At 36.3% G+C, this 288,358-nt stretch overlaps 3 long non-coding RNA genes across 4 annotated transcripts; 1 reads left to right on the top strand and 2 right to left on the bottom strand.

Annotated features, from left to right (window-relative positions):
- Nucleotides 1-56,538: 56,538 nt before the first annotated feature.
- LOC125964604 (uncharacterized) lies at nucleotides 56,539-195,498 on the top strand. Its single transcript, XR_007477761.1, has 3 exons — nucleotides 56,539-56,636; nucleotides 138,841-138,973; nucleotides 195,344-195,498. It is a non-coding gene; the product is annotated as an uncharacterized LOC125964604 (long non-coding RNA).
- On the bottom strand, nucleotides 180,183-188,262 carry LOC117203878 (uncharacterized). 2 transcript variants are annotated; one of them, XR_004486819.2, is made up of 5 exons: nucleotides 187,500-188,262; nucleotides 187,324-187,387; nucleotides 185,318-185,373; nucleotides 184,674-184,793; nucleotides 180,183-180,921 (listed from the first exon to the last, which is right to left on the bottom strand). It is a non-coding gene; the product is annotated as an uncharacterized LOC117203878 (long non-coding RNA). The 2 variants fall into 2 exon arrangements; XR_004486820.2 differs by lacking the exon at nucleotides 180,183-180,921 and adding an exon at nucleotides 183,704-184,408.
- Nucleotides 195,499-219,568: 24,070 nt separating the features above from the next.
- On the bottom strand, nucleotides 219,569-267,185 carry LOC117203879 (uncharacterized). The gene is made up of 4 exons (XR_004486821.2): nucleotides 267,162-267,185; nucleotides 233,942-234,007; nucleotides 222,001-222,076; nucleotides 219,569-219,667 (listed from the first exon to the last, which is right to left on the bottom strand). It is a non-coding gene; the product is annotated as an uncharacterized LOC117203879 (long non-coding RNA).
- Between the last annotated feature and the right edge of the window lie 21,173 nt (nucleotides 267,186-288,358).

Below are 288,358 nucleotides of genomic sequence, written 5' to 3'. Positions count from 1 at the left end.
GATGTTATCAAACCTTGTTTAAAAAAAAAATTACTTGTCATTTCATGTTTGGTACTGGGTTATCCTGCACCATAATTTCATTGTGAGGAAGTTTAAGATGTCAGGCACCAAGCCTTAGATATTATCTAAATTCTTAACAGGAGAAAAATAGACTCTCCCAAGGGTCAGTCTACATTTTCCAATCATTTTCAAGAGCCATTTGCCTAATAATGGTTGCTAAGACATTAAACCAAATTCTAAGTATTGGAGATGAAATGCCAATACACTGAATATCAGAGGGAATTTTTAAAACGTGATTTGTACAGATTATTTTTGAAATTCTTACTTGTTTTTCTGAACTCTGATTTTTTTCACACGTCAGTTTTTATAAGCAATTTGCTTCTAAACACTCTTAAGAAGTGACGAACAGATAGTTTTTTATACTTATTCAAAAAATCTTTGATGCTAATTTGTCAGAAGTGATTTATTACTGTTGAGAATCTTGGGGAAAATGCTTTAAGGGGACACACTCAGGATTTCCTGCACCTGAGGAGTCACTCTGCTTTTCAAAGGTTGTGTCCTGTATCAAGGATACAGGTGTTTATTACCTGTGCAAAGTTGCATTTTACCTGCTTTTCTAAATATTGTGATAAGAACATCTGAAGTTTTAATTTTGTTATAATTGATACATGAAGTTTAAAAATTAAACTCCCAAATATTTAGAGAGACATCACAAAGATATTTGATTAGACAGGTTTGCAACAATTAAGGAAGGGAGATTTTTGAAGACTGTTGTATGGTCATTAAAGCATTAGATGATAACGATACTTTTTTCCTGCCCTTATGGTTAAGACTGGTGATTTGAAATTTATTTGTGCTTTTTTTAAATATATAAATTTATTTTATTTATTTGTTTTTGGCTGCATTGGGTCTTCGTTGCTGTGTGCGGGCTTTCCCTAGTTGTGGTGAGCGGGGACTGCTCTTCACTGTGGTTCTCGGGCTTCTCATTGCAGTGCCTTCTCTTGTTGCGGAGCATGGGCTCTAGGCACGTGGGCTTCAGTAGTTGTGGCTTGTGGGCTCTAGAGTACAGGCTCAGTAGTTGTGGCGCATGGGCTTAGTTGCTCCGAGTCATGTGGGATCTTCCTGGACCAGGGCTCGAACCCGTGTCCCCTGAATTGGCACGTGGATTCTTAACCACTGCACTACCAGGGAAGCCCTATTTGTGCTTTTTTAATTTGTTTTTTTTTTTAAACCATCAGTTTTTCAGCATAGCGAGATTTATAAACACTGTCAATTACATTTTGATTAATCAACTCAACTGTTAGTATGGCATCTTATAGAACTTCTACCTTTAAAGTCTATCACTAGCAGGTCAGCCTTTATGAAAACAAAATACTTAAATTCCAGGATTGTGAAATTACAGTAATTTGAATAATGTGTCAAGTTTAACATTGTAAAATTACTTGAGTATATAATATGTATATATCATAAGAAAAATACAGTATCTTTGTTGGGTAAAGTGATTACCAAGTACTCAGCGGCTGATTCACCCTTTTTGCTGTGTGTATGCAGTGAATTGCATATAGTACTTATTTAATGAATATTTGTTAAATAAATGAACTCAGTAAATTGAACAAACACTGATAAAATTATGTTAACACATGCTATCATTGTGGACCTTGTCAAAGTCTCATTAAGCATTTTAAAACTTAAGACTAGAGTCTTCAAGTCTTAGTTTTAATAAAGACTAGAGTCTATGTTAAAAATGTGTCTATATTGTTAGAAAGATAAATAGATATGGATATAGAAAGTTTATAATATCTCTGTAAGTAAACTTAGGTCCATGACTAAAGGATCAGAAGGGTTTTCTTTTTTTTTTTAAAGCTTTCTGTCTAAGGGGGAATATAACAATCTGTCTTTTCTATTTCAATGATAATTTGAATTCAGAGTAAAATTTAAAAGGAAATATCTTAAGGACTAAATGACTGTCTATTGTATTGAGGGTCATCACTCTGCTTGGTTGTGGATGAAATGTAGTCTCTGTTCTGTGGTTATATTAAAGACGTGAATAGCTTTCACGAGTAATGTCTGCTCCACGTAAATCATAGTCTAAAAATGGTCCCATTGGTAATTCTGGAAAAACAAAGGTCTGACCAATGAGTAACATTTATTGAGTACTAAAAGAAGAAATCTATATGAGGCGCTTGAAAATCTTAAATAGATTTAATTCTACCTATTCCATTAGGAATATTTTCTCTTAGGTCAGAGGCATGACAAAAACCTGGAAATACAAAGAGTTTACTTTAAAGAATCCAAAAGATCCATTTTAATGAAGTACTCAAAGTGCTGAAAACAAAAACAAAAACATTCATCTGGGAGTCAGTTGATGTAGCTTTTGTCTCAGCTGTGCTAACAACTGGCTGTGTGACCCTGAACAAGTCACTTAATCTTGTTGGCCCTTAATTTTTCATCTTTTAAATGAAAGAAGTTACAGAGGGATTTGATAATCCTAAACCCTGAGTCTAAATCCCAGTGAATTCTACAGAAAGAAATCAAGTCAGGGGAGTACGCAGGAGGCATCTGAGTTGTTTGTAATGAAAGAAGTCGGCCATCAAAAGTTGGAATGCAAGAAAGGCAGAGGGTCCACACGCCACACACTGTTTTCTGCCCCAAGGAAATCTACCTTCTATCACACAATTTGTCAGCTCAATTCTTCTGGTTTTCCTGATTCTTATCCACAGGACACTGCAATCACTTGCTAGTTTGTGTGTATTTGCTCAGAGTAATCATTTTACATCCAGGACTTATAGTGTGGTCCTAGGAAGTAACAGCCTTTCAGCTGCAGGAAGGAAGAGGATCAGTCTGAGCATTCTTGAGGAAGATTGCAAAACTGCTTTTAGTTCACATAGTGTATTTCTAGTCTGGGATTTCTTTTAATGGGGAAAAAGCAATTTTTAAAAGGAGAAAGTTGGATGGTTCCTAAAGCAACATTCAAAGCAATTAAATGGAGCTTTTTAAGCAACATGATCTTTTTCACTCTATCTCCTCTTTAGCCTTAAGTAAAAACCAAAAGAGACCTTTGAAAACTGATGATTTCTTTTACATTTAATATGTGATCTTTTCATGTTTCTGCTGTTGTGTGCTTTTGAGCTGTCTAACAACTAGAGCTATGTAGCCAGAAGAAGGGCAGACTTGTCTTATATCCTGTGAAGAGGTGACTACCTGAAGTGTGAGAATGAAAGAAAACATAAGAATTCTATGAAAGGTTTTACTACAGAGAATATGGGGCCAAGACCTTCATCTAACCCTGGATACACATTATTCTTAATAATGCATACCGGTATCTTTTTTTTTTTTTTTTTTTGGTCGACTTTAAGTAGTGAGCTTATGAAAACTGACAATATTTTACAGAAACAGATTTTTTTTAAAAAGCATAGTTCTGTTTCCTGTATCTTTCACAGTTCTTTAATTTGAGACATATCACTTTTATCTCGTCTTGCTCTAACACCAGATTTGGTTTAATTAAATTTATGTCAAATGAACACATGAAACGAAAGGAAAATCAGAAAGCCTGCAGTTGCCCATTAGTGAGTCAGTGACTGCAGTGAACGGCTTTTGAAGCCTGGCTTACTGCCAGGACAAGCTTGCAATGATGCTCGGAGACACCCATGATGCTTTGAAGGGAAGGACTTAGCTGACCTGAGCCTGCTCAATGGAATCAGTCAAAATCCTCATGGGCTAGATATAAAATCTATAAGTCTTCTGTCTTCAACCATTTACCTGTCAAAGGAAAAGAGTAGAGGGTATAAAACCACAATCCATATAGAAAATTAATTGTACTAGACCCATGTATTATTATTATTATTATTAATTAAGGGGGATGATTTTGTTTGCCTGTTTTGAAAGCAACATGCCAAGCCTGTTGAAAGGTAGTGCCAAACTGTCAATCTCTGAAGCTACTCTATCGAAACAATCTTTAACTTAAGGCTCTCCTAATTGAAATATCTGTCAGCTAGTCAAATAATATATGCTGTTAGAGAATATAAAAAGCATAACCTCTGGGAGCTAATATTTAGAGCTTTACAAATGTATCACTGCTAAAGCACCTAAGTTTAAAAATAAATGAAGCCCCAAATGTTTTGACACTCCTGCTAAAATGCAAGGTAAAATACCACATCTCGTATTGTTTCTGATACCACATGATCTTTGTGCTTTTATACTTAAATACATTTAATACATCCAGCTTTGGCACCTCCATGTGAAAATGTACTGAATGACTCTACCAATCAGAAGTAGTGTTTTTATTCTTCTTTTGTATTCAGACTTTTTCTCGAGGGATATATATTACTACGTTTATTCTTATTGCTTATTGGAAACTGATCCAGAGGTTCGTTTGCATTTTATATTTTGATATTTTAGACATTAAACTCTTTACACAAGCTTTCAACAATAAAATAAATGAATCATTACATATCAGCAGGGTGCACTGAATGTTAGTAAAACAGGATATATAACAGCAAGCCTGGTAAACACCTAGAAATGCAAAGGGACCAAGGAAGGCAAGAGAGGGCTTTCAGTGTCTTAAAAAGAATTCAAAGAAAGAAAGGACTAAATGGTCCCAAAGTCAAATCAATATTATCTGAGGTGCTTCAACAATCCAGCAATACCAAGAATCATCAATGTACTTGTTCAATTTCTTATTTACTCAGTTTTCCTGATTTCCCACAGTTGCACTATTTTCTACTTACATATGACTTGCTTTTTTTTTTCTATTTCATTTATAACTGAAAATAAAAGTACGTATACATATATCCCCATATCTCCTCCCTCTTGCATCTGCCTCCCACCCTCCCTATCCCACCCCTCTAGGTGGTCAAAAAGCACCGAGCTGATCTCCCTGTGCTATGTGGCTGCTTCCCACTAGCAATCTATGTTACATTTGGTAGTGTGTATATGTCCATGTCACTCTCTCACTTCCTCCCAGCTTACCCTTCCCCCTCCCCATGTCCTCAAGTCCATTCTCTACATCTGTGTCTTTATTGCTGTCCTGCCCCTAGGTTCATCAGAACCCTTTTTTTTTTTTTTTTTTTTTTTTTTTAGATTCCATACATATGTGTTAGCATACGGTATTTGTTTTTCTCCTTCTGACTTACTTCACTCTGTATGACAGACTCTAGGTCCATCCACCTCACTACAAATAAATCAATTTTGTTGATTTTTATGGCTGAGTAATACTCCATTGTATATATGTGCCACATCTTCTTTATCCATTCATCTGTCGATGGACACTTAGGTTGCTTCCATGTCCTGGCTATTGTAAATAGTGCTGCAATGAACATTGGGGTGCATGTGTCTTTTTGAATTATGGTTTTCTCAGGGTATATGCCCAGTAGTGGGATTGCTAGGTCGTATGGTAGTTCTATTTTTAGTTTTTATGGAACCTCCATACTGTTCTCCATAGTGGCTGTATCACTTTACATTCCCACCAACAGTACAAGAGGGTTCCAAGGGTTGCATTGGAACAAGGTTCCTTTCACAGATCTGCTGTGTCTAGGTATTTTCTAAAGTGTGTGTCTGCGTTGAAACACCACACTAACAACTGCCTTTGGTAGAATATCGTTTTGAGAAGAGAAATTGTTTCTGGCTAGAGCTGAATAAGAGACATCACTTCTTGGCCAATAACAAAGTCCTTAATTTTGTGGAATTTGTGAAATATGTTCAGCTGGATTCTTCCACTTGCCTCTAGTCGGGTATTAGTGGTCTTTTCATTTTCACGAGATCAAATAAGATATGAAAATACTCAGTGTTTTCAAATTCCATAAGATATAGTACAATCCTAGTAATATAAGAAAAAAGATGGGTTTAATTTGCATTCACACTACCTCTGATGAGGTTAAAAATATAAGTTTATATTCAAATAATTCACTTCTTAAAAATCATGCCTTTGTTCTCAACATACATTTAACATATAAATTATTTTATAACACCAACACGTTTCTCTGAATAACTTCAATTATAATTTAAAAGGAAGAATTTCATGTTTATAAAACAATCTTCAACTATTCAATATGAATTCAAAATTCTTGATGCCATACAGATTTTTTCTTTATGAGATATTTGTCAATTTCTTCAATTATGTGTTAAGCAAAGAATAAATTAAATTATCTGTTACCAATTGCACATGATCATAGTAAATGAGAATAATCTAAATGCTTTATCCAAGAGCTATTTAATAATAAAAGTTTTAGGAAATTGAATATATTTGTGAACACGGTAAGCAATGGTCCTGTTTGCTTGTTTTTGATTGTGTTAAGATATTATTAGATGTCTACCTTGTTTTATTCCTGGAAACTTTTTGAAGGGTACAGGAGAAAAATTAGTAAGCATTCAAAACTATCCTAGAGAACTGCTCACAAATGTTTATTCCCTCTTGCAAAATATTTGCCCAATAAGCTCTTTTAAACCTACATAATGACCACAGTATTCAGGCAAACTTCTATTTTGAATTATTCTAGTAATTGTGTAGTGCAGCTGTTCCCCTGGCACTACCGACCTATTCTCTTTACTCCACATTTTAAAACCAAATCGCCAGAAGTGTCTGAAAGACTGTACTTCAAGGAAAAAAAAAAAAGCACTTCATGGCCAAGCTTTGCTAACACATTGAGCACTAGGAGATGAATCGGGGCGTAACAGGATGCTGAAGACACCTTTCGCACTGGAATCAAAGGCATGCCATGAGGAGTCAACATTTTGCCTGAAGTTGCTCTCTCTGGCTCTCCCCTTGCCTGTAATGAAATAGCTAAAAGGACGTTTGGGACAATCCTGCGCCCAACAGAGCTGTCTTAGATCCACCTAAAGAATCATTGCCAAAAGAAAGAATGATTCTGAAAAGTATCTTAATCCAATTCTCGATATTTATCCACAGAGAAGAAAATGTATGGTAAGGCATGGTTCACCTTACTGGGAGTAGAATTCGAGGTTCAATCAGTTGGTCTTGAATAGTCTGCAATAAATTACCACCTATTTGAACTCTGCCTTCATTTTGATCCAGTCAGTGCTAGTGTAAGAGTGAGTTTCAGAAAGATGCATATTCCCAAGTTGTGTCTTTTCTGATTTCCTCATTTACTCAAAGTGGAAGTTTTAGGATGAAATGCTGAGAGAGAAAAAGAGGAACAAACCTTTTAAAAGTGATCCAAGAAGACATCCACATGTTACTACCAACAGTAGGACTCTCTGACAGGAAGGTGTTTTGTCAGATGCTTGTCTAGCTCAAAGTAAAGATTAATACAGAAGGCCTGATATTCTGATTATGTCAATGCCTGGCAAAGTGTCTTCATATCACTTCCAAAGGAAAGAAAATTGCTCACAAGTACCATTTACACATTTACATTCTTACAGTGAAACAATTGGATCAATAAATGGATATAAAGCATTTGGAGTATTGGGGAAACCAAACTTTATACACAGATTTTTTGTCACATAACCAATTGCATCCCTTTTAAGTTTTTAGTTTTAGACAGACGCTAAATTGCAGATTCCAGGCACCTTTTCAATAAAGGATTCTTTTTAAGAATTAAAAGCATATAGCCTGTTTTAATGTTATCCTCAAAATAAATAAATCAATAAATAAATGTGTATTTTCTTTCTTAGGTGCCATTGAGAACAGATGGTTAAGGGTTAAGAAAATGAATTTTAAATATAATGTTAGAAATGTGATCATCCTTCATGTAAAATACAAAATATTTAAATGGAGCAAGGTGTATTATTTATAGAATTCAAACTTAAAAGAAAGCATTTTTACCCAGGTTGAAGGTAGTATATTTTTTCATAACTGCAACGGTCTACAGGAGAGCACATTATCACTTCTGGTATTTTAGAACAATAGCTCGTTTTATCTGTTGTCAGCACTGGTACATAAAATGCTTGTAGTCATATTTTAGAAATCACACAGAGTTCTGTCTTTGAGTTCTGTCCTTACAAATCCCCCAGTTCTAACAATATCATCATAGAATATGAAAATGTTCACAGTAAAGGGACACACAAGTTTGAAGGTTCCAGTCAAACTGATTATACAAAGTGATAACACTAGGGTTGTCCCAACATAAAAACTGACAAGTCAAAAGGGGAAATAATGTGCGTTTTCCCTGGCAAATGATAAACATTCAGTGCAGCAGGGCAGCTGCAGTCCCGAGATCAGAGCCATTATGGGAAGAAAGGATTTTGATGAAGACCGTTAACTTTGCACAGAAGCAAATCTGAAAGAAACAATACGGGAGGATGTGCCCAATGCACATCTAAAATATTAATTAATACACCTCCGAAAAGATGAGTGTTACGAAGACAGGGTGAATTCAGGGACTGAGTTCAACATTCACCCATGGATGGTGATGGGTGCAAAAAGGAAGGCAGCGCTGAAGTAACTTACAGTTTGCAATTCAGCTGTCACGTGGAAGTCTGCAATAGGTATAAGCAAAATACACTGTGAAGAATATGTGGCTCAATATTATACAGCAAATTCAAACTTTACAACTGCTTATGCATAATTAACTATCTGGGACTAGCCTGCTCTGGTGCACCACTTTACAGAGTAGTAAAATATTAAACTAAAAATACAGACTCCTAGGTAACTGTGATCACAGAAAACTCTATCTTCCTTTGCAGGCTTATTATTTCCTGAAGCTGTGCCTGACAGCTTCTATGAACACACATTTTTGCATATATTTTGTTTATGTGCAAGCCTTGGCATTTCAGCCATCTCCTGCTGAGGCCCCTTCCTACCATATGCTTCTGTTTTTCTTCATTAGGTGATGTGATCCCTTTTGACTGTTGCATGCACGTGAAAGGACAGTGGGCTTGGTGGGGAGAAGAAACCCTGCTTTAAGAGAGTACACGTCAGTTGGCCTTCAGCTGTTTGGAGCTGATTGCATCTGACAAGTGTTGTAGCCTCTCGTCGTAATGGATGTCTCTGCTTTAGCAGAGAAGAGGTGAAAAGGATGTAATTCCCAGTGAAAGAAAGCAACATGAACTATTATTTAATTACTGCCTAATATAAAACTCCCTAGGAGTCCCTGTTGATTTATAGCTCTAGCTTCTTCCTTTTTTTATTAATGAACAATCTAGTCTTTTAATGCAGTGCATTTAAGTCTCACCTGTTATTGATAGGGACTTTCCCAAACCAACAAGGCAAATAATCCACTTTAATACTCTAAGCATGGATGCTTCTAAGTGGTTTATTTTCTTACATATAGAAACTGCTCTTTCACCCTGTTTAAAACAAAAACAAAAACAGAAACAGAAAACTGCCCTAGTGTTATCCAGGTTTATTTCTTTCACTGGTTTAGGATTTGGTTGCACATTTTGATTACTCTGCATGCTGACCTTTTCAACTCTCTGGATTCTAAGAATCAATTAAAATCCTCTTCTCTCCCTCCCCCCTTCAGTTCTCACACCAATAGGATGCTGAGTTAAGGAGACATAGTTTTTATTTTGTTTTTTAACCACATACAATTTCTGGATATGCTGAAGCTGGTGTTTGTCAGCAATCCACCTTCTACACAGAATTTGTTGCCTTCCCAGGGAACTTCAACTTCAAAATCTGAGAGAAAGTAGTAATGCAAATCTGTTGTTCATTGTCAAATTACAGGAAACTTTTGTAATCAAGTCCTTTCTCTTCATTTATTTTATTGGGAAAGTAGTACAAGCAAAGCGATAGTCATACAATGTTTTGGATTAAATTCTATTTACATAGTAAATAAACTTTAATAAAGTTGCATGGTTGTTGAAAAAATATTGAGCCGATTTAAGTAGTAGAAGGCTTCTGTTCACATATTAAATACATAATAATATTGTATAGTTTTTCCCTTTAATATATAGTTTGTAAGAATTTTATTGGTGAAGTTTTTTATGTTTTCTGTTTTTTTGCTACTGCTTATACTTGCTTTATCCAGTTTTGGCAAAGTACCATTCTTGTCCTACCTATGACATAGTAGCTTATATCATTCATGCAAATTCTTTAACCAATATTTCACAAAAGACCACATATTAACTTTGAGGAAACACTTTGTGTTTGTGCCAAAACCACACAAACACTGAAGAAAACACTTTATATTATATAGTCCATGTTTGTAGTCAATGACTTTTAGCTTATATTAATTTTAAGCATCCTTTTTTCATTCTACTGTATTTATATGTAGGCTGGTAAAACTTTGGAAATTGTGATTTCCTTTTAAAGGTAGCCAATTTGCTGATTTGCATATTGTCAGAAGAAAGTTCGTATAATGATGCTAGATTCTGATACTTTTTTACTTTACAGTTTTGTTTTCCTGAGAAATAATCACATCAAATAATTTATCTAAGTATATATAAAAGAGAAACGGATACTCTACAAATGACAACGATACAATTTTATGTTAAAAGTTTGCATTCAGGGTTTTTCCAGAGCTAAATCCCTAGTCTTTTACACAGATTCTAATGTTGATCTTTACAGTCATGTAAAATATATTTTTATCCAATGACTGTCATTAACGTAGACAGTATAGAGAGGGTTAAGTTTTCAATCATGGGTGTGGGTGCTATTGCTTGTTTGCTTTGGAATATTTTATTACATTAGAACAAAGTGTGAGTGTATAATTTTATAAATGACCTATTTCTTTTCAGTTTATGTGTGTTGATATAAATCATATATTGATAATTTTGGAGAAGGAAAGGCTATTTATGTGGTATTTTTCAAAATGAAATAGTAGCTATGTCAAATTGAACATTTCGACTCCTGATATAAAACTTAATAGTTTAAAAACACATGCTAAAAATTGTGAGTAGAATTCACCACATATTGTGAAAGTAAAATTTTATTTTTAACTCTGCAGTAAAGAATACTTTCTCTCTTTATCATTAATATTGCTGTGTGTAAATTTACTCAAGAAGCCACACACAAATATCTTTTCTTGTGTTTTTTTCTCAAGAGAAGATAAAAAAACTAAAAATTAATTCCAATGTTTTGAATATAAAATCAATTAAGTTTCATATAGTTCCCAATCATAATACATTAACGGTTCTTCTTCTTTTCTTTACAAGTGTTTGTGGGAGGGAAAGCAAAAACATGATTACGTGAAAAGTAACTGTCTTCAAGTCTCACTGGACAAAAAAATTGTCATTCACAATGAGGAACTGGGAGACTTTATGCTGTAGTGCAGCAGAGAGCAAAAACTGCTGATTAAGTTCAATATGTAAACTCCATCAATAATTGAGCTATAACAAAACATTTTTCCAAGATAAGTTTCTTAATGTTAATTAATCTGGTTGGTGAACATGAGATAGAATATTTAATGATACTGATAGAATATTTAATGATACTGCATTTGCTATACAACTGATCATCTTCCACTCTGAGGATTTTTTTTTTTTGCATGATTTATGGGATTTTATATGTTTAAAAGAGAAGTAAATAATGAAAATTTTCTGTGAGAATGAATATATAAATACTTAAATCTTGTACCTTTGCTAATGCAGAAGCAAGTTTAGTGCTGAGTCTGAAGTAAGAAGTTTCCCTTAGATGACTGGAAATGTTAATATCCTTTTTGGCTTTTTTACTGAAAGAAAAAAACACAACACATGCATTCCAAAATAGGGTTAATGCAACTGCATTTTAATAGGCTGCCTTTGGCCCTGACGGTAAAACCCTCACTTTTAATAAGACCATTCTAAGAAGGAAATTATTACAGACGAAAATCAAAACTTCTTATAAGGTAAAATATGTTTAAATGGTTTCTTCTCTCATCCTCATAAACAACAAGATAACCGACACATAAAATATTAGGAAAGTAGATCAATTAAACTAGATTTTGAGTCTAGGGAGAAGATTTCATCCACAGGGTTCAGGACGAATTTTGTAGTCATATTTACTCAACTTGGTAAAACACTTGACATTATTTTAATTTCTTCAAAGCAAGTTCAGACTTCTCCGTGACCATTGTATAAATGATGCAAAGACTCATCTGAGTTCAAACATATAGCACTTGTCTAATTATTAAAGCGTCTTCATGAAACTCACAAAAATATCTCTCTATCATCTCTGCAAAGAGATTTGTAGATAAAAAGAATTTTGTACCCCACGGAATTAAAAGAACATTTAACAAAGTAAAAATATATTTTCTACAGATGTGTTAAATGGGTTTTGAGTAGCAGCTAAAATAAAATCTGAGGTCTTCAAATTTCTGTTTCAATTTGATCTAATAAACCAGAAGGAGTACTGCTGCCCACAAATTCTTCTGGCATCAGTTTTCTCCAGTTATGCAACATGCATTGAATGTCCATGGGTGGAGGGGTAGTGGTCATTTTGAGAGGGAGTCCCTACCCCAACATATAGATACTTTACAAATCACCAATTGAAGTTAGGAACTGTATGCATTGAAGACTCAGTCCCAAATCCAAAGGAAAACCGTTGAGGTTTACAAACTACTTTTCTTAATCATCAGAAGTACAGGGGGTGGTATTCTTACTTCATTTGTGGGTCCACTCCAACTCCAAGCAGATCTGAACCATTACAACGCATGGCAGTTGGTCGATAGTGTGGAAAAACCTCATTTACTGACTGGCCAGACAGTTTTAAAACCTTCAGATTTTTCTGAGTCTAGGTTATTAACTGTCTGACTGTAATCACATCTTCACCATAGGGAGCTTCAAAAGCTTTTCATTTGCATTGAATCAGTTGCCTTCCTCCCCGTCTTTTTTCCCCCTGGAAATAAGCTTAAATAATTCAACAAACTACACACATGGCTAGTGATTATTGAACCATCTGAAACACTCGAGGCAAATGGACCATTATGTGGTGGGAATTAAAACTTTCCTCACAGTCATTAGGAGAGTATGTATTCATATATAGCAAATATTTGTATCTGCAGCACTTCTATACTCCCCATTCTCCTAAAATAATGTGAAAACACCTACAATTGTGCCATAGCTTTTATTCACGAGTGCTGGTTTGGGAGGTTATTAGGTCAGATAAAGAGCCTTTTAGTGTGCATATATATTTAACACTTTGTCCAAATGAGGAAACTAAGTTACTTTAAAAGACGATACAATGTGACTTTTAACAGTCACACTACAGATGGATGAGAATGAACAAATTGCATTATTTTAGTCCTAAATTCTCACAATACCTGGATCACAATATGATTAAGTATGTTTGGCTCCTGGACTTGACTTAGCCTTAATTTAAACACTTATATTTTGTTAGGTCTGTATGTAAAAGTACTTCTGGATATTTTGCATTTACAGCCACGCAAACTTTTGAATTATCCCAAATCTGGAGGAATATTTTATAATTCATCTTGCCATCTGTTTCTGTAGATATTTGATGAATTCAGATAAAAATCCTAGGCATTGTCAGCCTAAGATAGAAACTAGGATTTTATGCTGGATTTTAACAAATTAAAAAATTTTTTTCAAAAGACATAAATAATTTTTATTGATATAGTGCTTTTATTTTTCAAAGCAGATAGCAATTTAAAAAACAAAGAATAAAAGGTAGAAAAAACCACATATTATCATGACAGCAATAAATCTACAATGTAAAATATAGAACATTGAGTAATTGTCACTGACTGCAGAGTGGAAAATTTATTGGGAAGAGAGTTTTTTTTTCTTTAAACATTAACTTTGAAGTCTTAAAGAATGAGTCATACTTCGTTTCATAAGACTAACACAAATATTTTTTTATTAAAGCACTTGCTATCAGGTGTTATATATGTGCTGACATTCTCCAACGTTAAGGGTATGTCTATGCTAACAGTCTCAAAGAAGTATCTTTTGTGATTATATACCATATGCACAGATAGATATACATATATATAATAACTTCCATCTTTGTGATTTATTTTAATATTTATATAGCTTTGCACCTGCTTTCCAATAGTATACAGCCTTTGTCAAACTTCTAATACATTTGTCTAAATTATGATTTATATAAAAGTATATGATGCAACGAAAACTCACGTGTGTGTAATGAATGATCAGTGACACCACATGTTCTTCTAATTCTTGTGTCTTTGATCCTCTGTATACTTTTCCGTAATTCTCTATCACAGAATGAAACCTGATTCACATCCACCTCTTAATGGATATTTGTTGTTGACTCTAAATTTAAAATGAATTAGTAGAAATTATGAATATTAATATAAGCAACTGTCTATAAAACTCAAGTGATTTTGATTTCATAAAAGTGAAAAAACAGGGATAATAGTATAATGGTACCAGTCTACCAGGATTATTCTATAATAATCCTTAATATGTTTAATAATAGACTTGAATTTGAATTCAACATGTTTGAGAGATAGTTCTTCACTTCAGAAATATTGTAATAAACAGGGCAATAAGCCCTCAAAATAATCATATCATTCAACATATCCACTAACATAAGTAAATATCTTAGTCTATAACTGGTGAAATATATTTCTAAAATCAGAAATAATATGAGTAACTACTGAGAGTACTTCCTCCTCTAGGGCTTTGGCAGTTTGACAACTTTGAGAGCAGAAAGTATTCAGGGTCGAATCTTTCAGAATGCTTGGGTGCAGAGGTGAGTCTTGAATTTAGACTTCTTAGAATGCTGAATCTAAATACTTAGGCAGAATTAAGAAAATTCAAACTGAAAATATGGTGAATTAGAGGATTAGTCTTACTCAACAAAACCAATCTCTGTTTGGTAGGCATTAGGTTTAGCAAGACTTCTTTCCCCTACATATTCCTTGTTCTATTCAAATTAATATTCTAGTTTTAACTTGGGATATTACTTATGTAGTTTCATAAAGAAGAGTTAATCAGATTGAAAATAAAATCAACCTGATTAATTACTTTTTTTAACTAAAACAGATTTCTAGTGGTCTACATCAGTTTCTGCTGCTTTACTTTTTGCTATTATCTGTTCAACTAGATTTTATTACATCTCCAACTTTTAATACTGAAATGCCTCTCAAATCTTCACAGCATGTCAGAGTATAGTTCTTTTTTAAAAACCTGCAATTAAAACATCTTCTCTGCAAATATTTTCACGTGCCTTCTAATTATTTGCCCCCCATGACTGTAAAAGATTAATTTGTTTTGAATTGTTCAAAATGTGAATCATGTTTTTCATGGAAAGGACAATTTCCAAATAACATAACCTTCACAATACTCACTTATATACTCTATTAAAGGGTGAACATTAATTATGCTTCAAAAATATATTATGAATAAACATGCAGAAATATTTATAATTCCTTTAGGAAGAACATTGTATTTCTTTTCAAAACCAAATGTAGATGTTATATAAGAAACTTTTATTCATTTAGTTGGTCAGTTAACGTGTGCTGATTGAGTTTGTGCTAGATACTATTCCAAATACAGGAGGTACCCAAGGGTATAAAACCTCTCATTGGCCCCTGCCCTAAGAAGCTTAGTAGAGGAGACAGAAATATTCACTTCACAACACAGAGAAAATTCAGCTTTGAAAAGTGCTGTGAAAAAGGTATATACTGCAAAGAGTGCCTATGAAAGGAGAGTTAACCTGAGGAAGTGATACTTTGAGATCTGAAGAATGAGTTAGAATAACTAGATGAAAAGGGAGGAAAGAAAGGTCCAGGCAGAGACATGAGGGTGTGTGAAAAGGAACATGGTAAATAAAGGGACCAAGAGAAAATCATTTTGATTGAAATTCAGAGTGAAGAGAATAGGGTAGAAGATATAGCCAGAGAGGTGGATAGAGACAGACCATGCTAGCTTTCATAGTTCCTGTAAAAATTCATTTACTGAATTCATATCAACAACAATAGACAGTGAAAGTAGAGTTTAATTTAGGAAACAAAATGATCAAGTTGTGTTTGAGAAGATTCCTCCAGCATTAAAGAATGGAGGTGGAGATGGGTCAGAATTAATTTTGGTACAACTTGGCAATTGTGGTTTGCAAAATTCTAAGAAGGCACCCAAGGTCCTCACTCCCTTATGTATTATATATATCCTGTATAATACTCTCTCCTTGAATTTGAGTAAGATTGATGAATATGATGGAACTTAACTCCCTTGACTGTGTTATGTTATATGACGAAGGTGAAAGGATTCTGCAGTTTTAATTAAGCAGTAAGACTTTGAGATCAACAAAGGAGACATCATCCTGGCCCTGACCTAATCATGCGAGTCCTCTTAAAAAAGCCCTTTAAAAAGGGTCCAGTCTTTTCCTGGAAGAGAGATTCAAAGCAGGAAAGAATATCCTGATGACCTTGAAGAAGCAAACATCCATATCGTGAACTGCCTATGGAGATAGCCACGCGGCAAGAACCTGAGAACATTCCCTGGCCAACAGCAAGTGAGATAATGGAGTCCTCATTCCTGTAGTCACAGGGAACTGAATTCTGCTAGAAACCTGAATTAAGGTTGAAATAAGACCCCAAGCTCAAGATGAGAACACAGCCTGACTAACGCCTTGATTTGAACCTTGTGAGACATTGAGCAAAGGGCCCTGTTTTAAGCTGCTAATTTTGGGAAAACTAATGCATCAATTCTTCAAGAGACCAGGTGAAAGATAATGGTACATTGGCCTAAGATAATGGTATCAGAGAGAATTAGACATATTTGAGAGAAATTTAGGAAACAGAATCATTAGTACTTGATATATATTGGGTATAAAGTGTGAAGAAGGATTGTCAAGGATGCCATCAAACGTTCTAGTTTTATCAGTTGGATCCATGATGGTACCAATCACTGAAATTAGGAACTCCCAAAGAGTGGCTAATGGTGAGTTTGGATTTCAGGATTTTAAGGGTTATATGCCTTTGAAACATTTGAGAGTAAATGTTCCAAAGTGGCTATGAAAAATAAATGACATATCATAGTGTTTGGCCCAGAGTAAGCATTAATGAGGAAGGTGAGCAGCCAGAGGTTTTAAGACATTAGAGGGGATTTGAAATTGTTGGTGAAGGTGTGAATGTGAGTTGACCAGTAAAACAGTAATAGAATTAATGGTACTTTGAGCATCATTTGAGATTGGTGATTAGGAATTTATGGTGGAATTAATAAGGCTGTTTTGAGACTCCCACTAAGGTGTTCTATGTGAGTTCTGGGAAAGTGGACAGTGGGGTTCATTCTGAGTTGAAGTTTTGCCAGATGAGTAAGATAAAAGGAAAGTGGAGGAAAAGCCCTAACGTGAATGGGGAGGAAAAGTAAAAAAACAGGTAAAAAGAAAAAAAAAAATGTGGCGAAGAGGTGAGGCTGAATTATCTAAAGAAAAGCAAATAAACACAGGTCAGTAGAATTAGATAACTAAATACCCTGAAATGCATTTGATATGTAATTCATTTGGTTTTGAATTTGTCATCTATTGCAATGATTTTCTTAGAAAATCCACAGAAAAGTATCAATGTCATATTTAAAGGAAACATTTTATGAAATTATTTAATTCTACCCCTTTCCTCTTGAAAATTAAAAGACAAAAAAACAGGCAGCCAGATATTAGATAAAATATAAAATAAAAAAGCATTCTGTGTAAATTCTATATTTTGTTTACATATCAAACAACTTTCATGAACTTGGCATGCAGATAATACAAAGAATAATCATTAACAGATTGTTCTCTGAAGTATGGCTATCTGAGTTTGAATGTATACGCTAAAGGTGTGACCTTAGGCAAGTTATTTATTTGAATTTCCATTCCATCATCTCTAAAGTGGGGATAATAATAGTAGATAATTATTGCAGTTTTTATGATGATTAAAAGATAGAATGCACTTAGCACAAAACTTGACAGCCAGTAACCATGAAACAAAGCTACATGTTGTTAAATTTAACTTGCTTTAACTGTACAAAGTTCATGAGTTTAGCAAGTAAATAGTAAAATGATGGAATAGAATGCTAGAACAAAAAATAAGATATTATTGGGAAAATATATTATGTAGAATGACTGGTCTAAAATATAAAAATTTCCAAATGTCTGGAGTCCCAATATGAATTGGCACAGTCACTGTATGTAGGTATTTACACAGTAGCTGTTCAATAAATCTTTAGTAAATGAATAAGGAGGAGAATACTATGCTGATCATTATTATACAAAAATAACCAGTTAACATTTAAGCAATTACCATATTACATGTAATTATGTGGACCATTAAAAAATGACAACATGAGTCAGGTGTTCTTTAAGTATGAATATGTCCTCCATTATAGTGGGAAACAAAAAGAAAATAAACAAACAAATAAATAAATAAATAAACAAAGCAAAGAAAACCAGAATCACTTCTTTTCTTTAATAATTGGCCAGTTAGAAATTGCTCTCCTGCATGTTGCACACAGAATAATTAGAGTGTTAAGCCATTTGAGTTTGTTAGACAGTGTGATTGAGTAAATCACAACAATAATTCACAGGGCACAAGGGCTACAAAATTAGTTTTTCACCCAGTGCTCCTTTAATAGCACCCGTAGGGCCTGATTTCTGATTTTTTTATTTATTTCCTGTGTGCACCTGTTTAGCTGTTAGATTTCTTCCCTCCCCTGTTACAACCTCTTGCTCCGTTTCACATTTCTAGAGGACTGCACACACAGCAATATTGTAAATCAAAGAAGTGCAGGGGACAAAGAGGAAAAAAGAGTTCTCAAGAGAGGGAAAGGTGAAAGAGACACTGGATACCAAGCACATAAAGTAATTTAATGTGCTACGTTATTGTAAAAAGAAAATCTTCTGAAAATATGCCATTTTTTGTAAATATGTTTTGGCAAATTTTAATTTGACATTTTTTAAATAAAAAATTAAATGTGTGCTTACCACTGAGCGAGATGTGTAACAATAATCTGTTTCTCTTTCTTCCAAATCTCTTGCAATAACTTTTCCTGTGCCATAAGCAATTAGTCATATCCAGTGTATTCTAACATGTGACATTTACATTGTAACATTAGGTTACGGTATGCAATTGGCTAATTTTTTTTTTTTCCTTGAGACATCTTGGTGAGAAGTTATCTTGATTTGTTTCATCCAGAACAACTTGCTGTAATACCATCCTATTGACCTAGGATAAGCTCAACTCATAAAATCCTCTGGAAAACAGGAAGTGAGATCAGACTACTGGTCAACTAGAGCCTAATGAGGTTCTGGATGGAAAATATAAAGTCTAGAAATGCTGATCAGGTTGAACATGCTGGAGTTCCTTCAAATTTTTAATTTCTTTGAAACTACTTTCCATACTTACTAATTTATTACTCAGAAGTTATATAATACATAATGGAAAATTAGCCTTAATGAACATTTTATTTGGAGGATTGAGAGTCTTGCCCAGGTCAAAAACAAATAACTAAGCAAACAGCATCATGTCGAAAAGTTTTCCATATCTACATATGATATTAAGGCATTTAAGACTGAGTAAATTATAACTGGAGTTAACCATTAAGATGAATAGCTAAAATGATATTAATTTTTCCCTTGTTCTTGGTTTTGAGTTGATTTGACACCAGGTGTATCCAGAATCAAATTTGTGTCTACACTTAAGTAGAATTAAAAAAAAAAAATAGCATTGAATCCTATGCTCTTCACAAGCAAGTTGTCCTAAGAAAGCAGAGGGATTTTTAATTCATTGATTGGCTTTTGCTTTAAATTCTGTCTTATATTCTACCACACATCCCTTGTGTTATCTTTATCAGAGAGAGCAGGGAACATGGCAACCTGAAAATGAAGCACAGGCTTCATTTTATCCAACTCTGCGATTTACTTCTAGTGATTTTTTTTAATCATTTATTTTTGAACAGATTATTTTATTGATAACTGGCAACCTGTATTCATATTTTATTTACAAAATACTTGATCAAATAAGCTCTTCTATTTGGGTCACTAAAGTAAATATCTAGGTAAAATTGTAGAACATTGTGAAAACTTGACAGCTCTCTGGAGGCTCCAAAAAGCTAATGGTTGTGTCTGGTTCATCTAACAATAAAAAATACCTCTTTGACTAAATGATTTTAAAGGATTGGTTCAACACAGTTCTTGACATATAATAAATACTAAATTAATGTTTGAAGAACTTAGATTTTAATAGAGGAGGGAGGGCTCATGGAAGGAGGATGACTTCCAGTTTTCTTTCTCTTTATAGAGCAGTGTAGATTAGATTGGACAAGTTATTTAATCTGTTCATGCATCAGTTTTCTCATCTATAAAATAGTGTTAAAAGTAATAGTAGTAAATAACTCATTAAATACACATAACATGTATATTCTAATACAGTAAAAGATAGTTCTGTTGCTTTGTATGAGGAGAGCATAGTGGTTAATCAGATAAGCTCTGACAGATAAGCTCTGAAACCCTATTGACTCATTCACGTTCCATCTCAGTAACTTAGTACATAATGATTATTGGGAGAGCTACATGTCTTAGTCTGTTTGGGCCGCTCCAACAAAATATGACAGACTGGGAGGCTTATAAACAACAGAAATGTATTTCTCACATTTCTGGGGTCTGGGAAGTCCAAGATCTAGGCACTAGTATAATTGTCTTCTGGGTGAGGGCTCTCTTCCTGGTTCATAGTCAGCACCTTATTTCTGTGTCCTCACACGGTGAATGGGGCAAGGGAGCTCTGTGGGGTCTTGTGTATAAGAGCATTAATCCCATCATGAGGGCTCCACCCTCATAACCTAAACACTCTTCTAATACCATTACATTGGGCATTAGGGTATCAACATATGAATTTTGAGGGGACATAAACATTCAGACCATAACTATCTTCAATCCAAACCACAGTTTCTTCATATGGAAACTGCGTAGTAATATACTTATTTCATAGAGTTGTAAGAAGTCAATATGGAAAATTGATAAAGCACTCCATAGAATGTTTGGTACATTTTAAGTACTCAAATACTGATTGTAATTATTATAGGTGTTTTTTGTTTGTTTTTTTGCGGTACGCGGGCCTCTCACTGTTGTGGCTTCTCCCGTTGCGGAGCACAGGCTCCAGACGCGCAGGCTCAGCGGCCATGGCTCACGGGCCCAGCCGCTCCGCGGCACGTGGGATCTTCCCGGACCGGGGCACGAACCCGTGTCCCCTGCATCGGCAGGCGGACTCTCAACCACTGCGCCACCAGGGAAGCCCTATGATAGTATTTTTATATCACATTGCTAATAAATGCTCCAGTTATTCTTAATATTTGCTCATTAATTGATTTTTGGAAGTTTGGTCTTATTTCCTTCTTTTGTCATTTGAAAATGAAATGTTATTCTCAGTCTAACCTTAGAAACACAAGAAAGTAGTTTCCTAGCCATAATCAACCCAATGGCCTAAAACAATTCACTTGTGTTTCTGTTTTTGGCATCTAAATCTTTAAGATAAATAGTATTTTCAAGATAATTTGAAATTCTTGTTTGTGCTGGAAACTCGAATCCAAAGTATTTGTTACCACATAAGAAGCCAAAGGAAACAGCAGGTGAGTATAACAGGCAGTCAGTTTACCAAATAATCAGCTTGAATAAGCAACATGTACATTAGTTAATGGGTCAGGCTGCAGGGATTAGAATCCTAGCTTCACTTCTAATTATTTGTGTGACTTTTTAGGGAAAAGAAAGTTCTATACTTTAAAAAATAATACTTTGAAAGAAAACAACAATTATGTCAATGGAGTTTTGTTTTATAATTATAGACAATAAAAAAATTCAGTTCATTACTAACAACTCATTGAAAAGGAGCTTTTGTGAATATTCAGTTTATCCAGAATATCACATATTTATCACATATCACAAACCAGTAGGCCTTGCTAAGCAACAGCTGTACTGAGGTGTTTTGCACATCTGTTGTAAATGATAGCATATTTGGCTGATGGCTTCAATTTTGAAACCATAGAATAGACTTTTTAAAATATGATTTTTTAAAATAAAATAGAACACGGGCAAATTAGTTTTGTTTACCAACCTTTCCAAAATTTTAATTATTAATATTACAATATGGTAAGATTGGATGCTATTCTTTTGCTCAAATACCAATGTATTGCTTTTCTATTTATAGTGGTAGCCATTTGTAATAATATAGTGTTTATCACACTATCAATATATTGGAAAAATCCTCAGAAGTTATCTTTTTTTAGTTTTTTTAAGCTAGTGAAAAATATGGAAAGTGACCTGAGTCCTGAATTTACATTCTTCTCCTGCAATACTTTCACACCAGCATCACAGTCAACTAAGCCAGGCAACAGTACTGTACATCACACCAGTTATGAATTTTGATCCTACAGAATAATTACCAAGGAGGACAATGGTGCATGCAAATCTGGTATAGATCTTTTAAATATTGACAGACAGAAGTTTATTGCTGCAATTTGAAATTTCCACTTGTTTTATAGCCAAAATGGAAATGTTCCATTTTGACAAAATATCAGAACATTTGAGAACAAATGCACCCCACCACTGAGAGCAAATCTTCATCATTCTGTAAACATAAGAAAAAAAATGTTGATGAACATTATTGGCTAGATTTTGAGTCCTATAACATGTAGAGTTGCCTCTTAAAATTTTCTCAAGCTACATAATGATATTAGAACACAGTAATCTCTTTGAAGTCTAAGAGGCTAGAACGCTTGGATTTATATGAAAGAATAGTTTATGATCTACACCATCAGTGCTATTTAAATTGATTTTTTTTTTTTTTTTTTTTGCGGTACGCGGGCCTCTCACTGTTGTGGCCCCTCCCATTGCGGAGCACAGGCTCCGGACGCGCAGGCTCAGCGGCCATGGCTCACGGGCCCAGCCGCTCCGCGGCACGTGGGATCTTCCCGGATTGAGGCACGAACCCGTGTCCCCTGCATCGGCAGGCGGGCTCTCAACCACTGCGCCACCAGGGAAGCCCTTAAATTGATTTTTTAAAGTGATCTTTGTATTAGGAAAAATAAATAAAACAACAAACATTTGTAACAACCAAACCAAACCGAAGTGAACAAAAACACAAAGCAAAACAGTTTAGGTAGTTTGAGCAGTTATCCCAGAATCAGAAGATTCAGGTTCTAATCTCAGTCCTGATGAAAACTCAAGACCTTAAACAGGGGATTGGTTTGGGTCATCACCATAGGTTTTCTGGTAATAAGAAGAAAGGAAGAAGGAGGGAAGGGGGGTGGAGGACAGAATAAAAATATTAAAATTGACATAATCAGAATACTTGGTTATAGGCCAGAGCATAAAGAATCTTTGGGCTCCCAAAAGTAAACATAGAAACAAAAGCAAAACAAAGAAATATAAAATCAACAAAACAAAACAGCAACCACTGTCTAATGAAAACAACAACAAAAACCCAAGACAACAACAACATATGTGAAAAGAATAAGTGACAGTGCATGATTTTTTTAAATGTGATAATAAAACAGTGAAAAATTATTGATTTGAAGTTTTTGTTGTTGTTTTCATTAGAAACTGTAATGGATTCAGGATGGATCTCTGGGTTGACCAATGTGGGAAAGACATTTTAATAATGTGTTATATTTAGACAACATGGTGTAAATGGATTTTGTGAAGTTGTGTAGTCCCAGGTTAAAATATTGAATGTCTAATACTATATGTCTTATCTCAGGGATTAAAGTGGAGATCATACTACCACCACCATCATAGGGGTGACCAACTGAGGAAATGAGTGAGAAAATGCTCAGCATAATATGTAGCTCAAAGCAGGCATTCAATACATATTAAAACTCCATTAGTACCATTGACAATTTTAACAATACAGCAATTTGGAAATTAAATAATCTCACTCAGATAAATTTCATCTAAATTATGAGACTGTAGTGTTATTTAGTGTGATAAATAATGAAAATATTCATAATTTCAAAGGAAGGGAATAAAGAAAAGCATGGAAGTGCAGAAACGCATAATTTCCAGGTCATACAGAGTATGACCAAAAAGGGAAGATTCCTTATACAGCTAGGAAAAAAATCTGCATTACTTAATAGAGCAGGGAACCAATTAAGAACAGTCCCCTATCCAGTTTAATTAGGCTAACTACAGGTAAGGGAATCCTATGGTACAGGGAGGAGCATTAGGTGGTGAATTCTCACTGCATTTCTTTCATCTATGAGCCCTCCACTGTGACAGTGTTAAAGATATGTAGTGCTTGACTTTCACCCAGGATTGCCCTCTTAATGTGAAACTTAAATGAACACTTTCACATTACTAGAAAGGGAACTCTAGGTATATCCCAGTGTCATAAAGGAAGTAACAAATTACTTGTTCTCTTATTTTTTTTCCTAAATTACCACCAGATCATAGCATATTGACACCTAATTTCAGCTTTAGTAAATTGATATCTTGCAAAAATTCTGTATGCTTCATGAAAAGCATGTTAATCAGGCAGTGTTGAGAACTAACTAAAATACTACTGAAAGGTGAAATCAGAAGGTAAAAAGAATAGCTAGTTTTTTCTGTGTGGTTATTTAGCTCCAACTTTGACTTATTCTTAATTTGTTCTACTTTTAGTGTTTCAAAAAGACATTCTAGATAAAAACTGGATCTTGTTTGTTTTCCCCTTCATATACTGGTTTTATTAATGAAGGAGTAATAAAACTCCACAAGGGGGCAAGAAAGTAAACAAAAAACAAAAAAAACAAAAAAATGAGATGTCTTCTAGCCTGGTCAAAACATACACACACACACACACACACACACACACATATGAACATATAAGAACTAACTCTGCAAATTCAACTTGTTTCAGTGAAAGCAGAGTTGGTTAGGTTAGAAGATGGGTTATTTGCCTGATGTTAAGTAGAGATGCTAGTGTCAAACAAATATATGAAAACTTACGATCTGGGAAGAAGGTACTATTTGTCTTCAGTAGTTTCAACTCACGTCGATTTTTCTAATTCTTAATTAGAAATTAATTCATGTAGATTTTTCTATTTTTTTAAATTGATTTGCCCATCTTTAAATGTGACATTTTAATAGGAAGAAACTCTTTTCTAGATCTCTGAGTAGAGTGCTGAAGCTACTGAGATTTCAGGGGCAGAAAAAAAAGACACTGCAGGAATTGAGAAATTTTGCTGTGGGAAGTATCAGTGTGAAAGGTGGAAAATTCTCAGGTCATGTTTTTGCTGATACTCTGCTCTTTAAGCAATATTTCGTCCCTTTCCTCAGAGCATACAGCTGAAACACAGGAAAAATAAACTATATACCAAGACTATCAGGGGAAATAATTACAAGTTAATGTTAAACAATATTCCAAATCATAACATATGCATATATGTGTGTGTGTACCTATATATATATATATATATATATATCTTCTTAAAAATAATCTATGTCTACAGCTTTACCTATAGCTACTGTTTATCTCCTTAAAACATCTCTTTGGCTTTTGTGAATATGCAGTAAGGAAAAGATCATGATAATGCTAACAAAGATAGAAAAAGAAAGTATCTTGGAATTTAGGATCGAGTAAGTTAAATCAGAAGAGGGGGGAAAAGTATCAGACCTGCTCCTTGGCTTCTGAATGCTTATTTTCACCTGACCACGTAAACTGACATTCTCTTGGCACTCTTTTCTTTTAACCAGACCACTTCAGTGAGCCTTACTTTCCATAGCAGTTAGCATTTTACTGGTTAAATAAATTTTCCACTGATTTCAGAATGAAAAACACATTTAGAATTAAATTTTGTGATTCCTGCCTAAATATGAATCCACAATTTCAACGTCAAGGCAATAAGGGATTATGACTTTATAATCTCTCAAGTATGATCTGAATCTGAAACATCTTTGTATCTCAGAGTACAACAGTGAATGACATTCCACAGTTAGACAGTAAACATAATACAGTAATACACATATTACTTCATGTAAGCATATTTTAAATGCATTCATTTAAAGCAATTTAGCTTTTCATGTTATTTTGAGTGAGGAGAGCAATATTGCTGATATCCATTCATAAATTTATTCAAAAGACATTCATTGAGCACCCACCCACTTTGTGTACTTGAAATATGCTAAGCATTTTGGAAGGATGCAGAAAACATAAGACATATTTGTTTCCCAAGAAGAAACAGAAATTTTGCACATCATTACTGAGTGATCCAGGGCAAACATAAGACCACAATTTGTATGATTTGTCTAGTAATATACAGTCAGGTATCTGGGCTTTTCTATAGTGCATACCAAATGGGAAATCTGAGTTATATTCTCAGTCAGATGCAATTGTCCAATTGACTCCTCTAATGCAAATGTCGGAAGGTCTCCAGTTGTGAATTATATTTACACCATTTTAAACACACATACAAATTACTAACAATATGGGTTGGGAATTTTTATTGGAAGAAAATCGTAATCTGTAATACAACATAAACCAAATTTTGTAGAAAAAGTGATAAATGGATGTTCTTACAATATTGTAATTATTGTTAGCAAAATTACTTTCATGGTATAATGTGAAGGGTCGTCATGCATCCGAAACACACAAAACAAAACATAAAAATTTATTTATAAAATAAAAAGAGAAGGGGAAATTGTATTACTAGGGAAGTGTACAGTCCTACTGCAGGGAACATTGCAAACCTATCATCTACATTGTCATAATAATAGGCCTTTTAAATTTTAATAAAAAAGACTTGGAGGCGCATAAACAACGTTCAACATTTAAGGAGCATGGTAAATCAGATTGTGTTCCTTTTGAAAGGCTTTATGACGCAGTTATTTATTCAGCAAAACAAAACTGTTCCCTGTGTCCGTTAACGAGCCTGGCTTTGTGCTACACAGACTTCCGCGGGGCTGACTCCTGTTTGGAACCATTTCACACTAATTAGAAATAAGAGAAAAGGCAGTGTTTATAAGCACAACAGTTCTGGGCCTCTTTGAACAGCTCTCTTCCAAAATTAACTCGGTTGTAACCCTGCGTGAATAATAGCTTTGCGGCAACAGTTTAGAGAAATATATTGTTAATAATTGCCATCTTGCTGAGCAAAATGCTAGGGCAAATTTTACATAACAGCACAAGACAAAATAAAAAGGTGGGTTTGTGAAGCTTTGAAAGACACAGTTTGCTGTTCAGTTTGATTTCTAAGACTCTTCTGATAATGATTTGGAAGAACATCACAAACAGATAAGAAATAAAAACGAGTGACAATTTTTAAAAAGTATATTTAAGATACTAATTATTTGTATTGATACCAGTTTTTAGAGTTAACTCTAAATAGGCAGTTTCTTTTTCAAATAGCACATATAAAGCAAAAGCATTGCATTTTAGTTTGATACAAATAAATCACCATAGAAAAACATAGGTAGTATTTATAGTTAATAAGTAGCAGAAAATTTTACAAGGTTTCTGAAGTAAAGTATGCCTTAAAATTCATGTAAGTTTGTGCATAGCACAGAGATAGAATGGAACAATTTCTTTTTTTTTTTTTTTGAGAAAGAGAAATGTAAGAACAGAATCTAGGGCTTTACTTAGCATCAAAAAATATCAGGTAAAAGCAAAGAAAACACAGAAAATTACAAGAGGGGTATCACTCTTTGAAACAAATCATCCCATATGCACACTGTTTTCCCTTATGAAGCCAGGTTTCTAATAATTACTTGTTTGGACTATGCATGGTACTATATAAATTTTCCTATCCCCCAAAATCATCCTTCAAAAAAACAAAATATCTATAAAAGAGATGAAAATTGGCAATATAATTAGAAACCCTGCACAGGAGCCTCAAACTAACGGCCTATTTGCTGCAGAGTCATCTAATTCAGATGACTCTGCAGAGAGAGAGAAATTGGGTCCTGACTGCTAATACAGCTGTGAATTGAACAAGATCAACAATACACATAGGCTGTTTGCCACAGAATCTTCCATCCTTTTAATCAAATAACTTTTTTTCATGACAACTGAGTTCCAAGTTCTCGATATACAAAGATGAATAAGTATAATCCCTGCCCTCAAGCAGCAGACGTTTTGTTAAAAAAAACAATGAGGACAGTGACCAATTTGTACAGTGTACTGTGGGAGCACAAAGGAAATCAACTCTGGAAGTGGAGGGAAGGTAGAACAGCATTAGGAAAAGGTTCATGGAGAAGGTTAAACTTGAGATGAATCTGGAGAAAAAAAAATTTAAAAAAAATATATATATACATATTATGTTACATATATATTTCTAAAAGTTATTTCAAAACTGGACTTATTCCCTAAGAAATTTCAACAAAAGGATGATAAAAGTAGGATATAAGTGAACCAGAAACAAAAGAATACCTTGGTAAGGAAGAGGTATTGTTTTTTCTCCACATTTATTTCCTACTGTAAACATTATCAAATTTCCAAGTTCAATTTAGTTCAGCAGATAGCTGTTGATAATCTTGTCAGTGCTTTATACTATTGGAAAGTTATATAAAATGTATTGGAAATTGAACCTAAAAGCTTATAATTAAATCACAAAGATAAACAACCAAATGCATGCTAAATAGAGGAAGATTTAAAAGACTGGGAAAGTGCAAATGAAGGAAAATTTTAACTAGGGTCAAGGTATTATTAAGAAAATTTCAAGATTCAATTTACCAAATAATTGAAGTATAAGTATATTTAAATGCACAAAGATAAAAATTTTTTAAAGGAAAAGAAAAGGCCTTTGGGAGAACCCTGTAAATATTTTCACAAGCATAGAAAGGCATCACAGTTGGAGGTCAGTAAGTAAGAAAGAGAAGAAGGTATGAATCATGAAAGTCACCTAGGTGGGAGGAAGGTGCATTCAAACATTAGCATTGACAGAGTTTCACCCAAGAGATTCTGATGTATTTTGCCTGGGATGAGATCATAGCATTAATTTTTTTTTTCTTTAAATCCTCCATGTGACCCTAATGTATAGCCAGGATTTGAAAGCAAGTTGACTGTTATTGCACCCCATCCTAAAAATGTTAAGAGAAAATCTGTTTCCCTAAAACAATACAATTGGGCTTCCCTGGTGGCGCAGTGGTTGAGAGTCCGCCTGCCGATGCAGGGGACACGGGTTCGTGCCCCGATCCGGGAGGATCCCACATGCCGCGGAGCGGCTGGGCCCGTGAGCCATGGCCGCTGAGCCATGGCCGCTGAGCCTGCGCGTCCGGAGCCTGTGCTCCGCGATGGGAGAGGCCACAGCAGTGAGAGGCCCGCGTGCCACAGAAAGAAAAAAAAAAAAAAAAAAATACAATTTATAAACACTTGAGATACATTTAAAGTGAATTTATTAAAAACGTGTTGAAAAATTACAAACATCATTACTCCCTTTGTACCATCCCATTAAGATAAAAAATATTTTGTATAAGATTTTAATACAGTGAAAGGGTTCCTTTTTAGAGGTTTGTCTCTTAATTCCTCTTTTTGCAAACTTCAAATACTGCATTTACGGTACACACTGCCTAGAACTTAACAGTATTCAAAGTAACAAAAGACTTTTTGTAAAAGAACAATGTTTTCTATTAACACGTTTCACTCTAATTTTCATGATATTGTAATTATGTTGGCAAGTTATTTGGATTGATGAGTTTCAACTCAATTAAATGCTCCTATTATGAAGCAGGGAGTTGAACCAAATGACTAAAGATTCCTCCAACTCTAAATTTTTCAGGGCTAAGAGTCTCATTCAGGCTCTGGTATATAGAGAAGCAACCAAGTAGAGGCCATAATTGAGGTTCATTAACAGAGATTTGCAAATTTAAGGCAAAGAAACCCTTATCTTGACCCTTAAACCTTAACAGCACATCTCACACTTACAAAACTAGGTCAGAGCTCTTTAAAAGAAGCCTATAGGTTTCCCTGCCATTTTAACAAGTCCATGATAATCCCATTCTTATACTAACGAAAAAGACAAAGATTTGAAAATGCTGGAAGGCAGGTCAGTACATCTGAACACATTAAAACTGTCAAAAAAGGTGTCTTTCAAACTTAGTACCAGGTTAGTGAAGGGAAGGTCTACATTATTTAGTATCCAAAAGGCAAGGCCATTCTTAGCTGTTTACTAAGGAAGGCAGAGTTGCCAGGTGGCGGGTGTGCAAACTCTGGAGGCAGATTACCTGGGTTCAGGTTTTACCCTCTCCCTTACTAACGGACACCTTGAGCAGGGACGTTTAACACCTGCAAGTCAGGGTTCATAAAAAGCACCGTATAGGGCTTCCCTGGTGGCGCAGTGGTTGAGAGTTCGCCTGCCGACGCAGGGGACACGGGTTCGTGCCCCGGTCCAGGAAGATCCCACATGCCGCAGAGCGGCTGGGCCCATGAGCCATGGCCGCTGAGCCTGCGCATCCGGAGCCTGTGCTCCACAACGGGAGAGGCCACAACAGTGAGAGGCCCACATACCGGGAAAAAAAAAAAAAAAAAAAAGTGTATATTCTAGCTAGAATCTAAGGGCTTCTAATATAAAATTTGTAAATATTTAGAACAGTACCTGACAAAAAATAGGTATTTGACAAATGATAACAAGAATGAAGATAATGAGGATGATAAAGAAGTGCCTTTCAGCCCCATAATTTCATTCCACCTTCAACTTAAATTGTATTCCTAAACTTTTTTCTTTATGTTGCTATACAGATGTCCATAAACAGTTGTTGGGGAATAAAAATGATTTCTTAATTTACCAAAAAGTCAGACAATCAAAATTATACTTTTCCATGTTGTTCATGGTTCCTCACGATCCTCTCTCACAATTAGAAACCCTCTGTTGTTTTATCTTTCTGTTTTCCTTTTTCATTTCTCCTCTCTACACTAATCCCCCACACTCCTAGAATTAGCTTCTAGATGGATAAATGTGACTACTATTACAGAATTAATTGTATTGTGATCAATGAATGGCATTTCAATTAGTGAAGACCTAGAGAGAACCATGTATCTGATTCTGAAAAGACAATGAATTAAAACAATGAGTACAAATGATTTTTATCAATTTTTCACATTTTAATAACTTTTATTGTTTAGTAGTTTTAAGACGCATAAGAATTACAGAAATTTTTAGAGTTCCCTTGTGCCTATCATCCAACTTTCCCCAATGGTAACATCTCACATAGCCATAGTACATTGCAAAAGACTTTTTCAAATAAGTCTTACTTTTTTATTTATTTTATTGGGATTTAACAGATTTGTCTTCAAAAGAGTTTTAAAGTAGGAATGGATTCAGTTATTTTTAAACTATCTCCCAAAAAAGAGTGAAAAGCCTCAAAATATTTTTGACACTATGTCCTTCATCTCTTTGAGCAACCAGTGAATGAATGTGTCAAATACGGCCATGGAATGTGTTCTTTACCAATTCTGGAAGGCTAAAGAAGGGTGTCTAAGAACAACCAGTATGATCAATTGCTGATTAGTTCAGCCCATATGCCTATAACCTTGAAAATATTCCTGCCTTAACAGTGATGGTGGCATTATAATAGAGATAACTGCAGCATTTCCTAAGTCTAAGGACTAAACAAATTGCCTTTAGAAATAAACCCCCAAAATTTCCTGTCTTGAATAAAGTTTGGTAGATTGCTGTGTTCTCTTACCACCCCTCCTTTTAATATATAATGATTGAAGGAAAATGTGAAATACAGGAAATAGTCACAAGAAAGACTTGGCATAAGCCAGTAGCTCTATCCTTTATGTATTAAAGCATGCGTACTGTTTATAATTTTTAAAAATTAAAGCAAAGTCACAGTGTAATGACAAAAGCATGAGGTTGGGAGTCAAGCCTGAAATAAAAACTCCAGATTACACCTTATTAGCTGTATGACTTTGAGCATATGACTAAATTTTACCTTTATAAAATGAGAGTGATAACAACCATCTCGTATTGCTATTGTAGAGATGAAATAAGAAGGAATTATAAGTGTCTAGCACATACTACGGCTGCTGTGTGGAGTGCACTACACAGCTCCAGGGGTTATACAACATGACTCAGTCCCTAATATCACAGTCCTGGCTTATAGTTCTGCTTAAAAATTGAAATAATAATTGTAACTTATTATTAAAGATGATAATATGGATAATAATGGTATATATCTTAATATACAGGATACATTACTGAGTGCCTTTTTAAAACTGCATAAACGTTTTATAATACCAGTACTTAGAAGAATAACTTGGTTGGAAAATTGGAAATAATATATTTCGGACAAGTTGAGGACAGCAAAGGATAAATTCCTGTGAAAAAAATGAACATGAATGAATGGTTATTCTTTGTAACTCTGCGATTAAGGGTAGCAGATAGTCACATTTAAGGACAGGGGCATACATCAGAATAAGAGTTGGACACTAACATCAGATAGAGTCTGGGAGAGATAGGTCATGAGGTCCCAAAGAAGCTACATTTAGGGCACTAGATCAAATGGATACCAAAATTAGGGCAAAGCTCCAGGCAAAAGACAGTTTAAAACTGCCAGTGTTTAGAGTACTGAAATCAGTCATTTAAAAGCTGTGAAGTCATTGGGTTAAAAAGGGTATTCCGTTTGAAGCAGAAGTAGTAGCCCAAAGCTACTGGTCGTACCACCAGGATGTAAAGGGCCCTCAGGAAGTAGCCTGAGATGAGGCAATAATAGTGAACTATGTGGTTTCCTAAGCAATTGACTTCCATCCTCTGTAAGCAGTTTACCTTTGTGCTGAGGAAATACAAAATTCATAACCAATAACTCTATTCCTAATTCAGAGAATGGAGAGATCAGCACATTCCATATGGATCACACAATTCCATACAGCTAAATAAATGACCTGAGTGTGTAAATTGATTGTCCAAAGAATAGCTCCAACTTTTGACAAAGCAGGTAAACATATTCTTTCAAGTTTTCCCATCTTGGTCTAATTTATTTCTCGTTCCAATGTTTTATGCATGCTACAACTTCATTGTGACTATATTCTGTAAATTTTGTCAACATCTCTATGAAATCGTAAAAGTTATAAATAACCAAAATATAAACAAGATGTATATACTAAAATTTGCACATCTAAATGGAAATTTCCATTATGAAAAAGAGCTTAGTCTTGGGCTCATAAAGAGAACAAATATCTGAATTATAATCAAGTCCATATGATGTATCACAAATGATATGCCCGTATTTATCATGTATCTATATTTTGGAATATAGCTATCAAAGACTATTAATTTATCCATATAGTCCTTTTCTAAAAGAATCACATAAAATGTAGATCAATTATTTTTCTGCCAACTCTATCAAATGCCTTGTCTAAGCTAATTATTTCTATTCCTTTACTGCACATTAGTTCATTATATCATTTGAAATCCAGTTTCTGCTGTAGAAATTATTTTAAGACCACTATTTCCCATTCTTTCTTGGCTGAATACATTTTGCTCAGAATAAAAGTCATAGAAAAAAGTCCTTGGCTGCATAAAAGTCCTTTGTTGGTGCTTTTGAACTCCCTGGTCGTGGACTACAAAGAGTCCAGCGCTCTGCCTCTCACCCCTGTAGAACAGAAACGTCGCCTTTGTGGATCTTGATATACAGGATACATTACTGAGTGCCTTTAAAAGCTTTGTGAACCTTGATGGAAATCAGAGGTGAAAATGACAGTTCAAATGTCTGGTCTGGGTTTAAGAGATCCATGGTAATATATTTTTCTTCATAACAGATGCAGATAAAATAGTGAGAGTTGTTCTACCAGTAAAAGCAGGCTCAGACTTACGGTCACCACTCTTTGTACTCCCCAAAGCTATAGCCCAGTGGACTTGGGAAGCAGACTCACTGCTAGGGGTACTGCTAGGAACACAGAAACATTATTATGCCTATCAGGATTGGATAAGATTTGGATCATCAATGTCTTTAAGTTCTGAAATGAATTTTGGATTGAAGTCACTTATTTAAAAGTACAGACCCTATTTAAGTCTGATTGAATTATTCCTACTAATCATGAAGATTTTTGAATTACTAGTATTTAAGCCAATGCCTAGGTTAAGAAAGGTGCCCAGCAAATGTCTGTTTCTTTGAAAATGAGATTAGTTTGGATTTGTATGAGTCAGGGTTCATTCAGGGAAGCAGAGGTACAAGGAGTATTATGTGAATGGATAATTGATTGTATAGATTAGCCAGTCTTTAAAATGTGCGAGAAGCTGGGAAATAATGTAGAGAGGGAGGAAGTCAGAAGATCGTGGAAAGAATCCATAATCATTCCTACTGAAGTCTTACGTGACTGAATAAGTCAGAACTTACAGGGAAATCTGATGAGCTAAGCACATCCAGCCTTCAAAATGGTACTGTAAAGGGGTATTTATTGTAAGATATCTGGGAAGCCATTTTCTGTGTGCAACTGCCATCTCTGTGACTCCACAGGGGAGTATCTCTTGCTGGGCCTGGGGCCCTGGTAGTCAGCAGGGCTATCAGTCAGGAAGAAGAGCTGGAGGTACAGCAGAGAAGTATGAGGGCAATCTGGGACCACCAGGGACTTCTGTGTCTGCTTGTCACTCAAATAACCCCTGAACTTCTCTTAGTAATGGCCTTCAGTTCCTTCCACCTTCACATCTCATATGGGCTCCTCTGTTGGTCAGCTCTAATCCTAAACCTTAAGGGTGGGTAAATCTGAAAAATGTAGTTTCCATTTTAACTAAGTTGACATTAGCACTGGTCAGCCCAAGGGTTTTCTTTCCAATAGATACAAAAATAACTGTATTGTTAAAACTGTACATTAAAGTAATAAGAAGAAGAAAGCTTAAGAATCTTCTGTATGCCTCCATGGTTTATTCACTTGACAAAACAAACAAAACACAAGCTATATAATACTATATCCCCTTAAATAGAGCTTATATTCACAGATAGAATGTTAGTTTGGTAGCATATCTTTGTGTAGAACACTAAGAAAAATCTGCTCTAAAAATGGACCATTTTACAAGGACCTACTGTATAGCACAGGGAACTCTGCTCAATATTCTGTAATGATCTAATTGAGAAAAGAATTTGAAAAAGAATAGATACATGTATATGTATAACTGAATCACTTTGTTGTACATCTGAAACTAACAGAACACTGTTAATCAACTATACTCTAATATAAAATAAAAAGTTAAAAAAATGAAGTAGATGGAAAGGTAAAAATTTTAAAAATTAAAAAAAGGGATTTTAAAAAATGGGCCATCTTATTTGGGTATATAGCCTTAGTGAGATGAAATTTATATTTTCAAACAGTGTATAAATCCCTGTGTAGAATTTAAAACAATAGTTATCTGAAATTAATTGTGCTCTTGAACATTTATTTCCACTGACGACAGAATTATGTCTTACTAATTTACAGTAACTTACTGGTTTAAGTCTCCGTATTTGGTAAAATGCAAAGAGGAAAAAATAGTATTCTCCCATCCAGTTTGCATACTCTGCTGGAAGTGATTTTTCAAAAGCCTTATGGGGCGGATTTGGAACACATAGGTGGAGTGGTGTCTGATCTATATGATAGGCTCTGTTCTTTCTGGTCACTGTTCAGGAATAACTTGTTTTTCTTGATCCTTGCTTTGTGCTGCATACACTCAATACTCATAGCTTAGCCATGGTCTTCAGTTGTCTGATACGTAAAAATGTACCATTCTCGTTCCAATCTTCACACTTCTGCTAGCCTTTTTAGTAATTCAGTATCCCTTGAGAGGCTGAAAAATGTTGGCCACCAGCTTTCTCTGTCTTGGGAAATTCAAGAACTCTTAGCTGCTTTCTTCAATCTATTCTGCACTCTGTGAGAAAACTCTCATGCACATTTACCTGGGTACCCACTTGAGCCTGTGATAACTGACAATGTGTTTTTCTTAAAAAGCAGGGCTTGAGCCAGAGGTTAAATTCAAGTACTTTATTTAGGAGTGCAGTCCAGAATGTAGGAACCTGGGACAGAAGGAGCAAAGTAGGGAGCCATTATAAAGAATCCTTATTACACTGGCCAATGGAATAATCAGCCACCTCTACAGGCAACTGGATGCTTTATCCTATTGACTGTCTGAAATGTATCTTCAGAGGTTTCTTGCCTAGAGAAAGATTATCAGTCAGCTCCCTCATTTAATGATTGAGAGATGCCCTGTAAGGTATTTACTCCACTCCACTTCTGGATTACACATATGTAAGTGCCCAGTCCTGGAACAGGAAATGAGAGGTGCATAGCCCAAGTCCACACTAAAGCACTGTGACATTTCATTGTGTGAAGCTGACTGGATACAATAAACGGGTCAGCACAGCAGAAGTTGTAATAAGACTGGGAGAGAGTGTTTGAGCGAAAGTTCAAGAAGTATGCATCCAATACAGTCAACTCAAATCCTTGCACTACTCAAATCCCATGTGCTCTTCATTAAATTCAATTCATCTAAATCCCTTTCAAGGTAATATGCAGGAATCTTTTTACATATATTCAATTTGAGGGCAATAAAACAAGCTATAGTCCCAGCCACTGTAGCTTAATTGATTCAAAACCTTAATTGCTATTTTTCGTTTTCTTTCTCAACCAGCCACAATGGGCATTCTTCATCTCCAGCAAGTGCTTTGGTAGATATGTAGCCCATGAACAATGATGTGGCTTAGACCTTTATCCATAAGGGGTCTGAACTTCTAGTTTAACTTGCCCTTCTTGGGAATATTACCCATATACCATTATCATTAGACAAAAATATTCAGATCATCCAGGGAATCACCTAGGTTTCAGACATATTTCTTCTTGCCCATAGTATATAACATATCCATAGCTTTTTATAGTAGTCAGCTTATCATCCCTAATTTTGCCTCCTGTTCCAATGGCACTAAGTGTCAAAGCAATTAGACAGTAGTTAGAGCTTCAAATCAGTGAAAATTTTATCGTGTGTCCTCTGGTAGATGTGTTCCTCTTCCCCACTGCGCTCTCTCCTTTCTCCCCCAACCAAAACAAAACAAACAACAAATAAACCAAGCTATATATCTAGTAGCAGATTCTAGAGTTGAGTGTTATAGAGGACATATGATACAAGTGGTTCCTTGGAAGTGATGATGAGAGGGTGAGAGAAGCCTCCGTCATTCCTACCTCATTGTTTCTAGATCCATGTTCTAGTTATTAGAGAAAGGACACTGTACATTGGCCGTTAGTTCAACACAAGTACTACATCCTGGAGGACAGGACAGCAAGCCTGTATGATGTTATTCCCAAGCTGGCACCTTAGCTTAGCTTATTTCTCTCATTCTTTTAGGCTAGATGATTCCAAATAGTGAGGTATAAAGACCAGTTGATTCCACTTTTAGGCACCCATTGTCATGTCTTTGCCATAAATGGGGCCCCTGGTTTGAGGCAATGTTAAGCAGGATATTTTAGTTGCCACTATATCAGGCATTATGAAAGTTTTAGATGATGGTTCTGATAGAATCACTATGAGCAGAGAAAGCAAATCCATGTCTGGAGTAGGTGGATATTTTGGAGTAATAGATATGTTCTAACATTAGAAAATGTTGATTGTACAACTCAGTAAATGTATTAAAAACCTTTAAATTGTACACTTAAAATGAGTAAATTTTGCAGTATAAATTAAAGATTCCCAGATCAGTGTAGCTTCTGTCTGGCACAACTCTTTTGTCATCATAACAAATGATGAAGGATAGATGCCCTTCAAGAAGGGGAAGATTTTCATATAGCACAGTAAGTAAGGCTAGGCTTCAATGACAAAGAGATCACAATGGCTGTGCTCCACAGGGTCATTCTGGGATCTGCTTTCCCTCTAAGTTCTTTCTTTGCATCTCCTGTAGTTTGTGGTCCTTTGTACAATAGAAGCCTTCATGTCCAGGCCCCAGCTGACATAGACCTTTCATAATGTATTGGTGAGAACATGGTCACATGGTCTGTCCTAATTGCAAGGAAGGCTGGGAAATGCAGTACAGCTGGTCAGTCATGGAACCAGCATGGATGGGAGTGAGAAGGGATTCTGGTGGAGAGGTTGCAATCTGCACCACAGTGGTTAAAAGTAGGAATTTTTCAGTCAAGCAGTCAGTTTTCCTCTAGCCTTACCTTTTTCCAGCTGAATAACAAAAAGCAAGTCAAGACAATTTCCACATTTGAAAAAGGAAGCTTATGAAAAAAAACACGCAACAGCAAAAGATGAATGTGTCTGATGTCCTAATAGTTTTGTTATATTGCTCTTCTGCTAAAGAATTTATAATAGATTCTTCTTGCCCTAAGTAATATACTTTGGGTTTTCAGGATACTTCATAATCTGAAAATTGGACTCAATCTACCTAAATTAATTAAACAAAACAGATTAAATTTTATTCCAAAATAAAGTTTACCCTCCATAGACGTACCATTTTATCTGCCTTTACTCATGTTTCTCTCAGCCTAGAATAATACTCTTTCACTCCAATAATGAAAATCAAAACTTTTTCTTTAAGAAGCATTCAGTCCCATCTCCCCTATTATACATTTACCAACTACTCTAGGCCGATTTGATATTTATTCCCTTACAACTAAATGTTTACACTATTTTCAAAATAAAAATATCAAGATATTTTTATATTTGTGGCAGTTTCTGCTCCTGAGTCTCTGCTTTGGTAAGCCTCAACTCTGTGTTCACCTGTCTCTCCAATCTTGACAGCAGTGGTTTGCCCTGTGTCCTCCCCTTTCTTATAGATCCAAGAAGATTTGTTGAGTTTTCATAGTGTTTAGCTTTTTACTTGTTTTTAGGATGAGTGGTAACTTCCTAGCTTCTGACATGAGGAGCCATAAGAACTTGTGTTAGTTCTAGAATCCTATCTTATGATCTGTCGCCTGTCCCATGCTTTGCCCAATGCCTATAAATATTTGTTGAGTGAATACACTATAAGCATAAGCATACAAACTTTATTTTACACATCTTTTCTATCTTGCCCAGAGTTGGTTGTATATCTCAGGTTAAGAGTTTGGGCTCTGGGGCTGTAATACCCTGCAAGCGATTAGCATACCTAGCATCTACACCTTCATTTCTAAATATCTTTTCCAAATAAAAGTAATCAGTGCACCTTGGAGAAACAGCTGAATCCAAGGCTGGGTTTGAGGAAGTATAGAGTGAAGCTGGACCATCTTGTTATATTAGAAAGTAAGACAGCACTTATTTTCTTGAAATGGCAGGCCTGTCAAAAATTGTAGTCCCTTGAAGGGACTCACAGTGGCCAAATATTGGAAAGTTTGAGCACTTAAAATAAGTAATGACAAAAATTAATTTTAAACCATTGAATAAAATAAGAATCCTTGAATCCATACTGATAATTTATATGTGAAAAAGAGAATATTCCTTTCATAAAGAATGTCAATTAGTAAATGTACAAGAAATAATACAAGGTCACCTTTTTTGAAACAATTCTATGAAATAAATGTAATAATTTATTGAAGTAGGGATCACCAAAGGGTGCAAAGATAATGAAAAATTAGGTGAGTTTCAAAAAGAAACAGAATAATTTTATATATTATTTATTAATTACAAATGGGAATATGGTAACTTTATAGGGAAAAAACACAATAAAAACCAAGTTAACCAAGTGATCGAAGTACACATGACATATAATGCTCAAACTAGCATCTGGATCCCCCTAATAATGATACACTGAGGAGGACACAGCATCACTTAGGGAGTATTCCTACCAAAAATAGATAAGCTGAATATAATCATTAGGAAACATTAGAAAACCCCAATGAGACATTCTACAAAACAATGTGCCTGTACTTTTCAAAAATATTTGTATCATAAACTCTTCCAGATGATTAAAGAACAATAAAGAAACACAACATGTAACTGCTATGTGTGGCACTATATTGGATCATAGCTCAGTGAAAATTATAATAGCTATAACTGACAGTAATGGGACAATAAATGAATTTCAACATTATTGCATATTAAATAATAGTATTGTATAAATGTAAAATGTCCTGAATTTGATAATTGTACTGTGTTTTTGTAAAAAAATTATTTTTGCCCTTGTTCTTAAGAAAAACACAAAGTATTTAGGGGTAAAGTCAATGAAATAAGGTAAATGTGGCAAAAAAGTTGATTGACCTGGATGTAAGCACTTCGTTATTCTTTAAATTCTTCCATTAACTTCAGATTACTTTAAAGTAATTTCATTTAAAAAACTTTTTAAATGAGTAGGGAAATTATAGAATTTTTATTCTTACTGGTTTAGATTTATAACCTACTCTACAACATATGACTAACTGTGTGCCTTTGGGCAAATTGCTTAATATATCTAAGCCCTATTTTCTCATTTATAAATAGGATGATAGTAGTACTTATCTTGTAGCATTGTACAAAGAAAGACTTGAAGAAGTATTTTTAAATTGTTAGCAAAGTGCCTGGCAGTAAACACATAAAAATGTCAGCTATAATTATTATGCTATAATAATAATAATAATAAGGCATTTTCTCATTATAGCTCAAATTCTATTATCTATTCAGTGTGAGACTTTAAGCAGTTCTTAGAAATACATCCCTTAAAGATTCAGTTTCATAATTTAACTATGCCTAGCCATATCAGCCTAGCCATATCAACGTGTGGCAGATTTAAAAGTTAGGTTTGTCAGATATTCATAAACATTTGATTGTTGGGTCAAACCTACATTCATTTCTGATCATATCCAATTTTCTCCAATGAATGAGCCCCTGAGTATATGACTTTTAGAGTAATGCCTTCCCCAGATATCTGTGATTAATAAATTACCTTGGCTTCATAATCTATGATGTGAAAATACCAATATTTCATGTTTTATTTATCTATGCATATGAAACTGGCCTAATTTGATATCCACAATTGAATTGAAATTAAAATATGTTAATTTTATTTGGAGAAAAAGCTATCCAAATCTTTTGCCCATTTTAAAATGTGTTGTCTTTTTATTATTGAGTTGCAAGAATTCTTTATATATTCTGAATACTAGACCTTTATCAGATATATGATTTTCAAATATTTTCTTTCATTCTGTGGATTATTTTTCACTTTCTTTTTTTATTGATGTATAGTTGATGCACAATATTATATAAGTTACAGGTGTACAATATAGTGATTCACAATTTTTAAAGGTTATACTCCATTTATAGTTATTATAAAATATTGGCTATAAATGGTCAGTAAGATACAATATGGTGCTTAACATTATTAGTCATTAGGAAAATGCAAATTAAAACCACCATGAGATACCACTTCACACCTACTAGGATGACTATAACAAGTGTTGGTGAGCATGTTTGAAAAATTGGAACCCTCATACATTGTTGGTGGGAGTGTAAAATGGTACAACCACTTTGGAAAACTGTCTGGCAGTTCTTTAAAAGTTAAACATAAAGTTACCATATGACCTAGCAATTCCACTCCAAAGTACATACCCAAGAAAATTGAAAACACATGTCCATGCAAAAACTTGTACATGGATATTCATAAAAGCTAAAAAGTGGGAATAACCCAAATGTCTATCTACTGATGAATACAGTGTGGTTTATCCACAGAATGGAATATTATTTGGCCATAAAAAGGAATGAAGTACTGTTGCATGCCACAACATGGGTGAAAGAAGCTATAAAAGAAAGCCACATGATTCTATTTATATAAAATGTCCAGAACAGGAAAATCTTTAGAGATAGAAAGTATATTAGTGGCTCTTAAGGGCTAGGGAGAAGGGACAATGGAGATTGACTACTAATGGTTGGTTACCAGGGTCTCACTTTGCGGTGATGAAAATGTTCTGGAATTAGTGGTGATAGTTGCACAACTCTGTTTAGTGATACTAAAACCACTGAATTATAGACTTTAAAAGAGTGAACTTCATGTTGTATGAATTATATCTCAATAAAGCTGTTACTTTTTTAAAAAGCTAAAAATATATTAATTTTGTATGCCCACAAATAAATTTTATTTCTATAGTTAATATTGTAGTATGCTGAAATAATAATGAAATTGAATCTTATGCTATTCAAATCAAAACAAACATTGTCTTATTTAAAATATGGGGAAATAAATTACATGGACCATTAGCAATTATCTTTAAATAGTTATAAGCACATTATTTTAGGGATTATAGTTTAACTGAAGGATATTTTGATTTTGTATAATATTAAACAGATTTTTAATGTATACCATTAAATAGATTTATAATAAAGGTAAAAATTATAAGGTGAGAAAATACTATCCATAGACTGTTAATATATAGTTACTTAAATGTAATGACAGGGAGACGCAAGAGGGAACAGATATGGGAACATACGTATATGTATAACTGATTCACTTTGTTATAAAGCAGAAACTAACACACCATTGTAAAGCAATCATACTCCAATAAAGATGTTAAAAAAAAATGTAATGACAGTGGAGGATTATTGTAAATATGATTTGAAAATTACTAGAAACTATTTTATTAGAGAAATAACTTTATTTTATCATAAATTTAAGATAATTTTAATTATTGCTATGATTTTAAACCTAAAGAACTTGTTTATTTAATTGTTAATTTTCCCCTTAGGTCTTTAATTTTGGATATGTGCCTAAGTGAAGTATTGTGTGGGTACAAATTCCTTCATACAGCTAAATTCTCGAACTTCTCTGATTACAACTATCATGTAAGTAGTGATGCAAATGGAATAGAGCTTGGCTATGCTTCTAATATCTATTCATTTATTGTGGAATGGTATATAGTGATCATTAGATTTAGTACCTTTTTTTTGAGGATACTGGTGTAGATGGTCTGATTACAAGTCAAGATATATAAGCAGTTAGTATGGCTTTTCTTTTTTAATTTATTTTATTTTTGGCTGCATTGGGTCTTCATTGCTGCGCACAGGCTTTGTCTAGTTGCAGCGAGGGGGGGCTACTCTTTGTTGCGGTGCGCGGGCTTTTCATTGCGATGGCTCCTCTTGTTGCAGAGCACAGGCTCTAGGCGCACAGGCTTCAGTAGTTGTGGCTCATGGGCTCTAGAGTTCAAGCTCAGTAGTTGTGGTGCACAGGCTTAGCTGCTCCACGGCATGTGGGATCTTCCCGGACCAGGGCTCGAACCCGTGTCCCCTGCATTTGCAAGTGGATTCTTAACCACTGCATCACCAGGGAAGCCCCTAGTATGGCTATTCTAAAGTCTTAGCTCACGAATTATTCTCCAAGTGACAATAACCTTTGATGATAAGTGATCATTTATTTGATAATATTTTTCCAGCATTATAATTGAAGACCATCACAGTACTTGCTTTATGTATTGTGAGAAATAAATGAAATAACGAATCTTAAACAATAATGACAATTTCTAGAAGACAGTAAGTATTCAGTAAACTGTAATGAAAATATTGAGGATGGTGATCATAACAGTGCTATAGATGAATATTACGATACTGTTCTAAGACCTTTGAGCTAGTTGGTGTATGTTTATCAGCTGTAGTGAGTTGATTCTGTTTACCTTACAGAGAGCATTGTATTAAAGAAATTTTGCTGCAAAAAAAGAAAATTGTGTTATTAAAATAAATGTTATTAGGTTAAGGCTTTAACTCAGAAAATTGTGGTGTGGATCAAAATTGTATAATGTGTTAGTGATCTGGCACTAAAGAAACAAAAGATAGTGTTAAATAGGAATGCTAAATTTGTTCTAAGTATGGCATTCCTCTCTACCTAAAGAATATGAGAAGAGTTTAGGGATAGCAGACTATGTAAATTGTTCTTTATGCATTCCATTACATGTCTAGAAGACATTCCATTGGAAATACATTCTAAGAAAAGCTCTCTGTTTTAAGAAAAGAAAACTTGTGTTCCATTGGAATAAGTTATCAGACATCAATTTGGAATTCGAGTAATGTCCGTTCTTTGTGTAATTATATGTATTTATTATATTGAATATCAGCATTTTAATTTATATTTCAAAATGTTCATTGATAATTAGTCAATAATAGAAGCTAAAAGTAATTTAGTATCTGTCCTAACCTTTAGTCACATATTTAAAGTACAGTTATATTCAGTGTTTTCATTGATCATTAGGCTAAAAAACTTGAATCATTTTACTTTACTTCATTCACTTATAGTTCTAATTTTTTGAAAAAAGAAGTTGAGTCTAGTTTTTAAGTAAGTTCTATTCCTTTTTTAAACTTACTTTTCCGAAATTATGAACAATTTTTGAATAAACAGGTCATTTTTAATTTTCATTAAAATGAGTTCCAGGACTACATTAATCTTACTTTGTATTTAACAGAGTAGAATTTGTGAAAATAGAATTAAGGTGTTTTAACTTATCATGAAATTATGTGTGGTTTTTACGAAAACATCAACTATTTCCAGAGTCCAAACCAATTTATTATAAAGTCCATGTACATAAACTGAATAATCAGAAACATAAAACATAGGCTAGGTGGATAGTTCGATGATAACACATCAAAAAGCTAATAAACACACACTGTTAGGTCCTTCGGAGAGCTATTAGGGCAGGAAAACATTGGAAGTTTCCTAAAACTATCTGATCTCAGTATTTAAAGAATTGAACAAGTTGTTTTTTGTTCATTGTTGTTCATAAACAACTTTATGTTGTACTTGTTAATTGATTGAAACCAGTGGGTGGGCCCTAGATCCTGACAGTAAAGTGTCAAAAAATATGGAGAAATCTAGAAAAGGAATAAACAGCTTCAGGATAGCTGGGACTAATTCTGTTAAATAGAAATATGTTGAATATGAGAATAAACATCTACTCCATATATACCACACCTCCTAGTGTAAGAATAAATCGAGCCATTTCCTTTATTTTCACTGTACTTTTTTTTAAGGGTTAATAAAACCCTAAAGATATTCTTATTGTTTGATACACTGTGGATTGCAATGAAAGCTCAATGCGAGTATCTAAACTGCAGTTTTTCAAAATGATTACCACACGCAGAGTAGCAGTTGTAATATTTCTATTTTCTTTGCCATTAGTCTAGAAACAGTAAAGATCCTGCTGACATTCATATAAGAGATGTGGACAAACCGGAGAAAAGATCAAGATCCCCTTTGGTAAAACAAGATGAACGTCCCCACACTGTATAGTAGATGAGGAGCACAATTTTGTATAGCTTGATAAAGAAAGGATCATAGAAGAAGTACAGAGAGGTTTTGATCTCCAGACTCAAATCCTTAATTTTGCTGTATGTAATGTGTTCTTCACATTTCAAATACAATGCCTTTGTATGAAACATGGACAACACCTCACTTTTGAAAGATATATCAAATTGTATGAAATAACAATATAGGTTAGTGAGCATTCCTTAGATCAACAGAGAAACTGACATTTTGTAAGCTAATGCTTGATTGGAACACGGTGAAAAAATTTTAATCTACTTTTTGAAAAACCAATCTATATAACTTACAACATTAAGAACAAATGTATCAATAAGTTTGTTTATAAATCTCTTTAACCTCAGAAATACTTATCCATTCTAAGTACGATGCATGGACACACTGCTATATATATATATATATATATATATATATATATTTTTTTTTTTTTTTTAAGAGTTCTATGATTGGGAAGAAATTTCAGACTTCTAATGGTATTCCAAAGAGACTATGGAACAAATACATTTGAGCTCCAATTTATCAGCTCTTATGTGCATATATACGTATTATAAAGTTGCTGTTGTTGCATGCCATCAAAATGGTCTTATGTAATGGACTCCTAATGCATCTATATTTCCATTCTATTCTTTGAATCTGGCTTAAAAATGACTATGGGAGAGGGTAGTCTCTAAGACTTTGGCTTCCTTTAGTAATTTAATGTATGAGTCTTGTTGCTTTCTTTTTTTTTCTTTATTTATATGTCTATGTCCTATAATTTGCATTCTTGTATTAATAATTATTACAGTCAGATAGCCTTCAAAAATTCAGAGAAATATGAAAATAAAATAAAAATTTCCAGTAATCATTAACAACCACCCAGAGATAATCATTTTTTAATACTTTGGTGAATCTCCTTCAATATTTTTTCTCAGGTCATATACTACTATAAGATTGGGAAGACACTGTATGTGTAATTTTGCATCTTGTTTATTGATATCTTTATTTTCATTTGGTGTTTCATTTCAGTGTTCTAATGATCCTTTCAAAATATTTCCTATGGCTGCAAAATTATCCTTTATGTTGTCATAATGTTATCTATTTTTGACATTAGGTTATTTCCAGTATTTTTTTAAATTATTTATTTATTTTTGGCTGCGTTGGGTCTTCATTGCTGCGTGAGAGCTTTCTCTAGTTGTGGTGAGTGGGGGCTACTCTTCACTGTGGTGCACGGGCTTCTCATGGTGGTGGCTTCTCTTTGTTGTGGAGCACGGGCTCTAGGCGTGCAGGCTTCAGTAGTTGTGGTGCACAGGCTTAGTTGCTCCGCAGCATGTGGGATCTTCCCGGACCAGGGTCAAACCTGTGTCCCCTGAACTGGCAGGTGGATTCTTAACCACTGTGCCAGCAGGAAAGTCCTCCAGTATTTTTCTTCTATGATAAGTAATAGTTTGGCAAACATTTTTATTCACAAGGCCCCTAACATTTTTTAAAGGATGGTACTATACATGAAATTGGTCAACTGAAAGGAATGGAGTTTTATCAACAAATGAAGCAAACTTTCAACAGAGATACCATGTTAGATAAACCATCCTAGTAAGGTTTCTCCATTGTTAACCCTTTGTCAATATTTTTGTTATTGTGTTCTGGACCACCTTTATTTCTTCTTAACCTCTTCCTGGAGATGAGATGCCTAAAACAAATTTCTGTGTTCTAAAAGACCGACACACAATAAATATGAATCCTCGCTTTGACCATTAGAATATAAGGGATTTAGGTAACACATTTCCAAACCAGCTCGACTTATCATATCTTGACTCAAATGATGAGGCCTCTGAGATTTGGTTGCTTCTTGAACAGATATCAATTAGCCCTGCAGCTTTTGTGGGTATCTTGCTCTTGAGTCTACTATGTGGCCTAGGATTTTTTTCCCCAATGAATTTTCCAACTTGGATAAATCAAAATGAAGTTTTAACCGTATATCAGACTTCCTCAGGCCTCATTATTGCTTTTCCAATCTTGGGCATGTGTGCAATATTTCCCAGCTTAGCAGGGTCTGTGACTTTAATTAGCATGATGTTTACTTCCTCGTTCCCATCATTAATGAGCCTGTTTCAAAGAACTGGACTCACCACTAACCCTTGTAGCAGTCCTCTAGATACCTCTTCCCTCCCAGAAAAGCTGCCATTTATTATGAGCCCTTTTATTTGATACTTCAACCAATTTTTACTCCATGTAAAAGTGTTCATATCCAAGCTAATTTAAACTAATTCTTTGAGTAAAATTTTTATAAGATACGCTATCCTTTTGCTTTGCTGGAATCAAGATATACCACATCTATTGCTGCTTTCATCTATTAATCTCAAAACTTGATCCACGAGGAAAAAAGAGCAATTAAATTTGCCTGCATGATTTTTTTTCTTTGTAAAATCATACTGCTTGCTTTTCATAATTCATTTATCCTCTAGATGTCTTCCAATATTTATCTTAGGATTTGTCTCTTTATTTTACTAAGAGTTGAGATGACTGCTGCTCTCCTTTTAAGAAAACAGAGCCTTGTTTGCTCATAGCTTTTCTCTTTTATAGTCTCAAGTTACCTGTGAAAATAAACAAAGCTGTGCTTATCATTGGGAAGCAAGCTCACTGAACAGATTATGTCTCCCTATTTTGTCTTAAAAATGTGGCATGAAAAAGAAAATATATATATACACATTTATGTATTTATATATATATATTTATGTATGTGTGTATTTATCAACATACTGGACTGTATAGTAGAAAAACAAAATGGTTGATTTCTGAAATGACCCTGTCTTCTCTGTGTTTAACAAGATCTTCACTGCATACTGATTGCTTCAACTCCCTACCTAAGCTTTATTTATTTATTTATTTATTTATTTATCTTCTGTTAAAGACAATTTTAGAAAGCAGGTCAATATCCTAGTCATTTCAAAGTCTTTGTGGATTTCATTATTTTCTCCTCATTAATTAGTATGTGTGTATATATATATATATTTATATATAAAATCCTTATTTATTTCTTTGAAAACCCCTTTGGATATTATTAACATATCATTTCTTTTTCTTTTTTATATTTTTTTCTGAGGTATTCATTTCATGAAAAAGTTTATCTCATTATTTGTATTTTTTTAAGTTTGGGTTCCATTGATCTTTCCTTCAGCAACTGTAGTTTATCTTCATTTCTACACTTCACCCCTGAAATAACATTATTTATGTTCATTGTTGGTATACTTAATTTACAGCATTTGGAAATATTAAATCTCTTCTTGAATCCATTAATTCATTTCTATTTTCCCTTAGCAATAAGTAGCACATATCAAGTCTCTATAAGTTTTCAGAGTGAGTGAGATACAAATCCCCTTTACACATTCCCCATTTCTAGACAGGCTAAGTCAAGATTGGATGATTTCAAATCTACGAGTGGGGGCAACTTTTTAAAAAAGTGAATAGTTACAAAGTTATTGCAAGATTCCTGGCAAGAGTGAATACAAGCTAAATTTTGTAAAGCAGAATTGGAATAGAGAGGAGGGGGTAGATGTTAAAGGTAACAGTCGTTGGCAACTGAGAATATTCAGGAAGCTGGGTTTCCTTCTTGCTGTCATTTCTCTTTCTGTCGTGGTAGGTTAAATCAGTGCTTTTCAGAATTATTGTGCACATTACTTACCTGGAGATCCTGTTAAAATAAAAATCTGACTCATTAGATCAGGCCAAGCCTGAGATTCTGCATTACATACTAGCCCTTTTTTTTTTTTTGCGGTGGGCTTCTCACCGCTGTGGCCTCTCCCGTTGCGGAGCACAGGCTCCGAACACCCAGGCTCAGCGGCCATGGCTTACAGGCCCAGCCGCTCCGCGGCATATGGGATCTTCCCGGACCGGGACACGAACCCGCGTCCCCTGCATCGGCAGGCGGACTCTCAACCACTGCGCCAACAGGGAAGCCCCGTACTAGCCCTTCTTTGATGCCAATGCTGATAATACTGGTTCTCAAATCACACATTGAGTAGCAAGTGACGAAATGACTATCTGAAATCTCTGAGGAAGGACAAGCTATTCTACACTCACTCTAAGGAAGAACACTTTCTAAGCCATTTACAATCCAAACATACCTATTTTCTGTTCCATTTCTTAAGAATCTAACATAATGACATACAGATAATGAATGACAATATTTTAAAGTACCATCCTTAACAAATAACATATTTACACCCACAGTACATTTCTGTGAGAAAGAATCCCTTTTCTTATAGAACCTTCAGACACTGAGATAGAATTTTCAAATCAATCCAAAGAGGCTGCTACCAAATATAGGATTTGTCATGTTGGATGTCCCATTGGAGAAATTTAAATTCCTCATGAAATAACATAGGAGCCTAGTTAGGGTTGTGTTCTTAGATGTGAGAAGAAAGATTAAAACCAATTTATTAAGGTGTGGTTGACGTATAAAAAGCTGAACATTTAATATTTACAACTCTATGAGTTTGGGGATAAGTGTATACCCATGAAACCCTCACCAACCACCAAAGCTGTCGACATATCTATCACATTCCAAAGTTTCCTATCATATTATTATAATTATTATAATTATAATTATTATTATTATTGTTATTTTTTGTGTGTGTGAGAACACAAGATCTACCCTCTTAGCAAATTTAAGCATATGAAGAGTATTGTTAACTATAGGCACCCCAGCCCCTGAAAACCACCATATTTACTCTCTATAAGTTCAGGGTTTTTTTAGATTCCACATATAAGTGAAATCACATAGTATTTGTCTATTCTTGTCTGATATTTCAATTATTGCACTTGCCCTAAGGCCCATGCGTATTGTCACAAACGTCAGGATTTTCTTCTCTTTTTCTGTGACTGAATAGTATTCTATTGTGTATATAAATATACAATAGAATACATATATATGTGTGTATGTATGTGTGTGTGTGTATATATGTATATATGTACATATATACATTTTCTTTGTCCATTCAATTGTTGATGGTCACTTAGGTTGTTTCTGTGTCTTGGCTATTGTGAATAATGCTGTGGTGAACATGAGAGTGAAGTATCTCTTAAAGATAATAATTACATTTCCTTTGGATATATACCCATAAATTGAAATACTGGATCATATGGTAGTTCTATTTTTAATTTTTTGAAGAACTTCCATACTGTTTTCCATAGTGGCTGCACCAGTTTACATTCCTACCAACAATGTACAAATTTTCTCTTTTCTCCACATCTTCACTGACATTTGTTATCTCTTATATTTGATAATTGTCATTCTAACTGTGTGCAGTGATATCTCATTGTAGTTTTCATTTGCATTTTCTGATGGTTAATGATGTTGAACACATTTTCAGGTACCTTTTGGTCATTTGTATGGCTTTTTTGGAGATATACACTAATCCCTTATCAGATATGGTTTACAAATTTCTTTTCCCTTTCCATAGGTTGCTTTGTATTTTGTTGATTGTATTTTTGCTATGCAGAAGCCTTTTAGTTTGATGTAGTGCTACTTGTTTATTTTTTATTTTTGCCTGTGCTTTTGGTGTAATATCCAAAAATATTGCCAAGAACTAATATTAGTTAGTTTAACTAATATTAACTAAAAGCTTAACTAATATTAAGCTTTTTCCTTATATTTTCTTCTAGGAGTTTTACAGTTTCAGGTCTTATGTTTAAGTCTTTAATCCATTTTGAGTTCATTTTTGTGCATGGTGTTAGATAAGGGTCAAACTTCATTTTTTTTTTTTTTTTTTTTTCTGCGGTATGCTGTCCTCTCACTGTTGTGGCCTCTCCCGTTGTGGAGCACAGGCTCCGGATGTGCAGGCTCAGCAGCCATGGCTCACGGGCCCAGCCGCTCCGCAGCATGTGGGATCTTCCCGGACCGGGGCACGAACCCGTGTCCCCTGCATCGGCAGGAGGACTCTCAACCACTGCGCCACCAGGGAAGCCCAAACTTCATTTTTTTGAATATGGATATCCAGTTTTCCCACCACCATTTATTGAATAGATAATCCTTTCCTGATTGTGTATTCTTGGTGCTCTTGTCAAAAATTCGTTGACTGTATATGCATAGGTTTATTTCTGTGCTCTCTATTATGTTCCATTGGTATGTGTCCAGAGAATGTTTAAGGGCCTCTTTTTTCCTTGTGCTCCATATATATATAAAACACAAATATATATAAACATTATATATATAAAACAGGGACAAATACTTAATATATATGTATATTAAATATATAATATTTAAATATTTGTATAAAGTATATATTTATATATTATAATTATACCTTACTTGTACATTTTATTAAAATATAATTTGTATGGAATAAACTATATCAGCACAAGCTCTATCAGTGCAATGCTGGCTTCATAAATTGAGTAGGGAAGTGTTTCCTCCTCATCTATGTTGAAATGTTTTGCTGTTATCTCTTCTTGAAATATTTGGTAGACTCTCAGTTATAGAGTTCTCTTTGGGAAAGTTTTTAATAATAAATTGAATGCATTCAATAACTATAGGGAAATTCAGGTTATTTCTTCCAGAGTTAAGATTGGTAGTTTATGTTTTTAAGGAATTTCAATATTTCATCTAAATTGACAAATTAACTGGCATAAAGTTGTCCATGCTAGTCTTTTATTAACTTTTGAACATTTATAAAATCAGTAGTGATTAACTCACTTACATGCCTAATTCCTGATAATTATTATTTGCATTACACATTTGTTTCCCAACAATAGTACAAGTGGGTTCCCTTTTCTCCACACCCTCTCCAGCATTTGTTGTTTGTAGATTTTCTGATGATGCCCATTCTAACTGGTGTGAGGTGTTACCTCATTGTAGTTTTGATTTTCATTTCTCTAATAATTCGTGATGTTGAGGAGGTTTTCATGTGCTTATTAGCCATCTGTATGTCTTCTTTAGAGAAATGTCTACTGAGGTCTTCTGCCAATTTTTGGATTGGGTTGTTTGTTTTCTTAATATTGAGCTGCCTGAGCTGTTTATGTATTTTGGAGATTAACCCTTTGTCTGTTGATTCGTTGGCAAATATTTTCTCCCATTCTGAGGGTTGTCTTTTCGTCTTACTTGTAGTCTCCTTTGCAGTGCAACAGCTTTGAAGTTTCATTAGGTCCCATTTGTTTATTTTTATTTTTATTTCCATTGCTCTAGGAGATGGATCAAAAAAGATCTTGCTGTGATTTATGTCAAAGAGCGTTCTTAACTATGTTTTCCTCTAAGAATTTTATAGTGTCCGGTCATACATTTAGGTCTCTAATCCATTTTGAGTTTATTTTTGTGTATGGTGTTAGGGAGTATTCTAATTTCATTCTTTTACTTATAGCTGTCCAGTTTTCCCAGCACCACTTATTGAAGAGACTGTCTTTTCTCCATTGTATATCCTTTCCTCCTTTGTCATAGATTAGTTGACTGTAGGTGCGTGAGTTTCTCTCTGGGCTTTCTATCCTGTTCCGTTGATCTATATGTCTGTTTTTGTGCCAGTACCATACTGTCTTGATTAGTGTAGCTTTGTAGTATAGTCTGAAGTCAGGGAGTCTGATTCCTCCAGCTCCATTTTTTTCCCTCAAGACTGCTTTGGGCACTCGGGGTCTTTTGTGTCTCTATACAAATTTTAAGATCTTTTGTTCTAGTTCTGTAAAAAATGCCACTGTAATTTGATAGGGGTTGCATTGAATCTGTAGATTGCTTTGGGTAGTGTAGTCATTTCACAATATTGATTCTTTGAATTCAAGAATATGGTACATCTCTCCATCTGCTTGTGTCATCTTTGATTTCTTTCATCAGTGTCTTATAGGTTTCTGAGTACAGGTCTTTTACCTCCTTAGGTAGGTTTATTCCTAGGTATTTTATTCTTTTTGTTGCAATGGTGAATGGGATTGTTTCCTTAATTTCTCTTTCTGATCTTTCTTTGTTAATGTATAAGAATGAAAGAGATTTCTGTGCATTAATTTTGTATCCTGCAACTTTACCAAATTCATTGATTAGCTCTAGTAGGTTTCTGGTGGCATCTTTAGGATTCTCTATGTATAGTGTCATGTCATCTGCAAACAGGGGCAGTTTTAACTCTTCTTTTCCAATTTGTATTCCTTTTATTTCTTTTTCTTCTCTGATTGTTGTGGCTAGGACTTCCAAAACTTTGTTGAATAGTAGTGGTGAGAGTGGGCATCCTTGTCTTATTCCTGATCTGAGAGGAAATGCTTTCAGTTTTTCACCATTGAGAATTATGTTTGCTATGGGTTTGTCATATATGGCTTTTATTATGTTGAGGTAGGTTCCCTCTATGCCCACTTTCTGGAGAGTTTTTATCATAAATGGATGTTGAATTTTGTCAAAAGCTTTTTCTGCATCTATTGAGATGATCATATGGTTTCTATTCTTCAATTTGTTAATGTGGTGTATCACATTGATTGATTTGCGTATATTGAAGAATCCTTGCATTCCTGGGATAAATCCCACTTGATCATGGTGTATGATCCTTTTAACGTGTTGTTGGATTCTGTTTGCTAATATTTCGTTGAGGATTTTTGTATCTATATTCATCAGTGATATTGGTCTGTAATTTTCTTTTTTTTGTGGTAGCTTTGTCTGGTTTTGATGTCAGGGTGATGGTGGCCTCATAGAATGAGTTTGGGAGTGTTCCTTCCTCTGGAACTTTTTGGAAGAGTTTGAGAAGGATGAGTGTTAGATCTTCTCTAAATTTTTGATAGAATTCACCTGTGAAGGCATCTGGTCCTGGACTTTTGTTTGTTGGAAGATTTTTTTTTTTTTTGCAGTACACAGGCCTCTCACTGTTCTGGCCTCTCCTGTTGCAGAGCACAGGCTCCGGACGTGCAGGCTCAGCGACCATGGCTCATGGGCCTAGCCGCTCTGCAGCATGTGGGATCTTCCCGGACCAGGGAACAAACCCATGTCCCCTGCATCGGCAGGTGGACTCTCAACCACTGCACCACCAGGGAAGCCCTGTTGGAAGATTTTTAATCACAGTTTTAATTTCATCACTTGTGATTGGTATGTTCGTATTTTCTATTTCTTCCTGGTTCATTCTTGGAAGGCTATACCTTTCTAAGAATTTGTCCATTTCTTCCAGGTTGTCCATTTTTTTTGGCATAGAGTTGCTTGTAGTAGTCTCTTATGATGCTTTGTATTTCCACAGTGTCCATTGTAACTTCTCCTTCTTCATTTCTGATTTTATTGATTTGTGTCCTCTCCCTCTTTCTCTTGATGAGTCTGGCTAAAGGTTTATCAATTTTGTTTATCTTCTCAAAGAACCAGCTTTTAGTTTCATTGATCATTGCTACTGTTTTCTTTGTTTCTATTTCATTTATTTCTGCTCTGATCTTTATGATGTCTTTCCTTCTACTAACTTTGGGTTTTGTTTGTTCTTCTTTCTCTAGTTCTTTCTTTAGGTGTAATGTTAGATTCTTTATTTGAGATTTTTCTTCTTTCTTGAGGTAGGCTTGTATTGCTATGAACTTCCCCTTAGAACTGCTTTTGCTGCATCCCATAGGTTTTGGATCATCGTGTTTTCATTGTAATTTGTCTCTAGGTATTTTTTGATTTCCTCTTTGATTTCTTCAGTGATCTCCTGGTTATTTAGTAAGGTATTGTTTAGCCTCCACGTGTTTGTGTTTTTTACGTTGTTTTCCCTGTAATTGATTTCTAATCTCATAGCGTTGTGGTTGGAAAAGATGCTTGATATGATTTCAGTCCTCTTCATTTTACCAAGGCTTGATTTGTGACCCAAGATGTGATCTATCCTGAAGAATGTTCCATGTGCACTTGAGAAGATAGTGTAATCTGCTGTTCTTGGATGGAATATCCTGTAAATATCAATTAAATCTATGTGGTCTATTGTGTCATTTAAAGCTTGTGTTTCCTTATTAATTTTTTGTCTGGATGATCTGTCCATTGGTGTAAGTGAGTTGTTCAAGTCCCTTACTATTACTGTGTTACTGTCAATTTCCTCTTTTATAGCTGTTAGCAGTTGCCTTATGTATTGAGGTGCTCCTATGTTGGGTGCATATATATGTATAATTGTTATATCCTCCTCTTGGATTGATCTCTTAATCACTATGTAATGTCCTTCCTTGTCTCTTGTAGCATTCTTTATTTTAAAGTCTATTTTATCTGATATGAGTATTACTACTCCAGTTTTCTTTTGATTTCCATTTGCATGGAATATCTTTTTCCATCCCCTCACTTTCAGTCTGTATGTGTCCCTAGGTCTGAAGTGGGTTTCTTGTAGACAGCATATAGATGGGTCTTGTTTTTTTATCCATTCAGCGAGCCTGTGTCTTTTGGTTGGAGCATTTAATCCATTCACGTTTAAGGTAATTATCGATATGTATGTTCCTGTTACCATTTTCTTAATTGTTATAGGTTTCTTTTCGTAGGTCCTTTTCTTCTCTTGTGTTTCCCACTTAGAGAAGTTCCTTTAGCATTTGTTGTAGAGCTGGTTTGGTGGTGCTGAATTTTCTTAGCTTTTGCTTATCTGTAAAGCTTTTGATATCTCCATGGAATCTGCATGAGATCCTTGCTGGGTAGAGTATCCCTGGTTGTATGTTCTTCCCTTTCCTCACTTTAACTATATCTTGCCACTCCCTTCTGGCTTGTAGAGTTTCTGCTGAGAAATCAGCTATTAACCTTATGGGAGTTTCCTTGTATGTTATTTGTCGTTTTTCCCTCATTGCTTTCAATAATTTTTCTTTGTCTTTAATTTTTGTCAGTTTGAATCCTTTGTGTCTCGGCATGTTTCTCCTTGGGTTTATTCTGTCTAGGGGTCTCTGCGCTTCCTGGACTTGGGTGGCTATTTCCTTTCCCATGTTAGGGAAGTTTTCTACTATAATTTCAAATATTTTCTTAGGTCCTTTCTCTCTCTCTTCTCCTTCTGGGACCCCTATAATGTGAATGTTGGTGTGTTTAATGTTGTCCCAGAGGTCTCTTAGGCTGTCTTCATTTCTTTTCATTCTTTTTTCTTTATTATGTTCTGTGTCAGTGAACTCTACCATTCTGTCTTCCAGGTCACTTATCCATTCTTCTGCCTCCGTTATTCTGCTATTGATTCCTTTAGTGTATTTTTCATTTCAGTTATTGTATTGTTCATCTCTGTTTTTTGTTCTTTAATTCTTCTAGGTGTTTGTTAAACATTTCTTGCATCTTCTCAATTTTTGCCTCCATTCTTTTTCTGAGGTCCTGGATCATCTTCACTATCATTATTCTGAATTCTTTTTCTGGCAGGTTGCCTATCTCCACTTCATTTAGTTGTTTTTCTGGGGTTTTATCTTGATCTTTAATCTGGTACAAAGTCCTCTGCCTTTTCACTTTGTCTGTCTTTCTGTGAATGTGGTTTTCCTTCCACAGGCTTCAGAATTGTAGTTCTTCTTTCTTCTGCTGTCTGCCTTCTGGTGGATGAGGCTATCTGAGATGTGCAAGCTTCCTGATGGGCGGGACTTGTGGTGGGTAGAGCTGAGTGTTGCTCTGTTGAGCAGAGCTCAGTAAAACTTTAATCCTCTTGTCTGCTGATGGGTGGGGCTGGGTTCCCTCCCTGTTGGTTGTTTGGCTTGAGGTGACCCAGCACTGGAGGCTATAGGCTCTTTGGTGGGGCTAATGGCAGACTCTGGGAGGGCTCATGCCAAGGAGTACTTCCCAGAACTTCTGCTGCCAATGTCCTTGTCCCCATGGTGAGCCACACACCCCCACACCCCCACCCCACCTCTACAGAAGACTCTCCAACACTAGCAGGTAGGTGTGGTTCAGTCTCCTATGGGGTCACTGCTCCTTCCCCTGGGTCCCAATGCGCACACTACTTTGTGTGTGCCCTCCAAGAGTAGAGTCTCTGTTTCCCACAGTCCTGTCAAATCCTACAATCAAATCCCATAGGCTTCAAAGTTTGATTCTCTAGGAATTCCTTCCCCCATTGCTGGACCCCCAGGTTGGGAAGCCTGACATGGGGCTCAGAACCTTCACTCCAGTGGGTGGACTTCTGTGGTATAATTGTTCTCCAGTTTGTGATTCACCCACCCAGCAATTATGGGATTTGATTTTATTGTGATTTCGCTCCTCCTACTATGTCATTTTGGCTTCTCCTTTGTCTTTGGATGTGGGGTATCTTTTTTGGTGAGTTCCAGTGTCTTCCTGTCGATGATTGTTCAGCAGTTAGTTGTGATTCCAGTACTCTCACAAGAGGCAGTGAGCGCACGTCCTTCTACTCCGCCATCTTGAACCAGTCTCCACCCTATATTTTTTAATATGCTTTAATGTTTTTTCTATATACTCACTTATTTTTTATCCTATGGACTCATTTGGATCTGTCTTGGTGTGTTAGAATCTCCTCTTTCTAGTGTATTCCTTTTAATTGCTCCTTGTATCTCCTATAGTTTCTTTTCATGTGGGTATGTGTTCTGCACTACCTTTCTTTGTATTGTCAATGCAATTTCTTTAATCAACAAGCTGTTTCTCATGGATTAAAGATTACAATATCTTCTGATTTTTGACAGTCTTTTAGTTCTGCCATATCCTTAATTTCTACCTTTTTCTCCCTTCCAGCCCTTTTTCCCAGTAAGTGTCCAAGAAGCATCTCCACTTTCTGTGACAAACACTTGTCTCTCAGAACTGGTACCATCCCAGCACTCCCATCTCTGTTCCCTTGCACTGTCAACCCCTTTCATTCTGGTTCACCAGTAGCCAGTGTTTTCATGTGAATATTTTGTTAATAGAGTCATACTTCCTCTTTCTTGGAATGTTTGTAACCTTACCCCATCATTCCCTGACCCCTTTCTGAACCATCACATTCTATTCTCAGTGCCATTCTGAGTTTACTGGAATTAATGTTCATTTTGCTATTTAGGTGAAATTTGGTGTTCATAGTATTCTTTGTTTCCAATTATGTTTTAGGCATAGGTTACAAATAGTTTTATTTAGTCATTTTGTTGATTTGTTTTTTGTTTTGGGGTTTTTTTTTTTAGAATGTATGGAAAGATTTCACTTTAGAGGCCATGATTATCTGATGGGTACCTAAACATTTCTAAATTCCTTATTGCATTGCTCTGTAAAATAATTATCCTATTTTCTCACAGTATCTGTGTTACACAGGTACAGCTTGAAACCTCTGGTTTAAGGTCTGTCAGGAGTTTGCAGCAGATCGGAGCTGCAATTTCATCTGAAGGTTTGACAGGAAACAATCTGTTTCCAATCTCACACACATGGTTCTTCACAGGCTGTTTTCCTGAAGGCCTCAGTTACTCACTGGCTATTGCCTGAAGGCTCTCTTTCCTCCTTGTCATGTGAGCCTGTCTATGATGTGACTCATATCATGCCAATTGGTTTACCTCTGTGTGAGCAAGCAAGAGAGCAAGAAAAGTCACTCAAAACAGAAGCCACAGTCTTTTTATAATCTACTCTAGAAGCAACATTGTATCACTTTTGCCACATTCTGTTTACTAGAAATCAGTCACTAAATCTGGCTCCTACTCCAGAGGAAGGGATTAAACAAAGTTGTGAATGTCAGTAGGCAGAGATTGCTACAGGTCATCTCAAAGTCTACCCACCACAAATATTTTATTAAGAAATATTTTCCTGCTTGCTGCTCTTCTCACCAAAAGGGCTTAGAAGCAATTATACATGAGTGCAATGAGTACTTCTGATGCCTATTGTATGTGTCTAAATACCACTCCTTAGTAAAGGAAAATAGAGCTTGTTAGAGAAATTGCTTGTTCCAAATCTCAGGCAGGGGAAGTACAAAGTGATCCTGAAACACCTTGTTTTTTTTATTGAGAAAAAAACAGAACAAAACCAAAATTAATTAGGACACATCAAAAGAACAAACTAACCAACCTGAAAAGCTCCCACTGGCCAAATTTGGGACAAAAGGAATACTGGTTTTAATAGATTTTACAATATTGAATTTTTAAAAATTCTTTGAGTTTATAGTAATACTACACAGTCAGAAGGGGAAGAGGAAGGAGGAATAGCTCTCCTTAGATAGAGAGATATGAATAAATAAACAAATAAATAAATAGATATATCTGCATAAATATATATATAAATATATATATGTGTGTGTGTATTCACATATGTACTTACATAGAAACACAAACATATACATCTAAGGAGATATGGTCCTTGTACTATTCTCTTGACTTTTTAATAGATATGAATATTTCAAAAATAAAAAGTTAGAGGTGGAGAAAATAAAACTTTAAAACTCTTAGAAGAAAATGTAGAATCATAGGGTCACAAAGAAAAATGCTAATCATAACTGAAAAAATAGATTAATTTGACTAATTTGATTATATTAAAACAAAGAACTGCTGTTAATCAAAAATATGTTAAAGAAAGTAATACTAGAGTACAGATTGGGAGTGGATAATTGAAACAGTTGTAACTGAAAAACGATAACTATCCCAAATATGTAAAGAACTTATACACACCCAAAGAGGGGGCGGGAAACTGATTAAATAAAATATGAGGCTCATGCCTAGGACTTTTTCCTGCTGGAATGTACTTTGGTTTTGGAGTAACAGAGAATGCTTACAAAGTATGACTTAAATGTTATCTCAGAGGAAACCCTTTAGGTTTGAAGTTTCTTAATTTTTATATTCTATTTGTTATGTAGATGGAGCATTTATATTACTAACATCAACTCTCCAGCCAACTGCATTTAATAAATCTAAAAATTACTGGTAATTTACAATAACATCCTAATCAGACCAGGTATACTCTGATAAAACATTGCTACATATGAACTCTCATGAGAAAATGCCAATGACATTTTACAATGATGTCTAGTGGAGATCAACAAGACCTCAGGTGTCCAGAGAAGGAGAGAGTATGTTACAAACCCACTGTTAGCTTTTTCCTTCCAATATAGAATGGAAGGGAAAGTCCTTCTAATAAAGTAAATTTAACTAACATCTCCTATAGCAAGGAGGGAAAATAAAAAGACTGCCAAACCCTCAAGAACAATAATGGTCTCCCATTTCCTTATATTCTCAATTCCCATCCAGTTCTTGGCACTCATGGGAGTTCCATCAATACTTATTAACAAGGTAAAACATTGAAGAGATGTATGAATGAACTATATATGACTCTTTCCAGGTAATAGAACAGTGCTACCTCACTCTGAAATATTGTAAACAGCTTTCTCTGGTCTTCAGTATGGTGAGTCTAAAGCAAATTTTCATGTAGGGATACAGTAAGTCAAGGGGAGTGTAATACTTCTGCTTTAGAATAGCTGAAAATTTGCTTTAGAGAAGGTTTTTTATGTTTGCTTTTTAAAATAAATCTAATCATATTTCATATGTAAGTTTTCATTTTGCCTACTCACTCTCCAGTCATCTGTCTATACTTTTGTAAACACGGGTATTAAACAGGCTGAATATTACTCTGTTTGTACAAAATGTGGTCTAAAATGTGGATCCTATAATTAATATTAACCCAAAATGTGGTCTAAAATGTGGATCCTATAATTAATTAATATTAACCCAAAATGTGGATCCTATAATTAATTAATATTAACCCAAAATATTAACCCAAAATGTTTGCATTACAAACATCCTCTGTAGAATTAGATCTGTTCTCTAAAATTTTTCCAGGTAAAATTAGACAGTTTTGCCAACCATCATTCTATTCCTAAAAAGAAACAATATTTTTTCCTTGTAAGGTATGAGTTGGAGAATTTGGGAATTGATCAAGGAAACAATCTTACCATGAGGTGACAGTGGCATGTACAAGCTTTATTTGAGTAACACTGACAGGTTTGAAGGCAGGGGAAGTCCCTCAGAGCAGGAGATCCTCCAAGGCTATGGCCTTGGGTCCACTATACAGAAGGGGAGGAGAACAAGGAAACTCCTATGGGAGAGGGGGATTGGAGAGGAGAGCTACCTGTCTAGGTGGTGTCACTCAGCTGCACTGTGGGGAATCTCTGGGTCAGAAAGGGCAGTTGTGTCTTGTTTTTTTGTTTGTTTTGGTTTTGTTTTTTTAGTAGACCCATGGTTTTATCTGTGGCTATCAGCTATTAAGTTCAGTTTCCTGGGGTAGGTATGCAGCAGGTTACAAATGGCTGTAAATCTGCTTTTTGAGGCTGTATTTAAAACAATTGAATGTGTAAAAAGTTGAGTTTGGCTTCGGCAGGCTTTTGAGCTCATTGCTCTCACCCTGCTTTGAAGAAATAAACAACATAGGGCCAATACAGAGGCCATTTTTGGCTGCCTTATGTAACAGTCTTCCAACAACATCAAGATGTGAAGAGTAAGATTTCTCACATGTTATAACCTATTAACATAGAAAAATGTATTCCATCCAGCTTTGTACTAGCAGCAGCTCTTACCAGGCCTATTCCTACTGTTGGCAGGAGTTGGGAAAAGGATACAGATGGAGGCTTCTGGCCTGCAGTCTGTTACCCTTATCTTTAGACCTTGTCTGCATATGGGGGGACTGCAGAGATTCCAAAATGCACATCCAAGATTTTTCACAGTAACTACCCCTCCCAAAAAGCCATGACTTGGCCACCTTCAGGCATAAAGATAATGCACATTGCTTCCCTGTCAGCCCTAAGAAGGACAGAGTTGATTACATGGTTCTGGAATGGGCTCAGAATTGTTTGGACAAGGAATTAAGCCTTCTGGGTACCCAGATTTTATGGTCTGGAAGGGGGAGGCACATTTCTTTGGGCCCTCAAATTCCTTGCCCCTTGGTGTACTAGCAAAGGGGCCCCTTCTTCCTGTGTCTAGGGATAACACTATCTTTCAGAGCACTTACCACACAGAGACCTCAATGAGTAATTATTGAACAAACAAATATGTTGGTGATCAAGGGAATGAAGAAATACATAAACAAGAAGCATAAGGATAGTTGGTTGAAAGCAGTGATCCTGTTTCATAAAGCATCATAAAAAATACAGTTTAACAATTAGTGGGCTCAGGGCACAGTAGGAAGATTCAGGTACATGGCTTTCTTTCCCCTGCAGCAATAGTGCTGGCCATTCTCTGGTGATGAAAGTCACATTAGATAAATCAATGATCCATCATCCCATTGTAAATCACAAGTTCTAGAGTGCTATATTAAGAAATTGATCCCTCCACCCTGAAATATCTCTCTAATACATACAGATCATCATTTCTTTGTCTATGTCATAGTCTTCCAGCATTATGTATATGTTTACAGGTTATTATTATTCAATAACTCTGTCTTCAGCACACAGGACTAAAGGATTAAAGGTCTTGATAGATGAAGACTAAATATAAATGTTAACACAATTGATTTTTCACTTTGCAAAACTTGTCTGGAAAAGAGTGAAACATTTTACTGGGGAAGAAGTTGGACATTCTTTCTTTGGGAAAATGCTTCCACTAAAATAACCATTTGTAGTCTGACAGTACTTTGAAAAAAGAGGCACACAACTAAGACAACCATTTAATAGCAAATGAAAACTTGAATTTTGTGTCTGAGAGGGCATGGGTGCCTTAATGATTTCCTTATGAGTCTTTAAAATGGAGTTTTTAAATTTCCGGGGAAATGGCATTTTGCAAATATTAGGTTGGAAGCTTCACTGGCTCTCTGAGGTTGAATATCTGTCTCCATTTGACTTATAAATAGGGAACTTAAGTTTTAAGGAAGTTGAACTACATGAAAAATCTATTAATGGAAGACTCACCAGGAAGAGAGGGACAGGAGTGAGATATGCAGGATTCTCTTTTGAGAGAGAAACAGAAGAAGGATGATGAGATAAGTGCACAAGCAGAGAGAGGTCATGAGAATAGCAATGGGTCTTTCTGACAGAGAAGAAACACAAATATGAGAATATTTATTATGCTTATATATGCTAGGACCTACATTTATCATTTAATCCTCCATCAGTTCTTTAAGGTGTGGATATTAGAGTCATTTTAAAATTGAGGAAATTTATACTCAGTAAGGTTGTATAATTTGTTCAAGATTATTCATCCAGATCTGACTCAAAAATCTTTACACTTTCAACTGTGTCAAGGGAGGGAATTTTGGTATATTCAACAGTGGCACATCTTCTTTGTTTTGTTTTTCCTGTTCTTAAACCATATTATTGGGGCTGCCATGACTCAGAGCTCCAGCTAGTTACCGTAGGAACCTGCAAATCTCCCAGACACTGTTCCCCACATTTTACTCTGGTGAATTCCATTGGTCCAGGCAACTATGGTTCTGAGACAGGTCAAGAGATAAGCCGACACTCATGTTGAATATTTTGAAATTTTCATTCTATCATTTCTTCAAATGTATGTTTATTATGTTTCCCACGCTCTTTGATTCCCACTTCATTGATGTTTTTCTCTTCTTCTGTTCTTATGCCAGTTTTCTATGCTTTCATTGTAATAATGACAGTAATCAGCCTTAAATGTGTATCCTACTTGAAACATGCAAAGCACTTTAATACATATGACATTTGATTGATGCATATTCAGTAGCCAATTTATACCCATTTTGCAAAGGGAGAAAATGAAGCTCAGAAAGGTTAAGTGACTTGTCCAAAGTCATTCAAGTAGGAAGTGGCAGAACCAGGGCTGATCCCACTTTTCTTGATTCTCACTCTCCATCATTGCCTTTTCATGTACCTGAGGCTTAAATCAGGCCCTTCAGAGTTCCTTAATCCCACTAAAACTATGGAAGTGACTGAAATACCCTGAAGCATCTGATCCACCTCATACACCTGGTGGGGTTAAAAGCAAAACAAACAAAAAACAACATTAACAAAATCAGATATCTTTTTAGCTGTGTATAATAGCCAGATGAAAGACTCAAATTTCTGCAAGAAAATTTAAAGAGTACTGTCAGCCAAGGCCCATTATAACCTCAGTGGATACTGAATGATCACATCTGGTTACTCTGGTGGGCAGAAATTTTCTGAGGAAAAAGAAAAAAATCCTTTTTTAAGTAATTTTAAAGAATTTGTCTTTGAAAGTATTTTAAATAATTTGAAAAATCATTTCGTATAGATTTTACATTATAGTCCAACACGAATCTCAGCATATTTCATTTCTAAAATATGATGGAAGCTAATTCCTGAGGGTCCTCTCAGGTTCAAAGTAGTTTATAAAATTGAATGTCAATAATAAAGTAAAAAACTCACCATTCCACGGGCTTCCCTGGTGGCGCAGTGGTTGAGAGTCCGCCTGCTGATGCAGGGGACACGGGTTCATGCCCCGGTCCGGGAAGATCCCACATGCCGCGGAGCGGCTGGGCCCGTGAGCCATGGCCGCTGAGCCTGCGAGTCTGGAGCCTGTGCTCCACAACCAGAGAGGCCACAGCAGTGAGAGGCCCGTGTATCGCAAAAAAACCCAAAAAACAAACAAAAAAAAACCTCACCATTCCAGATCCTAACCAAAAGCCAACCACAGCAACATACCCTAAAAGTAATAAAACAATTATATAAGTAAAACTATTTTTAACATTTTCATGCTATTTCACAAATTAAAAAAAAAATTAGAGACATTACTTTGAATTAATCATTGCCTTCTCCAGTGATCCTCAACGATTCTCTTTATAACCCAAAATTTTCCAAAATTCCAGTAAAACAGAAATGAAGTTAACACCACAATCAAATCATAGTATTCAACTTTGCTGCTGTAAACATATTTATACTTAACTTAAAATCTTATTATACTGTACATATTTTATCCTATACTGTGAACTTAATTCATCTTATCTAGTCCTTTTTTGTCTTTCTAAACCCTTGAGTCATAGTAAACATTTAAGCTATCTTGTAAGGGAGTTACCTGAACCAGCTAGATATAACTCTTAGCAGCAGTCAGGAGACTAGCCTACTCCTTCTCACCCTCCTCCCCACAAATGGTCCCTGATCAAGATATGTACATGTTTGAGTGTCTCACCATTTATAAATGTGATCTTCTACCAAGACCACTAAAACTTTCTCCATATCATCAATAAGTCTGTTTCTCTTTCTTATCATTCATGTGTTTAATGGAGTAGCAATTTTCATTTCCTTCAAGAATTTTTCCTTTGCATTTATTCACAACTTGGCTGTTTGGTGCAAGAGGCCTAGCTTTCGACCTGTCTCAGCTTTCGACATGCCTTCTTCACTAAGCTTAATTATTTCTAGCTTTTGTTTTAAAGTGAGAGATGTGCAACTCTTCCTTTCAGTTGAACACTTAGAGGCCATTGTAAGGTTATTACCTGGGCTAATTTCAATACGGTTGTGTCTCAGGGAACAGGGAGGGTCAAGACAGGGAGAGAGATGGGAACAACCAGTTGGTGAACAGTCAGAACACACACAACATTTATCAGTTAAGTTTGCCATCTCATATGGGCATGGTTTGTGGCACCCCAAAACAATTACAATAGTAACATCAAAAATTACAGATCACAGGTCATCATAACAAATATAATAATAATGGAAAAGTTTGAAATACTGTGAGAATTACCAAAATGTGACACAGGGAAATGAAGTGAGCAAATTCTGTTGGAAAAATGGCACCAATATACTTGCTTGACCCAGGGTTGTCACAAACCTTCAATTTGTAAAACCGCAATATCTGCAAAGCACAGTAAAGTGAAGTGCAGTAGAACAAGGTATGCCTGTAATCCTCTTTCTTTTCCAGAGTATCAGCCCTACTATTTATAGGAAACCATCTGATACCCCACATATGCTAGCAAACATGTATTTTCAGCTATTCATTTGAGGCTGGAGGGTTGGGAGGAGGTAGTGACAAATATTTGTACCATGCCTGTAATAAACCAGGCATTTTACCAAGCATAAGGAGATGCATAGGAGATGCATGGACTGACCCATACCCTCTTGGAAATTTGAGTTTAGTCAGGAAATGAAAAAACAGACATACGGTAACACAGAGTGTTATCAGCAATATGGCAGGGAAGAACTGAGTGCTCTGAGAGCCTATTGAAGAAGCTAGACTAGAGAGTCAGAGGAGTTATCAAAAGTAACATAAAGGCTGGGACCAGAAGGATGACCTGTGAGGAATGAGAGGCAGCATGTTCCAGGCAGAAGAAGAAACACTTAAACCGCCACCAAAACATACAGCCTTCAACACTGCACTATTAAATTAAGTTCTGCTCTGGTTCCCTTAGGTGATACCTGGTTTGAAGTTCTGACTTGCTTGTTAAGCGGCAGTGAAGGCAAATTTCTTCTCCTTTCAAGATTCCCAGATCACCACGAGCACACCACCATGTTAACAGGCAATACCAATCTCTATGCTCCTCTAATGCTCTGAACCCCTCCAGGTGTCACAGTGCGCTTTGGGCAGAGATGAGAAGTTTAGCAAGAAAGTCACCTAACTAAAATCATGACGTTGACAGGATCATCTGGTTTACTCTGGCAAATACTATATTAAGTTACTGGTAACAATGTAAAACTCAGCAGTGGTTGAATGATCACCTATATTCTGATTTTCCTCTGGCCCTCTGAAAATAGCATACCTGATATTTTTCAGCCGTGTCTCTTTTTCATCTGTAGATATCAGGTATCTGATATCTTGAGATTCTTAGAATGGAAAGGTAGACAAGGTTATGCTTTGAAGCAGTGTGAATTTATATTCTTATATTATTTCTTTAAACATATATTTGTACTGAGTTTTGATATCAGTAATATAGCTCAGAAAATTACAGTGTCAAATATGAGTACATATCTTGTAAAAGAAGTATGCACTTGTGTTTACTACATATCCTGTACATAATATGCTTGATTATTGAAAAACAGTCTATAAATAGCAAGGTCTCATTTTTTTTCAGTAATAGAACATTCCTGAAAATGATACTTCTAGGCTAATAAATGTTATCAACACCAAACGATATAGCAGGAAACTCACATAGAATCTGATGCTTGTGTTTCCAAAAGACATTGCTCAGCTCATGACATGTTCTGTACTAAGGCCGAGGTACAGGCAGCCTACCTGAAAAAGAGTCTCTGAAATTTAATGCCCATACCATTTCTTATGGGCTTGGTTTGCCAGCCATTTATAATTCCATTTATTGCTTCCTTATTTGCCTGGGCATGACCTTATATTTTGTAACCTTTTCTTTTTTCTCTTTAGGGCTTTAAATGATTTGCACATATCATCTTTAATTAACACCTTAGTGTGACATCAGCAAAATAGAGAGGATGGATAGCACAATCCACAAAACGTTACCCTTGCAACTACATTTCTAATACTTTGGAAAACACATTAGCAGGACACACTTGGCTTTAAGCTTATCTTGGCCATCTTTTCTAGGAGTGTGATTCTAGTACTCAAATCAGCTAGTGTAACAAATCAACGAACAAGGATATTTAACTTCAACCCAAAATTTAGCAAATGAGGTTCACATTGGGAACACTTTTCTTTTAAAAAAATTATTTTATTTTATTTATTTATTTTTGGCTGCGTTGTGTCTTCGTTGCTGTGTGCGGGCTTTCTCTAGTTGCGGCAAGCGGGGGCTACTCTTCGTTGCGGTGCATGGGCTTCTCATTGCAGTGGCTTCTCTTGTTGCAGAGCACAGGCTCTAGGCACGCGGGCTTCAGTAGTTGTGGCACGTGGGCTCAGTAGTTGTGGCACACGGGCTTAGTTGCTCTGCAGCATGTGGGATCTTCCCGGACCAGGGCTTGAACCCGTGTCCCCTGCATTGGCAGGTGGATTCGTATCCACTGCACCTGCAGGGAAGCCGGGGAACACTTTTCTTTATATGAGTCTCATTAGGAAGAGGTGAAAATAGTGTTGAGAAAATATAACCTGTTGTATATCTTGGAGATAATTGAGATAGCAGGTATTATCATCATATACCTTTAGAGCTCCTAGCAAACTTAGATTTCACAAGACCAGTCCTCTCTTGGTGTCGAGGACCCTGAAGCCTGATAGCTTTCTCAGCATCACAGTTTCTAGCTGTAGTTGAGACAACTCAGGCATTCCAACTGCTGGTCCTAGGTGTTTTCGACTTCATCAAGCTCTTTTCTTTCAGACCCTGATTTAATATAATTAAGGCAGTTGTAAAAAAATGTATTATTGGAAAACACATAGACCAGTGGGGGGGGGAGGGGAGAATGGCACTGCTTTGTTATGAGAGAGGGTTACTGAATGATTATGCTCTTTTATTGTATGTAAACCAGGAGAAAAGGAGGCAGTTCCAGTGACTGAACAGTTAAGAGATATTAAAGATAACTTAGAGCACTTGGCTCTCTCATCCCTTGTCAGTTGCTTAAATCCCCTCTATTAATCCTATCTAAATAATTCTATTATAGAATTAACACACAGTCATCCAAATTATACTTGAATACCTCTGGTGATGGAGAATATACTATTTCAGAGTCATGCATTTCATCTGACTTAACCCAAATCAATTTCCTTGCTAGTTCTTTCCTTGCAGAAGCAGACTTGTAGATTGGATAATGAAATTATGACAACCGTTTGATGTGTAGATTTATTTACTCTTCTACAATGGGAGAATACATCAGAATCAGATATAAGGGCAAAGAATTTACTATCCTTTACAATGAAACACGCAAACCCAAAAAGGGAATTTAAATGATCTTCAACGTTTCAACTGTTAAGCATGGCAATTGCATTAGGTACTTTATCAGTCTTGCATGATAACCTGGAAAAAATATATATATGATCAAATTTAGCAAGAAGTTAATAGTAGCAGTAGAAATTTGGATCTATAGCTAAGGCTCTTTCCTTACATTACAGTGTCACATACCTTTAATAGTTTTGGACCAAAAAAAAAATTTCTTCAATATAAGAAAAATTCAAGGGTATTACTTACCTTCTAGTAAAGCAGTCATTTATCTTAGACTGTTCAATGGTAGAATAAGATATTCTACAGAAAGTACAGATGGATGAGTGATAAGTGCTAGTGTAAATGAAAAACATCTCAAGGCAAAAATGCAGAAACCATACATAATAGAAAAGGATGTTTATGCATCACAATCAATGACCTTGTCTTGAATTCTGCGTCTCAAGCGTTCTTAGCAGAGTCTTCATCCAGAGACCATCTTTTGTCTATTGTCACTGCTAAACTTTCCACGGGTAAGGAGTCAAATTTAACATTGAGTGAATCAGATTTTACTCTTTAACTAATACTAATACATACAGTATCATTAATACAAAGGCTTCAAGTATTTTCTACTAATACTCTTGATAGAACTATTACATTTTAATTTTAACTTATTCCCCAAATTGTATTGTTTTCTATGTCTAAATATGAACACACACGTAGAAAGATAGGGACACCTGTTTCATGTATATGTTTGTGCATGTGTATGTATGGTGATACATAACACTTCAATATCATTAATTCACTGTACTGTGCAGCGTACTATAATGGGCTATGGTTCTTGTATTTAGAGAATTAGCCAGGTAACCCATCATGCCTAAAACCAAGCAATTTTTTTAAAAAAAACCTAAACATCAACCCTAGCCCCCCTCCAAAAAAAATAGGATGTGCAAGGATTTTGATAAGCAAAGCCAATTTAAGAGTGTTTTTTGCACCCCACAACTACAGGTAGAGCAAAACCACTCATGATTAACTCCTGTAGTATACTAGAGCTCACTCATACCAGCTTACAGAGATTACTGTTACATTCTCAGAAATTTTGGGAGCTGGTGTTAAATACGGCCATTATTAAAAAGTAAACTGAAATTTATAATTAAATAATATATTAAAAACAAAGGTAATAACTCAAAACTCATAATTTCCTATTTATTTTGCTACATTGTACTATTATCAGTATCAGCTTGAGGTGATTTATGTCTATTATACCTGCATGGTGGAAACACTATACAATGGGGCATGCCATTATATGTCTCTTCCCAATACTTCTTTTACTGACCTCAGTTGGTACCTTAAAATCAACCATGGTGGGGATAGTTTCAGCACGGAAATTAACTCAAGCTACAATGCAGGGTTTTTTGTCCCTCTCCATCCCAGAGGTTCCTGTTGCTAAACATTTATCAGCACCCCACTGATTAACTCAGAACATGGATGAAATGTAGTCCAGTGACTCACAGCACAGGCCTCAGCTCTGCCCTAGGCCATTAATATCTGTGTGCTCTTGGACAGTTTTTCTTAATGTGTGGTTGCCTCAGTCTTTTCATCTGTAAGATGGTTTTCAAATATCTCTTAAGCACTTAACTTTGTCTGGATTGGAACTTTAAGTGACCAGTAAATGCTAATTATAATCACTATCAGCCTCGAGATACAGCAGTGAATTATAGAATGGGCTGTAGTGGATTTAGTTTTACATTCAAGAAATCTGGCAAAATAGACAAATCATGTTTTTTTTTTTATAATTCAGTTATTTCTTTATATAAAATTGTATGCCTTAGCAGCCAAAATATAGGGAGAAGTTAGTTGCACTACTTGAAATAATTATAGACAGTAAAGTTTTTATACTTGTAGAAATCTCACATTTGCTTTCCTAATATTTAATTCCATATTCATAGTTATCTTTTTATTTTGTAAACACCTTGTATAAACCACTTAAATGTATAGTATTAAGTTAACCAAATATCCAGTATGAGCCAGTAGAAAGTTTTTGGCACCAGTACTTTATAGAACTAAAGTTTCATATTGATTCTATCTTGGGCTTCCCTGGTGGCGCAGTGGTTGAGAATCTGCCTGCTAATGCAGGGGACACGGGTTCGAGCCCTGGTCTGGGAGGATCCCACATGCCGCGGAGCAACTAGGCCCATGAGCCACAACTACTGAGACTGCGCGTCTGGAGCCTGTGCTCCGCAACGAGAGGCCGAAATAGTGAGAGGCCCGCGCACTGCGATGAAGAGTGGCCCCCGCTTGCCACAACTAGAGAAAGCCCTTGCACAGAAACGAAGACCCAACACAGCCAAAAATAAATAAATAAACAAATGTAGGGTTTAAAAAAAAAAAAAAGAAAAAGAACCTCATGTCCTAGACTTTTTTTTTAATGCTGTCACCTGTGTGTGCATCTTCAATAGCTTGGTTTGCCTCTTTTAAAACTTTATATGAAAAGAAACAAGCTGAACATGTTATTTTCTGTTATCCTTTATTCATTTAATAATATGTATGTTATATTCATCCATATTGTTGTATGTATATGTCATTCATTCATTTTTATTACTTTATAGCCTACTATTTTACAGTATACCACAATTTAATACTACTGACTGGCATCTGTACGGTTTTCAGTTTGTGATAACAAACAATGCTGCCATAAACTTTCCTGATCATGTATCTTGGTACATATGAATCCTCACACCTCTAAATCAGTAGTTCTCAAATTCCAGCATGAATCAGAATCACCTTTATAGGGCTTGTTAAAATAGATTGCTAGACCCCATTCTCAGAAATTGTTTCAGTAGTTCTGGAATGAGGCCAAGAATTTGCATTTCTAACAGGTTACCTGTTGATGCTAATTCTGTGAGAATTACTGCCCTATACAGTTAAGGCCTCATTTATTTAGGTCATCTTTAATGTATAACAATAAATCCCTAATTATTTTGCACACATTTGTTATATTTTTTCCTAGATAGTTGATAGATATGTCGCTCTTAATAATTGTAAATGCTATAAAATTTAATTTTCTGTTTGTTTCTGGTGTGTAGGAAAATAAATGCTATATAGATATTTTATAAATATAAATATATTTAATTATAATATTTATATATAACTTTACATATAAATTTTGTATCCAACCACCTTATTAAACTCTCATTAATTTTAATTGATTTACTGTAGATTCTTTAATATTTTTAACATACCAACTATATCATCTGGACATAAAGATATTTTTGTTTCTTTTAATCACTTATACAGTTTTTCCCTTGATTGTACTGACTCTAACATCCAATAATATGTTGAGTGGAAATGGTTATAACAGACATTATGGTTTTGCTCCTCAAGAAGAACAATATTTATGTTTAACAATTAAGTATGATGTTTATAGAAGGTTTTGGGGTTTTTTTTTTTCATTTTTCTTTCTGGTTGGTTGGTTGGTTGATTTTTGTAGGTACTTTTTTTAGATTGAGGGAGTACATTTCAATTTTGGTTTTCTACCGATTTTTTAAAACTATGAATTGATGTTGAATTTGATCAAGTGCTTTTTTGCAGCTCTTACGATGATAATATTTATATTATACTTTTTATTTTTAGTTTATTAAAGGCAGTGAAATACACTGGTTTATTTTTAATGTCAAATCAAGCTTGATAACCAGATTTATATATCTATCATTTGCCTATCTATTTATCCATCTTTCTATCTATAGGCACACATACACAGTTCAGATTCAATTGACTAATATATCAATGATAGTACATCTCAGTTCAGGAATGAGTAAATTTGGTCAACAATTCTTATTTTAAACATTTGTGAGATTTTTGTATCAAGGATATGCAGGTGCAGTGAAAAGTAATTTGGGGAACTTTTGGATTCTATCCTTTGGAAAACTTTAGTAAGACTGGAAATATATTTTCCTTAATGCTTGGTTGATTTCTCAAAAAAGGGACATTAGTGTGTGTGTGTATGTGTGTGTGTGTGCTTGTGTGTTTATGTGTGTGTGTATTCAAAGGTTTTTATCCCAACACTTTAATTATAATAAATGTCAAACACATAGCAAAATAGAAGAATTTTGCAATGGACACCCTCCTACCTTTAAAATGTCATCATGCTTTCTCTAATACATACTTTTTCATCTATTGTTATTGAAAGATATTTAATACTGATTAAATTTTAAATGACTTTGAACTATTCAGGTTTTCTAATTTTCTAAAGTTAGATTTGGTAAATTACAGGTTTGGGAAAACTTATTCATTTTATTTAAAACCTTCAAAAATTTTGGTAAAACTTGCTTATAATAATATCCTCATTATCTGTTTAATGTCTATAGCATCTGTAGCATCTGTACTAATGTTTCCTTTTTCATTATTGATGTGATTTGTAATTATTCCTGCTCTTTCTTTCTCAGTCTCTCCAGAGTTTTCTCAATTGTGTTATTTGTTTAAAAGAAGCATAATTTGGCACTCCAGAACTACTCAAACAAATTTTGGGGTGGGATCCAGCAATGTTTTTTAACAAGCCCTATACAAGTGATCATACACAGTTGATCATTTTTTACTATATATTTCTTTATTTCATTTATTATGTTAACTTTTCTCAACTTTTATTTGGATTTATTTTGCTCATCTTTTTCTAACTTCCTGAAACAAATTCTCAGCTCATCAATTTTCAACCATTCTTTTTTTCTTTCATATGCATTTAAGGCTGTACATTTCTCTATATATTGCTTTGCCTGCATCATACCCTTTTGAATAGTTTTTATTGTCTTTAGCTGCAAAATATTTTCTATTTTTCACTAACATTCATTCCTAGATACATTGGAGTGTTTGCTTGATTTTTAAAACTTTTTATTTTGCAATGATTATAGATTCACAGGAAGTTGCAAAGAAAGTAGAGAGGTACCATGTACCCTTCACCCAGTTCTCTCAGTGATCATATCTTATGTAACTTTGGTACCATATGAAAACCAGGAAACTGACATTGATACAATACGTGTGATTAGTTCTATGCTCTTTTTATCCCATGTCTATCCATATCGATATCTACCTCTATTTGTATAAATACCACTATAGTCAAGATAGAGGAATATTCCTTCACAAAAACGATCTCCCTAGTTCTACTCCTTTATAGGCATACCCACCCCTAGTCCCCCACCATCTGTAACCCTGACAACCACTGATCTGTTTTCCATCTCTAATTTTGTATTTTGATAATGTTACATAAAGGGAATGATACAATATGTGGCCTTTTGAGATTAACATTCTTTTTCCTCAACATAATGCCCTGCGATCCATCCAAGTTGTTGCATGTATCAATAGTTTGTTCCTTTGTATTACTGAATAGTATCCCCTGGTATGGATGTACCATAGTTTGTTTAACCATTAGTCTGTTAAGAGATTGTATTCCAGACAGTTTGGGTATTATGTTCTGAGACTCTGGCTCTTATTTCAATCTTTTGTTTTAGCAGACACCTTCTGATACTATAATACTGAGAGAAAGGGGTGGGGCAGCCTTCCCAATCACAGGAGGGGTGGATATTCAAGTTCCTTACTTAGCCTTCTTTGAGTGTGCTGGGGCAAGAGTTGCAGAGGTGGAAGTTCAGTCTCCCCATAAAACTTCTGCTTACACCACCGTAGCTGGGGAGGGCACTTCATTACTGTTCCTGACATGATCAGAACTGACACCACCATGTTTGTGTTGGGGGGCAGCAGAGGTAGTGTCTTACATCCAGGCTGGGATGAAAGTCTTACATCCCCACTGGGCCTTTTATGATCACTCTGAAGGAAGGAAAGGGATGCCATATTATAGCGGGACAGGGTAAAAATCTAGGTTCCTCACTTGGCCTTAGCTGTGGGGGTGGGTGTAGAATCCATGGTATTTCCAAGAGTAGGGCAATTGTCTAAAACTTTTCTATCTTGTTAGCCTTTCCCTTTTCCTGGCCCTTTGGCTAAGGAGAGCAGGCTTTCCCTGAAGTTTGTCTGTGGCTCTTTGTGTTTCCAGATTTCCAGTTTTTCCAGCATCTAATCTTGGATATATTAGACAAAAAAATCCCAGGAAATCCACTGCCAGGTCATTCTTCAGGTTTCAAGGTTCTTAACTAGTTTACCTTCTCCCTACCTTTCAGAGTTTTCTTAAGTTTGTTTTATATTAACAATGTCCATAGATTTTAGTTGTACTAGTAGGAGAAATGAGGAAAAGTGTACTCAGTCTATTTTGTCCTGGAAATGAAAGTTCAAATACAGTGTTTTATAAAATGTATTTCTTGCCTTTACAAGGGTAATAAGACAAAAAGAGAAATAAAAAGCATGTAGACTGCGGGTGGGGGGGAGATAAAAAGAAATAAAACTGCTCCTATCCACAGACAACACGATCATCTAAATAGAAAACCCACAAGAATCTATAAGCAATTATAGAACTAATGGGTTTAGCAAGGTCCTAAGTTACAAGGTCAACACATGGAAAACTAATCTTATTTCTATGCACTAGCTATGCAAACTTAGAATATAAAAACTGTTTTTAAAAAAAGAAAATCCATAGAATACCATAAAAACACAATAATCTCCAAAAATTGAAATACTTAGCTATAAATATAACAAACCAAGAGTAGGATCTATATGTTGAAAACTAAAAAATGTGATGAATGAAATAAATGAAGTTCTAAATACATGACCAGCCCTACCATTTTCATTGATTGACTCAACTTATTAAAGATGCTAATTTTTTCCACATTGTTCTATACATTTTAATGCAATTCCTATCAAAATCCATGCAAGATTTTTTTCAGATATAAACCAGCTAACTCTAAAATTTATAAGGAAAAGCAAAGGAACTAGAATAGCTTAAAGAATTCTGAAAGACAAGAATAAATTTGGAGGAATTACACTGCCAATTTTAAGACTTACTATAAATCTACAGTAATTAAGTCAGTATGGTATTGATGAAACAGACACATAGATAAAGGAATAGAACAGAGAATCTAGAAATAGATCCACATAAATATGACCAATTGATTTTTAACAAAGGTGCAAGAGCAATTCAATGAATAAAGGCTAATCTTTTCAGCAAGTTGTACAGAAACAACTAGAGATTCATAGGCTAAGGAAATGAACCTTGTTATAAATTTTACACCTTATACAGAAATTAACTCAAAATGAATCATGTATCTAAATATAAAAATATAAAACTTAGAAGGGACATGGGAGAAAATCTATGTGACCTTGGGTTTGGTGATGAGTTCTTAGACATAATACCAAAAGCATAATTCATAAAAGACAAAAATGATAAATTGGACTTCACCAGAAAAAAATCACTATGAAAGAGGTTGCTAAGAGAATGAAATGGCAAGCCACAAAATGAGAGAAAATATTTTTATATTACATATCCATGAAGAACAGGTATCCAGAGTAAATAAAGTACACTTAAAGTTCAAAAATAAGAAAGCACAATCCAGTTTAAAAATTAACAAAAGGCAGGAACAGCCACTTCACCAAAGAAGATATGAGAATGACAACGATATTCAACATTAATGGTCATCAGGGAAATGCAAAATGAAACCGTGATTAGATTCCACTACACAACTATTTGAATAGCTTAAACAAACAAAGGAACAAAGTTCTGGTTAGTATTAAGAGCAACCGGAACTCTTACAACATTGCTGGTGGGAATACAAAAAGGCTTGGAAGTTTCTGAGAATGTTAAACATACATTTCCGTGTATGACCCAGCGGTCTCACTCCTGAGTATCTACTCTAGAGAAATAAAAACTTATGTTTATGCAATAACCTGAACACAAATATTCGTAGTGGCTCTATTGATAATTGAGAAAAACTATCAGCAACTCAAATGTCCTTCAAAGAATGAATAGAAAACAAATTATGGTTTGTTTATCTATATAATGGAGTACTATTCAATAAGAAAAAGGGATGAACTTTTGAAATATGCAAGACTTTGGATATATCTCAAATCTTTATTCTGAGTAAAAGAAGTCAGTTTCAAAAGATGTGATTCCATTATTATAGCATTCTAGAAAAGTCAGATCTATAGGGATACAGAAGTGATCAGTGATTGCCAGGGATCATGAGAAATATCTATCCTTTTAATTTCTACTATTCTGTTTTAAATGTCTTGCTTAAATAGCATATATTTGAGTTTTATTTTATTTCCAATCTGCTAATCTTGTCATTTAACTGAACAATTTAGACTCTTACAGTGTAATTTCTAATACACTTAACTCATACCTGCCTACCTATATTTTATGTGTATTAGTACATCTGTTCTAGTTTGCTTTTCTAGTTTTTTTTTTTTTTTTACACTTCCTGAGGTTATGTGCAGTTGTATTTTTTTTAACATCTTTATTGGAGCATAATTGCTTTACAATGGTATGTTAGTTTCTGCTTTACAACAAAATGAGTCAGTTATATATATACATTTCTTCCCAAATCTCTTCCCTCTTGCAACTCCCTCCCTCCCACCCTCCCTGTCCCACCTCTCCAGGCGATCACAAAGCACGGAGCTGATCTCCCTGTGCTATGCGGCTGCTTCCCACTACCTATCTATTTTACATTTGGTAGTGTATATATGTCCATGCCACTCTCTCACTTTCTCCCAGCTTACCCTTCCCCCTCCTGAAATCCGCAAGTCCATTCTCTAGTAGGTCTGTGTCTTTATTCCCATCTTACCCCTAGGTTCTTCATGACATTTTTTTTTCTTAAATTCCATATATATGTGTTAGCATACGGTGTTTGTCTCTCTCTTTCTGACTTACTTCACTCTGTATGACAGACTCTAGGTCTATCCACCTCATTACAAAGAGCTCAATTTCGTTTCTTTTTATGGCTGAGTAATATTCCATTGTATATATGTGCCACATCTTCTTTATCCATTAATCCGATGATGAACATTTATGTTGTTTCCATCTCTGGGCTATTGTAAATAGTGCTGCAATGAACATTTTGGTACATGACTCTTTTTGAATTATGGTTTTCTCAGGGTATATGCCCAGTAGTGGGATTGTTGGGTCATATGGTAGTTCTATTTGTAGTTTTTTAAGGAACCTCCATACTGTTCTCCACAGTGTCTGTATCAATTTACATTCCCACCAACAGTGAAAGAGGGTTCCCTTTTCTCCACACCCTCTCCAGAATTTATTGTTTCTAGATTTTTTGATGATGGCCATTCTGACTGGTGTGAGATGATATCTCATTGTACTTTTGATTTGCATTTCTCTAACGATTAGTGATGTTGAGCATTTTGGATTGGGTTGTTTGTTTTTTTCTTATTAAGCTGCATGAGCTGCTTATAAATTTTGGAGATTAATCATTTGTCACTTGCTTCATTTGCAAATATTTTCTCCCATTCTGAGGGTTGTCTTTTGGTCTTGTTTATGGTTTCCTTTGCTATGCAAAAGCTTTGAAGTTTCCTTAGGTCCTATTTGTTTATTTTTGTTTTTATTTCCATTTCTCTAGGAGGTGGGTCAAAAAGGATCTTGCTGTGATTTATGTCATAGTGTTCTGCCTATGTTTTCCTCTAAGAGTTTGATAGTTTCTGGCCTTACATTTAGGTCTTTAATCCATTTTGAACTTACTTTTGTGTATGGTGTTAGGGAGTGATCTAATATCATACTTTTACATGCACCTGTCCGTTTTTCCCAGCACCACTTATTGAAGAGGCTGTTCTTTCTCCACTGTACATTCCTGCCTCCTTTATCAAAGATAAGGTGACCATATGTGCATGGGTTTATCTCTGGGCTTTCTATCCTGTTCCATTGATCTTTCTGTTTTTGTGCCAGTACCATACTGTCTTGATTACTGTAGCTTTGTAGTATAGTCTGAAGTCAGGGAGCCTGATTCCTCCAGCTCCGTTTTTCTTTCTCAAGATTGCTTTGGCTATTTGGGGTCTTTTGTGTTTCCATACAAATTGTGAAATTTTTTGTTCTAGTTCTGTGAAAAATGCCAGTGGTATTTTGATAGGGATTGCATTGACTCTGTAGATTGCTTTGGGTAGTAGAGTCATTTTCACAATGTTGATTCTTCCAATCCAAGAACATGGTATATCTCTCCATCTATTTGTATCATCCTTAATTTCTTTCATCAGTGTCTTATAATTTTCTGCATACAGGTCTTTTGTCTCCTAAGGTAGGTTTATTCCTAGATATTTTATTCCTTTTGTTGCAGTGGTAAATGGGAGTGTTTTCTTGATTTCACTTTGAGATTTTTCATCATTAGTGTATAGGAATGCCAGAGATTTCTGTGCATTAATTTTGTATCCTGCTACTTTACCAAATTCATTGATTAGCTCTAGTAGTTTTCTGGTAGCATCTTTAGGATTCTCTATGTATAGTATCATGTCATTTGCAAACAGTGACAGCTTTACTTCTTCTTTTCCGATTTGGATTCCTTTTATTTCCTTTTCTTCTCTGATTGCTGTGGCTAAAACTTCGACAACTATGTTGAATAATAGTGGTGAGAGTGGGCAACCTTGTCTTGTTCCTGATCTTAGTGGAAATGCTTTCAGTTTTTCACCATTGAGGACGATGTTGGCTGTGGGTTTGTCATATATGGCCTTTATTATGTTGAGGAAAGTTCCCTCTATGCCTACTTTCTGCAGGGTTTTTATCATAAATGGGTGTTGAATTTTGTCAAAAGCTTTCTCTGCATCAATTGAGATGATCATATGGTTTTTCTCCTTCAGTTTGTTAATATGGTGTATCACGTTGATCGATTTACGTATATTGAAGAATCCTTGCATTCCTGGAATAAACCCCACTTGATCATGGTGTATGATCCTTTTAATGTGCTGTTGGATTCTGTTTGCTAGTATTTTGTTGAGGATTTTTACATCTATGTTCATCAGTGATATTGGCCTGTAGTTTTCTTTCTTTGTGATATTCTTCTCTGGTTTTGGTATCAGGGTGATGGTGGCCTCGTAGAATGAGTTTGGGAGTCTTCCTCCCTCTGCTATATTTTGGAAGAGTTTGAGAAAGATAGGTGTTAGCTCTTCTCTAAATGTTTGATAGAATTCACCTGTGAAGCTATCCGGTCCTCGGCTTTTGTTTCTTGGAAGATTTTTAATCACAGTTTCAATTTCAGTGCTTGTGATTGGTCTGTTCATATTTTCTATTTCTTCCTGATTCAGTCTTGGCAGGTTGTGCATTTCTAAGAATTTGTCCATTTCTTCCAGGTTGTCCATTTTATTGGCATAGAGTTGCTTGTAGTAATCTCTCATGATCTTTTGTATTTCTGCAGTGTTAGTTGTTACTTCTCCTTTTTCATTTCTAATTCTATTGATTTGAGTCTTCTCCTTTTTTTTCCTGATGAGTCTGGCTAATGGTTTATCAATTTTGTTTATCTTCTCAAAGGACCAGCTTTTAGTTTTATTGATCTTTGCTATTGTTCCCTTCATTTCTTTTTCATTTATTTCTGATCTGATTTTTATGATTTCTTTCCTTCTGCTAACTTTGGGGTTTTTTTGTTCTTCTTTCTCTAATTGCTTTAGGTGCAAGTTTAGGTTGTTTATTCGAGATGTTTCCTGTTTCTTAAGGTAGGATTGTATTGCTATAAACTTCCCTCTTAGAACTGCTTTTGCTGCATCCCATAGATTTTGGGTCGTCGTGTCTCCATTGTCATTTGTTTCCAGGTATTTTTCGATTTTCTCTTTGATTTCTTCAGTGATCACTTCGTTATTAAGTAGTGTGTTGTTTAGCCTCCATGTGTTTGTATTTTTTACAGATCTTTTCCTGTAATGGATATCTAGTCTCATGGCGTTGTGGTCAGAAAAGATACTTGATACAATTTCAATTTTCTTAAATTTACCAAGGCTTGATTTGTGACCCAAGATATGATCTGTCCTGGAGAATGTTCCATAAGCACTAGGGGAAAATGTGTATTCTGTTGTTTTTGGATGGAATGTCCTATAAATATCAATTAAGTCCATCTTCTTTAATGTATCATTTAAAGCTGGTGTTTCCTTATTTATTTTCATTTTGGATGATCTGTCCATTGGTGAAAGTGGGGTGTTAAAGTCTCCTACTATGAATGTGTTACTGTCGATTTCCCCTTTTATGGCTGTTAGTATTTGCCTTATGTATTGAGGTGCTCCTATGTTGGGTGCATAAATATTTACAATTGTTATGTCTTCTTCTTGGATCGAACCCTTGATCATTATGTAGTGTCCTTCTTTGTCTCTTGTAATAGTCTTTATTTTAAAGTCTATTTTTTCTGATATGAGAATTGCTACTCCAGCTTTCTTTTGGTTTCCATTTGCATGAAATATCTTTTTCCATCCCCTCACTCTCAGTCTCTATGTGTCTCTAGGTCTGAAGTGGTCTCTTGTAGACAGCATATATATGGGTCTTGTTTTTGTATCCATTCAGCCAATCTGTGTCTTTTGGTGGGAGCATTTAGTCCATTTACATTTAAGGTAATTATCGATATGTATGTTCCTATTCCCATTTTCTTAATTGTTTTGGGTTCGTTATTGTAGGTCTTTTCCTTCTCTTGTGTTTCTTGCCTAGAAAAGTTCCTTTAGCAGTTGTTGTAGAGCTGGTTTGGTGGTGCTCAACTCTCTCAGCTTTTGCTTGTCTGTAAAGGTTTTAATTTCTCCATCAAATCTGAATGAGATCCTTGCTGGGTAGAGTAGTCTTGGTTGCAGGTTTTTCTCCTTCATCACTTTAAATATGTCCTGCCAGTCCCTTCTGGCTTGCAGAGTTTCTCCTGAAAGATCAGCTGTTAACCTTATGGGGATTCCCTTGTGTGTTATTTGTTGTTTTTCCCTTGCTGCTTTTAATATGTTTTCTTTGTATTTAATTTTTGACAGTTTGATTAATATGTGTCTCGGAGTGTTTCTCCTTGGATTTATCCTGTATGGGACTCTCTGTGCTTCCTGGACTTGAGTAACTATTTCCTTTCCCATATTAGGGAAGTTTTCAACTATAATGTCTTCAAATATTTTCTCAGTCCCTTTCTTTTTCTCTTCTTCTACTGGTACCCCTATAATTCGAATGTTGGTGCATTTAATGTTGTCCCAGAGATCTCTGAGACTGTCCTCAGTTCTTTTCATTCTTTTTTCTTTATTCTGCTCTGCAGTAGTTATTTCCACTATGTTATCTTCCAGGTCACTTATCCGTTCTTCTGCCTCTGTTATTCTGCTATTGATCCCATCTAGAGTATTATTCATTTCATTTATTGTGTTGTTCATCATTGTTTGTTTCATCTTTAGTTCTTCTAGGTCTTTGTTAAATGTTTCTTGCATTTTGTCTATTCTATTTCCAAGATTTTGGATCATCTTTACTATCATTATTCTGAATCCTTTTTCAGGTAGACTGCCTATTTCCTCTTCATTTGTTAGGTGGTGGGTTTTTGTCTTGCTCCTTCATCTGCTGTGTGTTTTTCTGTCTTCCCATTTTGCTTATCTTACTGTGTTTGGGGTCTCCTTTTTGCAGGCTGCAGGTTCGTAGTTCCCGTTGTTTTTGGTGTCTGTCCCCAGTGGCTAAGGTTGGTTCAGTGTGTTGTGTAGGCTTGCTGGTGGAGGGGACTAGTGCCTGTGTTCTGGTGGATGAGGCTGGATTTTGTCTTTCTGGTGGGCAGGTCCACGTCTGGTGGTGTGTTTTGGGGTGTCTGTGGACTTATTATGATTTTAGGCAGCCTCTCTGCTAATGGGTGGGGTTGTGTTCCTGTCTTACTAGTTGTTTGGCATAGGATGTTCAGCACTGTAGCTTGCTGGTCGTTGAGTGAAGCTGGGTGCTGGTGTTGAGATGGAGATCTCTGGGAGATTTTCACTGTTTGATATTATGTGGAGCTGGGAGGTTTCTTGTGGACCAGTGTCCTGAAGTTGGCTCTCCCACCTCCGAGGCACAGCACTGACTCCTGGCTGCAGCACCAAGAGCCTTTCATCCACACGGCTCATAATAAAAGGGAGAAAAAGTAGAAAGAAAGAAAGAGAGAGAGAGAGAGAGAGAGAGGGAGGGAGGAAGGAAGGAGGAAAGAAAGAAAGGAGGGAGGGAGGGAGGAAGGAAGGAGGGAAGGAAGGAAAAAAAGAAAGAAGATAAAATAAAATAAAATAGAGTAAGATAAAACATAATAAAGTTATTAAAATAAAAAAATAATTATTAAGAGAACAAAAACAACAACAACAAAAAACGGACCGATAGAGCCCTAGGACAAATGGTGGAAGCAAAGCTATACAGACAAAATCTCACATAGAAGCATACACACTCACAAAAAGAGGAAAAGGGGAAAAAAATCATAAATCTTGCTCTCAAAGTCCACCTCCTTAATTTGGGATGATTCGTTGTCTAAAGGAGGGAAGGTAGGAAAGAAAGAACGAAGATAAAGTAAAATAAAATAAAGTTCTTAAAATAAAAAGTAGTTATTAAGAAAAAAATTTTTTAAAAAAACGGACGGATAGAACCCTGGGACAGATGGTGGAAGCAAAGCTATACAGACAAAATCTCACACAGAAGCATACACATACACCCTCACAAAAAAAGAAAAAGGGGAAAAAAATCATAAATCTTGCTCTCAAAGTCCACCTCCTTAATTTGGGATGCTTCGTTGTCTATTCATGTTTTCCACTGATGCAGGGTACATCAAGTTGATTGTGGAGCTTTAATCCGCTGCTCCTGAAGCTGCTGGGAGAGATTTCCCTTTCTTTTCTTTGTTCTCACAGCTCCCAGGGCTCAGCTTTGGATTTGGCCCCCGCCTCTGCGTGTAGGTCGCTGGAGGGCGTCTGTTTTTCCGCTCAGACAGGACGGGGTTAAAGGAGCCGCTGATTCGGGGGCTCTGGCTCACTCAGGCTTGGGGGAGGGAGGGGCACGGCGTGCGGGGCGGGCCTGCGGCGGCAGAGGCCAGCATGACGTTGCACCAGCCTGAGGCGCGCCATGCGTTCTCCCGGGTGAGTTATCCCTGGAGTGCTGGAGGGCGTCTGTTTTTCGCTCAGACAGGAAGGGGTTAAAGGAGCCGCTGATTCGGGAGCTCTGGCTCACTCAGGCGGGGTGGGAGGGTCGGGGGGGGGGCGGCACGGAGGGCGGGGCGGGCCTGCGACGGCAGAGGCCGGCGTGATGTTGCACCAGCCTGAGGCGCGCCGTGCGTTCTCCCGGGTGAGTTGTCCCTGGATCCCGGGACCCTGGCGGTGGCGGGCTGCACAGGCTCCCCGGAAGGGGGGTGTGGATAGTGACCTGTGCTCGCACACAGGCTTCTTGGTGGCGACAGCAGCAGCCTTAGCGTCTCATGCCCGTCTCTGGGGTCCGCGCTTTTAGCCGCGGCTGGCGCCCGTCTCTGGAGCTCCTTTAAGCAGCGTTCTTAATCCCCTCTCCTCGCGCACCAGGTACGTGGGGGGTTTCTTGCCTTTTGGGAGATCTGAGGTCTTCTGCCAGCGTTCAGTAGGTGTTCTGTAGGAGTTGTTCCACGTGTAGATGTATTTCTGGTGTATCTGTGGGGAGGAAGGTGATCTCCGCGTCTTCCTCTTCCGCCATCTTCCCGGAAGCCCCCTATGTCTGCTTTTCTATTAATTCATATTTATGATTATTTGTTATAGTTCCATTTTCCTTCTTTCATTTGGAATTTATATATTCTCTATCTGCTATTTTAGTGATTACCTTTTCAATATGTAATTAAATTTTCTAAATCATAGTCCATTCAGGCTGCTGTAACAAAATACATCACACCAGGTAGCTTATGAACAATAGAAGTTTATTTCTCACACTTCTGGGAGGCTGGAAGTCTGAGATTAAAGTGTCAGCATGGTCAGGTTCTGTGTCTGGAGAAAACCTGCTTCCCAACTGATAAATGGATGACTGCCTTTTTGCTGTAACCTCACATGGCAGAAGGAGCAAGGGAACTTTCTCTGGGTCTCTTTTAGAAGGTCACTAATCCCATCCATGAAGACTGTGCCTCATGACCTAATCATCTCCCAAAGGCCCCACCCCACCTCCCAATACTGTCACATCAGGCACGAAATTTCAACATATAAATTTTGGGGGGACACAAACATTCAGGCCATAGCAAATACACATATTCTTTGACCCAGCATCTTATTATTCATAATTTATTTCCAGGAATAAGGACAAATATATAATAATAAAGTCTTCATCACAGTACTGTTTAATGGGCTGAAAAATTGAAAAAAAAGTTTATCTGATATCAGGTGGTTAAATAAAATTTCACAAAGAAATAATGTTCATCCATTTTAAATTATATTTTTAAAGGATAAATAATGAAATAACTTATCACAATACAGCATTAACAGAAAAAGGAAAGGAAAACAGTAAATTTCACAGCATGTGGATGCATAATCTTGTGTGTATATATGCATATGTGAATTTACCTATGTGTATATGTTAATTTACATATGTGTATATGTTAATTTAAAATATAAAGATCATAGGAAAAATATTGCTAACAGTAGTTGTAGCATGGTTTTAAGATCAAGAGTGACAAAGTTTCTTCTGTTTACCAGCATTTAATACATTTTATATGAGAATGTATTTTTGTAATAACAAAAACAATCAAAAAAACACTTTTAGGAAATATAGACCACAGAATAGTGTTAACAATAAGAATTTAACTGAAAAATTTAATTCTATCTCTGCTATGATTATAGCAATCTAGAAATTACATATGTATTTGAAAAATATCTAAAGGATGCAGGAAAATTAAAAGTTAATTTAATATGATCTTCAATTGTGTTACCTTTTTTTTTTTTTTTTGCAAAAATAATTACCTTTCCTAAAAATTAAAGTAAAAAGCACAAACTTCACTGACAGAGACTGTGATGACAGCCTGAGCAATAGAAGGGGAAATTGTATGGATCCAGTATAATACAACTTCAAATACAGAGTTTCTCACTGCCCATATCCAGTTGTGTTTGTCAGATACAAACTGTTATTTCTATCATTAGCCAACAAGTAAATCCCTGATAAATGAGCATGCCAGAGGGTGCCCTTTCAGTCATCTTCGGCTCAGCCCTGCCATTAATCTCAGGAAAGACTTTTCTGTGATCTGCAGCCCTGCTCATATGCTGTAACCTTGGGCTACAGCCTGACATTGGACTAAGAACAAGGAATTGAGGTTCCCTCATTGACTCTGACTTCAGGCTGACACAAATTTTGTGAATCATTTCACCTGCTACTGTGTCACAAATTGCTTTAATGTCATAAGCACTTACACACACCACACACACACACACACACACACACACACACACACACACACACACACACACACACACACACACACACACACACACACACACACGTAAACATGCCCGAATCATTCTCGGCATAGAATGAATGAAAGCCTTGGGAAATGGGTGTGGCATGAAACAATGTTCTTTGGTTACTTTTGTGCTTTTGACCTTGTCCTGAGAGATGGTGGTGTGAAAGTAGACTACTTCTAACTTGATTCATCTGAATGTTAAAATGAAAAAAAAGAGTTTGTTTATAGATTACCAGTTTATCCTCAGAATTGCCAGTGTATTATCTAGAAGCAGTATACACTAATTTTTCAGTAGAAATTATTTGAGAAAAAATGTTGCCCATCTGTGGATTCTATGCATTTCTTACCTGGTGAAAAATTACTTAAACAAGCACAAAACTATACACCTTCTGCAAGGAGCCACCACTGATTTCCCAGCTCCTGGCATTCACTCCTTTGTATAATTCTCTCCCCGTGGTGGTTAGATTTAGGTGTCAACTTGCCTAAGCTATGGTACTCCATTATTTAGTCAAACATTAATCTAGGTGTTGCCATTAGGGTATTTTGTAAATGTGGTTAACATCTATAATCAGTTGACTTTGAATAAAGGAGATTACCTTCAAAAATGTGGGTGAGCCTTATCTAATCAGATGAAGGTTTTGAGCTAAAAAACTGAGAATTCCCAGAGAAGAAGAAATTCTGTCTGAAGACTGAAGTGTCAACTCCTAACTGAGTTTTCAGCTTGCTAGCCTGCCCTGTAGATTTCAGACTTGCCATCCCCCACAATCATATGAGCCAATTCCTTAAAGTAAATTTCTTCTCTCTATATATGTTCTATTGGTTCTGTCTCTCTGGAGAACTCTAATACAGAGTGTATATAAAAGTATTTTTTATCTTTAATAATGGTATTATAACACATAAACAGTATCCCAAGTCTTGTTTACTAATTGATAATGTGGTTTAGATAACTTTTTGTACATCAGAGTGGACAAATCTACCTTATTATTTTTACAGATGTTCAGTGGCCATCACATTTACAAACTCATGATCCATAAGCATGAATAAAAAGGTAGGTGTAGTAAGTTTTCCAGATTTTAATTTTCAATCTTAATTATGATTTAATTAATCCAGTGCAGAGTTGAAAGTTTGGGGATAGTATGTTTAAAGTTGTAAAATGGCTAACATGGAATAATTAAACTTGGATCATGCTCTCTGTGTTTCAGCTCCCCCAGAAAAAAATGGAAGTCGGGTATTCTGGGGAGAGTCAAGATTTCATTTTTTCCCTCTGTTGTGACCTAGCTTTGAATCATGTCCCAGGAGTTGTCTGGCTCAGAGGGTGTTCTTTGCTTTGCAAATATTTGCTTTGGCTTCCCAAAGCTGCAGTTTTATTCACAAGATCTATACTCTTATGCTGTTGAGACCCAACATAAGACTTTGTGGAAATCATTTATATTTTCTCTTTCTCTTAATATTGTTATACAAAGGTAAAAATCATTTTCATAAAATATTTTTAAATTAGAGAAATGTGTTACAGTTGGGATAAAATGAAACAAAACAAAAATGATCTTGGATAATCAAGAAGTACTTAGTTTAAGGAATGGAGCATAAGATGGTAACATTTAAGGCTTGAGAAAGTTACATAAAAGTTTTTAAAAAATGGGCATCTTCCAAGATATAAATTTATTACAACTTGACACTAGGACTAGCCTATCGTGGATGTAGTGCTATGATCATACTATTGTCTTTCTTACCAAGAGATCCCATTTTTGTTTTTTAATTTCAGAGTAGGAATGGCTGTCATATGTGAAATATACTTTCTTGAGTGTTCTGATACTATTTGTTAAAAAAGGAAATACAAAACTGAACAACAAAATATACATGCTACTGGCCTTCCACACTGGGTACAAGACAGGACCCTTGGGTTTCTCTATAATATGGCTTTGTGATGGTGGCAAAGTGAGGCAGACGAATTCTCTTTGTCTGAAAATCTGAAACTCAGTAACTCCAGCCTCTCAGTTCTGTAGCTTTTTCTTGGCAGTATGAATCTTACTTGTGAATTCAAAATGGCAAAGAGGATTAGTACATGTAAGTGTAAATTCCCAAATGTAAGGTTAAAGCCAGCAGGGGCTTTCTGCAAGTGATTGAGCAAGGCGCTGCCCATAAGGAGGCAAATCAGTCAAGAAGTTGATTTCATGAATGGGTAGCAACAATGTAGATCAAATTAGAAAGATGAAGGATGAACTTAAAAAGAGAAAATAGTAACAGAGTTTGTGGACAGGACATGAAAGAACAGAAGACTTGCAGAGTAGTCATTTTGATGGTTCAGAAATTTGTCAACAAACTAAGTTGAGTGAATTTTCACTAAAGTATGAATGACTCAAAAGACAAATTCCATAGGAATTTTTAAAACTAAAGGGAATGAGAGGTGTTGGAGAAGATCTAAAGGTCTAAAACCTTGTGATTCTGCCTTGCTACTACGTTGACTCAGGCATCCAGAAGCAGATGGCCAGCACATATTTTGAGCTGAAAGGTCATGAATTTACCTACTCAGCCAAGAGATAAGTAATAAGTCACTGCATCCAGGCTCCCACAAGCCAATATCATCTGCTGTCCAGAAGATAGCACAATAACACTATTTTGAGAATAGGGATTCAGGATCAATTTGATTTGTTGTCATCTCTAGATAAGTATGATAATCTACATTTATAAAGATAAATAATAAAATAATGAGCTGGATATATATATACATATGTGTGTGTCTGTGTATATATATATATTCATGCTCCTTCCACTGTACCATGTTACTCTTATACTCTCAAGCAACAGAAAAGAGAAAAAATATGGAATATTTTTGCAATAAGTCACAGAGCTTCTCTTTAACATTCTGAGAGCAGTCTTTATGTTGGACACAATTTATATACACCTGAGAGCCCAGTAATATACCTTCAAAGACATGAGAAATGCACATTTGACTATTTATGCCAAAAAACAGGATAGAAGATTTGCAGACAAAAACTCAGTTACGTGAGAAAAGTCCATACTAGAACAATATTCCTCCGCTCTGTGAGTTGATAAAAGAAAGTCACTGGGCTTTACATTATTGACCGCACATGATCAGTGTGATTTTAAGAACACACTTCAACTCGACAAGGTTAATTTTTTTCAGACATGTATGTATGAATATACATACTTGTCTATGTACGTGTATGCATATAATTTGTACCTATTTATCTGTCTATTCACATAGTACATGCAGATATATGTTTATATGCCTGATATGTTAATCAGTATTACCTGAACTAACATTCTGACTCTTAGAACAGTGGACCTTAAATATTCAAGTACATACGATTTAACCAAAAAGCATTTTTAAAAGCAGATATTATTTAGTAAGTGGATTATATTTCACCCAGAAAAACCATCTTCGTTTCCTAAATTGTTCCTGAAGTTGATAAAGGGGCATTTCCTAGATTACACATAAACAAATAACCAGTCACATCCAAGACAGAAATTTCTCCAAAGCAAGGAAACATCAAAAAAAAAAAAAAAAAGAATCCAAGTGAAACATTATATACAGATACTGATTTGTTTTAACATGTTAGAATGGAATGAAAACCTTTAGAGTACCCTACAAAACTGTCACTTCTTATCCCAGTTGCCCCGTAGAAATTCAGCACTGCAGGTTAGCCATTGTGCTTATTCTCCACATGAGTACTGCCATGACTTAGAAAATTAAGCACTTGGTTTAATTATATAAACTCTTCAAAGACTATTAGAGTGCTCTCTAGCATGAAAGTTCTTAATTTCAAAGTTCATACATTTTAAAATTTGCTTTCATAACCATATCACCTGAGTCTTAAACAACTTTGTGAAGATAGCAGATAGGGATCATTATTAATATTTTGAAGAGGAAAATAAAACTCAAGGCATATGTCTATGAAGATACATACTTAAAAACATGAAGTTTAGAATTTGTTTCATGTGTTATTGAACCCATTTTCTTCCAATGGATTGTGCAAAAGTTTTTCTCAAAATCTTTGGCATTTATAGTTGTCAGAATAATACTTGAAGCAATAAAAACAACCTTCAAGCGCAGAAAATTAATTTTTACCAACTTTCAAATTAATATAAAATGATATTAAGTTCATAAATGGGTCTTTTAGGGACAAAAGTTATACCAAATTTTCACACTTTCAGAAACAAATGCTAACGACACATGATTTCTCAGTTAGTGAATTTATTGTTCTTTACAGAAAGACTGAGTTTAGCATATTCCTTTACCATAAACTGGTAAATATCCACAAATAATGTTGATTCATTCTAAAAGTATTGACAAAACAAAGATCCTAGCTTGTTGCATGTACTTAATTCTGTAATCATTGCTTTCTGCCCATCCAATAATTATTTGTTTATTCATTAACTCTTCTTAATTGATTATCCAGAAGGAAACAATGGACTACTTATTTATACATTTTCAGATAATTTGAGACTTTATTTTTTGCTCTCACTCGGGATTCTGGAGAGGTGGAAGAACTTTATTTTACTCCTGTCAATTTCAATTTCAATCTATCCCTGACAACATACAGTCACTAGAGATCTTAACTAAATTAAATACCTGGGTGAGTTCGATTGAAAATGATGTTAATATCTTCATTGTATTTAAATCACAAATATAGAAACTTTGGTACTATATATAACAAAAAGGGCTTAGACAGTAGTAACAAACAAAATGACTAAAAACCAATATTTTATGAGGCGTTACAAAGTTTAGCCTAAATAGCATACCATGAAGCTGGGAAAAAGAACACTTTATCACATGAAAGGATCTCTAAAAGAAATATATACTTTGATACTAACACCTCACCTTCTACACATACATATCAATAACTAGTCAACAGAGTATTAGTTTTAAAAAGTAATGATTAAATAGTGGACCCTATACACAGCAGAAAAGATAGGAGGATAACATTTGCTTAATTATAATAGAGGGCACTCAATGCTTAAACAACAGACTCAGTTAATATAAATTAAGGTATATGTTCAATTATTCATGTATTTTTCAGTAGTATTTGTCATCTACTAAGTGTTATGTACTCTGCCCACCCATGCTAAAGTATTCGAATGAGTTATGGTCCTGGACTTGAGGGTCTCAGAGGCTAGCCAGGACAAAGTTAAAAACAACAACAGCAACCAAAAAAACATCTAGCCACAATAAAAAGAGGAGACACATGTGAAATGGGCCCAGCAAAATGGATACTGAGGAACAGTCAGAACTAGAAACTTACGATAAAAACTGCATCAGGGGCTGGCATTAAAAAAAGAATGAAACTGAGCTTCCCTGGTGGCGCAGTGGTTGAGAGTCCGCCAGCCGATGCAGGGGACGCGGGTTTGTGCCCCGGTCCGGGAAGATCCCACATGCCGCGGAGCGGCTGGGCCTGTGAGCCATGGCTGCTAAGCCTGCGCGTCCGGAGCCTGTGCTCCGCAACGGGAGAGGCCACGGCAGTGAGAGGCCCGCGTACCGCCAAAAAAAAAAGAAAAAAAGAAACTTAGACAGTTGAGTGGAACTTGATCAGAGGAGCATAGGCAACAATTCTGTCATTACAGTATGCATGTTTGAAAAGTTGAAAAGAGAGAATTATTAGGAAAGAAAGGATAACAGGCAAGTCCATGGTTGTGGATTAAAAATCAGAGAATTTAGGTAAAGAAGATACTGTGTCAAAGAAATAACAGAGATAGGACGTTGCAACCCAATGCCATAGGTGAACAAAGGAATCCTTTCATCCTGCACTGGAGTCATGTCCATTAACTAACATCCCTCTATTACAGAATTCTTCTCCTAAACATGAAAGGAAAGTGTGCATATGTCCATGTATATATTAAAGTTCATATTATTACTCACTGTAAAACCTGGGAACAACTCATGTGCGTCAACATGGAATAGATAAATAAGCTGCATTATATTCATTCAAGAGAATATTGTATTTCCTTATAATTTATGTTATTACTTAAGTAGTAAGTTCCACAGCTAAGATTCAAACCGAGGCAGTCTTGCTTCCAGCCTGAACTCTTAGCCATCACTACACCAAATCTCTGAAAGCATCCGCAATTCATATCGTGATTCTGGAGAACACTCTGCAAAATCTTTCTTATGTGTCTCCATCCAACCTCTTCCTGTCACCTGCCCAGTGGGAACCAGACTGAATCAGTGAACTCAATCCTGGAAGACTGCTTCCTGTGATGTACTTCTATGTCTTTCACAAAACTCCTAAGTTCTTAAATCTGGGAGTATACATAGGGATGAGAGTGTTAATTATTAACTACCCTCCTCCACCAGAACTTACCACTCTTTAGCAAAAGCATCCCTTCCAACTGTTTTCTCATACAGCCACAGTGGCTGGGAATACAAGAAAAGCATGTGATATGAAATCATGTCCCATCTAAATGTCTGTTCTTTTCCTGATTCTTTAAGTAAACCCAAAGTATATATAGTCAATATATTAGAAAAGTAAAAGGTGGATATTTCTGGTTGATTACAATTCCCTGGATTTGCCTCAGTTTCTTTGTACCCACTCTGCTTGCTCTTACTCTCAAACAGTCTTGATTCTATTCCAGAATCTTGTGTCTGCTACTCAGCCTCTGGTCCTGTAGCTGTACTATTGCAACAGTCCTTTTATAGCTCACAGTGGCTTCTGATGTTATGTCAGAAACTGTAGAAATGGATGAAAATTTACATCATTGACCTCTATTACATTGTCTTCTTCACCTTTGTATTTTGACATTTCAAACTAGTTCATAAATGCTTTCCCCTTGGATCAAAATTTAACCAGAATATGAGCCATGAGATTTTTTCCAGGACATTAGGTGCTCTGTCTCAGTGAAAACTTTGAGAGGCTCCTAAAGAGTTTTTCATCAGCCTCAAGACTGCAGCTTCTCTGGATCTCATTCAGTGGGTTCTCGTGATCACTAGGTTGGTACAGTCTCTTGAGCATTTATGGCATCTTCAAGTTTGAAAGGTTATATTTTTTAATATTTTTGAGCGAATATGATCACATAGATGAAAAACATAGATGTTTTTCCCACGTTCTTTTACATACTAGGGTTTTCTGGCTGGCATTGCCTGCCAAAAAGATACAACACTTGTCCTAAGCCTGAATAATACTTAATAGCATCTCTCAATACTACTCTTCTTGGTGATGGTTATAATACAGGTGGAATGCTATTCCTGTGGCTATAGGCTTGGGTCTGTATGACTTTTAAATTGTCAGTCCCAAGTCATATAAATTGTAATCTCAACATTCTCAATTCTCATATTGATGTTCTTTGCAACAGATTCAATATTATCTTTGTATTATCTTTGTAGTGTTTTACTGGGGAGAGAATGTGTAACCTTTCCTATGCTTTTCAAATTTAACCTGATACACGACAATGTATTTAATAATCAAACCTCAACCAGGGAGACAAAATGGATCAGTTACTGTGCTCCTCGTTGACACCCAGCTCTCATCCCCACTGTCACAGAGATCTGCATGACTTTGAGAATTTCCAATACTCAGTGACCTACTTTCCTGGGTTTACTACTCAGACTTGGCCATTCTAGTGGCTTAATTCTTTGACTGGAATATACTGAGACTTCTGCCTTTGCAATTCCTAACTACCTCAAGTAGACCACCCGAGAACCTACACTCGGGCATAGACTACTTCACTGAGAAGTATATAGACAAGCTATCCCAGTGGCTGAGAGCATGCATATGACAAAATTTCATCAATCATGCCTACTACCACAACAAAGCCATCACTTGCCATATCAAGGGTCATGAGTGTAAATGTTCCTGCTATCAAAAGGGAATAGGAAAGACTGGATGGACTCATTTTGGACTTCCTGTACTGTCTAATTACCGCATTTTGTATCAGTACAAAGGGGTATTAGTTTTCTAGGGCTGCCTTAACAAAGTACCACAAATTGCATGGCTTAAACAAGAGAATGTGCTGTCTCACAGTTCTGGCTTGAAGTCTGAAATCAAGGTGTTGGCAGGATTGGTTCCTTCTGAGGTCCGTGAACAAAGAGTCTGTTCTAGGCCTCTCTCCTTTGCTTATTGATGGTCATCTTCTCCCCGTGTCTCTCCATATCATCTTGCCTCTATGTGTGTTGGTCTCTGTGTAAATTTCCCCTTTTTATATGGACACCATTTATGTTGGATTTGGACCCACCCTAATGACCTCAATTTAACTTGATTAATTCTGCAAAGACCCTACCTCCAAATAGAGTCACATACTGAGGTCCTGGGCATTATGACTCCAAGTTTTTTGGGGTGGGAGAAGGACACGATTCAACCCATAACAAAGAATATGAACAATTTAAGCAGACATTTTTCCCCTCCATATGCACACACAGTCTATGGCTGTTAAGAAAAATATTGATACTTCTCTTGAGTTAGTTGGGTCAATCATTTACCTCATCTCCAGGTCAGAGATTTAATCTGTGTTAAGATGTACAGATAAGCTAGGGAAGTATTTTCCTGATTGACATAAAAAATAGAAAAATTATACACTCGTCAAAATTATTTGACATTATGTACCTGGTGTTTTAAAAGAGCATAAGACTCTAGGCTGGTATTTGGAATCCTCTGCTCCAACTAGATGATAGAAGTCTAGAAGATATTCTCAATTAAGATTATTCCTGTACATTTTTACCTAATAGCACTACTACTATCTGATTCTGGTGTTACAACTCACATTTCTTGTTCTCTCCCTCTTCATATACTGAAGAAATATAGTCTAGAGCCTTCAGCAGCAGAAATATATACATATAGAAATTAAAATATAACTAAGTATCTAAACTATTATTTTACTTTTTGTATTACCCTAATTGTTTGATATTTTAATAAAGATAGCATTTAGAAACTAAATTTGAAATAGAAATTATACTAAACTCCACTGTGCACTGAGAACTGAAGAGCGTAGCCAGTCAACTTTTACCTCCTTTGCACTGAATCCAGATGTCTTCTTGCTATTCACCTTAGTCTTGAAGAACGATTCGCTTTATGCCAGTGCTTCGCAACTTTGTTTCGTGCCTCCTTGCCTTTCGTGTTCTTAGTACATAATCATCAGTCACATTAATAGAATAGGGAAGCATGCCCCAAGGAGTAGTTGAGAATCACTGATCAGTATAGTGATAGTAGCATCTCATGTGGATCTAAATATTAACTGTTATCTGGATGAGGGAAGCACAATAATCAAAATTTCCTTCTGTTTATATTTCAGGGCTGTGTCAGATTATTTATCTACCCCTTGATTCTGAAAAATGATTTGAAGTAGCCTATACAATGAAATCATTTCAACAATATAAAGGTAGCCAAAGGAAATTGGAATAAAAGAAAAGTAAGGTTAGCAAAACAAATATTCCCCAATTTATCTATAGTTTAAATCAATATTAATCAACTCCACAGAAGACACTTTATAGAAATTGAAAAGTACATTCTAAATACATGTGGAAACGTGAAGAGCTTAGAATAGCCAAAATAATTTTGAAAAATAAGAGCAAATTTGGAGGATCTGCACCACTTAAATTCAAGATTCATTATAAAGGTCAGTAATCCTGACAATTGAGCCTTGGCATAAAGGTAAGACATAAGTGAATGGAAAAAAATAGAGAGACCAGAAATAGAACCACGTACACCTAGCCAACTGCCGTTTGACATAGTCAATGGGTAAAGATAATCTTTTCAACAAATTGTACTAGAAATATGGGATATTTATTGTGCATCTAATATGTGCTAGGTACTGTTTTGAGTGAGGATAGAGCAGCAAAGAGACAGTTCCTGGTTTCGTAAACTTTATATTTTTGTGTAGAAGAGAAGCAGCAAGTAAGTAAACAAGGAAATGCATTATATAATTTTAGGTATTAAATTCCATGAAAAAAATAAATTAGGTTAAAAACAATAATGCATCAAGTGAATTATAAAGATTTTCCTTTGTAAGTAAACTGTGTTCATGATGTTCTATATGCCTACTATGGAAATGAAGTTGCACACAGGCAAAATTCCATGTGGAAAATAAAAATGTAAAATGATTAAGTGAAAACAAAACCCTGAAGTAAGCTACTGAAGTAGATTGGGTTAACTATGTAATTTTAACTTAAAAGGCCAGATCTTCAGACACTCAGGAAGACAATTTTGAAATATAAGAGAAAGAGATAATGCTTAAGTCAAGTATATTGGCATGGTGATGACAAAAACCTAAGTTCCCCTCTCCCTCGACACACACACGCACACGCACACGCACACACACACACACACACACACATACACAGAGGCAGAATTTTGATGAGTCACATGTATGAAATTACCAGTGAAAATAGGCCAGTGATGAGATTCATTGAAAAAGTTTGTTTTTGTTCTAGAGATTTACAAAATTCTCTGAATAATAAATATGAAATCTACTTTTTTATCATGTTGATTAGAATTTTTAAATTAATATCTTTTCAGAGTATAAGGGAAAAAGTGAATTAATTAATGAAACAAATGAACCAATAAAAAACCAATTGAATACATTTAGGACTACTAATTTATTTTAGGCATGGGTAAAACACATTTGCAGATGTTATTTCAGTTAATATTATAAATAGGAGAAAAGGGGAAAACAATGGCACATATCAGTGACATAACATGTAAATTTTTTTTTTCATTCAGGAATTTTATATTTCATAGGATTCTCTGACATCACACACTCCCCACTGTCTTTATTTATTTTTATTTATTTTTAATTTTATTTTATTTATTTTTTATACAGCAGGTTCATATTAGTTATCCATTTTATACATATTATTGTATATATGTCAATCCCAATCTCCCAACTCATCACACCACCATCCACCACCACCCCCGCCACTTACCCACCTTGGTGTCCATACATTTGTTCTCTACATCTGTGTCTCAATTTCTGCCCTGCAAACTGGTTCATCTGTACCATTTTTCTAGGTTACACATATATGAATTAATGTAAGATACTTGTTTTCCTCTTTCTGACTTGCTTCACTCTGTATGACAGTCTCTAGATCCATCCACATCTCTACAAATGACCCAATTTCGTTCCTTTTTATGGCTGAGTTATATTCCATTGTATATATGTACCACATCTTCTTTATCCATTCATCTGTTGACGGGCATTTAGGTTGCTTCCATGACCTGGCTATTGTAAATAGTGCTGCAGTGACCATTGGGGTGCCTTTGTCTTTTTGAATTATGGTTTTCTCTGGGTATATGCCCAGTACTGGGATTGCTGGGTCATATGGTAATTCTATTTTTAGTTTTTTAAGGAACTTCCATACTGTTCTCCATAGTGGCTGTATCAATTTACATTCCCACCAGTAGTGTAAGAGGGTTCCCTTTTCTCCACACCCTCTTCAGCATTTGTTGTTTGTAGAGTTTCTGATGATGCCCATTCTAACTAGTGTGAGGTGATACCTCTTTGTAGTTTTGATTTACATTTCTCTAATCATTAGTGAGGTTGAGCAGGTTTTCGTGTGCATCTTGGCCATCTGTATGTCTTCTTTGCTGAAATGTCTATTTAAGTCTTCTGCCCATTTTTGGATTGGGTTGTTTGTTTTTCTTAATATTGAACTGCATGAGCTGTTTATATATTTTGGAGATTAACCCTTTGTCCATTGAGTCCTTTGCAAATATTTTCTCCCATTCTGAAGGTTGTCTTTTCATCTTGTTTATGGTTTCCTTTGCTGTGCAAAAGCTTTTAAGTTTCATTAGGTCCCATTTGTTTATTTTCCTTTTTATTTCCATTACTATAGGAAGTGGATCAAAAACGATCTTGCTGTGATTTATCTCAAAGAGTGTTCTTCCTATGTTTTCATCTAAGAGTTTTATAGTGTCCAGTCGTACATTTAGGTCTCTAATCCATTTTGATTTTATTTTTCTGTATGGTGTTAGGGAGTGTTCTAATTACATTCCTTTATATGTAGCTGTCCAGTTTTCCCAGCACCACTTATTGAAGAGACTGTCTTTTCTCCATCGTATATCCTTTGTCATAGATTAGTTGACCATAGGTGCGTGGGTTTACCTCTGGGCTTTCTGTCCTGTTCCATTGATCTATATTTCTGTTTTTGTGCCAGTACCATATTGTCTTGATTACTGTAGCTTTGTAGTATAGTCTGAAGTCAGGGAGTCTGATTCCTCCAGCTCCGTTTTTTTCCCTCAAGACTACTTTGGGTATTTGGGGTCTTTTGTGTCTCCATACAAATTTTAAGACTTTTTTGTTCTAGTTCTGTAAAAAATGCCATTGGTAATTTGATAGGGATTACATTGAATCTGTAGATTGCTTTGGGTATTATAGTCATTTTCAGAATATTGATTCTTCCAATCCAGGAACATAGTATATCTCTCCATCTGTTTGTATCATCTTTAATTTCTTTCATCAGTGTCTTATAGTTTCCTGCATACAGGTCTTTTGTCTCCCTAGGTAGGTTTATTCCTGGGTATTTTATTCTTTTGTTGCAATGGTAAATGAGAGTGTTTCCGTAATTTCTCTTTCACAGCTTTCATCATTAGTGTATAGGAATGCAAGAGATTTCTGTGCATTAATTTTGTATCCTAAAACTTTACCAAATTCATTGATTAGCTCTAGTAGGTTTCTGGTGACATCTTTAGCATTCTCTATGTATAGTATCATGTCATCTGCAAACAGTGACAGTTTTAACTCTTCTTTTCCAATTTGTGTTCCTTTTATTTCTTTTTCTTCTCTGATTTCTGTGGCTAGGACTTCCAAAACTACGTCGAATAATAGTGGTGAGAGAGGACATCCTTGTATTGTTCCTGATCAGACAGGAAATGCTCTCAGTTTTTCACCATTGAGAATGATGTTTGCTGTGGGTTTGTCATATATGGCCTTTATTATGTTGAGATAGGTTCCCTCTATGCCCACTTTCTGGAGAGTTTTTATCATAAATGGGTGTTGAATTTTGTCAAAAGCTCTCTGTACATCTATTGAGATGATCATATGGTTTTTATTCTTCAATTTGTTAATATTGTGTATCACATTGATTTGTGTATATTGAAGAATCCTTGCATCCCTGGGATAAATCCCACTTGATCATGGTGTATGATCCTTTAAATGTGTTGTTGGATTCTGTTTGCTAGTATTTTGTTGAGGATTTTTGCATCTATATTCATCAGTGATATTAGTCTGTAATTTTCTTTTTTTGTGGTATCTTTGGATGGTGGTGGTATCAGGGTGATTGGGTCTCATACAATGAGTTTGGGAGTGTTCTTTCCTCTGGTATTTTTGGAAGAGTTTGAGAAGGATGGGTGTTAGCTCTTCTCTAAATGTTTGATAGAATTCACCTGTGAAGCCATCTGATCCTGGACTTTTGTTTGTTGGAAGATTTTTAATCACAGTTTCAAATTTCATTACTTGTGATTGGTCTGTTCATATTTTCTATTTCTTCCTGGTTCAGTCTGGAAGGTTATACCTTTCTAAGAATTGGTCCATTTCTTCCAGGTTGTCCATTTTATTGGCAAAGAGTTGCTTGTAGTAGTCTCTTAGGATGCTTTGTATTTCTGTCGTGTCTGTTGTAACTTCTCCTTTTTCATATATAATTTTATTGATTTGAGTCCTCTCCATCTTTTTCTTGATGAGTCTGGCTAATGGTTTATCAATTTTGTTTAACTTCTCAAAAAACCAGCTTTTAGTTTTATTGATCTTTGCTATTGTTTTCTTTGTTTCTATTTCATTTATTTCTGCTCTGATCTTTATGATTTCTTTCATTTTACTAACTTTGGGTTTTGTTTGTTTTTCTTTCTCGAGTTCCTTTAGGTGTAAAGTTAGATTTTTTACTTGAGATTTTTCTCATTTCCTGAGGTAGGCTTGTATCGCTATAAACTTCCCTCTTAGAACTGTTTTTCTGCATCCCATAGGTTTTGGGTCATCGTCTTTTCGTTGTAATTTGCCTCTAGGTATTTTTTGATCTCCTCTTTGATTTCTTCAGTGATCTCTTGGTTATTTAGTAACGTATTGTTTAGCCTCCATGTGTTTTTGTTTTTGATGTTTTTTTTCCCTGTAACTGACTTCTAATCTCATAGCGTTGTGGTCAGAAAAGATGCTTGATATTATTTCAGTTTTCTTAAAATTACTGAGGCTTGATTTGTGACCCAAGATGTGATCTATCCTGGAGAATGTTCGGTGTGCACTTGAGAAGAAAGTGTAATCTGCTGTTTTTGGATGGAATGTCCTATAAATATCCATTAATTCTATCTGGTCTATTGTGTCATTTAAAGCTTGTGTTTCCTTATTAATTTTCTTTTTGGATGATCTGTCCGTTGGTGTAAGTGAGGTTGTAAGTCCCCCACTCTTATTGTGTTACTGTCAATTTCCTTTTTTATAGCTGTTAGCAGTTTCCTTATATATTGAGGTGCTCCTATGTTGGGTGCATATATATTTATAATTGTTATATCTTCTTCTTGGATTGATCCCTTGATCATTATGTAGTGTCCTCCCTTGTTTCTTGTAACATTCTTTATTTTAAAGTCTATTTTATCTGATATGAGTATTGCTACTCCAGCTTTCTTTTGATTTCCATTTGCATGGAATATCTTTTTCCATCCCCTCACTTTCAGTCTCTATGTGTCCCTAGGTCTGAAGTGGGTTTCTTGTGGACAACATATATATGGGTCTTATTTTTGTATCCATTCAGCCAGCCTGTGTCTTTTGGTTGGAGTATTTAATCCATTCATGTTTAAGATAATTATCAATATGTATGTTCCTATTACTGTTTTCTTAATTGTTATGGGTTTGTTTTTGTCGGTCCTTTTCTTCTCTTGTGTTTGCTGCCTAGAGAAGTTCCTTTAGCATTTGTTGTAGAGCTGGTTTGGTGGTGCTGAATTCTCTTAGCTTTTGCTTGTCTGTAAAGCTTTTAATTTCTCCGTGGAATCTGAATGAGATCCTTGCTGGGTAGAGTAATCTTGGTTGTGGTTTCTTCCCTTTCATCACTTTAAATATATCCTGCCACCCCCTTCTGGCTTGTAGAGTTCCTGCTGAGAAATCAGCTGTTAACCTTATTGGAGTTCCCTTGTATGTTATTTGTCATTTTTCCCCTGTCAATTTCAATAATTTTTCTTTGTCTTTAATTTTTGTCTATTTGATTGCTATGTGTCTTGGCCTGTTTCTCCTTGGGTTTACCCTGCCTGGGACTCTCTGCAATTCCTGGACTTGGGTGGCTATTTCCTTTCCTGTGTTAGGGAAGTTTTCAACTATAATCTCTTCAAATATTTTCTCGGGTCCTTTCTCTCTCTCTCCTTCTTCTGGGACCCCTATAATGCGAATGTTGGTGTGTGTAATGTTGTCCCAGATGTCTCTTAGTCTGTCTTCATTTCTTTTCATTCTTTTTTCTTTATTCTGTTCCGCAGCAGTGAATTGCACTATTCTGTCTTCCAGGTCACTTATCCGTTCTTCTGCCTCAGTTATTCTTCTGTTGTTTCCTTCTAGTGTATTTTTCATTTCAGTTATTGTATTGTTCATCTCTGTTTGTTTGTTCTTAATTCTTCTAGGTCTTTGTTAAACATTTCTTGCATCTTCTCGATCTCTGCCTCCATTCTTTTTCCAAAGTCCTGGATCATCATCACTATCATTATTCTGCATTCTTTTTCTGGAATGTTGCCTGTCTCCACTTCATTTAGTTCTTTTTCTGGGGTTTTATCTTGTTCCTTCATCTGGTACATAGCTCTCTGCCTTTTCCTCTTGTCTATCTTTCCGTGAATGTGGTTTTTGTTCCACAGGATGCAGGATTGTAGTTCTTCTTGCTTCTGCTATCTGCCCTCTAACAAGTAAAGTTTTGTGAATGTAAACATTTCTTCCATTTATTCTTCATGGAAAAAATACAGAGAAACTCTGATTGTTTGTAAGTGATTTTTTGTTTCTATAAATGTGTCCTACTGGGAGGATGGGGACATGGGACCCAAATCTTATTCCCAGAGCTTGTGATTGCTTATAAGTTCTTACAGACTTTTCCTTTTTAACCATTTTTTTTTTGTTTTATTGAATAAAAACAGATTTTATATTGAAAAACGCAAGGTTTACACAGAAAAAATAACATGCAGTATCAATTGGAAGAGTGAAGAATTGAAATATTCATTGTAAATCTTTATGATTTACTTGGACATATCCTTGTAATCATATAAACCCCCAAGGTAGGCTAGAAACTGGATCAGAGCTTGGTATAATGTGCTGAATTTTGGTTGCAGAAATTAAGGGTAAAACTTTTGTCTCCATGGGGACAGATCTATTACTGCACTTTTCAAAATGTCAAGGTTACATTTGAAAAGTAGTTGCAATTTTCTCTCTTTTTATAAAGATAATTCCCTGTTAGGACTTCACACATAAAAATCTGTGATTTAAAAATATTTGTCTTCACAGTATTAAATTAATAATCCCAACCTAACATGGCTTAGGGTACAACATATGTGTTTCTTAATCTCCAGCTTCCAGGAAAACATAGTGTTGTTAATTATTTAGTAATATTTTGTCCTTTGACCTCTGAGTTTTATAGGAGGTCATAGTTTGTATCAGAACCATTGTCAAATGAGAAATCTCTTTTGGAAATATTAATCCATAGAAGAAGGAAAGCACATTCCTATATGTTTCCCTTTAATATCACAGAAAACATGATGTCTTTGTTTTTTATGTTAAAATATTTTTTAAAATTATTGCTGTCACCCTATATCTGATAAGTTTATTTTTACCAAAGAATTTACATTTGTGTGTACTTTATATATGCCTTAAGTAAATCCTAATTACGAATGTAATGAGTGGAACTAAGCATTGCAATTTATCTTTAAAACTATTAAATCACCAACCTTAATTGTGGTACAAATGTTAAAATTATTAGTAGCTCTTTGGAGGTAGATATTCGATAGTAATATTTCATGAGATGGAATGGTAAATATGAAATAAAATTCTCATAAAGAATTTTAAAGAGTACAGGCCTTTCACCTCGGTTAAATTTATTCCTAGATATTTTATTCTTTTTGATTTGATTGTAATGGGATTTTTTTCCTGATTTCTCTTTCTGATAGTTCAATATTAGTGTATAGAAATGCAACAGATTTCTGTACATTAATCTTGTCTCCTGCAACTTTACCGAATTTATTTATTAGTTCTAATAGTTTTTTGGAGACTTTAGGGTTTTCTATATATAGTTGGTTATCTGCAAATGGTGACAGTTTTACTTCTTCCCTTCCCATTTGGATGCCTTTCACCTCTTTTTCTTATCTGGTTGTTGTGGCTAGGACTTCCAATACTGTGTTAAATAGAAGTGGCAAGAATGAGCATCTGAAAAGTGTAAGACATTGATGAAGGAAATTGAAGATGATACAAATAAATGAAAAGTTATTCCATGTTCATGGATTTGAAAAATTCATGTTGTTAAAATGTCCATACTACCCAAAGCAATCTACAGATTGGATGCAATCCCTATCAAAATACCAATGAACATTTTTCACAGAACCAGAACAAATAATCCTAAAATTTATATGGAATCACAAAAAGACCCCAAATCATTCAAGCAATCTTGAGAAAAAAGAAGAAAGGTATTATGAAGGTTTTGTGCTCCCTGACTTCACACTATAATACAAAGCTACAGTAATTAAGATGGCATGGTACTAGACGCTAACAGACACCTAGATCAATGGAACAGAATAAAGAGTACAGAAATAAACCCCCACACGTAGTCAATTTATCTACAAGAAAGGAAGCAAGAATATACAATGGGGAAAAGACAGTTTCTTTAACAAATGGTGTTGGGAAAACTGGACAACTACATGAACCTAGATCATTTTCTCACACTATACACAAAAATAAACTCAAAATAGATTAAAGTCCTGAATATAAGACCTGAAACCAGGGCTTCCCTGGTGGCACAGTGGTTGAGAGTCTGCCTGCCGATGCAGGGCACACGGGTTCGTGCCCCGGTCTGGGAAAATCCCACATGCCGCGGAGTAGCTGGGCCCGTCAGCCATGGCTGCTGAGCCTGTGCGTCCGGAGCCTGTGCTCCGCAACCGGAGAGGCCACAACAGTGAGAGGCCCGCATACCGCAAAAAACAAAAAGACCTGAAACCATAAAACTTAGAGGAAAACATAGACAGTATGCTCTTTGACATTTGTCTCAGCAATATTTTTTGGATCTGTCTCCACAGGCAAGGGACACAAAAGCAAAAACAAACAAATGGAACCTAATCAACGTGAAAAGCTTTTTTATAGTGAAGGAAACCATCAACAAAATGAAAAGGCAGCCTACTGAATGGGGGAAGATATTTGCAAACAATGTGTCTGATAAGGGATTAATATCCAAAATATATACAAAACTCATGCAGCTCAATATCAAAAGACACAACCGAATTAAAAAATGGGTAGAAGACCCGAATAGGCATTTTTCCAAGGAGACACAGAGAAATTTGTATCCTGATTTCAAAAAAGTTAAAATGTGAAAGAGAAAATGTACCTTAGCACTGAGAAAATATCCTATTTCTATTTTTGGTATTAAAGATTACATCATCAACTTGGCTTAATATAATCTCTCACAATGTAATACAAAGCAAAGAATTTGTTACCTACAGAGTTCTTCAATATGATAATTAACAAGATATGTCATAATATTTTTAGCCAAGTCTCATATAAGAAATGAAAATATTTAAATTAATTTGGAAATTTTAAATTTAATTTAATTAACAAATCAACATCAAAAAACAAACAACACAGTTTTAAAATGGGCAGAAGAACTGAATAGACATTTTTCCTAAGAAGAAATGCAGGTAGCCAATAGTCATATTAAAAGATGCTCAACATCACTAATCTTCAGAGAAATGCAAATCAAAACCAAGAGATATCACCTCACACGTGTCAGAATGGCTGTTGTCAAAAAGAACACAAATAAATGTTCGCAAGAATATGGAGAAGAGGGAACCCTCGTACACTGCTGGCGGGAATGTAAGTTGGTACAGCCACTGTGGAAAAACAATGTGGAGGTTTCTCAAGAAACTAAAAATAGAACTACCATAAGACCCAGCAATTCCACTTCTGGGTATATAGCAAAAAAAACCAAAAACACTAATTTGAAAAGATATATGCACTCTAATGTTCATAGCAGCGTTATTCACAATAGCCAAGATATGGAAGCAACCTAAGTGTCCATCAATGGGTGAATGGGTAAAGATGTTGTATATTTATCTAATGGAGTAAATATTACTCAGCCATAAAAGAGAATGAAATGTTGCCATTTGTGACAACATAGATGGATATGGAGGGTGTTATGTTTAGTGAAATAAGTCAGACAGAGAAAGACAAATTCTGCATTTTTCACCTACATGTGGAATCTAAAAAATAAACAAATGTAACAAAACAGAAACGACTCACAGATACAGAGAACAAACTAGTGGTTACTAGAGAGGAGAGGGGTGAGAGGAGGGACAAATAAGGAGACTAAAAGGTACAAACTACTAGATATAAAATAATTTATAAGGATGTAATATACAGCAGAGGGAATGTAGTCAATATTTTACAGTAACTTTGTAGAGAGTGCAATCTCTAAAATTACTGAATTACTCTGTTGTACACCTGAGACTAATATAGTAAGTCAACTATGTTTCAGTGGAAAAAAATTTTAAGAAAATTCTTTAATTTTAATTTATTTATTAGAATCTTAACAAATATTTTTAAAAGTCTAAGGAAATTCTGGTAGATGGCCAGTTGTAAAAGATCAGTAACTAGAAGCATTAAACTAAAATTCCTATCACCATCCTAAGAATCGAGGATATATGGGGGCTTCCCTGGTGGCACAGTGGCTGGGAGTCCACCTGCCGATGCAGGGGACACAGGTTCGTGCCCCAGTCCGGGAAGATCCCACATGCCGCTGAGCGGCTGGGCCTGTGAGCCATGGCCGCTGAGCCTGCGCGTCTAGAGCCTGTACTCCGCAACGGGAGAGTCCACAGCAGTGAGAGGCCCACGTACCGCAAAAAAAAAAAAAAAAAAAAAAAGATATATAGACAGGATTTAAGTATATTGTAGACGTCAGAGGATTATTTGCCTTTATTTTGGGCAACTCTTTTTAGTCTATAAACCATTTTTATAGAAAAACAACACATGAAATATGGCCTTTCTTTGCAGAAATTAAACAGTATATATGAGAAACATTTAAGACATGAAATGTTTTAAGAAATATTTAGTTATATGAAATATTAAATATTTCAACTAAATATTACAAAATATCTTCTATATGTCAAAAACAGGCATTTGCACATGGGTTGTCTTACGTAATCTTCACAGTAACCTTATTTCAATTTTAAAATGAGATTAGGCTTATGGAGACTAAGGATCTTGTTCAGAATCACTCAGGTAATTGATGGTCAATTTAAACTTTTAATTAAGATCTTCTACCGCAAGTCTAGTGCTATTTCACTACCTATGCTAACTCTAAATAAGTATTGCTTCATTTGGACATTCAATAAATCTTTTATTTGTTCAGCAAATATTTATTAAATTCCTAATGTCTTAAGCTCTATGTTACATAGGGGAGATATAAGGGTTACCTTGAGTGAACTCAAGTAAATCTTCTTCTATATGGAACATGTTGTTTATCTCTGGCTGCTTTCAAAATGTTCTATTTATCATTAGTTTTCATCAGTTTGTTGTGCCTTGATCCTTTTTTTTTTTTTTTAATCATGCTTGGGTTCCAATGATATTTTTGATTCTTTAAATTTATGTGTCTCAGCAAATTAGAGAAGTTTTAAGCCATATTTCTTCATACATTTATTTTGTCCCTTCATGTTTTTCTCTCCTGGAACTACAATTACCATATGTTAGATTATTGTAGATTTTTGCACCTTGAGTCTCTTCATTTTTTTTTTATCATTTTATCATCTCTGTTATCCAATATAGGTAATTTATAATATATTGATTTATCTTAAAGTTTATTCACTCTATCTTCAGAGCTTCCCAATATGTTGTTAATCCCATTAGGTAAAATTTTTATTTCAGATATTTGTATATTCCACTTTTCAATTTCTTATTTGTTCTTCTTTCATACCTTCTATTCCTTTGCTGAGATTTCCTATCTTTTCTTTCATTATCAACATATTTTGATGTCCTTGAAGATAGTTACAGTATCTGCTTTAAAATCTGTTCTGCTAATTCTGACATCTTCATCATCTCTATTTTTGTCTCCATTGATTGATTTTTTTTTTCTTGAGTGTGGCACTTTTCTGTTTGTTTGAAATTTGAGTAGTTTGGATTTGTGTCCAAACTACACAAAGTATATTGTAAATTATACTTGTACAGATTCTAGATTATGTTATATTCCTCCAAAGAATATTGATTATTTTTTAAGCAGGCAGTCATTTTACAGAATTCACACTAGTTTTTTCTGTGTGATGCATGACAGCTGAAATCTCATTTCTCTTTTTAGCCTTAGCATGTCTGCTTGCAGTCTTATCCATGGATTTTGGTTAGAGTTCAACCAGATATTTAGACATACCATGGTGTTTCAACCTTATCTTTCTTTTTAGAGAACTTCTTCCCAACCCACTTCACCCCCTCTTAACTTTTCAGCTGTGCAGTTGTCCCAAACACTGGCCTTTGGCTTATCAATCCAGTAAGAAAGTCTTCTCCCTTTCATAGTTTAGGTGCACCACGTTGCACTATTGGTGTTGGCCCTCAGGCTAAAAGTGGTGAAACCAGGAAACTTACCCATTATAATACTCTTCTACCAAGTGTTGAAACTCACCTAAAATGCCTATCTAATTTTCTCGGTCTCCAGTGACCTTAGATAGTTATTTCTTTTTACATATTCCCCTTTAGTTTATAGCTGTTATTTGTGGAAGTATTGATCCAATAAGAGCTAATCAACCATTACCCAAAGAAAAACCTAAGAACATTAGATTATTTCTTTTGTAATGTAAATATTTAAAAGCTATACACTTCTCTGTGAAGATTGTTTTAGCTAAATCTCACACATTTTGACCTGGCAAGTTTTTATATTCATTCAGTTAAAAATATTTTCTAATATGCCCTATGATTTCTTCTTAACTTTTCTTTTTAAGTTATTTAGAAGTGTTTAATTCTCAAACTGTTGGAGGTTTTTCAAATATCTTTATATTGTGCATTTCTATTTAATTCCATTGTGGTCAGGTAACATTGTCTGGTTTTCATCTATTTAAATTTATTCCCAATGTGGCCTCAATTAGTGAACATTCTGTGTCCACTTAAATAGAATATGTATTTTGTTGTTATTGAGTATAATGCTCTAAAGTGTCAATTTGATTAATAGTTTTGCTCAAGTCTTCAATATTCTTACTGATTTTTATTTAATATTTCTAAAATTTAACAAAAGAGGTCTATTGAAATCTCACTGTGAAGGCAGGTCTGCTGGCAACAAATTCCTTTAATTTTTGTTCATCTGAGAAAATCTTTGTTGTTCACTTTTGAAAGATATTTTGTAGGGTACAGAATTATAGGTTGGTAGGCTTTTTTCCTCAATACTTTAAATATTTCACTATGCTCTCTTGTTTCGTGGTTTCTGAGAAGTTGAAGGTAATTCTTTGCTCTTCTATAGGTAAGATGTCTTTTTTCCTTTGGCTTCTTTCGGGATTTTTAAAATATATCTTTGATATTTAGTCATTTGACTAGAATATGCCTGGGTGTAATTTTTGGCATCTGTCCTGCTTCACATTCTTTGAGCTTCTTAGATCTGTGATTTCGTGTCTGACGTTAATTGGGGGAAATTCTCAGTCATTATCGTTTCAAATATTTCTTCAGTTTCTCTCTCTTCTCCTTCTGGTATTCCCATTACTCGTATGTTACACCTCTTGTAGTTGCTCCACAGTCCATGGATATTCTGTTTGTTTGCTTGTTTTCTAGTATTTTTCTCTTCACTTTTCAGTTTTGGAGGTTTCTATTGAGATATCCACAAGCTCAGATATCCTCTTGCCTCAGCTGTGTTCATTCTTCTGATAAGCTCATCAAAGGCACTCTTCTGTCATATTGTTTTTTATCTCTAGCATTTCTTTTTGATTTTTTCTTAGAATTTCCATCTCTCTGTTTATATTGTCCACCTGTTCTTTTTTTAAAATATTTATTTATTTGGTTGCACTGGGTCTTAGTTGTAGCTCCAGGGCTCCTTAGTTATGGCTCCAGGGCTCTTTAGTTGTGGTGTGCAAACTCTTAGTTGCAGCATGTATATGGGATATAGTTCCCTGACCAGGGATTGAACCCAGGCCCCCTGCATTGGGAGCATGGAGTCTTAGCCACTTAGTGCCACAGGGAAGTCCCATCCATCTGTTCTTGCATGTTTTTTACCTATGGATAGAGCCCCTAGCATGTTAATTATAGTTGTCTTAAATTCCCAGTCTGATAATTCCAACATCTCTGCCATGACTGGTTATGATACTTGCTCTGTCTCTTCAAATTATGTTTTCACCTTTTGGTATCCCTTGTAATTTTTTCTTGATAGCTATCCATGATGCAGCAGGTAAAAGGAACTGCTGTGAATAGGTCTTTAGTAATGTGGTGGCAAGATACGCAGAGAGGGAAAATGCTCTGTAGTCCTATAATTAGGTCCCAATCCTTTAGTGAGCCTATGCCTCTGGACTGTGAACTTCACAAGTTTTTCTCAGAGTCCTTTTCACCACGTAGTAGGAGAGGATGACTAGAGTTAGCTGTGTGTGGGTATTTCCCATCCCCAGGTTAGCTAGGCTCTGTTAATACGCAGGCAGCTTGGGCTTTAGTTAGCTGGTTTCTCTTGAGGGCAGGACCTATTAAGAAGAACAGAGTGTTCTGGAATATTTCAGAATGGTTCCTTTCCCTACATCCCACCCACTCTGGCAAAAACACAAGGGGAATCTTCTCTGATATTTGCTGTGGAATTCTGGTCAATCTCACAAAATTGTGGGGACGCCCCCATAACTATTCTCCTGAAGATTTAAACTCTCATACTTGTCCACGCTGAGCCTCTAGCAATTCCTCAATTACAGTTCAGATTTGCCTACCACAGGCCTAGTTCCTGTGGCCACTCCACTTCTGAATCTCTGCTCCAGTGATCCGTGACTCCCTGTATCTACCTGTCTGTCTCTCCAATCTTTACAGCAGGGTTTGCTCTGTGTCCTCCCCTCTCTTATGGATCCAAGAAGATTTGTTGATTTTTCAGTCTGTTCAGCTTTTTATTTGTTGTAAGGAGCAGCTTCTGAGCTACTTATATGCAGAACTGGAAACCAGAAGTCCACTTAGTTTTTTGTATAGAATAATTCAGAAAACACAGAAATCATCTGTAAGTTTGTCAAAATTATATGGAGCCACTAATAGAAGAAAACTACTTGAATGAATATTCTGTGAATCATATAAAACAATTAACCAACATACTAAATTTCCATCCAGCTTTCTGGTGCTTTAACCAGGGAAATTACATTGCTATATATTTAATAAAGAAATTTAGACGCATTGCCTTTAAGATCTGGAATGAGACAAAGATTCTGCTATTACAAATACTTATTAACCTTTGACCAGAGGTCTTGGCTAGCATTATAAGATAAGAAAACAACGCTTACCAAAACAAGGGGCTCTGCGTCACTGTGACTGCTCAAAGTGCATCCAGGTATCTAAGAAGTGGCTTTTCTCCTTGTCAAAGGTAAACTTAACGCCTAATATCATTCCTTCATGTCTAGTTTCAGATGATGATGATGATCCTTAATAGACAAATCTTATATCCAAAAACCTCTGAAAACTGAACTTTTTTTGGAACTGCAATTGGTGGTCAAATCCTGTCCCAACCAGAATTTTTTTTGTCATCAACACCTAAAATGAACTCATAAGAAGCTATTTATATTCTTTATTCCATTTAGTATTAAAATTGTTAAATTTTGCTGCAGAAATATTCATGCGGACTTCCCCAGAACCCATGAGGTTTTTTATGTGACATATAGTATATGATCCTTCTTACTTCAAATTCTGAATTCTATGGTACCTATGACTCTGAGGGTTTGTAAAGAACTTGTTAAAGCAAACACTTATCAATAATATATTTTATTATATAATCCTCACAACAGTACTATGAAGTAGATACTAATATTGTTCTTATTTAATAAATGAGAAAAGTGAGTAGCAGAGAGGTTAAGAAAACTAACCTAAGGTCACACAGCTTGTAAGCAGCAGAACTGGAGTTTAACTAAGGCACCCTGGATCCAAAGCTCACACTTTTTACTGCTTTTCACTGTTTTTTTTGTTTTTGTTTTTTTACTGCTTTTCACTGTTCTTTCAGTAACCTTGGGGGGGGGCAGGTACTTTTTTGTTGACCCTACTCAAACTAAGATAAACTGCACCTTCCCCCTTTTCATTAAATTGAAAGAGAACTGTATAATTTTATGTAAATATTGGAATCTATACCATGTTACTAAAATGTGAAGACCCGTTTCTAATCCTCATTCTCATCTGTCCCAACTGTTCTGCTCTGTTTTCAATATTGAATATTGTTTTCCGATTGAAACTTTTTTCTTTTTTATATCCCTGAGCTGGTTTTGTCCTCTTTCTATCCCTCTGTGAATATTCCATCTTTCTGTTTTGTTGCTTTCTCTTATACCTCACAAAATCTAAGTATTCACTAAAACAGTGCTCGTACTTCTTGAATTTTATTTTCACACTCTCAGTAAAGTTTAACTCAGTTTCTGGCTTGGATGCAAAGGAACTCCATTGTGAAAAAGTCTAGATGGCTATTTCCTCATTATCTGACAAGCTCTGTGACTTGTCTGTGCTTTATGTCTGAGAGCCAGGATGAAGGAGACCATAGAATATTCCATGGCATCTGGAAATATACAGGCTCACCTTCTTCTTAATGACACTAATGCAAATTCCACCAGCTCTTAACTTATCTAAGAGTTCTAAGAATGTACTTCTTCAGCCCATTGAAAAGATTTTTAGAAGTCAGAAAATCATAAGGAATCACAAACAGATCTAATTCACAGGATGTTGGTATTTAAGGTTGACCCACTTGATTGTAAGTTCTTGGCAGGCAGGTACTGCTTACTGTTCTAGCCTGAGCATTTATTTCTTTCTTTAAGAAACAAAACAGTATCCTGGACATCACAATGCTAACAAAATTTATATTATTACAAATTAAATACATTAGTCCAAGACAGAAGGTGATCAGAATACATGTCAATTGGATCCCTGACAAGAGAAAAACTGCAGAAAAGTTTATCAAATGTTTGTATTCTAATTTTAGCCCTCAAGCAATCCATTTGTAAATGAAGCACAAAACACTTCCTTTATGTCTAGTTTGTTTATTTACATTTTTTATTTGTAAAATAAGAGAAATATGCCAAATTTCCAGCATCTAAAGTGAGGTTCTGCACATGATAAATGTTATTCAAGGATATATAAATATATAAAAAATATACATATCATTTTAGAGTGGCTAAACTATATCACAAGTAGGAAAAATATGCAATATATTATACATATATATAAATATTATATATACACATACCTATTAACTGGTTTCAATAAAAGCATCATATGTGTATAAATACATATAGAAAAGAATAAATACCTAGAAGGAAAGCAAATTTGTTATAAATTAAATAGTTAACAAAGTTCAATGAAAGAATTTTCAAAGTAATGAAAATCAAAAATAAACAGAAAAATTTATATGGCCAGGTGAATAAGATTACCACCAAAGGCAGGAAGGCTATTAGTGCATAACTATGCCATAAATAAAAATTAAGTTTCAGTACAGAAGTACAGCTTAATTCAAATTTTGAAAGCAAAGAGCATCATAAAATTCCATTAGCACATGGAAACAATTGTATCCTTGCATCATTTTTGATCTGAATATGTGTTCTGATTATTTGTTGTTTTTATTTTTAGCAAAAGTGAGGTTTATAGAGTTTAAACTCAGACATAGGGAATTTTAGTATTAGCTTTTCCTATACAGTTCAGCATAAAGTCACATAGATTAATAATCTATGAAGACCTATTACTTTACCTTTTTGAACAGATTGCTTCTCACATGTGAGAGTTTTGAGTAGGTACCACTTTGTCTTGCATTTCTTTCTTTTTACAGTTCGTGAATATATAATACAGTTGCATGGTTCAGAATTCACAGTGATATAAAAAGGTATACACACAATAGCAAGTTCACAACTTTTCTTGAACCCATTGGAGTGCTGAGGTTTCAAGCCAGCTAACTGGCCCAAAAATGTAAAAAAATTCTGGAGCTTGCAGGAAAACTTATGATATGAGCAGTGGCTTACCAAGATGGGATGCAGCTGGACAAGAAGGGTTAAGCTGGGGTTGTGGTCCAACCAGCAGAGATTGAATGTGCACTGGCAAGGGGGTGAAGGCCCTGGGAACTGCAAATACTGGAGGAGTCTGCCAACTGAGGACTCAGAAAATTTTGACAGATTTCAGAGAAAATCTCCCTTGTGATGCAGAACTGAAGGAGGAAAACAGCAGCTGCTATGGGAGCATCACAAAGCTCAACTGAGTTATTTCTTCTCTATCTTCCCTACAAAACCAGAAACCTTACCCTGTGCCTGAGGCAGGCAGGGGAGGGGAGAAGATGAGCACCCCCTGGTGCTCTTAGGGCTCTAGTGATAACCCATTGCAGCTAGGGGAAGGAAACAGGAAAAAAAGAAACTTCAAACCCTGGAAGAAGGACATAAAGATGTACTGGACTCAGAACTATAAAGCAAGTTACAGGACTGAGAACCAGGCACACAGTGCCTAAAACAAGACTTAATCAAGAACAGCCATGCCCTGCCCAAAGCACACACCCCAGGAAAAGAAATATCAAGTAACAGTTTCCTAAAAGCAGATCTTCACAGAGGCCCAATGTAGAGAGAAGACCAAAAGATTAGCATGGAATAGGCATTGAACTAAAAAACCCTCTGCAAGCCCCTACCCTAAACATAAATATCATTAAAAAAATATGAGACCTATGGTACCCTGAGAATAACCATAGCAACAACAAGCCTGAAAACCAGGTTTTAATAGGTGAAATAAATATCTTCCCCCCAAAGTCCTAGCAGAAAGAAAATCATGCCTATTTCCAAGCATAAAAACTATTTACCTTAATCTCTTCTGACCTACACAAGATATTTATCTTCCAGGAATAAATTAGGATACATACAAAAAGGCAAGAATAACAAAGTACATTCCTAAGAAACAGAGCAATCATTAGAACACTTATATGACACAGGTGTTGGAAGTATCTGAGAGGGAATTTAAAATACATATGATTAATATGTAAAAGGCTGTAAGGGGAAAAGTGGACAACGTGCAAGATAGGTGGTCAAATTCATCAGAGAGATGGAAATTATAAAAAAGAGTTAAATAGAAACACCAAAAATCCAAAACACAGTGACAGAGATGAAAAGAATATCTTCAACAGGCTTAATAGCAAACTGGGCACAGCCAAGGAAAGAATCTGAATACTTGAAGATAGGTCTACAGAAATCACCCAAGGTGGAATGCAGACTATGACTAAGGAACCTACAGATGAGTGAAATGAACAACTGAAGTAAGTGAGGAAAAAAAAGCCAACCTAAGTAACTCTGGAAAACAGTGTTTTGACTGAATAATTTAAGGCTTAAGACACAACAGATTGTAAAGAAACATTGTAGTCTAGTTGGGAAACTTGTTTTACACACTTATGGGACATGTTATCAAACTGCTTTATATGAACACTAGGCTTGAACAAATAAACAAATTGCAGATTTCTCACTGTTGGAGGAAAATGGAGGTGCATGTCAAGAGGACACAGAATCCACATTTTAAAAGAGCTCTCAATGACCAAGGCTGAAATAATTTGAGCAAAAAAATAAATAATAGTAGTATTGGATTTTAACCCCAAAATAAAATAAATATCCATAAATCTGAAGACTTCAGGTTTCAGCCCTATATGTAAACTGGTTGGAAATCATTACTCTTACCCTTACAATAAGAAAAATGCTAGAGAAATGGAAAATCAGTAACTTTCTCAGACCCATCAGAGGACTAAGTTCACAGGACAAACTGCATTCCTAAAGCCCAGAGAGTTAAAGTACTTGATGTTTGCTTACCTGAAGCAGAAACTGTCAGTCAAAGATCCCTTATCTAGTAAGAATTGGGAATTGCGAACGATATACAATGGAGAAAAGACAGCATCTTCAGTAAGTGGTGCTGGGAAAACTGGACAGCTACATGTAGAAGAATGAAATTAGAACACTTCCTAACACCATACACAAAAATAAACTCAAAATGGATTACAGACCTAAATTAAGACCAGACACTATAAAACTGTCAGAGGAAAACATAGTAAGAACACTCTTTGACATAAATCATAGCAAGATCTTTTCTGACCCACCTCCTAGAGTAATGGAAATAAAAACAAAAATAAACAAATGGGACCTAATGAAACTTATAAGCTTTTGCACAGCAAAGGAAACTATAAACAAGATGAAAAGACAACCCTCATAATGGAGAAAATATTTGCAAACGAATCAGTGGACAAAGGATTAATCTCCAAAATATATAAACAGCTCATGCAGCTCAATATTAAAAAAATGAACAACCCAATCCAAAAATGGGCAGAAGACCTAAATAGATATTTCACCAAAGAAGACATACAGATGACCAAGAATCACATGAAAAGCTGCTCAACATCACTAATTAATAGAGAAATGGAAATAAAAACTACGAGGTATCACCTCACACTGGTTAGAATGGGCATCATGAGAAAATCTGCAAACAACAAATGCTGGAGAGGGTGTGGAGAAAAGGAAACCCTCTTGCACTGTTGGTGGGAATGTAAACTGATACAGCCACTATGGAGAACAGTATGGAGGTTCCTTAAAAAACTAAAAATAGAATTACCATATGATCCAGCAATCCCACTGCTGGGCGTATACCCAGAGAAACCATAATTCGAAAAGACACATGAACCCCAATGTTCATTGCAGCACTATTTACAGTAGCTAGTTCATGGAAGCAGCCTAAATGCCCATTCACAGACGAATGAATAAAGAAGATGTGGTACATATATACAATGGAATATTACTTAGCCACAAAAAAGAATGAAATTGGGTCATTTGTAGAGGCATGGATGGACCTAGAGACTGTCATACAGAGTGAAGTAAGTCAGAAAGAGAAAAACAAGTATCGTATATTAACACATATATATAGAATCTAGGAAGATAGTACAGATGAACCGGTTTGCAAGGCAAAAACAGAGACATAGATGTAGAGATCAAATGTATGGATACCAAGGGGGGAAAGCAGTGGGGGTGGTGGTGGGATGAATAGGGAGATTGGGATTGACATATATACTCTAATACGTTTAAAATAGATAACTAATAAGAACCTGCTGTATAAAAAATAAATAAAATAAAATTTAAAAATAAATAAATTTAAAAAATAAAGAATTAGGAATTGCCAGAGGCTGCAGAGGGGACCCCCAACTGTCACAGCTTTTCCTCTAGGAATACCAACAGGTTTTTGTTGGAAGAGCTAAGAAAGCTCCTCAAGTGACTCTGACAGGGAGAAGAAAAAAGTAGCCACTGTGAAGCCCTCCCAGACGCTTCTCTCTAAATAAAGACCTAATCTCCAGGATAAAGGACATCACCAGAGGGCAATACTGAGAACTTATCTCAGCTTGGAGAAAGGAAATCCACCTTAACTCTAGCTTGATCCTGACTTCCCATCTCACCTAAGGGAGGAGAAAAGCCACAGTTTACATGGAAGATGGCTTCAAGGAAATATGCTGGAAACACTGGGATTGGAGAGGGAATTGGGGGCCAGGAGAGACGAAAGCTGTACTCCTGGAAGAGGAGCAGAAATACTTCATAGGCCAAACTCCTGAGACACAGGCCCATTAAAAGACTGAGGCTTAATATGGAGGTTAAACACACCCTCTTTTTCACCATCACCTGTCACAACACTGACAAACATCCAGAAATAATGAAAGGGGATTAAAGCTGAAAAACTTTAAGGCACAAACAATCTCTAAAGACGAGTACACAAGGAAACTGAAAGCCAAGAGGGGAGAAAAAACAAGATCACCAGAGTAAGTCAAAGCCTCTAGTGCCTATAACTAAAATAAACATTAAAGTTACTCCAACTCTTAGCGAAATTAACATAAATCTCATACTGATGGCCTATTTACCTCAGTAGCTATTACCCTATGCAATATGTCTGATCTCAACAAAATTTACCTGGCATGCCAAAAGGCAAAAATAAATACCATCTAAAGAGACAAAGCAAACATCAGAACCAGACGCAAATATAAAAAAGATGTTGGAATTATTTTACGGGAAATTTTAGGTAACAATGACTAATATGATAAAGACTTTCAAGGAAAAAGTAGACAACATGCAAGACCAGATGGAATGCCAGCTGAAAAATGGAAACTTAATTTAAAAAAAATAAAAAGGAAATGCTAGAAATAAAAAACGCAGTATTTGAAATGAAGACTGCCTTTGATGGGCACGTCAGTAGATTGACATGGCTGAGGAAAAAATCAGTGAGATTGAACATAAGTAAATAGCAACTTCTCAAATTGAAATGCAAAGAGGAAAATGAAGAAAATGAAAGGCACAGGATAGAACAGAACAGAATAGCATAGAACAGAATATCTAAAAACTGTGGAGCAAGACCACAAGCTGCAACATGCATATAATTGGAGTATCAGAAAGAACAGAACAAGAGAACAGAGCAGATGGAATATTTGCAGAAATAATAGCTGAGAACTTTTGAAATTAGTGATGGATACCAAACCACAGAACCAGGAAGTTTACATAACAGCAACAGGGTAATAACTCAAAACACTACACAGACAAATCATAGCCAAACTGCAGAAAACCAAAGATAAAGAGAAAATATTGACAGAATCCAGGAATTGGAGAACACTTTCCATACAGAGGAACAAGGAGAGAATTACAGCAGACTTCTCATTGTTTTTAAATAAATGCAAGCAAGAAAAGAGTGAAATGAAAAGGTCTATGACCTTCTATCTGCAAGCTGGAAATCCAGTGGTTGTAATTCAGTCCAAGTCCAAAAGATTGAGAACCAGAAGTGCTAATGTCTGAGGGCAGGAGAAGATAGATTTCCCAGCTTAAGCAAAGAGGGCAAACTTGCTCTTCCTCTGCCTTTCTGTTGTGTTCAGGCACTCAAAAGATTGGATGATGCCCACCTGCGTTGGTGAGGGTGAGCTTCTTTACTCAGTCTACCAATTCAAATGCTAATCTGTTCCAGAAACTCCCTCACAGGCACACGCACAAATAATGTCCTAACAGCTCACTAGACATTGCTTAGTTCAGTGAAGCTGACACATAAAACTCTCTCACACCCAGGTTAGTGGTCTGGGCCCTTCATTTTTTCAGGACTAGCAGGAGTCTCCCTCCTTTCCAATTATGAAAAATGCTCGCAGCTCCCTTGCTGCATTTGTCCCCCCAGCCTCCCCTCACTCCAAAGCCTCAGGATTCTCTCCTCCTCATGCTTCCCACCTGCAAAAGATTCCACTGACACAGGCTTTTAAAAGTAAAGATTTAAAAACCAGTAAGGGGGCTTCCCTGGTGGCGCAGTGGTTGAGAATCTGCCTGCCAATGCAGGGGACACGGGTTCGTGCCCCGGTCCGGGAACATCCCACATGCCACGGAGCAGCTAGGCCCGTGAGCCACGGCTGCTGAGCCTGCGGTCCGGAGCCTGTGCTCTGCAACGGGAGAGGCCACAACAGTGAGAGGCCCGCATACCGCAAAAAATAAAATAAAAATAAAAACCAGTAAGGAAACATGTCTTCAAGGGACACTACAAGGCAATCCAGCTACCCGTACAAAGACATAAAAGAAGATTTTTAGAGAAAGGGAAAAGACAAAAATACAATTAGAGGGAAACAAAAAACCCCAATAAATATTTCAATAAACTACCCTGTCGTATTTTTACCAAAGATCAAACTCTTGTTTCAAGTACTACAGAAGACCGCCAAATAGGGATAAAACTTAGCCATTTTTGTGGTTCTTAAACTACCAAGATGGAGCATATTTCGTTTGTCAGGTCACCTCTGAACAATTATCTTTCTTGTGACTGGAAAGAACACTCTGATAAACTACATTTTGGAGGGAGGGTGGAGAGCAATGATTCAAACTCAAAAGCCATCATATAGTAACAAGAAACTACCTTCAAAGAATAGATGCAGTTACCTATAGGGAGTATGTTTTATTTGGTGCCAAAGTAGGGATAACTCTTAACTTGATTAAATATCAATCAGTGATGCTTTACAACTCAAGGTAAAAAGCAGTCATACTGAAGAAATATTTATATATCCTTTTCCAGAGACCGAAGATAAATTTAAAGTCTCCCTTTACACAAGGCTTTACTAAATTTTCATTTAACATTTTAGAAATGTTACAATTTAATTTTTTAATACATTTTAAATCATTATAGTAACCTAATTTGTATCTGTAAATACTTCAGTGAAGTCACTGTAATTATGTAATAGTGTGAAAAGTCACAATTTTAGGTTGGTTTTCTACATACGTATTTTTTTAAGTATTGAGAACACAAAAAATTTGCGATTAGTTTCATAGAGATATAGAACTATTAGATTTTTCTGATAGGGAAATCAGACACTCATGGTTCTCTTTTAAGTTCCTCCTTCTCCCTATTTCGTTTGTTTTTCTCCAGGTTGTATTTTTTAATGGCTGAAGAAGTGGGGAGAGCAGGCATAGTGGAGAGGGAGTGAAGAAGTGTCTGTGAAGGGGGAGACTTCATTGTACAGAATGGTCATTAACTGTGATGCAAACGCCAATGTTTCCATGGAAACCTCTGTCCACTACAGAATATACTAGAGCAATTTTTGAACCATTTGTCCATTTGATTAATTATGTCTTTGTGCCAAAGGCAGCTTGGCTTGATTGTCTCATCATGTATTAGAGAAGCTACTGCTCTAACAAATGGGCCTATTGTTTTGGGCCTATTCATCTTAGTGCATCCCTGCGAGCTGATAGACATTTCAACAAAATGACTGTCCCTTAATGAGCTGCAGCCTGTCAGAATTGTTTAGGGCTTCCTGTGAGGCGCAGACCATGGTCATGACAGCCTCAGTTATTATGACAATGAGTAGGATGTCTGTAAAAGAGTCTATATAAATACAATGACCCTCGTTTTGAAATAACATAGTTGCTTTTTAATTATCAAACTTATGTATATTATAGTCACAGAACACTCCTGAATTTTGTTCCAACATAAGTTATAGAGTTTTCTGACAAACTAAGTGAACATGACCACCAAATTAAAAAGCGTAAAACATTTTTCTTAATTTGATAGGATTGTTCTTGATTTCTAGTTATCCGAAAAAATATTATGCAATCACGGAAACTAGCTAATGGAAGCAAAACCAACATTTTTCATATATTTTCTTATATTCCGATGATATTCATGCTGAGATTTTAGCACTCTAAAATGAATAAAAGCTAATTTTACTTGAATAAATATTCTTCAAAAAAAAGCAAAACAAATACTTAAAAAAAATACTTGAGGAGGACCCATAATATTTAAAAAGAAGTAAATATATATCTTAGTAAATGAGACAAATATGACATTTCTAGCACCCCTGACTATGTGTGAGGTGGTAGAATAATAACCTACTCTGGGTTGAGAGTAGGCACCTGTTGATTTGCTCTGAAGACTTGGGAGTACTGTAACCCCAAAGTCCAAGGGTCTTTCACAGAGGTCAGTACTTAATAATGATGTGTTTTCCTGTCCACAGTAAATTGTAATAATTCTACTAAAAAAGAAGGAACATATTGGCAATTTTGATTTCATGTTTGCTCAAAGCAAGAGCAAATTCTCCCTCAGAACAGATGAATGCACTTTCTAAGAGGGATGGTGTGCCAGTCACAGCCAGAGTCAACACGCCTGAAACATCCCCTTTGCCAAAAGTTAATTATGACACTTGAGAAAAGCTTCCTGTATGTTTTTAAATTGTGTATTTCAGTTTTACTTCTCTAGCTCTTCTGTGCAGGGAACAGTGATGGAGCATCATTGTGTATGGTCTATGCTTGCTTTCACTATTTCTCCATACAAAGTCAATGATTAAGTTGTGTCCCTGAAATTCACAGATGGAAATCACCATTCTGTAGCTACCAACAGCGACACTTAATCAGTTAATAACTGAGGATTAAACTTAATTCAGATTAATTTGTATTAGTATAGAGTTTGTAAATCAATTGCTTTCATATTAATTTACATGTTGTCTAGACATGACATCATGTTGATTCTTTGTGTAGTTCAACTACTAATTACAGACTTTGAGGGTAACAAATGCAAACTTTTTGTTTAAAGCTCTAAACACAAATCAAGGCTGGAGTGGTGGTCCAGTTTGTTTTAGGTTAGGATTTTTTTTAAGCTAGGTACAAAACTACATGTTAAAGTCTGGAATGAAAAAAATTTAATCTGTTTAACATGGAAATGGCTTCTGATAAAGATAAAAAGTGATAGATGTAATTGCTGATGAGATAAATTTTAGAAAAGGAAGAAAATTGTTAAAAATTAGACCAATACCCCCAAAACTCAATTGATATGTAAGAGACTGAAACATTATTAAAATAATTAGTACTTACAGATTTCAGTTTGCATTTCTGTCTGTTCCATTCAGAGGCTAAACCTTTACATAATGAAGTAACTGTTCTGTGGAAAGCATTTATTTAATTCTGATAATTCATTTAATTCTATGTTTTGAACTTCTCAGAGTTTAATGGTCTTAATTTTCTGAATAGAGTAGGCAGTTGTGGTAAAAAGTAAACAACCTAAAATAAATAGGAAACATTTCCTTCATTTCTCTCCAGGATCCAAAAATGAAATTGGTGGCCTATGTTCAAGTTGGAGAAACATTATCAAATTTCATTCATTTTCTAGTTCATAAATTTTCCTTAAAAACCAAATCTACTAAAGAAGCCTAACCCTTAATTGTGTTTTCCTTATTTGGATTTTATTTGGATTTTAAAATGGACAAGTCCAGCAGAATTAATCATTATTTTCACTTTTAATTTTCCTGAATTGGCTTAGGAAATGAGCTTCCCCATTTTCAGAATGTATATTACAATTACCTGGTTTCTTTCTTTATATGCCTGTCAGTTATATATTATGCAGTTTATAACCCCATTTTTATTGGGGTATCCATTTTATCCCTCCAAAAATAGTATTACTTACATGGTCATGAGAAAGTCATTACAAGAAGAGAAAAAGACTCGATGTTACGTCAAAGTGATTCATGTAGTTGCTGTTCTTGGATGGGTAGGAAGGATAAAATGCCAATGATATGCTACCTTTGTTATATGTATATTACCCTTAAAGCATGACATTTCTACTCTGCTAAGTAATTCTACTGTTTTCTGTAATTTATATGGAAGACTGTCCCTACCATTAAAATGCTGGAAATTTTAATCTTCATGGAGCTATCTTTAAATGTTAATAAGCATTAATATCATAAGCATTATTCTATTTATATATCTGTACACCAGTGGAGACACCAACTATCACCTTTGCCCCTGAATAAATCTTACTTTGGAAGAGTTTTCATGAAGTTTCATTTCCAAAATATCACCTCTTAAAATTTGTAAATAATTTTAAACTTAAACCTAAAGAAAGTTACAAATATAATACAAGGGAATTTCCATATACCCTTCACCAGGATTTCATCAGGATCCTTTTAATGATATCATTTTACATTTAAGTTGTTTGTTGGCTCGCTCTCTCTTTATCTCACTTTCTTACCTTGTATAAATGTACATATATATGTGTATGTATAATCCAAAGTAGCTCTTTAATGAAAAGAATTCTTTAAGACTCCAAGGGGACACCACTTAAGTCATGATTTTCCTATTCCTTTGAACATTATCTAAAACAAACATACATATATTTTTCTTATTTGCCTTAGATAAATGATGTAGCATACTAAATAATTTTGTTCCCCAGCTTGGACTTAACGCCCAATAAGTAGGCATACAGATTACAATGAGGATTTATAAATGTGATTTCTAAATATGTTCAGATCACACCAAGAATCTGAGTTGCTGTCTGGAAGCAATTGTACAAGAAGAGAAAAATGGATATTCCAGAGTTGGGCAGAACAGTTTTATTTGCACAGTATACCTTTGGCCCAGAATAATGTTTAGCTGAAAGGAAAAATACCAGTCTTTACTTCCAGGCATACAACTCAAGAGAATGTTATGACTTCAGTCAAAAGAAAGGAAGCTAAGTTAGATTGTCAGAGTTTAAAGCTATGGCATGAAAGATTTCTTTGGAGGATGGGAAGCAGCAGAATTTAATCCCCATATCAATATTTCTTAAAGTTGTATTTTATAACCTTTCATTGTTCTCTACCACATCTAGAAAGGCATGCAGAAATAATCAATTATCAGGTAAGCCTTACAGCTAATCATACACAGGCTTGGATTCCAAAGGAAGCTCAAATTCCCAAAGACAGTCTAACCTTTCCATACACCTCTCGTTGGATGGCCTTTCAGTTCTTATGAAGTTGGCCTTGGAATGTGTCTTTAAAATTATCTTGGCTTCGTCTTTCTTTTTCTCCCCGCCCCCATGAGTCTCTCTCTAGTCTACCACCACCACCCTCTTTTTTTTAAGGCTCAGCAACTCATCTTAAGGCTTGACCCTGGAACTATCTTAAAAAACAACAGTAAAGGGATCTAAATAATCTATTCTTTTAACTTCAAATCATTGTAACATTAAATATCCTATATAAATAAAGTTCAATATGCTAGGAACAAAACAGATGAAGATAACTGAAAACTCTTAAGTGCCATGTCTTTTTTTTTTTTTTTTTGCTGTACGCGGGCCTCTCACTGTTGTGGCCTCTCCCGTTGCGGAGCACAGGCTCCAGCCGCGCAAGCTCAGCGGCCATGGCTCACGGGCCCAGCCGCTCTGCGGCATGTGGGATCCTCCCAGACCGGGGCACGAACCCATGTCCCCTGCATCGGCAGGCGAACTCTCAACCACTGCGCCACCAGGGAAGCCCAGAAGTGCCATGTCTTTTGTTAGCACTCTCATATCATGTTCTCATGAAACCTGTTGGAATAAGACCAATAAGATGACAATAAAGGATTCAATATGGAGTAATTGTTAGAGTCCTTACGATTTTATGTAGAAAATTATGTCATCTGCAAGTAAGGTCAGATTTATTTCTTTCTTCTCTGTTTTTATGCCTTTTATTTCCGTTTTCATGCCTTATAGTACTTGTTAGAACTTCCAGCACTATGTTGAATGAGAGTGATGAGAGTAGACATCTTTGCCTAGTTCCCAATCTTGGGAAAAAAGTAATCACCCTTGTACTATTAAGGATAATGATAGCTGTGTTCTTTTTTTAGATCAGTTGAGGGATTTCCCCTCTATTCCTACTTTTCTGAGAGGTTTTATCATGAATGAGTATTAAACTTGGTCAACTTTTTTTCTGGATTGAATATGATGATGCAATTATTCTTCTTTAGCCTGTTAATATGGTGGATTATATTGATTGATTTTAAAATATTGAACTAGACTGGTATCCCAGGATACTTGGTCATGGTGTATAATATTTTTATATTTTGCTTATTTCTATGTGCTAATATTCTAAAGATTTTTGTGTCTATATTTAGGAGAGCTATTGATCTTTTTCTTTCTTTCTTTTTTTCTGGGTTGGGGCAATGGAGGGAAGGTACTTTATCTCATTTTGGTATCAGGGAACCAAGCTTCCTAAATGAATAGAGGAGTGTTCCCTTCTCTTCTCTTTTCTACAAAGAGATTATAGAATTGGTGTTAATTCTTCTTTAATGTTTGTAGGATTTTCCAGTGAAATCACCTGGACCCTGACATTTCTTTTCTAAAAGTTTTAAAATTACAAGTTAAATTTCCTTAGTAGTCATAGGGATATTCACTTTATCTAATTCATATCAGGTGGGTTGTGGTTATTTGTGTTCTTTGAGGAATTGGTCTGTTTTGTGTAAGTAGAATTATGTGCATTATGTAAGTAGAATTCTTTGGAGCATGTCCTTATTATCCTTTTGAAGTCCACAGCATCTGTAATAATATCCCATATAATTTCTGATACTTAATGTGTGTCATCTCTATTTTTTCTTTGTCAGTGTTGCTAGAGATTTGTCAATTTTATTAGACTTTACAAAGAACCAGCTCATAGTTTCATTGATTTTCTCTACTGTGTTCCTGTTTTTAATTTAATTGACTTCTTTTTATCATTTCCTTTTTCTGTGTTCATCAGGTTTATTTTGCCTTCTTTTTCTCTGTTTTGAGGTAGATGCTTAGATTGTTATATTAAGACTTTTGTTCTTTTCTAATGAATGCATTTAGTGCTATAAAATTTTCCTCTCAGCTCTGCTTTAGCTGTGATCCACAAAATTTGATATGTTCACCAAACATGGTATGAAATGTTAGATATTTCATTAAGTTTAATGTATTTTTCATTTCTTCTAAGGCTTCTTTTTCTATTCTTGGATTACTTAAAAGTATGTGATTTAATTTTCAAGTGTTTGAAGATTTTCTTTTATTTTTCTATTATTGATTTCTAGTTTGATTCCATTGTGGTCAGAGTGCACACTCTGTATAATTTCAAGTTTTAAAGTTTGTTGAGGTTCATTTTATGGCCCAAGATATGGTCTGTCTTGGTATATGTTCCATGAGCATGTGAAAAGAATGTGTTTTCTACTGTTATTGGGACTTTTAATGTTCTATAAATGTCAATAAGATCCTGTTGATTGATAGTGTTGTTTAGCTCTTCTAAATAGTTGCTGATTTTCTTTCTAGTTGAAATTTTGAAAGGGGTGTTGAAGTCTCCAATTATAATAGTGAATTTGTTCATTTTTTCTTTCAGTTCTCTCAGCTTTTGTTTTACATATTTTGCAACTTATTAGCAGTTTGGTACATACACAATTATGATGGCTGTGTTTTCTGGGTGGAGTGGATTGACCCTTTCATCATCATATAATGTTCCTCTCTGTCTCTGGTAATTTTCTTTGCTCTGAAGTCTACATTATCCGATATTAATGCGGCCATTCTTGCTTTCTTTTGATAAATGTTTGCATTGAATATCTTTCTTCCATCATTTTACTTTCAGCCAGTCTATACTGTTGTACTTGAAGTGATATTCAAGGGCATGGAAGGTTCTTCATTACTGCTGGGTGGGGTGGGAATTTCATATCCTCTTTGGGCTCCAGTGGCATCATGGTGAGAATGGCCATGGTAAACATTCCAACTCTTCTCTAGGCCTCCTTTTGACACTACTTTAGTGGAGAGGGAGCATGACGGTCACTTGTTGCCATCTAGCAGAGATGAAATTCTGTATTTGGCATTCTGACATCATCCCAGTGGAGATGTTGAGTTGCCTCATGGCAACCTTGCAGGTGTGGAAGTTGAGGTTCCTCAGTCAGCCTTTCCTGGTGTCATTGGAATGAGGCCACAGTTTTTTCTGTGGTGTTCAGCTGAAGTAAAGCAGTTACTGTCTAAAAGTTCTGTCTTACTAGGCTGCTCCTTTAATGAAGGAGAGCAAGCTTTTGTTGTAAATTTTTTTGTCAGTGCTCTTTGTTGCCTGTTTCTTCAGGTTCAAGTCTGGGATATATGAGATGAAAAGAAAACCCAGGGTACTAACCACTGTTTTTCCTTAGTTTCTGAGGTGCCTGAAAAACTTATCACCTTCTCTCCATGTTTCAGAGTCTTCTTATGTTTGTTTTATGTAGTATGTCCTGACTTTTAGTTGAACTTCGCGATAAGAATTTTAAAAGTATACCTACTCTATCTTACCAAGAAGTAGAAGTCTCTGGTACAAAATTTAAAGAATATGAGCCTAAAATATATAATTTGTTAAATTTTTTAATATTCTAACCAGAGATAAATACGTAAATATAAGCTAGACCTGGATGTCTCTTGAACCCCAGTCAATTATTTGTCAGGTTTTAAATAATAAAGATTGTCTTTGGTAGATATATAATAATGGGCATTATAATATCTGAATTCTTAGTCAATAAACCCAAATCTCAGTGGCTTACAAGAGCAAACTTCTGTCTCTCTTATAAAATGGCTGTCATGTCTTTGGTTCTACTTAAACTGTGTTAGACTTAGGTTTTCTGATTTGGGACTGTGGATCTACTCCTCATGTTTCTCCACTCTGGGTTCAAGGCTAAAGGAGCAACCTCTCAGTATATGCTACTCTTTCATGGCAAGGGCGAGAATAAGAAATTGACAGACATACACGATGACTATTAAAGCTTCTGCTCAGAACTGGTACACTGTTCCTTTTGCTCATATTTTAGTCGGAAAGTAAGTCACATGACCAAACCTAAAACCAACTGGGTGGAGAAGTATACTACTTACATAGGAGGCAGGCAAATTGATTTGGTATACATTCTGAAATATAGACTGTGTCAAAAAAATATTTTCTATTAAAGATGCTAACCTCATCTAGGCAAAAAATAGCTCTATAATACGTTGTAAAATTTTTCACGTATGCTTTAAAAGGTAAAAAAAACCTAGTAATTAACCTAAAATGGTGTGTCAACTTAAATTTTCAAAATAAATATTATAAAAGCTATCTTCAGGCTCGTACTTTTCAGCCTACTAATGTTTACTTTGCATTCCGTAATCTCCATTAGAATATAGGTACATCTATAAGAGACAGATATATATCTAGATATATCCTATTGTTTCATGAAATCTTGTATTAAGGCCAGACACAGAATAATTCATAAAATTGATAGCAAGAGAAAAAAAAAGGATTTTTAGGCAGCTGGAGTGAGAAGAAAAATTAGAAAATGTTCTCTACTGGGAACTATTTTAAGTAAAGAATCTGGGGCAAAATTTTACATAGCTTCTTCGTTCTAAATGAGAGAATTGATTCTTATCCCCACAAATTCAATAGTGAGCTCACATGAGTTCCACATAAAGGATTTCAACATAAAGGAAGCCATACAGTGTAGTGAGAAGTAAATTAGTTTGTGTTGCTTACCTTTGTTTAGTTACATATCGTGATATTTTCTGATAATTGCACATGGATTATACTAGTTATCTAGCCTGATACAAAACCAACTCAAATAAATAGAACTCAATATTACTTAATACTTTCTGTATTCAATGCTCTGTAGACAGTAATTGAAAAGAAAAACACCTAACAGGTAATCATAAATTGGCATATAGTAGACCTGCAAAAAGAGTTAACAAATTTATATCTTGTTTAATTAATCTGATAGAGAAGATGAGACAGATGTCCAAATAGATAAAATGTTAGTCAATCTATTACATCTATACTGGAGATATGGGAAGTATTAATGGAGCTCCAAGCAGGAGAGATTATATGCTTTCGGGGGAGAGGAATATATGGGAAATAGGAAACAAGGGGGATTTGACACAGGCTTTAAAGTTTAGGGACAATGCTAGCAGTTAAATGTGGGAAATAAGTGGAAGGAGGATTTAAGATGGTGGTGTAGGAAGATCCTGAACGCACCTCCTCCCACAGACACAACAAGTCTACAACAACATATGGAATAATTCCCTCCAAAAAGGACCTGAAAACTGAATGAACAGAACCTCCAAAACAAAGGATAAAAGAATAGCACTGAGATGGGTAGGATATGGGCTTGCCAAGGAAAAACCCACACCCCTGCTGTGGCAATCCACAGTCAGGAGGGATCACAAAGGTATGGATCTTTTCCCTGAGGAGCAAGGGATTTGAACTCCACATCAGGCACCCCAGTCCCTAGATCCTGCACAGGAGAGATGAGCTCCCAAGACCACTGACTTTGAAAAACCAATGGGGAATATGCCCAGGAAAACTATAGAACTGCAGGGAAGAGAAAACCCACTCTTAAAGGGCTCATAAGCAGACTCTCACAACCCAAAATCCAGCACAGAAACATCTGATTGAAAAATGCATGGACAATAGGTGAAAGGACCCTACTAATCTTGAGGCATCTGCCAGAGAGGCAGAAAACAATTGAGACACTCCTTGGGGACTGAGTCGCTGGCAGGTGCTATTTATGCAGTCTCAGGCTACTTACTCATACTGGCATAGGAGGGGACTATTTTGGAATTCTCTGCTTTTGGCACCAGTGGGCATACTGTGCTGAGAGACCCCCCACCGCTGCACTTTAGCTGGACCTCACAGCTGGCCCAGTGATAGCCCTGCCCAACAGGGCTGACCTGATGGCAGCCCCCACCAGGTCCTATAGCCAGCCAGGGCCCAACCCTCCCCATAAGTGCCCCACAGCAGCTGCAGCTCCACCACAACAGGAGGGCACAAGCAACTCACATAGGGGACACCTCTTGAGTGCCTGGCTCTGGTAGCCAGGCAGATTGTACTCCTGAACCCCACAGTTTGTCCCCTAAATAAGGCCACTTCTTCAAGACTGGGAGAGATAGGTGATATACTTAATACATGGAAACAAAAGCAGAGAATTAGGCAAAATGAGGAGACAAAGGAATATGTTCCAACTGAAAGAACAAGACAAAACTTCAGAAAAAGAACTAAACAAGATGGAGATAAGCAATCTACCTGACATAGAGTTTGCAGTAACAGTCATCAAGATGCTCACCAAATTCAAGAGAGTAATGGATGAACACAGTGAGATTTTCAATAAAGCGGCAGAAAATGTGAGAAAGTACCAAACAGAAGTTATAACTGAACTGAAAAATAAAATGCTGGAGGGGTTCAACAGCAGACTGGATGAGGTAGAAGAATGAATTGGTGATCTGGAAGACAAAACAATGGAACTCACCCAAACAGAACAGAAAATTAAAAAAGAATTTAAAAAGGGGAAGATCCTTAAGTGACTTTTGGGACAATATCCACAGAATAAGACTTGCACTGTAGGGGTCCCCAAAGAACAAGAAGGAGAGAAAGGGCCAGAAAAATTGTTTGAAGAAATAGTAGATGAAAATTTCCCTAATCTGGGGAAGAAAATAGACATCTAGGTACAGGAAGACCAGAAAGTTCCAAATAAAATTAACCCAAAGAGACACACTCTAAGACATATTATAATTAAGATGATAAAATGGCTTCATTGATGAATTCTCCAAAACATTCAGAAAAGAGCTAATATCTATCTTTCTCAAACTCTTCCAAAAAACTGAAGAGGAAGGAAACCTTCCAAACACATTTTATGAAACCAAAATTACCCTGATTAAAACAAAAACAGACAAGGACACCACACACACACACACACACACACACACACACACACACACACAAATTACAGACCAATATCCTTGATGAATATAGATGCAAAATCCTCAACAAAATATTAGCAAACCAAATTTAACAAAACACTGAAAGGATTATACATGACAATCAAATGGGATTTATTGCAGGGGTGCAACGATGGGTCAACATCTGCATATCAATCAATATGTTACATTAACACAATGAAGTACAAAAATCATATGATCATTTTAATGCAGAAAAAGCATTTGACAAAATTCAACATCCATTTATGATAAAAACTCTCAACAAAGTGGGTATAGAGGAAACATACCTCAACATAATAACAAACCACAGCTAACATCATACTCAACAGTGAAAAGCTGGAATTTTTTACTCTAAGATCAGGAACAAGACAAGGATGACCACTATTGCCACTTTTATTCAACATAGTATTGGAAGTCCTACCAACAGAAATTAGGCAAGAAAAGAAACAAAAGGCATCCAAATTGGAAAAGAAGTAAAGCTGTCACTATTTGCAGATGACATGATACTATATATAAAGAAACATAAAGACTCCACTACAAAATTGTTAGTACTGATAAATGAATTCAGTAAAGTTCCAGGATACAAAATCAATATACAGAAATCTGTGACATTTCTATACACTAATAACAAACCACCAGAATTAAGAAAACATTCCCATTTATAATTGCATTATAAAGAATAATATGCCTAGGAATGAACTTAATCAAGGAGGTGAAGGACCTGTGCACTGAAAATTATAAGACATTGATGAAAGAAACTGAAGAAGACACAAATAAATGGAGAGCTATTCCATGTTTATGAATTGGAAAAATTAATATTGTTAAAATGTCCATACTACCCAAGGCAATGTACAGAATCAGTGCAATTCCTATCAAAATTCCAATGGCGTATTTCACAGAGCTAGAACAAATGATTCTAAAATTTGTGTGAAATCACAAAATATCCTGAATAGCCAAAACAATCTTGAGAAAGAACAAAGCTGGAGTTATCATGCTCCCTGATTTCATGCTGTACTACCAAGCTATAGTAATCAACATAGTATGGTACTGGAACATAAACAGACACACAAATCAATGGAACAGACTAGAGATCCTAGAAATAACCTCACATGTACATGGACAATTAAATTAAAACAAATGAGCAAAGAATATACAATGAATAAAAGATAGTCTCTTCAATAAATGGTGCTGGGAAAACTAGATAGCCACATGAGGAAAAATAAAAAAGAAACTAGACTCCTATCTTACACCATACACAACAACTAACTCAAAATGGATTAGAGACTTGAATGTAAGACCTGATACCACAAAATTCCTAGATGAAATCATAGGCAGTAACTTAGTTGACATCAGACCTGATGACTTTTTTGTGGCTCTGACTCCAAAGGCAAAGGAAACAAAAGCAAATGGGACTATATCAAACCAAAAAGTTTCTGCACAGAGAAGGAAACCAGTATCAAAATGAAAAGGTAACCTACTGAATGGGAGAAGAAATTTGCAAATCATATGTTTGATAAGGTGTCAATATTCAAAATATATAAAGAACTCATACAACTCACAAGAAAAAAAAAACTGGTTTTAAAAGTGGGCAAAGGATCTGAACAGACGTTTTCCAAAGAGGACACACAGATGGTCAACAGGTACGTGAAAAGATGTTCAAAAGCACAAATTATTAGGAAAATGCAAATCAGAACTACAATGAGATATCACCTCACACCTGTTAGAATGACTACTATTGAGAAGAAAAGAAATAGCAAATGTTGGAGAGCTTGTGGAGAAAAAGGAGCCCTCATACACTGTTATTAGGACTGTAATAGTGCATCCAGTATGAAAAACAGTATGGAGATTGTCGAAAAATTAAGAATAGAACTACCATATGCCTCAACTATTCCACTTCTAGATATTTATCTGAAAAACACAAAAACAATAATTCAAAGAGATATATGCTCCTCTGTGTTCAGTGCAGCTTTATTTATAATAACCAAGATATGGAAGCAGCCTAAGTGTCCATCAACGGATCAATGGATAAACTTGTGGTCTTTATACAATGGAATACTACTCAGCCATAAAAAAGATGAGATCCTGCCATCTGTGACAACATGGATGGAACTTGAAGGTATTATGCTAAGTGAAGTAAGTCAAAAAAGACAAATATTGTATGATTTCACTCATATGTGGAATCTTAAAAAACAAAATAAATAAAACAAACAAAAACAAACTCTTAGATACAGAGAACAAATTAGTGTTTACCAGAGGGGAAGTGGCTTGGGGAATGGGTGAAGTGGATAATAAGGATCAACTATATGTTGATGGATGGCAACTAGACTGGAGGTGGTGGTCACTTTCTAGTGTATACAGAGGTATAATTATGATGCTGTACACCTGAAACTTATACAATAAAAAATAATGTGGGAGATAAGTAAGAAGAAGCAAGACTATAAGTGAAAGATACTAATATGAGTGTAGTTACAATAGAAGGAGGCAACAAGACTGACAGGGAGACTAGGTCTCTGTATTAGTCATCTTGGACTGCCATAGCAAAATACCACAGACTGAGTGGCTTAAACAACAAAAATTAATTTTTTCACAGTTCTGAAGGCTAGAAATGCAAGATAGAGTTTGCCACCACATTTGGTTTCTGATGAAGCCTCTTTCCCTGGCTTGTTAATGGCTACCTTTTTCCTGTGTCCTTACATGATCTTTCCTCTATGTGCATGTGAAGAGAGAGAGCAGCTCTGGTGTCCCTTTCTTTTTGTGTAAGGATACCAGTCTTATAGGATTAGGCCCCAAATGTTAGGACATCATTTAACCTTAATTACCTCCTTTAAGGTCCTCTCTATAAATACAGTCACTTTGGGCTTAGGGCTTCAACATATGAATTTTAAAGGCACACAATTCAGTTCATAACAGTCCCCAAAGTGGAAATTTTTCAATGCAGGCAGAGAATTTGGAACTTAGTTTAAGTTAGAATTACGAAGCCATTGACACAAAAATTTGGATTGGGAGATTGACATCTGAAACTTTCATACAGTTTTCCTTACAATCAATAGAACTTCTTGATTGCCTTCCAGTAGCCTGGAGCCAAATATGGCATGGCCTATTGTTAAGATTCAAAAGTAATGATTATGCAGATATCTATGGAGTTTCATTTGAGAACAAGAAATAAATGAATTCTAAAGGACTCTTCCTTTGTGATAGCATATAAGTATAAATAAACTACATTTATTTAAACTCACGTACTCATTCCAATCAAAACATTTGGCATTGTAAGATTTTTGCCAACACGAATCTGAACTATAGTCCTACATATCTGCACAAACTCAGAGCTTCTATAAAATACTTGAAGCTAAGTAATCCATTTTAACGAGACATGTTTCATTTTATACTTATTATAAAATGTGAGTATCAATCAAAAAAATAAATAAGAGTTTCTGCCTTTGCTGACTGAATACAATTTTAGGTTGGTTATTTTACTGCTTTATAAATCATTAAAAGCTTTCGTCATTTCATTCTTTTTTTTTTAATTTCTTTTTTTTGTTTTCCTTTTTTTTTTTACATCTTTATTGGAGTATAATTGCTTTAAAATGGTGTGTTAGTTTCTGCTTTATAACAAAGTGAATCAGTTATACATATACATATGTTCCCATATTTCTTCTCTCTTGCGTCTCCCTCCCTCCCACCCTCCCTATCCCACCCCTCTAGGTGGTCACAAAGCACTGAGTTGATCTCCCTATGCTATGCGGCTCCTTCCCACCAGCTATCTATTTTACGTTTAGTAGTGTATATATGTCCATGCCACTCTCTCGCTTTGTCACAGCTTACCCTTCCCCCTCCCCATATCCTCAAGTCCATTCTCTAGTAGGTCTGTGTCTTTATTCCTGTCTTACCCCTAGGTTCTTCATGACACTTTTTTTTCTTAAATTCCATATATATGTGTTAGCATACGGTATTTGTCTTTCTCTTTCTGACTTCACTCTGTATGACAGACTCTAGGTCCATCCACCTCATTACAAATAGCTCAATTTCGTTTCTTCTTATAGCTGAGCAATATTCCATTGTACATATCTGCCACATCTTCTTTATCCATTCATCCGATGATGGACATTAGGTTGTTTCCATCTCCTGGCTATTGTAAATAGAGCGAGCTGCAATGAACATTTTGGTACATGACTCTTTTTGAATTATGGTTTTCTCAGGGTATATGCCCAGTAGTGGGATTGCTGGGTCATATGGTAGTTCTATTTGTAGTTTTTTATGGACCCTCCATACTGTTCTCCATAGTGGCTGTACCAATTCACATTCCCACCAGCCGTGCAAGAGGGTTCCCTTTTCTCCACACCCACTCCAGCGTTTATTGTTTCTAGATTTTTTGATGATGGCCATTCTGACTGGTGTGAGATGATATCTCATTGTAGTTTTGATTTGCATTTCTCTAATGATTAATGATGTTGAACATTCTTTCATGTGTTTGTTGGCCGTTTGTATATCTTCTTTGGAGAAATGTCTATTTAGGTCTTCTGCCCATTTTTGGATTGGGTTGTTTGGTTTTTTGTTATTGAGCTGCATGAGCTGCTTGTAAATTTTGAAGATTAATCCTTTGTCAGTTGCTTCATTTGCAAATATATTCTCCCATTCTGAGGGTTGTCTTTTGGTCTTGTTTATGGTTTCCTTTGCTGTGCAAAAGCTTTGCAGTTTCATAAGGCCCCATTTGTTTATGTTTGTTTTTATTTCCACTTCTCTAGGAGGTGGGTCAAAAAGGATCTTGCTGTGATTTATGTCATAGAGTGTTCTGCCTGTGTTTTCCTCTAAGAGTTTGATAGTTTCTGGCCTTACATTTAGGTCTTTAATCCATTTTGAGCTTATTTTTGTGTATGGTGTTAGGGAGTGATCTAATCTCATACTTTTACATGTAGCTGTCCAGTTTTCCCAGCACCACTTATTGAAGAGGCTGTCCTTTCTCCACTGTACATTCCTGCCTCCTTTATCAAAGATAAGGTGACCCTATGTGCGTGGGTTTATCTCTGGGCTTTCTGTCCTGTTCCATTTACCTATATTTCTGTTTCTGTGCCAGTACCATACTGTCTTGATTACTGTAGCTTTGTAGTATAGTCTGAAGTCAGGGAGCCTGATTCCTCCAGCTCCGTTTTTCGTTCTCAAGATTGCTTTGGCTATTCGGGGTCTTTTGTGTTTCCATACAAATTGTGAAATTTTTTGTTCTAGTTCTGTGAAAAATGCCAGTGGTAGTTTGATAGGGATTGCATTGAATCTGTAGATTGCTTTGGGTAGTAGAGTCATTTTCACAATGTAGATTCTTCCAATCCAAGAACATGGTATATCTCTCCATCTATTTGTATCATCTTTAATTTCTTTCATCAGTGTCTTATAATTTTCTGCATACAGGTCTTTTGTCTCCTTAGGTAGGTTTATTCCTATTTTATTCTTTTTGTTGCAATGGTAAATGGGAGTGTTTTCTTGATTTCACTTTCAGATTTTTCATCATTAGTGTATAGGAATGCCAGAGATTTCTGTGCATTAATTTTGTATCCTGCTACTTTACCAACTTCATTGATTAGCTCTAGTAGTTTTCTGGTAGCATCTTTAGGATCCTCTGTGTATAGTATCACGTCATCTGCAAGCAGTGACAGCTTTACGTCTTCTTTTCCGATTTGGATTCCTTTTATTTCCTTTTCTTCTCTGATTGCTGTGGCTAAAACTACCAAAACTGTGTTGAATAAGAGTGATGAGAGTGGGCAACCTTGTCTTGCTCCTGATCTTTGTGGAAATGCTTTCAGTTTTTCACCATTGAGGACGATGTTGGCTGTGGGTTTGTCATATATAGCCTTTATTATGTTGAGGAAATTTCCCTCTATGCCTACTTTCATCAGGGTTTTTATCATAAATGCGTGTTGAATTTTGTCGAAAGCTTTCTCTGCATCTATTGAGATGACCATATGGTTTTTCTCCTTCAGTTTGTTAATATGGTGTATCACATTGATTGATTTGCGTATATTGAAGAATCCTTGCATTCCTGGAATAAACCCCACTTGATCATGGTGTATGATCCTTTCAATGTGTTGTTGGATTCTGTTTGCTAGTATTTTGTTGAGGATTTTTGCATCTATGTTCATCAGTGATATTGGCCTGTAGTTTTCTTTTTTTGTGACCTCTCTCTCTGGTTTTGGTGTCAGGGAGATGGTGGCCTCGTAGAATGTGTTTGGGAGTGTTCCTCCCTCTGCTGTATTTTGGAAGAGTTTGAGAAGCATAGGTGTTAGCTCTTCTCTAAATGTTGGATAGAATTCGCCTTGAAGCCATCTGGTCCTCGGCTTTTGTTTGTTGGAAGATTTTTAATCACAGTTTTAATTTCAGTGCTGTGATTGGTCTGTTCATATTTTCTATTTCTTCCTGATTCTGTCTTGGCAGGTTGTGCATTTCTAAGAATTTGTCCGTTTCTTCCAGGTTGTCCATTTTATTGGCATAGAGTTGCTTGTAGTAATCTCTCATGATCTTTTGTATTTCTGCAGTGGCAGTTGTTACTTCTTTTTCATTTCTAATTCTATTGAGTCTTGTCCCTTTTTTCCTTGAGTCTGGCTAATGGTTTATCAATTTTGTTTATCTTCTTATTTTGCTTATCTTACTGTGTTTGGGGTCTCCTTTTTGCAGTCTGCAGGTTCGTAGTTCCCGTTGTTTTTGGTGTCTGTCCCCAGTGGCTAAGGTTGGTTCAGTGGGTTGTGTAGGCTTCCTGGTGGAGGGGACTAGTGCCTGTGTTCAGGTGGATGAGGCTGGATCTTGTCTTTCTGGTGGGCAGGTCCACGTCTGGTGGTATGTTTTGGGGTGTCTGTGGACTTACTATGATTTTAGGCAGCCTCTCTGCTAATGGGTGGGGTTGTGTTCCTGTGTTGCTAGTTGTTTGGCATACGATGTCCAGCACTGTAGCTTGCTGGTTGTTCAGTGAAGCCTGGTGCTGGTGTTGAGATGGAGATCTCTGGGAGATTTTCGCCATTTGATATTACGTGGAGCTGGGAGGTCTCTTGTGGACCAGTGTCCTGAAGTTGGCTCTCCCACCTCCGAGGCATAGCACTGACTCCTGGCTGCAGCACCAAGAGCCTTTCATCCACATGGCTCAGAATAAAAGGGAGAAAAAGTAGAAAGAAAGAAAGAGGATAAAAGAAAAATAAAGTAAGGTAAAATAAAAGAATTAAAATAGTTATTAAGAAAAAAAAATTTTTTTAAGTAAAAAAAAAAACCGAACGGATAGAACCCTAGGACAAATGGTGAAAGCAACGCTATACAGACAAAATCTCACAGAGAAGCATACACATACACACTCACAAAAAGAGGAAAAGGGGAAAAAACAATAAATCTTGCTCTCAATGTCCATCTCCTCAATATGGGATGATTCATTGTCTATTCAGGTATTCCACAGATGCAGGGTACATCAAGTTGATTGTGGAGCTTTAATCCGCTGCTCCTGAGGCTGCTGGGAGAGATTTCCCTTTGTGTTCTTTGTTCGCACAGCTCCCGTGGTTCAGCTTTGGATTTGACCCCGCCTCTGCGTGTAGGTCGCCGGAGGGCGTCTGTTCTTTGCTCAGACAGGACGGGGTTAAAGGAGCCACTGATTCGGGGGCTCTGGCTCACTCAGCCCGGGGGGAGGGAGGGGCACGGCGTTCGGGGCGGGCCTGCGGCGGCAGAGGCCGGCATGACGTTGCACCAGCCTGAGGCGCGCTGTTTGTTCTCCCGGGGGAGTTGTCCCTGGATCCCGGGATCCTGGCAGTGGCGGGCTGCACAGGCTCCCCGGAAGGTGGGTGTGGATAGTGACCTGTGCTCGCACACAGGCTTCTTGGTGGCGGCAGCAGCAGCCTTAGCGTCTCATGCCCGTCTCTGGGGTCCGCGCTTTTAGCCGTGGCTTGCGCGGCTGGAGCTCCTTTAAACAGCGCTTTTAATCCCCTCTCCTCGCGCACCAGGAAACAAAGAGGGAAGAAAACGTCTCTTGCCTCTTTGGCAGGTGCAGACTTTTCCCCGGACTCCCTCCCGGCCAGCTGTGGTGCATTAACCCCCTGCAGGCTGTGTTCACGCCGCCAACCCCAGTCCTCTCCCTGCGCTCCAACCGAAGCCCGAGCTTCAGTTCCCAGCCCCCGCCCGCCCCGGAGGGTGAGCAGACAAGCCTTTCTGGCTGGTGAGTGCCGGTCGGCCCGATCCTCTGTGAGGGAATCTCCCCGCTTTGCCTTCCGCACCCCTGTTGCTGCGCTCTCCTCCGTGGCCCGGAAGCTTTCCCCCTCAACCACCCGCAGTCTCTGCCCACAAAGGGGCTTAATAATGTTTGGAAACCTTTCTTCCACGGCTCCCTCCCACTGGTGCAGGTCCCGTCCCTATTCTTTTGTCTCTGTTTTTTTCTTTTATCTTTTGCCCTACGCAGGTACGTGGGGAGTTTCTTGCCTTTTGGGAGGTCTGAGGTCTTCTGCCAGCGTTCAGTAGGTGTTCTGCAGTAGTTGTTCCACGTGTAGATGTATTTCTGATGTATCTGTGGGGAGGAAGGTGATCTCCGCGTCTCTTACTCTTCCGCCATCTTCCCCCTCTCTTATTTCATTCATTTTTGGCTAGAGAGAATTAGACATGATTTATGGAAATTTAAAATAAGGCAATGAGAAGTGGAAAGATAAAAACACAATGTCATTAATTCACAGCTTAAAAATTCTGTCACCGAAAGGGGAAAAATATTTTGAGATTTTTTTTCTCATAATTTCCAATATTGCCTACATAATCGGAGTTTATCACATAATTAAATATTATCTGGCTTTATGTTTGTCAACTCAGTGTTTATGCTTTTAATTTTTACTTAATTGGGTATGTTTTCCCATCTATTACAATAGATAAGTTACAAAGACATTTTTTTTAAGTCTTTTCTATCAAAGTTTGTTAAAGAAAATGCAAAAGTAATTCATACTAGCCGTGATTTTTTAAAACCCTAAAAAGAATGTTTTTATAATTTATCATTTCAGACTGAAGACTGAAGAGTAGCAAAGGATATTTTGTCATGTGTGATAGTAATGCACCTGATTTCTGAGTAAAACATGGCAATGTAAGGATATTCATTCTGTCAACAACAATGCAGAAGACTCATTTGATTCTCAGGTAAGGGAACAACATAATTTGTGCTAACCCTGGTTTATCACTTTTAGTGGGCTTCCAAAAGTCGATATTTCATTGAGTGGTAAAAAGTCTCATTTGAATGAAAATGGATAACAAGTTTATTGTGAAAATATATAGTTGCAGTGTTTTGTAATCTTCCTAATAATAAACAAGAACATTTGGTGAGAAGGTGTATATTAAAAATCCAGGGAAGATAATATTTTTTAAAGTTAAACTGTCTCTTTATGTTCTCTGTTTTTATACCTTTAATTTGTTTGCATAACAAGGAAAGGCTGATGATAATTATCAGGTAGAGCAGAACCTGTCATAGGAAAGTAAATATGCCTAGCCTGAACTATATTGAAAGAGTGATGAGAATTTGCCTAGAGGCCTAGGAAGTAACTTGATTTTTTTTGTTTTGTTTTCTTTTCTAACCTTGGGGACTGATTCATGGGGAGAAAAGGGGAGGTGCAGAAACAGAATAGGGAAACATTGACAAACTAGTGTTAATGAAAAAATTAATCAGTTGATTTAAGAAAGAAATGGAAATTTTTATTTGAGCCAAATTTGAGGATTATAACCCGGGAAGAGTATCTCAGAAAGCTCTAAGAATTGCTCCACCCCTTAGAATTCAAGGCACAGTTATGTAAGTTTTTTGAGACAGAGGGCGGTACATCAAATGATGTATTATTGACAGTTTACGTAATCCAGATCTAAGTGTCATCGGTAGGTCATGTGACCCCTTACAAGATCAAGAAGGAATGCTATCTTTTCAGAAGTTGTCTTGTTGATGCTAGGAGAGTGTTGCACTTTACGGTTGTGCAGGTATTCCTGCTGCTGGGGGAGGTTTGGGCGATGCATAATACAGATACACAATGCACAGTGGGGGGAGAGAGGAGGCCAAAGGGCAGAGAAGAATTTTTTATGTTTAAATTTTTCTTGCCTTGTCATAAAACATGAATTTTACTTCACACCAGACAATTGAAGAGAGAGTAGAAGGGATCAAGTACTGTTTTACCATCTCAGTCACTAAGACCAGTAGCCTCACCTGATTACAATTTTCTGCTCTTTTCTTCTCTATCCCAAACTTACAAATGAGAAAACAAAGGCTCAGGGAGATGAAGTTAGTTTAGTGAGATCGTTTAATTTCTGCGTGGTAAAGATGTGTTTTTCATTATAGCTTGCCAAGCAATTTTTAATCTGACATGATAGTTATATGACAAAAAGTATTTATTTTCAAGAAGAAGATACTTTTACCATGTAACATTTTAACTTCTAAAAATGTATTACTTACTTTGCTCTCTGATTTTAGAACTTCTAATTTTAACTGAATATAAAAAGAAAAATAGAAAAAGAATAACCATTTAAATGGACCTGTCAAACTATTACATGAATATGTACAATGTACCATGTTTCGTGCATTATATTACAATGATATATAATTATGTCAGGTATAATTTATTATATTAACTAAGTTTGTCTATACAAAATGTTACCTGAAATCTGGCTCCATCTCTTGGTGGGTGTCGAGCCAAAAGATGCAACCAAGCCAAAGAGCAGGAAAAGGAAGAATTTATTACTTGCAGTAAGTAAGGAGAACACCAAGGATCTTTCCCAAAGCAGCATCTCCCCGAACTGCAAAATTTTGGAATTTTTAAGCTAAGTGTACGTGCATACTTATAAAGGGGCTTGGGCATTGTATGCATGTTCATGAAGGGGCTTGAGCAGAGAAAATTTCAGCATAGAATTGGGGCAAAGGTGGACAGAGTCCAAACTTCAGTTGACTGAAGTCAGAAATGGTCATCATCATTCTATCTTCCACCTGGTTGGGGGTCTTAGTTCCTGCAGAACTCAGAGATATGTATCAGATTGTTATGTATACCCCTTGAGGAGGAACTAGGAATGTTTTATCACTGAACTGTTGTTTCTCAACTGCTTTTCCTTTGTTCCTGCTTTCCCTCACTTCTCTTAAGATCATTAATTACTGAGACCCGTTCAAGGGCAAGCACTGTGGCCAAGCTTAGATCACAAAATGCCTTGAGCCAAAAATGGCTTCTCTTATGTCAAGAAAGCCCATGCGTGGTCTCTTTCTCTGGGGACCCACTACCCTGTCTGCTTACAATACCTCAAAGGGAAGAGGGTGAAATTAGAGTTTTAGATGCTGGATTCCTAGGGTGACTTTGAGAGAGACTGGTCAGATTGTGTAACCTAGGGAGTTGCTGGAACTGTTGGAGGTCTTTATCTTTAGGATTTATGAATCCATGTGGAATGATTGTTTATCAGTTTACCTGTGGTTTTTATCTAAACTAGAAGGGTCTAAATAAACCAGTGCTAAAAGAATGAGAGTTTAGATGGTGTGTGATAAACATAATTTCCAGGATTTCCAGGAATTGGGCTACTGCCCACTTTTTGACCTTTATGGTCAGCCTTGGAACTGTCATGGCGCCTGTGGGTGTGTCATTTAGCTGATGTGTTACAGTGAGCGTATACTGAGGCTCAAGGTCTAATGGAAATTGACTCGACCACCATCTTGGACCTATTTGGTTCTAATCAGTTTATGTCATGTCCTTGGGCTATGTTATTCTTTTAAAGGTTGTGCCCTGCCCCTTCTCTCCTGTTTCAGTATCTCTTCCTCTTTTTATAAGTCCCCCATCTCTATTGGATAGGGCCTCACTCTTATGATATTTAACCTTTATCACCTCCTCACATGCCCTGTCTCCAAATACAGTCATGTTGGGGGTTAAGACTTCAACACAGAAATTTGGAGGGGACACAGTTCAGCTGAGCATTAGTAAACCCCAAATAAATAATTTACTTTCAATAAAACATTATATTCTGTATAAAGAATACAAATGCTTTGTTACTTTTATCTCATGAAAAAATTAATCTACATAAAATGGAGGGAATTCCATTGTCTTCATAGTGCAGCCCTTTCCCTTTCCATTGAAAAGAGGTCCTCTATGAGGATAGTGAGAAATTCCTTGAACTGGACTGGTAAAATCTGCCTCTTCTCTGTTTCATTTCCACCTCTGACCTCTTCACAGATTATCTTGGTAGGATGCCTGATGGGGTTGGCTTTGAGTGATATGACCTTCAGTACTTCCTTAAATATGAACATAAAAAGGATCAGCTTCTAGCAGTTTAAAGTGAAGTCAAGCAAACTACCAAAAAAAAGACAGTTTAACTTAAAATTTTACTCAACAGTTTACTCAAAATTTCTAGGTTTTTTTTAAGACTTACCACAGCCTAATTTAAATGAACAGATTCCTGCATTGTTCACTTTCAATTAGCTAATTATTGGCTAGAAACAAGTTTCCTGGCTTTCATCCCTTTTCAAATAATGTAAAAGCTCCAATATGGGAAGATATGAATGGCTTACTTAATTTCCAAAATCATTATTTCATTTATTTTATTCAGTATAGTTGGGCTTATTTTGAATAAGCTTAAAAGTCTAGTTTATTGCTTTTACATGCAGCTGTATTTTTTAAAAAACTTAGTTTATGATGTGGTTTTATGAATTTGATTTTTAGTTTTCTTGTCATAAATAGGAATTCTCTAAATACTGATATATAATCTTTCTACTTGATCCAAAATAGGTTAAAACAAAACAAAACAACAGTCATCTTTTAATTTCCACTTCTATAACAAGGGGCATATTTTAATTTATGCTTTTTTTTTCTTTCTTGTAAGTGGAATTATTTCTTGTAATGTTTTAGCAAGGAACACGTTTCTCTCATCCATCACTTTCTTTTTCCTAATTGCAGGAGCCCATCCCAACCTCTTCCCTTTAGACAATCCTGATTAACAACTTAGTGTATGTCCATGTGTATTTTTCTCCACAGTTTAATAATCTTTATAGATCATATATAATAATATAATACTCATACACATATTCAGAGTTGGGTTTTTCATACTGCTTTTACTTTTGTTTTTCATTACCCTGAGCAATTCTGCCGTATATATCTTTATGTATAAGCTCTTACAAATTGTTTTTTGTTTGCTCGTTTGCTTGTTTTCTTGCCTCTACAGAATAGCTTTCTAGGAAGGGAATAGCTTTTTAAAAATTTTAGTAGATATTATCAGATTCTCATATTACATATCAATATAGAGAGTTCTGGAACAGAAGGCTAAAAAGGTAAATCGCATTACAGTTCAACGAGCAATCTAAGACAGTACCTTATACCGCATATCCATACCAGCATTAGGTTTTAGAGCATTTTAAAATGTTCTCGGGTTAAATCGTTGTTATATTGAATTCTATTTCCCTGGTAATTAGTGAATTTCCTTTTTCCCAAGTGTATTAGTCATTTGGATTTGCTTTTGGTACATTGTGTATTCATATCTTCTGTCCATTTTTATATTGTATGTTTTGTCTTTTTTCTTGTCAATTTGTAAAAACTCTTTGTGTGTTTCTGAAACTTGTTGCCTGCTATTTGCATTGCCATTTTTTTCAGATATATCATGTGTCTATTGATCTTGCATGTTATTTTGTTTTTGCCCTACAAATGGCTTAAATTTTATTTAGCAAAACTCTGAGTTTCTAGATACTCTAGGTTTCTAATATTATACATTAACTATCTAGGTTTTCTTGCAGTATTGTAAGAAAAGATTTGGTGTTTATATTCAACTAGTGTTAATTTTTGTAAATAGTGTGAGACAAGAGATCTGTTTTAAATTTTTTTCAGGTTGATACATTGCTGTTTCAGCACTGCTTCTTAAATAAATAGCCCATACTTTTTCTCATTGAATGCATCTATACAGTTGTATTAACTTCATTATTTTGATAAGGTATTCAATATAATATAGCATCCAAAAACACAGTGTTTAAAGCTGTTTTTTCAAGAAGTATTTGTTTATTTAAGGTTGCTTGTCCTCTAACGTACTAATGCAAGTTGGTATGTGTGAAGATGGGATTCATAAATTCTCTCTCCTTGCCATATGAGTACAATTCTTCTGAATTTGATGTGTATAGTAAACAAACTTAGTATTTCTACCAAGCCAGTATTTCAGCCCTTGTCAACCATAAAATCATTCATTTTCACAAGCATTTTAGTTATTTTTGTCACATATATGAGGATATATATCTTTATGCATATGTGTATATTATGTAAACATATACATTTTGATATATTGGATTGACCAAAAAGTTCATTCAGGGTTGTACATGTTATGGAAAAACCCAAATGAACTTTTTGGCCAACCCAATATTTGTGTGCGTGTGTGTTAGATATACTGTGTCTCCCAAGACTAGGTACAAATGAGATTTGTGATGCTTTGACTCATATACAATATGTACTCCTATTAATTCTATGGGTAAAGCAGGAAGAAAGAACATTTAGGAAGGCTGTATGTGTCATACATTAAACCTTTGAATTTAGATATTTAGATAGTCTGGGTTTAGATCTATGTTGTGCTATTTAATGAGCTGTGTGATCTTAGGCTCCTTAACTGCATTACATCTAAATTTTCTCATCTGTAAAAAAGAGATAACAAGTATTGAATAAGTGTGCGTTAAAAATTTAATAAAATATCTGGCTTCTATTAGTTGTTCAATATACAGTATTTCCTTTTTCTCCCTTTTGTTCCAGAGTATATTCAGTAATCTATAAAATTAGAAGAGGGATATAACCCCAAATCTCTCTTCTACTTAACTCTTTCACTCTAAACAGTTGATTCTGTTTCTCTGTTTACTTGTTTTGTCCAAAGTGAGAAAGATCAAGAAATACATACAAGATCTGTGATTTGGTTTCATTACTACTTTAATGCATTTATACCTTTCAGTGTCTATTTCTCTTCTTTGCTTCCTGAGTACCCAGTCTCTACTTCTTCCCACCTGCCAATGGCAGCACTTTGGACTCTGGTCAAGCCCATTCTCATTTACTCCTCTCAAATTCCTCATGTCCTAATAGTTTCTTACGTGTTTTCGTATCAAAATGTAGGTTGATATATAATTTTACACTCATTTAAAATTTTCATAATCATCCTGAGAAGTAAGTATTATTATTATATCACTGTTACAAAAGAGACTATATGACTGGTCCAAGATCACCAAACCAAAAAATAGCAAAGCCAGGATATAAACAAAGACTTTCTGATTACAAATTACATGTACTTTCTGCTGTCCCTTATTCATATATGACTATTCAGCATATGTCTGAGTTAAGATGATAATGATTAAGAATCAATTAATGCAGAATTTTCCAAAATTTAACTGATATGAGTCAACATTTAATAGATTTATTTGGTCACAGAAATAAATGTGTGTGCATGAGTATAAATCAATTACTTTACATCTCAACAAATACTTTTAAGATGTTACCCCTAATAAAAAAAATTATATTTCAAAAAGAGGTCAAATAGGTTTAAATGTAGAAATATTTCAAATGGCACAAGAGAGTGAGAAACTAGAGTAAAAACTATAGGTTAGAATTGCTATTTATGGAATAACACCTTTACCAGGGCCACCTATAGCTCTCAGAATGTCACTGGTCCTGGTAATTTGACATCTCAGATAGTCCCTCACTTTACAATTCCACGTACTCAAATATAAGATACTACATTACATTTATTTTATACAGAATAGCATGCACTCTTCTATGGCAAAGTATCATGAAAATGCATATTTTTATTAGAGTTGCCAAATTTAGCAAATAAAAATACAGAGTGCCCAATTAAATTTAAATTTCAGAGAAACAACAAATATTATTTTTAATATAAGGATGTGCTGTGCAATATTTGGGACACACTTATAATAATGAGTATTCATTTTTTTTATTTGAATTCAAATTTAACTGGGCATCTTATGCTTTATCTGGCAACTCCAATTTCTATATATCTATAGTAATACTACAGCTAAAAACAATACTCATATTGATGTTCAAAACAATAGCAACCACTAACATCTAAACAGGACCATCACATTGCAGAAACCTATTTTTTAAATTGTGGTAAAACACACATAACATAAAATTTATCATCTTAACCATTTTTAAGTATATAGTTCCGTAGTGTTAAGTATATTCACATTGTTGTACAATCAATCTCCAGAACCCTTCTCAACTTGCAAAACTGAAATTCTGTTCCCATTGAGCAACTCACCATTCCTGCCTTCATCCAGCCCCTGTCAACCACCTGTCTACTTTCTGTCTTTTATTTGATCACTTTAGGTACCTCATATAAGTGGAATCATACAGTATTTGCCTTTTTGTGACTGGCTTATTTCACTTAGCATAGTCTTCTCAGGGTTCATCCATGTTGTATTATGTGTCAGAATTTCCTGAGTTTTTAAAGGCTGAATAATATTCCGTTTTTACTTATCCATTCATCTGTCGAGGGACACATGGGTTGCTTCCACTTTTTGGCTATTGTGGACATTGCTATAGGGTTGGTGTCTTAGTCCCTTCAGGCTGCTATAACAAAATACCATAGACCCGGTAGTCTAAAAACAACAAAAATATGTTTTTCACAGTTCTGGAGGTGGGAAGTCTGAGCTCAGGGTACCAGCATGGTCACGCGAGGGCCCTCTTCCAAGTTGCAGACTTTTCATCATGTTCTCATGTGATGAAAGAAGCTGGGGAGCTCTGTGAGGTCTCTTTTATCAGATCACTAATCCCATTCATGAGGATTCTACTGTCCAACCTATTTATCTCACAAAGGCCCCAGCTTCTAACACCATCACACTAGGCATTAGGATTCTAACAGGTGAATACTGGAATGACACAAAAATTCAAACCATACTGATTGCTTTTTTCTGAGGCTGTTCTCCTTGGCTTGTAGATGGCCATCTTCTCCCTGTGTCTTCACATGATCTTTCCTCTGAGTAGATAGGTGTCCTAATTTCCTCTTTGTTGAAAACACCAGTCATACTAGATTAGGGTCAAACTGATTTTAATTTAATTGCCACTTGAAAGACCCTATATCCAAATATAATCACATTCTAAGGTCCTGGAAGTTAGGAATTCAACATATGAATTTGGAGAAACACAACTTAGTCCATAATAGGTGGAATTGCTGGATCATATAGTAGTTATATTTTTAAATTTTTGAAGAAACTCCATATACTTTCATAGCAGCTGCACCATTTTTCTTTCCCACCAACAGTGCACAAGGGTTCCCTTTTCTCTACATCCTTGACAACACTTGTTATATTTGGTTTTTAATAGTAGGCATCCTAATGGATGCGAGGTGGTATCTCTTTGTGGTTTTGATTTGCATTTTCCTAATGTTGAGCACCTCTTTATGCACTGGTAGGCCATGTGTATCTCCTCTTTGCAGAAATATTTAATCAAGTCCTTTGTCCATTTTTTAATTGGATTGTTTTGTTGTTGAGTTGTAGGATTTCTTTCTGTATTCCAGATATTGATTCTTATCAGATAAGTGATATGCAAATATTTTCTTTCATTCTGTAGGTTACCTTTTCACTCCACTGATTGCATCCTTTGAGGCACAAAAATTTTTACATTGATGTAATCTAATTTATCTATTTTAACTTTTGTTGCCTATGTTTTTGGTGTCATATCAAAGAAGCCATTTCAATGTCCAACGTCATGAAGTTTTTCCCCTATGTTTTCTTCCAAAAGTTTATAATTTTAGCTCTTATATTTAGGCCTTTGAACCATTTTGAGTTAATTTTTGTATATGATGTAAGGTAAGTGTCCAACTTTATTCTTTTGTATGGGAATATTCAGTTTCCCTAACACTATTTGTTGAAAAGACTTTCATTTCCCTTTGAATGGTCTTGGCACTTTTATCAAAGATCATTTGACCTTATAAAGGAGAATGTATTTCTGGGCTCTCTTTTCTATTCCATTGATCTATATGTGTATCTTTACTCCAGTGCCATACTGGTTTGATTACTATAGCTTTGTAATAAGTTTTGAAATCAGGAAGTGTGAGCATTTCAACTTGTTCTTTTTTCAAGATTTGTTGGTTATTTGAGGTCCCTTGAGATTCCATTGAATTTTGGGATATTTCTATTTCTGCAAAAAAAAATACCATGGTATTTTGATAGAGATTGCATAAGTCTATTTTTTTGATGGATAGTTATTCTATTCTTTATTTTCCAATATACTTCTTAGAAATTAGAGTCATTTCTAATTTTACTAGTTTGGATATTATTTCTCAGTGGCAGGTAGAATGATAAAGATATTACCATGCAGCAAGCAGTAGCACTTCTGAGAAGGATAGCATAAAGAGAAAAATAAAAGACTTGGTATACAAGTTACAAAAGTTAGGAAAAAGTGGGTATAAATGTGTATAGTCTGCTCAGGCTGCCATTACAAAATATCACAGAAATGGTGGCTTAAACAACGGAAGTATATCTTCTCACATTTCTAGAGAGTACAGGTGCAAGATCAAGGCATCTTCAGGACTGGTTTCTGGTGAGGTCTCTCTTCCCAATTTGCATCTTGCTGTGTCTTCACATGGCCTCTCCTCTGTGCTTAAAGAAAGAGATGGTGAGTTCACTCGTGTCTCTTCTTATAGGGACACCAGTCCTATTGGATTAAAGCTCCATATGACCTCATTTAACCTTATGACCTCATTTAACCTTAATTACTTCCTTAAAGACCTTATCTTGAATTATAGTCACATTGGGTTTTGGGCTTCAACATATGAATTTGAGGGTTGGGGGAATTCAGTTCATAATAACATGGATTGGAAAATAGGGAATAAGAATTGTATGTCACTAACAGATAGTGACAGCCTCTTGTTGAATGGCCACCTGTGCTGTTTTGAACAGAACTGGCAAAGTAGAGGCATAATAGATTTCCCCGGTCTAATATTAAATTAAGAGAGTTCATACAATGTCCAAAGTTGTGAAAAACTAACCTTTTGTGAATGAAAAGACTACCTTCACTCATTCAATGGCATTTTAAAAATTACACACAATCATTCTTTACTTTTTGAAAATAAACAAGTAGGATGAAAACATTTATATATCCAGACATTCAGTTTACATTTTGAAGAGTGGATTCTAAGGCACTGAGTGAGATTACGGTAATACTTTTCATTTCCTTCAATTTAAATAAATTTTAAATTATTGTAATTTAATTTAATAAAGCTTCCTGAAAAATAAAAAACACTGAGTCTTTATTAATATTGCAGTGAAAAACTGTAAGCCAGTGTATAAATCACCTGGATGCCAGAGTGATGATTTATTTTTACAATAAAATTTCTCTAGCCTCTCCATAATCTCTTCCAAAAAACTAAAGCAAAAGTTTAAAACAATTAGAAGAACTACTTAGAATTTTGGAGTGACACTATATATGAATGAAATTTCAAAATTCTTATTTAAACACAAATTGACATTTTTACCATGATAAAATATGAGACTACATTCTAGAAAAATAACTGTCTTCTAAAATTATATCAAATAGCTGTGCTATTTCAAGCAACACCGCATAAGTCGGGACTCTTCACAGGTTTTCATACAGCCTTTAAAACCACCATTTTCTTCACCAAGATTATGAATTTAAAATAGTATTTACCAATTCTTTCTTAAATAATACTAAGTTCACCATATCACAATTTATTATGTAGTTATCTAATTACTTACTGTATTCTTATTTATTCTTTTTAAAACATTAACAGCTTGAGTTGAAACCATTCCCAACTATTATTTGGAAATTATGTCTGCTTGAAGTCAAGTGATTCACTATTTGGAGTGACAATAGTTTTGAAAACTCACTGATAGTAAGTTCCAGCTTCACTACTTTTGGAGGCAAGTTAATTTCCATCTATTTCACTGCCAGAGGTAGCAAATTTTAGGCAAGGGCAGCTGACTTTCAAGTAGGACATTGCATAACAAGAGTATTAGCATAAGAAGATGGTGGATTATAAACATAATGTGAATTAAGACCTGGGAGATGTTCCAAATCTATCACTTCCAATACATGTGACTTTGGGGAAATATTTTAAATTAATTATCCTTGATTTTTCTTTTAACTATTAAAATGGAAATGGTGAAATAAAATTAAATAAATAAAATCAAATTTTAAAATGATGGTAATATTTTCCTATATATTCAAAGAGATGTTGTAAGGACCAAATGGCTGTGAAAATGCCTAGAATAGAGAATTTAAAATAGAATTTATTGAAGAATGTTATATAAAAACTTTACATGTGCTTTAAAGACACATGGAGTTATAGTTCTAATTTTTGGTTAAGATAATTTTTGTTCCTAGAACAATATTTTGATATATATGAGAAGCCAGTAAGTTTCATCTGGCATGCAGAAATGATGTCTTTTTCAGTTTTGCCAAATGTTCAGTATTTAAAAATCTGATATTCCTTCATATCAATCGTCCAATGTTCAGCAATTCATCCTCATAATTATATATATATTATATATATATAGTGGTATACTATATACCACTGGGTAAGAATGATATGGAAATGGCCAGAGTTACCACCTCCCTTTGACTTAATCTTAAATAAACATATTAGTTGCAGAAAACTAGGACTACACTTTATCAGATTTTTTTTAAATAACAAAAATATATACCAGAAAACAGAAAAACCTGCATTCTTATCTCCCTTCTGTGACTCACCCTTCCTGTATAACTTTGGACTGCTCGTCTGACCTTTTAGATACTTGGCAAGTCTATTAAAAAATGGGAGAATATATCATGATTCATATCTCAAAAGAAACAGTATTCTCTTAAGCTTCCTTCAAACATTAAGATGCTTAAAATCAGTATAAAACATCTGTCTAAAACGTCTACATATTTCAAAAGAAAGTTTTCTACAAATTTAATTCCTTCTTGTATTAAAAAGAGGCTGTATTATTAAAGAAGAGGTATTCTTGTGTTACATATTCATAAAACAAGTAATTTCTATACTGCCTGTGGTACATCAGCCATAAGGAAATACAATATTATTAACATAAAGAAAATTAAAAATAAGCAAAAAGTGCATTTGAAATTCGTTTATTTGATTACACATTAAACCTGAGAACTATCTGACAAGTGAGTTTACAAAATGAGATTAGCTCTGTTCCAGTGACATGTAATTTTGATAAAGTCAGTGATTAAGTTCCTTATATTTAGTGGAAGGGAAACTGTTCTGAAAGTAGTAGGTGGGATCGTTGTAATTCACACATAAATTATTTTGTTTATAATAAAATGAAGCTGAAGCAAGATAAGGCTGAATCAGTTACCAACATATGTTCTCGCATCTCTTGGGCAGTCATTTCTGGAGGGTGATTAGCAAAATGGAAAGTTTTCATCTGAATTGACCAAGTTTCTAAAACTGGATCATGAACATACGTGGTCAAATGACAGTCCCCTGAGATCAGGAATCATTTATTCCAATTTTACATTAGCTAGTATCTTAACAAAGTTGCATGTTTGATCTGCAGTTTGCATTTTTCCAGAATTATTATCAAAATGGTAATACCAGGGGAATAAGCTTACATAATTAGTATCCTGACTTCGGCATTGTAAGAAAAACAAGTTGTGGAGAAAAGCAAAAAATGGAGAGACATGATATTTTGCCTGATTTTGCCATTTCTATCTGTGTGAAAAATTTGCCCTCTCATTCTCATATGATTAATGACTAAATCTTTTTTGGGCCCTTCAACTCCTCATTTTGTGAGCCTTGGTATTATCACCTCTGAAATGAGGAAACTCATTTTTGGATTATTGTGAAAAGCAAATGAGCTAATAAATGTTACATGCTTAGCACAGTACCTAACTCGTTATTTCTCGAAAAAGGTTAAAAATTAGTATTAATAGCAGGCACTCAGTAAACATCAGTTCTCTTCAAAACCCTTATTACCTAATCCCCCAAATTTTAGTTTCTCTTCTTTACATTATATCAAATATTATATCAGCATCCTCTAAATTGACCAGCGATCAGTACATACCATGGTACTTTAATTTTGCCATGATCCTATTATTTTAAAGAATCCCAAGAATGTCTGGAGGACACCAAAATTCTATTAATTAAATGAGGAATGAACCATGAACTAAAGAAGATGAATCTATAAGATTAAAGGAATAGATGTTACACTAAAAAAAAAAAAAAAGTCAGAAGTTGAAATAAGCTGTCTTTCAGCCTTTGAAGTGGCCTTTCTTAAAAACTAGTTATTGGCTATTCTGTCCTATATAGGTGTTTTCACACCTGAGGTCTCATAAAGGATATCTCATTTATCAAGTATAAACATAAGTGTCTGATAAGTTGTTTTTAAACCTGCTTTGATGAGGTGGAGACTGGAGAGTCACACACACAAAAGAAATGTGGAATTTTTTGTCTTAGTCTATAATTGTAAAGAAAATCTGTAAGTTATACACAAAACCATTTTCCCAGTTACATAGTTAAAAATGGCTGCTTTGACTCCGGCTTCAAGAAAAAAAAAGTCCTAAATAGTCTTGTTGGTCATTAGTACCCTATGCATCTCTGCTTAAAGTCCTTTTAGGGGTTTCCACCTCAGGACAGAGGGTGAAAGAGTGAGCATATTCATATCTCTAACCTTCCACCAAAAGTCTTCCAGAATTACAGAAAATATACCTACCCCTCCAAGGAAAACAGCAACAACAAAACCTTATCAGTTCCATAAAGAAGAAAAGGAAAAAGCCTTGGAATAGAATATTTGAGAAAATGCCAAATAATAGGTTAGAACTAATAGACAACAGAATAGAGGCAAAGTAAATACAAAAGATGACTACACACTGCAGCATTTGATGATGCCATTAGCATCATCAGAATGAACCTATCTGAATGAGGGTGTAGAGGCCTGAGATCAAGGTGAACTGATCTGCTGTGTTAACTCCAGAGCAGCCATCAGATTCTGGAGAACAAGGAGAAAACATCAGGCAGGTGACTAAATATACCTGTTGCCTCAGTTTCCAGGGAATAATTTTATCTACCTCTGGAGTTACGGTTAGTGTAAGTGAGTTAGTAGGCATAAAGTAGTTATTATTGTTGTTATTATTGTTATCTTAGATACAAGGCTTTTCCTGCTGTGTTTCTTAACTTACTAAGTAGTTAATATTTTAGTCAGGGTAGTTATTTATTTCTATTTCATTGGAAAATGATAAGAATATAGAAATACTATTAAATTTTATAAACCACCATTTACATATTAAAAGTGTATGCTATCTGCTTGAGTGATAATGTCTATTAAATACATTTTATTAATCAACATTTTCATTTTTTGGTCTAGCTTATGGGTGTTAATGCTATCACAATATGGTTTTTTTTCTTTAATTTCTATTACAGTATAGTTGATTTACAATGTTGTGTTAGTTTCTGCTGTACAGCAAAATGAATCAGTTATACATAGACATATATCCACTCTTTTTAAGATTCTTTTCCTATATAGGCCATTACAGAGTTTGAGTAGAGTTCCTCATGCTATACAGTAGGTCCTTATTAGTTATCTATTTTATATATAGTGGTGTGTATATGTCAATCCCAATCTCACAATTTATCCCTCCCCTGCTTTTTCCCCCTGGTAACCATAAGTTTCTTTACTACATCTGTGACTCTGTTTCTGTTCTGTAAGTTCATTTGTATCATTTTTTTAGATTCCACATATAAGAGATATCATATGATATTTGTCTTTCTCTGTCTGACTTACTTCACTCAGTATGACAATCTCTAGGTCTATCCATGTTACTGCAAATGGCATTATTTCATTCTTCTTTATGGCTGCATGATATTCCATTGTATATAAGTACCACATCTTCTTTATCCATTCATCTGTCAATGGACATTTAGGTTGCTTCCATCTCTTGGCTATTGTAAATACGTAGTGCTGCTATGAACACTGGGCTGCATGTATCTTTTTGAATTATAGTTTTGTCCTGGTATGTGCCCAGGAGTGGGATTGCTGGATCATATGGTAGTTCTATTTTTAGTTTTTTAAGGAACCTCCTTACTGTTCTCCATAATTGTTGTACCAGTTTACATTCCCACCAACAGTGTAGGAGGGGTTCCCTTTTCTCCACACCCTCTCTAGCATTTATTGTTTGTAGACTTTTTCATCATGGCCATTCTAACCAGTGTGAGGTGATACCTTATTGTAGTTTTGATCTGCATTTCTCTGATAATTAGTGATGTTGAGCATATTTTCATGTAATGCTATCACAACATGTTTTAATTTGCACTTCCATGATCATGAATGATGTGCATCTTCTCATGTGCTTATTGGCCAGTGGTCATTCTCTCTGGGATATTTTTGTTCAAATCTTTAAATTGTTCTTGAGTTACTTATCTGTCTCTTATTGATTCATAGAAGTTCCATATACCTTTTACATGCAACTGCTTAGTGGTATATAGATACAAACTTTCATGATTTTATTCGTGCCATTTGGTTGGCAAAAAATTTCTTATTTTTAATTAATAGAGTACAACTTATCAATCTCTTATTTTATGCTCAATGTTTTTGTGTCCTATTCAAGAAATCTTTACCCTCTTCCTCAAGATCATAAAGATACTCTCCTATTTTATATTCTAAAAATGTATTATGATATCTTTCATATTTAGTCTACATCAATCTAGAATTGACTTTTATGCCCTTTGTTCCATATGGATATTCAACTCAACTAACACTACTTCTTTAAACTTGCCCTTACCTTGTTTTCTTTGATCATTGCAATGATCTTTCTGTAATAAATCGAGGCCCAGTATATTCTCTCTTTCTCTCTCTCTCTAACTTTGTTCTTCAAGATTTCCCAGGCTATTCCTGGTCCTTTGCATTTCCATATAAATTTAAAAATCGGCCTATAAATTTACACACAACACACACACACGCAATTACTAGAATTTAAACTAGAATTGCATTGAATCAATAAATCAATTTAAGGGAAATTAAAAATTATACAAGACTGATTTTTCAAATCTATGGACATGGTATATTAACATTTCATTTATTTAGGACTTAAATTCCTCTCAGTAATGTTTTATAGTTTTCTGTGTAGAGATTTTGAAGGTCTTTTGAAAGATTAATTCCTAATTTTTGTTTGCTATCATAAAAAATAATGTTTTAGGGCTTCCCTGGTGGCGCAGTGGTTGAGAGTCCGCCTGCCGATGCAGGGGACAGGGGTTCGTGCCCTGGTCCGGGAGGATCCCACATGCCGCGGAGCGGCTGGGCCTGTGAACCATGGCTGCTGAGCCTAAGCGTCCGGAGCCTGTGCTCCGCAACGGGAGAGGCCACAACAGTGAGAGGCCCGCGTACCGCAAAAAAAAAAAAATAATAATAATGTTTTAAATCTTTATTTGTGGGACTTTCCTGGTGGTGCAGTGGTTAAGAATCCGCCTGCCAATGCAAGGGACATGGGTTCAAGCCCTGATCCGGGAGGATCCCACATGCCTCAGAGCAACTAAGCCCATGCGCCACAACTACTGAAGCCCGTGCGCCTAGTGCCCTTGCTCCACAACAAAGAGAAGCCACTGCAATGAGAAGTCCGTGTACCACAATGAAGAGTAACCCCCACTCGCAGCAACTACAGAAAGCTCATGCGCAGCAATGAAGACCCAGCGCAGCCAAAAAAAATAAATAAATCTCTATTTGTTAGAAGTTCATTGGAATTCGAACAGATTTTTTCTTAATTTTTAACTCATATCCTATGACCTTTATTAATTCACTTATTGATTCTAATATTTTGTACATTCTTTCTTTTTTTTTTTTTTTTTTGCGGTACGCGGGCCTCTCACCGCTGTGGCCTCTCCTGTTGCGGAGCGCAGGCTCAGCAGCCATGGCTTATGGGCCCAGCCACTCCACCGCATGTGGGATCTTCCAGGACCGGGGCACGAACCCGTGTCCCCTGCATCGGCAGGCGGACTCCCAACCACTGCACCACCAGGGAAGCCCTGTACATTCTTTTAGATTGTTTTGTCTTTTATTTCTCTTTCATGACTTGTACTGGCTAGAACTGCCACTTCTAGGTTTGTAGATGAGATACTCAATTTTACAAAACTCCATTTCTGAATAGATGAACATATTATGTTTCTCTTGTAAGCAGTATATTATTGTATGTGTGTATATGTGTGTACTTATGCAATCTAACACATTTAGTCTTTTAATTGAAGTATTTAATCCATTTACATTTTATGAAGTTACTGAAACATTACAATTTTATCTATCATTTTGCAAATTTTTCTATCTGTTCCACCATAGATATCCCTCTTATTTTATATCCTTTTTTAAAAATAAATTTTCTTTTATATCTTGAAAATGCTGAAAAAGGTACAATCAACCTAGAAATTTCTGGTCACCTAAAGTACATTCAAATTTGAAAAATAAACATATTTTGAGACATACAAAGAATAATAATTTAGCTTTTATAGATCCTATTTAAAAACACTAAAGGATATACCTTAACAAAAAGAAACATGAATTCAGAAGGAGTGGGTTGAAAATGACCTTGATCAGCACAGAAACAGATTAAATGCTGAAAAAAATGTTAACTCTAAAAAATGTTAACTATGTTTGAAAGATGGAATAAAACTCTAGATGAAAATAACCTTCATGGAGATTCATGGAGGCAGAGGTAGAATTGTTCATTATACATTGAAAGCATGCTAATAACCTTGTATGGGGAGAAAGGAAGACTGAGATCCTGAACAAACAAAATATGTGTTACTAATAAAAAATATTTTAAAACACATACATAAACAAGTAATCAGAATTTGAAAATAAAAGAAACATAAAAAAAATTTAATTCAATAGAAAGCAAGAAGAAAAAGGAAGGAAAAAATGGATAATATTTAATACTCCAAATATGACATAAAGCAAGGATAATTATATTGTTTATCAAAATTAATATAAACATATTAAACTCATCAGTTATGAAAAACCATGACACCATAGGCTTAAAGAAGAACTAAACAAGATGTCACTGTACACTGCTTACAAGAGACACACCTAAAGGAAAACGGCACAGAACATTTTTAAATGAGAAGATTAAAAAGTACACCAGAAATCAATTGAAGTAATGCTAATATAAGACAAAAATAAAATTTAGTAAGAAATAATTTTTAGGAATAAAGGCTAAAATCATATTAGGATAAAATGGATAATCATTTTAAAAGGTGGACCCATGAATCTAACAGAGTATACTCAAATTATACTATAAAAATGAATGAAATTATAAAAGCATACAAGAAAAAAATTTAACATCTTTGTTAAACATCTCAACTCAATCAGACAGATGAAAATAAAAAATAGAAGAATGCTCATCTGTAATAGTGCTTTATTATTAAAGGTCATTATAAGTCTGATCACTTTATATTACTCATAACTAGAAAATATTAAAAATTTTAAGAAAATCAATAAAGACATTTTATAAATAAATGCAGTCAAATAGTATACAATGATATATTTCTATTTCTAGAAAATTTTCACATCAAGAAAAAAATTTAAAACTTATGACAGAGAGATAAGATGTTTCTTTCAAAGGCAGAAAATGTTTTAGAGTCTACAGAGCTTCACACTTATACTAATTAAGTTATTTTTCAAGTAGAAATTTTAATTGATATTTTTTAAGTATATAAAGTTTGGAACTACTTACCAAGAAAAAGTTGTGTATAAAAATGGAAAAAAAAATAACACAAATTTATTTAGCTAATCCTGGACACTGTGTAAATCCTGTGTAAAACTTAGATTAAATAAGTTTCTTGACCATCTTTATCATAATAGAATATATGATAATAAAAGTACAATAAGGAAATGAAGCAAAACGCAAAATCAAAATAACCTATAACAAAAATTTACAACCACCCAACAATAATTAGAAACAGTTGCATGTTTAAGGATGTACCTTGTCAGACCTAGTAATTGCACCCCAGTATTTTCTGTGTGACAGTAACTTTTATATAGTGGCTAATCCAAAATCGAAGTTATGTTATATGCAATAGCAGTCTATATAATGTTTCTTAACTTATGAATGACAGAACTTCTGATTGATGTCATAAAAAACTCATGTGGGGGATTCTGCTTCTATCCTTGTGGTTGCATCCCCCAATGTTCATATGTTGTAGTACTAAACCCCAGTAACCCAGAATGTGACCTTATTTGCCAATAGGGTTTTTGCAGATGTAACTAGCTAATATGAGGTCATACTTGAGTAGGATGGGCCCCTAATCCAATATGACTGATGCCCTTATAAAAAGAGAAAATTTGGATACAGCGATGTGCCGAGAGAGAATGCCATATGATGATTGGAGTTAGGCTGCCCAAAACAAGGAACTACCAGAGACTAGGAGAGAGGCCTGGAACAGATTCTTCTCTAGTGCCTTCTAAGGCAGCATGGCCCAGTCAATACCTTGAGTTCAGTCTTCTAGCCTCCAGAACTATGAGACAATAAATTTCTGTTATTTAAACCACTTGGTTTGTGGTATTTTGTTATAACAGCCCTAGAAAACTAACACAAACCTTGATAGACTGAAAGGGACTAACCTTACAATCCTGCCATAAATAAGTAGAAAATTGGAAAAAATATATCCAACCATTTAAAACATTGAAAAGTGATATTTTATCATAAAATAAAGGTTACTCTACAACTTCCCTGAACAAGTTTAAAAACAATCTTAGAAAGAGTCAAAATTATCTTTGAGTATCTTGCTGCCTGTGCCATGGTCAATGATAGAAATAAAATAGCAACCTAGAAATTACTCAACTAAGCCAAAGATAGGCAGTTAAAAAGAAAAGAAGGAGCAGATGGGAAAAATAGAAAACAACTACCAAGACAGTAGGCTTAAACTCAAACATTTCAATAATTACATTAAAAATAAACTATTTAACATCCTATTTAAAAGATCCAAATATGTTGGTGAGAAATAACCTTTAAATATAAGGATATAGATGATAATATAGATTATGTTAAAGTAAAAGTATGGAAAAGGCCATACCAAGCAAACACTAATCATAAAAAGCTGAATTTAATATATAGTGGTAGTTGACATTATAAAGATAACAAATATAATTACCAGAGAGAAAGAAGGACAATTCATAATGATAAAAGAATCAATTTATAAAGAAAATATGAAAATTCTAAAGTTGTATGCAGCTGATAAGAGAGCTTCAGAATACATGAAGCAAAAACATAATGAAAATGAATTAGACAAATCCACTATTATACTTGGAGCATTCAACACTCATCTAATAATTAATGGAACAAACAGAAAAACTGAAAGTAAATAAGCCTAAAAAGCCATTCAACCTACTTGACCTAATTGGCATTTATTGAACACAATGCCCAACAACAGAAGAATACACAAGTGCATAGGAAACAGTCATTGAGATAAACCATATGCAGGGCCATAAAACAAGTCTAAATATATGTTTTTAACATGGCTCATATAGAATATTTTCTTTGAAAACAGTATTAAACTAAGAACCAGTCATAGAAAAATATCTAGAAAAATAGTAAGTATTTGAAATGTAAGTAACACAATTCTAAATAAACCATGGGTCAAAAAATATAAGGAAAATTTTAAAATATTTTGAATTGGATAAAAATGTAAGTGTGACACCAAAATTTATGGTTTAGGAAGGATGATGTCACGGAAATGGTGGAGTAGAGTTCTCCAAGAAACATTTCCTCACTGAAGCAACTATTAAGAAGGCACAAATTGACAAGATCAACTTTTTTGGAACTCTGGAATCTAATAAAACTTATAGCAACAAGGTGCAGGATTCAAAATCAACATGTAAAAGTCTGTTGTGTTTCTATACACTAACAATGAACCATCTGAAGAACAAATAGGTCATCAATCCCATTTACAATAGCACCAAAAAGAAAAAAGTACTTATGAATAAACTTAACTAGTTAGCTGAAAGACTTCTACACTGAAAACTGCAAAACATTGTAAAAGAAATGAAAGAAGACACAAACACATAGAAAGATATACCCTATCCATGGATTAGAAGACTTAATATTATTACAATATCCATACTACTCAAAGTGACCTATAGATTTAATGCAATCCCCATCAACAACATAATTGCATTTTTTTACAGAAATAGGAAAAAATTCTACAATTTGTATGGAACCACAAAAGGCCATGGTTGGCCAAATTAATCCTGAGAAAGAACAAAGCTGGAGGCATAATATTTTCTGATTTCAAAATATATTATAAAACTACAGTAATCAAAACAATGCTGGCATAAAGACAGACAAATAGTTTGTGTAGCATCAGTTCTGATTTTATTTCTCTCTTTTCTGATTTTATTTGTTCTTCTGATTTTATTTATTTGCACCTTCTCTCTCCTTTTTTCTCAGTCTAGCTAAGTATTTCTCAATTTTATCTCTGTAGAGAGAATCAACAAAACCAAAGTTTGGCTCTTTGAAACAATCAACAAAATTCATAAACTATTACATAGACCAACCAAGTGAAAACAGAAGTGTCAAATTACTACAATCAGAAATTAAAGTGATGACGTTAATACAGACTTTAGAGAAATAAAGTGTGTATAAGAGAATGCTATGAATAATTATACACCAATAAATTTGATGACATAGGTGAAATGAACAATTTCCTAGGAACACACAAATTACCTAAACTGACTCAAGATGAAATAGTAAATCAGAACAGACATAACAAATAAGGAGATGAATTAGCAGTTAAAACCTCTAAACAGAAGAAAACTGGGGAGCATCTTCAATGGTGAATCGGAAGACTCAATAATATTAAGATGTCGACTCTATTTGCATTTATCTATAGATTCAATAAAGTTTCAGTAAAAATTCGAACAGGCATTTTTCTTCTAGAAAGTCCTAAGCTGATTATAAAATTCATGGGGAAATTTATTTTTCCAGCTTTATTGGGCTATAATTGAGATATATATATATATATATAAAAAAAACACATTGTGTATTTTTAAGGTATACAACTTGTTGACTTGATACTTATATTTCGGAATGATTACTACCATACCATTGGCTAACATCTCATTCATATTACATAATTACAGTTTCTTTTTGTGGTGAAGACATTTAATATCTACTGTCTTAGTAACTTTCAAGTATATAATACAGTATTATTAACTATAATCACTATGCTGTACATTAGATACCCAGAGCTTCTGCTTCTTATAACTAGAAGTTTGTACACTTTCACCAATATCTCTCCATTTCTCCTACCCCACCATTCAACTCTGTTTCTACTTAACATAATACCTCAAGGTCCATCCACATTGTTGCAAATGGCAGGATTTCATTTCTTTCTTCATGACTGAATAATATTTATATATTTATGACATGACATATTTACATCTTCTTTATTCCTTCATTCATTGATGAACACTTGTTTGTTTCCACCTCTTGGCTATTGTGAATAATGCTGCAGTGAACGTGGAGTGCAGATATTTCTTCAAGATCCTGATTTCATTTCTATTGGATATATATCCAGAAATAGGATTGCTGGGTCATATGGTAGTTCTATTTTTAATTTTTAGGAACATCCATACTTTTTTCCATAGTGGCTACAATGATTTACATTCCCACCAAGAGTGTTCAAGAGTTTCCTTTTCTCCACATCCTCACCAACACTTGTAATATTGTCTTTTTGATGATAACCATTCTAACAGGTGTGAGGTGATATCTGGTGATTTTGATTTGCATTTCCCTGATGATTAGTGATGTTTAGCACCTTTTATTTACCTGTTGGCCACCGTATGTCTTTTTTTTGGGGAAAAAAAAGGTTCCTCTGCTCATTTTTTAATCAGATATTTTGTTGTTGTTTTGCTATTGTTATATGAGATTTCGTATATTTTGGATATTAACCCCTTATCAGATATATGATTTGCAAATATTTTCTTCTATTCCATAGGTTGCCTTTTTATGTTTTTCTTATTTCTTTTGCTGATCAGGAGCATCTTAGTTTGGTATAGTCCTATTTGTAGATTTTTGCTTTTGTTGCATTTGCTTTTGGTGTCATATCCAAAAAACTGTTGCCAAGACCAATGCCAAGGAGCATTTTTCCTGTGTTTTCTTCTAGGAGTTTTATCGTTTCAGGTCTTACGTTTAAGTCTTTAATTCATTTTGAGTTAATTTTTGTGAGTGGTATAAGATAAGGGTCTGTTAATAGCCTCACAGACTACCTAGTTGTGTGATATACTGCAATGTATTTTCCCTCTCAGGACCTCATTTTTCTCGTTTGTCTATCTCCAAATCATCTTCAAATATATATGTATCTGTATTTTCTTTTTCATTTTAATAACATGTAAAGTAAAACATTAACAGAATAGAATATGCATTTTTGCTCCTATATTGAATATCATTCTATTTAGCAACTGTTAACTCTTTCTTCTTTTAATCAGCCATCTTGATCTCCCTATTCACAAAACACCAGATATTTTCATCTGTTGTAACCTCATTACTGGTAACTACATAATAGATATTCTAACACATGTGTCTGTAAAACGATTATAAACTTTCCACGTGTAAAATTTATAAACTTTACAAATTACAGTAAAATTTGTATGTGAGATAATGAAAAAGATAAATGTTTTCTGTTTTGATTTTTATCTATTTTTCCTTCTATTTTCCTGATTGATTACTTAGTGCCCACATTCTTGATTATCAGAAACACAACAAAATATTTGCAGCACATTGCTTATATTCTAAGCAAGACATTATTCAACATTCAAAATTTTAAGAAAATTTTAAGGAAATGCACTTGCATTTACTGATCTCTTTTCTATCGGTGTGAGATATCCTGATTACAAATAAGGTGAACCACTTATTTTGTGCAGGTGGAAATGGGCACACACTTTCATTATCTCGAGATGTTGTTTTGATTTTTTAAAGAAAATATGACATTTATATTTCATTCTAAATTCCACAGAACATTATTTACTGGGGGTTTTTTTGTTTTGTTTTTTAAAGAACAATTAGTTTAAGACAGGACTTATATTAGAAATAATGCTCTGGCAAAGATAGTTTCCCCATAGGGTCAGGTGTTCATCAACTCTGTGACATTTAATGGAGAGATTCTATTTTGGGGGGGAGGTACAGTTCAAGACATAAGTTTTCCAAATGTGTACTTTGAGGCATAGTGGCCTAGAACATAGAAAACTGAAGGTCAAATTCTAGAATACTGCCTCAAGAAAAGATCCTGCATCCAGAGTTTCAGTAACTGTCAGTAACAGAGGAAGTGTGTCCTGTAATGCAAGGAACAAGAATGTTTAGCCCTCACCACATCCTATCGGAAACACCACTCAACACTCTCCTATTTTATCCAACTCTGCACTTACAGGGAAATTTTTTATTAGCATTTCAGGAATGCTGTTATTGGAAAGGTGTTACTTCAGGTGAATTACAGCCACTAGATTTAATTAATATATATCTTGTACATTAAGGTATTAGCAGGGGAGCTTGTAATCTTTGATGTCTCATGAATTTGATCTATGTGAGTCAGCCTCTTCCAGGCTTTGAGAAATCTGTCACCTTTGAGACACTGATAAGACTGAGAGGACTTATTATAAGCAACTATGCAGTGTTTTACCTGCATCTCCTTGTTTCCCATTTTTTACCTATCTGCCCTTTACTCAATTCTCTTTGGAAAGTTAACAGTATATGACCTAAGAAAATATTTAGCTGAGGCTTGGAACTTAGTTATATATGACATTTTCCAACTATGGGTTAGCTTGTTCTACTTACAAAGGGAAAAATCTTTTATGAATGGTTCTAAAAAGTGTAAGTATATTTCCAAGGAAACTGGAAATTGCATGAGCCATTCTTGCTGTTTAGATAGATGAAATCATATTTATGTCATTAGAATGTGAATTATTTTCCCAGCTTCCCAGAAAAATAATATGATTTAAAGACATTTAATTAGCACATTTCTTTTGTCAACTCACTAGGGGGACAGGGACCCAATTTTTGAGATAAAAATAATCTGTTGAAGAAATATGGTTCTCTGAATAAGACCGTTAGTGCAGTGCTTCTACAGAACATAGATTTTTTTTTTTTTAATGTCTGAGTTATAGACTCCTGGAAAAAGAATTTAGAGTGGAAATGCTGACACAACTTTAGCTCCTGTACGGTGGTATGAACTCGAGCTATAATAATTAAGCAATTAGGCATGACAGAGAGTGCGAGTTTCCTGAGATAATCACACCCCTGGGGCATTGCAAGTCATGATCCAAAGATAAGTGTTTTTAATCTCCCAAGGGTGTGATTATCAAATGAGAACCACACCCTCTGGAGAAGACTTATGACTCATAAAAAATCTTTACTGTAAGGGAAAAAGCCATTATGCTGCTGTATGCAGATGAAGCTAGCCATAGAGACTGCAACGTGTTTGCCACCAATTAATTAAGAATTGCAGGGACTTCCCTGGTGGTGCAGTGCTTAAGAATCCACCTGCCAACGCAGGGACACGGGTTCGATCCCTGGCCCGAGAAGATCCCACATGCCGCGGAGCAACTAAGCCCGTGTGCCACAACTACTGAGCCTGCTTTCTGGAGCCTGCGAGCCGCAACTACTGAGCCCATGTTCCACAACTACTGATGCCTGTGTGCTGTAGGGCCCATGTGCCGCAACTACTGAAGCCCACGTGCCTAGAGCCCGTGCTCTGCCACAGGAGAAGCCACCGCAGTGATAAGCCTGCACACTGCAACGAAGAGTAGCCCCCCCGCTCGCTACAACTAGAGAAAACCCGCATGCAGCAATGAAGACCCAACTTAGCCAAAAAAATAATAATAATAAATAAATTAAATAATAAAAGAATTGCAAAATGTACACCACTTTAGTGGTATTGAGTATTGATCCCAGGGACTGATTTGTTTTCTCATGATTATTAAAATACAATGATAAGGGCTCTCCACTTCTCAATTTCAGAAAAAAAAGATTGATTAAACGAGTCATAAAGATCATATTTCCAAGTCTTCCTGTTGACTAGATCTTATCAAGTATATGCTAAGATAGAGTCTCTCATTACCCAAATTACTCACTTTGAAGTAACTTGGTTACTTTAGAATAATCAACATCTTTATATAGGAGTATTTTGTATCTTAGCATCCATTCATCATTCATTCATTCATTCATTTCATTCCAGTACCTAATAAGCACACAGGAAGCAGCTATGCTAAAGCTATAAAGAAACTAAAGACCTATGTTCTGATTATGGAATACAGGCACGTAAATTATTAGTGAAGAGAGTGCCATCATGGTGGTGACTGAAATGTGCTAAGGGAGCAAAGAAGAAAGTAATCTCAGCTGGGGAAGAATAAGGCTTCATAGATAGAAAATATTTGATGTGGATAAAAATTATTGTAGCTACTACTTGTTGAGCATTTACTGTGTTATCAGGAATTCTGATCATTTTACTTTCATAATCTCATTTTAATGTTCACAACAGCTGTGTTGAGGTGGATGGTATTTTTCTCGTGTCACAGATGTAGAAACTAATTCTCAGAGTGGTTATGTGCCAAGCTCAAGGTCAGATAGCTAGAGCTAGAAAAATGGGGTTGCCTCTAGAACATGTACTATTAACCAGTGGGCTCTACTGCAAAATGTAGCTGCATCCTTGTTTATTTGAGTCCATATGAAGCGAAGCATTCCAGGAAGAGGCAATCAGCAATCTAAAATGGGGAGACTCATATTCCTTAAACATTTTCTGCAGCTGGAGTCTTTGATGCATGGGTGGAGAGAGTGATAGAAGAGGCTGGAAAATTCAGAATTCAAGTTTGCATTAAATTGGGTCCAAGTCACAGAAGAGCTTCAATGCTTTGCTAAGCAGTTTGCAAGACTGTCCCGAACGACTCCACCTCATTGATTTCAAGGTCAGTCAGACTGGTCAACAAGGCAGTAAGGATTCCTTCTCTCACTTTTAGCTACCAAGGTCAGAAACATTTCCTAGGAATCCATGATTATGACAGCCATTATAAAAGAGTTATGAGTCAGACAGGTCCAGTATTTGCCCTTTATAAAAATAATTTCCGATTGTAGTTTTGCAAAGCCCACGTTGGACATCTTCAAATTTTTCAAAAGAAGTAGAGGCAGTGGGAAAACAAAACTAATTTTGATTTGAAAGCTAAGCATAAGTGGCATTATACCTTCAGGATGCAGAAACTGTTGCTCTAGAACCTAATTATTATAAAAACCCTGTGAGAGCCAGGCTTGTAGCCAGGCGGAGAACTACGGAAATAAGCATAGAAAAAAAAAACATATATAAATAAACAAGAACTGGCATTTGCAAGGCACCAGAGTCTCTGAGAGATATGAAGCTGTATTAACACAAGGAATCTTCCTTTGAGGACTTTGTGATCTGTTTGGGAGACAAAACATGAAAAGATTTCTGGCAAAAGAGTGATAAATGACATAGTTTTATATCATTGACTATTCCTTGGAGTTTAGATGGAAAACTACTGGTTGACTGGTTTTTGAAGTAGTAGAAATTTAATAGTAAATGTAGTAGAAATCTTTTATTTGATGTCTAACATGGACCTTCACTTACTATAACTTGGATAGCACTGTATTTTGAGTCAGGCATGATTTTAATTCTGCTTCACACCTGTCACCTGTGTGATCTTCTACCCATTTTTTTTTTTTTTTTTTTTTTTTTGCGGTACGCGGGCCTCTCACTGTTGTGGCCTCTCCCGTTGCGGAGCACAGGCTCCGGACGCGCAGGCTCAGCAGCCATGGCTCACGGGCCCAGCAGCTCCGCGGTATGTGGGATCCTCCCGGACCGGGGCACGAACCCGTGTCCCCTGCATCGGCAGGCGGACTCCCAACCACTGCGCCACCAGGGAAGCCCAATCTACCCATTTTTTGACTTCTGAATTTCACTATTCATTATGCAATATATAGTCAATAGTTTCCAAATCACAGGATGGCTGAGAACATATGAAATAGTGTATAGACTTTAGTGTCCAGCACATGAGAAGCCTTCATGAAACATAGCTATAATGACGATGATCATGATGACAGTTATGTGACAGTTACTGTGCTAGATACTAGAGACTTACAGATGAGTGAGAAATAATCATTCCTCTGAATTTGGTAATGGTTTCCCACTGTTGCTAGTTCATGTGTGCTTCAGTATCCTTTGTTGTTCTGTTTACATCTTGACAAATAGACACTTTGTTAATTGTTTAATTACTTTAGAATGTGACTTCTGTTTCCTGCTGGTACTCCCTAATATGGTTCAATATAAAGTGCACCTTAAAAACTTTAATATATTTTATATATAAAAATAGTGTTCTTGATTGTTTATATTTATTAAAATTGCCACTTTAGGATGATATGTGATGCTTATCCTGGGAAGTTTATTTCCCTGGCACACATAAATGGACTGCAGGAGATTGTCTGTTCCCCTGGCTGTCAGATTCCACAGATGGTCCTAAGTAAGCTGAATAGAGGAGGTTCCCCCATGGGAGCTTCAAAGACTACCTTCATGTTTGCAGAAGCAACTCCCAGGACATGTTTTGGTTCTCCTTCATGGAGCCTTTCTTCTCCATCTGTGGCAATGGACATAGAGTTAACATTTTGAAGGAGAGACCTTTCATTCAGATCTTAACCTTATCGCTGGCCCCATGACAAATTCCTGAAAATATCAGCTCTGCTTACTCAAGTGAAATCTGCCCATGATTTTTCTCTGTTCTTTGTATGTCTGCTACTTGTGTTTCTTCCGTGCTTTCTCAATTAAACGTCCCCGAAAAGAAGATATGACAAGACCAATTATTAATAACAGATTACCTTAAAAGTAACATTGAAGAAGCTCCAGAAAATTTATTTATTTGAACTCTTGGAGTTCTCACGAAGTCACTGGGTATCACTTTAACAGACAAATTTTTGGAAAGACAATATAAAGAATGTGCAAGTCATGAGCAGGTTACTTAGCCAGTCTGCAATGTGATTTATTCCTGTATAAAATGAAAAGACTACTTAACTCACAGGTTGCTGAGATATTGAACAGAAAAACAAACAAGTAAAGGACATATCAACATGTCGGCACTGAATAGTTCAACAATTTAGAGGTGTTATGATTATAATTTCAATGAAATAATCTTTCATAGGGAGTCTTCTTGGATGTATTTTAATTAAACTGTTGCTGTCTCAATCATTGGGTTGGTGAGCTGAAGGATAGCTCCAGTTCATATGAATTGCTAGCTTTAAATGATTCCTAGGAATGTATCACTCACTCTTTTAAGGACTTTATTTTTATTATCCACTGATAAAAAAAAAATGTTTGAGGTAGGTTGTGTTACTCCCATTTTATACATAAGGAAACAGACACAAAGAGGTTAAGTGACTTACCTGTGTTCACTTGGCTAGTAAGAATAAAGGTGGGATTTGACTCCAGGCAGGCTGACTCCAGAGCCTGAGTTCTTAACCAGTCGGATTTCTGCTTCCCAAGACCTCTGGAGGTCTTTTGAGAAGCAGGAGTTGATATACTGCCTAAGAACAATGGACACTGGGTCAAAATTACCAAACTGAAAAATATAACTACTTAAGATCTTTTCTAGAATAAGACATATTATATCTGTTCATCATAGACATCATTATGTAGTGGTTCTTAACTGCTTCTTTAGTACAAAGTACAAAGCACATAGTAAGAAAACTTCTCTTTTCTTCAGATATGATATTAGGAAGGCTGTGAGAAATAGCATATATTCAAAGGAATTTCAAATTCCTTCCAATTGCTTAATTAAAGATGAGGTTTTTCTTATCTATTTTATGATAAGGAAGTGTGATTGGAGGATGGAAAACGACAAATGATTCTGTGGAAGATTGTGGAATCTGACCTTGCATATCTTTTCAATCTATTTCCTTTTTTAACTTGCCCAGATATGGATAAAATGTAAGCATAAGACTGCAATTTCTCAGACTTAGAAATAAATTAATACTAGAAATAGAGAATTAAGGATGTCTGAAAAACATATGGGTTAAATGTCTTATAGCTATTTTCTCTCGATAGCTAGGAGGACACAAATACATTTTGTCTTGTTTTTATTTTAAAGTCAGTGGATAAAAATAGAGAATACTAAACACTTAGTATAGATTGAGTGAATAAAAAAAAAGTTATAAAAGGAATACTTTTTGATATTTAAACAGTATAGATGAGTTGAATGTGAAAGAGTGATTTCCAGAAGCTAGGGGGAAAGGAGCCTGAGAAGTGACTGCTAATGGGAGCAGTGTTTCTTTTTGGAGTGAGGAAAATATTCTGGAATTAGATCATAATGATGATTGCACAACCTTATGCATACACTAAAACAAACACTGAAATGTACACTTTAAAAGGGTAAACTTTATGCAAAGGTTATGTGAACTGTATCTCAATTTTTTAAGTAATGCCAAAAAATCTATTGGTTTTGAGCCCTTAGATGTGAAAGGCACAACAGGTCACAGGAATAGAATTTGGAGCTGGAATCAATAAAGGAAACTTACCAAAACAAAAGCTCATGAAGCCCAATAAATTAACATAATACAATTAATGTGGCTACTCATGATTCAAGGACAATCTACTCAAAGTGACCACATTTTCCAAAACAACAACCAAAAAGAGGTCAGTCTAACCAAGTACAATGATTGCCCTGGTTCTTTAAGTACAGCATGATAACTGGAAATACAATTGGATATCCAGCTGTCAAAATAGGAATATCGAGATTTCAAGGGCTTAGGGACACAGCAGGGCAGAATGTTTAGAACATAACTATTCTGGAGTATCCGAAGTTATGGATTCATGTGTCTGTTAGAATTCTTCATTAGCTGAAAGCAACTACAACTAAATACAGCAAAAACAAACAAAAGGATAAAATAAAAACATGAAAGAGCAAACAATATTAAAAGAGAAGCTGAAAAAGTAGGCCTCAGGAAAGAGGAACCAGGGACACCCTCCGGAGTATGTGTCCTGAGAAGTAATGGAGGGTTTTCTACAAGGAATTACCATGGACATAGCTCAGATCCAATCACTTCTCTGTCTTGTGTCATTCTGCTTAAGAATTGTATTTTTGGAAAAAAAGCATTTGACCATCATTTAGTTGTAGAGAAGGCGGAAAATAACCTGGATTGACAGCCCCACCTTGACTGTATAGAGTGGAAGAGTCATTTACCAAAGAACTCTTACCAAATGAACAAATTTTCCTGGGAACAGGAAAACAGGTCATCCAAAACAACCAGTGTCAACCAGAGCCACCAATCTTCAACTAGTTCTACATATATTACCAATACAGGATAGAAGTTAAGAGCTAACCTGTTTGCATTCAAATTCTGGCCCCTTCTTGTATTAGCCATGTCATTGTGGATAAATTATTTAACTTCTTTGTATTTCAGTTTCTTCATTTGTCAAATCAGGGTAATAATATTACTCATCTCTTACGGTTCAAACTTAGCCCAATATCAGGTACCCAGTAAGGAATTTATACTTCATATTTGTTATTAGCATTGATGATATATAAATAATATACATATACATAGAACATAAATATATCTATTACAAAGTACCTATTTAAAAGTTTAGAAGATTGTGGAATAGTCATTCCTTGTCAATAGATGATAATAAATCAGATAAATATAATTATATTTATTTAAAAAGAGTAGTAATTTTGCCCTAAGTCAGATTGTGTCAATACTACTCAATTTATGCAAATTAGCCAACATTTCTTGTTGTTTTATGGAGAAGCAATATTTAAAGTTATTCTTTTTTTTCCCTTTGGAGAAAGGCCATAACTAAATTCAAAGTATTTACCTTTTTATTTATTTTGTGAGCTGATGTTGATTTAGTCCAGAAGACAAACTTCATAGCATAAGCGTTTACACAATCATCTATATCCCAAAGAATGCCATATATATATATCATACATTATAAGATTTAGTTGGGACTTACTGTATTAGCCTAGTAACAATAGGAATCCATAATTTCACTGGAGTCATTAATCATTCCTGCTCTTTTAACAATAAACTCGACAGAATGGATTGTCATATAGGAGTCAATTTTCAAATAAACAACACGAAAACAAGCAAAACACAGTAGACAACCTGTATTTTTCAGTAAATTTATTCTGTTGGCTTATTCTTTGTAAGTTCAGTGGAAACTTTACTTCTGTTCTTGAGAACATCGTCTCCTTTGGTGGCTTCCAAATTGTTAGCCACAGCTGAAGGTTGTAAGTGCTCTTGCAGAAACAAAATCGACCACCTAGCTCTAGATTTAGAGGACTAGCAAAAATATGGCCATATCCCCATTTTCTGACTCTTCCCCATTGTACCCACAGAGACAGTCAACACCTGCAGCTACTGTCTCCCTCCCATTCAGAAAGGCAGCATTTGGAGGAGCTGCAATGGAGTGGCTTTAATTGAACTACTTGCAACAGTCAGTGTTTAGTTACAGAAACAGCACCACCAGGAGTATTCTAGAGTGGGAATTTATTATAAAAATTGGTTCTTACACAAAGAAAAATACAAGTCTGCAAACCAGCCCCAGCACTGGGAAACGAAATGAAGCAGACTGAATCCATGGAGAGAAACGGGTTTTCCCAAACACTTATACACAAATAAACCTTCAATCATTAAAAAAATTTGACATGTATTCTAAAATTAAAGGTTAATTTTAAAATAGAAGCTAGTGGCTCTGAAAAACAATAATAATTGAACAAAATTGTTTAAAAAAGTTATAAATAGGTTGTGATTAAAATTCAAAGCTGAACATTTCTCCTAACTTTTGGCACTAAGAATAAATCTGAGGAATGCTGTTTTTCCCAGTCTTCACTAGCTTACAGGTACAAACGGAGAGATGCAATAGTAATAAGAATCTGGCTCTTGATAACATCCTCCCAAATCACTCATGCAGTCCTCCACAAAGCCTGATGTTCTTCAGTAGGCTCTTGGGTATATACAGAAAGCTTCCCCCAGGTGCTGCTGCTTCTCTGACACTTGTACACTGGACTTTGTTGTGTCTGACTAGCATTGGCCATCTTCCTCTAGGCGTCTGGATAGATTACCACATCCAGTGGGCTCCCCCAGCTGCTGCACCCGAAAGAAGCCATCTCAGGTGCTCTAAAGGGAAATGAGAAAACCCTCCTCACTCCTATTTTGCCTTTATGGTGGTTCCCAAGCAGGGATGACTATGTCCTCAGTGTTCCTTGTGAAAACTTGACTTTCTTGCTCCTATCCATATTTCTCTCTCCATACTGCTCAGATACCAGAAAAAGGGGACAGATTTGGGAAGAGACCACATATTGTCCTCTTCATTCCATACTCCTGGCACCCCCTCTGCTAATGATGCTTAATTCTCTGAAGCAGCACAATCCAGTAGAAGTGGAATGTGAGAGATGTAGTTTGAAATTTTTGTTTTTAAACTGTTCAGTTTTCCCTAAAAATGTAAAGAGGAACAGATGAAATTAATTTTGAGAATGCATTTTATTTAATCCATTATATCCAAAGTATTATTTTAACATTTAAAATATAAAAATTATTGATATATTTTACTTTCTCTTTTTTACTAAATCTTTGAAATCCAGTATCTATTTTATACTATCAGCACATCTCATTGTGGACCAGCTACATTTAAAGTGCTCAATAGCCATAAATGACAACTTGTACCATACTGGACAGTGCAGCTCTAAAGAGCCAGGAGCCTCATCCCACCTTAGGTAGATGCTAAAAAAATACTATTTTCCAATCAAAACTATGATTTACATAGGTTGAAATAGCTGAACAATTTCTTGGAAAATAACAGTAAATAATTATCACTTAATGTAACTTTTACTCTTTAGATAAATGGATATTTCACTGTCTCACTCTTATACTATCATCTTTGATATCCATAATTAATATTAATATATTAAATTCAAGGTTCCAGAGTCGTAAGACAGAGACAGCTTTAGCTCTAAGAAGTAGCTTCGTCCCTTGGTGATTTTCTTTGAAGAGTAGAATTGAAAGTTCTTCCTACTCAAAATTTCTCATCAATAAATATGTCAAAAATGACAAGATCTACTGTGTGCAAAAATGTTATTTCACGAGAAGTGGCTTCACTGACCAATCTCAAAATGTGGATACCTACGTTTTATTTGTAGACACTTATAGTTTGCTCTGTATGAGCTTAACCACTCATTTAAATTCCCAAACCTATGGCTAGCTGAGAACTAAGTTTTTCTTTGAAGAAGTTTCAAAGATGAAAAAGAATTATAAATTAAATAAAGAAGTGAGGCCTTTAAAGGCACACTTTTAGCACAACCTTACAACTATGCCTGTTGCCAGTAGGTCATGCTGAATGAACATTAATGATTCTACCCAATGCTTGTGTATAAGTTACAGATGGTGGAGTGAAGGGAAGTTGTCAATTCAAAGACAGAACTTCAGACTCTACAATAAGTGATTCTTGAAGTGACTTATATTTGGCTTTTCAATCCCTCATTCATTTTATTTAAGGAAGATGAAATCTCTGCCCTTAGCCATTTAGCACTTGTTCAGAGCATTATGTAGAAGAATTTGTGGAAAGCAGCAAGAGATGCCTTCCCTGGCCATATGATCTGGACCTTAAAATTCAATCTAGAGAAATAAGGATCCAGAGAAGTTTAATTCATTTCCTATTCATATGTGGTTTACTTGCATCCTGCAAAAAAAAGAAGACTTACACTGCTAGCTCCTTCTGCACTAAGGAGCGAACATTTGCATCTTTGCAGATGATTTAACGATCACTAAGCAGCAGGAAAGAGTGCTCACCTCAGCAGAAGATGGGAATGCAAAAGCTAGGTACCATCACTGGAACGCAGCTGGGTGGTCAGGACATTGGCCAGTAATTACTATCCAGTGCAAGAGAATGAATTCTAAATGAGACAATGAAAAGACCAAGGCCTTGGGGACTGGATTTTCAGACACAATTAACATAAATTGAGAGACAGGTTTGGTTTGGCCCTAAATACAGGAGGAGACATATTTCTAAGCTTTTGCTGTGTGAACCCTAAAATATCTGCAAAAACACTTGGATTCATTTTCTCCCAATTCTTTCACAACTGTAGTCTGCTACTATTGCTATTGTTAATAATAACAACAGTAATATTTTCCATAGTACCTTTCTCCTGAAGTCTTTAGGACATCAAGCAAGAGCTTCCAAATTCTATGAATAATATGTACGTAATAAGCATGGCAAAATGTCAAATTAGTGAAAAAGAATAACGTGTTATTTTGTGATAGGAAACAAGGGAGAAAGAGATAATTTAGAACAAAGCAAAATAGAAATAGCAAAAGGAGAAATTATGTGCTGAAAGTAAGTAAACATAGCAGACAAATCCACCTTCCTTTGGCCAAACTTTTCTGGAAAAATGAGGACATGTTACATGTTAGTCATATATGAAAGCCATCTCAGAAGACCTTCAGAATTAAAAGATGTAACTGCTTTTATTTCCTCTTATTTCAAGCTCTAAACTAGGCCAAGTATTAAAGACACCATAACCATAAGGTAAACTGGGAAGGAACTGAGTACTAGAACTTTTCACATGAAGATGAAACAGAGGTCTAAAAAAAGATAAAGACAGATGGGAAGACAACATTTCTTTGAAGAAAGTCATTGCAGCTTGTATTAGGTAGTGTTTGCCTCAACCATGTGAGACTGACTATTAAGATGCTACCTGTTTTGTCCTTGTCTTTTAGATTTATGAGATTTATTATGTGCTGGATTATAACAGGCAACATTCATTGGATGGCTACTCGATGGCAGGCATTTTTCTAAGTACTTTACATGGGTTATAAATTTAATATCACAGCTTCATGGGATAAGTGGCGTTATTATCCAGCCCATTTTTTAGATGAGAAAGCTCAGGCACTGAGTTACCCAACACCACATTCTAGCAAGTTCTACAGCTGGAACTGGAGTCTAAACAGTCTGACTCCAGGGTCCACTTTTAAACTACTACACTATATTTATCAAAGTTTTAGTGAAGTTTCCAGGTACTGAGGAACTGATAGTTTGACGTAGCTTTTTACAGATGCTGCATTAGAGGAAACGAGTTAAAACAGTCTATGCTAGTCTCTATCTCAAAGAAATAAAACTCTACCTACTATCAAGACCAAGTTACATCCCAGTTTCATTCCTCCCCATACAACCTTTGCCAGTGTTTGCTCCTTCTTTTCCATCTACCTTGAATCCCGCTTCACTTCACAGTATGTCTACTACATTCATATGAACTCTTGATATTATTCAATTGTATTGAGTCATATTAAGTCCTAATGGTACACTGAACATATGATACTTCTAAAAAAAAAAAACCGTGATTTCCAAAAGCAAGCAGAAATCATATGTAATAACATGTACAATAATGTAAAGTCTTACATAAACACCTGTATTGAGATTTTATGCTCTGACATCAAATGAGAAAGAACATAACTCACATAAGGTTTGCCCAAGTATTGCGCCATTGAACCCAGCCTACATCAATTTATTTTCACATTCCAAATTGTCTTATTGTTGAGCTAAAATAATTATCATCTAAGAGACGAGAAAAGTCTAATAGAAGTTTGGAACTCTCACAATCAATACTGGTTGGCATAAAGTCCCACTGGGGAACAATGAAAAATGTACTTGCTAGATTTCTAACAATAGGTCAGGTTATTGCCATGGTATTTCTGACTAATGCAGGTGCTTCTGAATTGTGCATTGAAATATATGCTGTTCTTTCTATAGCGCAGTTGTTTTTGTTTCTCTGGTTTTTTTCAGTTTATTTGGGAAGAATAGGAATTACAATTAACAGCTTGCAGCCTATGTTTTGATTTCCTTTTTCTGGATAAGCTTCTTCATTAACAACAATTTAAATGAATGTGCTGCCTTCTTACTGTACCAAGGTTTTCTGTTTGGTCCAACTGTATAGAAATATAATACAAGAAATCAAGGACAGGAAGAGTTGGGATAAATATCCTTCCAAATTTACTTAAAGCTACCTAAAAGTTGTGATTAAATATTAGCAAAGAGAATGTTAGAATGTACCTGTCTACATCATGAAAATATTAAATACAAAGATTTGGGGGTTAACTCTTGTCTCTTTGAGAAATACAGGCCAAAAGGAAATGGATTAGTGAGGCAATAAATGGCTTGAAAATGTTTTTACTTTTCTTTAGGCAATGTGAAGTCACTAAAGGGTTTTAAACAGGGGAATTTGAGTCATAAGTTAATTTTGGATAATTCACTTTGGTGGAAGATGGATTGCAGAAAGCTAACAACATGGTAACAAGTTAGGATGCAGTTGTATTAGTCCAGTCATTCTCAGTGGGGGGTGATTTTGCCCCACGGGGGACAATTATCAACATCTAGACACATTTTCCGTTTACACAACTGGCCATGGGGGATGCTGCTAGCATCTGTTGGGTAGAGGCCAGAGATGCTTCCAAACATACTACAGTGCATGGACAGCCTGCCACAGCAAAGAATTATTCAGGCCAAAATGTCAATAGTGTCGAGGTTGAGAAAGTCCATATTAGTCCATGCAAGAAATAATAAGAGTCTGACCCGAAGATGTGAAATGTAGAAACACATATTTTTAGGATATATAAGCAATCAAACCAATGACTAATTAAACATTGTTAGTGAGAGAAATTAAGCGGTCTTATAATGGATATTAGAATGGGTATTGGGAGGCCATGTGGGTAAATGGTACTTACTTGCAAAAGAACAAGAAAGGTAGAATCAGAAAAGGGAGTTGCAGTAGTAAGTGGTAGGTTGGGAACAGAACATTGAATTTGAGGTGCTTGTGAGCATTAAATTTACAAGTCTGAAAATCAGAATAGAAGTCTATATTGAAGATACAGATTAGGAAGATATCAACAGATGGCAGTCGGAGTTGTGGGAATAGATAAGATGCCAATGAGAAAGGGCGTGGGAGTGGAAAGATAAAAAATATTGAGGAAGGGTGGAATAGAAAGGCATGGTTAAAAACTGCGAAGACACAGTTGGAGATCTGGAAGGAGGACGTATTCAGTTAGTACAGCTCTGCTAGCCAGGAATAGCTCCAACTTTAAGCAACCATGGCCTTCCTTGTACTCCTGTACTCTTAATAATTATTAACCACACAGGAATTCACTTTATGTGAAAGGGGGAAGCTGAGGGATGTAGAACTGCTATTAGATGGACATGTAAAAATAAATATTCCAGAGAAACAAATATGAAAATCCTTTAATAAAAGAAAACACTTGCTACTGAAACTTAAGCAACAACTTCTAGCTGGCAATAAAAAATTTTTGATTAATTATAACTTGTAATACAGACTTGATAAAGTTTCATGATTGAATGTTAGGTTTTAATAACTTTTTAAAAAAGCCAGCCCCTGTTTTTAGAAATGTTAACTTACTCTAAGAGAAATTTCCATAAATTATTGCAGAAAAGATATAGAGTCTGATAGAGTATTCAAATACTATTCTGTAACTCTGACCCCAAATTAATATTCCACTTGCTTTAGCAAAATAGTCAGGAAGTAATTAAGAATATGACAACATATCTTGAATTAACATACCTTGAAATAATAAATATCATGGTAAAAGACTGATCTCAACCAGTAAGAAATAAGTACAAGTTGTGTTTATCTTCTGTCACAGATATTCTCTATTTCTTAGTAACACTGATTTTACCTAAATTTATTCTCTAATAAGTCATACAGTGATACTTATTAACCATAAGCAGGTTAGCATTATTATATATAACTCAGATAAAAAAGAATTAGCATCAAATTTGTTATTTTGGGCATTACACCCTAGCACATATTCTGTATGCCCACTCTTGCTTCCAAATTCTAAAATGTGAGTTTAAATAATTGAGTTTGATCCTTAGTGATAAAAGCAGAAAATAACCAATGTCAAAGTACATTTTTAAATGTATCAAGTAAAAACTGGGTATGACCCATGAGCTTTGTTCCAAAGTTTTGCATAATTGTTTATATGACAGCCATGCCTTGATCGTCACTGAAATGGGTAGAGTAGGAGAGGCTCCATGTAGATAATAATTTAATGGACAGAGGATGGTACAAGTCATAAGAGCATTACTCTATTATTACTTCACCTTACCTTCAAATTTTATTTGCCAAGTACTCTAATACTGTCATTTCAGGAATATTTTAAGGCACTTAAATCTCTCTACTGGTTCTTGCCACCCACTGACAAAACATGAAGCAGCTACCTTTAACATGGTTCTGTCTCACTTGCCCCAAGGAGCTAGTTCATTTCACCTACTCTATTGGTCAGCCTGGAGGATTAATGGAATAATGCTTATAAATCAATATGAAAAGCCTGATAGACACTCTGTCCACCACTACCTTTATTAAAGAAAGACCATTTTCACGAATAACTATAGAGATGAGGAAAACCTTACATGTATATTTGGTGTTCTGAAATCACAATAAAGCACCTAATGTAGAGGAAATTGACATAAATTTCAAAAGCAGCAGTGTTAAGATCTATTCTATGAGTTCAAACACAATAAGTAATGAGGATACATTATTATTGCCACTGGATGATAATCCTCAAAATTCTACAAAATAAATGATTCTTCTTGCCACCCAGGATTAGTTTTTCATTTTAAAGAACAAAAATAACCCCATATAAAGCAGCTTCTATAAATCAAGGGTTTAAGGAAATTGGATGTACCCCATAACAGAGAATATGTTATGTTAATTAGACAGTACACTCATTTAGTAGTAGCATTGATAATAATTGTAATACAATAGGGGTCTTAAAATAAAAAGAATAGAAAACCGGTTAGCTTTAAAGTTAGACAAGTAACTGCTCCTAAGGAAAAAAAAAAAAATCTCAAGATAAAATTTTAAATGTTGGTGGGTTGGAGGGTGGGACAAATGGGTGAAGGGGGTCAAAAGGTACAAATTTCTAGTTATAAAATAAGTCATGAACATGTAACATACAGCATGGCGACTATAGGTAATAATGCTGTGTTGTATATTTGAAAGTTGCTAAGAGAGTATACCTTAAAAGTGAAAAGAAAAAAAAACTGTATGGTGACAGATGTTGACTAGACTTATTGTAGTGATTATTTAACAATATATACAAATATTGAATCATTGTTGTACATGTTGTACACCTGAAGCTAATAATAATGTTGTATGTCAGGTATACCTCAACTAAAAAAAGAGGGAAAAATGCCTTTCCTTGAAATTGACTATGATTCCAAAAATCTAGATTTTTCTTCCTTGGCTGAGTACGTCAATCACCAACGACACCAGCATTTGTTACAAAATAGAAAGCCAAAAAAAAAAAAAAAAAGAACTAATGCTTATGTAGGTGTTGTAGTGCTGCTACAGTCCACCTCCAAATTCACCGGTTTTATTTCTGCCAGGCTGTCTGCTTATCCCCTAGATGGCTGTTGAATATTAATATTATTTTGAAATAATTATGGCAGAACTTTAAAAAAAAATCAATACCTTAATAAACTGAAGAAACTTTCTACAGAAAGTTATGAAACGTAAGACATAAAAACTGCAATAACTATCATAAAGCACAGTAGCAATGAACATAAATTCTAGAACCAGACTGTCTGAATTCAATTCCTGGCTCCACCAGTTAGTTATGTGTGACCTTGGGCAAGTTACATAACTTTTCTGGTTCTGTTTCCTTATCTATAAAATAAGAACATCAGTATACTTGCATACTTTCTGTAGAAGGAAAGAAGACAGAAAGAAAAGAAAAAGAAATATTGAACCAAAAAAGGATTTTCTAAAAAGAATCAAAGCGGAGGGCTCCCCTGGTGGCGCAGTGGTTGAGAGTCCGCCTGTCGATGCAGGGGACACGGGTTCGTGCCCCGGTCCGGGAGGATCCCACATGCCGCAGAGCGGCTGGGCCCGTGAGCCGTGGCCGCTGAGCCTGCGCGTCCGGAGCTTGTGCTCGGCAGCGGGAGAGGCCACGGCAGTGGGAAGCCCGCGTACCGGGGGAAAAAAAAAAAGAAAGCAGATACAATGCAAAATTGTAGTTAAAATTATTCTGATGTACATAAAACTTACTGAGATAGTAAATAGCATTTAGAAACTTAATTTTTGGAAAATATACTTTTATTTTTTTTTATTGGAGTATAATTGCTTTACAATGGTGTGTTAGTTTCTGCTTTATAACAAAGTGAATCAGTTATACATATGTCCCCATATCTCTTCCCTCTTGCATCTCCCTCCCTATCCCACCCCTCTAGGTGGTAACAAAGCACCGAGCAGATCTCCCTGTGCTGTGCGGCTGCTTCCCACTAGCTATCTGTTTTACATTTGATAGTGTATATATGTCCATGCCACTCTCTCACTTTGTCCCAGCTTACCCTTCCCCCTCCCCATATCCTCAAGCCATTCTCTAGTAGCATTCTCTAGTAGGTCTGTATCTTTATTTCCGTCTTACCCGTAAGTTCTTCATGACATTTTTTTTTCTTAGATTCCATATATATGTGTTAGCATACGGTATTTGCAAATGATTTTTATGAACTTTTATCTGTCTTTATTGTTTGATTCTGAAAATTCTCCATCATATTTTTTTCCAGGAGGATCTGCTTTAATCATTTTAATTCATTTATTTTTTTTAAATTCTATATAAATGAATAATACAGAAATCATATTACATACAAATTATTTAGAACATGACATTTTAGAAAAATGTTATGATCAAACATCCATAATTTACCTAGCCATTCTCCCTTTTAGCGATTTGTTTGAAAATTTTGCTATTATACATAATTCCTCATTGGCTGCATTTCAGATTATTCCCTCTTTGAATTTCTGGAATAGAATTTATTGGATTCAATTTTAAGATGACTGTTTTTAATCTGCCTTGCACAGATCATAAAGCTGATTTTCAAAACGTATGGACTGGCCCCAGTGAGTACCAGTTTCACTGTTCAGCCTACAGAATCTCACTTCCTTGATAGATGCTTACAGATAACTTAAATGCCGTGTCCCTCTACACAAGAGAATTATCTCTCTTTGCAGTTGACTTTATAGTTCTCTTTTGTGCAGCGTACTCATACATGGAAAAAATTCCTTTGTGGGAGATGATTTCATTGCTAAATCTTCTTAAGTATTACCCATATATACCACTCTGTAGAAAGAGAGAGAGAGAAAGAGATTTTGATTGTGTAGGTATTTCTTCACCATATCATAAACTGCTCACCTCATAACTATCCAGTGAAACCCAATGATAACATCAGGTTTGTTGTATTTCCAGATAAGTGGCTCAAAGAGGAGAACCTATAGAGCATGCCATACTTGAGGACATAAATTCTCCTAGAAGTGATTGTAAGGAGAAATATTGAGTTCTCTCTGTTATTCAAAAACATTGGTACAAATCTTCAGGAAGAAAAAGCAGATAGAAGCAGATTTGTTACATTCATTTTAAAATAATTTTAGGAATTTCTTTGAAAGTTACTTTTATTGCAATAGTAACATTAAGCTCCCATTATATTCTCTCTAGTGCTGTTCTTCCTTTTTGGTTTCCTCTTTAATTTCCTATCCTGTGACTTTCACATGCATGGCTGTTCTAGTCCCTTGGACCAAGTCTTATTTTTTAAACTGAGAGTGATAAGAGCAAATACTCAGGTAGAAGTTGCTGATCTAAGTGTTTTGGGAGTATTAACTAATTTAATTATTAAAACAATACAAGTACTGAGCAGTACTCAGGGACAGACTGAAATGTTAGATAGATACATGAAAAATATAACTACAAGGTCCGAAATGTAAAGTACACTGGAAGAGAAGAACAGCAGATTACACACTGCAGGGGAAAAAAAGTGAATTTACATAGCATTGGAAACTATCCAAAATGAAAAGCAGAAGAAAAATGATGGAAAAAAGAATAAACAGGGTATCCGTGAGCTGTGGGATAATTTCAAATAGCCTAATGTACATGTAATTAGAGTCTCCGGGGAGGGGTAGGTCAAGGAGGAGACTGAAAAAAAGTATGTGAACTACAGCTGTTATTTAATGGCCCAAAAATCTGAAAAAAAAAAAAAAAAAAGATATTCTATTTTCAGCCTCAGAATTTCCATTTTATTCTTTTTTATATCTTCCACTTCTCTCCATATTATATTTATAGTATTTAATCCTTGAACATGTTTATAATAGGTAGTTTAAAATTGTTGCTGCTAATTTTATCATCCCCATCATTTATGTCTGTTTTTATTGTTTGATTTTTATCCTGATAATGGGGCACGTTCTTCTTGCCTCTTTGCATCCTTATTATTTCATTGGATTGCAGACATTGTAATATTATATTATTGCATGTCTGGCATGTGTTGCTTTCTTTCTGAGAATATTGACATTTATTTGGCAGACAGTTAAGTAATTTGGATCGGCCTAATATTTTTGAGGCCGACTTTTTACTTTGTGGTGGTTGCCTTGGTATAGCTTTACTCTAGGGCTACTGTCGTCCTACTGCTAAAGTATTACTCTTCAGGAAGCTATCTTGAAGGCCCTGAATATTCAGCAAGATGTCTCCCACCTGCCTTGTTGTAACTTATATTAATATATCCCTCAGTCCTGTGTAGGCTCTGGTAACTGTTCAGCTTATGCATATTTGGTGATTCTTTACCAGCCTGATGGAATTTTATTCTATGCATGTTCAGATTAATATTCAGCAACAGACTCAACTTGACTCCTATGCTGATTGCTGAAGCTACTTCCTGTGTATCTCTCTTCTCTTTTCATACTCTGTCCCACAAATTCCAGCCACCTTAGCTTCCCTAAGCTCTGACTTCCGTCATCTCATTTCAGCAAGACCGATGTGCTCTACGTGAGAGTCCCATCTTGGGTCATGATCTAGAATATGCCTCCAGGCAGAAAGCCAGGGAAATCGTAGTGCCCGTCTTGTTCATTTCCTCTTCTCAAGGATAGCAGCCCTAGGCTGCCTATTGCCAGTATCTGAAAACAGACCTTTCCTATATTTTATGTAGTTTTCTAGTTGGTTGTTTGTGATAGGAGGGCACGTCCAGGACCAAGTTACTCTCATAGAAAGAAACAGAATTCAGAATTGCTTTTTATAAACTTATTTTTATAAACAGAAATAAAGGAAAAATTGCAATTTTTTGGATACAAATGGCAAATAGTAGCAGCTGCAGATATATCAGCTAATTGTTTTATGAATGATCTTAGGAAAAATAAAATACTGTGTCACTAAAATTTCAAGAGAATATGTTCTGCTGACAAGGAGAAATGATAGCACCATTTTGTTTTCATTCTAAATAACCTTTTACGATGCCTTGATTTTTCTCACTCTCTCTCTCCCTCTTGGTACTTTCAAAAATATCCACAGTATAATCGTCTATTACTTCCTATGTAGATGGGGAGGGGTGTGAAGGGAAAAGATGCAATAAGGTAAGGAAAACTTTGACAACTTCTAACACCTAAATTTGAGAAAAATAAATGAGTCAAGTACCAGGACCATGGATAGCAACTCTAGTCTTTGTAATTCACCTGCACCCTGAATATTGTAGTCAGACAATAAATAGAGTCTCTTTCTCCTAGATGTCCGCCCCATTACTCACCTAGCAACAACTTGTAAAAGAGGAACTGTGGTAATAACCATAGTTTACTGTTTGTAGTTTGTTATTAAAAATAATAATAGTAAGACAGATGCCTTAGTACTGGAATCTGAATTTTAGGTAGAGAAGAACCAGCAGACATTCTTCCTTGATATAGAGAATACCTACTTAGGCAGCTTATGCTTTCTTTGCTCACCATTAGGGTTTAAGGTAGCATGAGTTCTGTAAGTTTAACAATTACAAAAAGAAATTTTGATTCTCTTTTTCACTTGCATTTTCATTAAAGATAGTGAGTTTTTTTTTAAACATCTTTATTAGAGTATAATTGCTTTACAATGCTGTGTTAGTTTCTGCTGTATGACAAAGTGAATCAGCTATACGTATACATATATCCCCATATGTCCTCCCTCTTGCGTCTCCCTCCCACCCTCCCTATCCCACCCCTCTAGGTGGTCACAAAGCACCGAGCTGATCTCCCCGTGCTATGCTGCTGCTTCCCACTAAGATAGTGGTTTTGAACCCTGGCTACATGTTAGAATTACCTGTGGATTTTTGAAAATACATGTATTTCCTTACCTTTCCTTTTTGGAGATTCTGATTTCATTGAGCTGGGGTGAGGCTCAGGTATAGGTATTTGTTTTAATCCTCAGGTGAGTCTAAAAATCACATGGGTTTGAGAGCTACCTGATGTGTGCTCCAAGAACCACCAGCACTGGCATCATCTGGGAGCTGTTCTGAAATGCAGAATCTCAGGCCCTGACCAAGATCTACCAAATCTATATTTTAGCACCTAGATGATTCATATGCACATTTAAGTTTCAGAACATTCTTTGTTGACACAGATATATTTCTTGCCTTCAAGTAATTCTGAATGTAAATTGTAGAGCATTTAGACCTGTGATAATCCCAGATTAGGCCTAGGATCACAATCAGATGCTCTTTTTTAAAAAATGCAAATTCCTAGGCTGCAATCCAACCCTGTTCAACCAGCTCCTCCAAGCACGAAGCATGAAGTTTGGGCATCTGTGTGCTTATATGTTCCAGGTGGTTCTGAAAATTAGAGAAGTTTGGGAAATAATGTAAAATAAGGACCATAGTTTTCAACATTTTGCTTCTACCCAAAGTCCTAACCAGGCAAAGAACAAATGCTGTTATGAAACTAATAAATAATGGTAGATACATACTTGTTCTTATACAGAATTCCAGAGCATTGTGACAAAAACAATTTGATATAAATTTCATAGTTTTCTGTTAAAATAAGTTTTATGCTTCGGATATTTTTGCTGTGGCTACAATGAGGAAAAAATATACATACCTGGCCATTTAAAGGTTCTGTCAGTTTAGAATTTTAGGCCATTTCTATGCAATGCAGGGGGCAGTCTAATAGAGGCTGCAGAGTGAAATGGGCAGTCTGACATGAAACTGTGGAAGAAAACTGACAGATGTAGTGAGTGTAAGAATGGCGTAATGCTGAATAGGCTGTTTTGTAACAGAAAAAAGAGAGCATTTCAAAACTAGTTAACTTAGTTATGAGACTTTAGGTCAAAAACTTATAAGTATTTGTGAATACTTTTAACACTGTAGAGACTGTCAAAAATTTATCACATGGTTAAATCACAGGTGTTTGAATCATGGAGTCTGAGAAAATTCCTAGCTTAGGAAATGGAAGTAAATAAAAATACACCAAAATAGACAGATTTTTTTTCTATACAAATATAAGTTTTTATAAAAGTTTTTAGCATTTCTTATTAAACTATACATTTATAAATGGTTAGAAGTCATGAAAACTCTACTTTGTTACGTCTCCATATTCAGTGTATCCAGACACAAAGAATGAGATTGGAGTTAAGGAAACCTGACATTGAGTTCCAGCAAAGATACTCAATAAGTGCTGTTTGTCAGGCCACTTGATATTTCTGAGGCCCAGTTTTCTCATCTCTAAAATGGAAATAATAGTACCTCTCCTGTTAGGACAGCCATATGTCTCACACCTTCTCTCACTCGTGGACACAAGCCTGATTATGGAAAAACCTTTAATTAGAATCTCAAAATTAGTGTAAAGCCCTCACAGTTTAATGCAATTACACATCACAGATAAATGTTACTGCCTTGGTTCCTAAAGTCATAAAGTCATAAAAAATTAGATACTACATCCTGGAGAGATAATGCTCAAGTGAAGTCAAAAGCACATTAATCTCATGACATTTGGCATTTGCGAAACATACAGTTTGGGGTATGTTATGGTAATGTACTAAAAGAGTCAAGTTAGTACTTAGCTGGATTTTTATGCTGCTAAGCCTTTTAGATATTTTTTCACAGTAGCATATTTTGTTTGCTATTGATTCCCTCAGTTATTCGTTCAACAGATGCTTTTTTGAGACCATACTATGTGTCAGACACTATACAAGATGTGAAAGATTCAATGGTCAGAAGAACATTTAGGTGGGGTGAACAAGCAACAGATGAACAAATAATGTAACCCACTATGATGATGTTTAATAATAACGTAAGATGATATATCATATACCATTATAGATTGTGTTACATGTTGTGAAGAAAATAAAGTGATTAGCTGGTGAGTAACTATACTGTCATCATAGGTAGGACTGTTCAGGGAGATATTTCTGGGCCAGTAGCATTTGAACTTCCCTAATATGAAAGAGAAAACATGTCAGCCATGAAGATACACACCAAGAAAGCATTCTTAGGTGGGAGTAGAAGTCCTGTGACGTTGGAATATAACTAGGCAGGGGGAGAATGGCATGAATTGAGGTTGGAGAATTAAGATAGATACCCAATATGCAGGGCCTTGTAGGCTATGGAAAGTAGTTTGGATTTTTATCTAAAAGCAACAGGAAGCCATTAAAGGGTTTTAAGTGATAGGCAATATTTATAAAGTAAAAGACTGGAAGTAGTCCAAATGTCCCCAAATAGATGACTGGTTGAATAAATTATGGTATATCCACAAAATGTACCTCTAAACAGGAATAAGAAACATCTCTCTAATGGCTATGTATCTAGCATACACCATGAAGTAAAAAAAGTAAGGTGAAGACAGGTATATACAATACACTATCATTCATCTTCAAGAAGGGGGAAAACATGAATATACAGGCATGTACACAAGTATGCCTATAATGAAAAAGGAAGATAAACCAAAACTAGTTTTAAAAAATAGGTTACATAGAAGCGGAGGAGGAGACTAGGGTGAAGTGGATTAGATTGGAAGTGAGACTTCTCTCTATTCTGTAGTTTTGATTTTGGAATTGTGTAAATGTTTTTATAGTAATACAACATAACAGATGTAAACAGGAAGAAATCCTTAAGAATTTAAAGCAAAATAAAACAAATGAAAAGAACTGCATATCGGGGGCTGCACCGCACAAATGGGCATTATATCAAGTAATTTTAAGACTGATCTTAGCCAAAAGTCTGAGAAGCAATTATATCAAGTGATTTTAAAACACAGTAATTTGTATTATACGTCTTATACGTCTCCAGTGGGATATAGCCTAAGGAGAAAAACACTCAAAGATCTTAAACCATTTTTAGTAATTATATTGTTATTCTATAACTATTTGTGTCTCTCTATATTTGACAAACAAATCATTTAAACACACATATTAGGATGAGCAAAAATGCTTGTGCTACTGTTGTTAGGATCCAAGACATTCACTATAAGAGAAAAGATATGCAAACGTAAGACTAATAAAGTCAAATTAATATTGGAGTTGGAGATTTGAATATGAGCTCATGGTGTATTTTACCTTCAACTTTTTCTAAGATCTGTCCAATGAGAAAGTCTAGAAACAATGATCAACACAGTAGCCATGAGCATCACTAGCGCTTAAATTAGATTCTTTAAATATCATTTCTCCTAAAGGAACCAAAGTTTTTGAAAAATTGGATGCTTCCAGGTGTGGGGCAAGAAATGTACAAGGAAAGCATAGAAGACTTTATCATACCAGAAAGGGTGGAAGCATTTAGGTCATGTCATCAAAACTCTGGATTCAATCTGAAGTGGTTCAACTGGCCAAAAGACAACTTAAACAACAGCAATAATAAGTAATTAAAATAAAATAAATGTTAAAATCTATGATTTCATAATAATACCCAGTAAGAAAAAAAATGTATCAGTCACCTTGTAGGATGCTAGAAAACAAAGCCATTCTTCTAAAAATCTGTAAATAAAGGAAAAGATTTCCCAGTTATCCTGTATTTCCTGTACAAATTCACCTCCACATTAACAGCTTAGATAATGAGAGAAAATTAGTATTTATAGATGTATCCCAGCAAATAAATGAAAAAATAGTGTAAAATTAGCATATAACCATTTTGCAACCCTTAATAAATAGTAGATTTAGTTTACAATCATCAGCAATAGCTAAAACTACTAATTGAATCATAGGTGGAGACCATTATTATGAATGTACCAGGCTGACAAAACCTTAACCTACTGATCACTTTTAACATCTCAAAAACAGTGACAGAGTATGACTTTTGATGTGTTGTACTAGGAAATACAAATATCATCCATGAACTATTCTTGCCACAACATGAACCAGAAATCCTTCTAGTCCCTAATCTAACTACCAGGTTTCAGAAAACATATGAGTCAAAGAAAAATGGTAAAAGATGCCATTATAGAGGACATGCAATCACAAAAGTTTAGAGTGAGGGACACTACAGATCAAATGAAAATATAGTTAAAACAAGTGATAATTGGGCTTCCCTGTTGGCGCAGTGGTTGAGAGTCCGCCTGCCGATGCAGGGGACACGGGTTCGTGCCCTGGTCCGGGAGGATCCCACATGCCGCGGAGCGGCTGGGCCCGTGAGCCATGGCCGCTGAGCCTGTGCTCCGCAGTGGGAGAGACCACAACAGTGAGAGGCCCGCGTACTGCAAAAAAAAAAAAGTGATAATTGATGATAATGGATTATTGAATCTGGATTCATTGTACTATGCTCTCTACTTTTGAATATATTTGACATTTTTCAATAATGACATTTAAAAGAAAAAATAAGAGGCATGTGAAGCTCTCACTTACATTTAGGAAATTTAGCAGAGGGGCATAGGTGAAAGCAGTAGACCAGTTAGGAGGTTTCTGTAGTGAGGCAGAAGAGAGATGATGGTGGTTGATACTAAAAAGTGGCAGTGAAGATTGAGAACTGAAAGGATTTGATATATTTAGAAGAAGGAGAGTCAGTAGTACTTCTAATTGATTGGATTGGGGGTTGAAGGAAAGAAAGTCATCAAGAATACCTCCCAGGACTTCTGTTAGAAATCTGGGTCAATAGTGATGTCTTTTGCCAAGATTGAGAAGACTGGGAAATGGTGGATAGCCACATGGAAGGGTGAGGTAAGAAGTAATCAAGAGTTCCGTTTGGCGCATTTTAAGTCTGAGACATCTATTACACATTCTTGATTGTAAATAAAAACAAATCAGAACAAAGAAGTCTCTTAGAATGTGACTAGGTAATTATTATGCTTTGATAACTTGATAGAAAGGCTGAACATTGACAGAAGTAGTTCCCATTGGGGTACATATTTATTTATATCCAGCTTATCTGAAGTCTTAGCCAACTAATCTAAAAACATTGAGCATTGAGTTTCCCTTATATTTTCTGAATTCAGTGAGAACTGATTAACCCATTTAGAAAGAGCTGAACCTATCTTTATATGTAGCTAATTATGTTCTAATGCATACATTCAGCAATGCCATGAGGCTGTCCATCTGCAAACTGCCAGAAATAAGCTGTCCAAATTCAGAGAATGTCTTATTTTAAGGCTTAAAAATGACACTGATTTAAAGATTGCTTTTGCTGATTTGATAAACTGTAAGTTGAAGTAATTACATTAATGTAGCACATTGTCATGCCAACAATTTTTCTAAAAAGATAAAAGAAAAAACATAGTTGCCTTTAACCTGTATGTGTTAACAGAATAAAGCATGGTTTTGAAAGTCAATTTCTGACCACCTTCAAAGTGCTACACTAGAAAAAAGTGAGTGGAAAAGAAAGTGTTAAGTGTTAGCTTCCCCTAGGTGAATGATACCTTCTAGGACAATGTATAAGGGTAAGAGATTCCAAGGATTGGGAAAGAAATGCCATTTTTAGGTGGTCTACCGCAGTTGTCTCTTTACCAAGAGTGGGTAAAAATAGCAAAGAAATAAGGACACAGTTCAAAAGTTAGTAGGATAGTCAATCCATACAAATGACCCACTTGGGAGGTGAGACTGCACTGCAGACGGGGAAGAATCATCAATGAAGAGCCCAGGAAACAGGGAGAAGCACAAGGCCCTGAAGCAAGGCAGAAGAGAACTAATTTTGAGAGTTTCAAGCCCTTTCCAGGGGAGTTCTTTGACAGGAGGCTTAGCCTGGTCCCTCAAGGGGCTAAAGGGTATCAGATGCTACTCCCCGCCACAAGTCTTCTGCCTTCAGGATGGGCCCTTTTGTCTTTTCCTAGTGTTTGCAAAATGGAGAAATATATAGATGGTTTCGTTCTTTCTCAACTTTGACCACAGCTTTAATCTCGACTTCATTAGAACACCATCTATTTGTCATCACCACAACCAGCAGTAATAAGAAAAATAATTCCTACAGTAGTAAATCCTTGCTTAACAGATTTTTATTTTAAAATAGGCTTGACTTTTTTTTTTTTTCATTTTAAAGAAAAGTTTTTGGCAACAGGTAGATCACACCTGAATCTGTTGGGTTCTATATTTTTAAACAGTTCTGACATATTTTTTTTCTTTTTATAACACATGCTGAGTGGGAATGGATCATGGCCAGTCCTAAAATACGGACTGGGCAGCTCTTGGAATTTCAAAGGCAGTACAGTCATAGCAAGGTTTCTAATAGAATGAATATAAATTAAGAGAAATACTTTATTTATTATTTTTAAAGTTTTATTTACAGAAAGACTTAAGTAGACATAAGTAAATCAAAATGGGAAATGTTTCTGGTTTAAACAAACATTGGAATTTAAAACAACAAAAATTTTCTAACTTATAAAACAACTCAACCTAAAGTTACTCAATGAGAATTTAATAATCGACAATAGTTTTTCTTTGAAAAAACTCATGAGTTACAGTGGTTCACAGTACAAAGTAAGTGACAGGCCAAGATACAAAATAGCTTTATTTTGAATTTTCTGGTCCTTGTCAAGTTATTCTTGATTACATCTGAATCACTAAAGCTTAGAATATTTTTTTAATGCTGATATGTGATGTCCCTAGTCCCTGAGTGATACCTGGCAAGAAAATATGCCTAATATTCATAAATCAGAGCCATGGCGTTTCAAAAAAGAAAAAGAAATGGAAAGGAAAATTTTGCTGTTTTTAAGGACATTAATGTTGTTGGGTGGGTATTTGATGGCCCAGAAAGGGGTGGTGAGTTTCTAGGACTTTTGGCCTTGAATAGAAGACCCTTGGGTTACCTGAACTGACAAACTAATGCTAAAACAATTCTTTTAAACACACCATCATGAACCTCACACAGAAGGTAAAAACCCATCACAGTGCAGCTCCACAAACAGCCTGGTGTTGTCAAATTGCAGGTAAGCTCGGCAAGGTTTTTAGTCCTCTAATGCTTTTGCTTCCACACAAGGGACTGTAAAAATAGGAGCTCTTGGATGCATTAGAGGAGACCTTTCTCCTCTCACTGAACAACACTTTATTTTGCTTCATTCAGTGATCCAAGCATTGCTGCTTTACTCCCGTCACAGTGTTTTCTATATTAACACTATTTTTTTTCAGATGCATCCATCTAGACCATCCAAATCTGTACATATTAACATTGCTGAGCAGCAACTCTGGGAGGATGTTCACCCTGACCTTTCCTTTTCCTGACACAGTCTCCATCACAGTTTCCATTTCCAGGTTTATTTTTGATATCATAGATGTTGCTATAACAGCCAACAGCCTTGCCTTTAGGTTTCTCTTCTCAACTCTAGAAATAATTCCTCCTCTAACAATTGATGGAGTGAAAAACCTGTGAGAATTACAGGCGTCAGTGCACTGGAAATTTTCTCTGCTTATTGTATTGCACAAGTACTGAAAGATCAAAATATAGGTTTACGAACAAAACTATATTGGCTAAAACCCTGCGTTTTCTACAAAATTCTAGCTTTCCTTTTTTCCCTTTCTCTTACACATACCCAAAATTACATACATAGATAATTTTATACTTCATTAAGAAGTGTTTCTCTATAAAATTTCCTTTATTCAGTAGCACACAGTAAAAAGAACTTGGTGGAAAAAAACCTGGAAATAACCTAAATATCCATCCACAGTAGACTGCGTAAATGAACTGTTACATTCATACATAAAATACTATACAATATGAAAACATAATGTGCTACATTTTCTTTTAATAAAACATATATTAACTAAAATAAACCAAAGGAGCAGAGTTGAATGTATAATGTAAGTGTTTATATACAGTCTGCCATATGAATTAGAAGTATTTAAACAGATACATAAGAAACTATTCAGTTGCCTTTAGGAAGCAGATATAGGGAACATTAGTTATAGGTGAGTTGAGATCTTTTATTTCAATTCTGTCTGCCTCTTTTTAGTTTTGTTTGCCATATTCATATATTACTTGTATTAGACATATACATTAAAAAGAAGGCTTACCTGAAGACAGGAATAAAGACACAGACCTACTGGAGAACGCACTTGAGGATATGGGGAGGGGGAAGGGTGAGCTGTGACAAAGCAAGAGAGAGGCATGGACATATATACACTACTAAACGTTAAGGTAGACAGCTAGTGGGAAGCAGGCGCATAGCACAGGGAGATCAGCTCGGCGCTTTGTGACCGCCTGGAGGGGTGGGATACGGAGGGTGGGAGGGAGGGAGACGCAAGAGGGAAGAGATATGGGAACGTATGTATATGTATAACTGATTCACTTCGTTATAAAGCAGAAACTAACACAGCATTGTAAAGCAATCATACCCCAATAAAGATGTTAAAAAAAAAAAAAAAGGCGGCTTACCTGGATTTTTTTGAACATTCCAACTGACATCCAGTTCAATTCCATGATTACTGAAAAAAATGGAGGCACACACATTATATAGTGTGGTGTTGTGGAAGGAAACTCCAGAACTTTAGATTTTATTGAACATGTCATTTTATGACCATGTGTAAATCACTCATCTACTGATACCTGATTTGCCTCATCTGTAAAATGTGAAAAAGTAGCTCCATCTACCACGACTTTCATTTACCACTCAGTGTTGTGATGGAAATAAAGTCCCTTGTGAATCTTGCAGGGCTACCGTATACAGGTGTGAAATTTTGTAATAGAGATCATGTTCACTTTCAGATCTCACATTAATTGAATCTGACTTTATCCCAGGTATTTCACATTTGTTCTTACTTGGTATTTTTCAGTGGGAAGCTATATTCCACTAACATCTGAGTAGTAAGAAGAACCATGATCACGATAGTATATGCCTAATCTAAAATTGCAAATTCTGGTAACAGGTACATAAATGAATAAACTGTATTAATTTAAAAATGTAGTTAATAGATACATGACATTGTAATAAATTCACTCGTAAATTTTTCTGCTTACCTACCTATAATAATAACAAAAGTTGTTGTTTACTAAATACGAAGCATGGTCCAGAAACTTAATGATGTTATATTTGTTACTTATTTCTCAGACCACATTTTTAGGTAATTATTACTAGTATCATTGTTTGGGTAAACAAAGTAAGAGTGAATAATGTTAATTTCCTTGTCCTGGGTCACACAAGTAGTGACTGAAGTCTGATTATGACTCAAATCTGTCCAAATATCTTTTCCCATCCTAAACTATCAGGCTTAAACCAAATTTCAACCCACATCCATCTCTCCACCTCCCATTATCTTAAGCGACACCACCAACTATAATGTCTACTCTGAGGACTGTGATCTTTTTTTTAGTGGGACTATAAGTAGAAAATTCTACCTTTATGGAAATCTGGTAGTTCTTTTAAGGAATATTATTCATACTCTATGAGCCAAACTTTTATGAATTTACCACATGTTTGTAACCAAACTTTCAGAGATGGGGACATGACTTTATACTCAGAGGTGCTCATTTTGCCATCATAGCAGCAATTCATGTGTCTAACACAAGTGTCTAACACAAATATCTAAATATATAATACATCTTGGTATTGAAGTACATATGGAATGATAGGCAGCTTTTAAAAAATCATTCTTTTGTAAAACTTTTAGTGATATTGAAAAAAGTTTATGACAATGCAATGTAAAGTTGGAAATACATGTGTGTATAAAATAGAAAAAGATGACTGCTAGGAAAATCATCAATTATAAGCATGTAAGTAGTGGTTGTTTCTGTTTTCTTCTTAATATTGTGGTATGTATTTAATATTTACAAAAATAAGAATACATTATTTTTATAATTTAAAGGGTTTTTAAAAAATTAAGATAAATAATATCTAATCATACCAAATCTTTCATTCTTAAGTTGCTTCATTCTCTTTAAGCTTGAGACTCTAAGCATATGACTATGCCACCACCTCTAATAGACAAAATGAAACAAAAACAAAGTTTTATGTGTAAAATCTTTGTCTTATATTGCTTAACTGTTGGTACCCTTGATTCTTAAAGACTAGAGATGTCTGATGTTACATTTCTTTTATAAATATTTCTAAGAACCATAATCATTGAATGTTGGAACAATATCTCTAAATGCCTAAGGTAACTTCCATTTTTTAAAACATGAACTACAGTTGTTCATTTTATTAAACTTGACTCTATTTCCAGACCTTTGCTATGCTGCAATAAACTCATTTTTGTGTCTTTGAGCACACATGCAAGTAAACCTAAAACATACAACACCTTGCTCCACCATTGCTGGGTCAAAAGGTGTGGTCGGTTTTAAAGTTCAGACACTGCTAAGGTATTATCCAAAGGTAATGCACCTGTATATATACTTGTATATACATATATAATTTTTTTTCAACCCTTTAAAAATGTAAAAAAAAAAAAAAAAAACCTTAGCTCATTAGTCAAACACAGTATGTTTTGGGTAGATCCTCTTTAGACCTAGAAGTAACACTTCACTTCTGCTCTTGATGTCTTGGTGAGCACTGGTCACATCACCCCTGCTAGATGTGGGAGGACTAGGAAATGTGGTGGACTTGTATGCTCATAAGAGAATGGGGTTGATCCAAATCTGATCAGTCCTGCCATCAGCACCATTTCCTTAGGCTTTGCTTAGAATTCTTTTTGAGCTTGGTTTAGGATAGGATCCCTCGTTATTAAAGACATGCTATCTGGGGCTCCTGACATCCATAATACTTTTCTTGCTACCCCTAATTAGTGAAAGGGGAAATGATTTACTGGCAACCTAGAGAGAATTAGTATAATCCAAGAGTTTAACCAGGTTTCATGTTCAATTTCTCACGTATTTCAGTGACTGAAGGAAGAGGGTGAATGAATAAATCATTTCAAGAATCCACAAGTCTTAATTCATGTCCAAGAGGGCAACAGCAGTGTTTCCTGCCAGGTGTGAGGAGGGATTCTAGTTGGAGTGTCAGGGAATCAGGCTGATTAAGCAGCTTTGAACTTCTATTCTCTTTCTGCATCTAAGAACCTGAGGAGACTGAACAGATTTTGTTATAACTGTGGCAAATAAATCCTCACCTACTTCTGAATTCAGCAGATATCAAGGTTAAGTGAAAAACAGAACAATTCTAGATAATCATTTCAATAAATTTGAAGGGATGCATTTCTATAATTAAAAAAACAGCTGAACTTTTCATAAATAAATTCATAATTATTCTAAAGGAATTAGTAAAAAATTAAATGCCTGTTTATTTCTGTTTAGTCACATCTTCATAATTTCAACAGTGAAAGTAATTTTATAGAATAGTATTGGGACAGTTACCAGAGGGGAAAGTATTTGGAGAAACTGAAAATCACTCTATGTTTGTTGTTCTAAAAAAATGTCATTTTTCTCTCCCAGGGGAACACATTTTTGCTGTTTTTTGCTATGCTGTCACAAGGTACTTTGTACTTACCCTGCAATCCTCAGTAAATGCCAACTGAATGACCTCTGAGGGAGATGACTTTAATTCCACCTCTGTTTCTAATTTCCTCACCAGCCAATTCTTGATAGAAAGTCTGGGCTTTAATGATACAGGACAATAGAGACAGTTAACATTATACTGCCTTCCATAGAGAAATGGGGGGAAATTTTTTTTAAGAACAACATAGTGCAGTTTCTTAGGGCTGCATCTTTGCTATACTTTGCTTGCTTTGAGACGGTGAGCCTAAACCAGCATAACTTTTTTAAGAAAGTTCTGGATGACTGAACTCATATTTCTCCATACAGCTTGCCATCTGTCCTTTTATAATTCTTTTTGTTTTTAATTTGGTTACATCCTCAGAAAATCCTAAGATTTCCATGTGAAAGTTATGCCATAAAAGATGCTGTTTGAGGGCAGGGACTGACTATGGCATGCATTTGTAATGCTAACATTTTCTAGTGCTGTGGTTTTCACACAACGAAGGCATAATATTTAGAATGAGGACAGTTTCTTTTCTCATACAACAGGCTTTTGATTGAATCAGTGCACATGGTTATTGTGCTGCAATAAGTATCTTTCCCATTCCAAAATTCTTCGCTCTCACCCTTTACCTCGCTGGGAACATAACACATGCTCACCTACCCATCCAGCTGAATAAAAAACGTACTTCTCTTTTGAGTGAAGAATTTAAAGTTGTAAAATGAAAATTTCCAAGGGTTCCGTCTTCCTCTGAAATCGCACTGTCCCTAATCATACATGTTTTTATGAGCTTTAATACTGTACATTGGATTTTTATGCCCCGTCTTCTTCCAGTTGATCACAAACTCCTTAAGAGAACAAGCATTTATCAGTCTATTTTTTCCAGAGCACCCAGCAGAAATCCTTGCACATAATAAATATCCAATAAGTATGTGTTGAATATAAAAGTAAAGGGCAAACATTTTTCCTTAAGTTATTTCCCAAACTAGAGATTCAAATAGTTGAATGATTGTTTGAGGAACGTCCAAAAACTAAGGTAAACAGGTTTTTTCTTGGACATGATCATTGTGAACAAAAATGAAAGTACTATTCTAAAGATGAGATAATACCTTACTTTCTAGTTCAAATATCCAAGGCCTTAAAAGAAGCTGTTTTATGAAAATGGTGCATGCTCTATCTTCTGTTGCTGATCACTTTTCCCTCACATTTCCCACAAATATTTACAGAATTTAAAATGATGAATAAATGAATGTCAAATTAAAAAAATCTCTTCTAGGCCTTCTCCACCTTGAGAAGCTGGATCACAAGCGCTAAAGCCATTTCTGCTTCCCTGTGTACGTGTTCCTGGCTGGTTAGATGGCTGATAAAGTACAGTAAGCCCTTATCCTCAGAAGGTGCATTGCTCAAAACCTGATGTGAGTGAAATACGCCAGACAGAGAAAGTCAAAGACTCATGGTATCACTTATATGTTGAATCTGAAAAAAAAAAAATCAAACTCATAGAAATAAAGAGTAGAAAAGTGGTCACCGGGGACTGGGCAGGGGTGTGTGGAGCATGGGGGAGGATGGTAAAAGGGTACAAACTTTCAGCTATGAGATGAATAAGGTTGGAAGGTTGGAGGATCTAATGTAACATGGTGACTATAGTTCATAACACTGTATTATATAATATAAGTTTGCTAAGAGAGTAGAAATGAAATGTTCTCACCAAAAAAAAAAAAAAAATCCAAAAAACCAAATGCATAGATATATACATATATATGTGTAAATAGATAGATATACCTCAGTAAAGCTAGAAAAGAAAACTTCATGTATACAGACCATAAAAGTCACTGAAACGAGATGTCATCATGGGAAAAAAACAGTAAAACTTGTCTCTTTTCAGTTCAATGGTCCACGTTCAAATATTATCCGCACAAGATTTCCCATCTCACTGCCTGGGAGGTATTTGAAGTTCAAAGATACCAAAAATGTGACAAAACAGAAAACACCTCTAAAACAGAAACACAGCAGAATTAGTAGGTGTTTTCTGGATGAGTCAGTAAGTTTCAGACTTTCTTTACATTTATTTAATTTGTTGGCAATTCAGTTTTTTTGTTTTATTCATATTTTAATTTAATTTTATTTATTTATTTATTTTTGGCTGCATTGGGTCTTCGCTGCTGCTCGCGGGCTTTTCTCTAGTTGCGGCGAGTGGCGACTACTCTTCGTTGAGGTACGCGGGCTTCTCATTGTGGTGGCTTCTCTTGTTGCAGACCATGAGCTCTAGGCGCACGGGCTTCAGTAGTTGTGGCTCACGGGCTCTAGAGCACAGGCTCAGTATTTGTGGCTCACAGGCTTACTTGCGCCACAGCATGTGGGATCTTCCCAGACCAGGACTCGAACCAGTGTCCCCTGCATTGGCAGGCAGATTCTTAACCACTGCACCACCAGAAGTCCTTGTTTGTTTTTTATGATTTGCATTTCTCTGCACAGAGATAAGGAAAGCAAGCAAAATAACTTGCTAATTCTAATCATGAAGTCACATCATTTTTTTTCATGATTTTAAGTGGTCTGGAGATGGCAGTTAAACCCTATATGACTTTGGTACCTTAAAATATAGCAACTATGTCTTTGAGAACCTTGAGGAACTACCAAACTTACGAACGTTACAAACTACCAAAGTTATGTAAAGAGGTTGATTAGGACTAAGACTTAATAAGTCTTACTATTATGTTCCTGTCTCAAGGCAAAGTCATCAGTTAGAGAACTCTGCTCAGATATCACTGTAATTATAATTTTTGTGAATTAATTTATATCTACATAATACCTATTCCTTGGACTTACTGGTATCTAAGAATGATGACATGGGACAAAGACAGACTCTCTGGACACTTCTTTCCATATATATTGACAGTGTTCAAGGAGTATTTGAGGGACTTCACTGGTGGCGCAGTCATTAAGAATCCGCCTGCCAATGCAGGGGACACGTGTACGAGCCCTGGTCTGGGAAGATACCACATGCCGCGGAGCAACTAAACCTGTACATCACAACTACTGAGCCTGCACTCTAGAGCCCGTGAGCCACAACTACTGAGCCCGTGTGCCACAACTACTGAAGCCCGAGCGCCTAGAGCTTGTGCTCCGCAACAAGAGGAGCCACCGCAGTGAGAAGCCTACGCACCGCAATGAAGTGTAGCCCCTGCTTGCCACAACGAAGACCCAACACAGCCAAAAATAAGTAATAAATAAATAAATTTATTTTTTTTTTAAAAAGTGTTTGAGATTAGCCATTGCTTGCATCTTTCCCATGAAACACTGCTTAATGATGGCTTCAGTATGCTTCTACGAGCTTGTCAAGAATCTGAACTTAGGACAGTATTGAGCTTTCTACAAGCTGTTCTTGTCTATTATTTATATTCTAAATGGGTATTTTTTCAATGAATTCTTAATTTCTGAAATGTCTAAAGATTTGAAAATTACAGGTTTTACCTCAGCAAACAGTTCTTTCCATAGACAGATGAAAATATACTGACACGGAGACAGGAAATAGTTTCTAAATGGTCAGGATCTGACTGCATATTTGCAAGTGAGTATTCTAGTGAATCGTGTAACATCAACATTCCTTATGTCTACATGGAATAAAGACCTTCATCGTATTCTCAGAGACACAAACTCCTTCCACCTTTTTAAACCCCTGTAGCACACGAAGCTTTCTGTTCAAGGCTTCTATTTAAAGTCTTTTCTTTATTATGTTCCTACAGGGATTTCAAGGGTTGCTTCTAGATCTCTTTCTTTCTACTTCAGTTTTGAAAAAATTCTACTGGGGTTTCTATTTTTATGTTACTTCACCAGATGTCCAAACCATTTAAGACATGGCCTCTAAATCCTTGACAGCTATTTGAGGGTGTTAGTATGTTCTCAATTCATTTCGGGTTTTCTCTGAGCTTGTCTTGCATTTTGCTGTGGAAAGAATAAAACAAACATCTAAGGGGGGGTCAACTGGGTGCAAGTCACAGTGCTAAGCACTGGGGGACAATAATAATAAGACCTGTTTCTGCTTAAGAACTCAGACAAATAGAAGAGGGTATAATTTGTTACCATTTTTTATAAAGTCTAAGAAATTGACCTCTACAGTTTGGACTAACTCTCTTCTATCCTTTTTGAATTTCTGCTAGTCCATTCAGTACCAGTGACTGAATTCTATAGTTGTACATTCATTATTTTTATTTTTATTGAATATCTTAGGATGAATAAGACCTTGTGACTCCTTTTACCCCACTTGCCTCTTACCAAGGCCTCTGGCAAACTTAGTGTCCTGTCTTGTAGCCAGTACTCTAACTAAGCATATCCATCAAGGCTCTAATCTAATACTTAACCAAGCTGATGGGCTATTCACTACCACTTTTCTACCAAATTTAATGTCATCGGTAAATATATGTATGCCTCTTTCCTAATGCTGGTCTGATTGCGGTAATTTGTTCAGACTGATAAACACAAAACTGTAAAAATGTTAAAAGTTGCTAATTTGCTTTTCCTGTCACAAGGATTCAGAACAAGTGATTTCATGTTTACCTTAAGGTTTTAGGCTAATTATCACAAACAAAGGAATGCCATCATCTTGGATTGGATTTCACCAGAGTCAACCTACTCATTTTCAAGAAGTAAGTATATTTATAAACTTTTATAAATATGTAACTCTGACATGTAAGCTGAGTATATAGTTGAAATAACTGATGATACTAGAGTAGCTACAAAGGATATTCATAAGGAAAAGTGTTGTATATATAATAAGAATTATTAATACTACTAATAATAATAATTGCAACTATTATTGAGTTTTTATTGTATGTCAGATTCTAAGGTAGGCACTTTGTCTAACTAAAGACTTTTAGTTGGGTTTGACAAAAGACAAAAGTCTGAAACGTAAGAGTCTATGAAAGCAGAGAAGAGTCACGGTAGAACCTGCAACCTGTGCAGTCACTCAGGCGCCCCCCTAGGTTTAATGCTTTTCAGGAGCCATGATGAAACTCTGAATAATTTTATCTTTTAACTAATGTTTGGTAAGTGAAGTCCAGTGGGAAAATGTAGCATGTATATGAGCAGAGAAGATAAACGCTGTCTTTCCTTTCTGTCTCATTCACATATAACCTTTGCAAGGCCCAGTGAGTACAGAATCCAAGTGAATCCACGATGTATCTGAGTTTAGTGGGACTCAAGGTCCCACACAATACAAGTGTACTTCTCTAAGACTTAAGGGAGACACTGACAGCCCATGAGAGCCCGTGCTTTTTGCCAAACTAGAACTTGGTTCACGTGCAGGGAAAAAGGCAGTGGCATTCTAAGAAACACAAACTACCAAGGAACCCTACTGTATCCTTTCTTACTCATGATACCTTCCTATATTTGCCCATCACTTAACACTGATAAGGATGAAAAGGAAGAAAAGGGAAAGGTAGAGCAACCATACTTTTTCTTTCAATCCTTCCTTACTCATCAGTAAGCCAAAGGTAAATGGCATTGATAGAATGTATGCTTATCAAAAAATGAAACAAAAAGTTGCATTAGTTTTGTCCAGCATTTCTACTCTTGTGGTGTAAGCATATACAAGATATGCAATACAAATTGTGTAATTTCATTAATAATGCACACAAGTGAAATGCTCTTATATTATCATTTAAAACTGGCATTGTGAACAATACAAAGATGACTGTTAAAATTCACGTTAATATTTTAACTTTTTTTTCTTTACTTGGAGTGATATTGAATAGCAAATAAAAACATTATGGAAAGTCTAAAGGCAGACTGAGGAAGAAAAGAAAGAACATAGTTTAGTACTTTTAGTGATGTTTTTCTTGCTTTTTTAACATGGAACCCACATTTTCATTCTGTACAGGACCTCACAAATTATGTAGCTGGCCCTGCCAGTGGTGATGACGGCACTCTCCTTGTCAGGAACCCAGGTTCCTTCTATCCTGTTACTCCATGATTTGTGGCCTCTGCTGTATTGGTCCAAGATGCAGCATCTATTTCACAGCACATATGATGGCAAAACAGATGAAGGCAAAGAGAACATATGCTTTCTCTTTTGGTAAGTTTAAGAAAAATGCCACATGATTTTTCTGCCTTCTTTCGTAAATCAGAATGTAATCATAAGCACAAATACTGCAAGGGAAGCTGGGAAAAGGAAGTCTTTGGTGACCATGTGTTAAGCTAAAATTTGAGGTTCTATTATTAAAGAAAAAGAAGAGAATGGATGTTGGGACACAACTAGCTGTATCTACCACACATGCAAAGGAAAAAAAAAAAGAGCCTATGAAGAATTACCAGTAGAAAGGCTGCAGGAGGCTGGGAATATTGTGAAAGTTGTGCTGTGAGAAAAAGAATGTCTATCAAAAAGATAGAGAAATGGAGAGAGAGATATTAGATCAGTAATTATATATATTAGATAAAATAACAGAAGTAAAAGGGTATTAATTATTTGAAGAGAATTATAAAAAGAAGCCTAGGGCTTCCCTGGTGGCGCAGTGGTTGAGAGTCCGCCTGCTGATGCAGGGGACACGGGTTCGTGTCCCGGTGCGGGAAGATCCCACATGCCGCGGAGCAGCTGGGCCCGTGAGCCATGGCCACTGAGCCTGCGCGTCCGGAGCCTGTGCTTCACAACGGGAGAGGCCACAACAGTGAGAGGCCTGCGTACCGCAAAAAAAAAAAAAAGAAGCCTACACTGTGGATTCACAAAGACCGAAAAATGTGGATTTCATCACTGTTTATGTGATTTGGGCAAATTACTTTAGTTATTTAAATTATTAATTCCTACTTCATAGCATTTCTTCTAAGGATAATCAATATGTCTAAAGTGCCTAACAGATGTATATCAGATACTAATTCAATTTTTATTTTACTTCATTTTCATTTTAAAAACAAAAACCTCTTTTTTTTATTAATTATACTGTGCTTTTTAAACCATGGCAGACACTTTATTTTGCATAAAGTATTTTTTTTTTGCAGTATGCGGGCCTCTCACTGCTATATAAGTTTATAGTTTACAGTTTAACTATATAAACTATAAACTATACAGTTTATAGTTATAAACTATAACAAGGAGAGACTAATAGTCTTGAGATAATTTTTTCACATTTAAATTGATCATTTAGATGGTCACACTTAACATCTTTGAATAATCCCTCTATTATATTAAGTAACTTACACCTCTGTTGCTAACCTGCTACTATTCAGATATTTTGAATTCATTTTATGTTTTATCCTCTATGTCCAGTGTAATGCCATGTATAATTGGTACGTCATATTGTACAAAATCTTATAAATACATTTAATAAAAGCCTGAACTTGAAGCATCTCAGCATTCTGAAGAACTATTTAACTAGGTCTGTATTATTACCCCCATTTTATAGATGGAATCATAGGTACAAATGTATTAAATAATTTGCTAGGAATGTAGATTTAGTCAATAGCAGAAATAAATTGTAATACTCAGAATTTGCATTAGGAGAAAAAGTTGAGCAGAAATTTCTGCTACATCTGTATTCTACATAGAAAGCTAAATTGAAATTATTACTGCTCTCATTATTAATATTCATTCCATATCAAAATATGCTAGGTATTATAATATACATGAAACGAGATAAAACCCCCTAACCCCAGCCCAACTATATATCTAACCCTCCCAACTTATTACTAGTACATCCAAATGGGTGTTTTATCACCTTAATTATTTTTAAGAAATGACATCAATAGCAAAGAATCTTTTGAGTTTAATCGCTAAAGATAATAAATCTCATATTCACCCAAGTAGTATTAACCTTTTCTCCTATTATAAAAATAAAGTCAATATTTGAAAATGCATGATATGCCCCAAAAAAGAACTAAGGACATTATCTAAAAATTGGACAGCCCTATTAGTCATTAATTTGGGTTTTTACACACCAAGAGTAAACTTCAGTCATAATTTTTAAAATGTATTCTTATCCTGTATGGATGAGGCACCATGCTAGCTACATTGCATACACTGTAAACAATCATCACAAAACTCCTGTGAAGTATATATTATCTGGTATATAACATGTGGGGAAGAGCAGACTCTCAAAGGTAAGGAAATATGCCTAAAGACACATAGTTTGAGGGAAAATGGCATAGCTGGTTTTTAATTCAAGTAATTTCAGTTCTTTCTATTCCAACACAATTACTCTCATATATATATATATATATATATATATATATATATATATATATATATGTATGTATGTATGTATGGGGTTTTTTTGGGGTTTTTTTTGGGGTTTTTTGCGGTACGTGGGCCTCTCACTCTTGTGGCCTCTCCCGTTGCAGAGCACAGGCTCAGCGGCCATGGCTCACGGGCCCAGCCGCTCCATGGCATGTGGGATCTTCCCAGACTGGGGCATGAACCCGTGTCCCCTGCATTAGCAGGCGAACTCTCAACCACTGCGCCACCAGGGAAGCCCTACTCTCATATGTTTGTATAATTTATGACTAGTCTGAAAATAAAGTATGCTTAAAATCCAAATATATTTGTACACTGTCCATTTCTAGTTTAGTTGTTAATATTATTAAAATAACTGATATATTTGGATGTAGTTTTAAAATATTGTTTTCAACTGACAAATTATTTTCTCTTTTTCTGCTTTTTGTGGATTATTATTTTTTGTAAATTCCCTTTCATTTACCTTCCATTGGTTTGCAAGTTATACACTTGTTTGCCTCTTTTTAGTGGTTATCCCAAAATGTTTTAAATATACATGTTGTAGTATAAGTTAAAAGCTAATCAGTGTCTCTTTAGCTGCTGTATGACTATACCAGGATTTATTTAATGGTCTTATAATGATTAACTTTAGATTTTTTATTAATTACCTTTAGTATTTACCCAATATTCCTCTCTGACCAGTATGTTAAATGTTCTAATCTCAAGCTCCCCAGAAAATTCTGTATTACAATTAATTGTGGAATAATTCCACACATATACATACAGCGCTGCTCAACATCAGCCTGAAGAAAGTAACTGGTAGAAGGTAACAGTCTCATGAATTGTTCCTTCCCCAGTTCTGCAGAGGTTGTTCGATGCTGTGTAGCAGACTTTCTTAGATATCTGACAAAGGAGATAGTCCATTCTCCATCATGCCTAATAACACTCTCAGACTCATGGCCCAGAGGCCAAATTTGTTTGAGCAGCACAAGTTTTAAAAATTGAGTCAATATTTTAAACTTAGGAAACTTTCACATAAAATTTTGCTTCCCTTGAAATAATTGGTGGGCAAACACTTGATTTAACTAATTTTATATGGGACTACACATACTATTGTATGACTTTTTTTTTTTTTCTTTTCTGAATCTCCTCATGATGTTTTTACCCAGCTCTCTGGGGTCTTTTCTTATTGATGGCTTAGAGCTCTTGATATAGAAAATATTTGCTTTCTAGTCTTTTACTTTGTGAATATCTTTCCCATTTTTTTCTTTGAATTCTGTCTTCATTATTCAACTGTGGTTTTAATTTGCATGTAGTTAAATTTTTTTAAGTTTAGATTCTGAATTTCATGGCATCGTTATCCCATCCTGGACTCAGGATTAAGAACACATCCATTCATATTCTCCTCTTGCATTTTTATGATTTCATTTTTGGAGTTAACCTAATCTTTAAGATAAAGAGGGAGGTAGAGAACTGAATTATCTACCCCCCAATAGTCAACTACTTTTTTTTTTTTCTTTAGCGGCTATAGGGACATTTGTATTAATAATATGTATTGAATAATTCATTTTTCCCCATTGATTTGAAATGACATCTCTATGGGTTTATTAACTCTATCTTCTATTCTTTTAATCTATCTTACTATCTCTATACCAGTACCATATTCTTTTAACTCATATCTTTAAATTGTGTCAAATATCTAATAAGGGCAACTACTCATTTACAGGGTTCTTTCTCAAGATTTTCTGTGTATTCTTCTACATGAAATGATATGTCATTTTATCAAGCTTCATATTAAAAACAAATAAGCAAAAAAACAAAAAAAAAACAAATAAGCAAACAACAACAGGAACAACAAGTAGTGCCCTGACTGTGATTATAGTAAATGTATCAAATAACTTAACATACAGAAATATCTTTAAACTCTTGATACTTAATGTTTTTTCCTCATTTATCTGATATATTTACTGCAATCCCCAAAAAAGGCACCATAGCTTCAAGGGAAACCAGTGGTTTGAGAAGGATGTGAATGAAACAAGTCTTGTTATTTGAAGACAGCTAAGATGTACCATAAATACAGCACTAATTTCTTAACAGTATGTTTTTTAAAAATTCTTATTTTTTAATATCAAGACATTATCCCTATTTCCTAGATCCACTGAGTTTGTATCTGTGAAACTAGGGAATTTACCCCCAAAGTTTTGGGTCTCCATAGGGAGTATATCTGTCTCAGAACTCATTAATCTGCCTCAGACTTCTCAACACCAGGCTTTCCTGCTCCATAATCCTGCCAGTCTCTCTCTTTTGTGGCTGGAATTTAGACTCTGGTTAGAGTGATGAAACTTATGAGTCCTAGTAGAGGCAGGTGGATGCTAGCATTACATATGTTGTTCCAATGGAGGGATCCGAGACTTTTTTATACTTTGAATTTCCTGTAGCCAGGGAGGTATATATGTTACTGCACAGACAAAGCATGCTTTAGGAAAATCCCTTAAAGACATTTATGAGTGTATGCTAGAAATATTAGGAATCTTCTATCTTTATATGTGCTGTGCAAAGTTAGAAAGTAGTTGCATTTTTATAATAAAGTGTAATCTCATTAACAGTTAAAACTGTAACTTTGTGTTCCATCCTGTTTTCAACAAAAGAGTCAAACAGAATAGTTACCAAGATTATCCATTTTTGCTCAACATCACCCCATGTATTCTACTCATATTTTCCTGATTTAAAACAGTTACTGAGGGCTTCCCTGGTGGCGCAGTGGTTGAGAGTCCGCCTACCGAGGCAGGGGACACGGGTTCGTGCCCCGGTCCGGGAGGATCCCACATGCCGTGGAGCGGCTGGGCCCGTGAGCCATGGCCGCTGGGCCTGCGCTCCAGAGCCTGTGCTCCGCAATGGGAGAGGCCACAGCAGTGAGAGGCCCGCATACCAGGAAAAAAAAAAAAAAAACAGTTACTGAAAGAGACCCCCAGAGAGACTGTATTTCATTGTGAAAATATTTGATTCTATTTCTTTAGCACTTTAAAATACTTTGACACATCTTTTAATTCCACCTTAAAATATCTGCATTTGGATCAGCACATAATACAATGCATAATTTTTCTCCCTGCCTACTAAGATAGGCTCTGTAAAAGAAAATTATACATTATATGCCTCTAAACCTTTATGAAATCAAAGTAAACATTTGTATATGAAATTTCACTTCTCAAACATGTTGACACGAAGGGGGTTTTAAAAGCAATCATAAATGCCTGAGTCAGGAAGAAAACAAATGTTCTTTTCTTGAGGAAGTGATAAGTCAAGGGATTAATCCTCACCTCTAGGTCACCAGGTTGAATCCAATCCAGATGGACATTGATTGGAAGTTACTGCCATCTGACAGCTACATGGTGACCTATGTGCATTGAGTTGCTGGTTATAATCTTAATAAAGAAGAGGCAACATCCTAAAAGCTGCCACTATAATCAGAATTAATTGTTATCCTTCTTAGCAGCATTGGCAGAATATTGGGTTAAAATGGAATCCTTTCATTCTCTCAACCTAACTGCATGGAGAAAAATGAGGGAAGTGGAAGGTGCCATCCTCTATTATGAAAGCAACAGAAGGCCAAAAAATGAAGGAAACCACGGTCTCTCTGAGCCTGCAAACATCCATTAATTCATCAAATCTTGGGCCACATGCCATAGTCATGAGAGAAAGAGGAAACAGAAAAATGAAGCAGTTGCAGGCTCTATTTTTTGAGGGTTGATAATCTAGTAGGGGAGATAAAACAAGTACAGAGACAACTATAGAACAAGGGAGAAAGATATATGTGCCATAAAAGAGAAGTAAAATGCTCTTCCCAGCACCCAGAGGAGGGAGTGATAACTTATATTTGTGAGTTGTAAGGTGGGGGATTTAGGCAGACAGAGAAGTAAAGGGGAACACAAAAATGAAGAAATCCATTTTTATTCACCCTTCTCATAAACCAACAATTCATTCAACTCGTTAATTCTTACTCTTCATGCTATTAAGCTCATGTCCTCAGAAAACACTATATCACTGCATTTGAAATGCTATTTTAAAAGTATACCTCACATTATTAATTATGGACATCTAAAAATAAAAATGTAAATCTCACTGATACTTTCATTCCACGTGATCTTACAAAAAGAAACCAGTTCACATAGAAGCCAGATTCTAGCAAATATAAAATGATAATCTAAGACCCTATACCTAAAATATACATGACAAAATGGACATATATGAAATATAATAAAAGTAATTTCACTCATCATCACTTAATTTTAGCAATGATATTTTGAAAAAATACTACTGTGTTGTAAAGAGATCAAAATGATGGTTCATTTACATTATGTGCTACTCAAAACACTGTCATTAGCTGGGTGACCTTTCCTCACCAAACTGAATCAAGTAATATATTTCAGTTTGGAATAAGAACTAAATATTAGTTTTTAAAAGACTATAGAAGATAACTTAAATGATTTTTTGTAATCAAAGTACAAAGACATTATCTATTTAATAAACAATTAACATAAGATCTAAATAGAGTTAACAAAATGCCTTGAAGCAAATATAAGCTCTCTTTCTGTAGATAATTAATTTGTCTCCTAGATAAGAAGTTGGACTCTACTTCCACTGTGCAACTAAATTAATATGTAGCCAGAGGCAAGAGATCTAACCTCTCAGAGATTCAGATTTTCATCTGAAAAATCAGGTGAAGAAGAATTATACCATAACAGCAGCTTTTAAAATTTGCTAAAGAAGTAGAATTCATCTTTTTCACAAAAAACTATAATTTAAACCCCATAGATATACTTAAGATAAACATGAATTGTCAGTAGTTTAAAGGAACAAAGGTTTGTTCTAGGTCCCGCATTGTCCCTAAAGTACACTAGCATATATAAAATCACTGCTCAAGATGATATTGAGATGTTAAAAGGAAAATCAGGAGCTTCCGGGAAGATCGCGGAGGAGTAGGATGCGGAGATCGCCTTCCTCCCCACAGATACACCAGAAATATACACGTGGAGCAACTCCTGCAGAGAACCTACTGAACTGGCAGAAGACCTCAAACCTCCCTAAAGGCAAGAAACCCCCCACGTACCTAGGTAGGGAAAAAGAATAAACAGAGACAAAAGGATAGGGACAGGACCTGCACCAGTGGGAGGGAGCTGTGAAGGAGGAAAGGTTTCCACACACTAGGAAGCCCCTTCGCGGGCAGAGACTGCGGGTTGTGGAGGGGGAAAGCTTCAGAGCCACGGAGAAGAGCACAGCAACAGGGGTGCAGGGGGCAAAGCGGGGAGATTCCCACAAAGAAGATCGGGGCCGACTGGCACTCACCAGCCCAAGAGGCTTGTCTGCTCACCCGCTGGGGCGGGCAGTGGCTGGGAGCCAAGGCTCGGGCTTCAGTCGGACCCCAGGGAGAGGACTGGGGTTGGCGGCGTGAACGCAGCCTGCAGGGGGTTACTGCGCCACAGCTAGCAGGGAGGGAGTCCAGGGAAAAGTCTGGACCTGCCGAAGAGGCAAGAGACATTTTCTTCCCTCTTTGTTTCCTGGTGCGCGAGGAGAGGGGATTAAGAACTGTGCTTAAAGGAGCTCCAGAAACAGGCGCGAGCCGCGGCTAACAGAGTGGACCCCGGAGACGGGCATTAGACGCTAAGGCTGCTACTGCCGCCACCAAGAAGCCTGTGCGCAAGCACAGGTCACTACCGACACCCCCCTTCCGGGGAGCCTGTGCAGCCCGCCACTCACAGGGTCCCGGGATCCAGGGACAACTACCCCGGGACAACGCACAGCACGCCTCAGGCTGGTGCAACGTCACACCGGCCTCTGCCCGCACTCCGTACCCCTCCCTCACCCACGGGCTGAGTGAGCCAGAGCCCCCGAATCAGCTGCTCCGTGAACCTCATCCTGTCTAAGAACAGACGCCCTCCAGCGACCTACACACAGAGGCGGGGCCAAATCCAAAGCTGCCCTGGGACCTATGAGAACAAAGAAGAGAAAGGGAAATCTCTCCCAGCAGCCTCAGAAGCAGCAGATTAAAGCTCCACAATCAACTTGATGTACCCTGCATCTGTGGAATACGTGAATAGACAACCAATCATCCCATATTGAGGAAATGGACATTGAGAGCAAGATTTATGATTTTTTCCCCTTTTCCTCTTTTTGAGAGTGTGTATGTATATGCTTTTGTGTGAGATTTTGTCTGTATACCTTTGCTTTCACCATTTGTCCTAGGGTTCTATCCGTCTTGTTTTTTTTTTCTTTTTCTCTTAATAATTACTTTTTTATTTTAATAACTTTATATTTTATCTTTCTTTTTTTCCTTCCTTCCCTCCTTGCTTCCTTCCTTACTCCCTCCCTCGATCCCTTCGTCCCTTCTTTCTTTCTTGTTCTACTAATTCGTTCTTTCTACTTTTTCTCCCTTTTATACTGAGCCGTGTGGATGAAAGGCTCTTGGTGCTGCAGACAGGAGTCAGTGCTGTGCCTCTGAGGTGGGAGAGCCAACTTCAGGACACTGGTCCACAAGAGACCTCCCAGCTCCACGTAATATCAAACGGCGAAAATCTCCCAGAGGTCTCCATCTCAACACCAGCACCCAGCTTCACTCAACGACCAGCAAGCTACAGTGCTGAACATCGTATGCCAAACAACTAGCAAGACAGGAAAACAACCCCACCCATTAGCAGGCTGCCTAAAATCGTAATAAGTCCACAGACACCCCAAAACACACCACCAGACGTGGACCTGCCCACCAGAAACACAAGATCCAGCCTCATCTACCTGTACACAGGCACTAGTCCCCTCCACCAGGAAGCCTACACAACCCACTGAACCAGCCTTAGCCACTGGGGACAGACACCAAAAACAACAGGAACTACGAACCTGCAGACTGCAAAAAGGAGACCACAAACACAGTAAGATAAGCAAAATGAGAAGACAGAAAAACACACAGCAGATGAAGGAGCAAGACAAAAACCCACCAGACCTAACAAATGAAGAAGAAATAGGCAGTCTACCTGAAAAAGAATTCAGAATAATGATAGTAAAGATGATCAAAAATCTTCGAAATAGAATAGACAAAATGCAAGAAACATTTAACAAGGACATAGAAGAACTAAAGATGAAACAAACAATGATGAACAACACAATAAATGAAAAACACTCTAGATGGGATCAATAGCAGAATAACTGAGGCAGAAGAACGGATAAGTGACCTGGAAGATAACATAGTGGAAATAACTACTGCAGAACAGAATAAAGAAAAAAGAATGAAAAGAACTGAGGACAGTCTCAGAGACCTCTGGGACAACATTAAACGCACCAACATTCGAATTATAGGGGTTCCAGTAGAAGAAGAGAAAAAGAAAGGGACTGAGAAAATATTTGAAGAGATTATAGTTGAAAACTTCCCTAATATGGGAAAGGAAATAGTTAATCAAGTCCAGGAAGCACAGAGAGTCCCATACAGGATAAATCCAAGGAGAAACACTCCGAGACACATATTAATCAAACTGTCAAAAATTAAATACAAAGAAAACATATTAAAAGCAGCAAGGGAAAAACAACAAATAACACACAAGGGAATCCCCATAAGGTTAAGAGCTGATCTTTCAGCAGAAACTCTGCAAGCCAGAAGGGAGTGGCAGGACATATTTAAAGTGATGAAGGAGAAAAACCTGCAAGCAAGACTACTCTACCCAGCAAGGATCTCATTCAGATTTGATGGAGAAATTAAAACCTTTACACACAAGCAAAAGCTGAGAGAGTTCAGCACCACCAAACCAGCTCTACAACAACTGCTAAAGGAACTTCTCTAGGCAAGAAACACAAGAGAAGGAAAAAACCTACAATAACGAACACAAAACAATTGAGAAAATGGGAATAGGAACATACATATCGATAATTACCTTAAATGTAAATGGACTAAATGCTCCCACCAAAAGACAAAGGTTGGCTGAATGGATACAAAAACAAGACCCATATATTTGCTGTCTACAAGAGACCCACTTCAGACCTAGAGAGACATACAGACTGAAAGTAGCAATTCTCATATCAGACAAAATAGACTTTAAAGTAAAGACTATTAGAAGAGACAAAGAAGGACACTACATAATGATCAAGGAATCGATCCAAGAAGATATAACAATTGTAAATATTTATGCACCCAACATAGGAGCACCTCTATACATAAGGCAAATACTAACAGCCATAAAAGGGGAAATCGACAGTAACACATTCATAGTAGGGGACTTTAACACCCCACTTTCACCAATGGACAGATCATCCAAAATGAAAATAAATAAGGAAACACAAGTTTTAAATGATACATTAAACAAGATAGACTTAATTGATATTTATAGGACATTCCATCCAAAAACAACAGAATACACATTTTTCTCTAGTGCTCATGGAACATTCTCCAGGATCATATCTTGGGTCACAACTCAAGCCCTGGTAAATTTAATGAAATTGTATCAAGTATTTTTTCCGACCACAACGCTATGAGACTAGATATCAATTACAGGAAAAGACCTGTAAAAAATACAAACACATGGAGGCTAAACAGTACACTACTTAATAAGGAAGTGATCACTGAAGAAATCAGAGAGGAAATCAAAAAATACCTAGAAACAAATGACAATGGAGACACGACGACCCAAAACCTATGGGATGCAGCAAAAACAGTTCTAAGAGGGAACTTTATAGCAATACAAGCCCACCTTAAGAAACAGGAAACATCTCGAATAAACAACCTAATCTTGCAATTAGAGAAAGAAGAACAAAGAAACCCCAAAGTTAGCAGAAGGAAAGAAATCAAAAAAATCAGATCAGAAATAAATGAAAAAGAAATGAAGGAAACGATAGCAAAGATCAATAAAAGTAAAAGCTGGTTCTTTGAGAAGATAAACAAAATTGATAAACCATTAGCCAGACTCATCAAGGAAAAAAGGGAAAAGACTCAAATCCATAGAATTAGATATGAAAACGGAGAAGTAACAAATGACACTGCAGAAATACAAAAGATCATGAGAGATTACTACAAGCAACTCTATGCCAATAAAATGGACAACCTGGAAGAAATGGACAAATTCTTAGAAATGCACAACCTGCCAAGACTGAATCAGGAAGAAATAGAAAATATGAACAGACCAATCACAAGCACTGAAATTGAAACTGTGATTAAAAATCTTCCAACAAACAAAAGCCCAGGACCAGATGGCTTCACAGGTGAATTCTATCAAACATTTAGAGAAGAGCTAACACCTGTCCTTCTCAAACTGTTCCAAAATGTAGCAGAGGGAGGAACACTCCCAAACTCATTCTACGAGGCCACCATCACCTTGATACCAAAACCAGACAAGGATATCATAAAGAAAGAAAACTACAGGCCTATATCACTGATGAACATAGATGCAAAAATCCTCAACAAAATACTAGCAAACAGAATCCAACAGCACATTGAAAGGATCATACACCATGATCAAGTGGGGTTTATTCCAGGAATGCAAGGATTCTTCAATATGAGCAAATCAATCAATGTGATAAACCATATTAACAAATTGAAGGAGAAAAACCATATGATCATCTCAATTGATGCAGAGAAAGCTTTCGACAAAATTCAACACCCATTTATGATAAAAACCCTGCAGAAAGTAGGCATAGAGGGAACTTTCCTCAACATAATAAAGGCCATATATGACAAACCCACAGCCAACATTGTCCTCAATGGTGAAAAACTGAAAGCATTTCCACTAAGGTCAGGAACAAGACAAGGTTGCCCACTCTCACCACTCTTATTCAACATAGTTTTGGAAGTTTTAGCCACAGCAATCAGAGAAGAAAAGGAAATAAAAGGAATCCAAATTGGAAAAGAAGAAGTAAAGCTGTCACTGTTTGCAGATGACATGATACTATACATAGAGAATCCTAAAGATGCTACCAGAAAACTACTACAGCTAATCAATGAAGTTGGTAAAGTAGCAGGATACAAAATTAATGCACAGAAATCTCTGGCATTCCTATACAGTAATGATGAAAAATCTGAAAGTGAAATCAAGAAAACACTCCCATTTACCATTGCAACAAAAAGAATAAAATATCTAGGAATAAACCTACCTTAGGAGACAAAAGACCTGTATGCAGAAAATTATAAGACACTGATGAAAGAAATTAAAGATGATACAAATAGATGGAGGGATATACCATGTTCTTGGATTGGAAGAATCAACACTGTGAAAATGACTCTACTACCCAAAGCAATCTACAGATTCAATGCAATCCCTATCAAACTACCACTGGCATTTTTCACAGAACTAGAACAAAAAATTGCACAATTTGTATGGAAACACAAAAGACCCCGAATAGCCAAAGCAATCTTGAGAAAGAAAAACGGAGCTGGAGGAATCAGGCTCCCTGACTTCAGACTATACTACAAAGCTACAGTAATCAAGACAGTATGGTACTGGCACAAAAACAGAAAGATAGATCAATGGAACAGGATAGAAAGCCCAGAGATAAACCCATGCACATATGGTCACCTTATCTTTGATAAAGGAGGCAGGAATGTACAGTGGAGAAAGGACAGTCTCTTCAATAAGTAGTGCTGGGAAAACTGGACAGGTACATGTAAAAGTATGAGATTAGATCACTCCCCAACACCATACACAAAAATAAGCTCAAAATGGATTAAAGACCTAAATGTAAGGCCAGAAACTATCAAACTCTTAGAGGAAAACATAGGCAGGACACTCTTGACATAAATCACAGCAAGATCCTTTTTGACCCACATCCTAGAGAAATGGAAATAAAAACAAAAAATAAACAAATGGGACCTAATGAAACTTCAAAGCTTTTGCACAGCAAAGGAAACCATAAACAAGACCAAAAGACAACCCTCAGAATGGGAGAAAATATTTGCAAATGAAGCAACTGACAAAGGATTAATCTCCAAAATTTATAAGCAGCTCATGCAGCTCAGTAAGAAAAAAACAAACAACCTAATCCAAAAATGGGCAGAAGACCTAAATAGACATTTCTCCAAAGAAGATATACAGACTGCCCACAAACACATGAAAGAATGCTCAACATCACTAATCATTACAGAAATGCAAATCAAAACTACAATGAGATATCTCACACCAGTCAGAATGGCCATCATCAAAAAATCTAGAAACAATAAATGCTGGAGAGGGTGTGGAGAAAAGGGAACCCTCTTGCACTGTTGGTGGGAATGTAAATTGATACAGCCACTGTGGAGAACAGTATGGAGGTGCCTTAAAAAACTACAACTAGAACTACCATATGACCCAGCAATCCCACTACTGGGCATATACCCTGAGAAAACCATAATTCAAAAAGAGTCATGTACCAAAATGTTCATTGCAGCTCTATTTACAATAGCCCGGAGATGGAAACAACCTAAGTGTCCATCATCGGATGAATGGATAAAGAAGATGTGGCACATATATACAATGGAATATTACTCAGCCATAAAAAGAAACGAAATTGAGCTCTTTGTAATAAGGTGGATAGACCTAGAGTCTGTCATATAGAGTGAAGTTTGTCAGAGAGAGACAAATACCGTATGCTAACACATATATATGGAAATCAAAAAAAAAAAAAACTGTCATGAAGAACCTAGGGGTAAGACAGGAATAAAGATACAGACCTACTAGAGAATGGACTTGAGGATATGGGGAGGGGGAAGGGTAAGGTGTGACAAAGCGAGAGAGAGGCATGGACATATATACACTACCAAACGTAAGGTAGATTGCTAGTGGGAAGCAGCTGCATAGCACAGGGAGATCAGCTTGGTGCTTTGTGACCACCTAGAGGGGTGGGATAGGGAGGGTGGGAGGGAGGGAGACGCAAGAGTGAAGAGGTATGGGAACATATGTATAACTGATTCACTTTGTTATAAAGCAGAAACTAACACCATTGTAAAGCAATTATACTACAATAAAGATGTCAAAAAAAAAAAGGAAAATCATATTTAGTCAATAATAACAGAGCCAGGAATTATAGGAGAAAATGGATCATTTGAACTGAATAGTGCAGCTTACCTAGCAGGCTTTTTGGGAGATTTAATTAAATAATACATGCAAAATACCTAGCATGGTGTTTGGCAAATTGGTGGATGGTCAGTAAACAATTGATTCTTCTCTCCCTTCTTCTGAATATACACCTCAATCCTATCACTTCTCTGTACTATCATAATTTATGCAAGATTTTCTACTTGTAAATAACAACAGCTTTCAGTGAAAAGAGTAAATCATGTATTCTCAAAGGAAGCAGTATTGCCCCCAAAAAGGGCAAAGTTTGCTTCTTCATGGGTGAAAACGAACTTATGATCAAGGTACTAGCAGATTCTGCATACAGTGTGAGCCTGCTTCCTGCTTCACAGATGGCCATTTTTTCACTGTTTCCTCACACAGCAGAAGGGGCAAGTCACTGGAGACTTTTTCCACTCATGAAGGCTCCAACCTCATGATCTATTCACCTCCCAAACTCTCCCTCCAGATATCATCACACTGGGGATTAGGTTTCAACATATGAATTTTGGGGGGGGACACAAACATTCAGTCTATAGGTGTCAGGCAGGACAAACTCTACAAGTCACAACATTGTCAACAACAATGACGATTTCTGTCTACACAAGTCCATGTCGGAGACCTAAAGAAAATTTTGGTATACCCTCTAGGAATATAATATTTTCCTTTTTTCTTACTCTTGAATGAATTGCTATAGGAATTTTTTTTGTGGGGTAAACTCCTGAGAGAGCATTCACATTAAAATAAAAAAGTCACTTAATTGATTTAAAAAATAATTATCAGACTTAAACAAAATATATGATCAAACTTCACACTACATAACCATATTATAAATGCTCCCATGTATGGGTGTACCTACAATAATGAATCACCCTTGAGCAGCATTTAAAAAATTCATGCCTTCTCTCAAATTATTTAGGGAGCTTTAAAATGAAAAACTAGTGAATGATGACAGCAATGTCATCCACTTAATTATTTTATATGGGTACCATTTTAGCTGTACACAACACTAAAATAAGATCTTACTTGTTTTGAGATACAATAACTAGTTGAAGGAGATAAGGCTCACTGGACAGTAAATATGGACTTAAAAATGGAAACATGGGGAACAGGAAATATATCTTAGGCCCCCCCAAATTCTTTGAACCAATCTAGAAGATAGTTCTTCTACACTATGGATTATGAAATAAGGCTGAAAGAAGTAGATGAATGAGTTTATTGCCTCTCAAAATATAAAATGAAGTAGCAACCTGAAATGAGAAAGTGACAGCAGATGGTTGCAAATATAGAAAGAAAAATATCCCAAACTAGTGGGGCATAAATCCCTTAAAGGGGACAAAGAAAAACATAGGAATAAGTCTCATTTGCTTTTCCATCTCATAATAATGTTCCATTCATTTTTTCTACTAATCTAAAATGTGATGAGATTTGAGTGAAGCAATACCCAACATATTAAATGTATGCTTCCAACATTTTTTCTTGATCTTTTTTACTGGAAAGGTAGCAAGCTTCCCTAAAGAAAATATAGAGAAAAATTACTTCTGTACCAGCCATCATTACCTAATGGTGGATAAATCTTCTGTCTAGATATACAATTTATTGGATGTACAGAAAAGTGAAATAGGTTTACTCATAGGTGAAATCATGAATATTGACACTGATCTATGATGTGCACCTGGCATGATCCTCATAGGCCTCTCCTGGAATGGCAAATCGTAAGTTTGTCCTATAATTTGTAAGAGGCCAATTACTTCCCATCCTGTCAGTACCATTAGCTCAGTATGTGATACACTGCATATACTGTACATTGACAATCAGCTTTCTGAGCACAAGGGGTCTGTGAAACATACCTAGCAAATAAAGCTGATTTTAAGACTCTATCAGCCTTTAACCCGTGGCCTATGCTCTGTCCCTTTTTCATTAAATATTCAACTTTTTCACAAGAAATTCTATGTCTGTATTCTCGACTAAGACCAAAGCTGACTATGCTTGTCTCATTACTCTCTTCACTATAATGAACAAAGTAGAAACGAACTGTACTAAGTCTATATCCCTTCCCAACCCCATTCTTTGTTGATGTAGAAGCTGTAACTACCCACTGACTTAAAAGGAATGAAGGTGTTTTTCCATCAGCAATTTGCTCCACAACAATTCTGCACTTTCATTGTACATTGGCCCTCTCACTTATGTCCAACAAGATAGCAGCAACTCTATTCTGACAGTATCTTTTTTGTGCATGCATGTTTGAATGGTGACACTTAAGGATAATTTAAGCTCCAACTGTGTTTTGTTTTGTTTTGTTTTTTGCAGTACGCGGGCCTCTCACTGTTGTGGCCTCTCCCGTTGCGGAGCACAGGCTCTGGACGCACAGGCTCAGCGGCCATGGCTCACGGGCCCAGCCGCTCCGCGGCATGTGGGATCCTCCCAGACTGGGGCACGAACCCGTGTCCCCTGCATCGGCAGGCGGACTCTCAACCACTGCGCCACCAGGGAAGCCCCAACTGTGTTTTCTAATCATTCTTGGTCTACTTATAAACTGTATGAACTTGGAAACAGTATTCGATTATTTCTGTCAATTTCTTCATCAATGTACTGATAATACTGGGGAATAAACTTTTAAAAACTCAGCTCTAAACTCAAGTTTAATGAGAACTTTATGTACAATTGCGGAAACACTGGAAATTAGTGGGGAAGAAGGGATTATTAAATAAATGGAATTTACATAACTGGCATTTGATAAGAAAAAGATGTGCCTTACAGCAATAATAATTAGAATAATCATAATGTGGTAGATATTTTTGGAGCAGAATAAACATTCAATAAACATTGGAAGTTTGGTGTTTGTTACAATTTTCATATATAGAAATGAATAGTAATTTGGCATTAATAACTATTCCTAGAACGATCATGTAGGAAAAATAAGATTACTTATACTTCTTTCTATTGTTGTTTACTAACTGTGAGAAAAGTAACTCCATTTTCATTGAAGTGACATAGCATTTGAGCAAAACAAAGTATATTTTTATGAAAGATTTTTACTTCTAGAATTTTGATATGTATTCTAAGTTCATATGAATGTGTTCCTTGGAGAGGAATATTGAGATATATAGTCCACTAGCATCTCAAGAAAAAAAAGGAAATTCACATAGTACAATAAATACTAAATAGATCAATATATGTAAATACTGATATTTTTTCATTTTTTGTCGGAAGGTTTCAGCTCAAAAACTGTAAAAATGAACGACATTGCAAAATTGAAATTGTGTCATACTAAAAAGAATCCATGGGTCAAGGTGTGGTACTTCTAAATATAAGATTAAAACCCTAATAAGTGGTCAAATAGCTTCAAAGAATAATTTAATAAAAGTAGCCTGAATTATATCATATTTTATCATGGCTCACAAATTCACAGCAGTGAAAGATACTCTAGAAATGTACACTAGGAATGTTTACCACGTCATCTAATCCAACACTCTCATTTTCTGCCTAAGCAACCTGAGACACAGACTAAGGTCACAAAATTAGCACATAGCAGAAATGGAATCATAACATTGTTCCCTACTAATGTCATCAAATTAGAGAATCATGAAAATTATGGCTCTTAACCTGGCTTGATAATGGTAGTGAAATTTTTTACTTTTTTTTTTTTTTGACTGCCAAAATGAAATATTTGGAAGTTGTAATCCAAAATGAAATATTTGGAAGTGAAGATCATATCCAAGGTGATGGTCACCTTCAGGTAATCCCAGAATAGCCACCACAAACACAGGTAATTGTCACTACATTGGAATACATAAATTAATAAATCTCCAAAGGGGTATATAAAGATTGTGCCCCTGTTTCTTCTATAAAATATCTTTTTCTATGTCCTACAGTCAGAAAGGGTCCTAGAAGGCTAATAGAACACCATTCAGCCAACTTTCTTAATACTTACCAATAGTCTCCTGGGAATAGTAGATAAATACTACAGTTTCCAGACATAATGCAGGCTTTTAGGTCTTTAGAAGATTATAGATGTTCTGTTTAATCTGGAAGCAAAAGCAAGTGGTTACAGTGGTACTTCCATTTCCTCTGCTTAAACAGCACAAAACTGTTCAGATTTGAAATTAGTCTAAATAGGACAAGCTAATCGAACCTAAACTGGAAACCTCACAGACGCACAAATATCGTCATCAGTGGGCAGACCTAAAATCTGGCACTTGAATTCCACTCTCTCACAACATGAACAGTTGGATAAAGAACTAAGAGATCATACTAAGAAGTGCATCATTTAAATGAAACTGCTACCATAATCCTCTCAGTCTGTAGCAACAATGAAAGTTATAAAAATGCTAAATCGCCTTTTTTTTTCTTTTGGTCACTTTTACCAGTGTCCATTAATTTTCATTCTAAAAACCAAATTCAAAAAAAAAATGCAAATAGTGTATTCCAGAAATATATATATTTCTTGGGAATAAAAGGATATCTGTTTCTCATTCTCCAAAGTCAATTTTGGAATCCAAAGTTATTATGGCATAGTGACAATAGGTATCTTTATAATAGCAAGGCTATAATAATACAGAAACCTATAGAGACAATTGGAAAACTACTGTGATTAACAAGTGTTATTGGAACGTCGTTGTCAGTGAAATACTATTTCCTATCATAGTCGCAGGCCCTGATAGTTCATATAGAATCATGTAATAGGCATTATGGAAGGTAGAGAAATAAGTAAGCTGTAACACCAAGCCTTAAATAAAATCTAGAAATTTCATAGCTCCTGATTAAAATGAAAAAACAAAAATAACTAAATATCTGCTTAATTCTTACCCACCTATTTGTTGTTTTATCTTAACTAGAATAAAAAAACGTTTTCCTCCATAAAAAAGAGTTGAAGATGGCTATTAGCTAAAAATTTAATCCAGGAATTACAAATAATCTGCCAAAACTGCACATAGCTCTTTGTGTAGAAAAGGGAGTTGGTATCTGACTCCAGAATGTGTCCCTTTTTTATTCTTGGCCAATCAAAGAGGCACAAAGTGCCTGAGACAGAAAAAAAAAAAAGGAAAAGAATTAACAGTGTTCTGCATGATAATGCCAAAATCGGACTTCATTGTGAAAGTGGCCGCCTTGTAAATTATGGAGGCAAAAAGGAATATATTTCTCTTCCTCCAGTAGGTTTAGAATGTACTGTCTCTGAGAATAAATGTTTATTATTTGGGAAATGTGTCTTGGTGTAAGATTTAGCAGTTACCTTGTACATAGTTGACAAATAAATAAGCATGTCTGAAACTCACGCTGTTGGTAAAAACTCTAAGAGGAGTTGACTTGCAGTGCCCACACATACCCTGCACTATTTCATGAAAGGTGCTTATGTCCCCAGGCTGTCCCTAGAGTGCCAGAGCACTACTAACTGAATAACTTGGAGAAACGTACTACATCTTGATGGTAGGTGTACGAAGAGAGCAGGGTTGCTTACTAAAGGAAGAACAATCTTGATTATAAAGGGTAAAGTTTCCCCAAAGGAAGATAATAATAACAATTACAAAGCTCAGGGCAGCTCATGAAGAAAGGGAAGCTTTTACTATTTGTTGTCATTGTCATTTGTGTTTTTTAAATGCATACCTGAGTAAAGGAGAGTAAAGTTATCAAGTGAGGTATATCTGTGAGTGGACACTTCTATGAAATTATGAAAATGCTTTTCTCTTAAGTTATTGAGAAAGTCCTATTTAGGATATAGTTTATAGTTTCCTTCCCTATATTGTGTTTCTTTTTTTATTGAAGTTTGGATTTTATTTAAACTCATACTACTTTAGTTGTACTTCTATAAAGAGAAAATAGACATGGAAGTGTAAAAGAAAAATTGCACTGGACTGGTTAAACAGGAGGACTTTATTCAAGATTATTGCAGTAGGGGAGAAAGACTACTGAAATAGGGGCGAGAGGTTGAACTCCACTCCGTTGAAACAAAAGGCAGGAGAGTTTTGAAGCACTGGGTGAGCTAGTGGAAAAGTGCTGGAGGACGTTGGTTGGGAGGTTGGTCAATGCGATCAGGCCATCAGTGTTTGATAACTCGTGGTCATTGAAGTTAGATTCCTACCCTCCCACAGAGACTGGCACACAGCGGCACTGGCTTTCTTGATTACATTTCAAAGAAATGGCCCCCAGGTCCTCGAGAAAAACATTCCTGGGTTGTAGAGGATTTACATCTCAAAGGAGCAGAGAAAGAATTTACAATTGCAAGTTTTCTAAAGTGCTCTAAGTAAAGGGAGATCAGGTGCCTAGAGTTAAAAAGAAATCTTTCTAAAGTTGAGTCAAGCTGAGGAGAACCTTAAGGCCATCTCATCAGAAGTAAAGGGAGGTGTGACACACCTTTACATACCTCTCCTTTTTTGAGGTGATTGAATCCAAGAGTTGCAGACAGAAACTAGCATCAAGGTGAGCTTGTCATAATGAGGCTGAAAGGAAGAAAGTACCAGAGGATTATGAAGTAATATTTCATTTGTACCCTAGAAGAAATATAAAATAAATTCTCTTCTTTCTGAATATTATCTAGCAGGCATTAACTCTTGGAAAGGGTATGAAAGAAGGCTGAGAGTTAGGCTATAACAAAATGTCTGTCTTTTTCTGATAATGGAAATAACAGTGGTGTGCTACAGAGAGAAGGGGGTCTCTCCCAACAGAGAGGAATATTTATTTTATCATGAAATTATTTACATATATTGGCCTATGGTTATAATAAAAAGTAGACAAACTTTTTTTTTTTTTTTTTTTTTTTTTTTTTTTTGCGGTACGCGGGCCTCTCACTGTTGTGGCCTCTCCCGTTGCGGAGCACAGGCTCCGGACGCGCAGGCTCAGTGGCCATGGCTCACGGGACCAGCCGCTCTGCGGCATTTGGGATCTTTCCAGACCGGGGCACGAACCCGCGTCCCCTGCATCAGCAGGTGGACTCTCAACCACTGCGCCACCAGGGAAGCCCAAAAGCAGACAAACTTTTGGTTGGTTTTATTACTGTATTGAAATTATCTGCAGATGTGCATTCCTTACTACCTGCACCAGAGACAGACTGCCCCACTCTTGGTTCCTTACCGAGAAATAACAGAGTCATTTACTCAAGAAATAGTTATTGAGGTTCTAATAAAGGTTGATCCCTGTGTTGAATAGAAAGGATGAAAAAATGACCATGAGAAACACTCCTCAGTAAGCTAACTGCATGAAGGATTACAGAAGAGGTAAAGGGTGGTTACAGTTCAGTACGGTAAGTGCTGTGATGAGCGCTCTTGTTACCAAGTCCAAGCTCGTTCTGCTTGCTGCATGACAGGCCAATAAAATGGGAGACCAGGTGCTGGGGCAAGGAATAATGACTTTACTTGGAAAGCCAGGAGTCTGAGAAGATGGCAGACTGATGTCCAGAGAACCATCTTACTGGGGTCTGGATGCTCATTTCTTTTATAGAATAAAGAGCGGGGGAGGTGGAGAGGTAATGTAAAAAGGCCATAAGTTGCTGCAGATATCTCCTGGTTTCAGCCAGGCTCTGGGATGGGATGTGTTAATCTCTTCTTTCCTGCAGCCTTTCACAGGTGGGCTGGGTCAGGATATTTCCTGTGATCTGAACAAAGGTGCTTTAGTTTTACGTTCAGGCATGGAGGGCAGGGTTCTCGGAGATAGGACATTATGTTAACTTTAAGCTATAAGAAACATCCCTTTAGAGATTAACATGTAGCAAAAGCAATAGAATACAAAGGTTAAAGTAAAAGAAACAGATCTAATATAGAGTCAGATTTGTAATTCCCTATTACACTCTGGGAGTACACAAAAAGAGAAGGTATCCTGAAAGAAATAATATTTATTCTCAGGCACAAAAGATGAGTAGGAGGTAGGCATTTGCAAGAAATGGTACACATTCTCCAAAAACCATAATATCAAAAAAAAAGAAAGTAAATAAAACCACCCACAACCAATGTTGTTTACATAAAAGTGGGAGAAAATATGTAAAGCAAGCAGAGCCAGATTTGGAGTCTATATAAGAGCAGAGAGACAGGTCAAGATGGCCCAGGCACCATGAGAGAGTATCAGGATGAAGCCCGGGTGGAACACAGACGAGATTATTCTCAGAAAAGAATTTATCCCCACTCCCAGTATAGAAACCTGCATTGAGAATAGATCTGAGATCTAATAGATCTGGGCAGTAGGAGGAAAGGGCTTGAACGTGTGTACAACCAGACATGGCCATCTTAGGAGAGGCACCTCTTCTGAAAGAGAGGGAACTTGGAAATGGGAGGTATCCCCAAGAAGTTCACTGGTGAAGAGAAAGGAGGAAGCATGATCTGAAAATTGAGTAATACGTTAAGCAAAAGAGCATCACAGATTTAAAAGATATAGCAACATACCACCCTTCACCAAAAATCAAGTCCCATCTATACAAGTCACTGCACTAACTGTACCAACAGTGGGTGCCCTTGAGCTAAGTTAGCTACCAAAACTCCATCATCCTTCTCACCGCCTGCAGAAACACCGGCTACTTGTGCCCAAGAAATGTATTAAACATTTTAAATGAACATAAAAGTTTAGCAGATGCTTTTTTACCCTCTTGTTACAAGGTATCTGGACCCTTGTGTAAATTTATCTCAGGTACACAGATAGGGGATTCATGGATAAAACCCCCTGTATAGTAACTGTTTACCTCAACAAATATTCTTTTAAGCAAGTGAACTCTGTCAATAAATGTGACAATAATATATTGTTACAAATGATAGTTGATAGATCAGTTATAAAGCTCTTGAAATATTAAAAAAAAAAAAAACTTTCAAAAATGAAGTCTCCAGGTCCATTTGGTTTCACTGAATAGTTCTACCAAACTTTTAAAGAAGAATTAACACCAGTTCTACACAATTTCTCCTACAAACACAGAAAGGGAAGACTCCTATTCCTTTTATAAAGCCTGTTTTACTCTGGTTTCAAAGACAGAACAGGCTGGTTCCGGGAAGATGGCGGAAGAGTAAGACGCGGAGATCACCTTCCTCCCCACAGATACACCAGAAATACAGCTACACGTGGAACAACTCCTACAGAACACCTACTGAACGCTGGCAAAAGACCTCAGACCTCCCAAAAGACAAGAAACCCCCCATGTACCTGGGTAGGGCAAAAGAAAAAGAATAAACAGAGACAAAAGGATAGGGACGGGACCTGCACCAGTGGGAGGGAGCTGTGAAGGAGGAAGGTTTCCACGCACTAGAAGCCCCTTCGCAGGTGGAGACTGTGGGTGGCGGAGGGGGAAAGCTTCGGGGCCGCGGACGAGAGCACAGCAACAGGGGTGCAGAGGGCAAAGTGAAGAGATTCCCACACAGAGGATCGGTGCCAACCGGCACTCACCAGCCCGGGAGGCTTGTCTGCTCACCAGCCAGGGCGGGTGGGGCTGGGAGCTGAGGCTCGGGCTTTGGTCGGAGCGCAGGGAGAGGGCTGGGGTTGGCGGCGTGAACACAGCCTGCAGGGGGTTAGTGCACCACGGCTGGCTGAAGAATCAAGAGACTTTTTCTTCCCTCTTTGTTTCCTGGTACGTGAGGAGAGGGGATTAAGGGCACTGCTTAAGAACCTCCAGAGACGGCTAAAAGCGCGGACAGACCCCAGAGACAGGCATGAGACGCTAAGGCTGCTGCTGCCGCCACCAAGGGGCCTGTGTGCGAGCACAGGTCACTCTCCACACCCCACTTCCGGGGAGCCTGTGCAGCCCGCCACTGCCAGGGTCCCGGGATCCAGAGACAACTCCCCCGGGAGAACACACGGCGCGGCTCAGGCTGGTGCAACGTCACGCCGGCCTCTGCCACCGCAGGCTCGCCCCGCACTCCGTGCCACCCCCTCCCCCCGGCCTGAGTGAGCCAGAGCCCCCAAATCAGCTGCTCCTTTAACCTCATCCTGTCTGAGCGAAGAACAGACGCCCTCCGGCGACCTACACGCAGAGGCGGGGCCAAATCCAAAGCTGAGCCCCTGGGAGCTGTGAGAACAAAGAAGAGAAAGGGAAATCTCTCCCAGCAGCCTCAGAAGCAGCGGATTAAAGCTCCACAATCAACTTGATGTACCCTGCATCTGTGGAATACCTGAATAGACAACGAATCATCCCAAATTAAGGAGGTGGGCTTCAAGAGCAAGATCTATGATTTTTTCCCCTTTTCCTTTTTTTGTGAGTGTGTATGTGTATGCTTCTGTGTGAGATTTTGTCTGTATAGCTTTGCTTCCGCCATTTCTTCGAGGGTTCTATCCATCTGTTGTTTTTTTTCTCTTATTTTTTTTTATTTTAATAACTTTATTATATATTATCTTGCTTTATTTTACTTTATCTTCTTTCTTTCTTTTCTTCCTTCCATCCCTCCTTCCTTCCTTCCTTCCTCCCTCCCTCCCTCCCTCCTTTCTTTCTTTCTTTCTACTCCTAATTTTTTCTTTCTACTTTTCCTCTGTTTTATTCTGAGCCATGTGGATGAAAGGCTCTTGGTGCTGCAACGAGGAGACAGTGCTGTGCCTCTGAGGTGGGAGAGCCAACTTCAGGACACTGGTTCACAAGAGACCTCCCAGCTCCAGATAATATCAAATGGCGAAAATCTCCCAGAGATCTGCATCTCAACACCAGCACCCAGCTTCACTCAATGACCAGCAAGCTACAGTGCTGGACATCATATGCCAAACAACCAGCAAGACAGGAACACAACCCCAACCATTAGGAGAGAGGCTGACTAAAATCATAATGAGTCCACAGACACCCCAAAACACACCACCAGACGTGGACCTGCCCACCAGAAAGACAAGATCCAGCCTCATCCACCAGAAACACAGGCACTAGTCCCCTCCACCAGCAAGCCTACACAACCCACTGAAACAACCTTAGCCACTGGGGACAGACACAAAAAACAACGGGAACTACAAACCTGCAGACTGCAAAAAGGAGACCACAAACACAGTAAGATAAGCACAATGAGAAGACAGAAAAACACACAGCAGATGAAGGAGCAAGATAAAAACCCACCAGACCTAACAAATGAAGAGGAAATAGGCAGTCTACCTGAAAAAGAATTCAGAATAATGATAGTAAGATGATCCATAATTTTGGAAATAGAATAGACAAAATGCAAGAAACATTTAACAAGGACGTAGAAGAACTAAAGATGAAACAAACAATGATGAACAACACAATAAATGAAATTAAAAATACTCTAGATGGGATTAATAGCAGAATAACTGAGGCAGAAGACTGAATAAGTGATCTGGAAGATAACATAGTGGAAATAACTACTGCAGAACAGAATAAAGAAAGAAGAATGAAAAGAACTGAGGACAGTCTCAGAGATCTCTGGGACAACATTAAACGCACCAACATTTGAATTATAGGGGTTCCAGTAGAAAAAGAGAAAAAAAAGGGACTGAGAAAATATTTGAAGAGATTATAGTGGAAAACTTCCCTAATATGGGAAAGGAAATAGTTAATCAAGTCCAGGAAACACAAAGAGTCCCATACAGGATAAATCCAAGGAGAAATACGCCAAGACACATATTAATCAAACTGTCAAAAATTAAATACAAAGAAAACATATTAAAAGCAGCAAGGGAAAAACAACAAATAACACACAAGAGAATCCCCATAAGGTTAACGGCTGATCTTTCAGCAGAAACTCTGCAAGCCAGAAGGGAGTGGCAGGACATATTTAAAGTGAGGAAGGAGAAAAACCTGCAAGCAAGACTACTCTACACCCAGCAAGGATCTCATTCAGATTTGATGGAGAAATTAAAACCTTTACACACAAGCAAAAGCTGAGAGAGTTCAGCACCACCAAACCAGCTCTACAACAACTGCTAAAGGAACTTCTCTTGGCAAGAAACACAGGAGAAGGAAAAGACCTACAATAACGAACACAAAACAATTGAGAAAATGGGAATAGGAACATACATATCGATAATTACCTTAAATGTAAATGGACTAAATGCTCCCACCAAAAGACACAGGTTGGCTAAATGGATACAAAAACAAGACCCATATATTTGCTGTCTACAAGAGACCCACTTCAGACCTAGAGAGACATACAGACTGAAAGTAAGGGGATGGAAAAAGATATTTCATGCAAATGGAAACCAAAAGAAAGCTGGAGTAGCAAATCTCATATCAGACGAAATAGATTTTAAAATAAAGACTATAAGAAGAGACAAAGAAGGACACTACATAATGATCAAGGGATCGATCCAAGAAGAAGATATAACAATCGTAGGGCTTCCCTGGTGGCGCAGTCGTTGGGAGTCCGCCTGCCGATGCGAGGAGCGCGGGTTCGTGCCCCGGTCCAGGAGGACCCCACGGGCCGCGGAGCAGCTGGGCCCGTGAGCCATGGCCGCTGGGCCTGTGCGTCCGGAGCCTGTACTCCGCAGCGGGAGAGGCCACAACAGGGAGAGGCCCGCGCAAAAGAAAAAAAAATATATATATATGAAACAATTGTAAATATTTATGCACCCAACATAGGAGCATCTCAATACATAAGGCAAATACTAACAGCCATAAAAGGGGAAATCGACAGTAACACATTCATAGTAGGGGACTTTAACACCCCACTTTCACCAATGGACAGATCATCCAAAATGAAAATAAATAAGAAAACACAAGCTTTAAATGATACATTAAACAAGATGGACTTAATTGATATTTATAGGACATTCCATCCAAAAACAACAGAATACACATTTTTCTCAAGTGCTCATGGAACATTCTCCAGGATAGATCATATCTTGGGTCACAAATCAAGCCTTGGTAAATTTAAGAAAACTGAAATTGTATCAAGTATCTTTTCCAACCACAACGCTATGAGACTAGATATCAATTACAGGAAAAGACCTGTAAAAAATACAAACACATGGAGGCTAAACAATATACTACTAAAAAATGAAGTGATCACTGAAGAAATCAAAGAGGAAATCAAAAAATACCTAGAGACAAATGACAATGGAGACATGACAACCCAAAATCTATGGGATGCAGCAAAAGCAGTTCTAAGAGGGAAGTTTATAGCAATACAATCCTACCTTAAGAAACAGGAAACATATCGAATAAACAACCTAACCTTGCACCTAAAGCAATTAGAGAAAGAAGAACAAAAAAACCCCAAAGTGAGCAGAAGGAAAGAAATCATAAAAATCAGATCAGAAATAAATGAAAAAGAAATGAAGGAAATGATAGCAAAGGTCAATAAAAGTAAAAGCTGGTTCTTTGAGAAGATAAACGAAATTGATAAACCATTAGCCAGACTCATCAAGGAAAAAAGGGAAAAGACTCAAATCCATAGAATTAGAAATGAAAAAGGAGAAGTAACAACTGACATTGCAGAAATACAAAGGATCATGAGAGATTACTACAAGCAACTCTATGCCAATAAAATGGACAACCTGGAAGAAATGGACAAATCTTAGAAATGCACAACCTGCCAAGACTGAATCAGGAAGAAATAGAAAATATGAACAGACCAATCACAAGCACTGAAATTGAAACTGTGATTAAAAATCTTCCAACAAACAAAAGCCCAGGACCAGATGGCTTCACAGGTGAATTCTATCAAACATTTAGAGAAGAGCTAACACCTATCCTTCTCAAACTCTTCCAAAATATAGCAGAGGGAGGAACACTCCCAAACTCCTTCTACGAGGCCACCATCACCCTGATACCAAAACCAGACAAGGATATCACAAAGAAAACTACAGGCCCATATCACTGATGAGCATAGATGCAAAAATCCTCAACAAAATACTAGCAAACAGAATCCAACAGCACATTAAAAGGATCATACACCATGATCAAGTGGGGTTTATTCCAGGAATGCAAGGATTCTTCAATATACGCAAATCGATCAACGTGATACACCATATTAACAAACTGAAGGAGAAAAACCATATGATCATCTCAATTGATGCAGAGAAAGCTTTTGACAAAATTCAACACCCATTTATGATAAAAACCCTGCAGTAAGTAGGCATAGAGGGAACTTTCCTCAACATAATAAAGGCCATATATGACAAACCCACAGCCAACATCATCCTCAATGGTGAAAAACTGAAACCATTTCCACTAAGGTCAGGAATAAGACAAGGTTGCCCACTCTCACCACTCTTATTCAATACAGTTTTGGAAGTTTTAGCCACAGCAATCAGAGAAGAAAAGGAAATAAAAGGAATCCAAATCGGAAAAGAAGAAGTAAAGCTGTCACTGTTTGCAGATGACATGATACTATACATGGAGAATCCTAAAGATGCTACCAGAAAACTACTAGAGCTAATCAATGAAGTTGGTAAAGCTGCAGGATACAAAATTAATGCACAGAAATCTCTTGCATTCCTATACACTAATGATGAAAAATCTCAAAGTGAAATCAAGAAAACACTCCCATTTACCATTGCAACAAAAAGAATAAAATATCTAGGAATAAACCTACCTAAGGAGACAAAAGACCTGTATGCAGAAAATTATAAGACACTGATGAAAGGAATTAAAGATGATACAAATAGATGGAGAGATATACCATGTTCTTGGATTGGAAGAATCAACATTGTGAAAATGACTCTACTACCCAAAGCAATCTACAGATTCAATGCAATCCCTATCAAACTACCACTGGCATTTTTCACAGAACTAGAACAAAAAATTGCACAATTTGTATGGAAACACAAAAGACCCCGAATAGCCAAAGCAATCTTGAGAAAGAAAAACGGAGCTGGAGGAATCAGGCTCCCTGACTTCAGACTATACTACAAAGCTACAGTAATCAAGACAGTATGGTACTGGCACAAAAACAGAAAGATAGATCGATGGAACAGGATAGAAAGCCCAGAGATAAACCCACGCACATAGGGTCACCTTATCTTTGATAAAGGAGGCAGGAATGTACAGTGGAGAAAGGACAGCCTCTTCAATAAGTGGTGCTGGGAAAACTGGACAGGTACATGTAAAAGTATGAGATTAGATCACTCCCTAACACCATACACAAAAATAAGCTCAAAATGGATTAAAGACCTAAATGTAAGGCCAGAAACTATCAAACTCTTAGAGGAAAACATAGGCAGGGCACTCTATGACATAAATCACAGCAAGACCCTTTTTGACCCACCTCCTAGAGAAATGGAAATAAAAACAAAAATAAACAAATGGGACCTAATGAAACTTCAAAGCTTTTGCACAGCAAAGGAAACCATAAACAAGACCAAAAGACAACCCTCAGAATGGGAGAAAATATTTGCAAATGAAGCAACTGACAAAGGATTTATTTCCAAAATTTACAAGCAGCTCATGCAGCTCAATAACAAAAAATCAAACAACCCAATCCAAAAATGGGCAGAAGACCTAAATAGACATTTCTCCAAAGAAGATATACAGACTGCCAACAAACCCATGAATGAATGCTCAACATCATTAATCATTAGAGAAATGCAAATCAAAACTACAATGAGATATCATCTCACACCAGTCAGAATGGCCATCATCACAATATCGAAAAACAATAAATGCTGGAGAGGGTATGGAGAAAAGGGAACACTCCTGCACTACTGGTGGGAATGTGAATTGTTAATGCCACTATGGAGAACAGTATGGAGGTTCCTTAAAAAACTACAAATAGAACTACCATATGACCCAGCAATCCCACTACTGGGCATATACCCTGAGAAAACCATAATTCAAAAAGAGTCATGTACCAAAATGTTCACTGCAGCTCTATTTACAATAGCCCGGATATGGAAACAACCTAAGTGCCCATCATCGGAGGAATGGATAAAGAAGATGTGGCACATATATACATTGGAATATTACTCAGCCATAAAAAGAAACGAAATTGAGCTCTTTGTAATGAGGTGGATAGACCTAGAGTCTGTTATAGAGAGTGAAGTAAGTCAGAAAGAGAAAGACAAATACTGTATGCTAACACATATATATGGAATTTAAGAGGAAAAAAATGTCATGAAGAACCTAGGGGTAAGACAGGAATAAAGACACAGACCTACTGGAGAACGGACTTGAGGATATGGGGAGGGGGAAGGGTAAGGTGTGACAAAGCGAGAGAGAGGCATGGACATATATACACTACCAAACGTAAGGTAGATTGCTAGTGGGAAGCAGCCGCATAGCACAGGGAGATCAGCTTGGTGCTTTGTGACCGCCTGGAGGGGTGGGATAGGGAGGGTGGGAGGGAGGGAGACGCAAGAGGGAAGAGATATGGGAACATATGTATATGTATAACTAATTCACTTTTTTATAAAGCAGAAACTAACACACCATTGTAAAGCAATTACACCCTAATAAAGATGTTAAAAAAAAAAAAAAGAAATGAATGCTTTTCCTCTTGACCTCAAGTTTACTGACTCCCTGGTTTTGTTTGTTTTAGGAACAGACAAAATGGCCTAATTTCTCAGAAAATACAAACTACCAAAATTCACCCAAGATGAAATAGATAATTCGAATAGCCCTTTACTATTAAAGAAATTGAGTTCATAATTTTAAACCTCCCAAAAGAAGTCTTCAGAAGTTCCATTTACTGCTTTAACTACAGTCGTCAACCTGCTGTTTCCTGCCTTAGCACTCAGTTCACTTCCATCGTAACACACGTCATAGTTTGTAATTATGCCTTTTTTTTTTTTTTTGGTTTAAGTCTTTAAAGTCTCCCTTCCATTGGAGTGCCAACACCGTAAGGACAGGGAAAAGAAGCTACTGGTTTTTGTTTTTTCATTATTAAAACCAAATAATCAGCACCTAGAACGGCATAGAAGAAAGAGCAGATGAGAGGCAGTGAAGAAGTTAGAACTTGCAGTGAAAATTTTCAGGTTTTTCTACCATATTACTCTTGGAACCTGTAAATAATCCATCAAGAGACTGCCTCTTTATTATTTATGCTTAATCTCTCACTTGTCAAACTGATTCTTTTTCATCTCCCCTCTTTCCATTTACCATTGAGGGGACTATGGAGAAGACACAGAAGAATTCAGCCCTAGGTCCTAAGCGTTAGTGGTGTGCGGAAGCCCACTCCCACCAGCCTGCTAGAGGGCATTGTTTGTTTCTCTTCTTAACTCTTCCTTCAGTGACATCACGTTGGTAGCTTCTAATTGGCCATGGTGGGAGTATTTATACCACAGAAATTAATAAACACTACAAATCAGGGCTTTTTTTCCTCTAAAGAACTAGTTGTTAAAATTTACCAGCATACCACTGAAACTTCTGGTCTATAGCTAAGAAATTAAATACAAATTATTACATGAAACAGATTTGAAAGTGAAGCAGGAATAGGTTAGAGAAGAGTGGAAGAAAAATTTAATAATAATTGAGCTCCCATATATTTTCTAATTTAAACCTCTCAATAACCCTGATAAATAGATATTATTGTTATTATTCCTAACTAGATATTGGGAATCTAAGACTCAAAGGAGATAGTATTTTAAGATTTTAACATGGTAGATTATGGAGTTAAAATTTAAAGTCAAGTCTTTCTCCCATGCCTTTGATCTTTCCATATATTATGCTTACTAATAAGCAATAACAACAACAACACTCTTTGCTATTTGAAAATACTTAAGAGATACAAGCCTCCAGATTTACCTTTTCAAAAATCAGATTCAGAAATGTTAAAGGAATTCATTCAATAGTGATAAAGTGAACCATTTACAGATACCAAATGCATACTTTTTTTGTTATTCATTATTATAAATTAAAGGATAAACAAATCTCTGAATCTAATTTGGAAGTTTTAGATACATTTTTTTTCTTTTTCAAAAAACTTTCTTTTCTTTTCTTGTTTTCTTCATCTTAACAGCAAAATAGTCCCATAAAGCAAACTTTTTTTTTTTTTTTTTTTTTTGCCTGTGCTGCCCAGCTTGTGAGATCTTAGTTACCAGACCAGGGATTGAACCGGGCATTCAGCAGTGAAAGAGCGGAGTCCTACCCACTGGACTGTTGGGGAATTCCCCGTAAATGAAACTTGATTTGAGGTTTGAAGATGTATAGGTGGTACTGAAACATGATTCAAAAGTTTCACAATTCAGAGAAATGCAGACCTTGACAGAAATAAATAAGAACACTTAAGTTAGAAGAGTCAAACCAAACCATAGAATCTTAACAGAATAACAAAAATTAGATAAAGGCTAAACTGAGGCCATTGGTCCCATTAATGAACTTTGATATCTCAGTCATAAAATGCATGATTTAAAGTAATCAATCGTAAAATACATATTGAAAACTACAATACAGTCAGATAGAAAGCTATCTAGTAAGAACATGTAAAATATCAATAACTTGGCAGTTATATATGAAGGGAGATACTTACAGGGTACTGACCATATTTCATGGAGTTTAATTGACCCACCACAAAGTTGGAGCTTCAGGGTGTTATCTACATTGTGATGGATGCCAGTAGACAGCAGAAATATAAACCTGTTTTTTCAGCCCATTCATTTTCTTTAAAATGTGGCAATATTAAACTGAATGAAAAAAATCATAACAGAATTTCTAAAATTCTTCTACAATAAGACAGGTTTAGCAAAGATAATCCTCAATAAATAATCTCAAAGAAGAAAGGCTGAACTACTTACAATAGCCAAGGCATGGAAACAACCTAAATGTCCATCGACAGATGAATGGGTAAAGAAAATATGATATGTATATACATACTATGGAATATTACTCAGCCATAAAAAAGAATTAAATAATGCCATTTGCAGCAACATGGATGGACCTAGAGATTATCATACCAAGTGAAGTAAACCAGACAAAGACAAATATCATATATCACTTATATGTGGAATCTAAAAAAAATGATACAAATGAACTTATTTACAAAACAGAAATAGACCCACAGACATCGAAAACAAACTTACGTTGTAAAAGGGGAAAGTGGGAGGGGAGGAATAAATTAGGAGTTCAGAATTAACATATACACACTACTATATATAAAATAGATAACCAACAAGGACCAACTGTATAGCATATGGAAGAATACTCAATATTTTATAATGATCTATATGGAAAAGAATCTAAAAAAGAATATTTATAACTGAATCACTGTGCTGTACACCTGAAACTAACAAACACAACACTGTAAATCAACTATACTTCAATAAAAAAATTAACTAAAAAAAAAAGGACTGAACTATCACATCAATGAATGGAGCTGCTTAAATGATGAACAATTTAAAAAGTGTAGTCCACAGGGATAAGAAGGTATAGTAGACCATTCACAAGCCGAAAGAATTCTGTTAGAATGTTAGAGCAAGCCAGGCAGTAGATGAGCATCTTTTTAATGGGAAATCTCAACCAAGTAACATAAACTATTGATCAGATGGCAAACTGATCTGAAGGAAAATCATTTCTATATATCTTACTCCTTGCATAAATTCAATACTGAAAAATATCAAAGCAACTAAGCTTACTGGCATATGTAAGTGGTAAAAGAATAAAACAACTTGGGCCAATATGCCAGTTTTAAGCATCGCTCCACTTAACATCCATTCTTCAACTCTTCAATACCTAATCACTGTACAAAGCGGTAATAATTTGTGTCGCCAAACAATGATGCTTATGATCCAAAGAAATTTAAGCTGATATCCCAAGGTACCCTTATAAATACCTTGTTCCTTCTGTTTCCTAAAATACTTAATATTCAAACAAGTTCAATTTAGCCAGGCAAAACTTGTACTAGCCAAATATTTTTTTAAAAAAACACTCAGCATATGGAAAATGAATTTGAATTTGAGAGAGATAGTGACAGTTGCTGTGTTTGTAGATTTATCAGTAGTACACAGCACAATAAACCATCCAAACCTATATGCCAAATTCTCTGATATGATGAATGACAATCATTTAGTAGCGTTAACCTAAAGACTTTTTTAAACCAAGAGTAGGGTAATAACTTGAGCTGTTTTTTAAGTGAAGAAAAAAAGATTGTAGCAATCTATGGTCTTTCCCTCTTTTCTTGTTCTTCTTTTTTTTAATTCTCCTCTCTCTCTCTCACTCTCATTCCTTTTTATAACTGAATTCTGAAATAGCAGAATGTTCAGAGCAGAATTTAGATGCTCATTTACATACATTTGCATCACGAGGAAGAATTTCACTATCAAATCAACAAATTAATACAATATTCTTCCTATATTGTATGCTGCAATAAGAGCCTATACTGTAAGATTAAAAAATATATATTAGTAAGTGTCACTGAACAGAGTCACTGACAAATCAGTTAAAACTTAACTTTTGGGACTTCCCTGGTGGTGCACTGGTTAAGAGTCTCCCTGCCAATGCACGGGACACGGGTTCAATCCTTGGTCTCGGAAAATCCCACATGCCGCGGAGCAACTAAGCCCGTGCACCGCAACTACTGAGCCCGTGTGCCACAACTACTGAGCCTGCGCACTAGAGCCCACAAGCCACAACTACTGAGCCCGTGCACCACAACTACTGATCCTGTGTGCTAGAGCCCACATGCCGCAACTACTGAGGCTAAGCACTGCAACTACTGAAGCCCACGTGCCTAGAGCCTATGCTCAGCAGCAAGAGAAGCTACCGCAATGAGAAGCCCGTGCATGACAATGAAGAGTAGCCCCCGCTCGCTGCAACTAGAGAAAGCCCACATGCAGCAACAAAGACCCAATGCAGCCTAAAAAAAACACCTAACTCTGTGATGAGGCATCATAGGACATTTGCTTTTAAAAAGAACAAAACTAAACTAAACTTTTATTAGATCCAAATGAAACTCCTGTTTCCTCAGGTATAACGCATTGTTTGGTGAGAGTTTTAACCCAATGTCAGATAAGTTTAACAAGATGGAATTCTCAGGACAGAGAGAGAATCCAGCATTAAGGGAAACTCTGACAATCTTATGTGTGCTTCTGTGTTTACAGAGTATATCTGCAGAGTATGAAAATAAATTGCAGACCAAAAGAATATCTTATGTTTTATAGGCTCTGAAATGGTCCTTTCTTTACTCCTCAGGAAATAATCCTAAATGATGCCTTTATGCCATACTAGTACATTAAATGCAAAGATATTTTGTAGTAGTAGTAAGAAATTCGTAGAAATCAAACTGATGATTTGCTGCAGTTCAATTCAGTTGTTAGTCCAAATGACAAGACTAAAAACAACATGCCATTAAATTGCTGGGACAACTATTAAAGGGCTCTGGATTTTAAATTTTAATACCAATTTTGAAATGCAGTTGATGAGGATTTTCTTCAAATCACACAATAAACCCGGTTTCATTAGTCTTGTAACTTTTCTAGAGGAGGAGGGGCAGAAAGAGGAGAGGAAAGGGAATGGAAACGTTGCCTGGAACATACAAATGGACTTTGGGGGACATTCTGTGAGTTCAGAAAGCAAGAATTATAGATTCACAAAGCCCTGACCCAGCAATGAAAATAGCACTTCCCTGGAAGAAGTGAAGTATTTGCAACGCAGCAGGTAAAATAGAATGTCTCCTTTGTCTAACTGCATGGGTCTGTGGGTAATAGATGATTGACCAAGTATCCATGCTCCACCGTATTTCTCACTGTCCCTAGCCCCTCTCACTGTTAGTTGGAGGTCACACGACTAGTGCAGGATAAGGGTAGGTGAAAGGAAATGATGTACGAGGCTTCCAGGCTGGAGCAATTAAGAACTAGCGTGCTTTCCCCATCGACTTCTTCCCTTCAGTAGCAAGGAAAGAGGGAAGCTCCCGCTTTGCATGTTTCTAGTGGTGTGACTACAAGAGGGAGAAGGGCTGCTCAGCCACATCCCAGTCTAATCGGAGAGAAAATTGTATGTTTATTATGTTAAGCCACTGAGATTTCTGGGTTTATTTCTTGCCACATCATATACTAGCCTACCCTAACTAATACAGCCTGAAAAATTAGAAACCGTTGATATGAATCAGTTCACAAATTCAGATGTTTAAGAAATAGATCTTTATTTTCTATAGCTTTATTTTCCATAGCTTCATTTATGTTCAAGCCCCCTGCCCATCACGCTAGGCATGTAAGAAACTTGAATATCAGTCTTTCTTGAGGTTCATCCCCTCCTTCCTCCTCACTGCCTCTGTCCAAGGCCTCTATTTAAGCTACTTGGGCTTGCAGAGGGTATTCAGAAGTCACCTACATCCTGAGTCCTTTATCACCCCATGCTATGTCACAGGGGCCAACCTCAAAGCCAACGTAACCTTTTAGGTCCACATGTTCCCTCCCTATCTAGTATTTCTTTATTTGTTTGGCCACATTTGACTCTCCCTTTTAGGCTGCCCCGATCCTCTGCCAGAACAGTCTGCCCATGGACCCTCTGACAGTGATAGGATTCCGTCTTTGGCATCATGGCATGTCCCCGACATGGCTGTCAGTCCCACGTGCATGACTCCTCTCCTTGTCTCTCCTACTTTCCTCCACACAGCTTGGGAGGCATTTATTCTTTGTCCAGGAAAAGTTACTGTCCTTTCATAACTGAATGAAACACATTATCCATTCCCCAAACTATTTCTCTACACTACTCTAGGACTTACAATTTTGAAATCAGAAACAGAGCCAACTGCTTGAAAGCAGGGAATGGAAAAGGGTAGAAATAGCAGCTGAGGGAAAAAAATAAACAAACATAGATTAGGATTTCTAAAAATGCTATGTTGCTAAACAGTTCATGAATTACTTCATTTTTCTTATTTCCTAGAAGGGATTTTTATGTTAAGTGCATATATTGACGTGCATTTTGGCCTTAATATGTGTTTGTCTTATTCTCACTCATGCTTTTCACCCTCTTACATCCAGCCAAATTAATTATTTTATTGTTTCATATAAATGCCCCCTGAAAATCACCTTGATCTTTGGTTGTGTTGCCCCTTTCCCATTCCAAATATATCTGTATTCCAAGGCCTAACTCAAAGGCCATTATCTACTAAAGACCTTCCCTGATATTCTCTAATAGAAACAGCCCACCTTTTTGAACAGAGCACTTTGTGTTTCGAGTGTGTGTCAAACTGAGTGACACTGAGCAAATTACTTCCTAACCCCTCATTTGTAAAAGATGGATAATAAATGTCTACTCTATGACATTGTTGACAGGATTAAATAAATAGGGACTTATTGTTTAGACAGTCCTGGGCTACAGTAGGCATTCAATACATGGCAGCCATTAACATAATGATATTAACAATATGAAATAATGTTTTATGATATTTATCTTTTAATTTTTCTTATGGTAAGGTTTCACCTTTTGATCATACTCTTGAAGAATTTACTCTATCTAGGAATATATATTGCCATGATTCAACATAGCAATCCATAACTGGTTATTTATTGAATAAATGAATCAATGAATGAATAAATCAAGAGGATAATTCAGTGATGGGGTTTAGCTCCGTGCTATGGTGTGACTCAAAGTAACAGAATTTAGGTCTCTATCCATTGTTCCTCTGAAGTAGCCCCTTTCCAAAAGCATGATTAGCCACCAACATATTCACTGTCTCTAATCACTGAATAATCCTACTTGCCAAAAAGTCTACATTTTTGCATGAAACCAGCCACCACCCTGAGGTGTTCAATTATCTTCTTCTCTGACCACTCACCATCAAGAATCCAAACCTCAGAGATCCCCTTCACCTGTTCTATGCACCCCCTAATATGACCTCACCAGCCATTTATTCTCCAGCTCCCAAGGCTCTTGGCTATGTTTTTGAAGCTCTGAAGATATTAACAGTAAGTGTGCCTATATTCTCAACCTGTTCTCTTAATAGTTTCTTTACCTTCTGGTTTTGACAGAAATGTGACTGTCCCCTGAGTAGAGGGACCTTACATACCCTTTAGGTAAAGGTGGGTTTTTTTCCTTATTCATACGTCATGTAGTTCAGGGAGATAAGAGGAATATCTTTTTATTAGGTGACCATTTAAAATTAGAACATTTTTAAAAATAAAGAGAGGTACTAAAAATCATACCAAGATAATAGGCATATGGGCTTCCCTGGTGGCACAGTGGTTGAGAGTCTGCCTGCCGATGCAGGGGACACGGGTTCGTGCCCCGGTCCGGGAAGATCCCACATGCCGCGGAGCGGCTGGGCCCGTGAGCCATGGCCGCTGAGCCTGCACGTCCGGAGCATGTGCTCCACAACGGGAGAGGCCACAACACTGAGAGCCCCACGTACCGCAAAAAAAAAAAAAAAAAAAAAAAAGATAATAGGCATAAAGTAGGACTGTCTTGGGTAGTTATCCACCATTGTCACTTTCAAACTATTTCTGTCCTCAGCCTTCAATAATTTTGTTTTCTCTGATATATGTGTCATGTTTTGACAACCCTCTACCTCTCCTAGGTTTTCTCTTTCTTGAAACTACCAGTTTCTCTTCCTTGTATTAAGCCCTGCAACATAATTCCTGATTCATTCAGCAGCTCTCTCACTACCTTCCTTTCCTCCATGACTCCTGTCAAAATCACAACACCCTGAATTCCAACTTCCTTGACATCCTTATCTCCACTGATCCTTTTCTTCAGTTCAAACTTACCGTGCCACTCACATGAGCAGATACTAGACCTAGGATTCACCAATAACACACATCAGCTACAAGTATGGGTATGGGTTTCCAACATTCCATTACCCTCCTCTCCTTTCAGATCACTTACACTAGTATTCCTAGTCCAGAAATGATCTCCTTTTGTGAGAAGCAGAATCCACTTCTTCACTATCCAACCACCTATTCTTATTTATACTTCTCTCCTATCTATACTGGCTCCAAGGTCTAGCGTTTTATCCACTCTTTCACAAGGCATGCTAAACCAACTCAACCCTTATTTCCCTCCATTGTATATACCTAGAAAATCCCCAACTCAGATTAAATTATAAAAATCTATTACTGTGCTCAAGATACTGAATATAGCCTTAGGAAATCGAAAACAAATTATTCTGATAGGTCTTCCTCCTTCAAATTTATGACTGAAAAACTCAAATGGACATCCGAACTTTCATTGTCCTGAAACCGTATAACCCAGATTGGGACTTGAACCCACGGTCTTTTAACATCTTTATTGGAGTATAATTGCTTTACACTGTTGTGTTAGTTTCTACTGTATAACAAAGTGAATCAGCTATGCATATACATATATCCCCATATCCCCTCCCTCTTGTGTCTCCCTCCCACCCTCCCTATCCCACCCCTCTAGGTGGTCACAAAGCACTGAGCTGATCTCCCTGTGCTATGCGGCTGCTTCCCACTAGCTATCTATTTTACATTTGGTAGTGTATATATGTCCATGCCACTCTCTCACTTTCTCCCAGCTTACCCTTCCCCCTCCCCGTGTCCTCAAGTCCATTCTCTACGTCTGCATCTTTATTCCTGTCCTGCCCCTAGGTTCTTCAGAACCATTTTTTTTTTCTTAGATTCCATACATATGTGTTAGCATACAGTATTTGTTTTGCTCCTTCTGACTTACTTCACTCTGTAAGACAGACTCTAGGTCCATCCACCTCACTACAAATAATTCAATTTCGTTTCTTTTTATGGCTGAGTAATATTCCATTGTATATATGTGCCACATCTTCTTTATCCATTCATCTGTTGATGGACACTTAGGTTGCTTCCATGTCCTGGCTATTGTCAATAGTGCTGCAGTGAACATTGTGGTACATGACTCTTTTTGAATTATGGTTTTCTCAGAGTATATGCTCAGTAGTGGGATTGCTGGGTCGTATGGTAGTTCTATTTTTAATTTTTAAGGAACCTCCATATTGTTCTCCATAGCGGCTGTATCAATTTACATTCCCACCAAGAGTGCAAGAGGGTTCCCTTTTCTCCACACCCTCTCCAGGATTTATTGTTTGTAGATTTTTTGATGATGGCCATTCTGACTGGTGTGAGGTGATACTTAATTGTAGTTTTAATTTGCATTTCTCTAATGATTAGTGATGTTGAGCATCCTTTCATGTGTTTGTTGGCCATCTGTATATCTTCTTTGGAAAAATGTCTATTTAGGTCTTCTGCCTGTTTTTGGATTGGGTTGTTTGTTTTCTTTGATATTGAGCTGCATGAGCTGCTTGTATATTTTGGAGATTAGTCCTTTGTCACTTGCTTCATTTGCAAATATTTCTCCCATTCTGAGGGTTGTCTTTTTGTCTTGTTTATGGTTTCCTTTGCTGAACCCACAGTCTTTTAACTGAGATCACATACCCAGTCTCAAGACTTAATGAAGCTCAGGTTCCTGATGTCTCATAGCAGAAAGAATTCAGTGAGAGACAAAGTGATAGGTAAGAAGTGGATTTATTTAGAGAGAAACACACTCCACAGAGTATGGGCCATCCCAGAAGGTGACAGGTGCCAAAATATGGTGTGGTTAGTTTCTATGGGCTGGGTAATTTTATCGGCTAATGCATAGGAGGATTATTCCAACTATTTGGGGGAAGGGGCAGGGATTTCCCAGAACTGGGCTACCGCCCACTTTTTGGCCTTTTCTGGTTAGCCTCAGAACTGTCATGGCACTGATGAGTGTGTCATTTAGCATGCTGATGTGTTACAATGAGCGTATAATAAGGCTCAAGGTACACCAGCAGTCAAATCTTCCGCCATCTTGGACCTAGTTGGTTCTAACCAGTTTTTGTCATGTCCCATGGCTATGTCATTCTCTTAAAGGTTGTGCCCTGCCCTCTTCCCTCCTGTTTCAGTCCTATAATATATCCTGGGTAGTTCTCACTCTTTATCGTGACTATTTTACACTCTCTCCTCTAATCTAGCATAATTCTATAACTGACTCCTAGGCAACAAATGACCTAGCCATAAATCTCATACAGAAAATCTATCCAATACTTCATTTTTTTCTTTACTAATTACCTTAACCTACCTGATAGTTCTACGTATTTTTCCTTCTGTTAAAATTGAAAAATCCTGCTGACATTTTCTAATGCCACTCTTTTTTATTGTAATAGTTTCCTTTCATAACTGGTTTGTCAGGACACCCCCAGTTTCTGTTTCTGGATCCTTGACTTTTGTGCCTGTTGTAAACACTGAAACATTGACGGACTCCTTTTTCTGCGCTTGCTACCTCCATCTATAATCTATACCCTCCCTCAAAGTGATCTCATTCAGTCTCTACATTGAGAACTTGGAAATTTTTCTCTCTAAAATCACTTCTGCTTCCATATTCGTATCATATCATCTCCATAAATTCAATGCTTATTCCTTACTTTGCAATATAAATTTGCAATATAAATCTTCATTTGGCATTAATGTCATTGAAAACTTAAAATAGTCAAACAGAACTATTGATTCTTTTTGCTCATGAGTATATACCATCCCATTCTCAAGTCTTCATTGTTACTGAATCAGCTCCCAACCTGTTTCTCAGCCAGAAACCTAGAGTCATCTTTGATTACTTTCTTCACACCCTATTTATATCCAACCCACCAATAATTCTGCCTAATGTATCTTCAAAATATAACTCTTCTCTGACTGTATCTCTTTATTTCTACCACTAACTCTTGCCTGAAATTACTAAAACAACCTTCTAACTGGTTGTCATCCTGATGGCAATTGTGACACTCTCTATCCATCCTAATGGCAGCCAGAGTGATTTTTCATTCACCAACACGGAGCCATGTAAAGCCTTCCAATTTCAATTAAAATAAAATCCAAATTGCTTTCTCATCTATCTGGGTAGTTCGGTTTACCTACATATACCAACTGTGCCCCTTCCAAAATGGCAATATTTCTGTCAGCTTAAAAGTGAAGCTCTTTCCTTTCCCTCACTGTTCCTTCTTCTGACATTTCTCCAAAATGTCCTTTCATAGCTGGCTCTTTTTCATCATTCAAGTCTCATCTCAATTCAAATGTTACCACTTCAGAGAGGTCCTCCCTGACCATCAGCTTCCTCTTGTCTCGCTATCACATTTCCCTGTTTTGTTTGCTTCATCAAACTTGTTAATATGTCATTTATTATATATATTTATCCATTTTTCCTGGTTTTTTTTTTCCTATCTCCCCTACTCTAGCAGAGGCAAGGGCTCTGTTTTGACTGTTTACTTTTTCTATCTCCTACACCTAAAAGAATGTGTGTTACATAGACAGTGCTTCAGAAATTGTTTTTGGTGTTAGAATTTTCTTAACCAGCTCAAAGGGATGGTTTCAATGGAAATGTAAGATAGTGATACCCAAAGTAACAAAATTAACAAAAAAAAAATCTCAAAATTCAGGCAAGTGAACATATGGGGAAAGGCTTGAGCCATTAAACTACAATTTTCCTCATTTGGAGACAAATGTATCAGCAGAATATTAAGAAAAGAAATAATATCTAGAAGGCATGTGTATTTTATAGGCATAGAGGTCCATGAACAAGCAACCCAATCTAATTTTCACTCTTCTCACCTTTCAATCATTTAACAAATATCATTGAGTATATATATGTGTCCGGTACTGTTATAGTTGATGTAGCCTTAAAAGTAGATTAAAAAGAAAAGCCCACAAACCCCTGCCTTTGTAGAACTTACATTCTACCTTTGATTATTGTCTAAGTGACTGGAATGTAACATCCAAGAGAGCAGGAATTTCATCTCTTTTTGTCCCTAGCTGTTCCCAGCAACCAACATAAAGTAAGTGCTCAGTAAAATTCATTAAAGAATAAGTACACTGTTGTTGTAAGGTAACAATAAAGTAAGGCAGGTAGACTGTGAACCTGGTGCCTGTATATTTTATGAATTTAATATACATTTTGACTAAGCAGAATAATGGTAAACACTCACTACTTCCTCTTACCTCCTCAGCAACTGAATGCAAGATGCTACTCAATTATTTTAAGAGATGCTATTTCTTTTGCTTCCAAATTATATCAGTGTCACAAAAATAAACTTTTACATCATAAACACATGAAAAGTTTTAGAAAGATTTTCACAGCTTGCTCTCCAGAACTATCTACACCTCAGTTCTACCCATACTTGCCCAAATGATGCAGCACGCCACTTTTAATTAATGCCAAGAGTTAAATGCCACTTGTATAAACTCTCTAACCTGTTGTTTAGAGCACTTGGGACCCCTGGAACAAATGAACTCCTGCCTATAGCAGCCAGTAGGAAATGCGCTCTCCACCTCCCCATGAGGGACAGCTCAGTTCTTCGCCTCTGTAAACTGAGCCCACTGAGTGACAAATCAGAACAGCTACTTCAGAGTTGGCTAAATCACTGCCTTTATGGCAGCAAGCACCACAGTGCACATAAAAGAAATAACTTTTCCTGGACATTAACTACAGTAGAATTCTCTCCAAGTTCTTTTCCTGAGAGCAAGAAAGAAACAACGCAAAAGATTAGCCTAGTCGCAGAAAGAGCAGTCAAAGACTCTGGCAACAGGGCTCCCTCTCAGGTGGAAATCTTGCGTTATCCCTCCTTCAGGAGCCCCTCTCGCGTCAGGTGCACACGCTGTGAGTCCCAGAACTATTTCTCTGGCTATGTTTGGCTGATTGGTTATTTCACTCTCTTTTTGCTCTACTCATCTTATTCTGTATACCCCTGTGAGGTGAAAAAAATCCACATAGAACCAGACCATCACATAGAACTAGACCATCTTACAGGACTCATTATTTAATTTTCTCTTTCTGAATAATTCATAACGCCTTTCCTGTGAGGTTGCCACACACCCCAGTTTCACACACACAATGTCTTCCTTCTGTGGAACACAGAACAAGAGAGCTCTGGATTCTGATCACCTCTTAACTCAGGGATGGATGCCAGGTGTGAGTGTTTATTACCAAAATCTTCTGCTTCATTCAGGATGGTCTACTCATTGCCTTGCAATCATTCCACACTTATTTCTCCCTCTGCACCGCTGCCCCTGCCTTACCTGGACTATTTATCTCCCTCTGCCCTCCCTGCGCAATTCAAGTCCTACCCGCTGCTTAAGTCTACCGAGGCACTCTCTTATTCTCATAACTCTTCCAGTGATTTGTCTACCCACTTATTTGTCTTAATCTCATATCACCATGCTATATTCTTATATCCTTGTTACTAGTTTTTAACTAAGTATCCAAATAGGTATCTGGCTGTCAGTATAATTTTTGACCTTTATCAAGATTGCTGCCTTTCTCTATTTTTCACCTACTTAGAATTGAAAATACAAAGATTTGCCTGCTTCAAACCTACCCAGTTTTGATAATTTCAAAATTATCAAATGTCCTACTTGAACATTCTGATAATCCCTTTCATCCCAATGTTTTGTTCCCTTACTCAGATTTTATTTTTAAGTAGCTATTTTATTGTTTATTTATTTAACCTGTGTGTCTTTATTTCTTCATTTGTTAAGTAGGAACAATAAGAGTATATAACCCACAAGGCTATTCTGAGAATCAAGTAAAACTCTGTACCTAAAAGCTCCTTGTTAACTAAACAGTACTTTTAAAATTGAGATATAACCTACATATAATGTTATGTTGGCTTTAGGTGTACAACATAATGATTTACTATTTGTATATATCATGAAATGATCACCACGGTAACATCCATCACCACATAGTTACAAATTTTTTTTCTTGTGATGAGAAACATAAGTAAACAGTACTTTTAAAGTAGCTATGCAGTTATTACAAATTGAAATTTTAAATAATCCGTTTGATATGTAATTGTCCACTCAAATAGCTATAGATGTGCCTGTATAGCAACAATATTAAAAACTGTTATGCCTAAATTATCAGGCAATGTATACATATACACAACCCCTACACATAACCCCTATATCCTACACCAGTCTTCATCTTAATACAGTCTGTTCTGCCCCAATGAGTATTTCTTTAAAACAAGTTAATGTACAGCCGATCAATAATAGAGGACTGAGGTCAACTTAACACACAAGTTGACTTGATCCCTATGCTACCTTCCTGAGCACATTAATAGCTTGCTCCAGTAATAATAACTGCAGCTGAAGGCAAAGGATACTAACACGCTTAAATAGGGAGATGGACTGGAGGAACACAATGCTGTGTAAACGTCCTAAAACTAATCAGTTTAGCAAACATAGAGTAAAAACAAGTGTGTTTTTATTGTTGCACAGACATTGCTAACTAGAGGATTCCTTCATATATCCCCCAAATCTAAACTCACCTCTGTTTCACCTAGGCTCAGTAATACTTTTTAACTTCTACTCAATTTAATGAATCCCTTCAGCAAACCCAGTTAGTAATTCTGCAGCTTTGGTGATAACAGCCATGCAGTTTAGTACTAAAAGCATCCGTTTGTTCAGAAACAAACGGATTTGAGAGCAAATTCTGGTCCTACCATTTGACCAGTCCTGAGTGAATCTCTAACGTCTAGAAGCACCGTTTGTTAATCTGGATAACAGAGCTAATAATATTAACCTGCTTCTGATTCACCCTGAGGATTAAATGACATAATTCTTATAAAATACTATGCATCGTTAAGTTCTGCATTTAAACTATAGTTGAGACAGAGTAAATATTAATAGTGTGTGTAGTCATTTCGCTGCCAGTTAGTTGATTTACAGTTTCCTGCTCTTTGGCTTTTTCTATACAACATAAAGTATTTGTGTGTTTTTAGGTTGTGAAAATTATTGCCCCACCCCGTGTGAACAAGGTTCAGCACACTGATTTTCATTCTAATTAAATAAAAAGTTTGACCTCAATTATCTGCATATTATCTGCGTTTTAAAAATGAAAGTATTGCCTGATAGGGATTGCTGTTCTAGATAATTATCTCAGCTCTTTACTTCACATTTGGGTTTAGCCTTAACACCTCAACCTTCCTTGCTATACTATGTCCTTAATTGTGACTATATTCAAACATTTATTACTGATATTAAAAGCACCAAAGTGCAGATATTACCTTCAAGGAGATTCCAAAGCATGTCCCAAAACTGATGCTTAGATCTAAACCACTCAGTATGTTTGGCAAAATACTCACAACACAGCTATCTGTTTTTGGAATAAGTGCCCCTCTCCATCCTAGTTAATTGAAAACAACTCTAAATTGCCCTCCTGAGCATAAAGAACCAGGGATTAAGATATAGTAGAGGAAAAGTATCAGGGTTTTAAAGACTTATATAAACAACACAGTTGTTTGAGCGGGTGACAAATAAATTCAAGCTCCCCAGGACACACTTGTTTAGGATTTTCCCAATTAGGCATTTTATTTGATCTTCGGGTCTGGGTGAGCCACAATTCTCTAGAATTGAAGAGGAGATTAATGGACCAGAGACAATGGCTAATTCATCTCCAGGGTTTTGTTTATTGCTTGTCTTTGCTAATTTAATACTGTTATTTCCAAACTTAAATAAATCAAAATGAGAATTGGGCTAGGGCAGCACGTCTTGATGGGCTACACAATCACTGGGTGATTCTTCACCCCCTTCACCTTTACCTTAGGTTTCTTCACTTGAAAATAATTCTCCCTTTTTGGAGAGGGGTAAATACTAGGGGAATAACACTTTGCATATTATCTCGATTAAGTCTGCTCATTGGTGGCAGGGAGGATGGAGAATAACTTAGCATATTTACAAAGAGACTGAAGACCCAGAAATTTCAAAAGGGTTTCAGTTGGGGGACCTGATTGCTCACAATTGCTTAGAGGAGAATGAATACCAATATGGGGCACAGATAAAAGAAAAAGCGTGTGTTTCTTAATGATGGCTCTAGAATCTAAAATGAAGCAGAGCAGGTTGGGAAGTCCTACAGCAATTTTATTTTATTTTTTTAAGGTATCTCATATCTGTGGACTAACAAACTTTGTTTTCTATTCTTGCATGACTTCACCTTTGAATCTGGGAAATTGACTTTGTAAGTGCAGCTTCAATAGAAGAGAAATGAGGCTTCTTCTACCTTGTTGAAAAAAAATAAAATAACTTTTTTATTCTACCTCAAATAAAAAGACATTAGCTAATTCTTTGACTATCAGCAACCTAACTAAGCAATACAAAGAAAATACATATTTAAAGAAAAGGAAAGACACACGTAAAAGCTTTAACTCCTAGTCCTTCACCTTTTTTGACCAGAGTGTGAATTCTGGGCTAGGATGTTGCCAGCTGAACAGCTGAACATCTAGTAATCTCAGGGTATCACACTTTTAGATCCATTTGAATTAGTCAAAAACATTTTTTTTCAAGCTAATCAACTCCTTAAAAAACTTCTTAGCCACCAAGCAATGTCTTCAAGCAATATGGAAATTTATGGCAATGTCCTTATAATTCTAACTCATGAACATTGTCCCTTGTCATGCACAAATAATAGAATCTAAGCTAAGTTTTTTCTTTTAAACATCTAGCAAGTGCCTTTACTTGCTTGTCCACATAGTCTAATGGTTATGCAATAATTGAAAGTAATTTAAAAGCAGTCCATCTCCATTGAAAGAAAACACAATGATGATAATTAAAGTTTATTAGGTTTGTAAAAAACCTAACAGATTTTCTTGTCTAAAAGCACTTTAAAAAATGTGTAAATGTGTTTCACCGGGCTTCCCTGGTGGCACAGCGGTTGAGAGTCCGCCTGCTGATGCAAGGGACACGGGTTCGTGCCCCGGTCCGGGAAGATCCCACATGCCGCGGAGCGCCTGGGCCCATGAGCCATGGCCACTGAGCCTGCGCGTCCGGAGCCTGTGCTCCGCAACGGGAGCGGCCACAACAGTGAGAGGCCCACGTACCGCAAAAAAAAAAAAAAAAAAAAAAGAGTTTACCCTAACATATGAGGAAGGGAGAACCAGCTCCCCACAGCCACATAGAAATCCATAGTAAGTCTCATCTTCTTTTTAGTATTTTATGCAAAGATTCTCATACAATCTTACTTGTAAAATTTGTATCTTTCTTTTCTTTTTTCTTTCATGTTATCTAACCACGGGGAGAACAGTCGGAATTGAATGTTCCTTTGCCATGCTCTATCCTGAGTGTACCAAGTAGGTAGTAGGTACCTGTCTGTACCAAGTAGGTAACATCTTGATGACAGAGAACTGTGATTTGATTAATTTTCTCTCAGTCCTGTTTCTCTTTTATAATCTTAACTTTCAGCTGAGTTCCTGTTTTTAAAATTTCCATTCTCAGGCAACATTCACACTTTATGAAAATAGCCATGCTTTCCAAGGGCTAATTGAAACTCTACAGCTTGTATTACATCTTTTACCAAAATGATTATTTTATTTCAGAACCAAGCCATAGGGAATTTCAAAGTTATCAATTTTCCCAACTAAATAAAGCTTACGAACACTCATTAAAACGCCTCCCTTCTTCTATACACAAGTGTTTATTGCATACTTGATAAATTACAGATTATTATGGTGGTAGATACAAACTGTGTGGAAGACATGAATCAGATATTGAAACTTCCCTATTTGGGATTTAGTAAAGATGATATAATCTTTACACAAATAATTAAAATAGAAAGCAGAAATATCCACGCATTTTGAAAGGCACAGAAAATATTATGGGACTTCAGAATAAAAGTATTTAACATATTTGGAATACTTACTACATGCCAGGCAATATTCTAAAGGCTTTATTTGCATTAATTTTTTTAATGCGCACAACCATATGAGTATTATTATTTTTATCCACTGTTTACTGATGAGGAAATTGAGAAACAAATAAATAGTGGATCTTGGATTTTAACTGAGGCACAGCAAAACTATGTAAGGAACTAACATGATGTATTGTCTTCCTTACAATAATGAAATATTATAGCTGTTCTAGTCATAAATAAAACCAAAGAAAGCTGTTGGTACTTCATCCACACTTTTGTATACATTATGTTTTCAGATAAACTATAAAATCACACGGAAGTCTTTTCCTCTCTTGGAGTACCTGGGAAGTGAAATACAGTTACTATCATTGTATGTAGTCAACAGCAATTCTTTTATAATCTAATGAAAGATCTACAGCATTTGAATGCACACGAAACACTTTAGAAATTGATATTAGCAGGGAAATTGAAAGGGAAAAAATCTGTTATAGTTTGTAGGAAAACAATGGCAAATATCTAATGGGTTGCAGCATGAAAAACACATGCATTTCTGGAGAAAAATCACTGCCCAAGTGATGTGTAAATAAATAAACAGAATAGGATAAAAATTATATTAAAAGTAGGAACACATGAAGAAACATAAATCTAAGAAGGAGCATTTGAAACTCTCTCTGCCAAGATTTTGCTTTCTGTGGGAAAGTCATTCTTTAGCAACTAACCATGGCTCATACACGGAAAGAATTGAGAAGTACACTCATTTTGACCAAACATAACACTACAGGTAACCAACTATCTCCACAAACAAAAGTATGAGTTTTCAGAATTGCCCTTTTGTTATCCCTTTCTTCATTTATTTGCATATTCTTTCCAAGATCTCTCTTAATAATACTCAAGATGGAAATGCTGTCAACTGTTAATTATATTACTAGCAACGGATCAGACTTAAATAATTTAGTAAGTTCCACCTTTCAAACAATAACTGAAGAAATGTTGGCTCAGAAAGAGTGTCTTTTCTTTCTAAGGCCACACAATCAGGAACTGACTAGGTCTATGAATTGACTAACATTTTATTTATATTTAAAGAAACAGATGCCTTGAGTAAGGACTTTACTATTCTATCACTCTTCACAGAATCTCGATAGAAACTACTGCTCCAACATCTATTTTTGATTCCTGCTGTTTCTGAAACTTAGACAGTTAAGCAGGAATCATGGTTTGTAAAATAGAATTTTGGCTAAAATGCATTTGTTCATTCAACAAAACGCACGATTTGTGCTAGGCACTGAGAAAACAAATATGAAATCATGAAACAGCACATTCAAACTGAGCAAAAGAGAAGAAATTGATTAAGGACAAAGGATGATGTAGTGCCCCATAGTTAGTAGCTGCGGGGTGCTCTTTCCAACCCTAGCCTGAAGGGCCAGAATCTAGAGAGCCCTAAACAGAATGGGCAATCCTTCAAGAGCCAGGGAATCAACACCACTCTTAACTCCATCTCCACCCTGTGATCTCCTGCTGGTACCTCCTGCCAGTTGAACCCAGGCTGAAGCCCCCTAGAGCACAGAGCAGAATGGCAAAGATAAAGATTGGACCTGAAGAAGCTAAGGAAAGATATCTAGCACAGACATTCTACACCTTTCTTTAAGTAGCTTACTGGATAATGGAAAAAGACAGACATATAAACAAATTAAGACAGTGAAGTATTATTGGTTCTATAGTAGCTGAACAGTATACTCGAGGCTCTAGGAAGCACTCAGTCCTCACATTGTCTTCTGTCAATCCACGTAATACATAACCACAAACCAAAGATATTGACAGTAATGGGAAGGACCCAGTGAAGAGTGAATGAAAGAAGAGCAATAATAAAGAAGAAAGCTAAGAACACAGGAAAATGTAATGTTTGGTTTCCACATGGAAAAACCCATCGGGGTAATAAAAGTCTCCCCTAAAATTCAGAGCAAACAATATTCAGTTACTGACACCTCAGTCTAGGGCAGAATATCCATACTTGCCCACAAAGAAATCACTGATCAACAGAATCATTAACATTCAGAATGTTGGAAGGGATCTTAAGAAAAATCTTTTCTTTCTCCCTTCCTTTCATCCTTTTTTTTCTTCTCACTTGGATTTGGAACATTTACTATGTAGTGTGCTCTTTATAAGGAACTGGGAATAAAGTGTCAAGCAAAGTAGACACACTCTATGATATCATAAAACTTATATTCTACTGAGCATGGCTGACCTGAACCAAATAAACATAAATATAAAGTACAATGTGGTTGGACTTCCATGGTGGTCCAGTGGTTAAGACTCCCTGATTCCACTGCAGGGGACTTGGGTTTGATCCCTGGTTGGGGAACTAAGATCCCGCATGCTGCGTGGCTCAGCCAAAAAAAAAAAAAAAAAACAATGTGGTTAATCCTATAATGGAAAATTAGGGAGCAACCAGAAACTGTGTAAGAGAGAATCATCAACTTCGTCTAGGGGTAGGAAGTAGGATCAGGAAAAATTTCCCTGAGATAGCAGTGTCTGAGCTGAGAATTAATGCGGTGAAGTGGTGAGGAAGAAGAAATGAAAATCAACCCTACATTTAAGCCTAAAGAATTTCAAAATCTGAACATTTCTATGAAATACTAGGGAATATTGATATCAGAAATACATTTAAGATAACTATATATAAATACATGAATGTACTTACCTCTACATATGTTTTTCTATTGGGAAAATTGAAAACACTAGTCAATTTATAGAAATAAAGAAGCTGGAGAAAAAGGGAAGGAAGCACAGTGAGAGATACTTTAAAGATATTTGTAATATTTTCTAGAGATATCCAAGCCACAATACTAAAGCAAGTGGAAGATTTTTATTTCAGTCAGAAATTGAAGCAATTAGTAAAAGTGTGAAATCCATAATCATTTGTTGGGCTGCTTTTAAAAGTGTTTATCATCACATTTAGTAAATTTCACTATCATAATTGACCATATTCTTCTCTCCACATGGCAGGAAGAAGCACACATGCTCCTTACTGATGCCACTAGAAGACACATGCATTGAACCCCAGGAGCAAAATTTAACTTTAATGCATATATAGAAAAATCACTTTACTCATAACTATGCACGAGTATAATTACTGAACAACGATGAAATGGCATGCAATTAAGTGGAATACCCAGGGATCAGCCAGGGCGTAGTTACAGAATAGAGACCAAAGGAATAGCTGTTTAGGGGATAGCAAAATCATCCAAGAACAATGTTCCCTTTCCCTCTCCTGTTGACTTCTCAGAGGAGGCTGGGAATGTATCCTAGTGGATTCAGATGAAGAACTACTGTTCTCCCAAACAACCCTCTGTCTTCTCCTTCTGCTTACATCCAGATTCTCTCTAGTAGTAGACGTTTAAGGATAAGAAAAAAAAAAATCAACATAACAAAAATATAGGCTGGATTTGTTACAGCTCCTGAAAGTTTTATCTTGGTCATCACCATACAAGAGATTAGGTCTAAAATCACCAACACCTTAGAAATTGACACAATGACATTATGTGTGATTACACAGCTGTGCTATAAGAATGGCAATCATATGTCCCAGTTTTCCCAAAACAATCTCAGTTTGTGCCTATTGCCTCAGTGGAATTATTAATAGTATCCACTATTAATACTATTAATAGTATAAAAGGTGTACCTATTTAGATGATAAATTAGACAGTCACCCTATCAATAAGAAGGGTATAAGGATAGCATGCTGGGAAAATATGCTATTTGAGTACATCACTGTATTCAAGGGAATAAAATTAAATTATAATTAATGAGTCTACATTTTCTCTGTGCACTGCTTGGTAGCAAATATGAATGCCACAAAGAGACTTATTGGACTAAAAATTTGATACAACCTTTTATAAATTATGTATATCGAATAAAATCCCACTCTTACTTTGGGACAGTAACAAACTTTTCTCCAGCAGCTTGAGAGGTGAGTGCCATTTTCCAAACATTTTTAATCAAGAATTTAACCTGTATCAAATCAGTTGTGATCACTGCACAATTCAGTTCCATCATTACACCGATCTTTATATGCATTGACTTATTTTCCCTCAGGGGTCAAAGATACTCTCACAGTATGCTAACATATGACAAGGAAGGTGTATGACCTTCTTATCCCAGTGCTATCTGGTATAGCGTGCCCTACACTTCTTTACTCCATGACACCTGAACGTACTTACTGGAATTCATGGGCATTTTAATCAAATAACCATGGAAGAAGAAAACATTATAGCTCACCTCACTAATTGACTTTTTGTATAGACTATGCTTGATTTTTGTCTTAATATACTTTTTTAAACTTTTAATTTCTGCAGTGAAATTTTTGTGAAGACACTGTGTTATTCATATAAGATTTCCCTTGAGAGCTGAGGCCGTATGGGTATAATTCTTAGCATAAAGTAGAAGGGAAGCACAATTTGAATAAAAAGTTACTGAATAAACTTTCAGATCTATCCATTCTTTGTCTTGGAAACCATCACATCTATTCTTCTCTACCAAAAACTGATCAGGAGATTCAAGGTTGCAACTGAAGCTTATTATAAAAGAGGATATCTGAAATGCTTTCTACCTATAGCTTAAGAAATAGTAGTTGATACTGGGCATATACTCTGAGAAAACCAGAATTCAAAGAGAGTCATGTACCAAAATGTTCATTGCAGCTCTATTTACAATAGCCCAGAGATGGAAACAACCTAAGTGCCCATCATCGGATGAATGGATAAAGAAGATGTGGCACATATATACAATGGAATATTACTCAGCCATAAAAAGAAACGAAATTGAGCTCTTTGTAATGAGGTGGATAGACCTAGAGTCTGTCATACAGAGTGAAGTAAGTCAGAAAGAGAAAGACAAATACCGTATGCTAACACATATATATGGAATTTAAGAAAAAAAAAATGTCATGAAGAACCTAGGGGTAAGACAGGAATAAAGACACAGACCTACTAGAGAATGGACTTGAGGATATGGGGAGGGGAAGGGTGAGCTGTGACAAAGCGAAAGAGTGGCATGGACATATATACACTACCAAACGTAAGGTAGATAGCTAGTGGGAAGCAGCCGCATGGCACAGGGAGATCAGCTCGGTGCTTTGTGACCGCCTGGAGGGGTGGGATAGGGAGGGTGGGAGGGAAGGAGACGCAAGAGGAAAGAGATATGGGAACATATGTATATGTATAACTGATTCACTTTGTTATAAAGCAGAGACTAAACACACCATTGTAAAGTAATTATACCCCAATAAAGATGTTAAAAAAAAAAAAAAAGGTGCTGTGAACACAAGCCAGCAGGTAGAAATGATAGCCGCACCCTTACCCTAGATTAGAGGTTTAAAAATGCCACTAGTCTTCACACTGGACAAGAGGTTGTCCAGTGAGTTTAGAATCTAAGAAGTTTCAAGGAAGTTAGTTTCCCTTTGAGTTAGGTCATAAGTCCCCTCTGTGATTGCTGTACAGGAATACATAGCTCTTTGTAATGTTTTTTGGAAATTGAGATTATCAAGATACCAATGTCCTGCCAGATTAAGAGTATATTGTAGAGCTGAACTTTGAGTTACTGTGCAATTTTTTTTTTCTTTCATGCTGTGATTTGTAATATGTTTGGTGAGAATCCTTGGGATTAAAGTTTTGGTTCCAAAAGGAAAAAAGAAAAAAAAAGGATCCACCTGCCAATGCAGGGGACACGGGTTCGAGCCCTGGTCCGGGAAGATCCCATGTGCCACAGATCAACTAAGCCCGTGGGCCACAACTACTGAGCCTGCGCTCTAGATCCTGGGAGCCACAACTACTGAGCCCCCATGCCACAACTACAGAAGCCCGCATGTCTAGAGCCCGTGCTCCGAAACAAAAGAAGCCACCGTAATGAGAAGCATGTGCCCGCAACGAAGAGGAGCTCCTGCTCGCCGCAACTAGAGAAAGCCCGTGTGCAGCAATGAAGACCCAACGCAACAAAAAAAAAAAAAAAAAAAAGACGATACTGGCCAGGTGATCAAGGGTAAGATCGTTTGTCACAAGTCTCGTTGATGGTGTGTATCCTTGATGTGACCTGAGGAGAATGGCATTTTTATCTCTGTCTGGATCTTCCACCCCAAACCCCATAACTCCAGACCAACCATAAGAAAAACATCAGAAAACCAACAGACAAACAAATTGAGGGACAAATACCTAACCAGTCCTCCTCAAAACTTTCAAGGTATCAAAACCCAGGGACGTCTGAGAAATGTCACAGCCCAGAGGAGACTGGGACAGAAAAAGGATGTTAGGGGAAAACTAGGGAAATTCTAATAAAGTGTGGACTTTAGTTAAAAAAAAAAAAAGAAATAGTAGTTGAATCCTATACAGCAGTCATGCATCAGAAGATCAAATTCAACATGGTGATCTAAGAGGGGAAGAAAAGCATGTGATTTATTTAAGTAATATATTATTAAAATCTATGTTTATTTCACCAGAGAAATCAATGGATCGGATGTAAACAGAAAGAATGAACTAAGTTTCTGATGAAAATAAACCAAGAACAGAGTAAGACAACAAAGGTATAGCTAAAACTCCCATCATGGAGGGTTACATTTATTTCTAGATAAATACGCCATGCTCTTTGGATTTGACTCCAATACCTATTTACATAGATGGAAAAAGAGAACCAACCAAATGTCCCCCTTCGCCACTTCAAGGGGTAACTGCTGGGAAGAGGCAATTACAGTCAAATTGCTTACACCTTAAACCCCAGGTGTTCTAGACGGATGGACAACCCCTACAGTGTGAGTCTGCAGCTCTGAGACTCAGGGAAGTGGAGTAGGCAAAGTCATGACAGATGTGTTTTGTAAAAAAAGAAAGAAGACCTTCAAAGTTAGAAGACTAAATAAGGGCCTATGGGAGTGGGTGAGAGCCCTATTTCAACAACAAAAGTACATTTAAAAAAAAAATGCATTTGTCAAGGTAAAATGAAAATACAAAAGAAGGAAAAGATGTGGGAGAGGAGGAAGAGGATATAAATCAAAAGGATGAGTCACTGTATGTACAGGTTTCCCAGCTGGACTGAGCATTATATATTCAGAAAATATTCTTTGAGAAACTGTAATGCACAAGGCTCTATGCGGAGCCAAAGATGAGTCAGATACATAAGGACCTTGCCCTCATGGGTGAGCTTTGAAAAGGAAAAGGATAGCTAGCCTGTAAATAGACAACATGGAAATACAAATACTTGGTTGGACAACTTAAGAATAGAAATTGTCTTCAAGCAAATATGCAGTGTTTGAGAATTCTGGCATCATACTTGCTGAGTTTGGACTCCTGATTCTACCACTAAGTAGTTATGTGACCATGGGCAGGTATTTAAAACTATAAAATGAAAATGATGAGAATAATCTTCACATGATTAGGGTGAGGACTAAATTAAATAGTGCATATAAAGTATCTAGTGCTCTGAATTAGTATGAACATTCAAATAGAAAGTAGTTATATTATTTGTCCTGACTGTTCTTAGGGAACCCTGCTATCCCCTCAAGAGTGCTGGTTTTATTATCTGGAAAGACGAAGCTAATAATACCAACACATCTTACAGGATCCCAGTGTCAGGGAGGAAAAACAATTCTTCCTCTACCCTTCGAGATTCTTGACTGAGATTCCCACGGTGATAAAAGGCAGATGGACAGGAGGAGAAAAACAAACAGAAGTTTAATAACATGTCTACTCCCTGTATACATTCAAGACACCAAGGAAAACTGACTAACTCCCCAAAATGGTCCAAGCTATCATGTTAAATACCATCTCCAGCTAAAGACAAAAGAAGATGTTGGGGGCTGGGGGAGCCAGTTATTAGAGGTTACGGGGAAAAGCACAGTTAAGGAGAGTAAGGTTGTAATGCAGATTGACGTCCATGCCTTCTCCACTGCTAAGAGTTTCTAGAGATTTGATCACCCTCCTCATCCTGGTAGAGAGGGAAACAACCTTACAAATGAAGATCTTCCTTATAAATGTCTCTTACAAGAGTAATTTCTACTCAGTTCTCAGAGCTTTTCCTGTGCCTGCAGTTTCTTAAAAATAACCAACTCAACATAATCCGTATGCCAACGAGGCATATTTTGGCAAATTCTGCTCCCCTTCACTAGGAAGGTAATAAGTGACGTATTGCAAATAATTGTTATGTTTGCACATTTCAGATGAGTTCCATTATCAATATGGAAAAACATATGCACATTAGATGAATTTTTTACTGATAAAACTTCCCCAATATTAGTTTTTATTGGGTAAAGGTTTTTCTCTACCAAGATCAAACCCATCTTGGATTTTTATAATAGGTTTTAGTTGTTTGCAAGGTTTCTATGCAAATCTCTACTGAGGAAATCCCAAACCAGCTATGAGCTGGTGTACCCTGCCCTTTAATTGATTTCCAGATAGAGAGCACTGCCCAGGGAGTCATGGAACACACACTCCTGTAGAGCCATTCTCCTTTATCTAGATTACCCTTGATGTGTTATCAGGAAACCCTGCAGTGCTCTCTCTCTTCAGGGGATCATTTTTTCCTTTGGGTGGATATGCCAGGGTTTTACAGATAACACAGTTGGGGGTTTTCATGGCCATACCTCTTATAATCACAAACTGAGAAGCAAAACCTCTCTGGCATCTAATTTAAGGCAGCCTCTTAAATTCTAGCAATATCCTATTCAATACAATATACGCTTTTAAATAAAGCACTTTTTTTTTTTTCATTTTGTTTGTCAACACACTGTTTGATGCTGGGGATGATTTACTCAAGAGCAAACACTATCAGATACCTGCGGTTTCTCTGTATTACCTCAGGGGGGCTTCAAAACCCACCACCTCAGATCTCAGCACTTCAAAGAGTTTCCCCTGAAGCTGTGCTTACAGCATAAGCTAACAAACAAGGTCCTGCTTGCCTTCATACACCTTTTGCCACATCAAAATCCTAGCTGCACCAAAATAACAACTCTCTCTGCATCAGTTGGTGGTGGAGTTGGGGGTGCCTGCCATGCATTTTAACTTTTTAAAATCACAAACCACAAGCCAAGTGAAAAATTATCTAAGTGGACTTTTGCCAGATCTTCTAGCCAATACTTTTCTCTCCATAGGATATAGCTCCACCTTATGGCAGGAAATTATTTAAAGTGGAGACAGGATATGGAAGGCAAGAAGACAGCACGCATTTAAATTTTATTTTTTCTCTAGAAGCATAGTTTTCCTTTCACTCCAACTGCAACTGCAGTTCTACATGCAGAAGAGGCAGCGAGACAGTCCTATCTGTCATCCTCGGGAGTCTGTAAACACCTGGCACTAAATCTACTTAATGACTGCTTTGAACACAGGAGTAGCTAAGGAGACGAAGGATGGGTTTATAAAGCTGCAAAAGAAAAAAAAAATCACGAACTGTGATATTCTGGTTAGTAGGACTGTATTAATTTTCTCTGTTACCTTATCACCTTATCTCTCCATTCACCTGTTTTTTTGTGTCTTATCCATCCTTTAGGTTTGCTTGGTGCCAGTGTCTACAAGCTAACTCCTAGAAGCCAAGAACCACCTACTCCTGGCTTAAAAAGTGAGTCAAGTTTTATTTTAAACTTTTCAAACTCTACCATAAATACTTGCTATTCCTAGATCCCATTCCTTTACAGTAAGGTGACAGCTGGTTAATATTTGTTTTTCAAACTTTGTCATTGAGTGTACTGGGTACGTTTAGAAATATGTTAAAATGTCATAGGAAACTTCTGAAGCTTTTTCACCTATATTTGAAATTTTGGAAAAGGGGATTAACTTTTACTGCCATCCTTTCCATGTGGCTGTAACTTTGTTAGGGAATAGAACATATTTTATCTAACTTAAAACCCACAGCTATCTTCCAAAATATTCACATTCCCAGTTTACTTGTAACATCAAGTGGTTCATCCAAGGGTAGGCAGCTAAGAAATCTTACTACAACACTACATCACGTTTTTCTACACCAATTGGCTGAGCCTTTGAAAAAAGAGTTATATGGATGGTGAACATTTAGCATCTTTCAAATCCCACTGAATAGATAGCTACTTTGCCTATAAGCTTTTCCAAAACAATAAAGTGAGAAGGAATCTTAAACAGAACCTCACATATCTTACCCTAGCCCAGTAGTAAGCATTTATTGAATACCGGCTACAGGTAGGAAACTATACTAGGCGTTATAAGATTATAAACAGAAAAAGGATATTGCTTCTCTCCTCAGTGGTACTGATAGGGACAGAGAAAAGGGACAAAGTAGGTGATTAAATAGTTAATCCCACTAGGGGATTGTAAGTAGAAAAAATATGGGAGACTCCTGTAAGTTAATGATGACTCAAGAAAGCAGGTTTGCTTAACCACTAAACCAAGCAGGCTTGCTTAGCAACAAAACCATGCAACAGAAGCACAAGACATGCCCCAAAACAATAAAACAATGGTGGCATGAGACCCACATCCTGCCCAGTAAGCTCAGTATGTTAATGATCCCTGCACACATGAAAACAGTAATTTATGGACCTAGCCTGACCATGTAGGGACAAAAAACCCAACCTGGAGGAGAAGCTGATGATGAAAGTATGACGTCTACTCAAGAATGAGGAAGAAAGTCTTTTCCCCCTCCCCACTTTTCCTTTGATTATAAAACTGTAGCCCACTAAGTTCTTGGGTCGTGGCACCTGCTCGCCCACTGGCTTGCAAGCCTCACAATCATCCTATTCTGATAAATCACTTCTTATCTATCACTTTGCCTCTTGCTGAATTCTTTCTGCACTGAGACATGAAAGACCGGGGCTCCTCGGAGCCCCCTGGAAACAACACCTATCAGTTTCAGTACTAATGAAGTAACTCATTCAACACACATTGATTAACAACAGAAATGTTCCTGGCAATGGGAGAGAAGCTGAGGCTACCTCTGCAGGAGAAGGCAGATATGTAAACAACTGCTATTCAACTCAATAATAAGTATCACACTGACAGGAGAAAGGATTCAATACTTTGCAGGTGAAAGAAAAGGAAACAGGAGTTTTGAGGATGCTTCTTTGGGGAAGATTCACTGGAGATGGATCTTTAGGGTGAATCCCTCAGATGTTTTATTTCACATCACCTAGTATCAAATGAAACATGTTTCATTTCAATATAATGTTAAATGGGATTATATATATAAAATATACGGGCTTCCCTGGTGGCGCAGTGGTTGAGAGTCCACCTGCCGATGCAGGGGACGCAGGTTCGTGCCCTGGTCTGGGAAGATCCTACATTCCACGGAGCGGCTGGGCCCGTGAGCCATGGCCGCTGAGCCTGCACGTCCGGAGCCTGTGCTCCGCAACGGGAGAGGCCACAGCAGTGAGAGGCCCGCGTACCGCAAAAAATTAATTAATTAATTAATTAAATTAAATATAATATACATATGTGTGTGTGTAATCTTATTTTTTCTGTGGTCACTACCTCAAAATAGCCAGATATATATTAGTATAGCACAAATTTTCATCTAAGTTGGAGAAAGTACAATATAGCTCCACTATGATTTCTGCAAATTCTCAGAGTGCTTACTACCATCTCCTGCTCAGCTGTGAATCTACGCTCCTGCCTCCACTCAAATAGTTCATTTTGGGGACTGTCTCACTATCTTGTGCTTGCTGCTCCTCTAAGATATAGAATCCAGTTTTTTCCCTTATTTCTATTGTATAAGTCACTCCCGTGAAGAATTTGTGAGTATATAATGTGCTTTGGGGAACAGAAGATAGGTTTGGGGAAATTAGAGGGAATTAGATAGACAGATGATGATGATGGTGATACATAGATGACAGATGATATAGACAGACATCATCTCACAAAAATGCAAAAACTCTGTAAATTGAATACTAGATATTTTGTAATTAAAGTTTTTCTGGGCCATTTCCAAAACAACCTCTAGCTTCCTACCAAACTGCTCAGACTTTTTCTTCTCACAACTTTCATCATCACCCACCAGAAATTCCAAATTTTTCTTTGCCTTTTTGCAGGAAAATATAACAATTACTCCAAACCCACACGGTCCATCTTTACTAATTCATCCTTATCGAATATTTTCAGGAGAGCAAAAGAGCCTTTATTTTATACAACCCATCAGCCTTATAAGACAGACATAGTTTTAAATAATAATGTTTATTTTCCTCAACTACATTTAAAGAGGTTTGTTAAGATAACAGGCCCAAAATGGAGTTCTTATGCTAAGCCCCACATCACCAAACTGAGACAAGTTAACTACAGTTTCAACTCGCCCAGAAAAGAAATCTTAAACCAGTCAATGAGGAATTGCGTGATTAACATTTGTTAGGCAGTTTGCCTGATAAACCTCTGTCATGCCCTACAAGGAAAAGAACCTTGCAATAACCAGTCTGTTTTTTTGCCTAGACAACTTCTTATCCCTGCTCCCTTCCACCCTAAGTCTTTCATTTTGTACAGCTCCTTGGAGCTCCTTTATGTCTGCTAGATTGGATGCTGCCCAATCATGAATCGCTGAATAAAACCAAGAAGATCTCTAAAATTCACTCAGTTGAATTCTGTTTTTAACAGGTCACAACAGTGCGTAACATAGCAATCCCTTAGTAAGTGATATTAATAAACTGGTAGTATAACACAGTTATGTAAGATTTACCATGATATAGTTGAGACATACATAATCAAATGGACATGAAAAAATTTATGTTATATATTTGTCCTAGACAGACCTGCAATTTTAATTTTATTCACCAGAACTAATTTGTCTGGCTTAATTTGTACTTTTAATATTTAACATGATATTGAATATAGAACTTTGAATTATACAGTTGAATATCTTAGGTTCAAGAATGAAACGTAAACTGAGAGTGACTACTTGCTAGACACAATACAATTATCAACAGGTTAAATATTTTCATCCTGACAAGCTGATGCAATTACCAAAATAATTATCTATCCATTAACTATCTATCTCTAGATACTATAGAAGAGGACTAAGAATAATATGGACTTTATCTTATTTAAAAGAACAAAGTAAACATTAGAAGGACACACTATTTCTCCTCTGTTCTGTCTTTTGTTTAGACCTTTGTTGACATCTTTATTTTCACCCTACTTATGTCTTAACTTGCATCTTATACAAATTTCATTCATGTTTTAGCATCCAAGTTCAAGGTCAACTCTACTTGTGAAGTCTTATTATTCCATATACATCATTCATCCCATCTTCTGAACAACTATAGTCCTGGTTTATGATGAAATTTGGTACTGAAGAAAATGCAATCCTGTATTACTAAAAATTGCCCCATATACTATAATTTTTTGGTTGTTACCAGTATGCAAACTCCAAGAGAGTATTTAACTTCTTTTATACCTACCTCTATAATACAGTCGGTCCCCTACATACAAACCTTCAAGTTGCAAACTTTCAAAAGATGTGAACATGCGTTCTTATGTCCAATCACGTAAGTTAATTCATGTGTCTTGGAGTACATTGTCACATGTGTGCATACTCTACAAGTGGTTGTGCTTTTGTGTACTTTACTGTACAGTACTGTGTAGTATCTTTACTGGAGATACTGGAAGAGGATGAGCGCTATTACCTGGACATCACTGGACCATTTTTTCAAGAGGGTAGATAGAATTGAATCCAGCAAGGAACCAGAACCTGTGCCATCAATGTCAGGCATGAGTGAAACAGGAGCTTACCCTCCGTCTCCTATTGCTGACTATCTTCCAGCTCTACCATCTCCCACCTCATCTCCCTCCTCCTGTCAGTAACTCTTCTTGCCAGTTCACTCGATGCCAGCCCCTGTATGCCAGCTGATGTACTGTCCTACTATACTCTTCAAGGTACTGTACCGTAAGATTAAAAATGTTTACTTTTTGCATTTGTTTTTTATTTATTATTTGTGTGAAAAGTAGTATAAACCTATTACAGTACAGTACTATAGCCAATTGTGTTAGTTGGGTACCTAGGCTAACTTTGTTGGACTTATGAACAAATCAGACTTAAGAACGTGCTCTCGGAACGGAACTTGTTCGTATGTAGGAGACTTACTATACTGTTGGGCTGCACCCCACAGGCCTACAAGGCCTGCACTTGCCCACCTTTAAGACTGAAGAAAGAGCCCTGAGTCAGCAACAGAGACATCAATGGCTTAATGGATGGGAGAGCACGTGTCTGAAGCAAGGTCCTGGAGCAACACCCCACCATGTGCAGTGCATGGCGGGCAGGACAGGGTGGCAGTCTTCACTCCCAGAGGGGGAAAGAGAGATTACCAGTTATAGAGGAATTGACATCAGGTGGGTTCATTAGTTACCAGGGAAACCAGCAGAGAGGCATGCCCCTCACTGCCCCTTGGATAAGAACAATCACCAGCTGGGGTCTGGGGCAAGTACTTAGGAAGGTTAGTCATGTGCTTAAGTGAAACAGGCACTGGTCGGCAGGGGATTTACAGAGAGCAAAAGAACAGCCATCTTGAGTGGCCTGACCGTACAGTCTACCCCTACGTGCCCTGTACGACCCTTACAATTTTGATCCACCCCTTTTCCGCGATATCCCTGGGGTCAGGTATGCAGAGGGCACCGAAACCAGATACCGCAAATACAATACAGACAGGCCACCCCTGGTTTTCACAAACTCAGAGCCCCTCCATGGGGAGGGGAAGGCCCCGGCTCTAAAAGAAACTTTCTGGTGGCCTAGCCAGGAGTCAGCAGTCACAGTACAGGTCTGCCATCCCATGTTATGTTGGGTGCCATCAGGGGTGGACCCATTAGGTCTTTCCAAGCAAAAAATAGTCCCACTATTTGGACCTGTATGTCCAGAGCCAGCCTATTCCATTCCACGCAGCATTGCCCAGGGGTGCTCACGGGCAGTCAGTTATACAGTAACGTTTACGTCAGAAGATGGCCCTTCTGACGTATTGGCATATGGGACCAGAAGATGGTGAGTCTTTTCCCGCATTGTCAGAAGTCCCCACATAGTCATATTAACTGGATTGATTTTTCATGGAAGTCCAGAGGAGGACAACAATGGCATCTCGCTGTAGACCCAGCAGTTAGACTCATTTCACAGCGAGGCCCGTGTTGCTACTCAGTCCTCGGACAGATTTCCCTTTACTTGGGCTAGGCATGAAATGTAAGACATCTAACAGGCATAACACAGGGGAGATCATGACAATTAAGCAAAATATAAGCAGTAACCACATCTGAGATAATACCACACCCGCCTGTGGTTTTTGCCCTAGTCTGCAATACAGTTCAGAAAACTCAACTTTTCAAAAATACAAGAACGAGTCTAAAATCACATATACAACGGCCACCTAGTTTTACCTTGGATGTCTGAACCACAGCTACTACATTTTGACTTTCAAATCCATTCCCTTCCTCAGTGGCCAAAGCAGATCTACAAGTCTGGTCAATTGACCATAAAGGTTCCTCCAAACTGGCTGTGGTGGAAATCCTCAGAAGTCTCAGACTGAATTATCAAAAGGCCTCTCAAGGCCAGGAAAGCCATGCCAAAGGTCTGGCATCAGACTCACTGGATTTCTCTCTTCTAGAAGTCCCCAAAATATCGAGATTCCTGCACATGCCAGGAGACAGTCTTTCCCATTCGCCTGCTCAGAACCCAAGAGTCTCCAATTTCTGGAGGGAACAGGCAGAGAGAGAAAAAAAAAATCTCACAGAGATGTAATTTACCAAATTGCTGTAAGTCATAAGTAACTTGACGGGAAATGCTTCCCTATATTTGGAAAGCACAGATCGAAACTAGTAATATTCCAGACAAAAATCCATAAACACTATAACCGTATTCACCAGTTCACTCAGGAAAAAATCCTCTTGTTAACTTTTTATAAAGTCATCAGGTTTTCCCTTAGATACTTTCATTTCTTACCCAGTTCCCCAGTATCATCTGAGATTTATCAAAGTACAACAGAGTACAACTGTCTATAAATGACAGAAAGACTTAAAAAGTCACGGTTAGGAGCTTCCCTGGTGGCGCAGTGGTTGAGAGTCCGCCTGCCAATGCAGGGGACACGGGTTCGTGCCCCGGTCTGGGAAGATCCCACATGCCACGGAGCGGCTGGGCCCGTGAGCCATGGCCGCTGAGCCTGCGCGTCCGGAGCCTGTGCTCCGCAACGGGAGAGGCCACAACAGTGAGAGGCCCGCGTACCGCAAAAAAAAAAAAAAAAAAAAAAAAAAAGTCACGGTTAAACATTTGATCACAATGTAATTGACAAAAGAAACTTAGTTTCTGCTGTCACATGCAACATTTTAAGATAACTAGAATTATGACTGATTATAATCCTAACCCTTAAAAACCTTAATGTCTGGCAAAAACTAAGAAGCAAGTAATTGTGCATTTCCTGATTGGAAACTTATGCTTTAGTGAACTTCCTCTTCTAAGAAGGCAAGGGTAGGTAAACTTAGACCCACCTAGCAATTAACGTCCCAATATTTTAATCTATTTGAAATGACCCAGACAGTCAATAAATTCTCACCATTTAATTTAGTCTAGTGTCAAGTTACAAAAATCTGAAGGGACTATTTTAGATAGACATTCCCAAAACATAATTTTTCTATAAAGTTTACCTAAAAGCTCTTTTTTTCCCCCTTCACTCTTAGAGATCACACATGATTAAAGTTCCTGAGAGCCCAGGTAAGTCATTTACATCTCAAAGGCGCAAGAGAAATACCAGTTTCTTCTAGAGAGGAACCAATTAAACCAATTACAAAAGGCTCACTTGGATGCAATAGCAGAGCCATTAGGGGCCATTGTTCTCCAGATCTCTTGGCAGCCCCCATTCCGCAAGGATTGCCACCACAAGCCCCACATACTGGTGGACGGCCACCCTGGGACTTCCCCCGCAACTTTCAGGATCACCCCTGGAACTTCTGGGCCACAGGAGTTAGTGGACGGCCCTTGCAACATTCCATTCCCCGTCCGGTATTTCCCCACATCTCAGCGCTCACAGGAGCTTCCTCGGTCTCCTGGCTGCTCCTCCAATTAATGGGCTGCACCCCGCGGGCCTACAAGGCCTGTACTCGCCCAGCTTCAAGACCGAAGAAAGAGCTGGGGGTCAGCGACAAAGACATAACGGTTTAACCGATGGGGGAGCTTACTTGTCTGGAGCAAGGTCCTGGAGAGACACCCCACCGTGTGCGGCCGACACTGAGCAGGACGGAAGCAGGCTGCGCTTCCGGGTAGGGAGGGAGACGCTGGTTATAGGGGGACTGACGGCAGGTGGGCTCATTGGTTACCAGGGAAACCGGCAGAGGGCACGCCCCTCACTGCCCCCTTGATAAGAACAATCCCCAGCTGGGGCCTGGGGCGAGTACGTAAAAAGGAGGTCAGTCAGGTGAGTAGAGTGTAGGCACTGCTTGGACAGGTGACAGTACAGAGAGCAAGAGAACAGCCATCTTGAGCGGCCTGACCATACAAATACCTTGTTGTTTGGCCTTGTGATTGATATCTAAACAGTACTAAGTGCACAATTTTTATGTACTTGATACATGTAGTAAGAAAATCTTATAGCACAACTTTTGAAAATACCAATTTAGGGGATAGAAGAGAGGCTTTTTCTCGATAATATCTCCCGCAGTGTTTTGAGAAAGCATATGTTAAAACCGAAAACTGTCATGCAATAAGTTCCTAATATCCGTTTCTTGATTTTGAATTTGTACTTAGAGTTCTGTCATATTAGCCACGTATTTCCATAATGATCTGCCTATATAACCTTAGGGGTTCACTTACTGAACACCTGAGGAAGTTATTCTATGTGTTCCCAGGACACAGCACTCCAGGGACAATCTTGCATGTTAGAGTCACTTTTCCAATTTCAAATGATGAAAGCAACATAAGTAAACAAAAAACAGGAGGACAAATCTGTAAAAATGATTAGAAAATGATAAGGAAAAATTCTTATAGTTGAATAAGTTAAGCAGTCTATCTCCATATTATGCTACTTTCTTAATTTAAGGAAACATTTATTCTGCAGTGTTTTAGTTAATTTTGTGCTTAATAGAGATGAAAAATTGGTATGCTTTAGTTTGTAGTTTAAATCTATGAAAATTCTTAGTCAATAGTCTATTTAGGAATAGATTGGTCAATAATCTACTAGGTACTGCAAACTATATGTAATGTGATAAATAATTACATTAATGGTGTAGGGGAGCACAACTTGCTACCCCAAAATTTCTCTTTGGCATGTGGATTAAAGTTAAAAACAATCAAAGCTCAAAAGATTCAGGTAGAAACTTTGACCTTCCCCCTAACTGCCAAAAAGAATTCAAATAGAGGACCTCTTCCTAGAATAGAGCTTTCACCAGAGATATCTACAAAGAATATGGGCTAGGTGTTCTGGAGGAAACTCTAGGCAGGGCCTAAAGATCAGAGTCTACTATGTGTCCCATTGTCTCTGCACAGACCAGCAAGCATTTATTTACCAAACATTTGCTTTTCCATCTCCATGTGAACTGCCTTCCTCCCCTTTGAGGTCCCAAACAACCACCCGCAACATCCTCTTTTTGTTTAGTTGAAGATGGCATTTAAGGTGAGGGCTTCGACCATTTTGGTGAGTTACTCAGTTTTCCTGGGTCTCTCCCATGTATACATATTATTAAACTTTTGTTTTATTTTCTCCTGTTAATCTGCCTTCTAGCCAGCCAAAAGAACCTAAAAGGGTAGAGCAAAATTTCTTCCTCCCCTACAATGGAAAGAAATAAAGGCAGATCTTGAAATTCAGTTTAATTTTGTTTGGAATATATTTTGATTCACGTGAAACTACAGAAATGCATCTCAGGGGGCTCCGAGGAGCTCCAGTCCTTCATGTCTCAGCACAGAAAGAATTCAGCAAGAGGCAAAGTGATAGATAAGAAGTGATTTATCAGAATAGGATGCTTGTGCAGCTTACATGCGGGTGCATGAGAGAGTGTCACCCCAAGAACTTAGTGGGCTACAGTTTTATAATCAAAGGAAAAGTGGGGAGGGGGAGAAGACCACCTTCTTCCTCATTCTTTTTTTTTTTTTTGAGGTACGTGGGCCTCTAACTGTTGTGGCCTCTCCCGTTCCGGAGCGGACCGGGGCACGAACCCGCATCCCCTGCATCGGCAGGCGGACTCTCAACCACTGCGCCACCAGGGAAGCCCCTAAGTTTTTTTTTTTATTATTTTTGTTGTAGCATAGTTGATTTACAATGTTGTGTTAGTTTCAGGTGTACAGCAAAGTGAATCAGTTATACATATACATATATCCGCTCTTTTTTAGATTCTTTTCCCGTATAGGCCATTACAGAGTATTGAATAGAGTTCCCTGTGCTTTACAGTAGGTCCTTATTAGTTATCTATTTTATACATAGTAGTGTGTATAAGATTTTTGAGAAACCATGTTACTCTCATTACATATGGAAAGTTATTTTCTCCCAGCTTTAAGGTCCTAAGACATAATGTAAGTACAATTCCAAAGTGGTTACAGGTCTTAACTATGGAGCGGTCTAAAATGGTTAGCCAATGCAAGCTCAATAAAGTAAATTTATTTAAAATTTGTTCTTAAGAGAAGGTCTTGTTCTGCATCAAGTCATTTACTTCCATAAATTCCTCAATTACAGTTTCATCTGAAAGTATTCAATATGCAGTTTTCCATACCTTAGAAAGGATAACCTACCACTCTTGTAAAAATAAAGACCTAGTTGTTCATTTAATATGCTTTCAAACTTTGATATCTTTCTACTTGAGCAATTGAAGGTTTGTGTTCTCATTGTAATTCTTTATGTGAGGAGCAAGGAAATTTTAGACTTAACTCTTGAAGTATTGATTATTATTGAACTCTTTTTAATCTCATTGAAGAAACTCTGCTAAAAATAGCAGGACTCTTCAGACTTTTGATTAACTTTACATCTGCCATTGAGTCTATGGATATGTGTTTTTAAGCTCTGTGAGTCTAAGGTAAGTCTCCTGTTATTAATATGCTTGCAAAATCTATATCTGTGGTATCATTGCCAGAATCGAGCAAGACAGTAATTTAAATGTATAAGAGAAAAATGAGTCTTGGACTTTCTTTTTACTTTCAAGCTAGATATTTTTATATTCTTTGTAAAGGAATTGGATCATTGCCCACTTGCAAGAGTGAAGAGGAAAATAATTACCCTTCTCTATAATAAGGTCATGATTTTATTATCATGAATCATGACAGACCTTAGTTATCTATCAAGAAGAGGTGATTAACATTAATTATAGTGACACAGGTACTTATTATTTTAGCAGGGCTAAATAATTCTCCAATATTTAAGTGGTTAATATTAACTAACTTCATGCAGCAGAGTACTTAGCTCTGTTCTTGTCAATAATAATTTGAATTTTGTCAATGACATAAATATATTCAAAAGGCCACTATCTTGGGACTTCCCTGGCAGTCCAGTGGTTAAGATGTCGCACATCCACTGCAGGGGACGCAAGTTCGGTCCCTGGTTGGAGAACTAAGATCCCACATGCTGAGCATTGTGGCCAAAACTAAACTAAAATAAAAATTAAAAACAACAACAACAACAAAACCAAAAGGCCGCTATCTTAATAACAATATGACCTGTGAGACTATTATAGAGGGTTTTTTAATGACTATTTTGGAAAATTAATATCATTTGCTCTGGTACTTTTCAGTAGTAGAATAAGTCTTACCATTTATTTTGTTTACAAAACAGTAGTTTTGCTCTTAATCAGCAGCATAGAATACTATAAGTATTAGCAATAATAACAGTTAATATTTACTGAACAATTACCATGTGCCAGACACCTTTCAATATATTATTTATTTTCAAGGCTATCTTTTGGGATAGGTATTATCTTTTGAGACAGAGATTATCATCCCCACAGATGAGCAAACTTGGACAAAAATTATTATCATAATTGGGAAGTGACAGTGCTACAATGCAAACCAGGGTTAGAAAAAATAATAGAGGAATAAATATCAATACTACCTATCCATTCTCTTCTGCCTAGTCTATGCTGTGTCTTTGAGTCAAATCAGGACCAAAAAAGCCTCATTTTAGTAGTATTATTAATTATTTTTTAGGCAGAGAATATTTCAGGAACACAAGATTGGATTCATCATAATCTTTGTTCATCATGAATTCTTATCATTAGTCTAGGCATGGCTCACTTTTTTTTAGTTAGTAAGTTGATTACTTTTTATAATATGGTAAACGCCCAACACCAACCACTCACTAGGACCTTGGTAAAAACCTACGTATAAATTTAAAATTAAAAAATAAATAGAACTGTAATAAGATCTTAACTTTTATTAATGGTTTCTCCACATTCATTTTAAAAATATTTTTAAATTGAGGTATACATTACTTACAGTAAAATGCACAGATCTAATCATAAATTTTGATAAGTTGAGTTGGATAAGTTTGGAAACAGGCATATAAGGGTTAAATTTATACCCTCAAAGCACAGGATATTTTTCAAAACAAAAAGTTCCTTTATGTTTTTTCTCAGTAAACGTCACCCCCCACCAAAGACACTACTGAACGGATTTCTATCACAACCACTTAGCTTTGGTTATACCTAAAACTTTAACAGGTGTGAAGACATATATCACTGTGGTTTTGATTTGCCTTTCCCTAAGGTGTTGTGCACCTTTTCATGTACCTGTGGGTCATTTGTATGTCTTCTTTGGGAAAAATAACTGTTGAGATCCTCTGCCTATTTTTTAATCAGATTTTTTTTTCTATCGAGATATATGAGTTCTTTACATAACGTTTCCCATGTTAACCACTTTTAATTATACAGTCCAGTAGTCTTAAGTGTATTCACATTGTTGTGAGGCAGATCTCCAGAACTTTTTCATCTTGAAAAACTGAAACTCTATACCCTTTAAACAACAACACTCCTTTTCCCCTTCCCTCCAGCCTCTGGTAACCACCATTCTACTTTCTGTTTCTATGCATTTGATTTCTTTAGATACCTCCTATAAGCAGAATCATACAGTATTTGTTTTTTTGTGGCTGGCTTATTTTACTTAGCATAATGTCCTCAGGGCTTCTCCGTGTAGTAGCATATGACAGGATTCCCTTCCCTTCTAAGGCTGAATAATATTCTGTTGTATAGATGTATTAGGTTTTGTTAAGCCATTCATCTGTCAGTGGATATTTGGGTTGCTACCACCTCTTGGCTTATTGTGAATAGTGCTGCTACAAACATGGGTGTGTGAATATCTCTTCAGGATCCTGATTTCAATTCTTCTGGGTAAGTACCCAGAAGGAGAATTGCTGGATCATATGACAGATCTATTTTTAATTTTTTTGAAGAAATTTTATACTCTTTTCCATAGTGATTATCTCATTTTACATTCCCACCAACAGTGCACAACTGTTCCAATTTATCCACAGCCTCACCGATACTTGTTATTTTGGTGTTTTTTGTGGTTTGTTTGTTTGTTTGTTTTGTAGTAGTAGTCAGCCTAATGGGCATGAGGTGAGAAGTTTGTCAATCATATTGATCTTTAAAAAAAGAAAGTTTTTTTTTATTTTTCAATTTAACTGATTTAAATCATACTCTGTATGATTTTTTCCCATTTATCTTATTAAAACATAATTTACATTCAGTGAAATTTATAAATTTAAGCATACAATTGTAGGCATTTTGACAAAAATATATATATATTTATATATATATTTTTTATATATATATAAATATATATAAGTACCACCAAAATGAAGATATAGAGCACAGGTCATCCAACTATGACCTGTGGACCAAATCTGGCCCATGGACTGCTTATGTTTGGCCCTTCAATTTTCTAATCTGCGCAAGAAATGTTATGTTCAGCTGCTAAAGAATTTTTTGAGGATGTATTATCTTTCTGTAGAGAAATAGAGCTTCTGGAACCCAGAAGAAAGGAAAAATGAATTTCTGTGAGGTAATCTACTTGTCAATGTCTTACAGAGGAAAGGGAAGGTTTGGGAATTACCTTCAGCTGTTTCCATTTCCCTGCGTCTTAGAGCTGGGTTTCTCAAACCAGAAGCCCAGCATATTTTTGTTTTAAAAAACAAAACAAGGGAAAATCTTGAACCTGTGCCCACAGCCAGCATGTACCCTTTTGAAAGCTACAGTATGTTTTGACTCACTGTTATAAAACGTCCTGAGACAGGAAACATTTAATCCAAAATGTAGTGCCTTTAAGGAAAATGCCCCTTGGAAGCAGGGAGTCCAACTGGGTATCAGTGTGAATATTGTCATTGTCGTTGGCAAGATCTTCAGACCCAATGGGTGGAGATGACACGGACACACAGTGCCTTTCCTCAGGAGTGCTGTTTAATAACACCCAAATACCTGAAACCTGATGTTGACAAGGATGAGTATCTTCTTTTCTACCAGAATCCCCTGCTTTAGTGAGAAGGAAGGAGATACCTTAAAATGAATGTGAGAATAGTGAAGTTAAATCTTAGTTAAAATGTTTTAATCATCAGACTGTGTGATAGAAGTGAATGTGTTCACTCCAGAAAATATATAGCATTATCACAAAAGGCATAAGGAAAAAGAAATGAATATGCTTGAGGGAAAATCTGCAAAGCCATAGAGGCTTTGTGTATGTGTGTGTGTGTCGGGGGAGTGATGGAAGGGGGCAGTTCTGGCAAAGGCACAATGCAAAAATATCACACTTACATTAAACTGAACCCAGAAGTTGAAATTCACATTCACTCTGAGTTGCCATTTTGCTGTTTTCGGGGTCCACACTGCAAGATCATGCTAAAGGATTACCAAGAGGCAGTGGAAGGAAGATTTGGAGTTCAAGAGACCTGAGACTTGTTTGGGAACTTAGGTGTCCCTAGCTAAGTTACTTAATTCTTTTCTGATTCTTAGATCTGACTTCCTGAAAATGGGTATACAATGATAATTGTATCTCTCATGGATTTTATGAAGTGTCCATAAAATGAAATATGGTCATGGTTATACAATGATAATGTAAATTTTTTAGCAATACAAATGTTAGTAACTCTTGTTTACATGTATGCAATACTGAACTTTAGAGAATTAGCCCTGTTAGATTCAGCACACAGTGAATTCCACAACAAAAGCAAATTATTTTAATTTCCAGTTCACAGGTAATTTTTAAATAAACTATTTTAGTTTTTTAGTATTATTATGATTTTTCACAATAAAGAGTCTGCTTTACATAATTTATTGAAAGTTCTACCCTTAATCTACCATTCAACATAATCTTCTACCCCTTTCCCTCTAACTCCTAGAGTTGGGTATATCTTACAGGATTACTTTAATTTGTCTCATAAGAATATTGTGGAAGACTTATATAATAAAGGGCTTTTTAAATTCTAATTTGAAGCGTAATGAACAAAGTTTGAAGATGATCAGATTCATGAATTTTCTTATGGGCGTCAAGGTACAAATTAATAGTAACCTTGATCAATGGAACAATATTTCTTTCTCTCACATATATCCTTCCCCGATCTCCCTACATCCACCAAAGGCCTGACTTTCAAGGTTTTTCCTGTTGACTCTGGCAAAATGAACATGGAGTTCAGCGATTCATTACGTGAAGTTTCAGAAAAAGTCTTTTGACCTAACGTATCAAAGAAAAGAATCTGGCAACCCAAAAGTCACCCAGCAGAAGGCAGCATTACCTTTACAAACTATAGCTGTGCTTAGGTGTGTTTGATCAAGTTGTTTGGTTATCATTTTTACAAAATAGAGAACCTCACCAGTTCCTCTAGGGTTCTCAAGTGAGAGATACCCTCGGCCCATATCGCTTCTACACGGTGCAACTAATCTTTGACGACACAGAATGACATTTTACCAATTGCAATAACACCTGGTAAATGCCTCCTGTCGATAGTAGTACTGTGTTTTAATGAACAAATAAATGGCTTATCTGCCCTTCTTGGCAAGAAACCCCAGCTATTGAGGCGAAGCACCAGCTCTCCCTGTGTTACTTGGGCTAATTGACTCCTTGGATGAAGTTAAATCTCACTTATCCCCAGTGGGATGTATGTTTGCCAGTAATCAATAGCTCAACAAGATCCACATGGCAGGTAATTAAGTGGAAAGTAATTAATACCCATCAAAGGTTTTATTAACTGTTTGCCATTCCTTCACTCAAAAGTCCCACTGTACTGTAAATAAGAGGGAAAGAGGCAAGAAGAGAAGGCAGGGAAGAAACTAGCTTTGATTTCGAAGAAGTCAAAGAATTGCAATTTTCTTCCTGGGTTAATTCCATTTTGAAGCTAGGAACTGCTCTCCAAGTTATCATTTTATTGGTTTGTTCTCTTTGTTCCATTTTTGCAAGGACTCAAGTAAAAACAGGATCTCAAATATATGCACTATTGTAGAAAAACGGTCTTATTCTGATATTATGAAGAAAAGGGAAAAAAATAAGATGCCAGAGTATTAGGGACCTTTGTGTTGAAGAAATTGAGAACTGATAGGCTAAATTTGGGGCAAGAACTTCTACTTAAAAGAGAAAACATTTATCTTGGTGAATAGAATGCTCTAAATATCATTAATTATTTTTGTTACTATCTTGGATTCTTTATATTTCTTATAAAATATTTAACTTTAATTTTTATTGAGAATAAATTCTGCCTCCCAAACCTCAGCTACATCAAGAAGGATTTTACATTTAAAAAGGATTATCCTTTTTAAAATCTGCCTTTTGTGCCAATACCTTTTGGAAGATACATTCAGAAGACTTTTCCTTATGTGGTTGCTTTTTGTTCGTCTTTTGATCTAAGAAAGGAATTGAGTCAGTTCCCAAAGAAGCCCTGACTGTAGGTAGGACTCTTGAATAAGGCAGGAAATTGGTATGGGAATGATGCATAAATTAATAAGACACAAAACAAATTAATCCACTGGGGGAGGCAGTACTTCATTTACTTGGAAATTTCTCACCTATTGACCTGGTAAGGTTCAGGGTTTTAAGGCTTGGATCATTATATTTTCAACCTCATTTATAGTTTAAAAAATGCAGTGGCATATCTTAATGATAGGGGTCTGGAGAAGAGATTGTTCCCAACTTAGATCTTTATTACCAAACCTCTATAATATCATATAAGAATGCCTTTCTTATAATTATTGAGACCTCAAAACAGTTCTTTGGAAGTAATGAAGGCACACATGTTCAGGATGACAAAGGCTACTGAACATATGAATACTTGACCAAGTGTTACTTCTATATTTTACTCTATTAAAACAATTGTATGCTTATAGAATTTTTATAGTGCCAAACTAAAAAAAAATTTTTTTCCTTTAAATAGAACACTATTTTATTCATGAAACTGAGTATTTTAATTGTAAGTCTAGGGTCATAACTGAAAAATAGGCATGTCTATCCTTGTAAAATTGCTCTAGAAAGAGAGCTAAACCTATAGATGCTTTGAGAACTATCTAATTTCTGTGTATTACCTTTATGCTCAGAAAAATATGCATTATTTAACTTAATTTAATGTTATTTATATTAATATTATTCAAAGTTTTTACAGATATTCATACATCTATTACATCTATATACTATATGCCAGTGAATAATGTGATCCTATTAAAAATGCTTTAGGCAAGAAATATAATTTCCCCCTTTTTGCTTAATTTCTCCGCTTAACTCCCAGAGTACTTATTATCTTATTGCAAGTACTTGTATATATCCAATTACATGCATAAATATACATATATACATGCATAAATTCACGTAAACATACCAACAATGTTGAACTTTATCTGAGTCCTATGCTCCCGAGAAGCAATAGTGGTTCGGAAGTGGCTCTTTTACTTTCTGCATTTCCATAGAGGAAGGCTCTGAACAGGTCAGGTCAGATGTTGACTGGCCAAGATTCTCATGTTGTACTGGATCTATACATGAATTTGCTTTTAGCAGCATGAAATTCCAGCAACTGGACAAATGACTAGGAAATGACTGAAAAATGACTAGGAAACCCATCGCAGAGAAAGGAAATTCAGCTGAACGGGCAGGGTTTCAAGAACACGCAAGAGGTTGAACTCAGACAAGAGGATTGTTAAATGTCTTTAAGAAAAGGAAACATTAACTTACTTGCTGATTTCTATTAATATGGCAGAAAATATATTAGTAGAAAGTTAAGTCAGCAGTGAGAAGGTAACATATTAAAAGGAAAAATAATTTAGATTCTGGATGACTGATTCATGAATCATAATCATCACGACAACATCATTTCAGCTACTATTTTTCACATGGTTATTACTCTGAATCTAGAATTCATTCCTTTAATAAATCTTCAAGGAGTTGTTATTATTAACCCCACTTTTCAGCTAAAAATACTGAGGCTTGGAAAGACGAAGAAACTTTCCTGAGTTCACAGAGCTAGTAAGTGGCAGAGCCTGGATTCAAAGTCAGGCCTTTAAGCATTAGTCAAAGCCTAAAAAGAAGCAAATTCTTACATATGGATTTCCACAATTAAATAATTTTAAGGATCGCAAGTAAATCCAATGCCCAATATTCCAACATCTGACTTCTGATAGGAAGAAGGGAAAAGATCCTGCTACCTTGGTTTAATTGTAAGCAATTACCTGTACAAAGAGAGTATTCCACTGAGCTACTAATACTGCATGCTACATAGTTTTAAAGAGGAACGTGATTCCTAATACACCCAGCACGGGTGCCACTCTATAATTACACTGCTAGCAGCCCTGTAATGAGGACTTTCTCTTTCCCCTCCAATCAATATAAATGCCTATCAATGTAAAATAGCCACACAGCTTTCTACAATCTGGAGAGTAAAAAGCAATCCCAGGCTGACATAGTATCTATAATCTGAGCGTATTGCTTTTTTCAATATGCATTACTGGTATTATTTAACATGCATTGAGGGTGGCCAGCATGCAGGAATAATTAGAACAATGGGCACCTCAAAGGGAACACATAGATGCCCCGCTGTACTGATAATGAAAGGTGCTATCACAGGCAAATCACACCCAATTAAGACATAAAAAGGAGACATTATTAGTGCTTAATTCTGACTGTGTCAAGAATCTCTGTTTGCCTTCCTTTATTGCTGATAACAACATTGTCTTGACCTTACTGCAAAATTAATGGTAGGCATTTCATTGTGTTATATTCACTGTAACCTACTAGAAATTTGTGTGTGTGTATGTGTGTGTATTTTTTTACATGCTTTGTGATTTGTGTTTTTATATGACATATCACTTAGCCTTAACTTTGTTCATAATTCTTTAAAAAATGCAAAGCCTCAGAGCCAAACCAGATAAAAAAATCTCTGTTCGCAACATTCAAAACTATTCAAGACCAGCTTAATTTAAATTTGCATGAGCTATGTAGACCCGTGAGCTGGGTCTCCATCTGGTTTCTGTTTTTTTAATTTTATATACTTTACTGTACATATCTGAAGACAATACTTTAAGAGATATTGTCGTGTGTTGTGTGTAATCCTTGTACCTCTCCTCCAGAGGAATTGATGGTAATCCTTAAGCAGTGTGGCTAGATGGCCTTTGTCTTTTTTTATTGAAGTATAGTTGATGTACAATATTATATGTTACAGTTATATAATACAGTGATTCACAATTTTTAAAGTTTATACTCTATAGTTATTATAAAATATTGGCTATATTCCTTGTATTGTATATTCTTGTAGCTTATTTTATACAGAATAGTTTGTACCTCTTAATCCCCTATCCCTACCTTGCCCCTTCCCCCTTCCCTCTCCCCACTAGTAATCATTAATTTTTTCTCTGTATCTGTAAGTCTGCTTCTTTTTTTTATATTCACTAGTTTGTTGTATTTTTTAGATTCTACATATAAGTGACATCATACAGTATTTATCTTCCTCTGACTTATTTCACTTAGCATAATACCCTCCAAGTCCATCCACATTGTTGTAAATGGCAAAATTTCATTCTTTTTAATGGCTGAGTAGTATTCCATTATATATATATACACACACACACACATATATACACATATATACCACAACTGCTTTATCCATTCATCTGTTTATGGACAGATTGCTTCCATATCTTGGCAATTGTAACTAATGCTGCTATGAACATTGGGGTGCATATACCTTTTCAAATTAGTGTTTTTGTTTCTTTTGGATATATATCCAGGAGTGGAATGGTCATATGGTAGTTCTATTTTTAGTTTTTTTGAGAAACCTCCATACTGTTTTCCACAGTGACTGCACCAATTTACATTCCCACCAACAGTGTACAAGGATTCTCTTTTCTTCACATCCTTACCAACATTTATTATTTGTGTTCTTTTTGAAGATAGCCGTTCTGACAGGTGTGAGGTGACATCTCCTTGTAGTTTTGATTTGCATTTCCCTGATGATTAGTGATGCTGAGCATCTTTTCATGTGCCTGTTGGCCATCTGCATTTCCTGTTTGGAAAAACGTCTATTTAGTTCTTGTGCCCATTTTTTTAATTGGGTGGGTTGTTTGTTTTATGTTGATTTGTATGAGCTGTTTATATATTTTGGATATCGACCCCTTATAGGTCATATAATTTGCAAATTATACTCCCATACTGTGGGTGATCTCTTCATTTTGTTGATGGTTTCCTTTGTTGTGCAAAAGTTTTTAAGTTTAATTAAGTCCCATTTGTTTATTTTTGCTTTTATTTCCTTTGCTTTAGGAGACAGATACAAAAAATACTGCCAGGATTTGTCAAAGAGTGTTCTGCCTATGTTTTCCTCCAGGAGTTTTATGGTTTCTGGTCTTACATAGATGGCCTTTTTCTCAATCTTCCCTGGCAGCTGTTCTGAGGCCCTCTGTTCTGGTCCCACACCATCTCTTTGTGCCTGTATGTATAGTTCCTGCTGCAGGACTCTTACTCAGTCTTAGTTTTCACTTGAAAACTTCCTGAAAGGACAATCTTTAATTTTGAGCCTGTTTTTGTTAATGTTGGGAATGTCTATGTAGTCATGCAAAACCTGTATTCTCTGTAGTGACTTGTGTTGTTTCTGTTTTACTTTGGTCTGTGAGAGGGTCATGATGATCTTTGGAGGCAACAAAACTCTTCCTGTTTGAAATCTAAAATAAAAACTGATCTTCCATCATAGTTGTGTCATGACACTTTCTGTGTAACACCATTCATGTTCTATAGGCCACAGGAGCTTGGTATTGGTAACGTGTATGAAAGTATAAAGGATATATTCAATTCAATTCAGCAAATACATGTTGAGTATTTAGTACAAGGCAAACCTATGTAAGCTGGTTTCTCAGCAGCAAAAGAATTCATAAACCGATCCACCAAAAACTCATACCCATGATGACTCATGCTATAGAACAATTCTGAAGAGGATACTGATGAAACATGAGAGTCCACAGGATCCTCCCACACATGTTCTAAGAGAAGAGAGAGGCACGTTGCTCTTCTGATAATTTTACCTCTTCAAGCGTTACACTTTTCACAGTCAGCATAGAAGGACAAACAAAATATAATCAGGCCCTATTATCTCTACTGAGTTATCTTCACTGTTGAGTAACACGATATTTCACTGCTCTCTACATAAGTATTCTTAGCTGATGCTAAAAAGAGGAGAGTTATGTATGGCCAGTAAAGGGACTTACTAGGGCTGAGTCCTCTCTGAGGGCCGAATAAAGTGAAGAAATAGTGCCTTTTGTTTTGCCTCAGTGTTCTCTCAACCTCCTAAATAAAGTGTTCCCTGATAGCATGAAAAAGGTATGAGTATAGATTGGAACAAAGGGACCATATCAAGGACTATCTCCATCTCTTGGGCCAGTGACATACACTGTGAGCTGGAATCTTACCAGTTCCTGGGTTCCTTTATCACCCAGCAGAAGAGTTTAGCACCCATTCTAAATACTCATGAAAATAGGAATTCAATATGGTTGAATTCAGATGACAGATCAATTTCTAAATTCACAGAGACAATGGGATTGTTACATTTTAATATCCCTTCCATTTTGAACATTGACTAAGGTATTCTTTTCTGGTCCTATATTGTACATAATACTTTCTACAAGCAATTATACTCCAAAAAAACTTAGTCTTTTTTTTTTTAATTGGAGTGTAGTTGCTTTACATTGCTGTGTCAGTTTCTGCTGTACAGCAAAGTGAATCAGCCATACATATACATATATCCCCTCTTTTGGATTTCCTTCCCATTTAGGTCACCACAGAGCACCGAGTAGAGTTTCCTGTGCTATACAGTAGGTTTTCATTAGTTATCTATTTTATACAGAGTAGTGTATATATGTCAGTCCCAATCTCCCATTTCATCCCACCCCCCTCCCCTTTCCCCCTTGGTAATCGTATATTTGTTCTCTACATCTGTGAAAATTAGTCATTTTTTATGTGCAGTATTATGCACATGGATGCTAACTAATTACTTTTTTTTTTCTTTTTGCAGTTCGCAGGCCTCTCACTGTTGTGGCCTCTCCCTTTGCGGAGCACAGGCTCCGGACGCACAGGCTCAGTGGCCATGGCTCACGGCCCCAGCCGCTCTGCGGCATTGCGGGATCTTCCCGGACCGGGGTACGAACCCGCGTCCCCTGCATCGGCAGGCGGACTCTCAACCACTGCGCCACCAGGAAAACCCCTAATTACTTTTTAAAAGAAGTTTTCGGTCTAGCCTGGAACTTCTTCCTTCGTATTTCCCCAGATCAGGAATGGCAGTTACTTGGTATATATGCTGATTCTCTGCCTTCCCCAACCATGAAGACATGACTAATTAATTACTGCTTGCATTCCTGTTGAGTCTCAGAATCCTTCTCAACAGAGCTCCTCTCAGCCCTACAATCAGTCAGAGTTGTCCTGGGAAATTAAAAAACGTTTTGCTATGCCTGGCATAGATAATTACAGAAACAATATTTTGGGCTTCATCCCTTACATCCTTCTCTGCCTGGTGTACTTATTGGCTTGTGGCTATGTTTATATGAAATCGTTTTTTCTTGAATTATGCTTTTCTGACTTTGACCTGATGTCTTTTCTTACAATTTTATATTTTATTTTATTACGACTTTAACCAGAGTATGAATCAAATGTACCTCAGTATTAATAACTGCCCATTGATTTTCCCTCACTCACTTCAGGAAATGTCTTTACTTCTGCCATTATGATACTGTGGGCAATCAGAACAGGCCTCCCCAAGATGCACCACTTTGGCATGTGGATTATTTTGAGCTAAAGGCAATGGAGACCCAGTGAACTCAAGAAAAACTGCTGCCCCTCCTTTAACTACTTAGAAAAAATTTAAACTGGGGATTTTTCTCAGAAAAAGAGTTATTTCCAGAGGTAATTTTTTTATCTAAGTGACCCCATCTATATGGCAGGGTGAACAGCTAATTACCAAACATCTGCTCTTCTTATCATCCTGTGAATGACCCTCCTGTCCTTGGAAGCCCCAGGCCCCTATTCCATTCCTTAGCTCACGATGGCATATAGACCTCATTTTACCTTTGTCTTTGAACCTCTCATGTGTGTGGGTCTCTGACCCTCTCATGTATATGAGATTCCTGTACCTATGAAATTAAATCTGATCTCCTGTGAATCTTTCTCATGTCAATTTAATTCTTAGATCAGCCAGAAGAACCTAGAAAGGTAAAAGAAAAGAATTAATCATTTCAATTTTCATTGTGACTAAAAGTATGGGCCCTGGAGCCAGACAGCCTGTCTTATGTGGCCTTCCTTTGGTTTCCTTACCTGAAAACCTCCTACAGCTGCTATGAGGATTAAGTGAGTTAATGCATACAAAGCACTTAGAACAGTGCCTGCCACATAGTATGTGTCTAACACATGTTAGCTGCTAGCAGTGCTCGTAATATTAGCCATTTTTGTTGACCCAGCCTAGGTGGATTTACTCTTTTTTATCTGCACATTCTCAATATGCAAGATCTAATCTCTTAATTAACTTTTGCTCATGGAACCCAAGGTTCACAATTACATAAGTGGGGCACATTAATAACAACAATAGCAATGGCATAAATTTCACTGTCTCATTCACCTGCTTCCTTGGAGGCATATCTTTTTGAAAGTGCTGTCAAGTGATCTTCCATCTCAGTGCCCTCATACTAATTTCTTCTCTTCTACATTCCCTTTTTCAAATCATTCCATGCACGTCGACTTGCTGGAGAGTACACAACAATTTACTAGCTAACATACACATGAATTAATTCAGATATTGTACACATGCCATAAAAACAATTTAGTGTTTACTGCCCTCAAAGCTATTAGCATCAAGTAGAGAAATAGGGCTTCCCTGGTGGCGCAGTTGTTGGGAGTCCACCTGTCGATGCGGGGGATGCGGGTTCGTGCCCCGTTCCGGGAGGATCCCCCGTGCCACGGAGCGGCTGGGCCCGTGAGCCATGGCCGCTGAGCCGGCGCGTCCGGAGCCTGTGCTTCACAACAGGGGAGGCCACAGCAGTGAGAGGCCCGCCTACTGCAAAAAAAAAAAAAAAGAAGTAGAGAAATAGAAACTTCCCTATTTCTTCTTCCTTCTTCTTTAACCGCATCTGTCTGTCTACCAACCTCCAGGACTTTCTCCCAACATGCAAGGAGTTGGCCCACCATGCACATCTTCGTCTTTACACTTCCAATCATCCCCAGTGTCTGAAACACTTGCAAAATGCAAATTTATAACCCTGTGACACCCTAGCTGCGCAGTTCCTCGATATTAACGAAACTTATTTGCATTCCTCCTTTATACATCTAGGTGTGGTCATATCCCACCTCCTGCATGTTTTGGATCTAATCCACCCTCAAGACCTCAAACCGAGAAATCCTCTTTCTTGAGCAGCTGTTATCCTTCCACTCCCCTCACTTTGTTTTATGACATACTAACTTGGGTTATAATTATATTTATCACTTATCTTCTCTAATATATTGTAGGTTTTTTGACAGAAAAAAGTCATTTGTTTTCTATGTACCAGCAGTGCCTTGTTCATAGGAAGTGGCATTTTAATGTATGTGGAATAAATCACCATGTTGGATAATTATATAAAGATGTACCCCTCCATGTTCCTTAAATGCTACCCTGGGGCTTATTTGCATGATCTGTCCCTAACAAAACATGCTGCACCTAGTTTTCATAAAATAAATCCATGCCATTTGATCACAGACTTGCACTTTACCAGTGGTGTGTTTTGTAGGAAAGTTGTTTAATCTCTTAGAGCCTCATTTCTCATTTATATAGAAGAGTCTTTCTGGTATTGTTATGAAGTGATAATAATGAAAAGCACCGAGTACAGACGTACAGCTGTCATCCCTCTTTGGTATATGATGTCCCTTCTCAAAAATTTGAATACACTGAATACATTTTAATACATGAAAGATTATTTATCCCCGCATACTGGAAAAAGAGTAAACATTTTTTGATAATGCCTAGTTTTATGAGAGTATAAGGAAACAGGTATATGCTTATAAATGCTGGCATAAGTATAAATTAGCGTAAGCTTTGGGAAAAGCCATTTGGCAGTGAGAGAAAGGAAGACAAGAAAAACAGAGTCCAGAAGGAGGGAGATGGAAAAGGAAAATCACAGGATATAAAGGAAGAGAGAGATCAAAAAAGGTTGGGGAGTGAGAGGAAATAGGAAAAAAGTGTTGAGGTAGATAAAGAGAGTGGAAAGAGAAAAAAGACAGGAGAGCAAAATAGGCTTGACGCCCTAGATAAGTAAAAGGCTTCCAGGTAGAGAAATAGGTGAGCCCAGGAGTACTGACCACAGCACCAGTGCTCAGCAGTTGCTTCTCCCTTTCCACCCCTCTCATGTGCTTCTGCTCTGCTCTTTTCCCTGCGGCCACCATCTGGCCCTGATCCCAGAGAGGAGAGGACATACTGTCACTCTCTAACAAAGTCTTTCGTCCTAGGCTTTGCTCTCTCTGGTCACATCTAATATTCTTCATATTCTTTTGATGGGTACATGTGAAATGTAGGATCAATAGGAATTTGATCACAGACTACATGAACATCAGAAAGCAGAACAGGAATAATGTATACTATTTTCTCATTCATTCCACATGGCAACTCTCAGTGTACGTGTGATATTGTGATTTCTGATAAGAAATATATAGATTTGCTTTTCATCCCCATTCCTGGCACAGAACTCCTTGGAATTTCCTAAGTGATGGGGGAGGTGGGGGGAGTCTCTTTTATTATGTTAATGAGGTGACTTTTGGACCCCACCTAAAGATTAGGGGCGAGCCAGCCCTGAGATTAGAGGGTTGGAACTTTCAGTACCACCCCGGATCTCCAGAGGAGGGAACAGGGCCTACAGGTTGAATGGATCTCCAGTAGCCAATTATTTACTCAATCATGTTTATGTAATGAAGCTCCTATAAAAAACCTGGAAGGACTGGGTTCAGAGAGCTTCCAGGTTGTTGAACACGTTGAGATTTGGGGAGAGTGTCGCACCTGGAGACGGCTTGGAACTGCTGCACCCTTTCCGCATATGTCTCCTTATGCATTTCTTCCATCTGGACGTTACTGAACTATATCCTCTTATAATAAACCTGTAACCTATAAGTAAAATATTTCTCTGAGTTCTGTGAGCCACTTTAGCAAATTAATTGAACCCAGGGAGGAGGTCATGGGAACCTCGGATGTATAAGCAGTAGATCAGAAGTACAGTTAACAACCGGGGCTTGTGACTGGTGTCTGAAGTGTGTGTGGCAAGGAGGGACAGTCTTGTGGGACTGATCCCTTGACCTGTGGAACCCTATGCTGTCCCTGGGTAGATAGTGTCAGAATTTGGTTGAACTCTTGGGGAATTCATGCTGGCCTCCAGCTGGTGCTTGTTTGTGGTGTGGGGAATCCCCTTCTGCCCTCACACTTGGAATTGGTACCAGAAACTACTTAATGGGTAAATATTGGATGGCCTCATTTCTGCCACTCCCTCTATGGGTAGCTTTGACTCATTTGCCCCTAGGCGTCTCAGTTTTCTTTCAGTTGAAGGAATCAGCAGTTTCAGTTTGAAGTCTGAGTTTCCCAGAACCTGGAGAGTTCTGTGGCTCTTCAGTTAGAGACTAAAGTCAGTGATTCCCACAGAAGGTGAGGAAGCATCTGGCAGACAGGGCTCAACAAGGTGGCTCTGCTTTTTTACATTCCATGTACGACTTCTACTGGGGAAGAGTTTGCATTCTCTAAACCCTCATATACTGAGTGATCACAGGACAGTGTACTACTGGCCAGAGCACATGCTCATAATCCTGTCTCCTCTCACCGCCATATATTCGTGGCAAATCTTTTACGTATGTCCAAAGTTTGCCCAGCTCTCTACAGCTTGTAGGTCCTAATGGGTTCACATTGACTAAAAAATTACACACCTCCTTGGCAGATGTACTTACCCGCATAAGGATGGACCTCCAGCCCTTACAAGTCCCATTCCCCGAATTTCTCTTTGCATTCTCACTAATTATGCACTTGAGCTTTTCTGCCCCAGGCTAATCCCCTCCTTCATATCAGCTCCCTCTAAAGCCATCTGCGGTCAGCCATCAGCCCTGTTTGTGAGAATGTGGGACTCTCTCAGTGCTCCAGAACTTAACCATTGAGGAACCAAAGTAGAATCACATGCCCTACAACCCTGAGTGCCTGGAGTCACAAGATATTTCATACAGAAGAGAAGTTACTACTCTGTCCTTTCCTGTGATGCGTTTTGTCCTCTGTGACTAAAACTATACTTCTTGTGCTTCCAAGGTCTTCCCTTTCTGGGAATAGTTCTTTCCTTCTATTTCTGCCTGCATCCCCTTCTCTCCTCAGGGCTTAGGCACAAATCGTGTGAAGGTGATGGCATAGTACCAACTTCTGACCTAGAACCATGCTGGTTTTCTTACCCACCATGAAAGCAGTGCAAACCTTTTCCTCCCACCTCCCCAATCCCTTTTATTGCCCCCAGGGGACTTATCACATGAAAATGGTTGCTTTGGCCAACTTAATTTACCAAGCTCTCAGGTATTTCCAGACCCATGTGAATGAATCCCAGAAATGCCTGAATCCTAATTATATCCTAGCAACGAGCTTACAGATTCCCATTCCTTCAAGACCATGCTCTTTACAAGTTGGTGAAGGGTGAGTTTGATGGTGTTCTTTTCCCCATGATTGAATACATATACTTTAAAACCCATTAGAATCTTTTACAGAAGAAGTAGACAAAATCAATATGAGTTGGTGAGGTAGGCAAGGGCTGGATGAGTCTGAGAGAGTTTAGCTACATACACATAGATAGATACATACATACACATATCGATATGTGTGTATACATATATAGATAGATACATATGTATGTATATAAGATTCCTTTTGTACATACATAAATAAACATCAGTGACATGTCCTATTCGAATACTTCTATTTACTGATCCACCAAGGGAGTGGATGTGGAGCACTAATATAAGAAAGTATAAGAAAGTAAGAGCTTACTATAACAGAAAAGTAAAAGTCGGAACCATGACTCCCCAAAGAAAGAAAGAAAAACAAGCAAGTAAATCATGTCCCTAACTTCCCATTGGCTATAAAAAAGGCTTTAGACCCACTATTGCTGTTTCCCTGAAGCAAATATACTGATGTATATAATACACTTTGTGCACATTAAACCATTTCCTGGGTTTATCATCTCTCCTAGGATGATCTCATTTTTAATATTGTATGTGTTTTTTAAAACTGGATTATTTTGTTAATTTTATCAAATTATTTGTTAAATGAAATTTGCTGAATTTTATTGTGAAATATATAACAAACACAAATATATACATGTTTATATACAATCTATGTGTGTTTGTGTACACATCAAAAATTTTTTAATATTTTTAGAAGGATGAGATAGATAAAGAGTGTTAACTTAGCAGAGGCATATATAACAAAACCAAAATAGCTTTTGCTGAATCCTTATCATTATTATCAAGAATGTCTAGGTGCTTAGAATTGAGCTATGCAAAACAACTAAAATGATTTCACATCATCTGAAAATTAAAAAAACATATGTTTAAGAATTAAATGCATATGGGAAAATGTGAGAATGAAGAAACAAAAAAATGAAAGAAATAAGGCACAATTCTAGAAACAGTGATGCTTACCAAATCCAGAAGTAAATCTATTATAATATTTTAAAGTATGCAAGTACAAGGAGAACTCATAGAACTCCAAGTCCAGTCTAAGTAATATTGGTCAAACAACAACTTTATGGTGTGGTCTAGAGGGCAGTCAGGTATGCACGCCTACATCAATGTTTTAGAAAATAAGAGTTAAGGCCCTTACTGAGTCATGAAATCAATAACATATTAGAAACATTTTAAGTGGAATAGAACAAACCAAAACAGAAAAGAATAGAAACATGAAATAGAAAAGATAACGTCTTTGTATTTTCCA

This window comes from Orcinus orca, chromosome 6 (assembly GCF_937001465.1).
Source record: "Orcinus orca chromosome 6, mOrcOrc1.1, whole genome shotgun sequence".
NCBI lineage: Eukaryota > Metazoa > Chordata > Mammalia > Artiodactyla > Delphinidae > Orcinus > Orcinus orca.
Note: the sequence above shows the minus strand (reverse complement) of the source record. Positions and strands in the feature narration are given on the sequence as shown.